The 240332-nt window shown below is 51.5% G+C and overlaps 1 protein-coding gene across 12 annotated transcripts; it reads right to left on the bottom strand.

Moving 5' to 3' along the window:
* Positions 1 to 7344: 7344 nt before the first annotated feature.
* Positions 7345 to 232243, bottom strand: MYOCD (myocardin). Of its 12 annotated transcripts, none has more exons than XM_061364257.1 (14): positions 231781 to 232243; positions 111071 to 111300; positions 32199 to 32264; positions 26701 to 26756; positions 22618 to 22693; positions 20264 to 20425; positions 16729 to 16895; positions 15908 to 16033; positions 14865 to 15118; positions 14047 to 14197; positions 11979 to 12926; positions 10612 to 10725; positions 9599 to 9656; positions 7345 to 8975 (listed from the first exon to the last, which is right to left on the bottom strand). In XM_061364257.1, the coding sequence occupies exons 2-14, from the start codon at positions 111216 to 111218 to the stop codon at positions 8407 to 8409; spliced, it is 2895 nt and encodes a 964-aa protein (XP_061220241.1). In that variant the 5' UTR covers positions 111219 to 111300; positions 231781 to 232243; the 3' UTR covers positions 7345 to 8406. The 12 variants fall into 12 exon arrangements, with proteins under 12 accessions (XP_061220241.1, XP_061220892.1, XP_061220809.1 ...); XM_061364908.1 differs by lacking the exons at positions 111071 to 111300; positions 231781 to 232243 and adding exons at positions 28168 to 28212; positions 41016 to 42468; XM_061364825.1 differs by lacking the exons at positions 111071 to 111300; positions 231781 to 232243 and adding exons at positions 28168 to 28212; positions 40315 to 41008.
* Positions 232244 to 240332: the final 8089 nt, after the last annotated feature.

The following is a 240332-nucleotide window of genomic DNA, read 5'->3' as shown; positions in this document are numbered from 1 at the left end:
CAGAGTGAACCTCACTGAGGCTGTTGGGTGCTGATAGGGATGAAGAAGCATCTAATGCCCTGGGGGCTTTTAGCTGGCCCAGCAAGGCCAAAGCTGCTGTCTTCCAGCCCATGGCATATTTTTCAAAGATTCATTTTTCTTAGAAACATTCTCTTTTTGTCCCCAAATCGTTGCAGTTTTCAGACATTTAGTCACCTACCAGGGATAAAATGGAGGCTGCAGGGCCTCTGATACCCATTTTGAGTTGTCCAGTTTATGTAGGACTTCATCTCAGAGCAACCTATGCAAAAGCTCTGCAGCGAAACTGGATCCAGGACGCAGAGGGCTGGAGACGCAGTGGGAGTGAGAGCACAGCGGTGCTGGCAGCATTCCCAAGGAAGGGACTCCCACCACAATCCAATGCTACCAAGCGCAAACTGGGCTGATGCAGGAGCACTGGAGACCAGCACATCCCTGTCCCAGCTGCTGGGCTGGGAAAGGAGAGAGCCGAGGCCATGCTCGTGTGGACACCGGGTGCTTCTCCCACCGCAGAGGTGACACCCTCATGTAACGCAGCAGCGAGCATCTCCTGCTTGGCTGTGGGAGCTGGTCCCTGTGATGCCAATGGGATCCTTTGGGGTGCAGCCCTTCCTGGATTATGTTCCTATGGAGCTGCTTGTCAAGTGAGGCAAGTCACTAAAGTCTTCCCAAACGGAGCAGCAGAGTGTTGTGAATGAAGTGATCATTCCAGCAGCTCTGGTTGATCACGTGGAAGGATCAGTAGAGCAAGGACCACAGCCAAAGTGCTGATCCCCACCGCCCCAGCCCTGTAGCCTCAGAGAACTCAGCTTTCCTCAGGCTTGGCCAATCCTCACAGCTGGGATCCAGCTCAGCAGCCTTCAGCCACCCATGGTGGGACCTTGGGCACGCCGGGTCCCATGGGGTGCTGCCCGGGGAGGGGGGGCACAGAGAGGTGCATGCAGAAGCTGTGCTGCTGCCCCTGCTCTCAGGTCTTGGTCTGATTCACATCTCCCCAGTGGCCGGGATCCCCAAACCCTTCCAGTTGGCTGAGCTGGATCCTCCCTCCCCAGGATCGGTGTCCCTCCAGCAGAAGGGGTTGCCTTGCTCTGCTCCTGGGGTCTGTGGCCTGGTGCCAGACTGGAGCTCGTCTATGGCAGCACCAACCGTTTGCTTTTGGTGGGTGGGAGATGGGAATGCAAAGCTTTGAGCTGCCAGTGCTGAAGCCAGGGTTGAGGTGCTGCAGCACAGGCAGATTTAGCATGTTCAACACACGTTGTTATCAACTATTGAGGGTGCACCATTTGTGATAATGTATCTTTATTAAAACATAGAGGTGGGAAGATGTATGGTGTTCAGAAGCTGTGAAAATAGTGCAAGAACTGTACATTGTGGACTCTGCTTCTTTCTTTTTTCTCTTGTACCATAGAAAAATGTATAAAAATGATCCAAAAGCTGATGTGCAGGGATGTTGCCTTACTGTCTGTAAAGATGGAGCTCAGGAATGTAACTGCTTCAGAGAGCTTCAGAGTATTTTATCCGGGATCCTGGTTTGACTTCCCCCTCTATTTAAGATATATACATGGATCAGAGTGTTTATGTAATAGTTCTATCCTTTTGCCTGCAGGTCATAATAAAACTGGGATGCGACTGTGACCTTGTTACGTTCATTTCAGGCACGAATGGGAAGGTTCATTAAAAGCTGTTGAAATTCCCAGCTTCCAGGGTTTTCCTCCAAGTGGAGGCAGGAGAAAAGCCAAATAATAGCAAACCTCAAGTGGAGGGAGACCTGGTTTCTGTGTAAGAGAGCTGAGCCCTCTGCGCTGTTGGGGTGCCTCAGGTGAGCCCCCTTTGCTGCTCAGGGAGGTTCTGGTGGCTCAGGACACCTTGTCCCAGTGAGGGGGGCAGGAAGCTGTGCCCACACTGCAGGGAAGGGGCAGGCAGTGCTCACAGCTTGCAGGCTGCTTTGGACAGGCTGGGACCATTGGGGCTGTTCAGCCTGGAGAAGAGAAGCTGCCTGGAGACCTCAGAGCAGCTTCCAGTGTCTGAAGGGGGCTACAGGGATGCTGGGGTCGGTGTCTCCTGCCTGGAAGCCATGGAGGGCTTGGAGACTGCCGAGTGTGCAAAGCAGGACCCCAAGAGCCCCATTGGGAAAGAAGACAGTGTCAGGGGCGGCCGTGACTGCCTGTAGTGCTCACCCTGGCTTGATGGGCCCAGGAGTGCCCAGCTCGGGGAGGGGATCATTGCTCATTCTGCAGCTCAGGAGCACAGTACTTCTCAATGGCTGGAGCAACCTGGCGTTGGCTCTTGTGGTGTCTCTTGCAGTTCTGTCAGTGGAAGGCAGATAATGGAGCCGAGGAAAGCCTTGCTGTGTCGAGATGCGCCATGTGAGAGGTCCAAGCCTGCCAGTTTGTGCCCAGTCAGTGCCTCCACCACCCCAAGCCTTCAGGGAGGTTCTTACCAGCTCAATACTTAGGATGTTTTGGGCCCAGCTGCAGCCCTCAGCCCTCAGCCAGGATCCAACATCCCGGATCTGCTGATCTCCTGGAGGAAGGCAGAACCTGACCACACACCAGGGAGAGCCTTTCCCTGCTGGGCAGACGTGGAGGGTGCAGCTCCTCGCCTTGCAGCCTTCTCCCATCATCGGAGCTGCGCTGGGGTTCTGTTCCTGTGGCACTGCCGCCTGCCTTGCATCCCGAGGGCTGCTCTCCAGGAAGCTGCCACAGCTGCAGGAGCTGAAAGAAGCTGGTGGCTGCGTGAGTCCATTCCTGCACTGGGTACTCCCATGCCCTGCGGGAGGGAGGGGATCCCTCTCGTCCCTTTTCCCCTGTGACTGTGCCGTGCAGAAGGGGCGGTTTTGTGGGACCCCTTCAGGTCCTCTCAGCTGCTCCTCATCGAGCTCATGCTGTTTTGCCTCCTGTAGACTCTTCCATGCCCGTTTGGACTCCACTGCCTGTGCTGAGGACCCCATTGTCATTGTGTCCCTGCTGAGGGAGGTACAGAAGCCCTGCACCCCACATCCCAGATGCTGCTGCTCTCAGACAGGACCCACAGCTGCACAGTGCTTTGAGCCCTTGGACAACTCCAACCTTCCTTACTGCGGTGATGGGTGATGGGAGTCCTCTGGCACCATGACCAGGCCCATATGGCTCGACTCTGGCTTCTTCCAGGACCAGCTTTGAGGTTTGGATGTGTTCAAACACATCCCTGCATGGCTCCAAGCAGTGCAAATGCACATGTGCGCCAACACCTATTCCTATCTGGGGTTTGTGCTCTGCGTTTCCACTCATCTTCTGCTTGGTTCCCTCAGCCTTCATCCCAGCCTCTTCTTGGTGGCCGGGTTAAGTATAAATGAAGTTCTTGGGTCTGGGTTAATGCCATAGGAGAAAAACCCAACATTTTGCCTTAGCCTCCTGATACAAATCACAAACGGGGTCAGTGCCCGGGGCATGCCCATGGCGCAGGAAGGGAGCGGCTGCGCTGGTGGGTAAGAGAAGAGAAAGCAGCTCTGGACGCTTCCGTTATGGATAAAGCGGCGATGAGGCCGCCGTGCCGGGGGTCAGGGGTGGCCTGGGCAGCGCTGGCAGCGGCAGGACCGGACCTGGTCTCGTCCCGCCCGCCTGGGCTCTGCGGGGCGCGCACCAAGGGGATGAAGCACGAGCTCCCTCCGCTGGAGCCAGCCCCGCGCTGCTCTCCGCTGCCAGCCTGGCCCCGCTCAGCGGAGCCCCTTCCTCGGGGCCTCCTTCCAGGCTCCGGGTGGGCGCAGGTCCGGGGTGCGGAACGTCCATGGATGGGGGAGGAGAGGTCCTGACCCCCCCCGAGGAAGCCGGGGTGAGGGGGGGTAGAGGCTGTGCGGGGACCGGGCAGGGATGAGCAGAGGGACCTGGATGGGTCCCCAGGGGTCGGTGATGGGCACATGCGGGCTCCTCTCTGTGCCACCTCCTCATCCCCCACACCCCCCAGGGCAGAGGGTTCCCCCATGGAGCCCCGAAAGGCTGAGAAAGCGATGTTTCACCGGGTCGTTGGGGAGGGAAACTGCCCAAACCACGGCCTGGCTTGAGCTGGAGCTGATGGGAAGATGCTGTTGCTGTCTCAGTGCCTCTCGTGGAGGATGGTGCACTGAGCCAGGCATCTCACGTTAAACACTTCCCAAAGGGTTCATTTGACTCTTGGAACATCTTCTGGTTTTATATTTCCTGTATTTTTCAGGCAGGAAGCCCAGGGAGAGTGGGACATCACTGGGATCTTCCAGCTCGGTGTTGACAGGTAGGAAAACCCCGGGATACCGAATCCTTTGAGACACCTGGTGTAGGAAAATCACCCCACACAGAAGGCTGAGTGTGGAATGTCCTTGGGCAATGGGGAGGGAGAGCACGTCCTGTCCTGCTCCATGGCCTATGCTCACACAGGAGGCTGCTCCCATGGGGATGGAGCTGACCTGGGCTCTCCCCCAGGCTCCTGCTGCAGGTATCCTTCAGGGCCTGGGAGGAGACCTCAGGAGAACCCCAGATCCCTCTCTCTACCCCCAGCAGGTCCTTGGTCAGGACTCGGCCTCCCCAAATCCTCTGCTCCAAACCTGAGCACCTGACCTTGAGGGCTGTGACTCCTCTTGCCTTCACTTCCAGCAGGACACTGGCAGCACATCTCCCATCTCCTCTTCTGCCAGTTGAGCAATACAAGCAGGCTTGTGCAATGGGCAGGTGGGACAGGTGAGTGCTCTGGTCCATCAACATTCCTGAAGCAATCCTAGACTGAGGATGTCTTCCCTTTCTCTGAGTTAACCAGAACTTTGAACCATGGAATCAACTTGGCTGGAAAAGCTCATCCAGTCCAACCCTTACCCCAGCACTGCCAAGTCCACCCCTAACCCATGGCACTGAGGCCTCCTCTCCACGCTGTGTGAACACTTGCAGGGACGGTGCCTGCAGCCCTGCCCTGGGCAGCCTGTTCCAATGCCTGAGCACCCTCTGGGGCAGGAATTGTTCCTCAGCTCCATCTAAACCTGCCCTGGTGCAGCTTGAGGCCGGTTCCTCTTGTCCCATCCCTTGTTCCTTGGGAGCAGAGCCCAGCCCCTCCTGGCTCCATCCTCCTGTCAGGCAGTTGGAGGCAGCCATCAGGTCCCCCCTGAGCCTTCTCTTCTCCAGACTGAACCCCCCAGGTCCCTCAGCCCTTCCCCATCACCCCTGTGCTCCAGGCCCTGCACCAGCTCCATTCCCTTCTCTGGCCCCGCTCCAGCCCCTCAATGTCTCTCTTGCAGTGAGGGGCCCAGAGCTGAACACAGGATTCAAGGTGCGGCCTCACCAGTGCCCAGTGCAGGGGCACAATCCCTGCCCTGGCCCTGCTGCTGCACTGGTGCTGATCCAGGCCAGGATGCTGGGGGCTTCCTGGCTGCCTGGGCACAAGCTGCTCATGGTCAGCTCCATCAATCATCAGCCTCCTTTGGGCTTGGCCATCCAGCCACTTTCCAACCCTTTTATTAACCTTTATGGCAGTGGCCAGATTTAGTTCCAGGTGTGCATTTGCCCTTTCTTTCTCCCTGTATCGCCTAACAACATCCTGTTGGGGGTGACTGTCCCTTCTTCCATAGGTGACAGATTCTTTTTTCACCTGAGTTCCAGCACTATCTCCCTGTTCAGCCAGGCTGCTTTCTTCCCTGGACATAGGGACTGCGCACTCCTGCACCTTAAGTATTCCATTCTTGAAGAGCATCCAGCCTTCCTGGACCCCTTTGTCCTTCAGTAATGTTTCCCAAGGAATTCTGCCAACCGACATCCTGAACAGGCCAAAGTCAACCCTCTGGAACTCTTAAGGTGGAGGTTTTGCTGACAGCTTGGCTCAGTGCATGCCATTTATCACAGCACGCTTGGTTGCAGGCTGTGGTTTAGAGACTTCAAGATGTTTATAGGAACTAGTCCATGAACATCTTAAAGCCGCTAAACTTGAAGATGCTGAACACATGAATGTGTTTGACTCAAACCTGAACGTCTTTAACAGACCTTTTCAACTACATCTCAGATTCACTTCTGCAATGTCTCAGGATCATCCCACCACAGACACACCAGGAGCCCCTCTGCAGACAGTGGGTGAACGTCCTGGGAACCCTTTTCTAGGCAGAAGAAAGAATCTGGAAAATGACATTAATGGGTAAACGGAATGTGCAAAGGGTTTGGGCAGGGTGCCCACCACTTCCTTTGAAGGGGTCACTGACCCCAGGTTTACAGCACAAAGTGAAGCCAAAGCTATGAGAAGAAAAAGCCTTCAGAAACGGGAGATTTCAGTCAGCTTGCTCAGGAACCTTCCAGGAGAAACTGGTGCTGTGAAAGAAACGTGGCTGCTCCTGTGAGGACTGAGCTGAGCCGGGAACGGGGCTGACCCCAAACGGTGAAATCAAACAGCAAACAAGAGTGTCAAGACAAAAGGGTTTTAATAATGAAGGTGTTGCTGGTAACATAGGTAAGGAAATGTGCTTGCTTACAAGATTGAAGCTGACAGCATCCCTTTAAATAAGGAAATAGGTTTGCCGAGAGGAGGAAGTTACCTGGGCAGGCCTGTACAGTGCCGCAGTGCAGCAGCTAACACTACTCTGGTTCAAGTGCTGGTGATATTCTGCAGGGGCTGGCTTGGGAAAATCTCTCACTTAGAAAAAGGAATTCTGTTACAAAAGCACCCTGTGACCCCCTACCCCAGCAGTGCACTGTGACCGTTTGTACAATAGAAAAGTGGTGCTTTAAATAGCGACTTGAGAGCTACTGCCACGTGCTTTATACAGCATGCAACAACGCCACGAGCTGGAGGCGCAGCAGGGGCTGCACAGCCTCCTCGACAGCTCCAGCATCCCTGGGGGGAGCATCCCATGGGAACCATGGCAGGTTTCCCCCCCGGCTGCTGCACCTCCGATGTGCTGTCTTTCCAGTAACACAAATATTAAATATGCTCAGTCTGTAATAGTTTAACAATCTTTGTCAGCAACAATATTTACTTTGGCAAAACCAGAACTGCAAAAGAAGTAGACGTGTCTGTCAGACAAGTCCGCAGCAAGGTCTTTGGTGGAAGCCAAGAAGTGAAGCAAAGGCTCCTCTCCAGAGCCTGAGGAAATATATTGCACAGAGACTCATAGGAGAGATGCTGGTGACTTCAAATGGGAGGCATCACTGCAGGAGAGCATCTGCCTCTGCCAGCTTCAGGAGAACTAGCTCCTCCAGGCTCAGTGATTCACAGCCGTTCTCCGGGTGGCCTTGCTCTGGGCTGAGTGCGCAGTGATGCTGGAGTAAACTTGGGAACCAGGGGATGACTGATCAGGATCGAGGAGGGACAGGAAGAACGGAGGGAGTGGGAATGGGAGATGGCTGAGGAGTGGAGGCAACAACAGCAGATGCTTGCACAGAACCGCAGCCCCGCGAGGACCCACTGAACCCTGCCCCATGTGCCGGCTGCCGAGTGTCCATTTCTGGCTCTCCCTGCTCCCAGGTCATGCAAGGTGGTGGAAATCCATCCTGACTTCTGGCTGTGCAAAGGACAGCCCCTCCAAAGCCTGGCTGTATTCTCTGTACGACTTGCTCCTACCTTGGACCAAAACACATTACACATCTCCATCTGTACCGTACTAGCTGGGGTGCAGCAGCTCCACTGGGATGCCACATCCCTTTGATATCTGCATGTGCAGCCTGAGCAGCTGCCTCCAACATCCAGAGCTCACAGGCTCCAGCCTGATCCAGTTCAGACTGCAGCCAGGACGGTTCCTGGGCTTTCAGCCCCTCAAGCACCATGAGGCCATGACAAGGTGCCACCACACGTACGGGGGGGTTCCACCTCTCATCCACATGGAGCAGAGCTGTGCAGGGACTGGGCAACACCGTGTTGGAGGCAGGAAGCCTGGTGAGCCTGGCTGTATGGAGAAGTGTGCTTGTCACCCTGGCTGGGCAGAGCCTCCCTGATCCCACATCCCTGCCTGGGCATGGCCAAGATGAGCCCAGCAGGACTGCCTGAAGGGCGAGGCAGGCAGGAGGAGAGGGCAGCAACAGGCTAACCTCTATCCTCTCCAAGATTTCCGTTGCCACCAAGGTGAGGTCTCCTCATCACACAGTTTTGTCATGAGCTGCTCCAGTTCTCATGAGAGTGGCTGCTAAAACTGGGGAGGGGGGAAAGAGAAAAGAAAGAGAACCAAAGTTCTTTTCAACCTAAGGAAGTGTTAAAGGCACTGCTGTCCTCTGTGGGGACGTGTCGATGGAGGAAAACCAAAGTACCAGAGCAACTGTGCTGTTGATTGGCCGTAACTGGAAATTCAAACAGTTTATATGCTGGGAAAATGACTCCAGTTTCCCCTGGATGTGGCACCTTCACCCTGTGCGTTCTCTGGCATGACAGGAACACTGTGCTGGCTGCTGTATCCTGCCTCCACCAGCCTCCCTCTCACCACTGCTGCAGGTGCAGGTCCATGCTGGTGTTTAGGTTGAGATCGGTAACGTCTAGGAAATCAATGTTGAAGATGCTGGGAGCCACGGGGGTGAGCGAGCCAAAGCCGGTGGCGGAGCTGGGGGGGGTCAGGTCCAGCCACTCCATTGTTTCCCATGGAGACTCAGTGAAGCTCATCTGTAAACCGGCGCCGTCAGCAGGGGAAGGGGAGAGCTGGGTGTCCATGGGCGAGAGGGGAGGCTGTAAGATCTCCTGAGAGGGGAGCAGTTCATCGGCGGCCTTGCCAGGGAACCCCTCCATCATCCCTTCGAAGTGGGGCTCCTCTCCCCCCATCTTCAGCAGGGCGATTTCACTGACCCTGCCCAGGGGGCTGTGGGCACTCAGCAGCACCTCGAGGTGAGCATCACCGCTGCCCGGGCAGTGCTCGAAGGGGAGCTGGGCTGAGGAGACCTGCTCAAAGGGGGCGGGTGCCTTGGGGAGCGCGGCGCTGGAGTTCCCTGTAGACACCGTTATCTGAGGTACTTTCTGGAGGCAGGACTGATCTTCCTTGGCATTGGCTGGCATTTCTGTCAACAGATGTGAGGGGTTTGAGGTGCTCCGGCAGTGCCCACCACTGCTGGGCACAGGGGCATCACCTCAGCCTACGGAGACCCCCTCCCCACTCAACCCGCTTGGCATTGCTCACCCACCCTCCTTGGGGGAAGCCTCGCAGGTTCCTGCTTTCTGACCTTGCCTCCCCTGGCTTTGGACACTGTCTCTAGGGCACGAGCACTGGCAGCTGTCCCCACGGGCATGGGGAAGGGCAGAGGCAACCACTCTGCCCAGGGGAGGGCTCCGGCAGTGCTCTATGCAGGAGATGGCACTGGCAGCACTGGGAGTGGTGGAGGGCAGGAGGAGGCTCTGCGTGGGCAGGGTGCTGGCAGTGCAGTGCACAGGCTGCTGCCTTCTGTCCCTTCTCTCTGCATAGGTGGTGACCAAGCCTGGATTACCCCACCAGGACCTCAGGAGCAGGCTCCAGGAGGGCCAATGTGCTTTTGTGTTCAATCTCAGTGGCTGCTGGCACAGGGAGGGCAAATGAAAGCTGCACTCAACCCAGGCAGCTCTACGGGAGTGCACAGAAAGCACTGAGCCCCACATGGTGCCAGCTCAGAGGTGAAGGCCTGAAGGGGAACAGGGAAGCAGTGCCTACCTCCGCTCTCGATCAACACGTCCAGGAGCTCGTCCATCTGCTGACTTCGTGTCATCTGCTGCAGCAAACAACAAAGAGGAGAGTAGAGGGCGTTAGGAGGAGAGTCTCTCCAGCCACAAGCCAGGAAGGTGGCTGTAGGCCCCACGAACAGCTTTCTCCCATGCAGGAGAGGTGCCACACCAACATGGGGCTGGCAGCTGCATTCAGGTGAGCACTGCAGGGACATGGGAGAAGCACGGTAGCTCTGGGGAGCACAGCGCCAGGTTCCCCCCACCCTGCTCAGTGGCCACCACGCACTGCTCCTTCCCAGGGCTGTCAGGACACAGGGACTTTATGGACCCAGCACCTTGCACTGGCATGTGCCTCCTCGCACTCCCTGCAGCCTGGGGGGCAGTGCATCATCTTCCTCCTCTTCCTGACCTGGAAGGACTTCGTGCACGCGTCCCTGCCAGCACCAGCCCATGTTAATCACTGCCAACAGCACTGCTCCACTGTCCTGAAGGCACCATCATAACCAGCACTGAGGCTGCAGACAGATTGTCACAAGAAGTAAGGGGCTCATGGGTGATGGAGACAGTCCTCCCCATGGGAACAGTGCTCCAGGGTTAGGCGAAGGGAGGCAGATGGCATGGAGCACAGAACTTTGCTAACAGGCTAAAGAGGGACGGGGAGGTTTCCTGATGACTTGGGAATGCTCAAGAGTCTGTTTCTCACGTCACACTGAGCACCCAAAGAAAAGTACAGTGAAGTCCTGGGTGTCTGTGGGGGATGTCAGCGCCCCAGGGTACCTGGAGCAGGACAGAAGATGCTGTCCCATCCAGTATGGTGTCTGACTGCTCTATGGCAGTCATGCAGCACCTAAGTCTTCAAGAAAAGCCTGTTCCTTATGGAACAAGCCTGTTCTACCCAGAGACCCTATACTGGGTTATACCTCCTGAGGATGAGTTACATCAGCCTCAAAAGAACACCCTGCACAGCCCTAGCCTTATAGAAAATAAAAACCATGCAGTTACCTGCTTTACTGCATCCTCATAGGGTGGAGGCTGCTTTCCCTCTGAGAGGGCTGGGCTTGACTTACAAAAAGTTGGGGATGGAATAGAAAACTTTTGACCTGCCTGCGTAGGCATCTGCATGGGGAAATACAGGGAAATGGAGTCAGTGCAAAGGGGGCCCAGCTCTCTTTCACCCCTGGTGAGGCCGGTCTGGTGCCAGGGAAACAGGTATGTGGGTCAAATCAGCTCAAACTGCTTGGCTTCCAGGCAGGAGGAAGGGAGATAAAGCAGCTCCACCAGACTAGCTCTGAGAGCCAGGGCCAGGCTGACCTCTGATCACTGCTGGAGCACAGGCACGATGCTGCAGAGCATCCTAGTGCAAGGGGAAGAGAGAAACTGGGATGAACTGGGGCTGGGATCAGCAGCACCTTGTGATGCTTTCATGTGTTGGCAGCGTGTGCCCACTTCAAGCTTTTGTCCCTGTGCAGAGGGCTGAGTGAGGAGTGGTGGTTGCTGAAGGGACAGCTCTCTGCTGTGCTGGTTGCCTGGTGGGGAGGCACATGTTCTAACTCACTGCAAACTCCAACTGCAAACCCTGCTTTATCCTCCCAAGAAACAGTTTCCCATATGACCAGGGAAACTGCCCTCCTTCAACCTAGTGGTCAAAATCCCTCGCTCCCTGCTAGGAGCTGCAATGGCTTGGGGAGCTTAGCTGGATGTAGGAATATAGCCAGGGCTCTCCCAGAGGCTGCGGGATCTGTGCTGGTGCTTCCCTGCTGTGGATAGAGCTGTGCCAGGGCTCCATGGGATGGGGGGAGCTGTGCCAGGATTCTCCCAGGGGCACCACAAGCTGTGCCAGGGCCTCCTGAGGGGAGAAGGCAGCTGGCTTAGGGCTCATTAAGGGCAGAAGCAGCTGTGCCAATGCTCCCCCAGGGCAGAGGGAGCTGTGCCAGGGTTCCCTGCGGGGGAGGATTTGCCAGTGCTCACCCAGGGGCAGAGCGATCGCTGGGGCCCCCTGGGGAAGAGGGAAGCTGTGCTAGGGCTCCCCCAGGGCAGAAGGAGCTGTGCTAGGGCTCCCCCAGGGCAGAAGGAGCTGTGCCAGGGCTCCATGGGGCATGGGAGCTGTGCTGTGGTCCCCAGGTGGCAGCAGGGTTCCCCAGAAGATGCCCTGCAAAGGACCCTGTGGTGCCCCTCCAACCCATTGCCAATGTTCAACGGGGATTGATGGGATGCTCTCAGCCTTCCCAGGCAGCACTACAGCCCCCTGCGTGCCCACCCTGGGTGCCAGCAGTCCCGGGCTCCTCGGGAAGGACTCAAACTGAGATGTTGGGACTGGCTGCCCACAGAGCCCAGTGTGTTCACTGCTGCAATGGGCTGTATCCACTTACCGGTGCTGTGCGAAGGCAACTGCTGGCCTGTGGGGACCCACTGCGCCCTTCTGAGCTGGGGGACACCGGGAGGAGATAGTGGCTGTTGGGAGAGGGCGGCAGGCTGATGTGCTGGGGGCTCTTTGCAGCCCCGAGTGGAGAGTGCTGGGGGGAGCACTGCGGGCTCAGGAATGTCGAGGAGGTGATGGTGCTTTGCCCTGCAGGCTCCAAGCAGTGGCTATTTACAATGTGAGGCAGCTGTGGCACCCCACAGTTACTTAACTTATCCGAGCTGTTGGCTTGGCCTTTCAAGGCAGTTTGTTTGGATGCAAATGGACAGCTGGACACTGTGTTTTCTTGCTTGATGGGGACACCAAAGAAATGAGGAGCGGGCTGCTGCTTCTCCTCAAGGCCATTATTTCTCTTTCGCTTCTGGAGCTGCATCCGTAGCTCCTCCACCTGCCTCTGCTCTTGCTGCAGTTTCCACGTCAGTTCATTGATGACCTTCTGCTTCTCCACCAGCATTTTGTCTTTCTCTGTGTCGATCCCTTCCAGCTCCAGCTGGATGCTCCCTCCATTCATGCTGCTCATGAGGCTTTCTTCAGCACTGCCATGAACTGGAGATGGCTGGAGACCAAACTGTGGAGAAGACATGGGCCCATCGTTGAACGTGTCTGGCAAAGAGCCACTCACAGAGAGGTCGGAAGAGGCTGGAGAGATGGGTGGTGTGGAGCTGGTGCTGCCAAAGTGGTAGAAGCCATTGGATAACATGCTGGTGGAGGACTGCGACTGGTAACTAGACAGGGTGCTGGTTGGAGTGACTGGGAAGGTGACGGTGGTGATCTCGCTGAAGCTGGGCACTGCGTTGCTGCTGCACTCCTGGAAGGGCCGCAGCCGTTCCATCAGCGCTGTTTTGGTACCTGACACGGGCAGGCCTCGTATTCGGAGCTGCTGCCTCAGTTCTGATACCTGGGAGGAAGATGATCCTTTTAGAAACCCAACATTTCTAAAAGGGAGTCTCAGATCACAGGCTCCCAGCTTTAAAGCTCTGACCCCCAGGGGCTCACTGTCTCACCTGCAGTCACCAGAATCACCCTGTACACCCATCACCACCCCACATCCTGCAGGATCACGACCTTTCCTAACAGGAAAACCTTTCTTCCTTCAGTAACTGAGACTCCTCTCCATGAACCAGCAGTGGTCCTTGAGCCATGGAGGTAACCCAAGACTCTCTTCCTAGCAGTAGATTTCTAAGTGAACAAAGGACTTTCACACTAAAGGAACTAGCTGATGGCATCTAGCTCAGGGAATGTGACTATATACCTGAGAGTCAGATACCCCATGGTCAGGCATCTACACAGTTCAGACGTCTGAACTGGGGCATCGCTATGGCCAAACTGATGCTGTTTCTACCTCACCTTATTTCTTCCTCTAATTATGAATATTTCCCCCAGGTCTCTAGTTCTAAAGGGACCTGGCCTTCCCCGTGGCTGAATATAAAAGTATAAAAGAGTTGTTGATACGAGTGATTCTCATTCATGCCCTGTCTGTCACGCTACATGAGAGATTTAGGTGCTCGTAGTGCTCATAGCTGCAGTCTCCAGGAGATACCTGCTTGTGCAGAGAGCTGAGCTGGCCTGGTTGCAGTGACCACTGAGAAGCTGAGTCACTAAGAGGAGGCCATGCTGACATCCCAGCTCCTGGCTGCTCTGCCAGCAGCATCCATGGTGGCCACCATAAACTCACAGAAGGCATGGAGCTGTGAGCTGCAGGAGCAGCAGCACTGATTGTCCTTCAGTCCTTGACCTGATGGCCTGGCCTGCAGCCCTCCTGAGTTATACCTAAGGTTTGCTGACACATTCCCTGGAGGAAGGCACCCACATGGCCCTGCAGAGCAGCAAACCAGGTTTTCAGTTGCAATCACAGTAACAGATTCCTGACCCAATGTGATGTACTCCTGGGTTTGCTCACAGCACAGTGCCTCTGGTTTGCTGATCAGCCTGGGGCACTACAACACACACTTTGAGGATTGCAAAGCACATACAGGGGATGAGATTCTGCTCCTTATGGTGACAAACTTTGCACTCACTTTCAGATCATCCAAGTTTGACGGCAGAGGGCCTGGCTTGATTGCTGAGACACAAGTCTGGCCTGAAAAGGTGGTTTTCACAGGAGAAAGAGGGGTGGTGTTGACAGAAGTTGAAGAATTTGAACTTTTGACCAATTGCTCATTTGATTGCCTGGAATAAGAAAGGAGATTTGGGGTAACTCATCTATCCCCCCGGGGTCTCTGTGCCCACTGTACCATCTCTTTGCTCCTTTGGGACTGCCATCTCCCATGAGACCTGATGGGCTGCCAACCCCAAACAGAACCAGGTTGGGCTGTAAGGAGTTTTCTGGTGGTCAAGCCAGTGCACAAAGCCACGCTAGCTTTGCAGGAGGCTCTGGAGTTTCCAAGCTTTTATGTTCCCAAGCTTGCAATATCTGAAGGGGGCTACAAGGATGCTGGAGAGGGGCTCTTCATCAGGGACTGTAGCGATAGGACAAGGGGTGATGGGTTCAAACTGAAACAAGGGAAGTCCAGGTTGGAGATAAGGCAGAAGCTCTTCCCTGTGAGGGTGCTGAGGCGCTGGCACAGGGTGCCCAGAGGAGCTGTGGCTGCCCCATCCCTGGCAGTGTTCAAGGCCAGGTTGGATACAGGGGCTTGGAGCAAGCTGCTCCAGTGGAAGGGGTCCCTGCCCAGGAACTGGATGAGCTTTAAGCTCCCTTCCAACCTAAATCAGTCTGGGATTCTATGATTCTGTTTCACTTGTATGCGTCTATCCCCCTTTTCACTGGCACAAATGGGTACAGAGGGAACAACTTGGACAGAAGACTAAACCCTGCTATTGGCATATTGCTACTCACTTTACTTGGCCTTGGTGCATCCCTGGGTAGCTGAAGTGCTGCTGTTGCTGCTGCTGCTGCTGGCTGAGGATCTGGAGCTGCAGAAAGAGCTGCTGTTGCTGGAGGAGTCTGGCATATGCAGAATCCATGGGTGGAGGGGACTTCTCTGCCTTCTGGTCTGGAGGGATGTACTGGTGATACTTCAGCTTCTTCACCTTGGGCTTGGTGTCCTTGGGCTTTTTGTGACGGTTCTTGCTGTCACTGGATGATTTGGACTGTTGGTGCAAGAAGGAAAGGAATTAGCTGGGAGAAGAGCTCCGCCACCTCTGTAGGAACTCAAAAGCCTGGGAGAGAGCAAGGGCAGCTCCTGCAAGCACCCTGACCCCCCCCCAGCTTCAAGAGCTGCTCAGCCTGCATGTAGAGGACTCCCTCAGGCCCCTGCACCATCTCAGTTGTGTGGGAGAGCGCATGAGATGGAGAATGACCCTCCTTGCCTGGAAGACAAGAGGAACCAGCCTCAAGCTGCACCAGGGCAGGTTTAGATGGAGCCGAGGAACAATTCCTGCCCCAGAGGGTGCTCAGGCATTGGAACAGGCTGCCCAGGGCAGGGCTGCAGGCACCGTCCCTGCAAGTGTTCACACAGCGTGGAGACGAGGCCTCAGTGCCGTGGGTTAGGGGTGGCCTTGGCAGTGCTGGGGTAAGGGTTGGACTGGATGAGCTTAAAGGGCTTTTCCAATCCAGTCGTTCTATGAGTTTGTGATTCTATGACCCTATGAAGGACTTTTAGTGTTGCCTTGTATTTCTTTCTGCTCCTAGCCCCAGGGGACATTTGCAGTGCAGAACCTGAGCATTCACCTCTAGCAAGGCACGATGCTATACCTTGTACTGTTATGAAAGGAATCAAATCACAGTATGGGACAAGGTTTGTCTCCTGGCATTATCCCAAGCCTTTAGGCTAACCACCAGAGCTCCCACACACGTGGGGTGCAGCACACGGGCTTGAGCACAGCCAGGTTCCCTGTGCTTGATCCCTGTGCGGGGCAGCCTGGAGGCTCAGGACCCACCTTCACGGCGGAAGGCACTGGGAGCGTGGGGCTCTCCTGCCCCGCCGGCTGCTTGGGGCTGTCACATTGGATGCCCTGCGCTGCTGTGGGGTCCAGTGCGTGGCCATCGGTGCTGCAGGGCTGGTCCTGCACAGGAGAGGTTTGTGTGTGATAGGAGCCAGGACGTGTGGCCGGAGCCAGGGGTGCCTGGGACCCCATTTCCCACAGCCCATGTTGTCCCCAGTCCATCCCACCCCAACAGGTCTATCCCAGTTCAATATCCCTACTCTCCCAGGCCATCCCAGTCTTTCCCACTCCTCTGTCTCCCCAGCCCATCCCAGTCCACCCTAATCACCTCAGCCCCATATCCTCACTCCACCTCCAGTGCAACCCTCAGTGTTCCCCTCTCACCAGCCCCAGTCCTTCAGGTGTGCCCCGCCCATCCACTTCAGGTCCTCCCAGCCTCCCCAATCTATCCCAATCCCTCCCAGTCTGCCCCAGTCCACCCCAGTTCCCCCAGTCTGCCCCAGCTCACCCCAGTTCCCCCAGTCTGCCCCAGCTCACCCCAGTCCATCCCAGTTCCCCCAGTCTGCCCCAGCTCACCCCAGTCCATCCCAGTTCCCCCAGTCTGCCCCAGCTCACCCCAGTCCATCCCAGTTCCCCCAGTCTGCCCCAGCTCACCCCAGTCCATCCCAGTTCCCCCAGTCCGCCCCAGCTCACCCCAGTCCATCCCAGTTCCCCCAGTCCGCCCCAGCTCACCCCAGTCCATCCCACCATCCCCCTGCGGTACCGGCGCTGCCCGGCAGGGGGTGCTGCAGCTCCGTGTCCCCCCCGTTGCCCACCTGAGGCGCGGGGCCCGCGGCGGGCTCTGGGCCCTTGGCGGCCGGCGGCGGCTCGGCGGGGCCCGGGGAGCCCTCGCTCCGCGCCTGCTCCGGGGACAGCCCGTCGTTGCTGCTGTCCTCCTCGAAGGCGAAGGCGTCCGCCGCCTTGGGGAAGCTGACCTGGGTGCCTGCCGGGAAGAAGCGGCGATCTCAGGGCCCTGCGGGTGCACCCACCTCCGTCAGAGCTGGCTCTGAGCGCAGGCCGCCTGTGGGGCTCGGGGGCCTCGGCCTTGCGCAGGGGCAGCGCCTGCGGCCGCCCGTGGCCGAAGTGGGTGTGAGAGGAGGCGGCATCGGCTGCTGGCCCGTAGGGAGGGTGTGAGAGCCTGGCCCGCATGGGCACGGGGTTTGACAGGGCTGAGATGGGGAGATGCCTCTGTCCGCAGGCTTCACCCGCACGAATGCTTCACACTGAGAGCCCCCGACATGGCTTCTCCCCATAGCCGTGCTCTCTGCTGCTCCGGTGGGCAGGAGCCCTTGACCCCCGCCTTCTGCTGCCAAATGAGGCTCTGAAGAAATGCCGGCCTTGTGAGCACCGGAGGCCGCAGGTGGGGGCAGAGGAAGGAGCAGCGGGGCCGCGCTCGCAGTCTCCTCGTGCTCGCGTCTGGCGCTCGTCAGGCGGCTCGGCCCGCGGACAGCGAGGTGACAAAGGGGGAAGTGGGGACCAGCTCCCACCTGCCCCTGCTGCCGCCCTGACCCCTGCCCTATCGCACAGATAACGTTATCGCTGCCTGCTCCGGCTCCTGGGGCCAGGGAGGGCGAGGACGGGGGGAGCCCTGGCTCCCTGCCCCGAGCCGCTGCCCTGCCGCTGTATTGGAGTAGGACGTGAGTCCCGTGGAGAGCCTTTCTTCCTGCTCTCCAGCGCACGGAGCTCCTTGGATGCCCCCTCTCCAGCATCCAAACGGTGTCTTCCCTCCGGAGCATGCAGCCACAACTAAGCCAGCTGATGCAGCGCTGGGGTGGATGAAGGCGTTATCCACCAGAGATGCTTTTGTAGTGGGCACTGGGCAGAGGTTTGAGGCAGAAATGAGGGACTCCATAAATAGAGAGAAAAATTGCAGACAAGCATGGGCATCCTTGCTCTGGGAAAAATGACAACACGCGAGGACTGGGGATGTGCAGGGCTCCCGCTGCGCTGGCATTTAATAAGCACGCGTTTGGAAGTGGTGCCAAAGCTGAAAGCCCAAGGGACCTTTGGGCCACAGCAGCAGCCTGGAGCATGACAGGAATGTGCTGCATCCTGCTGCTTGATACCAGGGGCCTGTGCCGGGTAGGGAATGCTGCCCTTATCTGTCCTGCTCTCACCCAGCCCTTATTGTTTCAGGATCCCATGTCTCTGCTGTAATCTCAGGCAGAATGGTGTTTGCTCGGGGCTGTTTCTAATGCACTGGGTATTGTCCTCTCAAGCGAATTGGACAAAGTGATGACAAGGACCTGGTAAAAAAAGGTTCTTGTATCACGGCTTAGCTATGTAGGGCACTGGCGGCCTCCTGTCACTGGGACGTTAGGGCTTTCGGTTGGGGTCTGGCACTTGCTGCTCACCCTGCCGGAGGTGATTAGAGGAACACGTCAGCTGAACTTTCCACTGTATAAACAGTTGAGATTCCAAGGTTAAAGTAAAATGATTTTAAACCCTGTCATCTTTCTGGTATTGCAAGAACAAAACGTTCACAAGTGCCAGTGCTCATCCCTGCTCTATGTTCTGTCCTTAGCTGTGAGCACCACAAGGTGCCTCTGACCCCAAAAAGCAGCTTGAAGATCCTTCAGCCTGGGACTCTGTTCTGCAGAAACCTGAGGGCTGGGATTGTGTGCCTGGTGCACTTGCACCTCCTCACGGCACCCAACATTACCAAGTAACTTCATGGTTAACCCTAATGTGCTGTATGATTCACCCTAAATGGGGTAAAACTCACAGGGGACAGTTTTTCCTCAGCCATGTGATAGAAGGGCGTTGTGCAAGGGAGAAAGTTCAAATGGATCCATTTTTTTCAAACCAGACTTTTTGTTTTTATCAGTTTTGTCCTGTAAATCTCTCTTTACCACGAGCTCCTGACAAGGCAGCTGGAGGGAAACGCTGTTCCCAGCTCACTTGTCCAGCCTCCAAGCCTCTGCTGCAGTGAATAAAGTCGGGCTCAAACTGTCTCAAATGTTTATAAGGGTGGGGGGGATCTTTATTTTCTGCTGTTCTTCCCTTCAATAAGTGGCTGGGGAGATTTTAACTGAACTCTCATTAAAAGTTCCTCTTGAGGCAGAGTCCTGGAACATTTCACCTCTGAAGAGGAGAGCTGTGAAACGCTGAAAAAGGAGCAGCTCAAGGGCCACACTAGAAAAGCCAGAGCAGGAAAACCAACAGCAGGAGCAACTGTGAGGCACCATAGAGCAGTATTGGAGCCTCATATATCTTGTATCACTTATGCTGGTTTATGAGGTGAAATGAAAGTCAAAGTCCTTCCTGTTTCAATTCCTGTTTTCAGTATCACTCCTGTTGTTCAAACCTCACTCCTGTCCCAGGGCCCTGCCACTGTCCCCAGATTGCTCTGAGCCCCAGAACAGGCACCTAACATGGGATTTTGCCAATGGAAATAATCCCATGAATTGAGGAACCAGGAGCAATAGAACGAGCAGCTCCCATGGGGCACAGCATCTCTCAGATGCTCAAACACAGGCTGCTGTCCTGGTACTGCAGGACTCCACTGGCTTTCCTGCCCCTTTCTTTGCCTTTGGATCTCCCTGTCCTGGTATTGGCCCTGGTGAAACCTGAATCACCTTTTGCTTTGTGTCAGCTCCCACGCCAGCCTCCCTGCAGCAGCACAGGGGGAACGAAAGTGAAGGATTTTGCTTCCATGCTCTGGTTGGGGGGTAGGTGGTAGACAAAACCGAGCTTAGGCATAAGTCAAGTGCTGGGGACTGGTAGGTAGGAGTGAACCCTGCAGTGGGGTGCAGGCTGCTCCTTGTGTTCCCCAGCAGTCTATCACCCCAGGGATGCTTCCTCACCCCAGAGATGCAGCATCCTACTCTGTTGGGCCATGCATCCCACTAACATCAGTGGAAATAAGAGAGAACCGAACTGGAACACTTCACTCCCACCTGCTGCAATGGGAAAGCTTGACAGGGCACAAATGGGCAAACCCAAGCTGGCCTCACAATGTGTGCACCTAGGTCCTCTCCCTCAAGAGGGACGCAAGAATGTTTTGTCTCCCGCAGTATCATTTATGTGCTCAAAGCCTTGGCGAGAGAAGCAACTTAAGAAGAGAGGTCCTGAGGAGCATTTCGCAGTGGTTATTGTTCTGAGATGAGAGCTCTCTTTTCCTAGATCTGGGTAAAATAGCCCAGGCTGTGCTGGACTGGGCTGCTTACTGTGAAAGTAGTTAAATTTAAGTAATAAATGCAGCTTTTAAGTCCAGGTCAGTCACTTCCTGCAGCCGCTGCAGTACATCCTCTTAACCTTGCCAGCCCCGTGCTATGCACACAACACAACATGCACGTTCACTTCCACTACCTTTTATGGCCTCTTTCACAGCGGAGTCGACAGGAATAATATTCTTCTCCACCAGCTCCAAAGGCCCCGGCCTGAGAGCAATCTTTTCATTGAGATCATCTGCCAGTCGGGCTCTTTTCAGCTTCATTTGAGTAGACTGAATGGACCCTTCTGCAGCTGAGTCTAAAAGGCCAAATGGAAGGCATCAGTTTGGGACCTGGGGCACCTCCAAGCACAGTGCACAGTGAGAATGTGCTTTCCCTTCAATGCAGCCAAAATCTGGGCTGCAGCCAGATGGCTCAATGCACAGCAGGAGCTGCTGTGAGGCTGGGAGGCAGAATGCTGGACTGGATGAGGCTGATGGGATTTGAGATATAGGTCCTCCTCTGAGCCTGAGGTCCAACTTCTCATTCCCAGGCAAAAGTCTTTGTCTACTAGCCTAGGCTTGCAAACCCATCTTGCAGCTGGGGCATCCTCCCCAAGGATCAGGAATGATCTGCAATGGAAACTTCATTAACAATTGCACTAATGTAGGGACCAAAGTGGACTCCAGCTCCTGCCTGCTAGGAACCCACTGGCCCTTGCTGGCTAATGCAGCTGGATCCCTGCTTCTGGGGAACAGCTGCAGAAATGAACCATTGACAGTGTTTGACAGATGGAGTAAATGTCTTGCACTGGAAGAAATAAAGCTAAGGTTTTGGGAGTAGACATTTGGAGGCAATGTAACAGCAGTGCTCCAGGACTTCAGGGAAAAAACAAGCTGCAGAGGAGCATAACAAAGGCAGCTAGATCTGGAAGCTACAACCCTACCAAACCAAGCTGAAGAAGTCTATAGTTATTGAGTGGTGATGTAAGAGTAGACAATTAAACAGACATTTCCTGAACAGAGGTCGTCTAGCTCCTCTGGTGGCACAGACTTGAGTAGTGAAGGAGTGGGATTCTGAAACAGACCATGTCTATATCCTTGGGGGTCTAAAGTAAGAAGGGCTACATCTAGCTTGTGCTGTCTTCAAAGACTGGAGACTCTTCTAGAAGAGAGACTGTAGGCAACAGAAGTTACAGGGCTTGATACCATGGAACAGTTCTCTGCAGAAGGCCAGAAGAGCTGATCCAGGGTAACTCCTGGCCTCAGACTATACAGGGCAGTAAACACACTTGAGGTGAACCGTAACAGAAGGTGTCCCTGTAAAGCATTTAGATGATGTGAAGTCTCAGTTGGCCAGTTTCAATCACCTCTAGGTCCTGTTACGAACCACATAGACACGTGAGTCCATGATATGCCAGGGTACATGTCCTGTATGCAGAGGTGTGTGTGGGGCAGCACAGCCAGCTTGCTCAATAAAAAGCCAGGTAGTGTCTGCTCCAGCTCTCCTCTGGCTGTGTCTGCCTGGCCTTGCTTATGCCTGGTGACTGCAGCTGCCCCCACATCTGGTTTATAGTCCCCTAACTCCTCTAGTGCTTCTGTGGTTTAACCTAAGGGAAAGACACTTTCCACCTGATTGATAAACAACCAGTGGTGCTAGCTCACTCTAGGGATGGACAACCAAGGGAAAAGCAAGGCAGGGGCAGTGATCTGGAATGGGTCCCTGCCTCAGCCCTCCTGTGTGGCAGAGGAAAATGAAATACAGACTTCAGCCATGCCAAGAGCAGAGGCCAGCAATTACAGTTGCCAGAGAATGATCTGCTTCTTCCAGGCATCTGACAGGACTACAGGAGAGAGGCTGCACATCCTCCCTGGCTCTAAGGAGCTCGGTATCTCTGGAGATAACAGGGGACACCACAGTGTTCCGCTGTCTGTGATGGGATACAGCAGAGCCATGCCAGCTCTCTGGCTGGGAAGGGACACCAGGATGGGAGAGGGGAGAGGTGCTGTGGCTCACGGACTGGTAGCAGGGCTCACCCTTTTCATATAGCTGTGCTTGGCATGAGCTGGCACATAAAATATCCAGAATTATGGAAAATCAAACGACATCCACCTTTGGGAGGTGTTGCAGCCACCAGCTACAGGGATTTCAGTGCCCTGGACAACTAGTGCCTTGGGTATGCTTTTTGTGAGGGTCACACGTTGGCACCTCTGCTGAGTCCTCTCTTACAGCTCTTCTCTATGGTATTTTATACTGGTCCCTGCCAGAGATGGGAGAATGGTTAGATAACCTTTGGGTGTTACCTTAGGGAATAAATGTGTGTCCTGCCTCCTGAAGACCAGGACTGAATTCTGTACAACATGTGTCCCATTTGAATCTGCCCCTTGTGAGCAGCTGGGACAAAGTTAATCCCAATGAGAGTCCTGAAGGGAAGCCAAGTGGGGCAGGAAAGGCACGAGTCACAAGGCAGGAGACACAAGGAGTATGTGTGAGAAGCTCAGGCAGTCTTACCTTGTAAAATGTGCATATTGACCAGGTCTGATCTCTCAGGCCTGCTTCTGATCTTGTGCTTGAGATAATCTTCAGTCTGCAGGACACAAATGCAGAGAGTTACCTGGGTAGAGCAGCAGTAAGGTACAGAGAGCATCTGCCCCTGTGCTACCCCATGGTTCCTTTGGATTTATTACAATGTTCACTGTACCCACTCCTAAGGTGTCTTGTTTCCGATTTCCCTTCCAGGGTTTCTCACACCTGGAAGTATTACAAGAGCCTATGGGAAGGATGAGATCTATTCAACAGGGTGTGGTGGATCTTTTCCTAGCTTAGCATGCCATGTGGCCTTTGAGAGCTGCACCAAGGCAGCTCCAGAGTGTACGGTTAGCAGTGGTTTCTGTGGCAAGCCTGGCATTCTAGAGCTGAGCAGGCCATGGAGATTCCCAGGCTCTTTACCTGGGTCAGCCATAAGGCTTGGTCTTCCTGCAGCTAAGTTAAGGTACAGGAAGAAATAGGACCAAAAAATGTACCATAGTTCAAAGAGGTTAAAATCTTCAGGATAAATATGAAAGAATAGTACAAGCAGCTGGAGCAAAACTGGAAAACCCGCAGTACAAAATGTACAGGATCACGAGAAAAAGATTTCATAAGGACTTCTGTAGGCATAACAAGGCAATGGAAAGTGCTGTCTGTGTTCCATAAACAGGAGAAATAATTATGCCTGCTGCTGGGATGGCTACAGGATTTAATGCATTTTTAAACCATCCTCCCTAAGAAGATAAATGGCTATTTATCAATCAGATGACTAAGCCAAGAACCTTCAGCAACAAAAGAGAAGAAACCCCAGTTATCAGGTTGAAGAACAGGTTGGAGAATACTCAGATGAGTTAAATATTCGGTTTGAGATACACAAGAGTAATATCTATGGGTCTCCAGGAAACTGGGCAAGGGAGAGCATAATTTCTTGCTTTAAATGAAATGGAGAGAAGAAACAAGGAATTCATAAACCAGTCAGCAAGATATTGGACCAAGCAATCAAACAGCCTCTATAAACAGATTTTGAAGATAGAGAGGAGGTAAGAGCCAGGATGGATTCATCAAGAACAAGCCACATCACACCAACGTTATTTCATTCTATGGAGAGCTGACAAATTTCTGTTACAGGAATAAACAGTGAATGTCATGTAGCTTGACTTGAAGCATGTTTTGACATTATCTCACATGGCTTTCTCACAGGCAAGCCAGAGAAATTTGGTCTGGATAAGACTAACATAAGAAAGGAGTGTAGCTATGGGTCACCAGAGGAATTAGGAACGGCTCACAGTCTAAACAGAAGAATAGATCAAATCACATTACACAGCAATTTTTTCTACTAGCCAATACATTCATTACTGTGTTGGAGGATAGAAGATATACTCCTTAGCTCTGAATCATTCAAGGCTAGCAGATTACAAAGCAACATGATTTGAAGTAATTGAAGAAATGATCTGAAGTAGTTCTGATCCAATTGCAAGGACATGTGGAAAGGACTGCATTCAGGTCACAGCTGATTCTGCACTGGGGTGGATGAAGACTTTATCCACTAGAGATGCTTTTGTAGTGGGCACTGGACAGTGGCTTTAAGCAGAATGAGTTACTCCATAAATAGAGACAAAATATAATGGCTCTGGAGAATCTTGTGATTAGCAGCAGAACCACATTGACCAACAGGCAGCTTTCCAGGAGACACAACAGAGGATTTCAGATGCGCCCTAGGAATAACAACCTCCTGTTCTGTGCCCTGCGTCTGAAAGGGTCCATGCGAAAGGTCTGGATGACAGCTATAGGAATCATTCTAGTGCCAGAGATGCGCTCAGTGGGGAGAGGCCAAAGGGAGGGGAGGTTGGTCAGCCCAGAGGTGAGATGGCTACAGAGAAATTGGGTGCAAAATACTTTTATAAAGTGCTACAAGAGAAAAGCTAAGCAGCTGTGCACATGCATGCATAGAGAAGAGCGAGCCATGGGCTTCAGTTTCAACAGAGCATGGGAAGGGAAGTGGGGCCACTTGCTAAGAGCACAGGTTAGAGAGCTATGGGTGGGCTGGCTGTTGGTGGTCAGGGATGACCCAGACAGGGGTGGCTGCTCTGGGGCAGAGCAACGACAGCTTTTCCTCCCTGCCATGCTTGCTGGGTGCGGGAAGGAAGTGCTCAAGCCCTGCTGAGCCTCAGGGAAGTCAGCCTGCTCCTTGTCCTCTGACCCACCAAGCTCTTATGAGACACTGACTTCAAAGGCTGTGCACTGGCCTGATGCCAGCCTCTAACGTTGCCAGTGACATGTTTAAACAAATAACAGACATTTTATTTACTGAAGTCTTTACCGTTCCATACCCTTCCCCTGCTAGGTTTTCCCCAACTTATTTTCACCAACACAGTCCCTTGCTTGGACCATGTGTATGTTTGCTGGTTCCTATGAAAGACAGAGCAAGCTGGTGTCTGCACCTGAGTGCAGTTAAATTCACCTCATACATTTCTAGCTAATCCTCGGGTCAGGTCCTGACTTGGGCTAAGCTTGAATTGCCTCCCTACAGCTGTGGCATTGTCCTTGTCAAACCCAGCATTCACACTGCATTACCCTGACTTTCTGCTCAGGTTTCAGTTCCTCTTGACCTTTGCTCTTTATAAGCTGCGATTGTGTCACTGGGGTGCAAATGGCGGAGAAAGACTTCAGATGTGTTTGAGGTCTATTTTAGTGTCAGTTGAAACAGAAGAGCCTTCAAAACACATGAAAGCAGTTCTTGTTATCTGCTTTCTGTTTGCAGAACATCAGTTTGGAGGAGTGTCGGCTAAGCAACAAATGCCATTGAGCAAGTATCTGGAAACAGCTGCTGCTCTTTCCCTGTCACAGTTCGAAGCAGGGCATCCTTGCAAAGGAGTATGTTTGTTCTGGGCTGTGCTCATTAATGTTTTGATTAGCATGGTCTGAAAACACAGTTTGGGATAGACTAGAGCATCCTTCGCTTTCCCTAGGCAAGTAGCCAGTGAAAGCTTTTGGAGAGAAAGACAAAGAGACACAGATGTATACTTGAGCTGTAAAATATGTGACACTTCAGGGATACTTTGGATTGCTTGAAATTCTGTAAGCACACCAATTTTTCAGAGTCATGCTGAGTTTCTTATGCTGGCCGTTTATTACCACAGGAGACTCAGGGCAACTGATCTGGAGTGTGTTTAAGTTCAAATGAACACTCCTCCATGTTTCACAATCATTCTTCCTTACAAAAGTCCTTTCTTATACACAGATTAATGGAACAAACTGTTTGTGTTCAAGCAAAACCTGCATGACCGTGTTCCCTTTTTCATGGACATCCCTCCAGTTCAGCCAAGGCTGGGTGGCGGGTGCTTGGAAAACGGATCTGATTTCCCCCAGAGTGGTATCATCTCAGGGTTTCAATGTGTTCTGGAAATGCCTACTTATCTCTGCCTTCAGCAATATTTAGGGAAGCCTGAGTGCAGCTAGATAACAGGGCCAGAGGGAGCCTGGCCCACTTAGCCCCTTGGATGTTGTGTGTTGTAATAGCCATGCTGCACTGCAGAGCTAAGAACCAGGCTCCTGCCTGATGACAAATGTGAGTTCCCTGGGGACTCGCTCCGGGTGACAGAGGGCATCTGCAGGCCTCCTGCACGCTTGCTGAATACTTGGGCTCCTTCAGCCTTGTTTGCTGCTGGGCCTGCTCTAACTCTGCTGAGGAGTGGACACCAGTCAGTGCCATGAAGAGTGGGCTGTGGACCTGGTCCACTTCAGCAGACTTCAGCTGCTTGGATGTTCACTGGAAGGACTGCTGATGCTGTGTGAACTGTTCCCTGCCCACAGTCTCTTGTGAACTCCAGGTGATGTTGTAAAACCCCATAGCTCAGGGCACAGATGCTCCAGAGCATTTTTGAATCCTGGCCTGGCCCCACCATGTCTGGAAGCAGGGGAGATGCTGTGACCCTCACCTTTGGCCACAGGGCTTGAATAAAGGATGCCAGAGGAGGGGGCAATGGTGGAAAAGTGCTATCAAACCCCACAAGTAATGCAAAGCAAGCCCACGTGTCCCCTCACTGGGGTGGCTGCAGGAGTTACCTTGGCTCGCTCCAGACTTTTTCGCTGTTCATGGAATGAGGATGGGCTTTTCAGTGCTGCAACAGGAAAGAGAGAGGAGCAGTCAGCACAGGAGTGGAAGCAAGCAGCTACCAGGATATTCAGCAACAGCATTTTAATGAGGGCTATATAAATAGCAACACAAACTAGCCGTTCCCTTTATTGCACCGACTAAAAATAACTCAGGAAAGCTCTGGGAAATCCCTTGCTCTCAGCCAGTCCATGGATGGAGAGCACAGGGGGCACAGGAGGCAAATGGGCAGGGAGGGGGTGTGGGCTTTGAAATGCAGTGCTCTGTGGGACACATCAGAAAGCAGATATGGCCTTTCCTTGGAGTGCTTCCTGTAGGTCATGGAAGGCACCAGAGCCCCAGAAGACAGATGTGGGATGAGCTACAGCCTGAGAGGGGACCTCATCTGCAAGGAAAACCTGCAGGTGATGGAGACTTGAGGCCAGCGGGAAAACTGCCTGGCCTCTACCGTGCTCCAGCAAGGGAATTTCAGTGCAAGGTCCCTTGTCCCTCCTCCATCGCTGACCTCCCCTCCATAGCTCACTGGATGTTGGTCCTGTCCTCTGCCCAGAAGCGTCTGTGTGACTTGGGGCCTCCCTAAGCAGGCAGCTGCCCGGTCATCTACCAGGCTGCAGACCATGCCCTCAGCATGTTCTGACACCAAGGAGGATTAACCCACATGGGGTCCCAAAAAACAGCCAGTGATCCCTGGCTCTAGGACCAGTGAACACCAGCCCCATGTAGGAGTCTGTATTGGAGTCATGGAGAATCTTGAATGTTTCCTTGTTTACTCTGGATCACTAGAAATAGGAGTGGAATTTGCATGGTGAAGGGGTTAATATTTCTGAGATCCTGCAAAAATTCTATTCTGGCTGTATAAGAGGCAAAATTAACTGTTCCCATTGGAACAGGGAAGGGGAAGGTGTCCTGACCCACAAAACCAGCCTGCTACAACTCTGTTTGGCAATAGGAATTCCCTTTTGATCTTCTGAATGAGATCCAGTAAGGAGAGAAACTGTTTCCACATAGGACATTTTATCCTCCATCAGTCTAGAGGAGGAGGAAGAGAAGACTTGGGACAGATGGGAAATGTTTGGGGGCCCTCTGTGTTGGCTTTTGTTAGGCAACCCCCACCGTAACCCCTATAAACCCCAGTAAATCACAGTAAACCACTCTGTAAGCCCATTCCTGCTCCTAACATGGGAAAGCAGACATACAGACAAGCATTACTGTGCCATGCTCCAGTGAGCAGCCGTGAGGACTTGTGAGGTTTAATCAGAAGCAAACTAAAATGATGCACACAAGAACATGAAGTTAGCAAGAGAGATGACTTTTCCAGCCCCGCTCACTGTGAAGAACTGACATAGGGAGTGTGCTATGGGCATCGACCAAACGCCGTGCTCTTCAAGAGGAACATGTTGCAGAATTTAGTAATTTACCAACATTTTTGGAGGAATTATGTGGATGCTGCAGCTTGTATTAGTCTGCAAAACAAACAGAGACATTGCTAGCACTTGTTATTCAGACAACTTGTCATGGATGACCCGTCAGCTTGAAATGGCTGAGGGTCTGGAGGTAACAGGGCAGAGTTGCTGTGCTTGGTGTTGATAATCTTGGGACTGTTGCCTCTAAGGTTTCAGTTAGAGGATGAGGTGGTGGCTGTGTACAGCAGGAGTCTTCAAGCACAGCTGTTTCTCAGCCCATCACTCTATTGGGAGCCTTGCCTTGAGGGGAATCCTTGATACTGCAAGCTGCTTCCCCTCCTCCAGGGTAGGTGCCCAGGGTCTGGCTGGGGCCTGGGGCAGGTGTCTGTGCGGGTCTAGAGAGTGGGGTCACCCATGCTGAGCCCCACAGCATGTGTTTCTACAAATGTCCCCACATGTTCTTGGTTTAAAATGCTTTAGCTGGGCCTCTACCAGCTTCATCAAGACAATAAAACCGTGTGTTGGTGCATGAACTGGAAACATCCTACTGAGTGAGCCTGAAGAAGAGGGCAAGCTCTGCTCTCACCTGCACATCTCCTGTGCATCAGAAGCTTGCTGTGTGCCAAAGAATCTGATTTCCCTTTGCTCCCAGAGGATCCTCCATACACAGAGTCACAGGGCTGCAGGAACTCAGAGGCTGCTCTTGCCTACCAGTCTGTGCCTGTCTCTATTGGTAGATCCCTTTTCAGCAGTGTGGATTGTTTTGCCAGCCAGTTGTTCAATTTACAACCTGAAAACATCTGACAATCTGAGTCCAGCTTTGAACCTGAAGCCTTGTGCAATGCTACTGCTCCTGAGCATCCTCCCTTAGGCAGTTTCCTGCCTTCTCCAGTGATGAGGCCATCTGAAGGTTTCACATTTCTTAGAGGAACATCTGGGGAAGTATGGTCAGAGCTCAGGTATGTGATGAAGTTGATCTTTTCCAATCAAACTAAGTACAGACTAGGCTTTGGTAAGGATATTCCTTTTACTGCTATGCTCAGGTAGCACTGATACTTCTCCCTGTGCTGTTCTCTTGGATGCCAAAACCCAGCCAGGTTCCTAGGATGTATTCCAGTGTTTCATGTTTGCTGTGCTACAGCTGCACTGCTGAACTCAGGAGGCTCTGCAGATAGTCACCAACTCCCTCAACCCCCCTTCCCACAAGGCTTTCTACAACCCTCAAATCTTTTATCCAATGCTATTCTCTTACTCTGACCTTCTGTCTCTCTGGTGTCTGTATAAAATGCATCACTTATAAAAACAAACTTTCTCTGTCCTGGGATTGTATCAGCAGAAAATGTATGCAATGGGTTGAAAGCAATCCTTGTGCAAAATCCAGTGTGCAATGTGGGATCAGGTGCATGCTCCAAGCCTGATACCAAACCTGACTCTCACCATGGAGACCAGCAATGCCCATCTTTACTCTTTCCAGAAGGGCAATTCTCAACCACTGTGGGTTGTAGCCCTGTGGGTTCATTTCTTGCCCTCCTGCAATACATGTAAAGTAAGGTCCTGTCCTGGTGCAACACCTAGAGCCAACCTCACCCGCTGGTCTTCAAAGGCAACAGGGCATGGAAAGTTACCACAGAACCCCAGCCTGGTTTGGGTTGGAAGGGACCTTAAAGCTCCTCCAGCTCCAACCCCTGCCACAGGCAGGGACCCCTTCCACTGGAGCAGCTTGCTCCAAGCCCCTGTGTCCAACCTGGCCTTGAGCACTGCCAGGGATGGGGCAGCCACAGCTTCTCTGGGCACCCTGTGCCAGCGCCTCAGCACCCTCACAGGGAAGAGCTTCTGCCTAAGAGCTCAGCTCAGTCTCCCCTCGGGCAGGTTCAAGCCATTCCCCTTGCCCTGTCCCTCCATCCCTTGTCCCAAGCCCCTCTCCAGGTTTCCTGCAGCCCCTTTAGGCACTGGAGCTGCTCTAAGGTCTCCCCTTCAGGAGCCTTCTCTTCTCCAGGCTGCCCCAGCCCAGCTCTCTCAGCCTGGCTCCAGAGCAGAGCTGCTCCAGCCCTCGCAGCAGCTCCATGGCCTCCTCTGGACTCACTCAAGCAGGTCCACATCCTTAAAGACTTGTTTTCCATAAGGAATGACTGCACGTGCCCAAGCCATGGGGAGTCTGGCTGGGGCTCCCATGTACTAAATGCTGACGCCTGATGCTCCCTCCGGAGGTCAAATGCAGCAGTTAAATTTTACGCGTTTGTTTTTCTAATGGCAAAAGTGTCTTGTCTTCTATTACTTTCAGGGAGTGAACTGTGCTCAGGCTTCCCAAAATGGCCTTCTTGGACAGAACCCAGACTGCAAAATGTCAGAGTAGAATCTGGGAGTGCAAAGAAGTCATAACTAACAGGAAAATACCCTTCAGTTGCCATCAGATAAATCTGGTTTAATATGTGGTCTGCAGTGTGTAAGGATTTCAATGTTAGGTGTCAGTCCCATGCACTCAGTGTGCAGAGCAGTGTCAGGTATTCAGGCCTCTTAGTTGGCACTAGTGCTCCATACGTGTGCACAGGGGTGTCCTGCACCTTATCTGAGTATTCCCATTTTTAGAGTGGGCTTCCCAGTTCAGGAGATGTCAGATGTAGTTTTGGCCACTGACCCTATTTCCAGTGCTTGCAATACTATAACAAATGTCACTCCTGGAGTCCTGTGGTTAGAATGCTTGCCTAACCCTAACCCTAACGCTTTCCTTTTGGTGGCAGCCAGCAGAAAATCTGAATGCTTAAAGGAATAGAGAAGGTAAATAGGAAGAACACACATTTATCCATCTGAAAACCATAATGATGATTTTGACAGTCATGATTTTTGTCTTCCTGCTCAAGTTTTCTTAGTGTTTGCTGGCAACTGTACTGAGGTGTCCATTGCTGGCTAGACTTGACACAGTCCTTTAGGAAGGCAGCTGCATGGGAAGGGCTGAGGGCTGCACAGGGTGCAGCAAGCAGTGCTAGAGCTGTGCTCCTAGTGATTTGTTCTGCTGTTTAGACAAGAGCTGCATCGAAATCTTCAAGGTCAGCCGGAAGAGACAGAAGTGACACAGGCTTTGGAAAGTTGTAGTCTTAGCAGTGAACACTAACGGACCCTGGTGAGACAGGGTAAGTCTCTACCTGGGTCCTAGGTATCACAGATTAGTGCCCATGGAGCCTGAGCTAGGTCAGGATGGAGCTATCCCATCATGCCTGAGCTGCCAACAGCTTTTCTCTGGTAGCACTGCAGGTTTCATGATGCATGTGCAGGTGCAGAAGGGGATCATGTTCATTCACTTACTTTTTGGGATCTAGCAACTAGCTTTCTGATGCTGAATGAGCACATGATAATGCTGGAGCTTGCTCTTCAGTCTTCAATGCCAGCTTGAAAAGGATGGATGTGGTCAGAGAGGGGAAAGCATGGACATCATTTGTCTGCAGCAAGAAGGCCCAGGTGGGGTTTCACTGGCCTCAGGTATACACTGACAGTTCTGTCCTGTGGGGTCCTGGCTGGGCACAGGCACAGGTCTGGATATGTCTCACTCATAGAAGTGCACTGGGGCCAAGGCAGTTACCCACCACTTCCTTCTTCCACAGCCTCTTGGAATGGGCTCTCTCTACCTCTTCCTTGTTCTGTGGGTCTGGTCCAGCCACAGAGGGTCTTGGCTTTCACAGGAATACATGAGATTCTCTGCCTTTGCCTACATGAAGAGCTTTGTGAGTCTTGTGCTTGGAGCTGGGTATTCTAGTCTGCTACAGCGACCTCAGGGACAGGGAGCTATGCACCTGAAGCTTTGGATGCTGTAAGCTAAGCACCTCTCCTGACTTCAGTTTGAGCAGTGGCATTATAGTCTGTGTGGCAAATGCTGGGCACTGTTGCCCAGCAACAGGAACTCCGATATTTCTATGGGGCAGGAAGCAAAGTCCCCCTGGTAATAACCTGCTCAGAGCAGAGTGGGTCTGAGCAGGCAGCTGGTGCCACAGCATGCTCCAGCAGTGCCCAGGATGAACACAGGAGTGGGTGACAAGGCACAAACAGGTACTCACGTGGCATGATGCCTTGGTCTGCCAGCTGCTCGCGGGTCCTTCTCTGCTGAAGCCGTAGCTGCAAAACTGTAAGAGAGATGGTGTCAGGAAAAGAGGCAGGATTTCAACTCTTCCCTGTGAGGGTGCTGAGGCGCTGGCACAGGGTGCCCAGAGAAGCTGTGGCTGCCCCATCCCTGGCAGTGTTCAAGGCCAGGTTGGACACAGGGGCTTGGAGCAAGCTGCTCCAGTGGAAGGGGTCCCTGCCTGTGGCAGGGGTTGGAGCTGGAGGAGCTTTAAGGTCCCTTCCAACCCAAAACAGTCTGGGATTCTGTGATTCTATGCCAATGTGCCATGGGTCTCTGTGTGGCACAGAGCTCCGGCACAGAGCTCTGCTGCTGCTGGACCAGCCTTGGTGCAGCAGAGTGCTCCAAGTCAAGGAGGAGCTGCACAGGCTGAACCACCCTCATCCTCACTGCTGCAGACAGATGAGCTGTGCAGGGCTGCTTCTGGTCCAGGCAATTCCCTAGTGCCTGGGTCAGGCTGATCCCTGGCTGGCACCGGTGATGGGTGATGGCAGCCTCGGGTGGCCATGGCTTAGCTCAGATAGCTGCTCAGTTGTGAACCCTGAGGCTGGGAGGTTCTCCCTCCTGCCAGCACTGTGGGTTGAGTAGAGTTGTCCAACTCCATGACTCTCCTGAGGGCCTGGCAGTGTAATTCCATCCCTGCAAGGCTCAGCACTGGATGCAGACAGCCTTACTGTTCCGTGGGGGATGTAGATGATGTGGTGAGGAGAGATTAATACCATCTCTGTATGAACCCACTGCCCCAGGGACCTGCAGTCTCCAGTATAACTTGGTTTTGGAAACAATGCACTGAGAGATGGGAATGAACCACTGCTGAGGGTCACTGTGTGGCTTAGCAGCATGGCCTCAGGTACAGAGCACTGATGAGCCATCTGATAAAGAAGCAGCTCTCAACATGCAATGATAGCCCATCATACACCTGCAGCTTGCCTAGTGCAATGCTACCTGCCTCTGCTTGGCCCAGGACAAGTCAGTTCATTCCATCACTCAGGTAACCCTGTACTTTGACTTAGGATCATATTTTACACCTTTGCTTTTGCATATTTGTCTTCAGGAAGACAGGTACTTGTATCACAAGGTGAAACACAGAGCTCACTTCTGTATTTTCCTGCTGGAAGCTCAGTACAGCTTGCCACAAGGACAAGTATTGGTCAGTGGTCACAATAGAAGTGCATGCATATTCCCTGCACAGCCCCAGGATGCATCCCCTGAGCTGACTGTAGAGAGGTGCTATTGGAACTGGAAGAGAGGAAGAACGGCCTTTTAGTCCTCAAGAGCAACCTGCTGAGCTCTGCCACAGCTCATGTCTACAGTGCAGCTTCCCCTTGATGTGGATGGAGCTGAATAATAATCCCTTCCAGATGACTTCCCAAAGCACAAGGTCCAATTAGATGCCACTGCCTGTGACTTTCCATGTCCTTTGCACAAACCATGCCTCACATTCAGATCAAGCGTTTGGTAAAGGCCTCACATGGGACCATGATCTGCCAAATTCCAGCAGTTCTTAGGACACTAAGGATAGATTCTTGCTGTGAGGGAAATGCGCATCCTTCAGTACCTGGTAAAGTCTGGGTGTGTGCAGTGAGCTGTCAGCAAGGCCTCTTTCAGAGAGAAAGAAGCTATACACTCCCTTGAAGCATAGCTCAGAATGATGGTTATGATGTCCAGTTTTGGTGGCTGTAAGTCAGCATTGCCTTGATGTAAGAAGTGCTGAAAGCATGTGTAGGTTTCAGTGCCATGGCTCTCCCTATGCTTGGATCCAGGAGGAGCACTCGAGAGCCCAGGTTTTCCAATGCTACTCCCTTCCAGCAGCCAGTGCACAATCCAGGAGAGCCTGGCTAACAGCCTCTGCTTTGGCCCCTGCGCTGAGCACTGCAGAGAGACCCTCACAGAGGGCACCTGATGTTGTTTAATAATCATTTTGTGCAGAGGGAAAAGGTTTCAGAATTGTGTTTCATGCTGATGGGCAGAAAGGCTGCGACCCAGCAATGACACAAGCTGTTCTGGCTGTGAGAGCTAAGCTCTTGCATGGGTGAGTGGCTATGGGCAGGCCATGCTGACAGAGAACATTAGGACAGGAGCAGCCCAAGCTTGCTGGTTGAAACAGTTATTTCAACCATTGCACGCTCATCCATATCTGGTCCTCCTTCTGTGGTGGGATGCATGCTTTGACTCCCTCATACCATCTCCATGAACTTCCAAACCATCTGAAGAAACATAGCTGTGCACAGTGCCCAACAATAACACCGAGCATCCCTGCAGGAAAAGGTAAAGCAGCCACCACTCTCGGCAGCCTCTGAGTCCACGCTGCAGCTTGCGTTTTGGTGGATGCCAGCTCAAGGCTTGCACCTTTCCCTTACAACCAACAATGCTTCAGAACAGGGCTGGAGGAGCCACTGGTACCATCCAAACAACCAACATGCAGCTTCTTCTTGAACAGGACTTGGGACCTGTTGAAGCTGTCTCTGACACCAGCTTCACTCCTGTTCCCTTCCTTTGCTACATGTCTGAGCTCTGAATGCTGCTGGGACTCACTCTAGGATGGTGTCAAAGGTTTTTTTGACTATTCTTATTTTTAAAGGAAACTGCTTTGCTGACGCTTCAGAGGAACATTTATGTTCCAGAGAGTGATGGCTGGAGCACTGATGAGACAGTGTTGGTCCCACACACCCAGCATCCTTGTTGCCTGCCTGCACCAGCTTGGATGGGGAGAAGTACCCCCAGGGGAGCAGTCATCCACACTGGTCACCCTGTGGCACCATCAGCTCAGAGACAGCTTTCAGCAACCTGCTCCTTCTTCTGGTACCCCATGGTGAGAAATCCCTCCCTTGGCGATGCGAGGCACATCACAGCTATTGCAGTGATTTTTCTGTCAGAAATACCCCTCTTTTCTGTGTTAGCACCGTTCTAGTGATCAGGCTTTCAGAAACAGCCTGTGCAGTGGGGCTGTTATCAGTGCAGAGAAGACCTCCTGTCGTCAGTCACTCTGGTGGCCCAAGCTCTGAGCACTGCCCATGACTTGAATCCTCCTCCCCAGCAGTTCACTCCAGAGCTTTAGAAAGCTCATCTTGGTGATCTTAAAGGTCTTTTCCAACCTACTTGATTCTGTGATTCTAAGAGACAGCTTGGGCCTTGCCTAGCCTGATGATGCACTGGAAAAGACATGTTCCAATCCTCCCTCCACCCCAGGAGTGGGCAGACCTCGCCTTCTGCTTCAATCTGCAGGGCACTTTTAGTCCCGTGCTCAGCACCCTGTCAGGATGGGACTGTTCTCACCTGCACCATCAGATTGTCCCCCATGCTGGGGCATTGCTGGAGCACTCATAGCACCATCCTCTCTTTGGGGAATCAGCTTTACTGGGAGCTGCTCTCCATGCGGGGTTAAGGACTAGAGCAAAGCCATGGCTGACCTCACTCTGTGCTGGTGACGGTCTGTGTCTGAGAAGGAGGTTCTCAGAGCTGTGCCTTCCCACCAGCACTTGTGTAGCAAGCAGGGCATGTTCCCTGGAACTCTGAGGCTTTCTCAGCAAGCAGCTCTATAGGATGAGCCACCCAGGAGGAGCTGCTGCTTTACTTCCAACCCAGCATGAGTCCCTATCTCAGAGAGACCCCCTGGCAGTGACTGGGGCAGAGTCCGCACTGCTTCAGCTCTTCCCAGCTCTCCTAGGTGATTTCAGGTGAAATCCCATTAACTGCTGGTTTCCTCCCTTCCAGCACTTTTACTCTCATTTGGAACCACATTCACTCCAGTGCCATTGCTGTGCAAACAGGTCACTGCTGCTCCCAGAAATGATGGTCAGGCAGTTGCATGCTCATCCCTGCATCTTGTGCTGCTCCTGAGCTGTGTAGTGGAGGGGATGAGCAGAAGCACCACATTGCACTGGCTTCACCCAAGCTCATGAACTTGATGGCACTCAGCAGTTTGACAAAGAGCAGCAAATCACTGTCCTCTCTGCAGCCACCCCAGCAGCTCGTTCCTGCTGGGCTTTGATGGGCAGCTCAGTGCTGCCCAGGATGGGGCCAGGGGGAGCTGGCAGCAAATTGGGAATGGGGTGATGGGGAGGACAGACTCCTGTTTTGAACAGCAGCAGCTTTGTTGCCTGTCAAACAGCAGCTGAGCAAATGTGGAACATGTGTTTGTCCATGGCCGTGGTGTGGGCCAGAGGAACCTGGTGGCTCTCCCCTGCTCAGGCACTGGCTGCAGGAAATGGCCTATTTTGCACCCATCCTCCCTTGAAAGGCAGGGCTGCTGCTGGCTTTGAGGATGTCTTTATAGGTGATGTCTGAAGCTTTCTTGTTTGAGCATGTTAGGAGGAGAGAAGCTGCCCAGAGGGAGATGCAAGTGGGACCCTTTGACTGTCCCGAGGCCCCAGCAGGATAGGAGCAGGGCTGGCTTGGTGCAGGCATGTTGCTTGTCATCTTTTTCAGGCTGCGGCTGTTTCCTGCAGCTATGTCAGGAGCAGGATCTTGTATTCAAAGCAGGATGTCCACATGGGCAGGGCAGCCTGGAGCAGGAGTGCTCAGTCATAAGCAATAAGCTGACATCAAGCTCCTGACATGGAGGCTCTACTTGAATGAATGTGGAGTCACTCTGAGGTGGATGACACTGATCTGTCATAGGAAGAGACATAGGCCCACACCTGACTAGCAAATGAGCACGTCACCACTAAAGAGAAATCACCTCTGTATTCATCATAACATGCAACCCCAACCTCACCATGATCCTGTCATCAGCCCTCCTTGGGGTCATACCTTCAGCATCCCTGTGAGCAGCCCATACACCCTTCTGCTCAGGCACAGTGAGGTACATGTCAGCCTGTGCTATAACACATGCCTGACCAAGAGAGAAGCACATGGCTGTCAGCTGAACCTCCAAGGTATAAGATGAAGCCACCAAGGTACAAGCTGCCAGAAAACCAAAACCAAGCACAAACTGATGTACATCAAGTCCATGTTTTACAACAACTTCATGAAACAGTGTCACCGGTCATAGAGAGGCCATGGTTTGGACACACACTCTGGTTGTGGGCTGCACAAGTTCATGGGCTGAGGGGAAACACATGCACACTCTTCATCTTTGAACACCAGGAAAATGAAAATAAAGCTTCTGCCAAACTGCCTGCCCTGCCACCCCACCAAGCCCTACTTTCTTCTGCCTTTATTAACCTGCTGGTTTTGGTCTGAATCATCCTCTCCACCAAAGGCAGACAGAATAAAATCCTCTCCCACCTCACCCAGCTTCATTCAAGCCCTGTGTGCAAGCATGAGCCCTCTCCTCCATAGAGCCAGGCAAGTCTCCTCTGCAGTTCACACCATGTGTCCACAATTAGGCCTGGGTATTACCCCATGCCAAGCCATGCAGAGCCATATTTAGGGTGTTAAAATTTCACTTCTCACCAATTATCTGAACCACCACTGATGTTATGCAGATGTTGGCCTTGTAAACTCTCATTTCATATCTCTGGACAGAAAAGGTCAGAGTTAAGGTTAAGTCTGCGTTTGCCAGCTTTGTTTGCTCTGCCCGATGACAACGCTTCGCTGCTGGAGTACAATTGGTTTGTATTCAAAGCAGGAGAGCACATAAATTATTGTCTCTGGGAAGAGTTAAATATGTTTCTGGAACAGCCCGTAGATGTCCTAGTTGATTTAGTGCAATCCCATTGACAATTGGAGCACATGGGGCAGCATGGCAGGCTTGAAGGATCGGCATTCCTGCAAAATTTGTCAGGATGACCTCAGATCAGTGCATTTGTCTTTGGAAAAAGAGATAAAACAAATGCGTACACAAATCCTCCAGGAAGGGGAGGGGGAACCCGAAGGCCTGCAGCATGGTGGTGATTTGATCTATCTCCTCTGGAGTGGTTCCTGGTGCCCTGCACTGGGGTAGCTACTGTGTGTCCACACTGCATGGCTGTGCAGGCACTGTGAACCACTGGAGAGGGAAGAGCAGGAGAAAACACTGTGGGATTCAAGGCAGCATTGCTGGGCACTGTGTGAAAGAGCCGCTGCCTCCACCAGATGAGCCATTCTTGGACAAGCTTGCTCTTGTTACTGATGCTTCCAGATGGAAGCAAGAGGCAGGAAAGCTGACACTTATGCCACTCTCGGAGGTACATCTATGTGCCACCATCTTCTAGTTGCCACATCCTTTCTCCCCTTTCTGCCTATGTGCGCCACAGAGATTAAAGGGATTCTGGGATGAGGAAACAACAAGTATGTCATAGATCTCTAGAAGCCTCTAGCACACACAGGTCTTGCTCAGTGTGTACAGGCCATGGAGAGACAGGAAAAGTTTAGTTACTAAGATTTACTTCAGCCCTCGTTAACATTGGCCTGGAATCCTTCAAAGGGGATCCAGGCTCACCATGAGTCATGGAGCACAGCTAATCCTTTCCAAACCTGGGAGCAAGCGAAGCCTCACACCTGCTGGCACAAGACCCTTTCCAAAGCAGCACCACATCATGAGGCATCCTTATGGCTTGGCATCGCAGGGTCTGATCCCTCCTGGCTTGTCCTTTGCATGCTGTGTGCAAGCTACACAGCTCCCTGTGCTGCTGTCCTGTAGCGTGTCAGAGCCCCTGAGCCATGCAGGGGGGTGTGGGGCAGGGTGATGGGTTGTTTGAGGGGTTCATCTTTCCTCCAAGTGAATGGAGGGCAGTAAATCGGAGTACTGCACCTCCTGCCGTACTTGCAGGGCTTCACAGCTACTGAAGCCTGCACATGGAGCAGGGACACCAGAGTAAACTCTGTCCCATAGAGACCTTACATATAAGAGATTCGGCCACTTCTCATTTGACATTTGCTTTTCTCCTATATTCCTCATGTTACTAAAACCGCAGCAGCATTATGAAAGCAGCATTATTGATGTATTTGTATTCCTCTGCATCCTGCTGTCCCTCTGTGTCTCACAGACTGCAGTGACCAGGGCTGTGCTATAGCCACATCCCGCGCTACCTGCAGCAGTCCCAGCAGTAGGGAGGCAATGTGGGGAATCCCAAATCCATACTTGGGATTTTGGCAAACCCCACTCAAACAAAATAAATAGGCAGAGGAATCTTGTCGAATGGGAAGCCGCCATGCAACAGTGAGGAATGGGAGTTGTGGGAGTAAGTCATGAACTAAAGAATGCCCCACAAATTGACTGCCCTAGAAATGCTGAAAGGCACGAGAATTTATGGACGTAAAGACCCGCAAAGTTTACTTTTACTGGAGAATCATTCGAAAAACATGTTTAGAGATCCCATTGTTGGTTCCAACATAAAGCCAGCTTACAAATAAACCAGAAACGAGTCTTAAAACCAATACTGGTTCATTTGAAAAGAATGCAGGGACATGTAACAGAGCCCACGCTCCTCTCGTCAGAAAGGTGGCAGTGTTGCTTTGGAGTTGCTGGAGGAATAGTTAGATTCTTTTTCAAATGAACAGCCATGTACCATAATATACCAACAAAATCTAAGGAATGACTTAATCTAATGAAATGTAAGATCAGAACGATATGGAAACCACACCAAAGCCCTGGACCCAAGTTCTGTATAATTCAGCCAGACTAGGACACTTGTGTTTGCACACACACTCTTGGGTTTTCAGCCAACTGCCAACTTTGTATTTGCTGAGAAAACAAAGTTTAAGTTGACCACCCAGCTATCTAAGAGATCCCGATAACACCACTCATGTCTACCATCAGTATCATAAATCTCTCATTTCATTATCTACACTGCACAAGGAGGCAAAAATACACACACAGTGTGGGTGACAGGCCAGCGTGACTGCCCTGTCCGGTTTTACAGCATCCCGTACGGCACACGCAGCTGGGTTGTCTGAACATCCTCACAGGTTATATCCACTTCACCTCTGGGAGGTTCAGAGAAAGCCCGTCGAGAACATATCTTTGACATGATCATTAATATTACAGGATGTTATGGTCATTGCAATTCCAAGATACCCACTCACAAACCCGGCATACTTACTATAAATAAAGCCAGTGAATAAAGGCACGAATATCCAGCAGAGGGTCTGGTTTAGAAGTGACCGTCCCATAGTTCACCTTCACTCACCTTCACTCACGCTGAGCGTCCTCTGAGAAGCCCCGTACTGGTGCTTCCCCTAACTTAGGAGACAGAGGCATGTTTTGCTTGCAAAGCCTCCGAGAGCGGCAATCAATTGTGTGGCTCTGGTTTTATTTCTCTGATGATGTCACTTTAAATACTTTTCATGTTCCATTTGTTATTTTTACTTCTAAAAATGACGCATTTCTTCAAATTCATTTTTCTCCAATTAGTCACGACTTAATGGCCCAAAGGCAGCTGCCTGCATGGCAGAGGGGCTGCCGGGCCCGTCCCCACTGTGGCTCTCACAGACAGACCCACATGAGCACCTGGAGTATACAGACGGCGTTAGGTGCCTTGTTTATCCCAGATGCCCTTTTGGCTTCCTGCCCTAATCCTTTCGCAGCAGGGCCAGGGCAGGAGACCCGGGAGCTGCAGTTTTACCAGGATAAACCACAAACAGAGACCGGAGTAAATGAAAAAACAGGAGGAAAACAAGAGAAAAGAAAGCAACGGAAAGGCAGCAGAGAGGAAGGAAGATGCATTTCTCCACTTGTGGAATCGCCTCTGTAAGAGCAAAGCCGTGACAGCTCTACGACCCCTTGAGTATGTTACTCACATGCTGCTTCCAAAACATTCAACGCAAACCAGCCTGTGGGCACGGCTTGCCGAGAGAGAAGTTTTAAGAGAAATCTCAAGGTTTCCCCTACCTGATCTGAACTTGCTCCGAATCAGCAAGGAGTGCTCAGACCCCAGGAGTGTCATGGTGACTCGGGGACCAGCTCCAGACGCCCCTCACTTAAACCATTAACTTCCTCCAACAGGGAAAAGCCGACCAGACCACGGCTGGTGCTCAGGATTCATCCAGCTCTCCTGGCCTCTCGGGGTGCTTTTACAGCGGGTTGGCAAGAAGCAGCAAGTGGCTTTGCAAGAGTTGGTCCCATCCAAGCACTGACCCTCCACAGACACCAACTGCTCCCCCTGTGCTGGGTTGAACTAATGAACGTGGAGCTGGCGGGAGCCTCCTCCCGCCCGGAGTTTACTACCAGCAGCCGGGTGTCCTGGCTGATGTCATCGTCTAGCGGGGAGCAGCGACTATCGGGAAGGGTCTCAGCAAAGACAGGAGTTGGATATCTGATCCTAATTACTACCGGCCCCTACGCAGCCAATCAGGGCGCTCCCCGCTTTGGGAGCTGCTGGAAATATCAACACAGCGAGGGCTTAACTCTTTGCAGCGTGGAGGGATTGCAGGGTCCTCACATGAAGGAAGGGCTGGGGTTAGGCCAAGAGTCCTGGGTGGTTGGGTGCAGGGCCTTCCGTGGGTACCGTGTTGGATGCCCTTCCCGACAGGGAGCCAGAGGATGTGGCTGCTCAGCAAATGTGCCCCTTGGCACAGTGTTTGGGTGCTGATCACACAATCACAGCATCATTCGGGCTGAAGGGCCCTCTGGAGATCATCCAGTGCAACCCCCTATCAAGGCAGGGCCACCCAGAGCAGGGCACACAGGAACGTGTCCAGGTGGGCTTGGGATGTCTCCAGAGAGGGAGACTGCACCCAGGGCTGCAGGGGTCCTGGGGAGCTGAACAGGGGTGCTCAGGGTGTGCTGTCTCTGCTTCCCTCCTGCAGGCAGGTGAGCCCAAGGCTGCACTGCTCAGTGCACACCTTTGTCAACATGTGGCTGCATCTGTAGAATGCTTTTGAGCATCTGTAGGATGCTCCACTTGAGACGCTCACATACACTGGGGCTCAGGTGGCCTGTGCTGCAGGCACTCAGAACTGTCCTTGTGTTCTGTAACACACACAGACACTCAGGACAATGCCACACAGAGGAGGCAGGGCTAAACATTCACCTGACATTTCCTGTGCTACAGGTGAGCATGGTGGTCCCAAGCAGGCTGGGCACAGCCATGTGCTGGGCACAGCTGCCATGGAAGATGCTTCTCCACCTTCCAGACATTCTCTCAGAGAAGAAAAACTTGCAAACACACAAAGTGAAGAGATACAGATCCTCTGAGGCTCCCCCTCCCCAGACCCATGTCTGGTTCACTTGAAGCAAGTGGAAGGCAGTGAACTGATGGCACCTTTTGCTTTGGAACCTAAGTGGTAGCAGTCAAGCTAAGTCAGGGACAGGTCTCAGCTTCCCTGACACATGGGTCTCACCTGGGAAGCTGCTAGATGATAAACACCCACCTGAAAACTGCCTCAGGCCTGGTTTGGGTTTTTGTTGGGGTTTATGTTTGTTTGGCTGTGGGGTTTTGTGTGTGTGTGTGTGTGTGTGTGTGTGTGGTGCTGGTGGTGGTTTTACTGTTTTTTATCCTGTGTGTTTGGGAAGTCCTCTGAAACATTTTGGCTTGGTGACAGGAATTTCAGGACTTCCAGATATGCTTCCAGACAGACTTCCATTTCAGATGGCCCACGTCGCCAGAGACCTTAGAAACTCAGTGGCCCCAGAAGCTCTGATTCTGGAAGTGCCCCAGCAGTTTTCAGTGCTGTGGGTCCTCATGTGGCCCATGATGTCCTGAGCCAAGCCATCTACCTGTCCTGGGCTGGTTGTGATTTCCTGGTCATGCTACATATGATGCAGTGGATATTCCTAAACATCTGGCCAAAGACTTGCTCAGGTATCCCTGCTCCCTTTGGAACCTGCTGGTTCCTAATGTCTCCTCCACTGTGCATTAGCTGGACCTGCCTGAGGAGGCTCTGTCCATACAGCACCTCGGGCTGATCTCACCCTTGGTCTGACCCTCTACCCCTTCAGGACCATTTGCAGACGTGATGGATGTTTCCCTGGTTCCACACCAACCACAACGATGCACATGTCATCCAGCAGCCCAGAGGAAGGGTGTCCAGGACTTTTTCGCTCCAATGCTACCTCTTCCTGTGGGAATGAGCTCTGCTTTCTCAGTCCCCTCTTGCTGCTGCTGGAATGGTTCATGTTCGTAACCTTCTCTGTCTGCAAGTATCCACCTCCAGTCTTTGGAGTTCAGTGGAAGAGGAGTGGAGCGCAATGGAGACACTGTGCAGTGTGATCCTGCCTGGGGTGGATCTCCCTGTGGCAGTAAAAGGCCATCAGCAGAGATGGCTTTGATGAGCTGCCCAAGGTGCGCAGCACCTTGTCCGATTCCCCCCTGGACTGGACCCTCTTCCCCTTCAGCACTATCTGCAGGTGTGAAGGATGGACACAGGAGCTCCAGGTCTGGTACCAAATGCTTGAGGAGGTTGGCAGGACAGGCCTGGTCCCAGCTGCAGGGCGCTGCTGGATGGGATTCTCCCATCACCTCCACCACCAGCACATTTTCCCTGCTGACACCTCTACACAGAAAAGGATTTGTCACAAGACCCCACACAGAGGATGTAGACAGTGCAGGAGCCTTTTGGGACCCTAAAGTTCTTGAGTATTGCAGTCTTCCCTCTTTCATGGAGATGTGTTCCCTGCCTGAATGATAAATGAAGACAAAGGACTTTTTTCCCCTTAACTAAATTATTTTTCCCCTTAACTAAAATGATTGGTGAGTGAGATGGATAAAGGCTCTATCCAGGGCTCATAATTCTTCCGAGCACTCTGGAGGTGCCTCTAAAGCAGTGAATAAACCAGAACCAACATTCTTTCACATGGTCCCACACAAGTGCAGGGAGAACAGAGTTGTTCCAAGGCAGGAAGCAAAGGATTGAGATGACTGAGACTGAGATGAGTCAAAATCAGGAAGACACAAGAAAAAGTGAACAAGGATCAGTAAGAAAAAGCAGCAAGCACTATACTTACTTATTTTATTTATTTAGATGGGGTAGAGGCTACAAAAGGCACAGCTGAAAAAGTGAACAGTTGAGTAAAATCCCAGCACATTCAAGATACCGGTATGTGTCCTGCCTCAGCTGGGGAAGATGGCCAGAGAGCAGCAGATGGAGCCCATTACACTTAAACAGGGGAGATTCAGGTTAGATCTTAGGCAGAAGCTCTTCCCTGTGAGGGTGCTGAGGCGCTGGCACAGGGTGCCCAGAGAAGCTGTGGCTGCCCCATCCCTGGCAGTGCTCAAGGCCAGGTTGGACACAGGGGCTTGGAGCAAGCTGCTCTAGTGGAAGGGGTCCCTGCCCGTGGCAGGGGTTGGGACTGGATGAGCTTTAAGACATTGTACCGGTCACTCTGGCAGCCAGTCACTAGCCATTGAACTGCCATTTCTCAAGTTTGAAGTGACCTCAGTTTCTCTTCCTTAAGGGGTAATTTCTAATGCTGGACTCTTGGCTGTGGCAATACATAGACTGGTCATTTCCCTGCCCTGTGCATTATTTACATGTACAGATGTTGAATCTCATCTGATGTTTCATCTTTCAGGCATTCAGCATGGAGAGAGCATTCTGCAACTGCTTGCAGGCAGATTTACTTCTAATTGCTTTAGTCATTTTGAATCATCAGTCCTTTTCCTTAACGTTTCTGCTTAGGAGCCTTCTCCCAGCAATTGGTGGGCATGATAACCCTCACACATAGAATTCCTCCATATAGCTGCTAAACCTATTCAACTTATTTGCAAACTGGAATGAACATTTCCTCATTTATAGTTCCTTGGGTCTTCACTGGAGCCTTTTGTAAAAATGAGCATCAGATTCACCTCTCTTCCCACCCGTGGTGAATGGGATGTTGGGCCTCACTCTGTGCTTAGCTCAGATGTATGCCTTTGCATATTGCAGAGTTCTGCAGCCCTCTGGGACTGCCAGGTCCCAGAGATTTGTTCCCATTCATTTGACAGACATCTTCTACAATCATTTCAACAGCTCCTTAATCACATTAATAGGAAGGACAGACCCCTGAATACTACTGGCCCTGGAGTTGTTACTGGCCGCCATCCTTTTTACCTCTTGCTCTTCTACTGGTGCTTGCAATGGCTGCTCCTCTCTCCTTGAGATTGTTTTAGATAGCATGCCAGTTGTTTATCCCAAATGAGGGTGATGTTCTTACCTTACCAAGCCAGGTAAGTAAGTTAAGGTAAGTTGCACAGGTGCTTAGGGGAGGGAAGCAAGCCAGTCCATGAGCACTGCCATGCTTAGGTTCTGCCGTTAGTTGACCCCAGGATTCTGAGATGGTGAACATTCAAGGTCCCATTATGTTGGTTGCAGGACCTGCTCTTATAAATCTTTTCTCCCCTCTCCAGAACTGAACAGCCACAGACTATGCCCTGTAAGGCCATGCCCTGGCAGAGGCTGAGAATGTAGAAGAGATGAAAGATTTTCTTCTCCCTCCTTCTCTCCCTCCATCCCTCCCTCTCTCCCTTTTTCGCTCCATTCCTCTTTCCCTCCCTTCCTCTCTGCCTCTGTCTCTGCTTTCCTCCTCCAGGGAACACCAGTATCCAAGCCTTGCAAGCTCTCAGTTCACTGTCCAAACTTCTTTCTTAGAAGGTGACCTCGAAGAAACGAGTCATCTCCACAGATGACTCAACTGCTGAATTCACAGCCCAGAGCTGGTGTTTCCTGTGCTGGTCATTATGTGAGAGTCAGCCCTGACCACGTCTATTCTTGATGTCCTCAAGAAAAGGAAGCAGAGAGGCTAGAGTCAAGGAGGACAGGCACTGAGATCACAGATTCTGAGCCTTAGATAGACCAGAAGTATTAAAATAAGGTCTTCATGTGTTTCCAGAGTTCACACTGCTCAGCTCTCAAATGCCTTAGATATGTCTGCCTCCAGGTATTGTGCTGCACCACACTCACTGTCCCACTCTGGAACGGGCAAGCATCACCACCAGTTAATACCTTTCGCTGGAAAGTGAAACAGGAGCACAAGTACCAAGGCTGCCAAGACCAGTCTTGCTCCCCATTCTCCTGTTTCCATGCATTACAGTGTCTCTGCTGTAAACAGGACAATATCTACTGCAGTGAGTGAAGGAGTGAGCCTTAAATGCCAGAAGAAATTAGTCATGGTAGGGAATTCCTTTGAACTGAGAAGTCACAGCCCAGAGCCATGAGGATATCAGCTCTGTGTTGCTCACCAGACACCAGGAAGCAGTTCCTCTCTAATCTCCCAGCACACCCTATTGTTTATGGTTCTGATTTATTTTAAAGCAGATTGTTTGTTTCTCTGTCACTTTGCATCTGTGGGAAAAAGACCCAAATGAGCTGACATTTCTGTGCGATCCCTCTGGGACATGGAGGGGTCAGCGTGTGACACCGTGCCTGTGGCTTAGACCAGGATCCAGCAGGTCTCAGGGCTGTGGAGAGGGAAGTGTCCCAGACCCCTTTTAGGGTGCACTGCCAGGTGAGACTGGGGTGTGCAGAGCCCTTTGCTCTGCCTTCTGCTTTCTTGTTGCACAGGAGATCCAGCACCAGAGAGGACCATCAGTTCCACCCATGTGCTCCAGCTACTGCTGGTGGTGGTGCTGCAACAGAGGGCGTTTATCAGCAAACCCCTGAATTTAGCAAACTGAACGAATTCACTGCGAGGGTTGGATGTGATGCTAAGCAAAAGGTCTGGTAACATGTTTGCAACTGTCCAAGCAAGCAGTTTTTCCCCAGACCTGGTATGCTGCTGGTCACCTCTGCTCAGACCATCCTGTCCTGTAGGAATAAGCCCACTTTCCCCTGGCTTCTTCTCTCTAGCACCTGACAGCCCCATTTAGAGAAGAGCCCTCCTGCCATGGCCTTGTTCTTTGGATCTCCACAGTATGCTCTGGGAAACAAATCTGATGGAATGGAGTCATGATCCTGACTGTCCCCATCCCACGTGTAGGCTAGTGACAGTTTGCTGCATGCTTGTGCTGGTGAAGGTCCCCTGGGGAGATACAGCTCTGTGCTGAATGTCCCCACGCTGGTATAAGTCCTGAAGTCCTTTTCTGAGGAGAAAGGCTGGAGAGAGATTTGCCTTTATAAGCATGTGCTCAGGAAAGCATTCTTCCACCTGTAACCAATACAGCTGTGATACACTGAGTAAAGGGCACTCACTACAGGGAAACTGGTAGCCAAAGCTCACAGAGAGCTCTGGACATCCTTTGAAGATACTACTGCCAGGATGTCACCACCTTCATAGAGTGGAAGAAGCAATCTTTCCCTGATGGAGACTTTTACAATGGGCCAGGTGAACTGCGCATTGATGATGGAGACACAGATCACGGCAACCATCTGAGGTTAGGGCAGGTATGAATCTTCTGCTCTGAGACTGCCCCAGCGGAGCTCCATCAGTGTGTTGGTCATAGTCTTTAGGAACCTGCAAAGAAATGAGCTTCTCTTTGCATGCCTGAGGCTCAACCCAGGGGTGAATTGCACAGAAAGGAGCTCCTCTGGCTCTCACATGGCAAACAGACAGGATAGTCCTCTCCATGACCTGTGACAGAGTTCTTCTGAGCTGGAGCTAGCAAAGCTGTCACTGTGAAGCGGAGGTGGTCTCTGGGGAATAGCTCACAATGACCCCAGCTTGGTCCTAGCTCAGGACTTAGCCCAGAGCATGGTATTTCTTTGGTCAGGAGACTCTGAGCATGGATGGTCCAACACAATCTAATCTTTACCTTCTGATTGCATCAGGCCTTGGTTAAGTGCCATCACAGCGGCATTTACCTTGAATTTGACACTGCCTGCCAGGCATTTAACTGGTCTGTCACCTTCCTATCTCCTCACAGAGCCTGAGGGCAGGAATTTATGATGGAGATGTCATGAGCTCTTCCCACTCTGACAGCAGGCAGGCCTTGCTTGAATTCAAGCTGTGAACTATTTATCACAGCACTGCAAGCATCCAAGCGAGGTCCCTTAATTTATGACTGTCCAGAAGATATTATGCAATTGACAACACGAACACAAAAATCCTTCTGCACTTTACTAAAGCTACTATGAAAGTGCCTGATGTTTTCATCATAATATTTACTTCTTTATAAATACGCTCAATTCCCCAATCCCAGTTCAAAACAGAGAGATCAGAGGATGAACACAGGGAGATGACAGAGCTGTTTAAAGATTATGTAAAACGTTTTTTGCTAGCATAAATATTTGATTGTAAAACTCTGCCTGTTGTGTTTACGGAGCAGGGATGCCGGGAGCTGCTGCGGCCTGGCACTGTGCTGGAGGCTGCCCCGTGCTCCCTGCCCATCCCTTCCCATGTGGTCCAGGATGGTGCATGCATGGACAGTTGACCCCGTCTTGCTGCAGGCTGACTGGGGGGCTCACTCTTGACCCACCGTCCTGTCCTGTGGCACTCCATCATCTGCAGGAGCTTCAGGGCAGGGTGGATCAGAGGGGGGAAGGAGGAGTTAAAGGCTCAGAGTCTCAGCTTGGTCTGTGGCCGGGGAGGTCGGGTGTGTGTGTGTGTGTGTGTGATGCTCACGATGGGGATCCTGGCTTGAGCTCAGCTCTCCAGTCAAGTGGGCTGTGCTCAGAGGACGCCTTCTGCCCATGCAGAGCAGGGGGAAGGGCCAGGCTACACATGGCCCATGCTGTGCAGAAGCAGAAGTGGGCTGGAGGATGCCAAGAGCTGCCTCCTGACTCATGACTGTGGGGAACACCGAGGTCAGGGCACTGCATTGGGCAGGAGGGAAGCACAACAGCACCGTGTGCCCCTGGGGTGGACCCGCAGGTGGCGGAGGCTTTTGTCCCTGTGTCCCTGTGGGGAGGAGGAGTGGGGACAGGCTTCACTGATTTCCTGCAGGCATAACTGAAGGAGAAGTATGCTGAGTGGGGCCGTGTGTTTGTGTGTCCCACAGCCTGGGCAGGCTATTTCTATTTTAATCCACCGGAGATGATGTTTTGGGGATGGTTTCCCAATGGAGCTGGGCAGGGATGGCAGGGTGGTGACGTGCTTCGCTCAGGGGACTTCTCTAGTACCCACGGCTGCTCTGATGTCTTGGGCCACAAGCAGCGTGGTCGCAGATGCTGAGCTCCCCTGGCAGCAGTGCCTGGGGGAACTTCAAATGCTGCAGGGACAAAAGAGCTGGGACTTACTTCTGTTCACGAGTGCCTCGTGCATGGTGCAAAGCAAGCCTATGGCTGGCTGCCCATGTCCTTCCTCCTGCATCCCCCAAACTTCTCCTCCTCCCTGAACAGCCGGGTCACCCCAGCCCAGAGCCTAAGCACACCAGAGAAGCTGTGGCTGCCCCATCCCTGGCAGTGCTCAAGGCCAGGTTGGACACAGGGGCTTGGAGCAAGCTGCTCCAGTGGAACGGGTCCCTGCCTGTGGCAGGGATTGGAGCTGGAGGAGCTTTAAGGTCTCTTCCAACCCAAACCAGTCTGGGATTCTGTGATTCACGTTCCAGACAATGCTATAGACATGCTGTATGCACTGTCTAGGCTGCAGGTTGGCTCTGTGTTCCTGAAGGCATGTCATGGCGAACGAGGCAGTTGCTGTGTGCACTGATGCTTGGCCTTTAACACCAGGCAAAATGTGAACCTTTGGGCAATCCTCACCCTGCCCCAGCCCGGACAAGCATGTGTTGTGGCAGCGTTGGTGCTCAGGCATCTGTGCCAAAACATGACGGGGGGAAGGCTGGGGCCAGGGTGGTATCTCCACAAGTTTCCCATCAGCCAGGCTTGTGCAAGCCACTGCAGGACCAGTATTGAGAGCAGTATTGGACATGAGAACCTCAGGCCTGAGCTGGTGCACTTTGCATGACAAGCCTCTGGGTGCTTTGCTGGATGGGCAGAGCAGGCAGGAAGGGGTTTTTGTTCCTCCAAGCTCCCATGTCTGGCTAGAAATGAAGGGAGAGGAGCAATGGCAGCATCAGCATCACCTCTGTGCCCTCCAGATGACCTGGTGGCTGTGCTGTGTCCCACCCTCACCCTGTGCTCACTGGGTGCTTGCAGAGGGACACAGCAGCATGCTGGTGTCCAGAGGGGCTGCACAAGTCCTGTGAGTCCATGGGATTCAGATGACACAGGATCCCTCAGGATAACAGAGCCAAGGGGGCTGTGCTGGAGCAGGGCAGTGCACCCCGAGAGCTGCAGAGGCTCCACAGAGCCCCAGCCCCATGGGGTGACCTCGCTTCTGTTCCCTCTGCATCAGGACTCGGGGCAAGTCACATCTCCTTTCAGTTTCCTTATCTCTGAACTGCCGTAATGAGGCTAACCCCCTGGTGAAGCTCTTGGAAGTCTTCCCCCCTCCCCAGAGCAGGGCCAGATAAGAGCTGTATTGTTGTAAGCCCTGCAGCAGCTCCAAAGCTTGAGGTTTCCCTGCAGAGCAGCCAGCCCAGCCCTACCTCTGTTCCAACCAGGTGGGAGAGCATCAGTGAGTTGAACATTTCCATCCACATCCCTCCCTCCAGCCCATTAAACTACCTTGACACAGCCACTTGTTTTGTGGTTCAGCCCTAAGGAAGGAGGGTGTTTGTGCGGAGGGGGGTGACAGGCACTAGGGAGTGATACGAAGCAAAGCTGGGCCCGGGTTAGTGGCAAGCAGAGCTAAAGCCCCAGATATACATCGGATGGGCTGGGAGCATTATGTATTTCTGGAATGCCTTCTGGTCTTTATTAAAATGAAACCACAGCCAGCCCAAGAGAGCTCATCGCCCAGGCACGGGGCCAAGTCTAAGTTACTTCTACAAATATTTATTTAACCATATCAATGACAAACTCTTTTGTATAAATGTTTTTATTTAATCATAATTTACCAATTATTTTAAATCAATTGTTTGCCTGGTTTCTAAACACTAATCAAGAGGCTTGCATTAGCATTACTCAGGCGGATTAGATGCATCATTTCACTGAAGCCTGTGGCATTGCTTGCCTGCCTTGGCCATGGAAGAGGGTGCAGATGGATCCCAAATTTCACTCCCACTGTCAGATTCCTGGAGGACTGTGCCTGTGGCGCTGCCAGCCTTCCTCACCCAGGTGACCTCTGGGCTTAGATGAGCTCCTGAGGCACATGGATGCTCTGATGCTGATCCCACCTGAGCCTCTGAGGACAGGATCTTTCTCCTGTCTCCTTAGGCTAATGGTCCTTACCCTCATGGAGGTGCTGGCCCCATCACAGATGCTTCAAGTGCCCTTCCCTGTCACTGTTTACTTCTCACACCTAAGCCCGGACCTTCCCCAGCTGTAGGAGAAGTTCCTCAGCATCCCATCAGCCCAGAGGCAGGAATACTGAGTGTGGCCATGGTGGTTTGGGGCAGAACAGGAGCCTGTGAGTGATGGTGTTTGTCTCAGTGCCCAGCAGCTCCCAGCCCTCTGAGCTCCCTCACTTCCTCAGGAGCACCCCGAAGGCCCCCAGCTCCCAGGCATCACTTACCCTGGCTCTGTCACACATGGACCTTCTCTATCCCAGTTCTCCCACCGTGAAATAATATTCAACCAGAAAACCTGTGACTTCTGCAGGGCTCTGACTCCTCCAAAGCACTGTGAGAGGCAGTGAGGGCATGGCCTGCACCCAGCAGGGGATATGTCAGAGCTATAGGCTCCCTGTGGGCCCTGCCATGGCATCCTTTGGGAGCAGCTCGATCTGCTCAGGGGATCTGCCCGTGCTGTTTATGTGTACGGTTTCAGGCTGCTGCTGTCTCGCACCTCGGCTCCTGCTTGAGCACTGCTGTGAGCACAGGGGCTGTGGGAGCTCTCCCTTCACTCTCGGGTCTGTTCATCATCTGCAGCAGAGCTTGCACCGGAGCTGCCAGCTTCCGAGAGCACCGTTCCTCCTGCAGCCTCTGCAGGGCAGCTCTGCTGCTGCTGCTGCTGCAGAACCGCTCCCTGGTGGCCTTTCGCTCCCTACAACTGCCTGACAGGAGGATGGAGCCAGGAGGGGCTGGGCTCTGCTCCCAAGGAACAAGGGATGGGACAAGAGGAACCGGCCTCAAGCTGCACCAGGGCAGGGTTAGATGGAGCTGAGGAACAATTCCTGCCCCAGAGGGTGCTCAGGCATTGGAACAGGCTGCCCAGGGCAGGGCTGCAGGCACCGTCCCTGCAAGTGTTCACACAGCGTGGAGACCAGGCCTCAGTACCATGGGTCAGTGGTGGCCTTGGCAGTGCTGGGGAACGACTGCACTTGATGATCCTAAAGTTGTTTTCCAACCCAGTTGGTTCTATGATTCACCCAGGGTATCTGATGCATCTTCTTCCACTGTTGACTCATAAGTGGGAGCTGTACTGTGAAGCCAGGATAGCTGGGGGTTAATCCTATTTACAGCAGCCTCCTCAAGTCTCCCGCTTCAATTAGTTCAGGCTACTTGAGCAGGAGAGAAAGCAGAGACTTTGAAATCCTCCCAGCCGGGGAGGGGTAGGGAGGTGCCAAGGTCTGCAAAACACAGGTTTGGAGATGAACAACCTGAACAAAGGCTTTGATGCAGCGCTGCAGCGGGGACACACAATTCCCAAGAAACCTCTTCCAGGATAATAAACCCCAAATAAACAGAAAGAGAAACTGGGCAGGTTTGATATAACTGTGGGACCTATTATAAAGGTTATGAAAATAAAAATCAATGTTAGGTATAACCTTTTAACGTTAAAGTATGTTTGGTTTCTTCTAAATGGCAAGGGATAGGCCCGCTGCCTACAGAGCAGCACTGTACTGCACAACAGGTAGCTCTAGGTCCCTGTGCTCATATGTCTCCAAGGAGCAGACATTAAAGCAGTGGTAATAGGGAGCTTCCTGCTGCTGACTTGTAAACAAACAGGAACATTACTTGGACAGGTCTCTGAGCTGCTGTGTAAACAGGAAAATTTGGAAACAAAATCATTTCACACACTGCCTTGAAAAGCCTTTTCCTGTCCATTCCGAGGGAAAATAAACCCAAAGCAGGTGCCCATCCTTGTTCTTTACAATAGATTCTTCCAAACCTCTTTTCAGAAATTAACTTTTTTATTGGTCTTTGAAAGTATTGAGGGCTTTGTCAGAGCCTCACATCTCTGGATGAGGAGGAGGATGCTCTGTGAGAACCCCACACATGGCCCGTGCTGGCTGTGAGGGGTGATTCCTCCCTGTGCCCTGTTGCAAGCAGCAAGGCTGCTGTGATGTGAAAGCTGCATTCATCCTTCCCCATTTGGCTGTCTGAGATGCTGGGCTCAGCTCTGAGGTCTCCTGCATAGGCAGAGGAGAAAAGCAGGTGCTGGCAGAGGGCCCCCGGCTCTGCTTATCTTCCACCCTGAGCTCAGACTGGGAGGAGCTGGTCTCTGGAGCAAAGGCTCTCTTTCCATTAGGCAGAGAGGAAGCCCAGATGACAGCTAGGACTAGATTCTGTCTTTCAGATAACTGACGTGAGAGGAGATGGCTCCCATGAGACATGGCCGAGCCCAGAGGACAGGCAGGGCAGTTGATCACTGGGCAGCACGGGAAGATGAGTGTGGAAGGAATGGGGGCAAAGAGGTTCCTGGTGAAGTGAGAGCAATGGAGCAGCATGGTAGGAACACAGCAGGTCTGAATGTTGGGAGGCAGGGATGCAAGCAGTTCTGAATAGTGACATTAGAAAGCATGCAGGAAAATCTAGTGGTACAAAGCAACTTGACAAGCACTGGATCAAGCCCTATTGTGCCCTGCCCTCGCTTTCTCCCCACTCCTCTTCTAAACCCTCCCCAGCACACCAGCCAGATCTGAGCAGATATATTAAAGAGTTATGAAATCTGCCAGTCTTAGGACGTGACCTGTCAAGACCCTCAGACATGGAGCTGTTGCCAACTTGTACCTTGTCAGCTGGGACAGCATCGCAAATATCATCTTATGGACGTGTGAGGGATGGGTTCCTTGTTGTGGTTCACCCTGATCTGATCACTGGCAGCAGTGTTTTATGTCTACTGTACGTTTACAACCTAAATTGTGTCATCTAACACAGTGTCAGTGTCCCTTTGTGGGCCCAGCACAGAGAGGACAGCATTAGGGGTCTTTATGTGGCAATGGGATGGTTTAAGTTGATGAGGGCTTCATGAATAGATGGCAGGTCATTAAAAAAAAGCCCACAGTGGCTTCCTTCAAATGCCTAGCTCTGCCTCGAATGTCTCTCTTGCTTGTGTGGTGCTGTGGGCCCAGCACATCTCCATCAGTCTGCCCTGTGTGCCGGATGTCAGTAGGACAGTGAGGCTCTGCTGGAGTATGTACCAGCTTTGGCCACTGTACAATGAATCCAGAGTGTCTTGTACCACATAACATGCTGTCAGTCTGCCGAATGAACCTGGGCCTCCTTGGAAAAGGCCTAGGGAAGGCATCCCTGGGGCTTTTTGCATGGATAATACTAATAAATCTTGGGGCTGTTCATGTCTAAGGTATGACAAGTCTGTGTACAGGACATCCAGGGACAGTCAGAGGGCTCTATGGGGAAATGTCACAGGCTGCCAGATGTGACATTTTTTCTTGACCCAGCTCACAAGCAAAATAATGTGAAGGTCATGAGGACAGTGAGGTTCTTGGTCCACTGCAACATCCAAGTCTGTTCAGTGCTGATGACTGCAGAACCATATAACCCAAAGGGATAAAAGGGCTTGAAGCAGCAGTAAAATAAATGCAACTGCCTAACAGTGATCTGCAGAACAAAGTGAAGTGGAAGATGTCTCTTTGATGAAACACACAAGTACTTGTTCAGGTAAGGGAGAACTATAGAGAAAAGGATGCGTTGTAGGACATTTATTTCAACTTGCTCTGTCTGAAGAGTGGGCCTACCATCATGCAGCTTCAGACCTCTAATCCCCAACTGGTCATCCTGGCACATCTGGAACTATTGAATATACTGGGGAGCAAGGAAGGATTCCTGGGTTCTGTGTTCATTTTAGACTATTTTCATCTCTTCACTAACTATTTATAGTTTTGTTTGTATGTTTGGGCCTAGACATATCCCCCCACGCTTCAATAAATCTGGAATATCTTTGCTAACAACAAGAAATGTCATCTGCTGCTAATGAAAAGAAGGTCATCGTTGTATGGAGTTCCTTGTATAGTTCATATTTCAGTACATGCTCTCTGGGCAGATGTGGACACATGTACAGTAATTCTGAATTGTTATTTCTCTAAAAACAAACCAACAAGTTCAAAATTAAATGTTGTAATCTGAAGAGAATCGTATTATGACAACTAGGAGTAAAGCAGACAAAATAGATCTTTCTTCCAAAAGATCCAGCACTGTCACTAGCACTCCCCACCACACAGATGAATACAAATGTAAAATGACTTTCAGATGCCTGCCATCACCAGGACTGCTTGTACTGGTGCATGAATGTGATGGGGACATCACATTGTGAGTGAGGGGGCCATGCTAAAATCAATGAATTACAACAGGAAAAAGAAAACACATCTTTTTGGTCAAGTGAGGAAAGCTTTTTAGTTTTTATATCAGGAAGAGAATTCTGCAGATGATTTGGTGGTTTTAATTTGGGCCGAGCACAGGTAATTTTATCAGTTTGCCGAGCAGGGTGATTGAAATAAACCCCCTTCCAGCCTCTTTTAATAAACTATCTCTGGATAGGTCCAGATTCTTCAGACAAAAGCTACAGAGGGACCTTCACAGACTCCCTGGATTAGTGTAAAATGAGATTTATTCTATTCCCTGAAAGTGGCAGCCTTCATACTGAAGTGTTGGTGGCAGGGACAGCCCCAAAACCTTTCTCTTGGAGTGTCTCTGGGACTAATAGTGCAGAACATCGTGGTGTGGGATGAGGGAAAGCAAAGGTGTGCTCAGCCCCATCCCCACCTCATGGGTTTGGAGTGGTGAGCTTGTGAGCTCTAGTACCTAGAGCCCTGTTTGGAATGAAAATAGACAGGCTCTGCTTCCTTAATGTGCCTTAAACATCCTGATAATGAAAGGAGGTAGGTTTGTTTGATTTCATTTACTCCGAGATTTCAGTTTAATGTAGGTTTGATAACTAAATGGAAAACAAATGTGGTGCATTACAGGAAGGCAGCCTGTCCCGGCGGCTGGAACGGGACCGGTGAAGGAACATTTTTCTAATGATCCCTTCTGGAATGTTATTTTGAACTCTTTGAAACAGCAAAGGTTTTTAGACATTGTATGTTTTGTTAAGTGTCCCTCAGGAAACGCTGCGTTTAAAATTAGTCAAACTCTTTCACTTTTTTAAACCCTTCCCTAAAATAGTGGATGTAAAATTTGGTGGGAATTCTGCTTAGAGCTCAAATTGGCTGAAACAGACGACCTAATGGAAATGACATTTGGGGAAAAAATGTGAAAAACCTGGTTTTCTTTCTGGCTTCCAATGACATAATCAGGACATGGCAGGACTGCCTGCTCCTCCGAGTGTGCCCTGACCCCGGGGCCCTGGTCACCAGTTTCCCTCGTACGGGAGAAGGAGAGAGGCAGCTGGGAGAGAGCTAAAAGAGGGAGATGACGGTGCTGGTACAGCCCTGCCCATTGCCCTCAGTAATAATGCTCTGAGACATAGTGATCATCACCCTCGGAGTGTGTAACATGGTGAGCAGGCCAGCAAACATCCACATAGAATCGTAGAATCATAGAAGAGTTAGGGTTGGAAAGGACCTTAAAATCATCCAGTTCCACCCCCCTGCCATGGGTAGGGACACCTCACACTAAACCAGGTCACCCAAGGCTCTGTCCAGCCTGGCCTTGAACACCTCCAGGGAACACCTCCAATCTAAACTTCCCCTGTTACCCCTTGTCCTGTCACTACAGTCCCCAATGAACAGTTCCTACCCAGTGCCCTTATAGGCTCTGGCCAGAGAGCTGTTGCCCTCTGATGGAACACCTCGCTGGTTTTCCTGCTTGGGAAAGGAGGGGCAGGGAGATTTTGGCCTGAAAGGAAATAAGGGAGAGTTCCCTTGGTGACACCCAGAGCGATGCTGCATAGAGGCCTTCAGCCCAGGCTCACTTTCCAAGGGCCACATCATCCCAGGTGACCAGTACCTTTGTGACAGCGCACATCACATTCCCAATGGATGTACTTCAGGATAAGACTGTGCCAGCTTGCCCTCACCAAGGTCCAGTGGAGGGGGACACCTCCTTTGACTGCTCTCTTTGCCATGGCTGTCAGGTGATTCCCATGGGCAGTCCAGGGCAGCCCCATGCCCTGATCCTGCTGTTCTCCATGGGGTGTGAGGAAGACTTGTGCTGGCTGCACACAGCGCTCCTCCATGAGCTCCTCCCTGCTCAACGGTGAACTGAGACAGTTCAAAACGTGCCCCACAAACACATCTGGGACCTTGCCCAAGCCGGTAGCTTATTTACTTGAGGCGTTTTGTCACTTGGGGAGATAAAGGCTCCTTCACACACCTCGGGTTCCTCTCAGCACGGCTGGGAGATAACGGCTGAGGGCTCTGGCTCCTACTTGCCGTGACCCTCGGAGGGTTTCGAGGAGAGGCCTCTTTGGAAAGCCACCCCTGCTATCGCTTTGACAGGTATCAGCCGCGCTTTGAGCAGGCAGCCACAGACAGAGATTAGCCAAATGTGCCCAGAGTGCTCAGGCTCTCCAGGCATTGCTTTAAAACACGGAATGGGAAAGGATTTTGAGCTGAGATAGGGGGCTTTATTCAGAAATGGTCTGACCTAAGGACCTCACTATCAGCAGCCCCAGCAGCCGTCACAGATGGGGTCCTTTCTGAGAGAGGTCTAGCTGATAGGAGGGACGAGGGGCTGTTCTGCCACCATAGACCCCAGTTTAGTGTCTGGTGTGCAGGGGATGAGAGTGTCCTTTGCAATCTGCTTGCTGATCCCTGGGGCATTCCAGAGGCACAGCAGCATCAGAGCAGACACTTGGGAAAGTGGCAATCCCTTTGGAAAAAGTAGCGTTTGGTGAACTCTTGCTGTCTTACTGAGAAGACACCTGATCTGGGTATGCCTATGGAAGTTATATCATGCAGAGAAACAGGCGCTTCTGCTATACAAGCACAGCCATAACTGTCAGACCTACACACTCATTCATGTGTGCAGAGGTGGGAGCATGGCCCATGGACAGCAGAGTTCAGAGGATGTGGGACTGCCTCTGGGCAGAAGGGAAGAGATGAACCAGTGTGTGAAGAGCAGGTTCTCCCAGCAGTGGGGCAGTGTCTCATGGAGAAAGCAAGGACTCCTCAAGGACAGATCAAGAAGCATCCCAGGAAGCAACATGAGGATTGGAGACCTGTAGGGCCACCGGCTTCAGGGGGTGGTGGGTGCACATCAAGTTGGAGAAAGTAGTTTAGGAGATAGGGCACAGGTTGGCTCTGATGCTCAGGGAACCTGCCTTAGTCACTGCCAGCCCAGGGAAGTCCCTCTCCAGCAAGTCACTTCTTGGCCCACTTTCTCTCCCACAAGGGTTTTACTGAGATGCTAAATTCCTCCAGATAGGGGTGTCCCTTGTCCTGGTTTTGCACAGCTCACGTCCAAACGCCTCCTGTTGTTGTTACCTCACTGTAGATGGCATTCTTGCTGGAATTTGTGCACTGTTGCCTGCCCAGTCAAATTGCCTGAATCACCCTGCAGCTTTCCACAGGCTGTTGCTTATGAGGCGCAGGTTGTAGTACACAGACAAGCACAAGGAGAGGCATGTATTCAGGGCAGCGCATGTGTGTTCATGGGATGCATCTATTGTGGGGCCTATGCTGGTAGCACTGAAAAATGGCATTCCTCATGGTACCCACATTTTCATGCCAAGCTAAACTTGCTTGTCCTTTTCAGAGATATTTATAGATGGGAATCTTGACAAGAATGAGTTTCTGTTTTGGAAGAAAAAGTTCTACTTATTGCTAGCTCTGATGTGAGTGCATGTGTGCGCTCAAAGGTGCAAGCAAGTGAAACAAATGCCACCTAAAGAACATGGTAAGTGAATCCCTGCGGAGGAATGACCAGGAAAAATGAGGCAGTCTTTAAACTGGATGATAAAAAGCTTGTCAAGAGCAATATACTCCTCCTGTTCTGAATGGTGCATGGGGCCAAGGGAAAGAGGCAGGGCAGTGGAGCTGGCAGGGTCTCATTGCTGCTTTGTGCTGGTGTGTGCTGCGAGCAAGCTGCTGTGCTCACAAGGGAAACCTTGCTCCATGCTGCAGCGCACACTGCTCATACCTCACTGGAGTAGTATGTGCTTAATTCCAGTGTTTTCCAGAAAGGAATTGTTTTTTTTCCAAAGGAGAGCTGCTGGTTAAGAGGATTATATAAAGTTGCCCTCAATTAAACTCACTCATGTCTCTGAAAGGCAAACACATCTGCTCTGTTGTGGGAGGCTGGGTTGGCTGGGGGGACAAGCTGTTCCAGCTTGGAAAGAGTGATATCTCTCAAAAACTTGCTGGGAGTTCTCACCATTACCATAGTGAAGAAGGGAACAACCAGTAGACATGATGGGAATGATGCATGCACATTCCTGGCAGAGGCAGATTCCAGGGACATGAGATGCAGGCATCTCCCACAGTCCTTCCCATCGCCACTGCCTGCCTCAGTCCCACCTCCATGTCCTGGATGGTGAAGCCCTTTGACTTTCCTTTCTCCATATTCTCTACCTCCTGGTGCCTACAGTGTCCCATTTTGCATGCTAGGGTTGGAATATACTCTTAAGACTCTGCAGACAAAGAGTGTCCTCCAGAAGGCAGTTTCATGGCATTATGTGGAAAGTGCAGTAAGATCAGTGGTAAGATCTGACAAAAGCAGTGCAGAATGGTTAAACCCAACTAAGCAGTTCCTAAAGCTCTACTTGTTTCTTTGCTTGTTGGTGAATACAGTCACTGCCTTCAGCAAGCAGAGGAGTGCATCACCACTGTGAGGTTGCTGTGGTGGACAGTTCCCATCCCTTCTTGGCTGCACACCAGATGTCCAAGAAAAAAAAGCTGTACCAGAGCCTGGGAGGAAAGAAAGGGATTTGGTTTCGTCTGCTTGTGAAGGAGTCTGCATCTTGACGTGAGCTGGGATGGGGAGGAATTCAAGGAACTTGTTCCTTCCCAGGAAATAAAGGGAAGAAAACCAATCACTTCAAAGTATTTTGACAGAATAATGCAACACCAACAGTGCAGAAAAGAGAGAGATGTGTAGAACAATGGTTAGAAGCCCAACAGAAGGTAAGGAGGCTCCAAACATCAGTATTTTACCACACCAGCACACAGTGGCAACACCCAGGAGTCATTACTTTCTGCTCATCATGTGCAATGCAGGGCTGTGTTTGCAAGCTAGAGCTTCAGCATGGACAAGAGAGTGTTTTGGGGAAATCTTGCCAGAGAATGGCACTTCTCACACCCCTCAAGAATTAATGAGAAGCTTTTCCCACCTTCCTTCCATGTAGACTAGAGCCAACCTTGGCACAGGTTTGCTGCTGCTTGATTAATGGAACCAACTGCCTCATGTGGTTAGCTTTGAGTATCTGCCCAGAGAAGATAATATGGCTTCTTACCTTCAATCATTCCCATTCATTCTTTCCCCATTCCCCCTTGGCATTTCTCTCTGTCCTAACGTAAAATTTGTGGCTTCATTAAGTATCTTAAGGATAATGGAAAGGTCTAAGAAAACAATTATCACTATTTCTGATGACCTTCCTACTTGGTTTTTGTTAAAATTGCATGTTTATGGTTTTGCTCAGCATCTCACAATTTTTAGCACAAGAGGACCATGGTCACCAGTAGGTGACCAGAGGTGCAGCAGCAACATAGAACCATAGAATGGTTTGGGTTGGAAAGGAACTTAAGATCACCCATTTCCAACCCCCTGCCATGGGCAGGGATGCCTCACCCTAGGCCATGTTGCCCAAGGCTCTGTGCAACCTAACCTTGATCTTCAAGCACCTCCAAGGCTGTTGACAGCGTTTGACAACAGCCAGCTCTTGGCAGCACGGACTGCTCCAGCTTGGGGAAAACAGCCTAGCTAGGAATGATGGTGCTCCTCAGAGACAGATTTAGCCCAGAGTGACCTTGCCCTGATGACACAGTTGTCATCTAGATGAACTAGATGATCTTAAGGTCCTTTCCAACCCTAACTATTCTATCCTACACCACTGTCGTTGCTTCCCATTCACAATACCTGCACTGCAGGTATCACTGATCTGGTCAAGCATCAGTGAACCTCCCAGATCCCATGCACAGGGTTGTGGTGGTGATGACTGAGCAGGATGCTGGGCTGGGGACATCATCTCCATGACAGTGGCTGGGGCTGAGCTGGGGCTGAGCTGAGGCTGTGCTCAGCTGTGTACTTGTCTATCATACCTTTTGCACCTCTCTCCAGACTGCAGTACACAGACCCTTAAAAACACAGTTCAACCACGTTCCCATTGCAGTTCTGCAAGCTCAGAATTTCCCAGCAGGAATGTGACACAAAGATGGACACAGATGTAGTTGCTGCATGGCCATTCTCAGTGCGTGGCACTACCTGGTGCTCTGGAAAGAGATAAACACCTCTAATCCTTACAGTGCATCCTTACAATAAGCTTGCACTTGTAGCACCTTGCATGTGATTGCACTTGTCACCTACTAGAGAAAACTGTGCCACCTCCTACAGAACAGTGTCCATATGAGGTAGGGATGTAGCAGTGGGTTGCTCCCCATGCCCCAGTTCCAGTGCTGCCCAGGACATCTCCTGTTGTGTCCATGCCATCCTCACTGTGCCTGCTCCACCAGCTGTGTGTGCTGCTATGAACATGTTGGTAACCTGTTTGCAGATCAGCTTCCCACCGTTGACCTGGTGTCAGCAACAGGGATGCAGTGAGAATTCATTCAGACCTCTGGAGATCACAGATCCCCGGGCCACATAAATAAACATGTGGTGATAGCCTGAATTGGTGAATTTAGGATCCCTTTTCCCAGTTCCACCATTTGGTCTACATAATCCCACTGTGCTTCCAGTGACGGCAACAAGTGAGTTTAAGTCCGCAACCAGTGTGGTGGGGCCAGGAGTCTTCCAGAGCTTTGAAACAGAGCTACCAAGCTGCCCTTTTCTTCATGAATATCCCATGAAAGGGGTCTTTAAGCACAAAATGATTTCAGATAAAGCCAGGAGGGATAACGTGAGGCACAGAGGAAGTCAGCAGCCCTTGCAAACAAGACACCAGGACCCACTGCGCCCTGGCTGGGAGGTCTCTTCAGGTTTGCTCTCCAAAGGGGGGAGCCTTTACACAGGAGAATGAAAGAGGAAGGGTTTTTCAAGCCCAGATGAGGATGGACACAGTTCCTCTGAAGTCTCCATTTCACGTCCCTCCTCCTTCGTCCCAAGGGATAGTGCTGGACATCTCAGATAACAGACACAAGAAGGATGTATTTGAAGCCAACCTCTGGGGAAAACCAGCCCTGAAAGAGGGAGGCTGGGATGCCAGCTTCCCAAGCACGCTAAGACACAGCGGCAGCTCTGGAATGCACTTTTTTATTATAATCCCAATCATGGCTTTTATAGGTCTATATTTTTGTAGCTATTTCTAATATCACAAATATTTGCGTTCCCTTAATTTTCTGGGATCCGTATCACATTCTCAGCTGCCATCTGCTCACGGGCTCAGAGAGGTTCTGCAGCTGAGTGGGGAACCATGCAGACAAATCCTTCTATCCCTTGGAGGTGTTGTGCCAGACATGCAGTGGGGAGTCCCCTGACGTAGGACTCATCTTCAGCCCACCCTGCAGAGGCCCATCTGGGTATTACCCTCTTTACCAACATACACTGTCAGCAGGAAAGACGGGGGCAAAGGACATGTCCTGACCCTGTCCTTCAAATGTAGCTGGGCTCCAGGCTCTTGGCTTTGAGCCCTGTCCTGCACTAAAAAGGGCTGGCATCCTCTTGCAGAGAATCAAAGGTCCACGAGACCCTCCCTCGTACTAAGGGGAAGTGATACAGGAGAGGTGATTGAATCCCTTTCAGAGGTGATTTGACACCAGAACTGTCTCACCTGTGTCTCCAGTGAAAACCCAACAATCTGGACCTGACTCTGTTCTGTTACAAACTCCATCCTTGAGTTTCCAAGGTGGGATGCTCAGCCAGCTCTGTCAAGCAGTCCATCAGGGTGGATGCATGAGGGGTTTGGAATAACCTTCCTGAATGCCCCCCCAGACACTACTCAGGATATAAAACCTGCTCTGCATCCTTCTGGTGAGTGGAATGTGCTTCAGTACTTAGCACAGGCAGTTTGGGCAGTATGGATCCCCCGGGCAGCATTTGGCTTGTGGGAAGCGGTGGAGGGAACCCTGTCAGCCCGAACAGCAAGGTGGGAATGGTGTGGAGCCATGGTGGCTCCTCCAGCCCCCAGCCTCCCTCCCTGACCCTTGTTCCATGGTCCGTGCTCCCTGATCCCCGCTCCTCTTCGCGCTCTCCGCAGCAGCTGCCTGGGACACCCCTCGCTGCCTGCTCCTGCAGCTCCTGCTGAAGGGGGCTTCCCTCTAACCCTGGGGAGCGCAGCTGATGGTGCTCTGTGTGTGCTGCCCCACATCTGCCATGCACGCAGCCTGGAGGACAGGCAGCGGGGCAGCTGCCTCAGGCTACCTGTGAGCCAAGGGGTAAGCCATGCAAGTGCCTCTTTCAGCCAGAAGTTGTGACTCCCAGCGTTTGGGTGCCTGTTGGTCAGCATGGCTGGGGAGAGGTGAAGAGATTGACTCCTCCAGAGCTTTGAAACAGAGCTGCCACACCGCCCTTTTCCCTGCCAAGCATTTCCCTGCTCCTGACACAGATGTGCCTGGGTACATGGGAAACCTTCCCTGGAGAGGGAAGAGATGTGAAGCACTGAGCCAGTCAGCTGTGGGCTTACCTTCCCTCCCTTGTCTCTTCTCCATAGCCTGCCTCCTTGGCCCAAACTCATCTCAAGTTAGCAGATATCCCCACTGGTGATAGCCATGTGTAGTCAGGATGCCCATCCTGCTCTAGGAAGCTCCTGCAATGGGTTTCTTATCCACAGATACACCAGTGGAGCTGCTCATGGTTTCCTTGCTTAGCAGCGAGCTCCCTGGAAGCCTGACAAGCACCCTCCATGGCTTGGGCATCCTGAAGATGTTACGCAGCAATTACCATGAACTAGTGCATCCCTTCCTTGGAAAGCCAGTGAGCCTGAGCCTGGCACCACACCGCTTCCTTGCCATGTGTGGAGAGGAGCTCTGCTCCATGTCTGGTGGCACACCAGTGCCTACCTGCCAGGCAAGCCCCCCACTGTACACAAACAGCAGGATTTATCATCTATTTGGGATTACACAGCAGTGTCTGGCTCCGTTTTTCCTGCAGTGATTTAGGGGGCTACAGCAGGTACCAGCTCCTGTTTCCAGAAGGCCTCTGAAGAGACAAACTGAGACTTTTCAAGTGGAGATAATGGCAATGGGTCGTGATAAGAGCAGGGTGCCTGGCACACACTTTCTTGTGCATGCTGCTGCTGCATGGCTGCACCTTCCCTCCACACCTTTTGCTCCCTCCAGGCAATGGGCAGAGTAGGAAGAGGTCAAAGTACCAAGTCACTTCTCAGCTGCAGATGCTATTGTAGACAGTGCATTCCTCCTGCCTGTTGTGCACACCCGCACACAGCTAAGAGCTGGCCTGCAGGAGGGCTGAACACTGTGATAGAAGGGGCTGGGGCATGCACCACACATTGCGCAGGGCTGCTTGCCACAGCTGTTACTTGTCCAGACAGAAGCCATGACCATGGATGCTTTACTGCATCCATGATTATCCCTTCTGCTTAGCAGACCAGAGAAAGGAGGTGGAATGGCAGTGTTAGAAGACCTGGACAGTCAGTGACCAGTGCTGTGACAGGAGTTCTCACAGCAGTGCAATGACAAGTACCTGCAGTGACACTTGCTCCATTGGAGGATGTGCAGAATTAATCACAAAGCTCACTAACGAACAGGTCAAAGTCTGTGGAGCGTTTCACACCACCAGTGCTCAGAGCAAGTCGCTCAGTACCCCCCGGGGCCAGTCACACAGTGAAGAACAGGAGCTTTGCCAAGATGTGTGCTCAGTGTGGTTTGACATCCAGCTTGCTGGGGTTTCTGGGAGTGCTGGGGTTCCTGGTGAGCACGTGCATGGCAGCTCCATGCTGGGGCAAGTGTTTGCAAGGCAGAAACACACAAATTCAATCCCAAGTGGATATTCATCTGAAATTTCTTACCCGAGTGTATTTTTGGGTCCCCTGTTTAAAAGCCACCCAATTAGGGAACAGAAACAATGGCAGATGATTTCAACTATCAGTCACACAATGTGAATGCTAACAAATAGCCAAATCCAAGGAGAGTTGTTTAAACTCTTTGCTCATGAATAAGGGTACATTGGCAGAGCTGTGGGGGAGCAGCCTGATTTCTGGCTGTGGGGTCTCCATGCTCCCCCTTGCCAAGTGCTTGTGTGAGAAGACTTGCTGGTCTCACCAGGAAAGGGGGATTAAAAGCTCCTCAGTGTGAGCGAAGCTGTCACTACCCTGCGCTAATGTGCAACAAACACATCCTTCTTCCCCTCCACTCACATCTCAGCACGCTCTTGCCTCTTCTCTCTACTCCAGATGCGTGATGGGAAGGATGTACTGTTCCCCTGGGGCTTGTACCTGCCTCCCACCCAATTGCTGAGCCTTCCGCACATCCCCTTCTCCCTGCCTGGAAGTGGAGCTGATATTCCCTGGGGCTGTGCAGGGAGGACAGATCTGCAGGAGATGTATGTGGCAGACACACGCTGTCTGCCCTAAAAGAGGTCACTGCGGTACCCAGTTTTGCTCGGGGGTGACTCCTGAGAGCACACTTGCTGTTTTCAAGGCACAGATTGCTGCAGTGTGAGCATTCAGCAAGCCCTCTCCATCTGCATTCACATGCAGCAGCAGGTCCTCTTCTCAGCACCCAGAAACTCCCAGTCTGGAAAAAATGGGACTTTGCTGTGTGCTGGGAGATGAAAGATTGAGCAAACCAAACAGCCTAGGCTGGGGGGATGAGATATCAGAGGAAGGGCTGATAACCAGAGCCTCTCCTTCAGCTCTCCTTAGCTCCTCTGCCTCGGCAGTCCCCTGTGCACAAGGCAGATTGTGGCTGTCTATGGGCAGCTTCTGCAAAGGAGGAAGTGCCATGCTGCAGTTTGCTGGACCTGACCCTACAGCCAACCATGTGCCTTTGTCCTTCAGTGGATCATCCCTTTAAAGGGATGCGATCAGTTCATAGGGAAGGCTGTTCCTGTATCTCTCTCCTGACCTTCAGACTCTTTCCTCATTTTCAGATTAAACTCATAATGACCAGTTTAAACCCACTTGTTCTTTCGCCAGCAAAGATCTTCAGATGAAACAACCAAGAACAGCTCTTCTTAATCCCTGGTATTTACCCCAGACTTATGTGCAAAGAGCAATGAATGCATGTCTCCTGAAGCCAGCAACCAGAACTGCGTGCACCCTTCCAGACATGGTCCCTACAGAGCCCCCTGGCACCAGCTTCTCCCTATCACTGTTGGGAGGAGCCATCCTGAGGCACCCTGGAATTGCATTTGCCTCGTTCATGGTGATGTTACATCAGTGGGTTACACTTGTCTTAAGATAAACTTGTGTACTGTACTCTTCCCCATGATTCCAGCTGATGAACCCCGGTCTGGAGCAGCAGCCAGCTTCCTGAGGGCATGATCCATGCTGGCATGTGGCATCCAAATTCCAATAGCTCAAGATCAACTGAAACTAGGGTCAGACACAATTCATCTGATCAAAAGTGTTATTTCTACAAAGCACTGTCCTGTTATGGCTGAGACCATCGTTGCAGCAGCAACAGCAGTGTTCCCAGTGCCCGGTGTTTGGTAAATCAAATTATTGTTACTTATTTTCCTGTCTCTTTCATAAGAAGAATTGCAAGTAACAAACTTTTACCCAAACCAGTGAGAAATGTGTCTACGAAGAGGAAAACCAGACTGTCCCCCTGCTGTGCTGCCCAGCTCCCCAGGCAACAGGACTCTGCTCTAGGCTGGAACTGGTTGACAGCACCATTTAGCTTAACTGGAAGGAGCAGCCCAGGTTTTGGTGTCCTCATGCCCTGCCGGCTTTGCAGTTAAACACAATGGGAGCAGCGCAGTGATTGCCAAGATGTTGAGCTCTCCCTAAAGTAATGCTTCAAAAAATCACATGCTTCCTATCACGCCCAGGAAGCATCAAGAGATGCAGTGAGGTACAGGGTACCCCGCTGCACTGAGCAATGGCTTCAATGCATTCAGAGACCCAGAAAGAAGCTCAGAGGGCCAAATCCTGCTGGAAGCTGCTACCTAACGTGCTGTGTCACTGAACCTGTGCAATGCGGAGCGGGAAGAAAGTAATTGGTATAAGTTATATGGTGATGATTCTGCCAGGAATCAACACCAATTGGCCTAGCAAATTTAGTTTCCATTCTGTGCAGTCCCCAAAATTTACAAAAAGTGGGAAAAAAATAACAATGTTCTTTGGCAATAATGCACGAAACTCACCTCCTGAGAAGTGAAACCCCCTATCACTGGCTGTTAAACTGCAGCACACCCTGAGGTTTGGCATAAACCAGAGCATGGACCATGGAAAGTGACAGAGAGCTTGTGGGAAAGCTGGGCAGGGAAAGGGAGCTGAGAGGCCACACAAAGCTCCTTGCTGCGCTGGAGGTCCATGGGTACAGTGTGACCTCAGTTTGTGAACTGGCTTTCTCCTTGTGACCCAAGGACTGGGTTGTTACATATGTGCTTCAGGTAGATCCAAGCTGTTCCCAAGGTATCCCTCAAAACCCCACACTTGTTTTTTCCCTTTCTCCTGGGTGCTCCTGGGGTGGAGAATGAGGGACCTGCCAGGCTCTTGGGGAATGCTGGTGATGGGTCTTTCCCAACTTGTTTGGTTCTGTGTTTCGTTAGTACCACCCTGTGCTGTGTGAGGAGGTGATGGCTGCCCTCGCTTTTCGGTACTGTCCCCTCACAGCTGAGGTCTGAGGCAGGCTCAGGGACAAGCTGGCTCTAATGCTGGCATCCCCTCCTTCATGGACTCAATCACGGCTGCCTCACATTCCCTGCCTAAAGCTGGTGGTGGTTGATGCCTTGGCCTGGAGACCTGTGCTCCACGTTTCCAGCAGCAAGCCAGAGCTCAGCTCAAGTTAGAGAAGCTGTTTGTGCCAGAGCCAGGCTGGCATCTCCCTCTGGAGGCTGCTCCTTAAAGGTCTGAGCTCCCAGAGCAATCTTGCTTTGCTTCCATATGGTTCAGTGCCAGTAGGTCTCTGTCCCATATCAGTGAAGGCAGTTGCAGGCCAAAGCAAGCAAAATAAAGCAGATAAAGTCAAAGTGAGACCTGCAAATGAGTCAGGTGAAGCTGAAGTGTGCTCTGGAGCCAGCTGTGTGTGGGGCTTGGATGGGGATCCTGAGAGCACGTTCCATTGTGAGTACATGCACAGCCCTTGCTGGGAAGGGCCCTTTTCCAGCTCATTTAATTGCACCAGTGCCAGAACTCGGAGGGGGGTTCAGAAACCTTCCCCCTTGCTGCCTCACAACCCGGAGAAAACATCCCTGACTGCTTCAGTATGAGATCCCAGAGCTGCCTCCCGGGAATCCTAAAGAGACTGAACTTGATGGCATGAGCACATGAGGGAACAAACAGGGGCACCATCCCTGCCTTTGTTGTTTCCTGTACAAAGGAAGCACCGGGCACAGCTCAGAAGAGCAACAGACATTAAAACCTTGCTCTTGCCCCTCCAGGGAGCTCAGGAGGCTCCGGCAGCTCAACACGAGCGCGTGCTGCTAAAGCCAGATGAACAGGAAAAACTGACCCAGCATCTTCAAAGGATTAAGGCAGCAGGCGTAAGCTGTGCACCATGTAAGGCTCTGACAGGGGGGAGCAGAGCTTTCTAATGAATTACTGCATGCTCTGCTCTCTCGTGCGCCTTTCCCTGCAGGATGAGGCAATGTGATAAGTGTCCCTAACCTGCCTCCAACACTCAAAACAGTTTCATCGTTCCCCTCTACACACCGCAGAGAAGCAGAACGGGGACGCAAAAGCTGAGAAACAAAGCTAACATCCTCCTCTTGGCCTGTATCACCTTCCCTTCCATCAGAAAATCTGAGCCCTCCCTGCCCCTTGCAAGGACATCACCTTTGGGGCAGCCTTTGAACCTTTTGTCCCTGATCGCAGAGTGGGGAGAAGCAACAGTGACTTCCCAGGCTCAAGATCCCAGCTCCTATAGGCTTGGATGATTTAAATGGTGCTGGAAGAACCATGCCTACATGAAAAGGGGTTTAAAAGCAATCAGGGAACTGAATAGAGAGGAGATCTTGTCAACTAGCTGGTTCCATTAACACTGTCAGGAACACTAAGAATATAGACATTACATGGTTTGAAAGCGTTTCCAAGAGTTCTGTGTATTATTACGTTATCTCTCATCTAAACCCCTGTTAAGGATTTCATGCTTTTAGCCTGTGTTTGAGATTCAGCACATTAATCAGTGAGATCTCTCCGAGATGTGTCAACAAATTCAACCCGCTGTTCCGCATTAGTTGCTCTGAGTGAAGGAGCTCCACGTTTAGGAGCAGCTCGAACCTGACTCACACTCAGTGCAGGACCTCACGAAAGAAGAACATGTACCAGAGTGCCTTTTCTTAGGGCAGTGATGGTCACAAAGGAACAACTCTTTCTGTCTACCCTGGCTGCTTTCCTCTTGGAATCAGAGAATCATAGAATAATCAGGGTTGGAAAGGACCTTAAAGCTCCTCCAGCTCCAACCCCTGCCACGGGCAGGGACCCCTTCCACTGGAGCAGCTTGCTCCAAGCCCCTGTGTCCAGCCTGGCCTTGAGCACTGCCAGGGATGGGGCAGCCACAGCTTCTCTGGGCAACCCATTCCAGTGCCTCAGCACCCTCACAGTAAAGAACTTCTTCTTTATATCTAACCTAAACTTCCCTTGTTTCAGGTTGAACCCATCACCGCTTGTCCTATCATTACAGTCCCTAATGAAGCATCCATGACGCTTTTCTTGAGGGGTGGAAATGGATTTTTAAAACAGGGCAGCTAAATGTTAAAAACGTGCATAAATGGAGCATGTGAACGTTGAGATGAACCCTGAGAGGAGGAATAATCCAAAAGCTCCCCAGCCTGCACATAGGACAATGAAGAGACAGAGTGGGGACTGCACCTAGACCCAAGAGTACCGTATTTCAAGAGAGGCCCAGTGTCACACCTGCAGTGTCTTCTGTGTGGAAGGAAGTGTGTATCTGACAAAGGGACAATGGCACTTTGGAGAAGGGAGTGACAGATTTCTGTGCCCCAGTGCTCCCAGTGACAAAGCAGATGAGAGTGCAGCCACGGAGCCAGCAGAGAGGAGGACATGCTAAAAGGTTTGAGCTGTTTTTTCACACATCACTTGTGCTCCCAGCAGCATGGGCAGCTTGGCAGTGAAGGGGTCAATGAAGATTTATGCTTCAAGCTCTGGACAGATGGCATTTCCATCGATCCCAAGAATGCTGAGCACCCTGTGGCCCATCCCTAGGAAACCCAAAACATTAAGGAAGAAGTACTGCAATGGCATGTGACAGCAGCCTGTGCTGGTGTGAGGGTGCTGAGGGCAGGAGCACATCAGCAGTGCTGGGAGCCCTGGTGTGTCTGCCCAAACACATGCATGTGTCTTACTGCATGTGGTGGTGCCCATGTAAGAGTGTGAATACTTCCATGAGTGCACCGGCAGTGGTAAGTGCACACGTGTGCTAGTGATCATGTAAACGTGCAGAGGGGACATCCCGAGTTTCCACACGCCATGTCCTTCCATTTAATTTCCTCTCTAATGCAACCCATTCCTGGGATTCGGTTGGCAGCACGGAGCGGTGCCGTACCCTGATGTACGCTCGAAATCTAGTCCAGAAGGCTAATTATTCTCCCTGTTGACCAACATTTCTGAGACAATAGAAAGATGAAAATTAATTGCAGATCTTGTGTTTTTAAAAGCAAATGAAATTATGCAAATGTTCCCTGCCAAAATCTGATCTAGTAAGAGTAAGAGTGAAAGGGAAAATAAAGGGAATGTCACGGGCAATGCTACTTGGTAGCACTGCATTTCCCCAGCAAAGGTAACCTTGGGTACAACCCCTGATCAAATCCACATTGTCCTAGCAAGGTACCACCGCATTAATCAGCTGTGTTTGTAAAAGCTGGAACAAACCTCAGCCAGCAGATCTGAGGAAAAGCACCCCAGGAGCTGCATTGTGACGCAGGACCCTGCAGCTGGCTCACATGAGCCTGAAGAGCCCTGGACCATTTCACTGGCTAACAGCACTGGTCAAGCTTTGGATTAGCACTTTGGCTGGTTGTCAGGGATGCCTACCACAATTCCTGTAAGCTCTGCTAACCAGAGAATACCTTTCTTTAAGCAACCTTTGTGATGACATCAGCCCTCCATCTATTCATAGTGCTGGTGCAGAGCAGCCTGTGTGCCCTCCACATATTGACTGACTAAATTTCTTACGAATGGGTATACTCATAACCCCAGTTAACGATACTGGCTTGGGGATGAAGATACAATTGTCATTGTGGTTGACAAAAGGACATGGAGCTGTTGGAACAAGTCCAGAGGAGGCCATGAGGATGAGCAGGGGCTGGAGCATCTCCAGAATGAGGACAGGCTGAGAACATTGGGGCTGCTCAGCCTGGGAACAGAAGCTGCGTGGGGACCTCAGAGCATCTTCCAGTGTCTGAATGGGGCTACAAGGATGCTGGAGAGGGACTCTTCATCAGGGACTGTAGCGATAGGACAAGGGGTGATGGGTTCAAACTGAAACAGGGGAAGTTCAGGTTGGAGATAAGGCAGAAGCTCTTCCCTGTGAGGGTGCTGAGGCGCTGGCACAGGGTGCCCAGAGAAGCTGTGGCTGCCCCATCCCTGGCAGTGTTCAAGGCCAGGTTGGACACAGGGGCTTGGAACAATCTGCTCCAGTGGAAGGTGTCCCTGCCCGTGGCAGGGGTTGGAGCTGGGTGATCTTTAAGGACCTTTCAAACACAAACAAGGCTGGGATTTTGTGATTCTTGATACTCTGGTCTTGTTACATCCTTCTCAATGCTTTTGGACAAGTTTTTCCATTTCACCTGATCATGGCTGGCAGTTATGGTGACCTCTTGCACTTGACATTATTAAAACTCAAAGGGAAAAACAGTTTTTCACCAGGATCCCATATGAGTAAGGATTGTCTGGTCCTGGGTCCGTGCAGCCGCCAGTGCCACTGAGCTATGACCAGTGTGAGCTCAATGGGCTGCTTATAGTTTGAAAAGTATCAGTGGCCAAGATGTGTGCTACAGCAGAATCAGAGTACTGTCATCCTTATCCCCAACACACAAACCCTCACCATGAACACCAAGGTGTCCTGACACTGAGCTCTCATCTTGCTGGGGATACTGACACCTGCCTGGGCTTATGCAGCCTGATGCCACTACCCTGGGGTTCTTTGCACCATTTCTGCTCTTATGTGGGTCTAACCAATGGAATAATTTCACAGAAGACAGCTTAAGTACCATGGAAACTCCTGCCTGTCCTATAATCTAGGCTAAGTGATCACCCTTAGCGAGGTTCTGCTGGTCTGCTCCATAGGCTTGAAGGAGCCATGTCTTTGCTCAGGCTTGGTGTCTCCAGGAGGAAGAGCAGCCTCTCAGTTCAAAGCTCCCTCAGGGTCATGGTTCCAGCACAGCAGTCCTTTGGAGGTAGCAGGTCCCCATATGTATCAGCAGGCAGCTACAAGGGAGATCTAACCAAACATAGAGGATGCTTTGCAGGTGAGGACTGGGACCGTGAGGGCATCTGGAGTATCCAAAACAGGCTGAAGGACACTGGTATGAACAATACCCATCATTTTACCCTGCTATGCACCTCAAGAGGGGCACTGCTCCTCACACCATCCCTGTGGGACCACTGCACTAGCTGAGCCTGATCTGCAGGAGTCATCAGCTGCCATCAAGGGAAGCCCAGAGGGCCAGTGAGATCCTGTCCCCCTTTACAGATTAAGGTCCTTGGAAAAGAGGTCAGTGATGGCAGCTGTCACCTCAGGGGAGCAAAAGCCTTCCAAAGGATCTCACCCATCACCTAAACACTGGTGTCCCACTGCATGATCCCATCCTGCCATGGCCTTGCTTTGGCCCCTTGTCATTGTCACAGGGGAGCCATGCTGTCCCCTCCTGCCTCTGGAGCGGAGGAGCTGCGGCTCCACAGGGTGGCCATCCCTCCGGGAATCCCAGGGCCGGTGTGTGCATCCTGCACGGATCCTGCCTTCCGGGTGGATCAGGAATGAACTGTGCTGAGCTTAGTTCCAGGGAAAGACTTCAGGGCTTTGAAATCCGGAACGACAGCTCAAGCAGTGTCCAAACTGCCCAGCTCCACCTCACTTGGGGAAAAGTGAGAAGAGGGGGATATCCGAAATAATAAGTTTTCTGACTATTTATCCAAAACATAACAACAGATAAACTCCAATCACATGTTGCATTCAAATATCGGAATATTTATTCCAAATATGGTCCTGTTGCAATTGTATGATAAACATGAAAGCGAGAGTGCAGTTATTTATGTCCTGCCTTCAGCTTTTCAATAGCATGTTTAAGTTTAGGGTATTTATGCTCTTTCATCCAGCTGTCTGACTTTATCAAGTCCTGCACAACTTGGGAGAGGCAACCATGCCAGCAGCAGGGCAAGCCCCAGAAGACCTTGACAGAATGGGCTTCCCTTGTGGAAAACACATTATGTCCCTCCTGCTTCTCCCCTGGCCCCCACGGAGCAGTACTGGCAGCAAGCTGTTGTATTACACAGTCCCCTGGCAGGGAGGGAAAGCCTTTCTCTCTAGCTGGGGCTGAAGGAGCTTCCAATATCATTTAAATGGAACAATAAGTCAATAGTAGCGAGTGAGAGTTATTTGGGGTGCTCCAAGAAGGCACATAATGTGCCCAGGAGCACTGGAAAATTAGGCAAAGGGAAATTTAGACAACAGCAAAAAAAAGATCCTGGCAGGACCTCCTGTACTTTGTGGAGCCACCTCTTGCATGGCAGAAGGGATGCCTTCCTTACCTTCTGGTTTGGACTGGATTCATGCTTACCTTCATGCTCTGCTCTGGCCATGGACTGAAACTGTCAAGAGCCCTACAGAAGGACAGGGATGGAACTGTACCCAGCACAGATATCCATCCTCCTGGGCCTTCACCAGGCTCCAGCACTCAGCCTCAGAGAATGGGGCAAAGGAGCCCACATCTACCTGGTAGAAGAAACTTGAGGGCCTCATTGGGACAATGGAGACTGGACAAGCCACTATCACCTGAGGTGAATGCAAAGCCAAGAAGGAAGACACACGCTCTGTTTGCTCCATCCTGGTTCTGGATGAAGGACCCTCAGAAACCCACTGATGAGTCTGACTAGTCTGAACTGTGGGCTCAATCAGAGATCCTGGGGCTTTTTCCAAGTAGGAGTTCCTTAAGGGAAACTTAAGCAAACTCATACAGTTGTGAAGACAAGAGATGTTCCTCCTGACTTGCCAAGCCATGAGAACAGCACGTGAAAGCACCAAATATTCCAGGGATAATCCAACTTCCACCAGCATACATCAGTGGGTACCAACAGGCCCAGCAGACAGGCCTCCTGCCTCTCCAGGGGATGGGAAGGAAGGTCACTGAGTGTCACAAGAAATGGTAGATAAATTCCACTCCAAGTCACCCCACGCACAGTTGTGCACAGGCACCCATACACTCAGTGCTCACTGCTGTTTAAACTATCCCAAATCCAATGTTGTTGTCCCTCACCCCCAAATTAAGGATGTATCATTCCATTAGCTCTTCCAAGTGATCATCAGTTTATGATCTGCAAATTGCTCCCTTGAAGCTCAGCCCCTCCAACCTGCCCGTAGCAGAAAGTGCAGTCTGTGCCTGTCCTGCACAGCACAGGCTGTGCTGGATGCTTTGAAGAGAAGAGAAGTCTTCCAGGGGAAAATCAGATAAATAGTTCAAGTGCCTTCTTTGCGCTTGAAAAGTTGTGTCAGAGAATGCCTTGAAGTCTTAAATTCATCCTCTGAAGCCTTGTCACAGGAGCTTTCTTACCCCTATAGATGTATAACCTGCTCACAATCCATGCAGTTTCTGTATTTGCAGCATCCAGGTTCTCCTCCTGTAAGTGTTATTTTCTAAACTTACTGACTGCAACTAAGCACTTGGATGATGACAGCAAAGAACAAAGTGGGAACCTCAACATGCTCTGATGTTTCTCTGCCACCCTCAGGCTTTGTGTTTATATACTGTCATGGCAACCATGTACCTTGTCCTCAGGTAGGATGCTTTCTGCCCCTCCATCTTTTCTGCTCTTGTTTGCACATTTTCTGTCTTCACAGCATCCTCCTCTGAGGCAAGGCGAGTGATCCATCCCAGGTGAATGCACACCAGCCTTTTATACAAGCCTATTGGAGGGTGAAGTTTTACCCTCAGTAGTACTCAAAGTAAGCCCATTTTTGGTTGCTTTTGAGTACACTTCTGCACGAACCTCCTGTTTGGACTCAGCACACATAATTCCTTTGAATGCAGAACTTTGCACTACAAGCTCAAAAATTTAGTTGTCAGAGTGACCTAAGCTTAGCTGGGCTCCTTCCAGTCTTGACTGAAGTAATATAATTTTCCAGCACCTGCAATACTTTCCACTTCACTGTGTTATTTAATATTAATCTCATTAAAGGTTATTCTGTCTCATAGATGTCCATTTATTCTCCTCCTTCATTTTTTGAAGGCAGAAAGACAATAATGAACAAAGATGTGGCCTTATTATTAGTACTTTGGTATACATTCAGAGAACAACAAAGGAAATTAGCATGAAGAAGATTCGTTCCTTCTTGAACCACTGTGGGATTACGTAGAGATGGTCTGATGAAAGACAAGCAGCCCTCCAGAAACTGAACATACAACAAATCTGGTCAGGAATCCAGACCACAACACACAGATTTGTAGAAGCACTTGTGGGATGGGCAGAATGAAAGGTATTCTGGACCACACCGTTTCAAGCAGGACAGACAAGGGTGATGCCGGTTGCAGTGTTTTCTTACAGCACAGTTTTGTCCTCTGCAGAGACTCCCATCACCCAGTTACGCTCCAGGTCTGAATGTGCAAGTTTCAAAGCTGTGCCTGCATTCACCAAACACAACCTCATTGCCTGGCAGAATCCTTCGTCTTCCACATCCATCCATGACCATGCAGCTCTGTTACACCAACTAGTCCTGCCCAGGCATCTCATAAGTCACAGTGGAAGCAAGGGGATTGTACAGGCGTCTCTGAGGCTGGGATTTAAACCAAGCATCACAAAGTCTTGCACGCCTGTTGTTACTGATGGTGGCATCTCATCTGGAAGGAGCCCAGCATGTTTCTCACAGCCTGGAGTGCCACAGTGCCAGCTAGAGAAGACATGGCTGTGAGTCAGCTGAGACCATGGGGTATGATACCTGCTCCTCCATCTTCTCTTCCTGCAGCTGTGCTCATCTTTGTGCTTTCTTCAAACACTTCCTCAAGCCCTGTTCTGAGAAACAGCAGTGAAAGGCCCTCTTTGGCTGAGCTAAAATCAAGGCTGGAGGCAGGGAGATAAAACCAGTTCTCCCACTGTGCTGTACTCAGCAGAACTAATTGAGGGGCCTATTAAGAAACAATATGCAGAAATATCCACATTAGAGAGTCATTTGTGCAGGCCAGAACCACACTGAAAAGAATCTTCCAGTTCTTCTGCCACCCGTTTCATTTCCAATGTAGGGAAAAAGAGCAGCAGGGAAAGCTAGGAACTTGCTTATTGCCTCAGATTGCTAAATGAGTTCTCTCATTAGCTATCCTCCATCTCTGTGATCTAAAAGCATTCCTAACATTGAGGGTAAGCAGAGGGAATGGTGCACACGGGGAGGCAACTAGATGTATTTATTGGTAGAGCATCACAAGTTTTCTGCTGAAAGGCGCTGCTCATGCAGGTTTTTACGCTCTGTGTCAAGTAGGGGATCCCAAACTCTTTGAGCATCTTCTATCTGCAGCAGCATTCCCATTGCCTGAACCATATTGCCTTCAAGAAAACAGGTGACTAGGAGCGCGAACTTAGAGACAGAATTTGGCTTTGGCGTATGAGAATTTAGGCTTCAAATGTGGTAAAGATGAATCTAATACTGGAAGCAACAGCTTGAAGATGAGGCTGAGATACGGTGCCCACTCCAGACCACTTGTGTGCTGGAGTTCCCAAGGAATTCCTGAGGTCAAACAGGACAAACAGAGGTGAGAGATGGTCAAGGTCACACATTGTGCATCAGGAAGCAGGGTGTTCTGATATGGATGTAGGGCAGGCTGCTGCCCCAGTGGTCGCCTCTCTGCAGCCTAAGGAATGAGATAGCAGCTGCAGAGCCACGCATCAGAAATGATTCCTCAGAGCATCTGTCTGTTGCCGATGGAAACATAGACAGGGAGCAGCAAGATGGTTTGTGTTCAGGCAAGCTACCAGTGTATGCAGTCATGTAATCAGTGCAGGAGGAACAGAAGGGTTTAGAGATAAAGAAGGGCTATGCATACAGCTCAAAATAGTGAATGGGCTTTACCTAGGAAAAAGAGCAGGCAGAGAATGAAATAAGTTTGCAGTATGTTTCAGAGAAAGAGGAAATCAGCCCTGAATCTATTAGAAAGGTTCATTCTGAGTCTTACATTGCGATCTCTGATCATCTCTGCCTCTCAGTCCTGTGTAACAGCACTGGCAGTGGGCAGGGGGTCAGCTCAGCAAAGCAGCCCCGTTCCACTGCCAGTGGGCACTTCAAACATCGAAGCATCACCCCCAGAGGAGCAGGGGATGTGGCTCTGTGCTGCCACTTCCTTCCTACTTCACCAGCAGTCCTGCATGCAGGTCTGGGAGCCCCAGCACAAAGAGGGGCATGGAGCTGTTGGAGCGAGTGCAGAGGAGGCCATGGAGCTGCTGCGAGGGCTGGAGCAGCTCTGCTCTGGAGCCAGGCTGAGAGAGCTGGGCTGGGGCAGCCTGGAGAAGAGAAGGCTCCTGAAGGGGAGACCTCAGAGCAGCTCCAGTGCCTAAAGGGGCTGCAGGAAACCTGGAGAGGGGCTTGGGACAAGGGATGTAGGGACAGGCCAAGGGGAATGGCTTGAACCTGCCCGAGGGGAGACTGAGCTGAGCTCTTAGGCAGAAGCTCTTCCCTGTGAGGGTGCTGAGGCGCTGGCACAGGGTGCCCAGAGAAGCTGTGGCTGCCCCATCCCTGGCAGTGCTCAAGGCCAGGTTGGACACAGGGGCTTGGAGCAAGCTGCTCCAGTGGAAGGGGTCCCTGCCCGTGGCAGGGGTTGGAGCTGGAGGAGCTTTAAGGTCCTTTCAACCCAAACCATTCTATGATTATGACTCCAGCACTTTGGTTCTGGTGTGCTGCAGTGGCACAGATCTGCAGGACAGCACTAAGCCGAGGGAGTGCTCAGGTGGAAGATGGACTGTATTCCACAAGCTGGGAGCATGCAGGTGGAAAGCACTTGACCATAAAGGACTCTAGTGCAGGCTGAGCTGCAGTGTGACACCAAAACATCCCAGAGCAGAGCACCAGAGTGTGATGTCAGAGAGTGAAGCAGTGATAAAAGAAAATGAAAGTACTGGAGGATGGCAAATCTAAAGGGTAGCTCCAAAGGGAGCCTAGGGAGACGAGACTAGGCTGAGATGACAAAACAGAAGCTATCTAAAATGAACAGAGGTGAATCCCAACCAGAGATCCAGCAGCAGCCCAAGGGAATGGCTGCCTGCAGACTAGGAAGCGATGTAGCCTTTCTCATTTTATTTGCAAGTCCGGAGCAAGGAGACAAATATTTACTGAGATGTTTATTTGAGAACAAGCTGGTGGGAAGAAGAGCACGGCTGATATCAAAGGAATTCTCATTCGTGTCACAGCCTTTGGAAACAGTGTTTATGATTAATTCATCTTTCAATGACCAGCACTATCCACAGAGTGTTTGTTATTTATTTATCCATTTATTACCCTTTTCTGTATCCATCAGAGTGATTTATAACATGTAATGAACCAAGGATCATTAGTGCGTGACTGAATAACTGGTACAAGCTTATCTGAGGGACATTGCTCGGCAAAGCACCAAATTCTCTTCTGAATTTATTTTTCCCCATCAATGCATCATCTAAGATGTGGTGTTTTCTTGAGCCTGGCCATTCCAAAGATGTTATTTCCCTTTGGGAGGCCCTGGTTGTTCGAATGTTCAGCAGTTGACAGCTGCCTGGAACACACTACAAAAGGATCAAAGCCAACAACATTTCTATCTTTTCATCTTTCTAGCCTTAGACTGAATCAGGCACTGCCTGCTACTTGTTGCTGCTATTCATGACATAGCTGGTGTTGCTGTGACCTTTTCTCTGTTATAGTCTTATCTGATGTTTGCAGAACTTGTATAATTGAGGGGTTTATGTGTAACAATGGCTTTGGGTCATTTTCTCCATTTCTGGAAGAACTTGTAATTGGTGAAAGGTGGTGCAGAAATGATGCCACAGTGTGAAATCCTCTGGGCAGTCACTAGGCAGGTATAGCAGGGAACAGCTAAACTCCTCCACACTGCTCTGAGCAGGCTGCTCAGCCCTGGGCAGAGAGGACATCCGCAGCCCAACGTGGGATGTCCCAGCATGCAGGGAGCAGAAGTTAGGGTAGCAGGTGAAACTAGAACAACTCTTCTTGCTCATCCAGAAAAGCCTGGGGCAGCCTAGCAAAGAAAATGTGAGTTCAGCACAGGCTGGAGTGTGTTTTTCCATCCAAGTTACCATTTCTAACAGAGTCCTACCCTATCAAGGCTGCACCACTGCACTTTGGGCCATCTTCTGCTCTAGCAGTATTACATCTCTCACCCACAGTGCTCATGGTGGGGCGCATTGCCGTCATACCCCCTCTGGCTATTCACATGTTATCACTCAGAGCCCACCTCTGACACATCACACTGAGTCTCTGTGCACAGACCCCGCCATATGACATAGTCCCTGGGGAGGGCATGGTTTCCCCGCACCTTTGGCATTTCCTCCTGATCTGGACACAGCCTGGGAGAAGTCTCCTCCTGTAGCCACCTGTAGCCACTGATCAGTGCAGATCACGGTGATGCTGGTGAACATGGGTGAAAATCCACACTTCCTCCCATGCCTTGTAGCTACAAAAGCACATGGCTGAGGAAGGAGACATGGGTCTAAGTCAGCTCCCAACACACTTCACATCAGGTTTTAACAGCAATTCTAACTTCAAAGATGGAACAGAGCCTATATCTGAACAGCCCCATTCTTTGGATGAGTTTTGATATTGCTCCTATGTAAGCCGCTGAAGCAGGAACTTCATTTCTTATACCTCCCAGCTTAAAGCATAGATCTTTGAAAAGGCTGTCTAAATTTATAAACTGCAATTTCATAGAATCATAGAATAATTTGGGTTGGAAAGGGCCGCAAAATCATCCAGTTCCAAACTCCTGCCATGGGCAGGGAGGCCTCACATTAGACCGTGTCACCCAAGCCCCTGTGTCCAGCCTGGCCTTGAACACTGCCAGGGATGGGGCAGCCACAGCTTCTCTGGGCACCCTGTGCCAGCACCTCAGCACCTTCACAGGGAACAGCTTCTGCCTTATCTCCAACCTGAACTTTCCCTGTTTCACTTTGAACCCATCACATCACCCCTTGTCCTATCACTACAGTCACAACTTCTGGGATTGTGACATCTAATACCTTGTGCCTGGCGCTGGCTGCAGCACCACACAGCATTTGAGGTATAGTGCAACATCTCTGAAGGCTTTATTTAGGATAATAAAACCATCTTTAGAACAAGGGACTGTGTAACATCTCTTTCAGAGGCTGCATTCCCAGCACCCAAAGGAATATGTGTGTGTCCTGTGTTGAGGGAAGTCAAACAGAATCCGTCTCCCTCGGAATCCATCTCCCTCAGGCAGAGCAGATGCTCTGCACCAAAGGAGGTCAAGAAACATTTCCACTCTGCAGCTGTGGGGCATGGATGAAAAGCAAATAAATCCTCAAGCAAATCTTGTAGGAGCAAGACTCCAATAGGGAAGAGCAGGTACAGTCTGGTCAGAAGGCTTGCTAACTGCCAAGTCCTTCCTTTATGAATATAACCTTTTAAACTGAAGCAACCCTTACATGATGTCCTGTTGTAACTGCACCCCTGAAATATAGTGGTAAAAAGAGTCGCAGAACCACAGGTCTGTCAGCAGGAAGGTGCCTTCAGAGCCTGTCATCCATACTCTTGCCCAAAGAAGGATTATCAGCAAGCCCAGGTAAGGACAGCCATGGCTTGTCTACCTGACTCTTCAAGACTTCCAGGGATGGAAAGCCCATATCCTCTCTGGGTGATCTGTCGTAGTGCTGCATTGCGGGAGAGTTATGCTCCAGCAAAAACTCTTGCTGGAATTTCTCTTGGAATTCGGTTTGAATTTCCTATGAACGGCTTTTGGCACTTGCTGTGCTCTCTCCCAGTACTGTGAGTTTGATGCAGTTTCCTTTATAGCCACCCTTCAAACAGTTGCAGTCTGCTGTTAGATTCCCTTTGAGATTCCTTCCTGCCAGATGAATCAGGCCCAGCTCCTTCCACCTCACTTCACAGGGTACCTGCTCAAGCTTTTCTCTGTACCATCCCCAGTTTCTTCCATCTACTCTCAGCTAGGGAGCCAAGCACTGAACACTCCCCTCCTGGTGTGTTCTCATCAGTAAGGAGCAGAGGGAGGCCACTCTGTGTGACTGCAGCTCATCTAGCCAGCAGCCCAGTCTTTGTCAGTGGCCAATAGCAGATGGCTATGGAAGGAGATGAGAATAGAGCAAGCATGCAAGGACACCTTCCTAGACCATGGTCCTCACCTCAGCAATGCAGCTCAGGAGCTATCATGAGAGCTCCGAGTCTCTCCTGTATGCTATTATACAGTGGTTGGCTCCGAAAAACCATGTCATAAGGGCCTCAGCTGCACGGGTTTGGGGCACTTTCAGGGAGATCTCTATTCCACCCATTTCACTGTGCATTACTGGGAGGACTGGTGCTACCTAGTCAGGATGTGGTCTGTGCCAGAGGGTGCGGGAAGCTGGTTACAGGCAGAGAGAATGGAAAATGCTCGCTGCTGTTTCTGTTTAACTTTAGGAACTGATCCAGCTGAGATAATAACAGAAGAGTTCACTTTGCCATGTCAAATATGCAGGTACTTTGCAGTATTAAGATTTGATGCCCTGTTCTTATAAAACTGGCCCCTGATGATTATGGGAAGAGAAAGTTGCCCATAAACAACATTTTCTTTCTTATTTAACACAAATTCTTGGGCAAAAGAAGTCAATCAATTTTTCATAAAGTATAAAACAGAGATAAGTGCTTGGGATCATGTGTGAGTCCCTGTCAAACAGAACCGATAAGTCCATGATGCAGTACAGGGAGTGCTTTGCAAGTATCGTCCAAGTGACCTTTTCATTAGTTTGCCTTAAGCAGTTAATCTCTTTTTTCCAGGATACAGACTATTTTAAGTCCCATTACATCATGCACGCATTTTAAATATTAATTTTTCTTCCATGTCATGCTGAGGATGATTTGGTTGTTTTTTACCTTTTCTAACACAATCCTCCCCATCTTGCTGAGTTTTCCAACAGGGTCAGAGTTAAGGATCTTCCAGGCAAGAACTGAAGGTGCTTGTTTGCAGTGAGTATGTGATGCCTGAAGGGCAGGATGTGAAGCTCTGTGATTTCGGAATCCCTGCCAGGCCAGAAGCAGGGATTGGACCTCTCCAAAGGCAGCCCTATGATGGCAAGGGAACTACAGGGCCAATGAGTGGAGGCATTTACTGCCTGTGCGTGGGGTACCATAAACGGGAGAAACACTGGCCTGAGCCAGTGCTCCTCAGCAGGGCTCCAGCTTCTGCAGAAAAATACTTGGAAATGATTTAGGGGGGGAAAACTGTGCTTCAGAAGTGCTGCTGCCATGTTGATGCTTCTCACTTGTAAATCCTTGCAAGATCCCTGTGCCGCTTGAAATAACAGAGGTACCATCTGCTACCTGCCAAAGGAGACCAGAGGCGTTAAACAAAGAGTTCCTGGACCCACGCTTACCCTCGAAATGGGTGTGAAAAGTGGCTCAACACCACCTCTGATGTTTACCCATCTCCTCTGTATTTGGAGTCACTGAGCTCATACCAAGAGAGTCCCTGGTACTGAGATCAGCTCTGCATGGAGTTCACACGTTATTATTAGCCACGGCTGGAAGAACAATAATAAATCAACTTTGTTCCTTCAGAGTTATGGGTAAAGTGGAGATCAGGATATTTATAAGCAAGGTTGCAAAGGGTAAAGCAGGAACATGTTTTGTTGACATCCAGCAGTGACACGCGCTGCACTCAGCAAAGCTCGCCTCTCCAAAACGGGCTTGTTTTCCTTTGCAGAGGGAGCTCCCTCCTGCCGGGCTGTCCCTTGCTTCGCACCATTATGCGGAGTCATTTCCCTGCTGCTGGGATCACCCTGGTTGGGCATCCCTGTACCCAGGATCAGCTCTGGGTTTTCCTTGCCTGGAGGATCATGGTGCTGCTGCGATGGAGGGCTGGTTCCTGCCCACCCAAAGGGACCCCAGAGAAAGGAGTGGGCTGCCTGCCCTCACCAGTACCAGGATGTCTTTCAGGTCCTCTTCTCAAGCCCAGAGGCACAGGTTGTAGGTGGGAGCCCTTATTTCTCTTAGGCTTTCTGCTTCTCTTCAACCACACTCGCTGTGGGAGAGAGCATCTGTGGCAGTGTTGTGTCAATGGATGGGGATATGGATACAGTTTGTATAAGTTAAAAACTGTGTAAGGGGATTTGAGAGAAGTCTAGCACAGAACACCTGGGCTTGCCTGGACCAACATCCCTTTCTCCAAACCTTCTGGAGGGCTGGAACTAGTGGGGCCTGGCCTGATGCCATTCAAAATGGTTCACCCAGCCATAGCAATCCCAGCCTGCTGAATCCAAAGTGAGGAATCAGGGACCTGGGACCATGCATGAAACAAGGAGAGCAACAACATCTAGTTTGGCCCTGTCCCATGCCATCTGTTCTGGTTGCTCCACCTCAACAGAAGGACTCTTTAGGCCTCTTCTCTGGTTCTCAGGTGTTTGGGATTGCTTCTCTGTATCTGCCACTTGGGACACCCCTAACCCCAGATCCCACCATCTCAAGGACCAGAGGAGATAGTATTTGCTCCAAAGAGATTCTTCACCTTCCCAGATTTTCCCTCCCCTTCCCCAGGGTTGGATAGGAGAGGATGGCTGGAGAAATCATTCACATGCTTATTTCCTCAGGAGGCCTCCAGGAGAGAAAAAGAATTGTCCCAGATATTGACTGGAAGAGTGGGAGCTGGAGACGATTTGTCTCCATCCTCCTCTACAAGCTGCCAGATGGCTGAGGCAGAAGACGGACAAAGAGAAGAACCTGCCTGCCTCTGTGTAGCCTTGATTAGCTTCTAAGACCTGGTCACTGACTTAGTTCTACCCCAGAAGGTGGGCACACAGAGCAGGAGGCAAGTCCAAAGAGCTGGGTTGAGGTGAGCTTCCCCCCCAGACCCTCTAGTGCTAAAACCTCCTATGTCCTCAGTCTTGGCCATGGCTGCAACGATGAAAAGCCCAAAGTGGCCATGCTATGCTGTTGTCACGCTTCCTGCAAAGCCAGAACACTGAATTAAAACGTTTGTGTATAAAACATTTGCTGCACAATCATAAATTCCTGAGGGTTTTGTGCAATTCCAGTTTTCCCCTCCTTCTTATTAATAACACACAGGTTTTTTCTTTATATGCATATTATGCAAACTTTCCCAGGTATGACAGTACTTACTCCAACAGCCCATTTCTCCTTCCCTTGTTGTTACATCTCAGGAAGATTTAGTCAAAAACCCCACCTCCTGCACCACTTTTTTTTTGACATATTTTTAGTCTGGGCTTTTGTTGCAACCTTAATAAAAATATTTCCTTTTCAGCAATGGCTTTTACAGCTTTTTTTAGCCACAGGGATTCCCTTCCCTGCGGTTCAGAAGCGAGCTTCAGCCCACGGCCACAACAAAACAGCACAGGTTTACGAAAGTAAAGCAAAGCACTTCTTGTGCTGGTCTAGGCTGAGTGTCCAGAGCTGATGTGCTGGCTGCCACACAGTGGATCCCATCCAGTGAGAGTGCTTACACCAGGACCTCTCCCACAGGGATTTATCCAGCAGCGGGAGGGAGTTTAACTGAGAGGCGCTTCAAACACAGAAACACTTTCTGAATATGCAGCAAGTCAGCTGAGAGTTATCGCAGGCTAAAGAGCCCAACCCTGCTCACAGCCACTTGATGGATCGGTAGCAAGCTGAGCTTGCTCCATGAGTCCAGCACCAGCTTGCCAGCTCCAGGGGCTGCCCAGCAACGGGCACCACGAAGGACCTGCCCCTCGGCACCCTCCAAAGCAAAGCACCAGGAACACATGGCCACAGCCTCATGCAGGCTGCTGTGGCTGCTGCAGAGATGTGAGTTGTGAAAGGGAAACAGCGAGGGGAGCTGATCTCTGTGTTGTATTAGACAGAATACCAGCGAGCAGCAGATAAGCACCAAGTGTGAAGTGTCCGGCGGGAGGAGGTTTCACATTCCACCTGACTCAATGGAGCCTTAAAATAGCACTTCCCACTGCAGTACTTTAAACAAAGACATCCAAGGGATTATTAATACCAGGAGACAGAAACCAGTTTAATGTATTCCACCACAGGCGGGCAGAAAGGGAGCTTTACATGTTGAAGCCATGGACGGGTGTGTGTGAAGGCAGCCGCTGCAGGCAGCTCTGCCCTTCCTCAACACTGGCTCTGCCTGTGCTCAGGGGAAGGATCCTGGCTTGCAACAGGCTACAAGTGCCTGTGGGATCCTTCAGCCTTCCTGCAGGACCAGCAGGGGAGGAAGGGAACAGGATGCTGTAGCAGGCACACTGTTGCTCATCAAACAGATCATCAGAACGAGCCTGCTCTGGCAGTGCAGGAGGAGTGCATGAGGGCAGATGCTGCTGCCACACTGCAAACCCCTGTTTGAGCATCCACGCAGGCTCTGCAGGCTGTAGCAAGGGGAACAGCTTGCTGCATCCCCTCAGCCTGGGTACCACGCGGCTCTTTTGGACACAGCCACATGAAGCAAACAGAGACTCGAGGTCTGTTTTGGAGATCCCCCTGCAGCAAATGCCCTCTGCCTGGTAGCGTATGCGAGAGCAGCATCCTCTCCTCTTGCAAAGGCAGCTCTGCCTGCCTGGCAAGTGCTCTCTTGCTCTCTACCTGCCCTCTTGGAGCTGCCACCACCTCTGCCCAGGCATGCCTGGTCTCAGTGATGGACGCAGTGATTCCCCTTGTCTAACAGGCATGCCAATGTCCTGCGGGAGAGCCCTCTTCTCTACGTCCACCCCTTGCCCTGTGCCCTTTCTCAAATGGCAGGAGATACTTGGCAGCAGAGACCTTGCTATTTTTTGGCTCTCCCTTCACTGTCTCTGACCCCATTCCCACCATTCCCTGGAGCCCCACAGCCTCCAGCTGCCATCTCCATGCAGCTTTTCTTTGGACTGCTTTTTATCTGTGTCTTAGGAGAAAGAGGAATAAAGGAGGTCCATGAGCCACAGCAAACAACTTCCATTTTTATGTTCCCTATTGTACAGAGCACGCAGAGTCCTTATCAAACCAAGAGGCCTGAGAAGTGTCTCAGCTTTCTGTATTTCTAGCTCTACATTCCCACATGTCACGGGCAATACCAAACTGGAATGTACATTTGCAATGTGCTGAATGAAATGTGTTGGCACAGTGAAGTGAAGTCCTGCTTCCAGCACAGAGGGAGTCCCTGTGCAGCGGATGCTGCAGAACCTGTCCCTGGCCCAGGCATGGAGCTGCACACGTCCACCTCCATCTGCCCAGCCTGCACCAGTGCGCAGTGTCCTGAGGGTGAGCAGCTGGAATCTCAAAGGATCAATGGGGCTATGGGAAACTGATACTCATCAAAAACCATCCCAAATGCCCACACTGTGCTATATCCTCCATGCTCCGAAGGAAGAGGAGAAGAAACCAGAGGGACTTAATGGACAAATTGAACTAAACAGCCTGTTTCACCAGAAGCAGACCCAGAAGACAGAGTGCTGAATGAGAGAAGCAGAAAAGTTTCTCGGTTTCTGCATTTCCAACCACTGTAAGCTGACTGCCAGCAAAAAAGTAAAGCAAAATTTGGTCTTCCTCTTTCATCACAGGCACTCAACAATAATTGAGTTGTGATTGTCAATAGCAATTTTCAGTCCCTCTGCCTGCCTTTCCCTTTTGCCAGCACAACCACTGAGGTGGCAAAGCAGAGGTCAGGGAAATGGTGTAGCTTAAATTAAAATCAAAGTTTTGTGTTTTTTTTTTTAATTATCCCCAAACCTGTGTAACAATAGAAGCCAGACAGATTTTAACGTGGTTTTCTTCACACCTAAAATGAATTCCCCCTATCATCATTCACCAGACTTCAGACTTGTGAAACTCTGAACACTTCAATTCCACAAAGCATTTCTGAATGGACCAGGATAATGTTTAACAGACTGGAGTGACAGGATATCCCGCTCCATAGCAATTAACAACAATTAATGCATTGCACAATATTAACAGACCCAGGCACACATCTGAATGAGCCCTTTGTCACCAGCTTTTACAACATCTTATGATGTAAGTGTGAGAGCACACCCAGCTTAACTCCAATCCACAATGGAGCAGTGGCCCATCAATGGCCGCTATGTAGCATCCGGCAAAACCTGTGACAGAGCAGGAATTCCTGCTGGATAAAAGCTTTCCTGTGGAGTGTTTCATCTCAGTAAAGCTTCCTGAGAGTTGACTGGCATGAGGGCTTCTGCAGGAACTTCTGGTTTTACCTCTGTTGAGCCGAAGTGGTGCTGCCTGGATACTGATGTAGTGAGGACCTAAATATTTAATTCAGTTGGCTTTTAAGTACCACCTCTTGATGCAGCCCCTTGATGGAAAACCAACTGTGACTGCTAAGCACTGTCAAATGTTATCCTGATGTAGGTACATCGCACCCAGTCACAGATAGATGCACTGGTTATTGTAACAAAATGCAGTGAAGTTCCTGCTCTGTGACTGATTTGTTCTTGCACTTCCATTTGCAATGTTTGGGGTGAGGTGTTTGGCCCCATAGTCCTGGTTAACATCTCATCCCAAAATATGAATAACAAGGATGTGTAATTATTTTTCCCCATAAAAATACTGTTGTCAGGTTAAACTGCAGGGGCTGTTATTACCTTACCAACATTAAGGAAAGACAGAGTATCATAAACAGACAAGCAGAAAGTGATGGATAATAAACAGGTATTGAACCAAAACTTCCGCACAGCTCTCTGTGCTGTCTCTATTGCACAGATACTGATAGATGCAATAGCACCCGCTGCCTTTGGTCACTCCCTAGTGCATGGCTCGACAAGTGTCCACACCAGCCCTGGCGCACGCTGACCTGTGGGCACTGCGGGGACATCACTCAGTGGTCATCTTCCAGAATGCACCCTTTTCCCAGCTTGGATTCTTGACACCAAGCACACTCCTGGGACGTGGTCCAAACACAGGCAGAGTGAAAGCCTGAACTGTCCATGAGACAGCATCTGCAGAGCAACGGGCTGACAGAACCCCCGGCGAGGTGTTTCCAAAGCAAACATCTTGTATGCAGTGATAGGATCTCAGCTGGAGGGTTTCGCTGGAGTCAACCTTTGTTGTTTTCCTTATGGCAAATACTAATGAACTCAATGGTAAAATATGGCATTTCCCAAACAGCAGGTCTCCTCCCCGATATTCACCATCTCCGCTATGGGCCTGTCATCAAGCCTTCGCCTTTAATCACTTAGCATGTGTTTTCAATCCGCATGTTCATGTGGTAATAGCTCCACTCTATTATAGTTTTCATTTGTCAGACCAAAATGCCCTTTAGGTTGGGATATGCTGTAGGACATTGTCCAGGCAGGTTATTCTTAGCAACAGATGACTTTAAAAAGAAAAGGCAGCTCTGCAGTTCAGCCTCTGGTGTTATTGCCTGCACCCCTGGCTTCCCCTCCAGCCCCTTCCTGCCCCAACAGCCATTGTAGGCTGACCATTTTGCTCTGTGCTGCACATAAGTCACTGAAAAATGATGATGAGACCTTCAAACCCAGCTTGTTTGGGACTGGAAACTCCCTCTCTGCCTCTTTCCCCTACATCCATGGCAAACAAAATCATGTGTTTCTGCAAGACCTCAATATGTCCAACAGCACTAGACTTGAGCATGAGCAAGTTGCTGTGCCACTGCTGGAACACATCATGTGTGCCCCATGTCTCCTTTGGCTGTTTTGGGCCCAAAGCCTGCTATAGACAATGCAGCCTCTCCATGAATAAAGGAGGAGTCTGGAGGTGAGCTCTCCACAGCTGCACTGCACACCATGGTGCGGCAGCATTGTCATTCCTGGTAGCAACAGCCTATTCCCCCTATTACAAAGTAGTAGGGACTGCAACTAGTAGTGTTGTTTATTACACAAGAGAAAAGATTTTCTTGTAAGGCAACTGAAAAGTAAAGACTACTCCATCAAAGTACCTCCATAAAGCAGCTCTAGTTAGATCTGTATCTGCCCTAATCCTTTCCTTTCTGCTTTCCTCTGGGACACTGCATTTCCAAGGTGTAACTGTGTGATCAGGTTCATGGAATTACTCCTCTGAGCTCCACATCCTCCCCATCAGATCTTCCCTAAAAATCAACCCATTGCGTCTCCTGACCAGGAGGTGGGCTTGAAGCTCACACACACACACACACCCCAGAGGAAATAGTTTGAGACTGCCCAATAAATTATGGTAAGAGGATTGTTTCATAATGGTTTCTAATTGCCCTGTGCTGATCACAGATATCAACCATATCTTCCCAAAGGCTATTTAAGCCTATATATGGTCAGAAGATCATTGGGCCAGCATATTTGTTTTGTTTTTCTGGAATCAGATAGTAGGGCCCATCACTGACTGCAGTGGGGTGAAGAAAGAACACTGCAGAAGGGTGACATTTCTGAAATTATGGAGCCTATGAACTTGAATATGAGCATGTTATTTCTCCTTATTAAAGAAGAAATGCTGGGAAGAAGGAGGGGAATGAGAAACAGCAGCAGAAATATCAGGGATAATAAAAAAGTCAGTCACTGCACAGCTCCGAAAGATGAACAAGAGCTAGTGGAAGTTGTCCATTCCAGTACTGGTATTTGGCTCTCTGTCAAGGGAGAATGCACATACAGAGTCACTATACATTGACCATGTCAGCTTAACTGTAACCAATCCTCTCTTTCACAAGTGCTAAGTGCTATTAATCATGACATAAATTAGGGTATAAGTTGCACCAAAGGCAGTTTGCAGTTCTGCTGCATCACTGCCACTACAGGGAGACTGAAGGAGCTGTTTTTTTCATGCACAGAAAAGCAGTCACAGAAGTGTTTGAATCACAATGTGTCAGCACCAGCACCCTCACTGCTACCTGCTCAAGCCCTTAGTTGCAGGCGGCTTCCTGTCCCTGTTCTCTCCACTTACTTATGCACACAGTGGGGTTTGGATCTGCTGCTCGCTCTACAGGCTGATCCCAAACTTTGCAGTGATCAGCAGCATCTTCCAAGGGCACCATGGGGACACTTAAGAGCAGAGTCTCCCTTTCAGGTCCAGCAGGGGAGGATCTGCTCTGTGCTGTGTTTCTGAAGGAATGCAAGAGCAGGGCTGTTGGGGAGTGAAGCCTTTGCAATTAATAGACCAAATACTGAGCACCCCTCTCTAGTGGAGGGTGTCCCTGCCCATGGCAGGGGGATGGAACTGGGTGAGCTTTAAGGTCCCTTCCAACTCAAACCAGTCTGGGATTCTATGAATATCAACCAGAGGTCCTGGACCTCCTTGGTGACTGAGATCCACATCACCCATGCACTGCTACACCTAACTAAGAGTGAGGCAGAATGGCTCCAAAGGCACTCATATACGCTCTTCCCAAGAAGAGCTCTTCTAGGTGAGACTTGGCAGGTTCCCAATGGCCATGGATGCTTAATGGCATGAATAGGAAGAGACAGGTAGGTAAAAGAAGCAACCACCTCTCTTCAGTGTACACTTGCTCACTTGGAAGGCTTTGTTTAGTGCTTGAAGTATATTATCTGAGGAATGTGAAGCGGTTTTCCATCTACTTCCACCATTTTATTCTGAACTGTGCTCAGACCTGGCTGTCAGGAGCCACTGTTGCAATGTGGATTTCGAGGTGGTTTCCAGATATTGAGCAAAAATATTACCTTGAAAGAATGGTACCTGGTTTGGTTTACACATCTTGCTGCTGATTTACATGAGCAGAAGTACAAAGGAAAGAATGAAAGTCTATTTGTACTGTTTCAACTAGTAATACACCACAAGTCTCTATTGCTGAATGAAAATCTGAATTGGTCCATCTTGGAAACAAAATATATGCTGTCAGAATAAATATTTCTCTTCACCAAAGGGGACTCAGAGTGCATGTATGCAAACAAATGTCTGTCTGAAGTAAATCCATTAATATATATATTGCCATAGCATGACATCAAACCACAGATCTAAATCTGTCTCTGAACTGTCTCTGACATTAAAACACAGAATAAAGGATTTGTTCCCTGTTTGTTAATAAGCAGAATTTTGTTTCAAGGACATATAATCCCACCCTATTCTTTTCTGAGATGCAATTATACACAGTCTTAAAGAGCTGGTGTTTGACTTCTATGTTCTGATGAAAACTAAAACACAACTTTGCCTAAGAACACAATCCCAAAGTTCCTCCAAGTTCATACACTGCATACCCACATCTATGAATTGCCCAGAGCTGCTTTTCAGTGGGCCAGGAGAAGCCAAAGAAAGTGAAGATATTCACCCAGTTTGAACCATACATTGAAAGCATCAGGAAGTTCATCCGTTCAGCTCATTTCCCAGGGAGATTTCTGAACTCTCTTTGGGTAATAGCTGACTTGTCTGAATAGTGTCTCTCACTATGGAACTGAAATCTCTAGGACAACCTACACAGCTGTGACCTGTGCATCGAAGAGTTATCAAAAGCTATAGCAGTAAACAAGTAATCAGGCACAGCAGCCCTTGCCTCCCTTCTCTGCTCCCTTCTCTGCTCCCTTCTCTTCTGGTCTCAGATGACAACGTAATAAAATAGATGCCCTGCAAATCCATGGCTTATCAGAATGTACCAGATCCAACAGCATCTACACATCGGTCTTGCAGGAAAGAAGCTCCTGCACATGCTGTGAACCAGACAGGATGCTTCTTCAGGCATCTCTTCTGATGGTCTCATATTATGGGTCCTCTTAGTAGACACTGTGATGGCTTTAGCAAGGATGCAGACAGCGATAGTTGAAGGTATTTCTTCTCTTCAGAGGGACATTCTCAGCCTCTTTGCTTGCTCAAATAAAGTAATGCATTCTGGCAGAGTGCGTCCTCTTTAGCTTGTGAGGGTTTATTTCCACCTCATCTCTCCCAGCAGCAGCATACCCATGGGTTATAGCTTAGGCCAAACCAAGGTGTTAGCTTGGAATAAAACGTGCCTGTTGTCCCACTATTCCACAGGTGCTTGAAGGGAAATTGAACAGAAACTACACCCTGGTTCTGGTGTTTTGTTTTATTGTACACAAGGGGAGAAATCCATTGGCGAATGTGAAGAACTTGGAGGGACAATGGAGTGTGGCAGCTTATGGCAGCTCGTGGTAGCTCCTGCACATTGGGCTAGTACAGGCAATTGCCTTTAGAGAGCTCAGAAGCTCTGGGCAGACAAGAGGAAACCTGTGCAGATGCCTCTGAGAGAGAGTCACTTGATTTCGCTATTTCACGCCCCAGGTGAAGCCAGGGTAACTCATTTCTTTACAAGGGCCTCAGTCACCAGCAAACCTTCCCCAGCAATTCTTATCATTTGAGATGCATGAAAACATTTAAGCACAGAGCTGCAGACACCAGTGAAACCAGAGCCTCCCTGTACCATAACGAATCCTCCTCTGGCAGCAGCCCGGGCAGAGGAATGAAGAGAAGGAGATGAAACCACTGCTATTAGCGATGTCACACAGCTACCCACATTCCCATGCCGGGGAGCAGCACGTGCACAGGACAAAGCCCCCATCAGGAATGATTTATCTCCAAAAGGGAGTCTGTTTCTATCCGTGTTTCTCTAAAGTGGCTTTTCCACTGGACAAGCTCCCTGCCAGCAGCTCCCTGCTGCAGCTCCCTGCCTAAAGGGGCTGCTGGAGACTGTCTCCACAGCACTTGCTGCTCCTGCCTATAAATAATGTCTCAGATGCCCAGGCCACACAGTCACACTGCAGGAAAGGTCAGGCAGAGTCGTCATCGCCCACAGAGATCACTCTCCAGCACTGCCCCACGGCTGAGGCTTGTCGGGAATGCATCCAATGCTCACGACCTTATCAGGGCTAGATCTCGCTGGGAATTTTCTGATGAAACAGTTTTATTGGAAAACGCTGATTCATAGACATCAAAATGTTTCATGGAAATGCACCAGTTTTCATTAATTTACAAGGAAACCCAGACATTATTTGGATGTACAAGTGACTGGTCGGCTGCCAGGGTATCCCATGGCTTCCAGTGTGTCTGCCTGCAGGACAGCTGTATCCTCTGGGCTGCTTCAACCACGGGATCTAGCTCTTCACAGTCCTTAAACCTTAGCATGAGATGGACTGGGGGGTGGGGGGGTGTGACCTCCATGTGGGGGTCCTATGGGGACACTACAGGCTTGGGGACTGTGGGATGCTACCGCCTTTCCTCCTTGGAAAGCAGACAAACTGCCTGGTCTCTTTCAGGAAATATGGATGATTTTTTCCCCCGAAATGGCATTAATTCAAGTATCCTGGCACAGCCTTCCTACTGTGGGCAAACTACCTACAGTATCTCAGAGCTTTCCTGAAGCAGGAGCCCTGCTGCACCCCTCAGCCCTACCTCAGCCTGCCTCTATGCCTCCTGCTTTGCTCCATATGCCATGAATTCATGGCAGCATCAACTCACAGACACAACCATGCTCATTCCCCACCTCAAGATCAGCTGGGAATGGCCCATTCATAAGCAAAGGCTATCCAGAATCACTCTGTCACAATCTTCTCCAGCTCCTGGTCTTTGCAGCCATTCCCCATATACTGCAAGACATCTCTGCAGCATTACACTGACGTGAAAAACAGAATCCTACACTGGGGTTTTGCTTTGGCAGAGACCATCTCTGATAAGGCTTTGCACTGCGTGCAACTTTTAGGCTACTCCAATTCTGCATTGTGGAGCCTTCCTGCTGCTGGCATCCTGGAGGATTTGCTGGTTGGTCTTTCCCAGGGTCCTGGCCCATACGGCATGGCAATAATGAGATCATCATGCTCATGGTCTTGTCCCCTTCCTTTAGACACCCCCATGGCTGCTGTCTAGTTTGGTCTGTGATTTTTAAGGACCAGAAGACCCACATTTGTCCCTGCAGCCTTGCTGAGGATGTGTTAAAGTAGAACATCCAACATGACTCTGTGCATAAACCAGCACCCCTGTTCCCCTTCCCTGCCCCTCTCTGCAGCTGGAGTGCCACTGGAAGGGTGAAATGCTTCTGAGATTTAGGTTGGATATTAGGAAACATTTCTTCACCACAAGGGTTGCAAGCATTGGAACAGGCTGCACAGGGAAGTGGCTGAGTTGCCATCCCTGGGGGTACTTCAAGGACACGTAGGCAGAATATCTGGTTTTGGAGAAGGGCAGTTATGGATGAGCTAGTTTAACTCCTATTTCCAGAAAACAACTGGGACGTCTCATTGAGCCAACAAACAAACACTGAAGCAAATCAGAGAAAAGACATAAACCCAGCCAGTATGAATGTGTCAAATGTAATTCTTCTGTGACACTTGAGGATAAGGAAGAGGCAGTACATGCCATCAATCTTCCATTTAATAAGGCTGTTGACACTGTCTGACACGAGAGTCTCAAAAGCTCACTGGGAAAACATGGTCTGTATGAAATGGCTCAACGGTGCAAAACAGTCCGAGGAAGATGCTCTCAGTGGGTCATAAATGCCACAGAGTGCCCTTGCCTTCTGTGTCCTTCTGTAAAGTGGAGTCGAAGATGATTTTGTTTGGTAAGAGATGAAGCTGGAAGGTGGCACACGTATGCAGCAGAGCAGGATTAGAGCTCCAAATGATTTTTAAAAAGTACTTAAGTTGCGAGGATGTTTACAGAAACAAATCCAATGAGAATTAGTCAGGAATGACCTATTGCATATACACAATGTATGGAGCAAAAGTTTCCTCGGCTTTTGTGTGGAAACAGACCTGGATCATGATCCATGTCAAGATCACGCAATGCTACACAAGTGTGAGAGGATGAGCACTAGGCTGGTATAGGGCAGGCTGCAAACCACATGCATTTAACCTGCACAAGGCACAAAGACTGAGGGTCAATCTGGAGAAGAATGCAGGAGCTGAGGGGGACCCTGATAGGTTTTTAAATGTAGAGAAGATTACCATGGAAAGAAACAGAGTGTTTTATTCTCCATATCTATATTGTGTAGCACTAGGAGTTACGGGCTTGCACTTCAGCAAGGAGCTGGAGTGAAGGTGGTCTGGGTATATGTTGGAATCTCCATCAAAGAAGGTTTTTAAGAACAACTACTGTCAGGAATGACTGAGAGAAAGCTGATCTTGGCTTTGGGCAGGAAAGCTTTCCTCCAGATGTACCTAGCATGGTTGTATGGATTTAGAGGAGGGGTGCAATGCTTAGCTCCGGGCTCATGACAACACTGTGGTGGTTTATATCATTTGCTCCCAGATGCTCCCAGCTTTAACAGCTGAACACTCCTCCTGGTCTAGGAGGGCTCTTCTCCCTCTGCTCATCTGTGCTTCTGCTGCATTAAGCCATTCCTCACCCTGCTTAAAGGCAGGCAACTGTGAAACCATGGCAGGGACAACCAAGAGAGGACTCTGGTCTTGCCAGAATGCTATGTCCAGCCTCCAAGGGCAGACCATCCCAGGAGCTTTGCACACAGCAGAACCAGGGAGCTCTCCCTGTCTCTGCACGCCGGGAAGCAGCAGCAGCAGGAGGAATGCTGCCTGCTTGCCTGGGTGTTGCACAGAGCTGTGATTTATGCCCCTCAGCAGGCTGCAGCGGAAGCAGCAAATCACCTCTTTTACATGGGTTCAGAAGGCAAGCAGGCAAACCCGTGGAAGAAATATCCACATAGGCCATTAAATCTCAAGTCTTTCTCCTGGTTAAGGAAAGCCCTGCATCGCGGGTTGTTGGGTGGCAGAACTGCTACTGTGCGACTGCCCTGGTATTCCACGTTTCTTTTTGGGTACCAGTGCTGTAGACAGGAGGGAGACCTGGAGCAACCTCTGCGCTGACCCAGCCAGGACCATTTCTGTGGTCTTCAGCTGCATTCTCAGTGCATTCATCTGGGCTGGCCGCAGACCCAGGGGGTTATTAACAAACAATTGGAGGCTGGAAACAGGACAGAAATCCTGAGCCTCAGAGTCAGGCCACGTCCCAGGCTTGCTGCTTTCTGGCTGCTGTTCAGGAAAAGCCAGGAGCCCTGTCCTGCTCTGACTCTTCCCTAAGAGCACCACAGGTTTCTGCTGCGAGGGGTCAGGACTGCTTTTAGCTCCAAGCTTTTCTTTGCCAAACAGATTCTCCCCCGTGCTGGACAAACAGCAGTAAAACAAACTGGCAAAGCAAATGCCATCCCATGGGCAGAGGCATGCTTTCACTTAGCTAGCGCTACAGCTGCAAACAGCTTACTGAGTTTGACAGAAGTCATGGCAATAAATGTTTCTTTCTAACTTCACCCTACAAAAATATCTTTGAATAATAGGATTGTGTTTACCCCAAACTATTCTTTATTGATTTACAGCAGTATCACGTTAAAGCCCAGCATTAGAGCTCCTTCATTAATGAAATAAGATGCAAAAGTCTTATTATATTAGTGAGTTTCACGGAGTAACTCCGTAAGTTATTTTTAATATTCTTATGGAGGCATGCCAGAAGGATAATATTTTTATGTTCTATAGCAGAGAAATACACTTTCAGACAGTTTTGACTGACTTTAAAGTGAGCTTGCATGCACAGGCATGTTTTCCATCCCCAACAAGTGACCAAAGAGTCTTTCGTTAGCACAAAGCAAAACCCTGACAGAGTGAAACCCCAGTTGCCACAGTGTCGACAGCATTTCCTACACACCATACCAAGGGAGGCTGGAAATAGAGGGTAGTCTCTCCTCCCTTTTTGAAGGCAGTGGAATGAATCAGTGCTGGGGCTCTTTTGCATCAGGATCACTGCATCTCATCCACAGGTAACAACAAAAACCTCTGTCCTTTTTCTGCAGCTCTAACATCTTTCCACCCTTTATATATATATATATCCTTGGCATTGCATCTCAGGAAGAGGGAACATCAGAATATCACTGTCTTAGGGGACATACAGCAACACCTCGGAGCAGCCTGCGGCTGCACCAGGCTGCAGGCATGCTCTCGGTCTCCTTTCTGCTGTGCTGTCACTATTCCTCTTCACATGATACCTGTTCCAGGCAGTCCCACATTGCAAAGGGCTATTTCAGGCCTAATGAGGGGCTCTTATCAACTTTCAGGCTCATTTTCGGCAGAGCTGAGTGAACAGGATCACAACACACACGTCAGGGGCTGCCTGAGGCTTTTAAAGTAGATTGACATTTAAAGCCAGGGTTCAAACCCTTGGTTCAGTGCTAATGAAGACAGCCTCCTTCAGGGGACTTTTGGGTGTACAGAAAAGCTGCTGATCATTCCCATTGGGAATCTGAGGCTGCACAGAGCTGAGGAGAGCAGTGCGATGGTTTAGAGCTACCAGGGGCATATTTTGGATGACGGAAGTCCAAACCGCACAATGTGGATGGACAGATTCCATGTCATTGCCGTGGTTTCAACAGAAACATTCAAGGACTGGAAAAGCCTCCCAACTTCTCAAGATTGCTGCTCCTTTTTGATCCCTTTCCCTCTGGAAAGAGTCTGTTTTCATCCCTTAGTGCAGAGCTCACCAGGACGACAGAGCACTTTCAAAGTGATGCCCAACCACTATCCCTACACAACACATATCAGGGTTTGTAGGAAGCTGAGCTGACCTGTGGCAGCTCTCTCAAGTCATGGCCACAATCTTTATATCCAACATATTGCAAAGGAAGAATTAAAATATGCTGCCAAAGCTTCAGGTAGCCCGGCTGCACTTGCAAACTTTGGAATGCAACTTAATGCTCACTCCTGGAAGTTCTTACTTTGAGCAGTGACCACCAGTACAGCAGATGGAAGACACTTGCAGGGCTGGGCCTTGAACCTGAGAAACCTCCAGTCATCCCATTCACACCCCCCTTGTGCTGGCCTGGCATCGTACCCATCACAGGCATTTTAGCTGAGCTGCACCACCATATCTTGGGATGATGCAGAGCCCTTCTGGGCTGTACCTGCCTGCGGGAGCTTCTCAGCAGGATTGAAGGACTTTTAGTCCAAAAGGAATCTCCTGGCAGCACTCTCTGCTTCCAAATGGGCCTCAATTACAAACAGATGGTCATAACTTTGGAACCCCAAGAACCACAGGACAAGACTGCAGCATGCTTGAAATCACCTTCAGGAATCTCTGGCAAGCCCTCCAGTGTGACAATGATGTTTATGGACTACATGCATCCATCAGGAAGGGATCTGTCATGTTTACATTCATGTTACGATTCCTCTTGTTTTACTAACATCCTTGCTAGAAACCATGTTCCCTCCTAGCACTGCTCTGGTGTTTGCAAACGCAGTCCTGAGGACAGAACATGCAGTGCTTCTCCTGCTGGCTTCACATTAGCCTCTCCTGATTTGGACAATAATGCTGTAACAAATCCACAGCCACCCTGGTCTCCATGCCTGTCACTACTCAGCAAACCATGGCTGCTCCTAGCTGCGGGTGACAGCAGTGCTGGCAGCCCAGTGCTCCGCTGCCCAGGCAGTGCTGCTCCAGAGGGGAGCAGCCCGGAGCCCATTCCAGGCTTGCTTGTGGTCCCCCAGGACATCTTGCTCCTAGTCCCCTCGTACAGAGGCTCTGTGCTTGGTGTTTACAGGCATGCTAAAACTTTGGCCAGCCACCTGATGCCTGTATGTCCCAGTCCTGTTTCTTCTCCTCTTCGCTTCCCTGGGGAGCTGGAATCTCTGCATCAGTGTGAGCAGTGCTGATCAGTGTTTGCTTCCACATTTCTGAGCAGTCTTTTGCACCCTGACCAGTTCAGGCATCCCTGGCTAAACTGCGTACCACTGAGGACAATGTCTATTGTCCTGCCTGCTGCTGGCTAGCCAGAGGAGTGCTTCACATCTGGGATGAGAACTGTAAAGACTGTGGTTTTGGGGTAAGCACCCATAAAAGGAGCAAATCAAAGTTCATTACCCCAAGCTGATTAGTGTTTAACATCCACTGCTAACACCAGTGCATGGCCATACTCCTAAAATCCATGTGCAATTACAGCTCCAGCCTGTGCAGCTCTATAGGTGCTGCTGACATCCAGAAGGTTTCACAAGTTCTTGGAAGCACCATAATCAGCCCTGCAGCATCAGGAGGATGGGGACAGTGAACACAGTGATGATGGGAGAGGCTGGCTTTGTATTCACACTGGTTGGTGTGGGATTGCAGCCATGGTCATCACAGTAGATAGCCACGAGGTTTATTTCTGGGCTACTTTTAACACGAGAGAGGAATCGTCTGCCTGTGAAAGGCTCAGCCAGGCTCCTGTGCCCTGCCCTGCCCATCAGTGGTCAGGAAGCCCATTGGGGGAAAGCAGCTTTGATCTCAGTGTGTTTTATTACCCTCCTCCTTCCCTGTCCCTGTAGGACAGCTTTCCGCATGTGCTCCCACCTGGAAAGCCCAGCAGCTCTCCAGCCAGCTGATGGGTGAGAGGCACACAGAGATGAGCACCTCCCTGGGGCTAATAGCCTGGACAGGCTGCTCTCCATTGCGAGGGAAGCTCATGATCCTTCACCCAGCCAAAACAAGGGCAGAACAGCACTGGGCAAGAAAACCAGCTTGGAGAGAACTTCATGAGCCCTAGGCTAGGAGATGGGAAAGCCAGAGTGCTGTGGGTCCATGATGATAAAACTCATCCCCCTCTGCAGCTTTGCGAGGGCTGGCATTGTGGAAACAGGGCAGCGTTAAACAGCTGCTCAGGTGCTGGTGCTGATTTATGTGCAGAATCTGCAGGTTCTTCACCTGATTTGTGATCCTTCACCTGTGACAGGTATGACAGCGCTCTGGTTACCAAGCCTTAAAAGAGAACTCCCTGCAGTGCTTTACATCCCTTACTGAGAAAATCAAAAACATCATCCAGGGAAACAAAGTACCAGCAGCACAACACAACTGGGCATGAGGAAATCCATCATAGATCCAAGAGGTTTCCCAGATCCCAGCCCTCAAAACATGCCCCTCCTGTGGGACAGCTCAGCAAGACTTTGTGGGAGGCTGTGTTGAGAAGGAGGGTTTATAAAGGAGAACCCTCAGCAACATAGGGGTGAAAGTAGAGGTCCTATCCCAGACCTATGGGTCCAGAAAAGCCCAGTGAAATCAAACCCACACTGATCCTGTGTTCCCACTTCACAGTTTCCAGCAGTACCTGCCCCTGAGCAGCAGGGTTGAGGGGGATGAAGGGACAAGGATGAAGCAGCAGAGATTTCCTGTATCTTCTGGGAGATGCAGTGCAGGAGGAACAACGGGTGCACAGACCCAGGGTGGAAGCAGTAGCTGTGGAGAGATTTTGCTGCTGCTCAGCAGCCTCAGAAGGAGCAGCCCTCTCTCTGCGGCATCCAAGCCAGAAACAGGCCTGATTTGGCCCTAAATGCACATATAACAAAGACACAGCTGTGAATTTCCTCTTTTCTCATTTTAAAATATATGAGCTGGTTTGCACAAGCCCAGTATGAAGCAGCTTTTCCCATCCATGGAGCTGTTCTGCAAACACCACCCCACCGAACTACTGGGAAACAGCCACAGCACTGAACATCTGCGCAAGTGTGCTGTGCCAGATGTTACCAGAAGATGATGCAGTGCTGGATCTGGAGACGGATTCCTGGAAGTGCCACCCATTCGAGCCCGCCCAGAACCAGCCCTGAGAAAGCAGGATCTACAACAAACATGGGAATGGAGCGCAATGGCTACCATCACAGACCTGTCTGTCCCTATGGCAGATTCGGCTTGTCACAAAATCACAGCAGCTGGGCACACAGGGGAGAGCAGACAGGGATGTTGTGAGAGGAATGTCAAAGGAAGGGATGAACTAGCCCCAGCCCCACGCTGCCAGCTCTGAGCAGGTCTCCTACAGAGATCTTCCTGCTTGCTCTTCAGCCACAGGAGCAGGCTCTGCCTGTGGCACAAAAACCTCTCTGGTGGTCCCCAGCAATCCATGAGGTCTGTGGCTCCCAAGCAGTGGCATGGAAAGTCTTTCCCCAAGCCCCAGAGCAGGCAGCATCCTTGCCTTGACTGCTCAGACCTCTCCTTTGGGCTTTGCAAGTGAGTGAAACACTGCAGTGGAAGTTCACACATAAAGCCCTGGTCAATCCCCTCTACAGGAGGGAGGTCAGCTCCAGTTCACCCCACATACTGGCTCACAACAGAGGGTGGACATGGCTTCTTAAGGAGCACACAAGACCCAATCCTGGTGCACATTGGGAGCCCCTGGGCTAAGCCCACCCTCCCTTAACAGAGCAGGGGCTGGTTCCCAGGTGTTTCAGCCTGGGCTGCCCCTAATTGATGGCAATGTCCCCAAAGTTAGTCCAATAGAGAGCTTTTGCTGCCTGACAGAGACCCTCACGAGGGTTCTGTGGTGCCCTGTGGCTTCTGTGCTGTTCCTCCTGTGCAGAGGGCAGAGAGCTCCAAGCAGAGTGCCTGCAGTGTGCATGTCCACGCTCACCAGCCTTGCGCAGATACAACTTACGTACTTGCTTTCCTTGTTTGTCTCTTAATTCAGAAAGTCATTCAGAGTGAAAACGTTTCCTCTTTGTGAATGAGCAGATCTAAGACAGATGGTGCATTAACTGGAAACATCTTTTGTTCCACTATGTTCGTGTATTCACTCTGTTCAAGGACTGAAGGTGCCACTTATGAACATTTACGATCATCCCTTCACTGCTCCTGATCTTTACAACTTGGTGATCTCTTACTAAAACCTGTAACAAATCATCACCGCTTACCAATACTACAAAAGCATAGGTTTAAAGGCTGCCAGTGTCAGCACTAAGGCATCGGTTGTAACTTGCTGGGGTGCAGCAAGGCTGCCTTTGACTGCTAGCACTTTATGTCTCCTGTGACAGCCTCCTGTGACTCCTTTGGACTTGCTACTCATCACCTGAGAGCACTGATGTAACTGACTATGAAGCAAGGGCCAGTGAAACTGCCTGCATACATGTGTAATTTGCTTGTACATTGTTCCTTTTGGAACAAGTGCATCCCAGCTGAAAGATTTAAAGTGCTGAAGATTGCAGTAAGTCCATAGCTAGCCTAATAGACAAATTACCCTGAAGAACTATTTAAGCATCATTTCTGAGTCAGTTTTTCTATTAGGCCAGCTTACCTAGGGACTTACTGCGATAGGTGCCTTTCCCTACTATTTCCTGGTAGATTCTTCACTTGGGTACATGCCTGCTTATTATGTTGTGGGTAGTCTCATTACGTCCAGAAATACCTAAGCCTTTCAGAATTCTCCTGAGTTTTTGGTGTCGGTGAGCTCAACATACTGAGTCCTTCAGGTTAAACATGCATGGAGCAAACACAATGTTATTCTTGCAAAAGGATGTTTTTTCTTCTTAGGGTTTCAGGGTTATCCGGTTTTATACCCTACATCACAGTTTCAAAACCAAGTTTCCCATGTTCAGATGTCATCCACACACCATTCATCAGGCTTGACCATAGAATCATAGAATAGTTAGGGTTGGAAAGGACCTTAAGATCATCCAGTTCCAACCCTCCTTCCATGGTCAGGGACACCTCATACTAAACCATGCCACCCAAGGCTTTGTCCAACCTGGCCCTGAACACCTCCAGGAATGGAGCATTCACAGCTTCCCTGGGCAACCCATTCCAGTGCCTCACCACCCTCACAGTAAAGAATTTCTTCCTTATATCCAACCTAAACTTCCCCTGTTTAAGTTCTAACCCATTACCCCTTGTTCTGTCACTACAGTCCCTAATGAAGAGTCCCTCCCCAGCATTCCTGCAGGCCCCCTTCAGATACTGGAAGGCTGCTCTGAGGTCTCCACGCAGCCTTCTCTTCTCCAGGCTGAACAGCCCCAACTTTCTCAGCCTATCTTCATATGAGAGGTGCTCCAGTCCCCTGATCATTCTCGTGGCCTCCTCTGGACTTGTTCCAACAGTTCCATGTCCTTTTTATGTTGAGGACACCAGAACTGCACACAGTGCTGCAAGTGAGGTCTCACGAGAGCAGAGTAGAGGGGCAGGATCACCTCCTTCGACCTGCTGGTCACAGTCCTTTTGATGCAGCCCAGGATACGGTTGGTTTCTGGGCTGCAAGCGCACACTGAAGCCGGCTCATGTTCATTTTCTCATCAACCAGCACCCCCAAGTCCTTCTCTGCAGGGCTGCTCTGAATCTCTTCTCTGCCCAGCCTGTAGCTGTGCCTGGGATTGCTCCGACCCAGGTGTAGGACCTTGCACTTGGCATGGTTAAAGTTCATGAGGTTAAACTTTATCAGCCCACCTCACAAGTGTGTCAAGGTCCCTCTGGATGGCATTCCTTCCCTCCAGCATATCAACCAAACCACACAGCTTGGTGTCATCGGCAAACTTGGTGAGGGTGCACTCAACCCATGTCTATGTCAGCAACAAAGATGTTAAACAAGTCCGGTCCCAACACCGATCCCTGAGGGACACCACTCATTACAGGTCTCCAGCTGGACACTGAGCCATTGAGCAAAACTCTTTGTGTGCGGCCATCCAGCCAGTTCTTTATCCACCGAGTGGTTCATCCATCAAATTGATGTCTCTCCAATTAGAGACAATGATGTGGTGTGGGACAGTGTCAAATTCTTTGCACAAGTCCAGGTAGATGACATCAACTGCTTTACCGCTGTCCATCAGTTCTGTAGCCCTATCATAGAAGGCCATCAAATTGGTCAGGCAGGATTTCCCCTTAGTGAAGCCATGGTGGCTGTCACCAAGCACCTTGTTGTTTTTCATGTGCCTTAGCATGCCTTCCAGGAGAATCTGTTCCAAGATTTTGCCAGGCACAGAGGTGAGACTGACTGGTCTGTAATTCCCTGGGTCACCCATTTTTCCCTTCTTGAAAATGGGGGTTATATTTCCCTTTTTCCAGTCATCGGGAACTTCACCTGACTGCCACGATCTTTCTAATATGATGGACAGTGGCTTAGCAACTTCAGGAATTAAGAAATGTTCTGGATTGAACTTTGCCCTTGACCAGGCAGCTCTCAAAATGAGATACAACAGAGGGATGCTAAGTGCAAGATGACTGCAGGTGCTTCAAGCAACAGCCTCATGAATGTGCAAATCAGGAAAGCACCACAGAAATGACCATAAATGTAACTGAGATGAAACACAAAGGCAAACTGTACATGGAGGCATCAGCACTGCTTCCCCAGTGCAGTGGGGAGAGGGAAGCTTATAATCACTGGCACCCTTGGCTTATTTATCCACAGGCAAGGTGACAAGGGAAGAACAGGCAATGGGAACTGAGTGCTAAGGCTGGACTGATGGTGGAGTGAGCAGACCCAGCCTTCTGGAGGCTCAGTCCTGCTGGGTCTGAGCAGTGGTTCTGACCCATGGAACACTCAACCCCACCCCAAGAACAGGCTCAGTGAAGACAACAGTACCTCAGCACAACTGTGTTTTGCCATGCCCAGGCTGCAACAAGCAGCAGGACAGGGTCACTTGTGGAAGCATCACAGGACATGATTCAAAGCACACAGAGATGGAACACGAATCATTGTAAAAAGGGCTATCCCCATTTCAGCTTCATTTTTGGAAGATGAAACAAAGTGGCAGCTTTGAGTCACAGTGATATTGAAATTAACCTTGGAATCAGCTCAACATGTAGCAGGAAAATAAATGAAACACATATCCACACTGTGAGAAGGGGGTGAAGGTGACAACACATAGTTGGGCATAGCCTTGGTTTTAGCGACCAAGCAGCTGGGCAGGGACACCATGGGACCGAGGGCAGGGCTAGTCAAGGGGCAGGGGAGCAGGGAACTGACCTCAGTGTTCCAGACAGCATCCACACCTTGCACATGATGTCCCCATCCAGCGCAGAAGGAGGCCCTGCCTTGGGAGCGTGGCCCCACACATGCAGTGAGCTCCTGTGCTGGAAGATAAATTTGGGACTTGACATGGGAAAACAAGACTGGAGGTGTCTCTCAGGCTATCAGGCAGGTGGCTGAAGGAGGCATGGGCTAAGCTGCCCGTGGATGAGTTCTCATGGGGGTGGGACATTTCTGTCTGAATGCTTCCCAGTGTTAGAAACTGGGAGAAAACAGTTCTGCCAGTTCCTTTATCCAGTAAACTGCAGCTAGCAAGGGCCAGAAGCCAAGAGCAATGCTGATCAGGAGGTGTCAGGAAATGTTTGCCATGGCTTTATCCTTAAAATAACCCCTGTAGACATTTTGCTCAGCAAAGAAAGGTCCTACCCAACCTCTTCATGCACAAATCAACACAGACCCCCAAGGAGGAATGATGGATCACTCAGTGAGCTCCTATTTAAGAACCAGCTAAACTCCAGATGGCCAGCAAGGAATGGAGTGGGACCATGACTGTCTGGGTCCAGTGCAGGGTCATGATCCTCTCCCACCACCACTTTGACTTCTCATCCAGGCTGAGAGCTTGGGAGAGGTTTGAAACATGCAGGCAAGTGGGTTCCTCCAAGCTGTCTAAGAGAACAAAATAGATCCTAAGGAAACAAATGAACCTCTCAGTGCCTTAATAGAAAAGTGATGTGTGTGGTGCTTGTGTAAGTGAGAAACAACTGAGAGCTCTGTTATGGAAACTTTGCTCTGCGACAAATATGTTATGAATGACTTGTCTTGAAAACATGCCAATATGGAGGTGCTGCTATCGCAACATTCAATGGCTTTAACTCACTGTGAGCGTTCCTGCGATAAATCATGGAAAACCTTGCTTGTTGCTATCTTTAGTCACTGCAATGTTTCACTCTCACAAGTCACTCACAGCGCTAAAAATACAGCTTATATCATTGGATTCCTGGAATTCTTTTAGTTCTTACATTCTGATTTAAGTGGCATTAAAGCTGGGCTGTGCAGTTCAGGGCTGCAGGCTGGTATTTCATTGCGGATTAGATGCCACCTGGGTCCAATACAACATTTGCAGGATTTATTTGATTTGGATCCAAAGGTAATTTGGAAAATCTTCCTGCAGATACACCTCTTACCTGGCTATGTGGAACAAGGGCTACATTTTGCCTGGGACTAGATAGTAATTCAATAACCATTTCAATATATATTTAAACTGAAACACATGCTTCCCACAAGAACTGAGTGGAGACTATGTAAGGGTTTCTCCCCCAGAATTGTAGGTATCTCGTCTCTTTTGGACTATCATGATATCGTGATGACTTCTAGGTCAAGACACCTCTCTTTTTGGTTTGTTTTACTTACATGCCTTTCACAGTAGTTATTGATGCAGATACACCAAGAGCAAGAAAGCCTTGACCTCCCACCAGCCTTTCTGGATTTGATTACACACTCGCCAAGGGCTGATAGTTTGAGCAGAATTTAATGCTGTCTAATTTTCCTTGATAGGCCCTATGAAGCACGTTAGGGGCTTTTTTATCCCAACTGGCACTTCAACAAAGCCCAGCAATATAAAGCTCCATTTGTGTAATAAACTGTTGTACAACCTACTACTTATGAACAAGGGTCCTGAAAATGTGCAACCTTTCTGCACATTATATTAAACACAAACCAGATGGGCACTTGCAAATCCTCCCCTTTGTTGAAGGGGGCTGAAGGAGCTGTGCTCAGGTCTATTTCATTACACAAATAAACAGACGTTTCATGACATTATTTTCCAAGATGAGCAGTGGGAAACCTGTGTGGATGCATTAGGAGCAGCTACCAAACGCGCTGCTGAACCGGAGCAGGCACAAGGGAAGCTCTTCAGCTCTCCTTAACTCCAGGAGCCTGCCAGTGGCCTCTGGCCGCACGCCTGACAACTGGATCCATCACCCACAGCAGGAGCTTGGCCACCCAAACCTGGAAATGCTTATGTGGGGACATGGGTAAAATGAATCTCTTCTCTAAAAGGTGTCTTGGTCAGAGCTGGTCATCGAAACCCTGATAGTCATTGGAGAGAAATGGGACCCTCCAGAGGGGACTGAGCCCACCCTGAACAGAGTTTCTGAGGCAGAGAAACCTCCTCAGATCAGACAGGATGTCTCACACTTTGATAACTCTGTCAGTGAAATACATCTCACTCTCAGAGTCCTAGTGCAGGGAACAAGGGACAGTAGCTCCTAGCCGAGGACTTTGCTATGTCTGGACTGTACCAGAGGATGCCTAACCCCTCACACATTGAGCACACGTGTGAGACAGTTTCAGACAAGCTGCTCTATGGTAAGTAGCTCCTGCATGTCCTCTGCCTCCTTTTCTCGTTATTGCAAGTGTTACCAGGAAGTTCTTTCTGCAATCCACCTGGCCAAATAGTCCCTGTGAGAGATCGATGGCCAAAGTCCATGCATAGAGCCTGCATCCTCAGTGCCTTCCCTGCTGCTGGGAAGGTGTGCAGAGAAATCATCATTTTTGGTCATGAAGGGAATGAGCAGAATTGATGCAAGCCACAGAAGACAAGGAAAACGTTGTACAGATGTTCCCAGGCACAGCTGCCACAGATGAAGTGCAGGTGTGCAGCATGGACTGGACAGGCTGGAGTGTGATGGGATGGGGTGGGGTGGGATGCGGTGGGATGGAAGCAGTTACCAGCTGAAGAAAATGATCTTAGGAGCATTGACGTTCAGAGCGCAACTACTGGGCCTGGTGTCAAAATCTGGGAGGGTTTCAGATGGAAGGGAAAAGCAGTTTATGGATCCTAACGATGCTTAAGGCTCTGTCAGGAACCAGCAGACAACTCAGTTTATTACTCAGACATGAGGTGTTAAAAAGATTATATTTGTTTTCCTCAGCCCAGTGATTGCACCCTGGAAACCCCTTTTTGGCCCCAAACAGGGGGTCAGAGAACACTTAGCCCGTGGCTAACTGAGGCTTAGGATGTGAAGGATGCATGCAAGAAGCATCTCTGGATCTGGGCATGGTGAGCTTTGGTAGCTGCACAACGGGACTCTGGGTCACTGTGCAGTGCAGACACTGTCCCTCATTCCCAGGCTGAAGGCTGCAGCACCCTTGGGAGGTGGGGGATGTGTGTCAGGCAGATCTCAGCTCTAAAGCCAGCATCAGTGGTGACTCTAAGATGACACACAACCATGCTTGCCTTAGGCCTTTCCAAGACCACAGTTCCCAGGTCGCAGTTCACTGTCTGCACTGAGAACACAGTGAGAGAGACCACTGGTTCACAGTGTGGACCAGAACTCAGGAGAGAGAGATGTCAATTGAGCAGATGAGCGTATCTGCAGCATGGGATGAGGGGTTGGGCACAGTCATGGTGAAAGGGCAGCCTGATAGTGCAGGGGCAGGAACGGGCCAGGGGCTGGGGCTGCAGCTGGCCAGGCAGAAAACAGGATTCCTGCTTGTCGTAGAGGTACCAGTCTCTGTTCTCCTGGATCTGTGCATCCAGTCCCAGGTTTTTGTAGGTCCTGCTGAAAGAGCTTTCTGCCTGCTCAAAGGTGATTTATTTTTACAAATTTAAACGAAATCCCCTCAGCCATTTTTGAATAATACTAGAGTTAAAAGGCTCTTTTCCTATTTAAAAATATTCAAGCTAGACTGTTTTTATTAAATCAAAGTTAAGTCAGATAAAGACTGCAGTTTGAAAGTTCAGACTTGGGCAGGAGCAAGTTGTCTCTGAGGAGCTGTGCTCTGGCAGTGTTCAAGGCCAGGTTGGACAGAGCTTGGAGCAAGCTGCTCTAGTGGAAGAGCAGGGGTTGGGGCTGGAGGAGCTTTAAGGTCCTTTCCAGCTTAACTCATTCTATGATCCTATGATTTTATGGTGGATACATCCACCATGTATGTGTGAGATGAGGGTGGGAGTGGTGAATACAGCAGTAGAGGTGCCCTTCATGGGGATGGGTAGGATCCCCTTCATGGGGATATGAGGAGACACTGACATCTAGGTTTTCCCCATGGCAATCCCAGCTACTGACCTTCCACCCTGTGGTGGGCTGATGGGAGTAGAAGGTCCCTGCTGTGACCACCCAATAAATAGCATGGAATGGGACAGGAAGGGACCTGGGCAGGGACAGTCCTGCTTCAGGGCTCTGCAGTGTCCTGCAGGGCAAAGGGAGGTGACCGTTGTGTCCCACAGATGATCCCCCCCCACTCCTCATTCCCAGTCTGGGCGCTCCTCAGGCTGCTCCACGAGCCCTGCGGGAGCTGTCACACCAGGGAACCCGACATCAAAGGCAAGCCCAGGTGCCACAGGACACGTGTGACACTTGGTGGGCTTGCCAGCTCCCGTGATGATGTGAGATGAAGGGAGCCGGCTGTTCCCAGATGGGGACCAGGAGGAAGAGCAGAGCCTCGGCGCTCTCTCAATGTGCGAAAGAAAGGGAAAAGCAGCAACAGAAGGAGAGCAAGGGGCTGGAGGGATGCCCAGAGTGTGGGGGGCTCTTCTCAGTTAGAGACACAGTGCAGAGGGGTTCTGGGGATGGAGCTGTGTCCCATGGGACACCCGCCTGACACAGGGCCAACTGCAAGGCAGATGCTGGCAGTGCTGCAGGGCTCAGTGCAGTCAGTATCTGCATGGCTGCTGGTCAACTTTTGCCTATGGCCACAGGAGATAGTGCTTTCTTTGCCTTCTCATAGTAAAAAACATGGGGGAAAATGGATGCAAAAGAAAATAAGGGTGGGAAAGCTGCAGAGAAAATGTAATTTCTTTGAACATCACCAGTGTTGCCCCTTTACAAGTCCGTGTTATCTTTCTCATTGTTATCATATGATCTTAGGTATGCTTTGACAGCTGAGACTGTAAAAAACAAGTGCCCTCACTGGTGTGACTAAATCTGACTATGGGCAGATGCTGGGCCTGGTTCTCTGCTGTGTTACTCCAGTCTGACACCAGTACATTGCCATGATGACATCATTTGGATTACTTCTGATTTATAGTGATTGAGAAAAATTGGGTTCTGTACAATAATGCAAACAATGAAAGACACAAAGCAAAAATAGTGCCTTGGAACTGCACTTTCACATTGCATGATATTTTGAGGACTCAATGTTGAAAGCCTTAGCGTGCACAAAAGGAATTTGCTTCATTTCATATATTATACAGTTGTCTGAAAGAAATAGCAAACAGCTCCTCAGCCTGAGCATGCTTTGCACACACTGAATTATGGGGTTTTCTGTCCCTCAGCTTTCTACCAACAGATCTCCACTGAAACTCAGATCAATACCTGCCAGCAAGACTAGCTGCTGGACCCATGACCAAGGAAATACAAATGACCCTTGTAGAGGCCAAATTCTGCCCTCTGTTACATTGATCTGAAGCAATTTTGCTAAAAGCAAGGTTATCTGAAGCATCCAGTTCTCTGGGAGGGCAGAAAAGGTCTGTCTGTGCCTTTGTGAACAAAATGCCTTTTCCATTCTGTCTCCACAGAACAACTTCACATCACCCTAATCCCATACAAATTCCCTGGTGTCCAAACACCAGCTTTTTCCTAAGACCTTGAAATCCACAGTTCAGCCACAATCATACCAAACACTTGGTATATAACACAGCAACTGCCTCAAGTCAGACCTGGAGATACTGAGCTGAGGAGCCACTTCCATCTTAACTTCAGATGTTGCCATCAGAAACACCATCAAAAGCACCACCCACCAAAGCCATGGTGAGCCACAAACAGCACGTGCAAGAGATGCTCCCCCAGCATTTATCCAGCCTGAGCTCCCCTCTCGTGACGCCGCTGGGTGAGGCACTTACCGTTCTTCCGCTCCGCGAAGGGTGCTGGCTGGAGCTTGGGGCCATCTCTCACTTCGCTGCCAGCCTTCTCCTTGGGTGTCTTTTCTTCTTCATTCCCACTCGGTGCACTTCTGTGGTCGGGGCGATCCTGTTTGACCGCACCATTCATCACCGTGCCTGAAGGGAATGGTCCAGATTCCTGCTGCTCCACTTTGGATGATCAGGCAGAAAAGCAGACCCCAAAGTTACCTCTGGAAGAGAAGAGGAGCAGGTAAGGATGAAGTTCCCAACCAGTTCGTAGAACTGTGGACAAAGACTGGCATTTGTGAAACAATCAGACAACAGAGAAGCCATTACTCCATCTGTTCTTCTGCATTGGACGTGCTGGGGAGGAAGACTTTAGGGTTCCCTATTGCCTGCTTCGTTCTGCTCTACTTGTCTGTTGGGTCTGCATCCTTGGCTACTTTGCTGCTGATGATGAGAAAGCAATTCAACTGTTAGAAATACAGAACAGGTCTACAAATGAGATCGATCTTCCTTTATATAAGGCTCTGGTCTGCTGAGAAAAGGAGGTGACAAATAATTCCACACAACACAGAACAGGTTAGATCCAGATTCCACACAACACAGAATTACATGATACAGATAGCAAACACCAAATAGCAAACCTCAGCTAGCTTTTACAGCAGGAAGTATACAAACACCCTGCAAAAACTCTCCATTGACATCAAACCTGTCAGTAGCACACATGGTAGAGTTAAAGCCTTTATGAAGAACTCAACCAGATTACGTAAAGAATTGTGTGATTTTCAAAGGATGTGAGGAGTTGTTTGTTCTGCTCTGAAGTTTATGTGGGGTTTATGTTCAAAATGCATCAGGGAAAGTCTCAGGAAATTCTGCAGATTCAAGTTGTGCTTCTACATTTATGTGGGCAAGGAGATGCTTGCCTTGCTGACACTCATAACTCACCAGAAACAGGGACAGGAAGGATTTAGCTCACGCCAAATGTATTTGTGGGATGCAGGCACGTGAGCCAGGAGGAGCTGCTGATACTGAGCACAGCAGAAGAAAGCTGCAAGGCCCATTTCAACATCATGTTGTCTAAAACAAAGCTCCAGATGCTAAGTGAAAGTGAATGCCTGTAAGAATCAGCACCAGCTCCTAATGAGTCCCATCAAGAAAGAGCCGAGGAGAGCTAAAAAAGGTCATTTGTAGAGAACAAGAATAGAAAAGTGCAAGATTGATTCAGTGATAAAATCTGATTTAATACAAAAAAGTTACCAATTTACTGTATAAGGAAGTAAGAATAGTGCATTGTATATGATACCATCTCCTCCATGCTGTGTGTGCCAGGACTGTCCCACAGGCCTCTTCCTACCCTGCACTTGCAGGGATTTTGCCATCTTCTTTCTCATCCATCTCACTCTCTGCCCCCACCTGCCCCACAGCTGTGTCCCACTGACTGCAGGTGACATACTCCATCCTCTTCACACTGGGTTTTGTTGCTGGGAGGTTCCATGTAGGGTGTCCATGGGGTGGACAGGGAGAAGGTCCCGAAATACTTGTGTCCCTTTATCATATGAAGGTGGAACACAAACCTGTCCCCATGTGCATCACCTCAGGCAGCCTGTGCCCATACCCAACCCTGCTGTCTGGGCTCTTAAACAAATGCAAACCCACTCTTGATCCAAGCCAAGTGCTTACCCACCAGACCCTCCTTTCTCCCACGTGCTTCCCATCACTGCCTTCTCCATCCTTTACATCCACACTGCCTTTGCATCCCTTTCCTCATCTCCTGTGTTCAGGTATCCCTATCGAAGTCTGACATGCTGCCCCCACACATGGAAACAGCCAGACAAGCCAGGGCTGTGTGATGTGCTGCATCTTTGGGTATGTGATGTGCTGCATCTTTGAACTGGCAGTCTCAGTTCCCACCTCTGCTTGAGCATTTTAGCAGCTCATGGTCTTTTTCTAGTGCTGTGACTGCTGTGTCATGCATGTGCCCCACTGTGGTGGGCAACTGACCCACTGCATATCCACCCCTAGTGGCTGTAGGGCCGCAGACCCACTTTGGCACAAGCAGCCCCTCAGCTATTTAACTCGTGACTAACGTGGAACACGCAACAAGTGTTTACATTGCTATTTTAAAACGTACATGTTTTGAACGTTTAGAAGTTGCTGATATGATACATCTTTGCAGTGGAAACAGCGGGTGATGACAGGACAATCCAGCAAACTGCATCTGCTTACAAAAATGAGACTTTGTTCAACTGAACACTAAATCTTTGATAAATGACTCAGGGCTTTGGTGACGTACATGTTGAACCAATATGACAGTTTTATATGGATTATGATTATTAATGCTTTTGACAAATCGAGAGCCTGAGCCAGCCAGTGCCGAAGCTGCAAGACCACCAGCAGAGGCAGGAGGCTCTCAGGAAGGCTCCTTACAGGCTCTGGGTACAGTCTTCCTGCACTCAGGGCATATGCAATGCTTTAAGTTGCAGTGAGTGCACTGGGGTGCCTGAGCCAGGCATCCTGAGACACAGGCATCCACCACACACTCAAGTACCAGTGGCTCAATGGTGGGGCTTTTTTTCCTGAAGTCAAATTTGGCCTCAAAACACCCCACATTGTTCACTTGCTTCAGCCTCAACTATTTACAAAGCTTAAGCGCACTTTCGAGCCTCAGAGAACATCTCCCATCAAGCACTGCTGCCAGCACATAAATTGCAAGGCTATACACAGTACAGGCCATTTCCCATCTCTCTCTGACTATAAATATCAAATTCATAAAGCTGGACTGCCATGGTGGCTCATGTGTACTTCCTTGTAAGACACTGGAGATCCTCCAGAGCAGATGCCTGGTTTACAAGCCTCCTTGCTCTCTGTTCACAGGCGCTGTAGCACGGATGAGGACACGCTTTCCCTGGGATGTGGGCCAGGCTGGATGGACTCATCTCTCACTGGCCAGGTGGGTATGGCCAGGTCATGGCACCATCTCACATATCACCCTTTGGGTCACAGCAGCATAGCCGCTCATGCATTCGTTCCCCTGGATCTGTCACACACTGTCCCTAGTGCCTGCTGTGACACAGGCAGATTGCATTGGCCCTGCCTGCAGACTGACCCCTCTGGGTGCTGCCTTCCCTTCCCTTCCCTCCATCCCTGCTGCTGCACAAGGGAGCAGCGTGCCCAGGCAAGCCGCCCTTCTCCCCTTACCCTGCTCCCCCACCTCCTGGGCAGCCCGTGCAGTGCCCGCACGCACCAGGCACGGTTTTGAGTCTGTCCTGCGGGGGGAGATGTAGACTGAGGATTGTGCGGCCCCGGGAGGTCCCGCACTGCCCAGACACAGCTCGGCCATGAACGTTTCTACGCGGTTTGGAAACCAGAGCGCAGCGCAGGCACATCCCTGGGGAGTGGCGTGGACCTGGAGCATGGATGAAGCTGCCTCGACCTCCCTTTTGGACTTGTGCGTTCCGCACCATGCAGCCAGGGTAACTCGTGCAGGGGATAGCCCTGCATGGGGGCAGCTTGGCAAGACCAGCTCTGCCTCAATGCTGAGCCCTGACTGTGTCCCTCTGCAGCCCCCAGCCCATTACCTGCAACCACCGAGCATCACCGAGCAGCCCGAGCCTTCACTGCCCTCATCCAGGCTGGGTGCTTGGTGCTGCTCAGGCTTTGCAGAGGTGGAGGCATTGCTCCTGCACACCGTGCACCCACACGCATGGCACCGGGGGCTCTGCAGGATGCTCCGAGTTTGTCACAGCTCCGAGGGAGATGTTTTCCCACAGCAAAACTTCCCATGATTTTTTATAATTTCCCCTGATCCCAAATGGAGATAGGGAGATATTGCAAAATAAAGCAGAGAGGGGGGAGGGTAACAGGTCACCCATCATTTCCCATTGGATAATTCTAAAATATTTTCACTTTTAAATATTTTTTTTTAACTTCTTCTTGGAAAAATGAACTAAACCATTGAAACAAAAAAAAAATATTTTAAGAATTGGGGAAAAAACCTTATCTCCCTGAGAAACAGTTTTGGCTTCAGCAGCTCAGCTTCCAACAAAGAAGTGGTTTGTCTGGAAAGTTCCTAAACTGAACAGCTCCCTGTCCAGGTCGCTCCAATCCGCTTCCATACTCCAGGTCTCCCCGTGTCAAGCAAGTACTTGGATCAAGCTTCTTGCTGGCTTTCCAGGAGCGAGCTTGGCATGAGCATCGTGCCAGGATGCACACCAGAAATAGGATCTGCTGCTCCCTGGAGAAAAACAAGACCCTTCCTGAGCCCTGGCCTGGCATCTAACATAGGGACAGACACTTCTTCCTCTGCTCAGCACCACTGCTGCTCTGCAAATACACCTGAGCAACCCAAAAGGACAAGACAGAAACGAGAGGGAAAGTCTCTCTGTCACGTGAAGCGTGCAGGGATCCAGGCTTGATCCCAGTGTCTGAGCAGAGGCCTCCAGCACCGTCTAAGCCACCCCTGCTTGCCTGACAGACAGGATGCAGAGCCGACGGGAGCTGGACATAAGGCATCTTCACAGGCTTGAGACACCCATGTTTAGGCACTTGGCTGCTGCCTGTAGCCTGCATAGGATTAGGCACAACACCTCAAAATGCACTTTGCTGCTATGCAAATGTCTTCATTTAGAAGTGTCTTACTGGAATGTCTTAATGAACGGCACTGCCACAGGGCTGGCTCCTGCTTGGGTTACTGAGATGCAGCTTTGATGGTCTGCGCGGTTGTTCCTTGCCCAGCACGGACCGATAAGCTAACCTTCACTTTCCACCTTCTCACCTTTTCCCCTGTGCCACCTCCTGCATGCACGGAGGTGGGAATGAGCATAGCTTAGCCTTCCTCAGATACTGGATCCATCTAAATCCTCCCCTGCTTTCCTGTTTGCTCCCTTAGAGGTTGAAGTGGAAGTAAAGACTTCTGGCTCTAATGCATGTGCAGGTCCTCTTAAGCAATCGTGACCCACCATAAAACTTTGAATTCCCAAAGAGAAAAACCAGGAGAGAGATGTTCAGAGATGCAGACCAGCCTTATCAAATTCTTCACGTGTTTGTTGTGGTGTGTTCGTATTCCTGGACTTATGCTTGCAGGAATGTTGCTGATAAACCCATCTCACTGAACATGGACTTTGTGTGTTTTAGCTGATGTTTACAGTGCTCAGACAGTAAAAGTAGCTCTGGATTCCTGTGTGTCCCATGGACATCTGTACTGTCTTGTTGCAAATGCTGATCAAACCCTGCTATGTATTCCTCCAGCAGGAATCCTGCCTGGTCCTCCTTTAGAGCTATGCATGCTTGGCAAGGCAGAAGACAGCTCTTGCCCCTACACCCAGAACAAGAAGAGACCTTTGCTCCTCTGGGACCATCCTGGAGCTGCCAGGAAACGCACCACTGCTCTTATCTCATTGTTTTCCTTGCAGATGATGTCCCCATGGATGGTTGCCCTCACTGAACTCCCTCGTGCCTCCAGGGATGCAGAAAGCCCCATCCTGTGACAGCACTGGGGCAGCAGCATGGAGCCTACAGGCTGTTTCCCACAGCTCTGCACATTCCTCCCATGGCCCAGAGAAGTGACCTGGTCCCCACTGCAGCCTCCCCGCAAGCTGCAGCTCAGGAGGAGCTCCTGGAAAAGCCAGGGGACTTCCCCAGTGAATGGAAAACAAAGCAAGGAAGCCTGCCCAAGCCTGGATACCCCCTTCACGGACAAGTTCTTCCATGCAACTCCTTGTGCGTCCCCTCTGCCAAGGCGCAGTGAACAGAGCTGTGCAAACACGAGGCCGTGAAATCTTCACTCAAGGCAAACTTGCCCAGTGTTTGGTCACATTGTGATCCTCATGCTCAGCAAGGTTTGCCAACTGTTTGCACCCCCAGGGGGTTTAGGATCATATCTGCTTCCCAGCCTCCACACTGCCAGCACTGATAGCTGCTCCAAGCTGCCCACAGGCCATGGGGCCTGAGACAGCAGCAAAGAGCACAGTGATGGGAAGTGGCAGCTATCTTCACCCAGGCCTTCAGCCTGGGGAGGGCAATGGGAGATAGGGACTGCTGTTCTCCAGGGAGCATCTCAGTTTTGGCATCAGCCCTGTCCCTTCCCTGCTTTGAAAAGGAGTCATTTCTCCTTCATTTTTCACAGAATGAAGCTTTAGCATCAGAGGAAGTGGAGAGCAGGAAACCAGTTGTAGCCCCAGATCCTCCTAAGTTCCACCTCTCTGACAGTCCTCTAAGTAGGCTGAAAATGTCTGGCACAAAATCAGACTGACAAATTGTACACTGTGAAATAACTGATCTTGTTGGTGTGGACTCTCAGTGATCAGATTCACTGGTGCAAATACTGAATCTGCAACCTGGTCTAGTTGAAGATGTCCCTGCTCATTGCAGGGGGTTGGACCAGCTGAGCTTTGGAGGTCCCTTTCAACCCAAACTATCCTATGATTCTATGAAATCCCTCAAGAACTGACTCCCTCCTTGTGCATCCATGCCCATGGCCCAAGAGCCCTTCCCAGGACAAGGACTCCTTGTGCCTGAAAAGGCACAGGGATGTAGAGTCTAACACGGTGGCAGAAGGTGTCTCCCTGACACATCCAATGACATTAGGATGTGTCAGGGACATCACTAGGACATCCAAAGAGCTGTCAGCCCTCTTTATCCTCCCGTTTGCAGCGTGCAGAACTGACACTAATGCTATCTCCTTCCCTTGCTAGGAAGTGGCCCATGAACATGGATGTGTTGTGATGCTTGACAGAGCATACAGCGTGAATGGGACCTGGGCTGGGCCTTTGGCGACACTTCTGAGTGATGAACTGCACGGAAGAGGCAATGGCAAAGCTCTGCTCTTGTTCCATGTCTGCCTGCTGCTTCTGCAGGACTGATGAATAGGGAAGTGCCAGGTCAGTATTAACCTTCCAAAAGGTACCTGGCTGAAACCTTGGCTAAACAACGAGTTTTCTCAAGGGACCTGGGAGCAGGCCTGTGCTGTACAAGATCTCAGCTGACATCTGTGCAGAATCCAGCTTGGTGCTCACTGCCAGCTGCCTGATCAGACCCAGAGCTCCACAGCCTCCAGTAAACACCCAGGGCCTTGAGAACAGCATGTCTCAGGTCCACAACCTGGTGCAGCTCAGAGTTCCCTCTGGTTGGCATCCATCTGACCACATGTCACCCTGCAAGTGCAGGCACTAGAGCCTGGTACTCTCGGCTCCCTCAGCATTCACCAGGGTGAAAGAGGAATTTCTACTGCCTGTCTGTGAGCTTAAGATCAGGTGAGATGAGCTGCTCCCTAAAGCACCCATTTCCTGCCACTGGCTATAGAAAGCCCCTGTGTGATGGACTCACACGAAGGATTAGCTGAGACAGTGGCCACGCTGTACCATATCCAGGGTGTCCAACCCACAGTCCCACTCTTGCTCAGAGGCTCTTCATTCACAGCAACTTGCAAAAGAAGACAGGGAGGAGAGGATAGCCTGTTTGCTCACACTGTCCTCAAGTTTTGATGCCTTCTTTTACAGCTCCTCTGCACAGGCTCTGTATTGGCACAGAGGCAGCCCCAGTTCCTGGCACTGTCCAGGGAAAGATGTCCCTGCAGCCAGCATGCTGCTAACAGGACCCATTGCAGTGTGAGTGATGAATGGCAGTGTAAGGGATGGATGGTGGTGATAATGCTGGGACATGGTACTGTGCTCCAGACATACAGTAAACGCTCCAAGGGAAAGGGAGAGAAACAGTCATCCGCATAGGGAGAAAGAATGAGAGCTTTGAGAAGGGGAGCAGAGTCTGCCTGGGCAGGAGGCTGCAAGAGCCATAGGAGTAAAATTTCACTTGTGGCTGTCAAAGACAGAGGATGCATCTTCCTGCTGATATGGGCAGCCTCAGCCCTCCAGACTCCTGTTCTGGTACAGACCTTGTTCAGGTCTGGTCATGGCTGTACTGAAGGTGTGGATGGCAGACCCAGGGCTGGTGCTTTGGCATCCCTGCAGACTTATGCCTAATGCCACATAACACAATCCCTGTGGAGACTCCAGACTCCTCCAGTGCCTTGTGCTGATCCCTGACTCCTGTGAGCAAGCCCCGTGCCACTAAAGCCAGCCTGCTCTTCCATTTACAACCTCTTTCCATGCTGAGAAAGAGACACAAACACCCAGAAGACCAAAGCACAGTGGATAGGGAAGTAGGGCTGGGACCTACACAGTCATCCACAACCTCTGCTCTGACCATGGGCTAGCCCAGGGCTAGGCACAGGGGCTACTAACCCTCATTACTCAGGCTGCGGTACTACTGCCCTCTGCTACAAGCACTTCGATCTTTGTCAGCTGTGGTTGTGGTTCCTGCATTTGGCTTGACATCAGAAGTCCTTAAGGATTGCACTTCACGTGCTACCTAGCATTTGCCACCAGTTCTTAGCCCTGCTCATGCGTCTGGGGCTATTTCCTGGCAAAACAGTCCATTAAAAACACTACTATAACGTTACTGGACAGCACATGCAAATAGTTCTGAGTTAGATAAAACACCTCCTTATGAATCTGGGCCATGTTTGTAGATTTTAAAGTAATCTTAAAATAAACTTCAAAATCTTAAAATAAGCGGTAATGTTCTAACTATGCTGAAAAGGCTCAAAAAGCAGATATCGACCTCAAATTTGTTCTTGCTGCATGCTCTGTTTGCAAAACTGCTTTTAGGCTAATCTTGTGAATTGTCCAGGTCTGACTCATGAGCCCTATATGCTGGGGCTGGTGGTGCTTGGATCACACCAGATACTGCTGGTACACTGGATGTAGGGTGCTGCACACCCATTCCCAGCAGCCTTGGAGGACTGAGGACATGGGAAGGATGAGGGCTTTGGTAGCAGCAGCATTTGTTTCTAAACTACTATTTGATTTGCTGGCAGCCCATGGCAGGGGGTTGGGACTGGATGAGCTTTAAGGTCCCTTCAACCAAAACCATTCTGGGATTCTATTGGATTTATGAACATTTAGCAATGAGCTGTTTCTCCTTGTGACACCTGGACTGTTTAGTAAGGACAAACCGGTTCAAAGGAAACAGCATAGAACCCTAGAATGGTTTGGGTTGAAGTGACCTTAAAGCTCACCCAGTTTCAACCCCCTTGTCCCAAGCCACGGGCAGGGACCTCTTCCACTGGAGCAGCTTGCTCCAAGCCCCTGTGTCCAACCTGGCCTTGAGCACTGCCAGGGATGGGGCAGCCACAGCTTCTCTGGGCACCCTGTGCCAGCGCCTCAGCACCCTCACAGGGAAGAGCTTCTGCCTTAGATCTAACCTGAATCTCCACTGTTTAAGTTTGAATCCATTGCCCCTTCTCCTGTCCCTGCAGTCCCTGGTGAAGAGTCCCTCTCCGGCATACATTGGTTTCAGAATCTGGTTCAAATACAGCCCCAACCAAAACTCATGTTTTTCAACTTTTCCAGTGAAACGGGAAAATTCCTGGTCTCCGGAAGTGCCCGCTGGTACTTAACATTGCCAGCATCACTGTTGCCATTAACACTGACCCTGCTTCTACTACTAAGTCATGGCTCTGATAGCTACATGATGGGCAGGTTTCTCATTTCAGCTAAGTGTGGAGGGTTCCTGAGGCCAGGCCCTACAGCAGGCTTGCCTGTCCTACTCTGAGCTTCCTGAGCTCTTAGGCACAAGTGTCCACAACATCCAGGTTGAGTTTTCTCATAGCATTGCATTGGATTCAGGAAAAAAAACCCTTACTGTCACGGAAAGCTGTCCTGGACTCAGCAACCGGAGTCTTCCACTGGAAAAGTGGCTCTGCCTGTTCCAAGGCTGGCCCTGCAGCACTAAAACAAGACACGAGCTGAAGTTCCTCAGCCTATGTAGTTCCATAGCTCAGTGCTGGGAGGCTTCTGTCTCAGACCTGGGTCTGCTTGTCCTCCTCACCTGACGTTACACAGTGTGGATACACTTTGCACTGGGTTTGTGCGTTGTGCCCACATCCCAGGGTCTCCCTGCTCCAGCCCATCTCCTAATGGGCAGTGGAGCCCAGCTCCCAGCTCAGGTTCTTCTGCAGCCACCAGGCAGGTCCAGCTGTGATCAGCCACCTCTGAAAGGCTCTCCCAGTGACACTTGCACTCCTACCAGCAGCCTCCTCCCTACATTTCTGCAAGCAAGCACCGTCTTGTCTCATGGAAGGTCATTGGAATGTCTTTGGTTATCGCTGCATCGTCTAACTGTTCCCTAATGCTGTGGCATTTGCGGTTATGTCTGATCTTTGTCTCTCTCATTTTGTTACGTTTTAGAATGTAATAAACACAATCTTTCTGAAAGAAAGAAAACATGGCAGAGATCTGAAATGGAAAATGAGCGCAGACTGGAGCCATGCCTCTGTGTTAGAGGCCAGAAGGAGGGGAAGCAACAAACCCCACAATGACAAACACTATTAATGAAGCGACGAAGGCAGCTCTCAAACAGGAGTGCAGCTGAAGGCAGAGCCAGCTCGCTGGTCCCTCTGCCCGGCGCGGGGCCCTCGCCAGCTGGAGTTGGCAGAGGGAGCTTTCAGTGGGTGGGAAAGGCCACAGGCTGACCTGGCGGGGCTTTGGGAAAGGTCCCAGACTGCTGGCAGAGGACTCGTGTCCAAGGGGTGCGTTCCTGCTGCAGCAGGGACCAACCTGAGCCAGACTGGGGTGGGCATATGCGCTGAGTGCGTCATGCCCTGTGCATTGCCTCTCTAGCCCCATGGCTCTGGGTCTGAGCACTAAGCAAGTACCCATCTGGTGGCAGGGGTCATGTCCAACTCCATGTTTCAGCTTGGTGACCTAAAGCCTCTCTGCCTTCTTCAACCATTCAGCCAGCACTGGCAGGAAACACAGGGCATGAGCTGACCTCTGTAGACCCTGTCATCCCCTTGCTCCAAGCCTAGTAAAAATACAGGGCACATTTGTCCAGGCCTCTGTCTCTTGTGCCCTCAAGTGTTGGCACAGGCAGCAGCTGGAGCAGTGTCTGTGTGCTGCACAGAGGGCAGCCAGGCCCTGGTCCATCCAACTGAATCATCTGGGCTTCAGGGAGAATCTTCTGCAAGCTGCTATCACTGCATGAATTAACAGAGCTCTCCAGTAAGAACTTCTAATAGTAACCCCACAAAGGGATTCTGGTGCACAGCCTGTCTTCTTGTGCTGAACCCTGCAGAGGTCTCCAGGCAGTCTGTGAACTTTCAGATCACAGACACTGTGACTGGAAACCATGAGTGGGACTGCCACAAGCTGGAAGTGACCACAGGGCTTGCGTGAAGGGCTCTGCTTCAACTCTTTCTTCTATAGGTTTCAAGCACCCTTCACTTCCTTGTTGCTAGATCTAGTGCAGCCAAGCCTGAGACATTCTTCAGTCTCCTGCTGGACTTCCTCAGTGCTGTATGGCCCAAAGGACCAAGCCATGTGTTCAGAGCCAGCCCACAATTAACAAGGGTGAAACCCCTTTCAGTCCCTCTCTGGCTTGGTAAATAGCTTTTACAAATGGGAACTCTCCTCAAGCAAGAGCTGTATCCCATGGAGACACATGCCTCCACTGAATGAAGATGAATGCATGATGGTCCCAAGCTTGAGAGCACCCTGAGGTGGGTCACCCACTCACTCACTGTCCCATAGCAGCTTTTCCCTTTAGAGTGAGCAGCTGAACCGTTCATGGGGGGAAGAAAGGACATACACTGACTGTGTCCTGAAGGAAATACCTGGATCTACAAGAGAGACATCATAGGATATTAATGATTCACTCATTTCTCGATAGAAGGCAGAACTAGGGGTCAGCATCCACCTTTAGGTCTGATCCCCTCCAATGGTCCCAGTGACCAAGGTACCCATTCTCCCTGCACCCACAGGACTTGTAAAAGTGAAGCTCCTTCATCACATGAAGGAAGGTAAAAAGCCACACATGGACCTGACAGTCCAGCTGAGGGCAAAACGCTGTGTGGCTCCCATCCCAATGCACACATTACTGTGAGCAAGGTACCTCACGCAGGCACACAGGAGTGCTCTGACACTAGAGAAGTGGTGCACCAGGTCCAGATCCCGCCTCTAGCCAAAATGCTATGAAAGCAACCAAGCTCCTTTCTGCATCCCAAAAGCCAAGGCTGCATCAGGGTGAAAGAAAACTTGTGGTTCCTTTGGACAACTAGTTAAAGCTCTGTAGCACGAGGATAGTAAACCATCATGCAATAAAGAATATCAAGAACTGAAGAAGCCCTCTCTTTTTAGCAGTCTTCCAGAGATACTAGCAAGTAAAACATTCAAGGCCATTATCCCATGACTTCATTTTTCACTCTAGGATCATTCCTGTCGTGTCATAAAATCCCTTCCATTAACTTATCAAGCTCCATCTAGAAACAACATCGGCTCTTTGCCCCTACTTTCCGGTTTGGAAGGCTGTTCAAGAACGTCATTCTTCTACTGGCTAGAAATTTTAATATATCCTCCAGTCTAAATTTATCTGCAAAATCACCCAGACTCAAAACACGAGGCCTGTGACCAAAAAGGGCCATGTTTAGGTAAGGACAGGTGGGGTTATTGTAAGAGGCAAGGCTTGGCATTATCTGGAACTCCAGGTCCAGTTGCCAGTCTCATTACTGGTCCCTCTTATTTCAGTGACTGTGACTCACAGGTCCCTGGAACACCTGAGAAATCAGTTCCCTGCCTGTGTGGGAAAGGATAAGTAAAGCTGCAGGAATTACAGAATTCTTTCACCATGGATAACATCGATGCCAGAAAAAGAAAATAATTATCCCACAGTTATGCAAGGACACATGCCCAGTATTTCCATGAAGAATCCAGATTCCAGTTGTAATAGAACTTTATGGAAGAGATGAGTCTGGCTTGGAAAGGACACAAACATAGCTACAAGACAAGATGCAGTGAAGTGTCTCCATTGATGGTTTTGTCTGTGTCCTGGCAAGTAAGATCCTTTGGGAAGTGGTGTCTAGGGATGAGAATGGATGTCTCTGTACTCCTGTCAAATACCCTAGAAAAGATGAGGGTATTGATGGCTCCTCCTGAGGCAATAGTATTACATCAGTCGAGCCCCATTCCCAAGCCACAGCTCACGTGAACAGATTTAAACCTTCCCTAACCACAGACAAATAGGTCCTCAGCACCAAAACCATCAGTAGGTGTAATCTGGTTCAGCAAGGCAGAGGAGTACCAGAACGGGTGGCTCAAACCTCAGACCCTGGCACCACCACTGGACGTGCTGATGGAATAATAATGAAGAGTCAGAAGGTACATGGTACAGGTGACACATCCAAATGGCTCTGCTAAAGGTACTTATTTAAGGTACCTGGATAAAGGTGACTGGAGTGATCTTGGATTGTCAGGACATTTCTAACAACTCTTCTCAATGAATGCTGTTGAAGAATATGAAGTGTTTAGAGTGTTTAGTGTGTTTAGAGTGTTTAGAAATAATGAGCAACCCAAAGGCTTGTTTTAATGGAGGAAAAAGGTAAGAAGTGCTCGGGCTCATGCTGGTCTACATAATGATCTAGATAAAGAGAGAAATTTTCCTTGTAATGTCCAATTACTTAGTGCCGTGAAAAAGAAATGGGACATGGAAAGCTATACAAGGATATCCTGATACTGAGTGGCTGAGGGATAAAAAGGTAAATGCAAAGTAAAATCTATGGGGAAAACAGTCCACAGAGAAGAGCAACAGGGATGACCTAGAGAGAGATGAAATGGGCTGGAACTCTTAGCTTGGAAGATGAGGACTGAAGCAGGAGACCTCAGGCTGGACGACTGCCTGGTCAGGAGTGGCCTAAACAGCATCAATAGGAAATGGTTGCTCTTTTCAAGAACTAGAGAGGATCAGTGATGTGCTCAAGCATCAGGTTTAAAAAAGACAAAAGGAGGAATTTTCTCTCCCATTTCATACACTCTGCTGCAGGATGCTGAACGTGCCCAAGGGTTGGATGGGTTCAAAAGGCACTTTGATACATTCATGGATATGTGTATGAACACGATATATTACCACGAGATGTCAAACACAGAGTTCTGTTAGAAAACAGACTCAAAGTGAGATGGGTCCTTAAGAATCAGTGATCTCCTCTAGACATGTCCACGTGGTTGGAGACCAGACACTTGACTAGACTGGCCTGTCTTTTGAACCCCAATAGAGCCATTCTTACTTTCTCTGTCTTCACATATGAACATGCTTCAGTGACTGTCTATCAACTCTGGTTTGCGGCACAGTGCAGCACAGGCAGGGAGGAGAAACACACATGGCTCAGGAAAGGATGGAGATTTGTGGTAAAGGCTCTTGAGGCCTGGCTGAGTCTCAATGTGCCCAGCACAGTGAATGCTCCAAGGCTGTGAGAAGCCCTGTGGCCCCACCACATGTCCCTGCTGCCAAGGGACATTCCTCAGAGCTACTTGCTAAATAATGGAATCTAAATTTCCGCCTTTTTGTGGCAAAGTTTAAAAAAAACATTAAAATTAACCCAATTATATCCTGGTCTAAACAAAGGGCGTCTGGGGCTGCCAATTTCACAATTATCCCAATGCTTCTTAATATGACACAGATAAATACTTTCCAATTACCCAATGGAACAAGGCTGCCCTGGGGGAAATGGAGAACAATATATTACAGGGGCCAGAGACCCAGGAGATCCAGGATTTACACTCCACTACTCCTGCTATCCACACGTGAAGGGAGAGGGATGCAGCAGGGTGAGAGCTCATCCTTGCCCAGCCCCTGGTGCTGCAGGTGGGACTGTTCTCCCAGTAGTACAGAGGGAGTGGGTCAGTAAGGGGGGTTTGAGCTGAGCTGCTCCCCCCAAAAACTCCTCAAAAGTCTAACACAGAAGCTATTTTTCAGATGAAAACATACAACTGCTTCACCAGGCACACTGGTGCTGGGGTTGTAGAGTAGGTGCTTCTCACCCTGGGTATTGGCTACAAAGCTCTGCTCATCCAGGAGTTGACTGGGAGCTTTATTTCCACCCACAGTAGCTCTGCACAATCTCAGAAGCACAGGTTGGTTTGGGTTGGAAAGGATCTTAAGATCATCCAGTTCCAGCCCCCTGCCATGGGCATGGATGCCTCACACTAGACCATGTCACCTAGGGCTCCTACCTGGCCTTGGAATGTCTCTTTATCACAGCAAACCCACAAGCTTTGGAAATTCTGCATTGGAAAGATGCTTCTCTTACTGGGGAGCCCGGAGAGCCCAAAGCTTGCTCTGGGGGTGGCTGAAAGACCTGAGTATGTGAAGACATGTCCATGCTGTGGGCAGGCTGAGCCCTGGGGAGGGTAGAGCCCATGTACTGAGCTGGGCTCATTGCCCTGTGCTGAACCAGGAGCACTGAGGCCCTTCTCCTCTCTCCTATCCTTTTCCCTGTCCAAAGGGGCTCAAGGACCCACCTGTGTCCTCAGGCTTTGTGTCTGGTTAACCCCAAATCTGTTCTCTCACATTCCAGGGAGCCAAGGTGCTAAGTGCTATAACCATTAGTACTACAGCATAGGGGAGGACACGGACATTGGTTACCTTAGAAACTCAGAGGGGTAATTTTCTGATTGATATCAGTTCCACAACCAATGCTTTAAAATTATATTCAGACTTGTTGTTTTGGCAGAGTAACCAAAAGCAGATGCTGGATGGAGCAGCCAACAAGAAGTGTAAGGACTCCCTGTGGATACACACAGCCCAACACACTGAAACAACCAGCCCAAGGAAGCATTTTCTCGCTACCTCAAGCACCTTACCATGTTCTGCCTCCTACAGACTGGCTTCATCCTCTCCCCTCTTTCAGGGTCTCTTTGTCCATTCAGATTGACCCAGTGGCAGAGAACATCTTGCATCCTTCTGCAGGCCTTTCCTCCCCTGGCTTGGGTGGGTTTGGTGCTCCCATGAACTCCTGGGCAGATGAAGCTTTGTGGCAATAGGTGATGCTCCTCAGCTGAGGGCTCCAGGGACAAGCTCAGAGGGGGATGGAGAGGACACCAGGATATACTCAGTGCTCAGTAGCTTCCAGGCCACCTGTTTAATCCCCTGGGTCATTTCAGCTCTTCCCTGGCATTAGTTAGCTGTTTTTCACAGGTACACTGAGCACCAGCACTGTACCATGTGCAGGATGCTCTTCCAAGCATATGGGGTGCTGGTGAGGCAGGCATAATGTCCCTGGCATCTTCCTGTCCAACCTGATCCTTTTCTGGAAGAGTCTTCATGACACCTCATGGCAAAGCCAGGCTGGTTACAGATGGACTTTTCCCCTGTCCTAGCCTCACCCACTTCCTGTCTGCAGAGGCTTTGTTTGCTGTACCAGGACTCATGCCCTTGGTAGAAGTACGAGGAAGACTGGAGGGCAAACTGGGACCAGTGGGCACTGCCCTGGAGGATGCTCTTGTGTTGGTAAGTACCACTCTTGTTAGTAGAATTAACCAATCATAGAATCAGCCAGGTTGGAAAAGACATTTAGGAGCATCCAGTCCAACCTCTGTACCAGCACTGCCAAGGCCACCACTAACCCATGGCACTGAGGCCTCGTCTCCACACTGTGTGAACACTTGCAGGGACGGTGCCTGCAGCCCTGCCCTGGGCAGCCTGTTCCAATGCCTGAGCACCCTCTGGGGCAGGAATTGTTCCTCAGCTCCATCTAAACCTGCCCTGGTGCAGCTTGAGGCCGGTTCCTCTTGTCCTACCAAGTACCTTGCAAGAATCATGCATGTTCTGCTCAGGTCAAGTTTCTCCCCTGCTGGAACAGGAACTGGGGTCAAACACAGAGAACTGAGGAGTGGAGTACACAAGGGTTACAGCAGGTCCATGAGCAGGACTGTGAGCACCAAGTGTCCCTGTGCAATATCCCAAATCCTGAGACAGAACCTATGATGGACCTTTGAAGTCCGCAGTCTCTAGTCTTTGCTATCTTGAGTTCCTCTAAGCTGATCACTTGTCTTAGGCAAGATTCGCACGTGCTTCCTGACCGCAAGTATATAAGCAGCACGCTGCAGAGTGAATCAGAGAAAGACTGTGCACGGGGAGAGGAGTGATGCTAGTGCTGCATTTGGAGTGTAAAGAAAGAAGGCAATGAAGAGATGAATGCATCCCTCTGATCACCAGATCGTGCAGTCCTTCAGCTGGAGAAGAAGCTGAAGACACCATTTACTGATGCAGACTGCACCTCTGCTTCCAAAGATGCTCCCCAGCACTGCTGCTGTCTGCTCCTAGCAGGTCTGTCTTCACAAGGCAGAGCTACTTGTGCTGCTGCAGGAGCCACCATCCTTCCCCCTCCAACACAAGCAGTCTTTATACCACCACGAGCTGGTTTCAAACCGGAGCCAGGGACAGATAGTGAGGGGCGAGCCTGGTGCTGCTCAGTGGAAACTCCATTGATTACTCGGTGCGGTACCTTTCCAACATCATGAACACCTCAGCCCCGGGGGAAAATCTGGGTTCTATCAGCTCTTATAAGCAAGTGTTTCGAAAGGTTTACAGAAAAGTAAAGTAAACAGAGCTCTGAGTAACAAAAGAGCCCCGTTTATGCATTCTTTGATTCACTGTAAAGGATGGTGTAAACTGACTTTTTAACCAAGCATTAGGCAAGATTTGGGCCCCCGCCATTATATAATAAACAGTGACATGGCTATATTAAAATATTTACTTAATGCACTGAAGTGACTTATAGTATGAGTGGCTACTCAATAGGATGGCCTAAGTGTTAAGGCGTCAGGTGCCATCGCCTGTATAAATATTCTGTGTGCACTTGTTTATAGGAAAACCCCATCTGGATTTGGCTAAAACAGCAGACACCCTGCTGACCCCAGTTTTTGCTATTGGAAAATATAACACAAGTGTTCACTCATCTAGAATAACAGCAGCAGTTAAGTGCCATCTGACAGACAGAAGGGTATTGGCTTTTCTCAATAGACAGCAGGCTTGGTGCTGTGAAGGGCTTCACAGCAGCAGCTCCCCGAGATTTACAGCATCCTGTGGACCAGAAGCAAAAGCCTCTGCCTCCCCGCTCGCAGCCTTTAGCAGACAGGAGACATCAGGATGCCTGGGAACATGCGGAAGGACTGAGACACCCCAAATCTGCTGAAGCACAGAGGTGGGCTGTGCCACTCTGTGAGAAGACAGGATGTCAGGTCCACTCTCCACCTATCTGGCTTAGAAGTTAAGCAGCCTCAGTCCGTCTGTAATGCCCACACAGTTGTATGCACCCGATGGAAGAAGAGTCTGGGCTCAAGTAAGGTGCATGAGGGAGCAGCAGTATTCCTGAGCTGGCAGCGGGAGCAGGGAATTCCAACCAACCACTCCCTGAGGGTTCTGCATCCTGCCTGTGGCTGTGAGACGCCCCCATCCTGCTGGAACAGGCCTGCCACGAGCCACAGGTCTGACCGTGCCACCCCCTGAGTGAGCCCACCACCAGCACAGGGCTCTGGGCATGCTTCTCCAGCCACTCTAAACCAGTCCAAACCCTGCCCTGCTGTGAACTTCCCCTTGTCCCAGCCTGTGATCAGTCACCAAAGCAGAAAACACCCTCTGCTCCACCTCCATCATGGGCATCTTCAGGGGTATCCCACTGAGGACAGACCGTGGTTTCTCATTCATCACAGCCCTTCAGACAGAAGCCAAATGACCAGCAAACATGCTTGCTACCTCATTCTGCACCCAGAGTTTAGCAGTTCCACCCCAAACCATCTCCTACCTGCATGTGCACAAGGATGTGCAGAATCTGTGCAGTATTCAGTTATTTGTCAGCTATTCCTACTCCCTGCCTCCAATGCATATGTTGGCACAAAGAGAAAGATATTTCGGCATTATGTCTTTCCATGTCAGCTGGCTGCTACACCTCATCATGTCCTAGTCTAGATGTCTGCAAACAGCACAGAGTTTGATCATTTGTTCCAGCATTTCACAGTATAATTGGAATAATGTGGATTATCCCCTATTTTTTCTCCCTGCCTGAAGACAGACGCAATCTTGTCCCTGCCCTTGTTCTCAGGGAGAGCTGCCAGTTGTGAGATGGCTTCAGTTCCCTAAATGATCCAGAGAAATGCAGCAGAATTTCAGCAGGCCCAGCTGAGGTGAAAATAAATGGATTTCACTTATGGAAACACTCTCAAAATGATTTCTTCTTCCATCCATCTCCCTCTTTGTAGCTAGTTAATTGCATTAATCACTTCATTGAAATTAATGATTCCAGGAACAGCCGAAGCAGAGAAAGCACAGAATTTTTCAACCCCACCCTTTCATCTATGAGCTTCCCCTCTGCAGTGATCAGAGGGCTCACTTCCTTTGACCTTCCTTGGACTACCTAGAGTCCTGATCCAGCTCTGGGGCAGCAGCACAAGGGGGACCTGGAGCTGTTGGAGTGAGGCCAGAGCAGGCCATGGAGATGCTGCAAGGGCTGGAGCAGCTCTGCTCTGGAGCCAGGCTGAGAGAGCTGGGCTGGGTCAGCCTGGAGAAGAGAAGGCTCCTGAAGGGGAGACCTTAGAGCAGCTCCAGTGCCTAAAGGGGCTGCAGGAAACCTGGAGAGGGGCTTGGGACAAGGGATGGAGGGACAGGCCAAGGGGAATGGCTTGAACCTGCCCGAGGGGAGACTGAGCTGAGCTCTTAGGCAGAAGCTCTTCCCTGTGAGGGTGCTGAGGCGCTGGCACAGGGTGCCCAGAGAAGCTGTGGCTGCCCCATCCCTGGCAGTGTTCAAGGCCAGGTTGGACACAGGGGCTTGGAGCAAGCTGCTCCAGTGGAAGGGGTCCCTGCCTGTGGCAGGGGATGGAGCTGGAGGAGCTTTAAGGTCTCTTCAACCCAAACCAGGCTGGGGTTCTGTGACTGCCAGCTCAGAGCCATTTTTAACAGGAGGAAACGGGAACTGGGCAGCTGTGTCCTACCTGATGAAAGCAGAGAAATTCCCCTGGGAAAACCCCACCAGCATGTGTGCAAGGTGAAGGAGAGACCACGGTGATGGACATGGTCCTGTCCACCCACCTCTCCCTGTGTTGATCCCACATTGCCATGTATCTGCCCTGAGGTCAGGGTGCTCCTCCCATGGCTCTGCTCACCCTCACCAGATTACAGACAGCTGGAAGTTGTAAAATGCTCCCCAAATCTTGAGCCTGCAACTCTTCCAGGTTTGATTTTCCCTTCCCACTCCCTACCACTATTCCTTTTTCCTGTCTTCCAGCCTTTAATTAAGTGACAACATGGGAATTGTAATTACAATCCAACTCCCATGTCCTGTCAGACAACATTTAGCAGAGCAAACCTGACTGCAGAGCACTGGCACAGAGGCTGCACACGCACACCGTGTGTTGCACTATCTTTACGAGTAGGATAGTTTAGTCTAGTACCCTTTCTGTTGAATAACACCATCAGAAGAGGGGCCAGGATGCAGAGATGACAGCAACCTCACCTTGTGCTGGGGTTGTGAATTGATGAGATGGCAGCTGAACTTCTGTGCAGGAAGGATGCGGTACCTCAGCCCCCTGCACGCTGCAGGAGAGCAGACATAAATCTTCAGGCACATGCTCACAAGAACAGGCTTCCTGCGGCTGCTACAGCAGTTAACAGGAGGATATGCAGGGTTTCTCACCTGGCTGTGCAACCAGCAGTGAGGTAGCGACTGAAGAAGGGGCAGAGATGTCCTGCATTGAGACAGGAGCAGTGCAGGCAACCACCTTTTCCAGGGAGCTTCCCTACATCTGAGCTGTGAACCAGCTTCACATACAGCTCCTCAGGGCTCCTGATCATCCTGTCTGCTCCCAGCACCTCCTCCTGCCCCAAGCAGCCAGGCTGGAGTGCTCCCTGCCTGCATCCAGGCACAGAGAAATGCTCCTGGGTCCTGCAGCTGGTGCAGATTATACGATGGAAAGACTTTCTTATCTTCTCCCATCACCATCACAGCTGTACGGGCTGGTACAGCCAGGCTGTCACTGCAGGAAACCTCTGATTGCCTGATGTGCACTGGGCCCTTCCATCCCTCCGGGATCACAGAAATCAAGAGCATCTACTGCCTGCTGGGACCTAAATTCACCAGCTAAAGATAGACCCTGCAGCTGGGGCCGCTAGACTCTGATTAGATGAGTGTCAGGTGGGTGGAAAACAGAAATTGGGAATGGTTTACTACACAACTGTGGCATTTCCAGTGCAACAGGCGTCACAGAGTGCAGTGGAATTGAGGCAAAGATGAGAACTGGTGGGAAAGGCTGAAACACTGGGATGACTGACATATAAGGAAAGACTAAACACGTCTGCTTTAGGCATAGAACCAGACTGAGCCCTTCATTAGTGCTGCCCTGTCCCTTCCATGAGAGTCCTCACGTGGAAGCACCAAGCACTGGAATAATGGTGTCACTGGCTAAAAGGCTAATAACAATATTCTAACAAGTGTGTGTGGGTGATCAAAATATGTTTGTGAAAAGAAAAGCAGCAGTGCTCTCCTCTCCTCTCCTCTCCTCTCCTCTCCTCTCCTCTCCTCTCCTCTCCTCTCCTCTCCTCTCCTCTCCTCTCCTCTCCTCTCCTCTCCTCTCCTCTCCTCTCCTCTCCTCTCCTCTCCTCTCCTCTCCTCTCCTCTCCTCTCCTCTCCTCTCCTCTCCTCTCCTCTCCTCTCCTCTCCTCTCCTCTCCTCTCCTCTCCTCTCCTCTCCTCTCCTCTCCTCTCCTCTCCTCTCCTCTCCTCTCCTCTCCTCTCCTCTCCTCTCCTCTCCTCTCCTCTCCTCTCCTCTCCTCTCCTCTCCTCTCCTCTCCTCTCCTCTCCTCTCCTCTCCTCTCCTCTCCTCTCCTCTCCTCTCCTCTCCTCTCCTCTCCTCTCCTCTCCACACATGGCAGTCCTTCCTTCACATCACTCCAAGTCCAGGAGACAAAACCGTCTTCCCAGGTTGAGGGCTCAAGCTGCAATGACAGGAAGGGTAAAGCCCCAACTTGGAGGTCTCCCTGGCTGCTGCTCTGGGAGGTGACTGAGGATTCAGTGCAGAGGTTGGGAAGGACTCCACTGAAAGCAGCTCCTTGAGATTATCCATCTCCCACAGAGCGAGGCCACCACTGGCCTGCCAGCCATGCTTGGGTGTGTTTCTCCATCTCCTTGTGTGTCCTGTTTAATTTGTCCACCCTTGGGAAAGACATTTCTTCCATTTATTTTCATACAGCTACTCTTACACTGAAATCTGGTCATGACTGAAGCTTCAGAGTGCTCTAAGTACCAAGCACCTCCTCCCTCAAATTCCTGGCTCTTCAGCCTCTCTTCCCCATCTCCTGCCTGGTCTCCAGCCTGCTCTGTTGCCCAGCTCACTTCCTTTTCTCAGGCCCAACTCCTTACAGATCCCAGCCCTTTTGCTGTGCACTTTTCACTCCACATTCTCCAGCTCTCAGGCCTTGTGCCCCCTTGCTCCCCTTTCTACTACTCTACCAGTGTCACTTGTTCTCAGCCCCATGAACCCTCAGTACCCATCCCACCCATTCCCCACCTGTGTCCCCACACTCATTGTTGCTCCCACCTGAGCTCATGAGTCCATCTTCACCCCAGGATCCTTGTCACGTTTTCCTTCTTTCCCCTGCAGGATCTGTGTTGTTTTTCAGGATGGTCACATCCAGAGTGTGCCCCTCTCACAAGCCTGTCCTCAGCAGGGCTCATGAAGAATAACCCAAAGAGCAGGGCTGCAGCATGACCAGCGCAGGCAAACTCTTGCAAAGTTTTAGGTGCTAAGCTCTCACTAGTTTCCATTAAGACTGTGTGAACTGGGACTTTTCAAACACTTTTAATGTTCCCAAATTTGGGCATCTTTACGATTAGCAAGAGGCACATCTTGACATACACACCACCACCTCTGCCAAATGTCATGTGCTGCTCGATAGCCTGCATGTGCTGGAGCTTCTCAAAATAAAAGATATAAGAATTCTGGAAAATGGGCAAAATCAACTTCTTTTTTTTTTTCCCACTGACCTCATTCGCTGATGCAACTGAACTTATTTATGTGCAATGTTTCAAACAAATCCAGCATTGGGCATATACATGAGGAATCCTGGTCCTGGATGTTCATCAGAGTTATTGGCAAATGAAGGTGGACCCTTAAGATGAGAAGTGTTGAGTGGCCTGAGCTGCAAAGATTATTACTCACTTGCTTGTCACTAACAACAGGCCATACTTCAGTCTGGAATATCATGTTTAAATGCCTTGAAGGCAGATTTGGTTTGCTTCAGGGGTACCATTCATTTTGTAAAGGGTGATGCTGATGCCAAAATCCAGCACATTTTGTGTGAGATCAGCGGAACTGAAGCTGTCAAAATGCAGTTGTCTAAAGTGCCACTGAGAACACACTTGGCCTTCCCAAATCAGTCAGCCCAGGCCTACACCCAGAATTGCATTTATCAGCCCTTTGTCCACCCAGTTATGATGCTTCTTTCCTGGAAGACTCTCCCATATTCCAACAGGAGTTTGTCCTGACATTCAGAATAACAAGCACTTGTGACTTTGACCAAGAGCTTTGCAGTGCTTGGATTGTACTTGGCACATGAGGATTTTCCTAAACACTCCCCTGATGCTCACTCCAACCCAACACCCCTACCTGTGTCTTACTTGGTTTCCATAAATGAGCCAGCTCATAGACAACAGGAATAGTTAAGAAAGCTGATCTCCAAGCTTAGAGATTTGAATAGCCCACACTGCAGCTGCTGGACTCAACGGTGATATTTCAGATCCACCCTGGTGTATCAGAGACATCCTGTCTGAGAACAGGAATACTCTGCTTCCCTCCCAGCCTGCAAGACCACACCTGAGTGCATGGACCTACCTGCAGTACTACCAAAGGGCACAGGCTTGAATTTCTGCTACGTTTACAGCATGCAAATGTTCTGAGGATCAAGAGTTATTCAGTGACAGAGATTAACTGCAGATCACAGACAGAGTCAAGACAGTCACCACCTGCTCGCAGCGAGGGTATGGGAAGATGCAAGCAAAACTGTCACATCTGCTCAATAATTAATCATTGACCTTTCCTACACCTGAAGCCCTGGAGCAATCCCTCTGCCTGCACCATGTAAACACCCTGATGGTCTGTGTAGACTGAGAATGCTGCCCCTTTCATTCCTGTTTAGCTCAGCCAGACACACAACGATTCAAACTGTCTGTCGATGCTTGGCATTTCTGCACCAGTATAAACTGGTCTGAATACAATTCAACTCACAATGCTGCATTCAGGAGGACATGGTGCAGGACTCTGCCCTGCAGCCGAGCCCCTGGACCAGAACTGCTCTCCACAGCCACTCTGTTATTCAGCTCCATTTTCAGCAGCTACATTTTCTACTACATTTACCACTACATTTGCAGGATCAACACCTCAGAACTGCCTCTGTCACAGTTAAGACAAAGTTACTGTAAGGAAGGTCATTTTTCAGCTGAGGATGCTGCACACAGCATTGCCACGATCGGTATCACAGAATCAAAACGTATTTTATACTTACTGATTTAAGTTTGTCACTTCTCCCCCCTTTCTCCGGTTTCCTTTCCTACCTTTGTTTCCTATGCAGCACATCACAGAGATGGCTTCTCACATTTTCCTGCCTGAATATTATTTTCCCAGCCCTTGATGAGTTCTCTCACCTCTCTGTTAGTACCAGACTCTTGATGGTGCTTGCAGCATGTCCACTTGGTAGGTGCCCCAGTAGGTGCTGTGGGAGTTGGGAAAGTGCAGCCTGGTGATGGTCTCCTCTTCAACAACAAGAGGAGCTGACCCAGGGCAGTGGAAGAACCAGAACACCTCCAAGCCTCCTGCCCAGAGGGTCAAAATGTCTTCTTCACCCTGTGGGGAAGTCTCCAAGCTGAGCAGGAGCAGCACCACGGCTCCACAAGTGAAGAGGGAAGAGCTGTTAAGGAGTCAGAGGGTGAAGATCACCCCCAAATCTGGTCCTACTGAGATAGAGGAGTCCCTTAATCCATTAATCCCATCTCCAGTTCCGTGGTACCATGGGGTCAGTGCACGCTCCACATGATTAAAGTACTGCAGGAACGAAACGCTAATAAATAACTTTTATATTCTTCATTTCTTCAGTTGTGACATATATAAAAGAGATAAAATGAGCCCTCTGAGAATCCAGCCTTAGCTCTTATCTTCTGTTTGAACCGTTAAGTGCCAGCTTGGTTATTACTCATGCTCTTGACATTGAAGTTTTTCCTTGAGCAGTAACTCTTGTGCTGAGGTTGCTGTGAGTAATCTCTGGGATTTAGGCAGCTGCATGCTCAGGCAGACACTCACCAACACTGAGCCTCCACGCCTGCTCCCCTTGCCCTCTGCTAAGCCCCAGCAGGGATGGCTTTGACCCATTCCCTCCACCTGCACTCGGGATAGGCAGCATCAATGGAGCTAAGACCCCAGGTGCAAGGGGATTCACCAGCCTGTCCTGCCTGGGGTAGGACAGTGGTCCACATGCACAACACCTGGTACTGCCAGGCCAAGGGACACCTCATTCACAGAGCCAGCTCTTGTGCCCCTGACTCCACAGACCAGCAAAGCTCTCCAGCCCGGCCCAAAAGCCCATGGCCTATGATGACATGGTGGAGACAACTGTCCTTTCCATCTGTCTGGGGCAAGGGGGGTCCTTTGGCTTTCAGGTTGTCAATAGCAAATTCAGTGGCAGGCTGTCCTGTGTCAGAGATGCCCAATTTATACCATTCACATACACCAGCCAGGACATGACCAGAATCCAGGACGATGCAAGGAAAATGAGACAGCTTTAGCTCGTTTCCCAAGACTGGGTACAAAGTTTGTCCAGATTGGACAGGGACAAAGGGCCTGGATGCAAGCCAGTCACTGGTCCATGGGTTTAGGACAACTTTTCAGAGTGGGCCTACAAGGGGAGAAGCAGCAGCTTTGTATTCCCAGTGCTACTCAATCCATGAGGATTCATCTTTAGTATACATCTTCCAGAGCAGGTTCCCAGAATAATTCTCTCTTCCAGTCATTAAAATACATCTTATCCTAACTAATAAAACAGTTTAATAGGCACTTGTCTACTGCTAAATGCCTTTCTGAGGGTATGGCTGTGTAAATCAGTGGTTGCCCATCCTCATCACAACCTGCCAGGCCACTCTTACCACAGGTCTGCTGCTGCTGCTGTGAGGTAGGTATCTGCTACAGCCCATCCTGAGAAAGCAAGCCCATAGGGCTTCCTGAAGGAACACCTAACCCAAGCTGTAATGATCCTCCAGGATGTGAAACCTGGTGGCAAGGACACAGGGCCAGTGCGTCCCAGTCACCCACATGTCCCGCTGGAGGTGTTACCACACCAGGGGGAAAGATTCTGGCCAGAAGTTTAATGCACCTCAATGATGGACTGAGCAGCTCAGCTGAGGTGTGGGCAGGCACATCTCACTCCTTCAGAAGGATGGTGCAGGATCCCAAGGCAGGATCCTGCCCATGTCCAGAGGTCCAGCACTACTGGTCAGATTACAGGGCTCCTCGCAGCACTGAGTGGTGTCTGTGAAGTCTGACCTACTGCTTCTTTAGTTCAGGAGTGACAACTATATGATACCCATGCCTGCAGTCTCTGCCTGGGGTCACCACCTAAGTCTATGAATACTAAAGGCCAGGCCTTATCCAAAAGCCAGTGCCTTTGTTGGAAAAGGTCTGAAATCCACCTGGACACACCGGTTTCTTCCAGCCCTACCCACTGTCAGCCCTGGTCAGAGTAGACCATACACCAAATCCACAATCTCTTCCACCTCCAGATTATGCCTTGCTTTCTCTGCAAAGAGTCCATCTCTCCAGTGCTGTCCTGTCCCCCTGCAACCACAACGTGAGCTGCTAAGGAGTGAATGGGTTTCAGTGCCAGTGCCAGACAGGTACTGCACAAACCAACCCACCACAGGGAAGAGCTGCTTTAACCCCTCCTGAGCAGGACGGAGGCAGAGAGGATCCTCTGGAGGAGGTTCTCACACCTCAGTTTAGAAGCACTGTTGGGTTCCTGAACTTTCAGAGCAGCATCCACAAGGCAACCCTTGCTGAATTGTTGCCATGCCATGTTCCTCGGCCCAGAGCCTTCAACACGTGGGAATCACTGGCCTATATCAAATAGGCATGATATCAATATCTATATCAAATGTTTAAACATTAAACACTGATATCTAATATCAAATAAGACATGAGGTTCTGCAGGGGGCTGTCAGTCCCATCTGCCACACCATCATCCTAACCAGGTTCAAGGCTTCAGCCCTCAGCCCCTATGCCCACAGCTTGGTGCAGCCAAGCTGCAGCACTCCCTGCAGCTTTGCATGGCACAGGACAGTGCATCCTGCAGCTCGGTGCATCCCCTCTCTGTGGCAGCAGTAGGTCTTATCCCCAGAGACTGAAGCATCTGCAGACCCCATCCAATAAACCTGCTGTGCCCAGCTGAGACATGGGTCCACACAGTGCCACAGCCCAAGTCTCCAATGTGAGACTGCTCAGGACAAGACACTTCATTGACTGAGATTCTCCCTTTGGTGAGGATAGGAGAGCAGACAAGAGGCAGGACACAGCGTTCAAGCAGACCAGGAAAATACTCAGTACCTGCTGTGATGGGAACAAGAACAGAACAGAGACCTGTCCATCTGGGAGCCATACGTGCCTCTAGAGTGAAATCTGCTTCAGGAGTGCATATGAATCTAGCAGAGAGTATTAGAAACCAGCGCTCAGCTGCTCCCTCCCCTGCAGGGAGTGAGGCCAGGTGCTTCTCTGAAAATGGTTCAGAACCAGAGATGTGTTCTTCCAGCCAGAAACGTCCAACGTGAAAAATCTAAGTGCTAAAAAGCTGCAATAAAATTGATCTTTCATCCAGAATAGAGAAAGCCCATCTCACTCTGCTGCCTTCCCTCTCTTATCACTCCTGGCAGGAGGTGGTGGGTCCTGCTGACCTCATGTTTCATGGACAGAACAAATGGCTTCTCCAGCAGCTTTCCGCTGGCAGCTTTCCCTCCTGGCACTTCAATGGGCCCCTTCTCCGCTATGAGCTTGGTCCTTGCAGACCCTGTACGTCCTGTCCGCAGCAAAACGAACTGCCTTCCCTCTAGACTTTTCACCCTGCCATAGTAAATCCCACTGGCCTCGTGCCAGAGGCTACGCTAGACACAACCATAATACAGTCATTTTTCTTGTGCATGTTGGAGAAGGAAACAGCAGAAATGCTGTTCTTTCAAATAGTGTAACACAATACAGACCCCAGCTCGAGGTAACTCTTTAACCTCCTCACTCCTGTGCTGTCCTGCAGCGCACGGCTGTGGGCAGGCACACTACAGCTTAGACGGATGGGTTTGCAATGGGAAGAGCCATCCTTTGGGACTGGAGGTGATCAATGAGAGGAAACACTCTTTCAGAACAGGTCTGTGTGTCTCAACCCTCCCGGTGGACAGGGCCAGACCCTGCTCCCTCTGTGTGCTCTCCTTCACTCTGTGGCACGCAGACATGGGTGCTCCTGTGCCTCCTGCTCCCTCCCATGCGCACAGCACAAGGACACAAGTGGGTCTATGCCCAAACAAAGCCAACAGGGAGGTTGGTCTCCATCCTGCTCACAGGCCAGCCTGAGGAACATCTTCCAATCTCTTCAGAAGCATTTTGTTTGTTCACTGGAGGACCAGGGAGAGCACAGACTCTTAAAGAGGCAATGGACAGCCCAGAATAGACTCAACGGGTCCCTTAGGAAAGTTATGACTCAGTCTTTGGTACGATTTGGTACGATGACAAAGGCGTTTCCTTCTCATCTCTGGGGCTGCAAATACAGAGCCTTTGCTTCAGTGAAACCCGCTGTGATCCAGAAACAAGCTAGTGCTGACTTTAAGTCTGTGCTCATAAGGCAAATACAAGTCATGAGATAGGTTTTGACCCTCAACTGCTTTGTAAACAAAGACTTTTTTTGTAGGGATCCTTTGGACACCCTGGCAGGGTCTTCTGTCAGCCAGCCATTGGGAGGATGAGTACATAAATGCCCATGAGGAAATAGGAACTGGTTTTGGATTAATCAAAATTGCACAACTGTGTTAGAGGAGAGGTGGGAGCAAACACCTTGTCCAGTCTATAGTGCACAGGACCTTTGAATCACTGACCCCTCCAGCTCCTTCCTACTGAGGATGAGCCCAGTGACTTCCAAGCCTGACAGCAATGCAGCACAGCTGAGCCCTTGAAGCCCACAGAAACCACAGTCAGATTAGGTGGTTGAAATAACATGAAAGACATCTCTTAGTTCCAGATTAACAAGGTGGGTCATGGGTTTCCAGCTATTTATAGCAGAAATTCTCTTGATTCTGAGCTTAAATGTGAGGCCTAGAGCCACTGTATGATGTCTAAACTAAATTTCCAGGTTATCCCTACGGCTGTATACCAGGGATGCATTCCCAGCCACTGGGATTTCAATATGCATTAGATGTGGGGACATCTCATGACGGATGGTGTCCAGTTCAACCATCAAGTGCAACAGCTTGACAGGGGGTTCCTGGAGGAAGGAAGGGCTGTGAATGGGAGGGGAGGGTTGTGGGAGGGCATAGGCAGAGTTCTGCTCTTCCCCCCTGAGTTCCCTTCTGCTGCCTGCCTCCACAGCACTGTGGTAGCCAAATGCCCCATCTTCCAGGACCAAACAGGAGCTCAGAGCAGGAATAACATGGCAACAACCTCCCTGTGCTTCCTGGAGTGCTTGCCCCATACCTGCATCCCACCTGAAGCTCCATGACAGCTGGGAAAAGGCTGGATGAGCTGCAGGTCACACAGCATGGGCAGCTTTGCCATTGGCAGCATCCTGATGGATGTTTCTCTCTGGAGCAGAGCTGCTCTTCCCCACTGGTCTCTGCTGACACAGATCTATGGGCAACAGGCAAGAGCCCTGTGGTGCAAAGCTTTACACAGCCCAGAGATCCTGCCTGGGCCATGCAGACAGAAAGGGCTTTTCCAAGGAAAAAACAGGACAGGAAAGACCTAGTAATCCCCTGAAAGAAACACCAGCACATTCCTGCAGGCAGGCAGTTACGTGACAGGCGGCAGAGCCGGCTCCGCAGAGCCGCTGGAGAAGGAGTCGACAAGGACCATGTGTGGAAATCTCAGCTCCAGCTTTGCAGCGCAGGCTGTGATCGTGCGGGAGGTGCAAGCCAAGAATCCGGGGCTCTGCTCTGCTCTGTGTCCATGTGCATCCCCCCGCTGCCAGACCTGCCCCACGTGTGCCTCAGCTCAGGGGGGCACTCCAAGGAGTGCTCCTGGTTCCACTTCAGGGCACTGAGATGCTCACTGCATGTCCTGTCCCTGCCCACTGTGCCAGGAGGAACAGGACTTGGGGCTCATTGCTGGGGTTGCATCTCTCCACCCTGCTGATACTGGAGAGTAGCCACGCAGCATCCCTGTCCCCCCTGCTGCCGCCGTGTAGAGGCACAGGTGATAGAAGAGCTTATTACAGGGTCCAACACAAGTTCAGGCGGCGGTGGGGGATCTCTGGGGAATACTGGTGCCACCCACTGCCTGCAAGAGCCACTTAAGTACATAGAATCATAGAATTAACTGGGTTGGAAAAGCCCTTTAGGCTCATCCAGTCCAACCCTTACCTCAACACTGCCAAGGCCACCCCTAACCCATGGCACTGAGGCCTCGTCTCCACGCTGTGTGAACACTTGCAGGGATGGTGCCTGCAGCCCTGCCCTGGGCAGCCTGTTCCAATGCCTGAGCACCCTCTGGGGCAGGAATTGTTCCTCAGCTCCATCTAAACCTGCCCTGGTGCAGCTTGAGGCCGGTTCCTCTTGTCCCATCCCTTGTTCCTAGGGAGCAGAGCCCAGCCCCTCCTGGCTCCATCCTCCTGTCAGGCAGTTGGAGGGAGCTATAAGGTCCCCCCAAGCCTTCTCTTCTCTCAGACTTAACATCCACTTGGGCACTGTACCTGGGAGCAGTGTGGTGGTGTGTTAGTGCAGACAGAATATTGGCATTTGGGCTGGCTTAGGAGGTGTTTATAGCTTGGGGATGTCCCACCCCATGTCCTGCGTGTGTAGCTGATTGCTGTGGGCTGGCACAGTTCTGCCTGGGGCAGTTCTGACAGCATGGAGAACAAGACAGGAGGTGACCAGAAACCAGTCTCCGGTGTCAAGAAGGACATTATGGAGTCAGAGAAATCCGGAGAGCAGTGATGGAAATGAAGAGGGGATGAAGCTGCTGCTGCATGAGCCAATACCTGCAAGGAGGCTGTGGAGAAGGCTGAGGCAGGAGGCAGCAGCGCTTGCAAACTCCTGGAGGTGATGGGAAAGCTGAACACAGGACTGTTGTTCCCCCACTGCTGTGATAGAAGCAGGTTGTAGGATGAAACTATGAGCAGACCAATTTTCAACATAGGAAAGCACTTCCTTATGCAATCACTAACGAATATCTAAGTAGAGGGGCTGCCATGAGAGAGTGTAAGCAGCCCAAAAAGAACTCTCTGTGAAGGTGGGGCCCTCTGAATCAGCTGGGAAAATTAATCTGTTTACAGCAAGGAGAGATGCAAGGCATGAAATGACTGAAAACTGCTCGCAATAAAAATCTGGATGAGCGTATGGTGATCCCATACACACACATCCCATACGTGTATGGGCACAGCCTCTCTTCCCAAACCCCAGTAAGCACCAGCCCTAATCTCCCAAAGTACAGAAGAAGCCTTTCCAAATGAAAGCGTTGAGTCCAACAAGAAGAACCAACATCAGACTCAGCAGGGTGTGGAGATACAGAGCATGAGCCATGGGGCTGGCATGAGAGCGTGGTTGTAAACAGCCTGTGGAGCCACTCAGGCTGAAATGAGAGGATGGTGCCTGGTTGTCAGCAGGTCCTGGGGCTCCACACCTTCTGAAGAGGGGTGATGGATCGTGAGTCAGTGGGAGCAAGTGCATCCCAGGCATCCATGAGAGCCTGCCCAAAGGGTGATCTGGTCTGCAGGGTATCTTAGGCTGAACTCAGGTGCTGTGAGCTGCCTTGCAACCCCACAGGACGGTCCCCAGCTCTCTGAAAGTGTGAATCCTGCACCTTCTGCCTATTCCTCCAGTGTCACCTGAGCTGGCTCTCAACACCAGGATCCTGATCCTCCATGCATGACCAAAGAGATGTAAGCATAACCAGGAGTCAGGTCTTGAGCAGGGCTATCTCAAGCAAAGAAGCTATTGCTTTGCTTTTCTTTATAAAGCTAATCTGACACCAGATTTCTACCCCCACACACCCCCTGCATCCCCTGCCTGCCACCCCGATGCTTTCTGAGCAAATTATGAAAATCCAAAGAAACCTTCCACTTGGAACTGATCTCCGCAGCAGTAAATGGAGAAACAGTACAAAGACCTCAGTATCACAGCAACTGAGTTCAGCTCCCAGACAAATGTCACCAGCTGTACAGCCTTCCTCATGGATACAGCTTTCCATGTCTCGTGTCTTCCCTCCTGAAAACACAGCCCAGAAGACTTGTGAGCACTTCAGTTCTGAGAAAGCAAAGGGATGGGAAGGACATTCCTGGAAATGGCTGAGATGGGACTAGTGACAGCGCTGAATGACCCAGGTCGGGTTCAGTTGCTTTAAGAACATTTCTGTGTGCACATGGTTTTGATGCTGCTGTACATCTTATGTACATCTTAAGTGCTGAGATAAGTGCAGTGATGGGAAGCAGCACCAAAGGCAGGCGAGTAGACAGCCAATAAAGAGGCTCTTTTATCCTTCCTCATCCCTCATGGCAGGTTTATAACAGTTGACTCCAGCGGTGCTGGATTTGCAGAGTTCTAGAAAGTCATTGGCCCTCCTGGGAGCTGGCAGGGCACAGGAACGTTCACCTGGGTTGGGGCCCAAAGTGTCACCGCTCCAGAGCCTTGAACTTTCTGGGTGAATGACTTAGTTTAGATTAAAGGTTTCAACAAAACCAAGTGCAAGGCATTCTCCACTGGCAAGGCGGCATCGGCCCTGCCTGTGCTACCAGCAGGCTCCTGGGCGTTTAAAGGATAAGAAGACAGAAAGCTTGGGAAAGCAAAGATTGGGAAACACAGAGATCCCAATTACTGGGGGACGTGCTGGGGCCATGGTCAGAGAGGAGCTTTTTGGGCTTCAAAGACATAGTCATGGTTTGATAGCTCAGTTTTTTCCAATAACTACCAAGGAAAAAGAAACTGTCTGCTCAGAGATTATCTCTGCAGTGATACGTGGAAAGCAAAGCAGAGCTGTAAAATATCTACAGTTAGGGATCACAATCTGGAAGGAGAAAACAGGAAACATGAAACCAGTGGAAACCCAAAGATAAATGATCGTCCAGCTAAGGAGAGTTTGAGACAGAGAGAGATTTCCTGCTAAAGAATGGAGGGTTTGTGGAAGTGACACCTCATCTTACACATCGGATTAAGACTTTCCATCCAAGAGTGAGCAAAGAAATCACTGCCTACCGTGGGGGAAAGGAAACAGAGGACAGGGAGAGCGTTCCAGCTGTGCAGGAAACGCCATGCCACGTGTGCTATGGAGAGCTAACCCATGACAGAGCTGGCAGGGTCCCATGGCAGAGAGCTGAGATCAGTGGGGGGACACTTGCTCAGTCCATTCTCTGTGCTTCATGGTGGGGCAGGCAACTGGGCTGTGCTGGGGGTCGGCTGTTGGGGAAGCCAAGGAGGAATCATCACGGATGCAGCACAGCCCTGAAACACTGCTCTGAGCATCTAAAATCCCAGGAACGATGAGCACATGGGGATGTCTGGAGGAAAACAAACTGAAAGGGTTGAAGCCACCTTCCAACCTGTGAGGCAGCACCCGGGCTGCACCCCACATGTCCTTCTGGGATGGCTTCTCAAACAGCTGTGGGAAGTTTTCCATTACTTAGCCAGAAGATGCACCTCAGTATTCCATAGCTCTACAGCTCCTGCCATTGCAACCCTCTTGGTTGCAGAAGCGAGCATTTGGGGAATGGTTGCATGCACTTTTCCCCATTCTGCCCTGTCCTTATGACCTTAGAGCGGTCAAGGGTGGAGCGGGGAGAGTCTGGGAGAAATCCTCACCCCACGGCATTCGAGGCAGAAATCCCACTGGATTTGAAGGAGCGAGGGTTTCACTTGCTGTTTTTCAGGCTGCACTTTGTCAGACATCCACTTGGGAGCTTTATGAAAACAATGTCCAAGCAAGCTGCCATGACCCAGGGGACCGGAATGTGTCCCTGGGAAAGCCTCCCTGGCACCGCCTAGCACTGGGAGCAGCACTGCTGTCCCTGCTGTGGGGAGCAAAGCCGAACCTGCCATTCTCTGCTGCCTCTGATAGAACATGACCACAGTCCCCAAACAACCTCCACACCAATTGCAGTCACACACAGCACATTCGTTCCTCTTCTTTCCCATCTTGCTGAAAATGTGCTGGCCCTTGATGTGGATCACACATACCAGGGACTGGATCCAGCTGTACTGGGGCTGGGACGACAGCACAGATTTATGGCACAAATTAAATGGTCCACGCCTTGTGGTGCCACATTGGGGGGGTCTACTGACCCCTCAGACATCTCGTACATCATCACCAGCGGGCTCTGGCTCTTCCAGCAGTACTGCCCACCGTGGCAGTGGGCCTTTGGCTCATAGCATTTGAGTAGTCTAAGGGAAAAGAGCAGCCTCTGTAAAGAGCCTTGCCTTGGGATATCTGCTTGATGGTCCACTTCTCGGAGCCCTGACAAAACCTAATGAGCTGAGGACTGACTGTGCCAGCTCCAGCTGGCACCAAAAATCAACTCTCACTAAAACTTCTCCTTCTTCAATGTCTAGGTCTGTACTTGGTTTCATCCTCTCCTCCCCACCCGACTGCCTGCCTCCCTGCCCACCCCCTAAGAACTGTCATGGTTTTATGCTTGCATCTAGCTTTGCCTGTGTCAAAGGCACAGCAGAGCTACATGCAAATCACTGGGGAGATGCCCCAAAGGAGGGTTTCCCCATCAAGCCTCCTCTGGAGGATTCAGAGCCAAAGACACTTGTCCTCCCTATGTGATTTGCTTTGGTATCTTGTAGGTCATTTTTTTTCTTCACTCGAGTGTGTTATTTTAACCTCATGCCATTATATAATGCTCAAAACATAATGAATAATAGTACCAAGCTCTTAGACTATTTGCTCAGTGTTTCCCTGGGGTTTGACACATGCTTTCCTAGCCTCATTCTCTCTGTCAGTCTTTTCCAGCAAGGCATACACTTGTACTCTCTGTACTCTTTCCACTCTGTGCTGGGGATGCTGTTGGCACCTCAGAGCCAGGAGGAGGAAGGACACAGCAATTCATGTTTACACTGCATGGCCTTACCAAAGGCAGAAGTGCTAAACACAAAGGTGAGACCAGAAGAGATAATGGTGGCATCTTCTCTGGTTTGCTCTATTGCAAAAGCCAAGAAACAACCAACAGGAATCTTCCATACCCAAGCCAGATCCCTGCCTCTGCCCAGCAGGTCTGCGAGGTGTCCTTGCTCCCCCATGTTCTCTGTTCTTTTGTGGCCAGGATTTGTGCCTTGTGGGAGGCAGTAGGTGAGCACCTCGACCTCAAAGGCCAACAATTACATGAGGCTCCCTGCATGGAAGTACTGAACTTTTGGGCCAGCTCTCACCCTCCTTGGCCATTACCACTGTCCTGGTGCCTATGGTAGGGGAGGGCTGCTCTGACATGCAAGACTATTCCACTTTCCCTTTTGCTTCTCTGGGTTGCCTCAATAGATGTGCAGCAAACTTGGGGAGGGGAAAGGATGTGAGTTCCCACATTATTCCAGCTACCCTGGCAAACTCCATGCCTGGTCTTGAGATAGATGCTTTATGTCAGATGGAGGGAATGCTTCCTTAGCTTCTCAGGCTTGTTCAGCCTTTGTGCATGACTGCAGTTCTTCATTTTGGCATGAAATCCTAACCAGTAATGGGAAAGTTGGGAAAAACCCATCCCTGCGTGCTAGTGGGTCTGGAGGCTGGTCTGTGTTCCCACCCATGTATGTGACACCCCAGGCCTCAGCTCCTGCGAGATGATGTTCTTCCAACCCTGCCTATGTTCTGGCCACTCCACTGGGGGTTCCCTTCCCTCCTCTCCCTTGCCCCATGCTGACCCAGTCTGCAGCTCTCATCTCTCTGCAACCTCTTTGTGAAAGCTGAGACTTCACAGTAACCTGGGAGTGTGAAGAGGTCACCTGGGTCAGTAAACCCAGCAGCAGCAGTGCTTTAGCTGCTAGATACACCCCAAGGTGACTTCGTGCTGAAAACAGCAACCACTGATGGAACTAGTGTCAAAGTGGCTGCAGGTTGGGAAGCCAAGATGTGGGAAACAGAATCTCTTACAAATGGCAGGAACCTGAAAATCTGCACACAAGAGTTTATAAAGAATCGAGCCTTGAGCTCCTCCCCATTGGTGTTTATTTTTAACAAATGTTGGAATATTGTTCCAAGGGACTGGAAGAGGCCAACAGTGTACAAATATTTACAGAGCGTAGAATAAACTGTCAGCCTCTTAACTTGACATCAGTCCCAGATGAAATTGTGGCAAGCTGATACAAGACTACTCAGAATGAACTGAAAGTTGTTTCTGCTCTTAAAGCATGGATTCAAGACATAATTGTATGGAGCTTGGTCTGTAAAGGTAACAACAGACACACTGACCTTCCCTGAAGACTGAAACCAGGTGATATTTTGTGCTTGAGATTCTCATTGACCAAAAATGACATTTGCTAAGTCTGCCCAACAGTCAGATCGTGAAACGTATCTGCTCATAGGGTGTCACTATCTGATGATACTGCAGGAGATTCTGGGGGGGATACATTAATGTCCTGCTCCAAACACTGCCCAACACAAGCTCTTTATCAGTGATCTGGGGAAAATGTTTGCTGTTGTCTTTTTCAAAGCTGAGAAAAGTGTGGTAGTAGAAAAAGCATAGCTATTTGGTACATGCAGCATTTGAACTGTGTGGCGGCTGAGGTTTCAGTTAACTAACCACTGCTGACCACACATCTTAATGTCACTAAAGCCAGCTGAACGTTTTCAAGAAGGAAGATGAAGATGTCATTGACAGGAGACAGTACTGGACCCTGGACAGCCATGACCTTGAGAATAATTTAGGGGTCGCTGTTGATAATGGCGCAAATTGCCAACGTGATGCTTTGCCTACATGTGAGAGTGCAATCCCATTTTTAGCCTTATGCATTGCTTTTAAGATACTGAAAATGAACAAAATACAAGATTCAGAAAAGAGCTATAGAAAAGACATTGTACCTAAAGGGCATGTTTTACTGAGAGATTAAAGCAGGTCAATTCATATAACCGATCCAAGAAAAGATGATGAATTGACTGAACAGTATTTATAAGTCAACATTTCTACAAGAAGAATCTTTAATTTAGTGGAAAAATAAAGAACAGGGCTTACTAGTTGGTGGTGGAAGTGAGACAGTGACAGCTGTAATGGAAGTGTCCAACAAAATCAGCATCTCAGCTTAGGGGCATGGTGGTTGCTCCTTTTCCTGGGAATGTGTGGCTGGACCCCGCTTTCTACCAAACCAGTGCTGGAGATCTGCACATGGACACTCCTGGGCATGGAACTGGGTGATCTTCAGGTCCTTTCCAACCCAAACCATTCTGTGATTCTATGATATCTGCCCTGTGGTTGCATTGACCTGCAGCCAGGGATCGGTGGATCTGTTCTGAAAGAGAAGGCTTGCTGTGCTGCCTGTTCCCTGGAATTATGCTGTGACTCTGAAAAGCAACTACAGGGTACATAACCCTGATGCTTTAGACCCCAGCAGCGATGGTTCTTGTCATCACAAAAAAGGGCTTGGAGAGAACTGAATCTCCAGGCTATTCTAAGTACTGGCTGCTCTGAGGCCAGGTATGTGACAGAGTAGTAAAGGCTGTAAATTCATCTTATGCTGCAATATAAGGCAGCAATGGACTTCATTGGCAAAAGAGACCTGTAAAAGAGAATTTCATCTCAACTAACAATAAACATTTCTTCCATGCCAAGAGCTTTTTACAGGTTGTACCCAAGCAAGTAAACCAAACCAACACAGATTGTCAAAAATAATAGGCATTCATCCTTACTGCTGCAACTTGACATCTGTCAAGTGATGTGGCGACACACAGGGTAGAAAAGGAGCTGGATCCCCCTCAGCTGGGCATTCCTAGGGAATGACAGCAGCCAGCATTGCACAGAGGAGCCAACACCATGCCCCTGGCAAATCAGGTTAATTCAATCTCTAGCTGGCCACAAGCAGAAGATCGGGTGTGATCTTGGAGGACATTTCATATGTCAGTAGTTGCTCTGAGTAAATACATTGGGTTGTTAGTTATCTCCTCCTCAAACAGCAGAATGATTGCTAGTGTGCTTTCAGTGTCGAGCATGCAAGATAATTGCTTTCAAACCACATCTGTTACCTGAGGTGGGCACACAGGATCTTCCTAGCTTTCTGACCACCACGTTTCCATGGGGTGATAAATTAGGAGCTTATTAGACAGTGTACTGCCTGAGGGGCAGCTCACAGGGGGGTGTGCTGCATTCCCAACACTGCATCAGGTCCACATGCCAAACGTGTGACAGACCCCACCATGGCTTTTCCAGATTCTTATGCACAACAGTGATACATGACAGGATGCAAAATGAGCTCAGTCCCTTTGCTTGGTGGCCAGAGCATATGGTAGGAATCTTCTAGAGTCCGACACATAAGGCATTTGGACTCTGAATCCTATTTTCTCCTCACTCTCTTGAGCACCAGGGATTATAGGCTTAGGCAAGTCAGCTGGGGATAACAGAGCTGTGTCCAAGGGCATGAGTAGAAAATGGGGAGGAAAATCTCTCCAAAACCTATTCCTCAACTCCAAAGAAAACATGAAGCAGCAGCATGTAGCATCAGCTAATTCTCCTGCCACTGTTTTGGAGACTGCTGTTTACATTAATGTGCTAGCTCACATAACAGAATGTATAGCTCTTGACTCCAGCCCTGAGGACAGGAACCGTGTACAGCCCTGCTGTGTTACCCACAGGAAGCATTCAACAAGGAAAGGGAATCAGGCTGCCCCGCAACTGCAGCTCAGCCTGGCACAGCACATGCTCTCAGGTGCTTGCTTAGACAGAGGATGTGCTCAGGCTGGCCCTGTTTGCAGGCAGCAGCTATCCAGGAGCAGGATCTCCCATTCTGTGAAACTGGCATTCCTATAGCTCTTCACCTCCACCTTCTACAATGGAGGCTCAAGACAAGGCCTGAACCAGCATCATGCCAGACTGCCACACACCCACCACTCCTCAGATGCATCCCATTGAGGGCAGGGATATGGCTAAGAAAATGGCCACCCTTTCCAAGGGGAAGGGACTCCCAGTACAGCATCAACCAACCATTTCTGAAGGCTCCATTATTACTACAGTGAAATCTTTACATGACCCAAAGCAATCAACAGCAATGTAGTCCACAAAATGGAGAAGATCTCCAAGTTCTTCCTCCTAAATGCACTGAAACAGCCCTCTGTTTGCTGATGGACCATCAGAGCTGCACCCCATGGCAGTGAACACCAAGGCTACCCAAGGCTGCCTGACCCAACACCACCCTGCCCCGTCAGGTACCACACCAGCAGAAGGAGCAGCAAGCATCCCCATCCTGCACAAGATGCATCTTCACCTGGGTTTACAGCTGTAATTCCCCTACTCACAAATACCCCAGTTCTCTCCAAAAACTGTCATCTAGGTTCACAGTCACAAAGCATCCTGTTCTGACATCAAACAATGATCCTCTGCAGGATCTCCTAGTGCCTTCATTGTGAGGAGAGAGGAAAAGCTGCTCAGAAACTGTTATCAAATGCAGGGGTAATCATTCTCCTGGGTTTTAATCTCTGCTGTCACATAGACAGGGCAATAGATGGGAATGCTTGTGAGAGCGATGGAGCTGCTGTGAGATAGTACCAGAGGATTTCCAGAGGATATGAAAGTCCTGTCTTCCCAAAGGAGGTGGAGGTGCTCTGCTGTCTGCTGTGGTGAAACCCATGCCCAGGGGATCTCCTGAACTACATCCAGACCCTTGTCAGTCTAATCATGATCTTGGTGAAACTGGTATAAGGCATGGATGAGGATCCAGAGGGGCCACACATCAGATGCAGCAGCAGAATCCCGGACCCATCTGTGCATGGTGCATTGGGTTGGGGCTTGAAGAGTTCATGCATGGACAAGGACCCAGCTCTGCACTGAAGTGAGTTTGTCTGAACGCAGGCTGTGGACTGGACCTATCTGCACCCACCACCCAACCAGAAGGCTGATGCAGGTACCGCACACTGTGCAACTTCCATTGAGGTAAGATCCTTCATGAGACACCTTTAGTCTGTGCAGCCACCCCAGTCCTTCACCCTGTAGCACATGCCAGAATCACAGGCTACATCCAGGCAGATGTTCCTAGAAAAACCACACTGCTGTCAACAGGATCACTGCTCCCTGCCTCCTGTCCAGCCCATGGACCTGCGGAGTCACCTTCACTGTCTCACCATACAGGAGGAGCTGGGAAAGGGACCCATGTGCAGAGCATAGGGGCTTTAACCAGGGTTGAAACTGAGTTGTGCTCACTCTTATTTAACCTGTGAGAGCAGCGTCTGTATAAGGTGTATTTATTTTGAATAAAGATCAGGATCCAGAACTCTGTAAGATGTTTAACCTGCAGATTTGGGATGCTGTGGGCACCACAACACATCAGTTACGAACACCACAGGGAATGAAGATCTCAGAGCACATCCACCAGCCTTTCCACCACAGCTTGATGAATTCTTGCCCACTGGCCCCCCATGCTCTCTTCCTTTGCTTGCTTTACTGCCACTCCACAGCTATGGGGTAGCAGTTCGCTGTTCCCCTCTCCAAAAGCCACTTCAATTGCTGCCCCTTCTCTGCTGCCCATGGCCATGATGCCTCCAGAACAGATCTTCCTGCCTTCCTGGCCTTGAGAATCCTTTCATGCTCCCATGTCCCTTTTCCAAGATGAAAAAGGCCAAAACGTTTCTCTCAAGATGGAATCAAATATCACAAATGTTTCCTAAAATATCATCCCTCTGGAAAAGGGTAAGGCTTCTAATTAGAAAAGACATGTCAGGGCCTCATGATGTTTGAGTCTGGTTGGGCTTCAGCCAAGGACTTTCACCGTGCATCAGCCCAGCTCATAGCAAAAACCTCATGGAGCACCATGGGTGATGTAGTCCAACCTCAGAAGGCTGTCCCAGGCAGGATGGCCATAACAGGAGCTTCCAAAACCGCAAGACCAGTGAATCACCCCTGCAGTATCCCTGGGTCAAACAGCCTGGCTTTTAGCCTGCTTTCCACCAGGATAATATGGGCTGTGATGGTTCACTAGAAAGTAAATGTTTTTTTCCAGAGGAAAAGCCTGATTTATGAGAAGCGCTGCAGGAGCATCACAATAATCTCAGTGCTCCTCTTTGGGCTACCCACCCCCAGGGGGTGGCTCTGGGTAGCCTGGGCTGCATGTTTGCAGTGGCACAGCCCTGTCTCTACTCTCCCACAGACCCTGTTTTACAAAGCTGAAGGCGTGAACGCCTTCAGATGCAGCTTTTCACCATGGCCAGCAGGCTGAGGGATTTCCCTTTGCCCTCCCTGGGAGCTGGGTGAATTTCAGCCTCTTAAAGGCCTGCTCGTGAGCCATGTGCTTTGTTATCAGGCAAGGCTAATAGCTGACACCGTTTCCCATTCATAAGTGTTCAGCTTTGCTTGAAAACCAGGAAAGCTCTTACCCACAGTGCTAATTCCTTTGATGATAAAGTTCTAGATGTGCCATATCAGCCCTTAACCTGCCTACGCCAGGAAGCCTTTATTTAGCATCACCATTTATCATTGTTACACGTATAAATAATGCCATTAGCCACTCTGAGCAGTGATAACGTTAGCAGTGTAAGCAGGGAAAGGCAGTGACCTTAGTGGAGAACCATTGTTGATTCTGACCCAACACCTCCCCGTGTGATTAGTCACAGCAGAGCTGCTCAGGGAAAGGGGCCGTTGGGGCTTGTTTGGAAATGAGACACTTGCACTGTTTATGTTCTGGGACAGAGCTAATTCGTGCTGAGCTGCTCTGTAAGCACGGGGGCATGGCCCCACCTCCGCTCTTCAGGATGCTGCAGCTCCCCAGGGGCTCATTGCTCAGAGCCTCGGGCCTCGTGTGAGCAATGCTCCGAGCTGGGCAATTCCAAAGCAGCGGGATGGGATACCCTGCCTGTCCTGCCTGTCTGCCTGTCCTGCCTGGTAGATGTGGTTGGTGTACACAACACCAGGTTTAAAGAAAGAGACAGCCTCAGTGCTGCTCTGGTCAAGCTGCATCAGCTGGCAGCAGAGCTGAGCAAAGTGGCCCTATAATGAAGCCAAAGCCCATGTAAAAGGTTGAATCTCCAAGGACAAGCTATTAATAGAAGCAAAGACACATTAGTTGGAGGGACTTCAGGAGGGTGTCTAGTCCAAATCCCCATTGGGTTGGAAGAGACATCACTAGTCAAATGATAGCTGATTTGGGAAGTTCATAGCTAAAGAAGACTGATGTCTTTCCAGGAAGATGACATGGATCCGTTACTCGATTTACTATAATTTAATCAAGCTGATCATTGGGTTAGTTTGATGATCTGATGTAGATGCACTGGAACAAGTCAACCAGGGCTGTGGGAGGAGTTTCTGCCACTGCCAACTCCAAACCCAATGCAAATCAACTGCTGAAAATACGTGCTCTGCAAGTACTCACTTGGGGAAACACTCTGGCCTAGTCTGTGCAGGAAGAAAAGCCAGATGACATCCCTTCTTGGACTAACCAACAGTGAATCTCTGATCCACTTCTCCAACCATCCCTCTGGCTTTACTTAGTTACCTAATTCAGTTATTAATAACCATTATAGGGGCACTGGTGAGGTTTGGTGTTTCCCTGCCTTGCTGTTAGGATTTAGAGATATCCCACAGTCAGTAAATGAGAGAGCAATTTGGGAACTTTATCTGTGGTCCTACTATTGTCCTACTGCCTTGAAAGGGGAGCTGCGTTGGAGGTGAAGTGGTTCCTGTGCAGCAATTCTCTTCCCATGGGCAGGGTCAGTACCCAGACCTCAGAGAGAGGGGATGCAGAGTTTATTCAGGTAAGTAGGAGCAGATCCTCACTAAGGATGAGAAACTCCTGAGAAACAAGAAGGAAAATGCCTTGATACAAACCAAGAGAAACTGCTCGGGGGGAATTTCTTCACCCCACTGCTCTGAAGCCAACCTTATTCTGCCCTTTATCTGAGCAGTGCTTTTCCATGGGGCTTGCCCCTTCCCCTCAGGCTGCTTGTTCCCCCTCCCAGGTGTTATCCGCTCACCTCACCCAACTCTGGCACTCCCCTCCTGTGGTTCACCCTGCATTTTGCTCATGTGCTTGTCTTTCTCCTCCTATAACTGCCTGGGTGTTTGACCCAAGCTGCACAATACCTGTGCCATGCGCCTTCCCACTTGCAATCGCCAGGTTGCTGGCAAGCACAGCAGGCGGGAGGGAAGCCTGTAGAGCCCTACCAGAGCCCGCAGGCAGGTCACTGAGTGCTAAGGCAGCTTGCAGTGAGCAGCAGTATCCTCAGGAGGGAGAGCAAACCGCTTTCTCACCCTTCCTTGCTATTTCCCGTTTGCTCCCTGCCTGGGTTCCCATCACAGCCGCTTTCAGCTCTGGCCCCAGCATGCATGTTATCCATCTCTCAAGGGCCTTGGCTGGGTTTGGATCTCCTTCTGAAGGCTTGCAAGCTGGGATGAGCATTCTCTCAATCCCACAGACTCCCACATCCAGTGCCACCCAGGATTTCCTTTGCTTCCATTCTCTGGCTGCTCTTCACAAGCTGACTGGTTCTGTGTCACCTCCATGCACAGGACAAGACACGTCGCATTTAGTGATGTGCCAGGTTGAGCCAAGCTAGCAATGGGCTCACAAAGCCCCTTGGGCTTCAAAATGAACCTGGGGGAGTTGGTTGCTCAGAAAAAGGGGAAATTTTGGAGGGGAAGCTGAAGCAAGGGTTTCCTGGGAGGGATATATCCCCTGCATGGACACAGCTGAAGTGAGGGGAAAGATGATACAGGCAGCACTCTGAGGTGCAAGACTGACATGAACATGGTGCCAATGAGAAGGAACTCAGCTTCAGGGTTTTTTGGTGGCACTGGCAACATGGCAATAGGATGAAGAGGTTCCAGTCATGGAGATAAGACGATGGATGCTCCCAAAGCATCCAGGGTGCAAGGATAAACACTGGTGAAGAGGAACAGCACTTCAGCTCATTGGCTTTTCTTTCTGAACCTGCATCCTCTGATCTCTATTGAGCAACACTTTGACACGTGTCAACCCCGTGCTGGAATCCAGCAAGCCATTCCTGTGAGCCCCTGCCCGCAGTGGGGTGTCTGTGCCATTGCTCATGGCACAGTGAGCAGGGCACCTGCATGCTAACCTGGTCTCCCCCGTTGCAGCAGGGCTGCAGCCATCAGCTCGTGCCCGCCTAGAGACACAGCTCAGCCCCACGCTTGCAAGGCACCGCCGTGCTGATGGGGATCTTGCAGAGCTGCCAGTTGCATTCCAGCTCATTATGTTTTAATTTAGTCAATCCATAGGCTGCCTATTGTGAGGATATCAGCACTGAGGAGCGAAATCCAAATCCAGAACATTGCAGAAGAACCCAACTGCCAAAATGCAGAGACAGAGAGACAAAGTAAATCTGTCATAAGGCAGTCCTGACAGACCTCCCACCCCGAGAGGAGCCAGTTCCCAATTAGCGCAAAGAACTTGGGCAAAGAGGAGGAACAGATTCAAAAACAAATGGAAGGGACCAAAAATGGTCAAGAAAAGGCCAGTGGAAACACTCAGGTCAGCGCTGTGCCACGCAGCACAGGGGGTGTCCCTCTGCGCCTTGGAGCTCTCCCCTGGCACAGACCTGCCCCAAACCCGCCCAGCGAATCCCAATCAGTTTGAGTGCAGCTCCTGTCCCTGCCTGGCACACTGGACACAGCTCTTAGCCATGACAGCAGGCAGAGATGTGGGAGCAGATAGTATGAAGGAAGGCAGTGTGGGTTGTGGGGTGGCAGGGATGCTATGGGAGCCCATAGGGACAATGAGCATGAGAGACATGGGGATGCTGGGAGGAATGAAGTGCAGCTACCCATGGCACTGATAGGAGCCAAAACCCTCTCGCAGAACCTCTGTGCTGCCTCTGTATGTGGCCAGGGCTGTGTTCTTTCCCTGAAGGCACGGACAGCAAATGACAGGCCATGGACCAGCAGAGCAGACACTGCCTTGGTGCTTGTATAGGGGCAGCAGGGCAGTGGTGCCCCATGAGGCTCCATTCCCCAAGGCATAACTGAGCTGGGGGCATCGCTGTGGGCAGGCACTTGGACGTCTCCCTTGCCCTTCAGCTGCACATCAGTGCTGATGGAGGAGAAGGGAGAGCAGGGCTGTGGGGAGGAAGAAGGGAAAGGAAAAACTCTTCCCGTGGTATAAATCATTCAGGCTTCGCGGCTATAGCACTATTCCAGCTGAGCATCTGCCTGTAGAGCTGGAGGTCGAAGGGATGTTGGGTCTGACCTCCTACATAGCTCAACGCTCCTCAGCAACTCCCTCTATGTGCCAGGCTTGCACTCAGACAGCACATTAAGAGCCATTTCCCGTAAGAGGGCTCCTCAGCCTCAGACCTGATCACATCCAGCACTGCAGCTCACACTGATCTTGCTGTGATAAAATAGTTTCCGACTCACTTTGAAGCTTTCAGGCTCCAAGTTCAGTCCGTGTTTGCTGGCTGCCTCAGTTGGGATACTTGGGATGCTGGCTGGGGAAGAAGCAGGCAGCCACATGCTGCAGCCCCTGGTGAGTGGTAAGGGGTGGATTTCAGCTCCCCTGAGAGTATTTGAGCCCCCCCACATCAGCACTGAGCCTGGCCCTGACTCCTGGCTCATTGTGAGATCAGTTTGTGCCAACGCTAAATCAGTTCTGGGTGTATTAGAGAGGCCAGATGAGAAGATGGACTGCGGAAAGATGGGGACAGCAGCTGCTGTCGGACCAGCCACTGAACTTGCAAAGCATCCCCCCTCCCTGACTGCCATCCTTGTCTTCCTCCTGGTGGGCTCCTTGCCCTGTTCCTAGCCTCCCATTACCCTCCCCTTCCCCAGGGCACCCTTTGGCTTTCTTCAGCTCCCTGCAGCCCTCCCTGTTTTTGACTAACCTAAACAACTCAATGGGCTCTATGAATTTTTTCCCCTTACTGCTCATCCTGGTTTCCAGAGCATTGCAGACTATGCAGATCATAACAGCTATATTTAAGGTTGCCTGACAGTTCCATGATATGACCCATTGTTCGGTTGCTTCCACCACTGCCAAACTTTAACCCTTTGGGCTGAGTAATCTGGGACAGCTTCAGCAGGAACAAGTTCAGTCCTTTTGAACAGCAAAATTACAGGGAAGCACAAGGTTTGCTCCAGTTCTGATCGAGGCTTGGCTGGGAAGCTTGTCTTTCAGAGACTGGCAAGATTACTTCGGGAGGGCACTTAGGTTTCAGACTTGTGCCTCTTGTGAGAAATCCACACAATTACACAAGGGCCCAAAACCCACATTTTCTCACTCCCCTCTGCACCCTCTCCCTCATCCCAGATGATCCATGCAATGGGATCCACTGCAGCCCTGGCATTTCCACACTGCACTTATGTCAGGAACCCACCCTGGTGGCAAGGCGGATAATGGGGACCCTGCCACTCCTGAGCTGCTCCTGCTGGGACACTGCAATGCCTGACTCACATGACTCCGCATTCCTCTGCTCCCAGCAAGCTGCTGAGGAGCCAGCAGGAGAAGGCTTTGCTGGTCTGCTCATGCTGCAGGCAACACTCGGCTGCTCCTCTGGCTCCGAGCTTGGGTACTGGAGGGAACCTAATTCTGTAGTGACCTTTTGTGCACCACTATGAGGACAAACCCACTGGGTTGATGTCTTTCAAAATGATTGCATTGCACTGAATGAGTGATAATTTCTCCTATGTGTAAATAGATTGCATGCTGCAGTGTCGATGGGATTGCCTCTGCAATGTCACTGCAGCTTTGCTTTATCTAATCACAAGATCTCAGAGCACAAAGTAAGATTGTGTAATTAATAAAGGGGGTTTCTATAAAAAGAAAAAAACATTGTGTCTGCATAGGACTAAAGCTCTCTCACAAAGCAAATGCACAGGGGCTAAGCTAAACTGCACAGGTGGGTTCCAATGGCATTTTCTACGCTGCACCTTCCTACCAGCTCCCTTCATCTCTGTACAAAACACATCACAATAGCTGGCAGCACAGAGTGTGGCAAGAACCCCAGAAGCCCTGTTGTAGGTCTGCCTCTGAACAAAGTCTTGCTTACCTTCCTGCCTCCATGTTTTGATCCCTGTCTGTGCCACAGACGACCCAATCCCTTCAGATGCGTCTTTTGAAGGACTTCTGAAAGTCCATGCCAATATTGCCAGCGATCCTCCTCTGGCACTGTTTTGACATGTCGAGAGAACACTAAGACAACCTTTGTGCAAATGGTGCCAGGCACATGCTGTTCTATCCCTCTGCTGTTGATGGCCAGAACACGTGTGGTTCCTTGATCTCTAAGGCATTTGTTATTCCCAAACTCTGCACAAGCACCAGATTCCCATCCTGGGTAGGGTCCTAAAGTCATTGCAATGCCAGTTATGCCCTGTTCATCTAACTGTAGTTAAAAAATCACGTCCATGCTCTTAGACACTAAGATAAAGACTTGAAACGAACACTGGCTGTAACTGATGGGTTCTGCACAATGTACGTGCTTATCCCATGTGTTATAGAAACTGTCTGGGTTGCTCTGGGGAAGCTATGGCTAACAGAAGTTAAATTGCAAGTCAGAATTCAGGAGCTGTTAGCACACTATTCCTTAGCCAAAAGGCTGATTTCACTCATTTTTCCAAATTCTATTCAAGTTTTTATCTCAGCAATGAATACACCCAGGCAAAACACAGGCAAAATCGGAGGGAAGGGATGAAAGCTCCTGCATCCCTCCACATTGTCCTTTAAGATGGTGGCTACATCACCTGCATCACCTACCAACTGGTGGAAATGACCCTTTGAATGACCAACCTCCCCATGCAACAGATGGGAGAGCACCATGAGCTCCTGCCCGCCACGTCTCCTGTACAGTTCCTCGGAGAGCAAAGAGCGAGCACTCGCTCTTCCTGCCCTCTTCCACACGATGTTACACAACCCGCTTCTCAAGAATGATCGTCTTCCCTAGAGCCATTCTGGAACTTGACTATTTTATAAGGAATAAAACGATCGCGGCAAATCCCAAGGACAGGCAAGGAGCTCAGAACGATCCGATCATGTTTCCAACCATGAGACCTTTGGAAAGAGCCCCAGAATGAGGGGGAAACACATTAATTTTATGTTTTAATATTCAACAAACAGCCGGCTCTGCCGAGCGGCAGCGTCCAGTCCCGAGTGTCAAGGAGTTTATTTTTCTTCAAACCTGCAGCAGGGCTGACTTCGGGACTCTCTGTTTAGCTTTTCAGCCTGTAGTTACTTCGTGTAAACAGTTTATTTAACATCATTTTTGGCACTTCTTCAGTAAACCCACCATAATAATCCTCCTGGCAGACCAAACAGAGCACAGATTAGCAGACAAAGCTGCTGTAAAACACCAAATTACCCAGCCCCTGCTTTCCTGTTTTCCTGAGATGTGAAGTCCTGTACTTAGCGGTGTTTACGCCTCACTTCATGGCTGCAGCACCAGGTCATGGAGCTGCTCCTATTAACGCTCAGCCTCGGCCTCCAGCAGCATTGCGACATGGCAGCGCGGTGGGGGAAGGATGTTCAGCCCTTTTAGGAGCTCATAAAACGTGCTGGGGTGCTGGCTGTTGCTTAACAGGGAAGGTATGCTGGCTTGATCCAGATTGGAAAAGACTCTAGACGAATGCTAAAGTCACCTATTGCTTACATTTCATTTTAATGTGCTTGAGTTCAATAAAAGTTTATCATCTCCATTAAAACGGTGCCTATTGGAACTGATTTAATCTTGTTAGCACAGAAAACCACATGAAAGGAATCAAGTTCATGGACAAGATTAAGCACAGTTACTTTTGGAGCATAAATTACATAAAAGCGATGGATAATCAGCCAGAGCCACAGTGCCTGTCACCTGCATTGCTCACATATTTATGCCAATGCACTTTGCTAGGGAAGGTGCTGGGCATGAGCCATATCGCAGCAGGACTGAGAGCCTGCCAAGCACAGGAGTAATCGGCTGCTTAATGTCACAGCATCAACAGTCTCCTAAAGAGTCTATGAATTGTGTTACATTTGAACAAACAAATGTCATGTGTGGGGTGCTGGTCAAATGTCTACTGGCAATAGGACAATGCAGCTGTAAATCTTGCCTTGAGGGTGCCCCTCCTTTCAGCACAGTGATGCTCGGTCTTCCTCAAGGAAAATGCCACCACAGTGCTGCTCTGCTGCTCCACGAGTGCCCTCAGTGCAGGCAATGGGCCAGAAATGGGCAGTTGTGATGTACATTGGTGCAGGAACAGGTGAAGGGGAATGGCTTGAACCTGCCCGAGGGGAGACTGAGCTGAGCTCTTAGGCAGAAGCTCTTCCCTGTGAGGGTGCTGAGGCGCTGGCACAGGGTGCCCAGAGAAGCTGTGGCTGCCCCATCCCTGGCAGTGCTCAAGGCCAGGTTGGACACAGGGGCTTGGAGCAAGCTGCTCCAGTGGAAGGGGTCCCTGCCCGTGGCAGGGGTTGGAGCTGGAGGAGCTTTAAGCTCCCTTCCAACCCAAGTTGGCAGCTTCTGATGCCCTCATCTCAGCTGGGCAGATGACACTGCCCTGCAGAAGCAGAGGTTTGCCTGGAGGGTTGCCCTGGACCTGCAGCTGCAGCTTCTCTTCTTGGTATTGCAGACAGTGGAGAAGAGCACTCCTGTGACCCTGCACTGTCTTTACTGGATCCATCCCTGTTTCCATGATGATGGGGGCACCCTGGGCAGAAGAACCCCCAGACTGGGCATTTTGCTACCAGCAGCCATCCCGCTCCCCAGGGGCCGCCTGGCCTTGCAGCCCCTTGTCTGCAGGGCAAGGTCCCTGTGCTGCTGCTGCCTGCAGAGCTGTGGTTTGCTGACAAGGGCCCTCTGAAGAACAGGAAATCTCTTGGTGCCTGGCCAATGTCAACACCGCACACCTCTGTCTCCCAGTTCCCCCAGTGTGCAGGCAGAAGGAAGCACTGGGGTTCTGTTCACCTCCTGTCCAGTGTCTTGCTCTGTCAACGGTCTCTGCTCTTCCCTGCCAAGGTATCTGCAGCCCTGCTGTCTCCCTGGACTCCTCACTGCTGCCGGCTGTTCAAATGCCACAATAGTCACAAAACCCCCTTTTTCTTCTGCCAATGGTCAGATAAGTTTTGTCTTATTCTACTGGGAGCAGCCCCAGCTTTTGACCCATCTGTCTGACTCCCTGTGTCTTCCCTTGCTCCTGACTGACTCTGGGTGCAAGACAAACCTATTACCCGAAACTGTGGCACAAGCCCTGTGTGCCCCATGGATTCGTCTCCCTATAGCCAGGTTGTGCTGCAGGAGCTAAATGCCAGGCAGGTGGGAACAGCAGTGGGCAGAGGGGCAGGAGCAGGGCAGGCGAACAGCTCTGCTGTAAAGCCAGATCACTGCTCTGAGCAAAGACTTCCATGAATAATTCTTTCACAAACACATGCCAGAAAGCCCACTGTGACCTACGGACATCCTTAACACCGGAGCGAGGCCACATTCCCTCCATATCCCAAATCCCCTCCTCTATGGACAATCATGGTTATGCTCACATGGACACAGAGGAACAGATCCCTGCCCGCAGCAGCACTTGAGGCCCGGAGACAAACATGCACAGAAACAGAAGTGCAGAGCTGCCACATCTAACCTAAGTGTTCTTCAGCCACCTGGAATCTAAGTGCTCATGGATAAAATACAGGACCAGGGAGGATGCTGCAGGCTCAGCAGGGAAGATGCTGTTACTGCCATGAGTCTCTGCATCCCAGGCATGCTGAGGCTGTAACCCAGCAGGGTGCTGTTAGCTACATGATCTTCTTGGGAGCATGTTAAATCTTACTGTGCCAGGGAAGCTCCTTTGGGTGCCTGCATCTTCCTTGGGCCCTACAGAACAAGTGCAGCTGGGATCTGTCTCAAAGTGAAAGGGTGGGATAGGGGTCTGCAGCAATCCATGCAGCAAAGCAATCTGTGCGCACAGGGACCACAAACTGCATCACCTTGGGAGCATGCTGCTGACCCAGAAAGGATGCAAGATCTGAAATCCAGTGAAATACATATTTATATAAATATATATATGTATACATATACATGTATATGTAACCACACACAGTAAAGGGGACATATTCAGCCAGGATGCCTTGGAGCTCACCAGTTAGCTATGCCCAAAGCCACCTTTCAGCTGGAGGGAAAAGAGTGAGCACACAGCTCTGATCACAACATGTCAGCACAGAAGAAAGTGACACTGGGCAGACTGCATCCGTTAACTCTGATAATACCCAAAGTTGCTGTTTAGGCAACACCAAAAAGCGATGGAGAATGGGAGAAAACTGAGACAAAAGGGACTGATTTGTAAGGAAAGATCTGGAGAAGGATTTACAGCCTAGGCCATGGTGAAGACTTCTGTCTTTGGAGTATGCTCCTATTTTGGCAAAACTTGGCTCAGGCAAGCTGAGTTTGCAGGAGTGTGTGGTGCACCCTGCAGCCATGGAGAGCAGAGGACACTTCCTTACATATTGCCTGCAAAGAGGAGAAAGCCTGGCTTTCTGATCCCCAGATCTGGGAGGGAATAGGATGTCCCAGCCAGCACATCTGCACTGAGCTCTGAAGGGGAAAGAGATGCTCCACTTGCTGGAGAAGGGCGGCACAAGAACAACTGCCTTTATATTGACCACAAATGCTTTTGGGCTGGATCCACCCTATGGAAACAGTAAGAACAAACCCAAGAGCAGCTTGAGGCCCTAGCTCCCTACACTCAACACATCAGACTGGCCACAGTCCATGCTCCTGCTGCCTGCAAACCCCCTTACACCAGTGCCAGGCAACACTGTGCTTTCTGAGCAGGATCCCAGACCATCTACCCATCCATCTGAGCACACAGAAGTGAGCATGGACCTTCCCTCTGCTCTGACTGGTGTTTTGCTTTCCATCTACCAAACCCACTGCACATGGGGCCCGTGGGGCTCAGGTCACTGCTCTGTGGCTGTGGATAAGCACTCCCACAGACAAGGTGGGATGGACCTCATCCCACTGGCCACCACAGCCAAGTGCACCAGTGGTCTTCATGTGAGCACTCACCCTGCTTTTCCATTGGTGCCATGCGTCGGAGGTCCTGATGTACAGAAACCCTGCACCCTGATGGACTCACTAGTGGCCAGTGTGGACCAGACACTGGACTGCAGTGGTGTGACACTGCTTGCACAATACACCTTAGAGCCATAGAACTCATGATGTCCCCACAGAAGCATTGTGATGCAAAGCCCACACATGGCCCATGGACGCATCACAGCACAGGCATCTGGTGGGGGACCTATGGCACCCTGTCAATGGGCTTTGATGCACAATGATTGCAAATAACAGGAATTTTGGTGCTTACTCAGGAGCTGTCATCTGGAAGCAAGAAGCTTTTGTCAAAGGCCAGGCAGGGAGAGGAGACCTGTTCATGGGTCTCACTCTGTTATTTAATGACAGCAACTGGCTGCAATTATTTTATCTTCTGATATGTGCCAAACATTTCAGGTCATTTGGATGTAAGGAGACTGTGGTGACCCCTTATCCTCAGAAACATTTACAAAGAGAAGCCCTTTCTCATCAGCATCCCACACTAAAGGGATCTGAAGCAGAATTTACCCACTTTCTAAATGTAGGAAGGTTCACAGAGTGTTTGAGCAAGATTTTCGCCCTTTCCAGTGACTGCCTGCGTACACCACTTCAGAGGGAATGAGCAAGCATGAAATTCAATTATACAGGCACCCACTTAAACACTTGAACCAGAACTGCTTCCCTTAATCTTTATGTTGAGGACAGGGTAAGACTGTGAAGCCACTCTCGGCATGACAGCACTTTATTTCATCTGCAGTCCTGGTAAGATACACAATTCACTTAACTGAAGAGCAGGGATTTTGAGCTGTGTGCTCCTAACTCTCCTTTTAAGCAACACAGACCAGCAGTGTCGCCTATCACTGTCAGACTTCTGCCCTTAGAGAGTCAATGGAATAGCAAATAGGCAGGGGCTAGATGAGGCAGAAGTCTTTGCAAGGCTTCTATAAGCACCAAAAGGATGGAATCATAGAATGGTTCTGGTTGGAAAGGACCTTAAAGCTCCTCCAGCTCCAACCCCTGCCACGGGCAGGGACCCCTTCCACTGGAGCAGCTTGCTCCAAGCCCCTGTGTCCAACCTGGCCTTGAACACTGCCAGGGATGGGGCAGCCACAGCTTCTCTGGGCACCCTGTGCCAGCGCCTCAGCACCCTCACAGGGAAGAGCTTCTGCCTTAGATCTAACCTGAACTTCCCCTGTTTCAGTTTGAACCCATCACCCCTTGTCCCATCACTACAGTCCCTGATGAAGAGTCCCTCTCCAGCATCCTTGTAGCCCCCTTCAGACACTGCTCTGAGGTCTCCACGCAGTTTCTCTTCTCCAGGCTGAACAGCCCCAATGTTCTCAGCCTGTCTCTGTATGGGAGGTGCTGCAGCCCCTGATCATCCTCGCGGCCTCCTCTGGACTTGCTCCAAATGTTCCATTTAGTGATCCTGATGTCACAGGAGCAAAGGGGTGATCTGGAGAAAAGGCAAAGCTCTGAGCAGCCCATGTTCCTCTGGAGGGGCATGAGGTGAGCAAGGCGCCTGTGAGGTCTTGTGCAATCCTCTTTATCCAGAGGAAACTTGCTTTAACCCTATCCCACAAGCAGGCATCTTGGAGCTACAGCAAACCGCTGTTCACCTGGCTTAAGACTTGTTGCTGTCTTCTGCGCTAAGAGTTCATTTGTATGTCAAGAAGCAGAGCTGTGTAAGCACAGACTTATGAGAGGCATCATAGACTCATAGACTCATAGAATAGTTAGGCTTGGAAAGGACCTAGTTCCAACCCCCCTGCCATGAGCAGGGCCAAAGATCAGTGGCACTGTGGCACTGTGTCCTCCTGGCAGCCCCAGCACATGCTGGGTGACTGATGTATTGGATGTTTCACTGCTCTATCTCAGTTCCTGCAAGGATGAGTGTAAACCACTGCTGTGATAAACCGGACATTACAAAACCCTTACAGATGGCAGACATGTTTGAAGCTGCTCAGAATGGGTTCCCTGACGTGATTTAATGGGTCACAGCACTCAGGGCAGTGAAGCACCCTCAAAACAATGTGGTATCCTTCAGGCTGCTCTAAGCAGCAATGCACAGAGCTGTAATTTGATTAAAATAATAATGTGTTCCTTTCACATCTGCCTCAGATTGCAAATCACTGGGGCAGGTCCCACTGGTCTGTGCCAGCACATGGTGGGGAAAAGGGTGCTGTGGCCAGGCTTTTTGAGCTGTGAGTGCACATTGCAGGCTCATATTCAGTTTTTCATCCACCAACGCCCCCAAGTCTCCACAGGGCTGCTCTCAATCTGCTCATTGCCCAGCCTGCACCTGTGTTTGGGATTGCCCAGTCTAGATGCTGGACCTTGCACTTGGCCTTGTGGAGCTACAGGAGGTTTGCAGTGTCTCAGCCTGTCCAGGTCCCTCTGGGTCCCATCCCCTCTTCCTGGAGTACCAAACACACCATTCAGCCTGGTGTCACCTGCAAGCCTGCTGAGGGTGCACCCAACCCCACTCAATCCAGGCCTCATCCTGAAGTCTGCTGCTCATTGCATGCCATGGGCAGCTCAGCAGACTCACCACCAGCCTGTCCTTGGGGTCACGTTTGCTTTCTACTTAGCAGTTCTGTAATGACTGCTCTTGTAAAAGATGGAAACCCCCATATTTGCTGGTGTGCAGGCTGAGGAGGGCCCGCCCTATGGACATGCAGGCTAAGTGAGATGCACACGTCTGGCTAAGACCATGAGAAGATCAAGATACTGTCAAACCTGGTTTCTGCAGGGAAGAATTACAGCAGAGACACAGCTTCCTGCTCAGAACTCCCTGTTCCTACGAGCAGACAGTGCGACTGACCTTACACTGAGCCCAGCAGCCCCTCGGTGAAGGTCCAGGGTGTGTAAAAGAAGCATCTCCTAGGCAGAGGTTGGAAAGATGTTTTTCCACCAGGGAGCATGAAGTATTCAGACTGGGGTTGCAGAGACAGAAGAATTTGGTTGCCCTGGCGTTCTGAACACGGCTTTGAAACACCAGAATATTTTAGCAAGGGCAATAAATGTGCTTCCTCTGTTTGCATTAAACACTGTGCAGATTCCTGTCACGAGGAATGAAAACAGGAGTTGGGTCAGCAGATGATAATGAGCCTCCCTGTGCCTTTCAGAGGGTCAATGCCAGATCACAGAGCCCGGGCCCGCGCCAAGAATCCGAGGGAGGTTTCCTGGAGCAGCTTGGAGCACGAACAGCCTCGACACGCTGGTTCCAGCACCCCGATACAGGGAGCTGCTGCTGGTCTCAAATGCCTGCAGCTCGGATGGGCACCGGAGGGATGGGCACCCAGCACCGACCCCCAGGGTCTTGTCCCTTACTGGAAAGTGGTGCTTTAGACAAAGCAGACATTTTAATGAATAACCAAAACAGCTGAACCCACCTCATGGTTCCCCTTGAACTTCTGGGAGGGTTTTCATGGAAGAAAACCAGGAGAACCCTTCAGAGGGAAACATTTCTCAGTTATTAAAAGCAAATAAATAAACAAGCCCAGTGGTGTTCCCATACAAAAAAGGAACACTTTACTGAAAAAGATGAAAATGCTGCTTTTGTGTGAGACAAAACCCCTGATTCCACAGCCCCAGAGGATTTTGGCCTCAGCTGGATGCGCTTCCTTTCCTGAGCACTGGGAGCTGTACATCACCCTGACTTGTGAACATGGGCTCAGGGCGGCCAGCAGCAACAAGCTTGGGGATGGGATTCCTGTGGACCCAGTTACATGAGCAGTGCATCTCCTCCCACAGGCACATGGAGACCCTGCAGCACCCGGAGCACCGGCTTTGGTTCACAAAGGGAATGCTGAGGCCGCACCTCGAATCCTGTGTTCAGCTCTGGGCCCCTCACTCCAAGAGACATTGAGTGGCTGGAGCAGGGCCAGAGAAGGGAATGGAGCTGGTGCAGGGCCTGGAGCACAGGGGTGATGGGGAAGGGCTGAGGGACCTGGGGGGTTCAGTGTGGAGAAGAGAAGGCTCAGGGGGGACCTGATGGCTGCCTCCAACTGCCTGACAGGAGGATGGAGCCAGGAGGGGCTGGGCTCTGCTCCCAAGGAACAAGGGATGGGACAAGAGGAACCGGCCTCAAGCTGCACCAGGGCAGGTTTAGATGGAGCTGAGGAACAATTCCTGCCCCAGAGGGTGCTCAGGCATTGGAACAGGCTGCCCAGGGCAGGGCTGCAGGCACCGTCCCTGCAAGTGTTCACACAGCGTGGAGATGAGGCCTCGGTGCCATGGGTTAGGTGTGGCCTTGGGAACAGTTGGACTGGATGAGCTGAAAGGTCCTTTTCAACCCAGCTGATTCTATGATTCTGTCAATACCCTCACAGAGCACAAGTTGCTGGAGCCATGAGATGGCCCGTCACTTGGATCAGGCACTGCTTGTCCCCCAGTGTGAAAATGGGACTCAAGTTGCTGTGCCTTTGGCAGCAGAACCCAGTCATTTCTGGGTGACTAAAAGTGTTGTTTCTATGCCCGAAGCTTTTTGGGATCCAGATTGCAGTGTCCCCATACAACAGCATGGATGTTGGGATGGCGATAGGAACCAGCATAGTGAGAGACCTAACCTCTGCTCCTGGGCTAGAAAGTGACTATTATTTCCTTTGCTGGGAGATGATGTCCCGGGGCAGAGACCTCCATCCTTCCCTCCTCCAGCTGAAGACCCCACTGTCCTGGTGCAGGTCTGGCTGTGGAGGGGAACAGGGCAGACTGGTGGCACTGGGGGCACAAAAGTCCGTTCCAGAGCTAGGAGTTGCTGAGTCCCTGAGGCTGCTAAACTGCTAACCAAAATGGACTCAGCACTTCTACCTTGCAGAACTGCTGTTCCCAACAGCGAACAAGGGAACGGCATGCCCAGAAGTGATTTGGTCAATCTCTTCTCATCCAATTCAGCCCTTAAAGTGTCCAAGCCGCCTTCAACATGGGCTGAGCGACTTGGGTGACCTGTGAACACTGACCTCTTCCACCACCCTTTGCTTTACCCCTGGAGAGGAACACAAGATCATTGCTTGTCCTGCAGAGAAGCTCCAGCCGGGCTTGTTGCTCGTTTTGGTGTTTAACATTCCCGCAGATTATCCAGCACTGCCTGAGAAAAATGTGCTTGGAAGCAGTGGAGTATTGTGTCTGGGGGGAGCAGCGGCTGCCCCCGGGGAGCCCTCCTCCTGCAGACCTTTCCTGCCAAGTCTCAGCTCTCACTACATCCTTCCTGCCAGCTCCCAAAGCCCTGGAGGCCCCATCTCTGCAGGAGGCTGCGATGGGCATGTCCCCAGCCTCCAGGTCCTCACAGAGCTTCAAACCGCGGACCATCCTGCTGCATGAGCCCCTGCTGCAGGGCATGGGAAGGCTCTGTCAGCGGCTCAGGGAGCTGGAGGGCGTTATCTGGGAGTTGGCTGCATTTTGGCTGCAAATGTTTGGCATCTTGAAGCCGTGATTCAGGAGCCAGATGATAGCCATCAGTGCTTGCCAAATCCCTGGGCTCTGCTCCAGCCCACAGGCACTGGCCCAGGTTGGGGAGAACATACAAGTCAGCCTCTCCTGGTGCAACCATGGCTCCAGTCCTGCTGTTATGATCAAACAAGGTGCTTGTTGGGGTGAATTATTCCACGGTAAGGAGCAGACTCAATCAGCAATAGCCTCCCATCATAGCAGCATGTACCACATTCACCACCCTAGCAATAAACAAACCTGGCCTTGGCTCCTGCACTGTCTCTTGAAATTAGGCACAATATGAACACTTCCCTCTTCCCCTACTAGTACCTCCTCACTTCTCAAGCCATGATGTGCTCAGTGTGTCTCCCCATAACCGTGGAGGAAGATAAATAAGCCACTGATTTCTTAATTCCATCCTGTAACTCAGAGGAATTACAAAAAAACCCCATGGAAAACACAGTCTCTGTGATCACCACAGGCAGGTAATGTCCATCAATGCTCTGCTGTAAACCCTTCATGGCTTAGAGTTTGCCAAAGCCCAGATTTGACTGCCAGGACGTCTGCTTCCACTAGAGGATTTTGCAAGCACTCTGCTTAAATAGGTCAGCGATTCCTCAGAACAGGCTTTGGGGAAGATATTTTGCTTTATCCATGATAAAAAGCTCCTCAAAGCCACCAGTCAGAAGTTTAAACCACCTCATTTTGCAGCAAGAGCTCCCAACCAGTTATCTTCTGGCAAATTCAGCTAGATTTGATCACATGTTGTATGCATTTCTGGTATCCTCAACATAAGAAGGACATGGAGCTGGTGGAGCAAGTCCAGAGGAGGCCACGAGGATGATCAGAGGCTGGAGAACCTCCTGTACGGAGCCAGGCTGAGAACATTGGGGCTGTTCAGCCTGGAGAAGAGAAGCTGTGTGGAGACCTCAGAGCAGCTTCCAGTGTCTGAAGGGGGCTACAAGGATGCTGGAGAGGGACTCTTCATCAGGGACTGTAGTGATGGGACAAGGGGTGATGGGGTCAAACTGAAACAGGGGAAGTTCAGGTTAGATCTAAGGCAGAAGCTCTTCCCTGTGAGGGTGCTGAGGCGCTGGCACAGGGTGCCCAGAGAAGCTGTGGCTGCCCCATCCCTGGCAGTGTTCAAGGCCAGGTTGGACACAGGGGCTTGGAGCAAGCTGCTCCAGTGGAAGGGGTCCCTGCCCGTGGCAGGGGTTGGAGCTGGAGGAGCTTTAAGGTCCCTTCCAACCCTGACTATTCTATAAAATTAGAAGTCTCCAAAAGCTTGAGTTTGTACATCCCATGATAAAATAACATCTGTTCATGCCATTCCACCTACTCTCAGAATGCAGGGAAATGGAATTGCCCAGGCAATCAGGAAAGGCCGGGAATTTATTCACAAAATTTGAACAAAATGCTTTGGCACTAGCAAATGCAGATGTGTCAAAATGCAAAGCTGTAAGAACGTACTGTCAAAGGTATCAGTTTGAAGCTGTGTAAAGAACTCACACACATCTGTGCACAGCCTCTGCCTGTGACACAGGGTTTGAAGTTTCAGATTGCTGAGATTTGATTTAATTTTCATTAAAAAAGAAACCCCCCAAACTCATGTGAAACATTTCAAATTTTCTGAATTCTCAAGTTTTGTCTTTTCTGACCTCAACATTTGTTTTTTTAAGTGCTCCCTCAGCCCTGAGAAAAATAATTCTATATTGACTCTATTTGGAGCACAACAGGCTGTTTGCTGTGCCACAGGGGGTCACCTGCTGCAGTCACCTTCCTACTCACAAGCTGTCCCACAGACCTGGATGGTGCCTGTGTCTGTGCACTTTTTCAGTGCTTGTATCTGTGCTGAAAGCTTTGCCAGATGTGGCACCCACTCACATCACACCAGATGCGAGCCTCTCCGCTCACCATTCACTGTTCCCACACATGGGCTTGTTTTAATCAGGGTGTGAGCACAGGGCAGGAGCTGTGCGTGCTCCTAACCAAAGGGATAAGATCCTCTAGGGATGTCCTGCTCCTGCTGCTTTGCACATGATTAATAGCAATAGCATATATTGAGATATATGCATATGTATAACAATAGCAGATACCCTAATGTGTGCAACGCAGGGACACCACTCGCTGCACACACCAGATCTGAGCTACAACTGAAGTCACCAGTAGCCATGAGACAGATCTACATGGAGCCTGCACAGCTCCTGCTCCAAGAACAGGAACAGTGGGAAGACAAGAGGGAAACCTGACCAAAAGGGCCAAGGGCAAGTGGAGTGTGCAGGGGTTGGGCAGCACACTGTCTCACTCACAGGTTTACTGCTCTTTGGTGTATTGATGGTGCTTGATTCAATCCTCATTATATTCCCTGCCCTTACAGATAGGTACTCACTACACAAGGGAGGGCTGTGCTGGAGTCCCCATCTGCTGGACCAAGTGCAGATAGCAGGGGAACACACACCAACAAGGGCAGGACAGGGCTGGGAGAGCATGCCCCAAAGAGCAGGTATTCTGGGGTTGCACAGTGTGTGCTGTCTCTTCATACGACCAGCCCCAAGGAAGTCAATGACTGGCTTCAAGGACACCGTGGTTCCCCCATCTTCCTGAGGGTGGTAGCAGATGGAACACTGCTCCCCTCTGCCTTGGTGTCCGTGCTCCCTGCAGAAAATGCCACCGACAGTCCAGGTGACCAGGACTCCTTCCTGGGACAGGCAGGAGAAGCAGGAATGAGAGTGTTTGATGCCTGGCTAAAAGCTGGTCTCATTTACCACATCCTTGGTTTTCAGGTCTCCATCCAGACAGAAGGCATCTGCTTTTGCTTGCTTCAGCTCAGCCCCACTGACCAGACCACAATGGACCAGTACTGAAGGATTAACACAGATACAGGGTGTGTATCTGGCATGCATGACCTCAAGCAGAGCAGAGACTTGACAGCTTCATCGCTTGGTTTCCACCAGGCATCCAGTTCTGCTTAAGCCAGCTTTTACATTAAACACACGTGAGGTGATAACTGCAGTGGCAGCTAATCCCCTGGTGTGCTGTTCACCTCTCTTATTGCATCCCTGCTGGTGCTGCTTCCCTCCCAAAGCTCTTCTGAGCTCTCCCTTATCAGTCAGTAGTGATATGTTTTATCCTCTCTTTTCAGATGAGCGTGCTGGCTCCCTGCTTTTGAGGACATACTTTCCTGTTCTATCCATGCAGCTCAATATCCTTTGGATCACCCCGCTCAGTGCCCTAGAGCCTCTTCATTAGCTTCTCTGCATCTTTCCATCAGCCTCCTCTTTGCATCATGCCTATGCTGGCAAAAGCAACCTTTCGATTTGTCTTCTGCACCACATCCACCACAGCAAGTTCCCAACCAAACCTCCAGTGCAAACAGCACATCTGTGGGTCCAATGGCTCCATCCATGCTACAAAAGTAGCCTACTCCACAACCCCATGACAGCATGGCAGGGCCTAAAATCTCTAGGAATGACAGCTAAACTCTCTTCAGACACACTGCTATGAACATACAGAAACTGTACAGTGAAAAAATGATCTGCATGTGCTGTTATTGCCTTTCATCTCACTCATAGGAAGGTCTCAGTCCCAAAGGACTGGGGTATTAACAGCAGCAGCAATATGTCCAAAGTGGGGGGTGTACATGGTCCCCCCATATCATAGAGTCATAGAATAGTTTGGGTTGGAAAGGACCTCAAGATCAAGATCCCTGCCATGGGCAGGGATGCCTCACCCTAGACCATGTCATGCAACGCTCTGTCCAGCCTGGCCTTGAACACTGCCAAGGATGGAGCATTTACCACTTCTTTGGGCAGCTGTTCCAGTGCTCAGCACCCTCACAGTGTCCTTAGAGGCCGGCTGGCCTGCCCCACATCTGGAGTCCCTACCAAGCCAAGTCCTGTTTCAGAGAGCAAATCCCTTCCTCATCCGCTCTTCTGCACCAGCCTGGGCTGCTCTAGCGAGATGACAGCAGCAGCTCAGCACCGCTCCAAGCCTGAGCAGTGCTGTCCACAGGCTTAGCAGCAAACCCTGGCTGCCTTGTTCCCATCCCAGTCCAAATTCTCACAGCGTGGGTGGGTGGGGAGCTCCCTGAATTGCTTCCCCACTTGCTGAAATGGGCTGAAATTCAGAGCTGATCACATTCTCCCCTGTGCCTGTCAGAGCCCAAACGGGAAGCCCAGTAACCGACACATAAAGCTACTACTGATAGCAGCGCACTTGCTCCAGACAAAGGATCAGGAGACGTATGTCATAAAAAGGCAGAGATGTCTTCCAGATGTTTTTGTGCGTTGGGTCTGCACAGATGTTTTCGATGTCTGCCCATAAATGTAAGAAATGTAAAACATTTGTGTCCCACAGATGTAGAGATTAAATTATGCAAGAGATGTGATAAATCTCTGGGTAATGCGAGAAGACCATGAACTATTCACATTCATTGTTTTTAGTAAAATCAGCCCCATTTTCCAGCGTGCGGCTGCGAAGGAGAATTTTATTGTTATTAAATGTGACTAAAACATTACGCAGGATGTTGAAAAGCAGCACACATGGAGCTCTGTGAAACCAGAGACTGCAAACAGCCCTGCGAGACCTTCAGCCGCGAGGTGAGGGCTGGTGCACCTCGGACGTGGGTGATGGTGGGACATGAGTGATGGTGGCAGAGCAGCCCCCTGAGGCACTGCTGTGAGGGCAGCGCAGGCAGCTGCCTGCTGGTGTTCTATGAGCACCCACGGCCACCCATGCTGGCTGCATGGGTGTGCTTTCAGAGGGAGCTCAGGCAGGCAGCAGGGTGGGACAAGGCACGTGAATGTGTTTGCAGGCAGGTTTTGGAGGGCAAGAAGCAGCACATCCCACTGAGGAAGAGATTGGAACACAGGGCACAGCGTTGACAGGGCAGAAAAGCTTGAGCTGTGATGTGACAGGCCACTGTGTACTGAGCACCCACCCAAACCTCCTGCTTCCTGAAGGAAGTTGAGGTGCTGGGTGCTCGGTCCTTGAGTGGACCCTCCAGATACCTCAATGCCAGGAACAAGTGACACGTCCCCAGCAGCAAGGCCTTGTGCCCTGCAGGCTGTTGTGCTCGCTCATCCCAGCTCTCTCCCTGTTACATCAGAGAGAAGCATGGGTTTCATGTCTATCTCTCAGGCACGCTGAGGAGAGTGTGCCCAGATTTCACAGCTTCCATAATATGCCTTTAGCCCTAGGGAATCCATTGCTATGCCCCATGCATGGCAGCCACCAAGGGAATGAGGTCCTTATTTTGGGGCTTGCTGGGTCTCAGCCTGCCCTGCACTGATCCTGCTGCCTGTGTCTCAGGTGCCAGCAGGTAAGCAAACAGCCCTTACCTGCACTGCTGTCTTATTGTGCCCTATGCTCCATCACACACAATGTGTGGCAGTGTGCTGCCACACCAAAGGACACCAGTAGCTGCCCAGTAAATAAGAGTGCTCACACCGCTCATCTGCTCTGTGTGGGAAGTACCCATGCCCCCAAAGACATCACCGGTACCAGGTACGACTAAGAAGCAAGTAAAGCAGATCTGCAGGACAGAAAAGACAGTAAACAATAGACAATAGGCAACAGACAGATAAACAGTTCCCTCCAGCTCTAGCACGTCTTGTGTCTCATGAATTGTGAGTTGGTAAAAACTGTAAGCTATATTGCTGATTTGATCTGTGCTTCTCACTTACCAATCTGATGGCAATTTTGACCAGCTCTTCTAGATGTGCAGTGCTTCCCTGGCAGTGCTCAAGGCCAGGTTGGACACAGGGGCTTGGAGCAAGCTGCTCCAGTGGAAGGGGTCCCTGCCTGTGGCAGGGGTTGGAACTGGAGGAGCTTTAAGGTCCCTTCAACCCAAACCATCCCATGACTCTGCACTGAGCGCTGGCTGGCTCAGCTACTTGATTAACCTCCACACCCCTTTTAATGTCATCAGTGTGGAGAAGAGAAAAGCAGTCGTTCCTGAACCCTCACCCCATCCCTGGGCCTGCCAGGGAGTGCCGGAGGCTCTGCCTGTCCTGTCGCTAGGAAGACCTCAGTGTTTCCCCAAGCCAGGGTTCTACGTTCTTGCTTGCATCAAGGAGACATGGCATTTTCTTGGGAATCCTCCCTGCTAAGAATATCCTCTATTTACATATCCACCACTCTGGGGGCGGATGGGAAGCGGGGCAGTGAACTGAATGTACTTGGAAGATGTCTGTGTTTGTTGCTATAGAGCCGTGTCTCCGTTTGCAACAGTCACGTGTGATCACAGCACCATGACAGCCTCGGGGATGGCTCTGCCCTGACACCCGCCACCCAACCCTGCCCCTGCAGAGCCTCCCGCTGCCTGTCGCACTGTCAGGGGTGCACGTGTTCTTGTGTGTGCTTCTGAGGGTCTCTGTGGTGTCCTTGGTCCCCCATAGCCACCCACACACACCCATGTGTCCAAGCAACACCAGCATTGGTGCCATCGGTAGAGCACTCTCATTTGGCACAGCATCAGGAGACGGCATTTGCCCCATCAGAAGGCAGCAGCTCCCTCCTGGGGAGCGGGTGTTCTCTTGGGTACCTTCTCCTTGATGGACTTGTCAGGGTTAGGGTTATGGTTGGTGTCAATGAATTTCAGTGTCTTTTCCAACCGAAATGATTCAATGATTCTGTGTGTCCTCTCTGGAAGCCCGGGCTCTGAGCTGGCCAGTGGCAGCGTGAGCAACCTGACGGCCAGGAGGTGGTAGGTGAAGGTGCTCTTCTGCAGTGATTCATCTCACCTGAAGGCTATGACAGGTGAAATGGATCAGTCTGGGGGTTAATCACTCTTTCTACATCAAACTCAGAACAAGCTCCTGAGAGCAGATCCTAACTTCTGCTTAAGAGCTACCCAGCAGATTCCTGGTTCTGTGTTTTGGCCTCACATAGCTGTTGCTAGGGGGAGAGGATGGCTCCTGCACACCTAACGGAGAACAGGCTGGTAATTAAAGCCCTGAGAGATCCTGTTTGCCCAGAACAAAAGGTCAGGCAAAACCTTGGCAAGATGAGGTTTTCCAGCTCCTCTGCACAGGGCACGTCTACACCCAGTCAAATGAATCACGCTCATTTCTCTTTGATGGGGATGGCTATCTTTGGGATGGTTAAAGAACAAAGCTGAAGGAGAAGACAAGAATGAATTCCTCTCAGGCCAAGGACAGCTTTGAATAGGAGAGAACATACAACACCTATACTGTGTCAGCCTGTCTCACCCTGTGCAGTGTGTCCTCTCCACAGGTGGCTAGTTACATATGCTGAAGGACTATATAAGACAGCAAGGATCTCTGTGCAATTTCCAGCCTTTGGGTCTGGAGAGTGAGAAGTTATCATAGAATCATAGAATACAGACAGGTTTGTGTTGAAGGGACCTTAAAGCTCCCCCATTTCCAACCCCTACCATGTGCAGGGACACCTTCCACTAGAGCAGCTTGCTCCAAGCCCCTGTGTCCAACCTGGCCTTGAACACTGCCGGGGATGGGGCAGCCACAGCTTCTCTGGGCACCCTGTGCCAGCGCCTCAGCACCCTCACAGGGAAGAGCTTCTGCCTTAGATCCAACCTGAACTTCCCCTGTTTCAGTCTGAACCCATCACCCCATGTCCCATCACTGCAGTCCCTGATGAAGAGTCCCTCTCCAGCATCCCTGTAGCCCCCTTCAGACACTGGAAGCTGCTCTGAGGTCTCCACGCAGCTTCTCTTCTTCAGGCTGAACAACCCCCATGTTCTCAGCCTTATCCTCACTAATCCTCAGTGACTTATCATGTTTAACAGTCTCAATGATTTTTCTTCCTGAATGTGATTGCTTTTTGAAGCCTGTTGTAGTTTTGGCCTTACGCTGTCCCTTGGTAATGAGTTTCGTGATGAATTATGAGTTGTGGAAAAAAGTACTTCCTTTTGTTTGTTTTACATCGGCTACCTGACAGCTTCATGGGGTGTCTCCTAGTTCCTGAACAGAAGGAAGCACTGACTGACAGCCCCATACCCACGCTCACCAGGCTGCTCCTGTCTGCTGATCACAGTCCCTATCACCCCACTCAGATATCTCCCTTGTCTATTTAATGGTTCCTGAGGACACTGTTAATTGCCTGTGGTCATGGTGGTTGCTCTTTCCTGGTCTTCTGAAGTCTCCTGAGAAGGGAGGAGGAGGAGGAGGCAGGAATGGACATGCCAGCCTGATCGGGGCATGAGGATGCTGTGGACTTACCATGTCAGAACTGCATTTTCTGTTTTGTTCCCGGTTCCCTAATCATTCCCCAAATCTGATTCCCTTTCTTGCCCCCTACTGAGATGATGTTTTCCATGACCTAGCCCAAGAAGCCCGGGTTTCCAAGCAGTACTTGCTAATTCGAAGCCCAGTGCTCAGTTAGCAGTGAGCCCAACCACTGCGTGTTTTTCATTCTGTTCCAGTCTGGGCTTGGATGTGACTGAAGATATTCCAGTTCCAGCCCAGGCTAACGGCAGTTCATTACCTATTTGCATGCAAAATTGGTCTGGCGCCACAAGAGGTGCCCACAACATAGAGCTTCAGCCAAGGATGGGCATGAGACACTTGTTCCCCTCTCTTTGTCACCTCTCCCATCCCATCCCAGCTCTTCTTGTGTCCCTGGTCTGCCATGCCCAGTGCCAGCTAGGTCTGACAGTGACCCTAAGGAGAGGAGCTAAGAGTACAATGGACAGGCAGTGAGATGCAACAGAGGATGGTGGTGGGGAATGGGGAGTGATGGGCACCCACAAGATTGGCTAGCAGCAGCATTCAAGAGTTCCACTACAGCAAAAAGGGTATCACACAGTGTCTGCCTGTCCCATGTGGCCAAGCAGCAGAATAAGAGGTGCTCCATGTGGGTGCAGAAAGCTCCCATGCTATGTGGAGCCCATGGTGGTGCCAGTGGTGGCATTAAGGTGAGGAGATGTGTAGGGCAGGGGAAGGGTTAGGGTTAAGGCTCATGCTCCCTGGGGATGCAAGTGCCTGTGCTGAATGGGACCTGGCTGTGAAATGTTGGGTTTCAGGCCAATCACCTTTCCAAATGCTGCATTAGGTTCAGCTGAGGTTAGAGCTCAAGGGTACTTCCAGGTTTGACAGTTCAGTCTGAGAAATAGTCATTGATTCTTGGTGTTCCCCTGCTTATGGGATGGGGGTTTGTATAAAGGATGGGCACAGTGTAGGGTGCTTCCTTTTCCTTCCCACTGAGCAGCAGCTGAGCTGTTCACCTCTTGCACTGCAACATTAACTTTCTTCTGACTTCTCCACAGATCTGAGCTCAGGGCCACTTTCTGAGGAGCTTCCGACTATTTATGCTTAGACAAATGTTTTATTACTGGCTTTTATGCTTTTAGCAAGTTTTTCCTAAAAATATTTTTGGCCTGTCCTTATTCTGGGTATTACATCTCACTGACATACTTTGCACTCCATTCTAGCTTCCTTCTTTGGAAATTATTTCATTTTTGATGAATCTCTCTTTCTTCTTCTAACTTCTTTCACTCCTAAAGCATGGCAGGTTTTTTCTGTTATGTGGGCTTTTTTCTGGGTATTTTAGCACATTCTAGATTTGTTGTATATCTTTATTTCAAGCCTCTAATACTTTTGCCTTTAAACAGTTTTTATGCCTTCTGTAAATATTTTACCCATTTAGTTTTTCTTTTGAATTCCTTTTTAACTACTTTTGTATTTTTATCTCGTTCCCATTCTTAAAATTAAACTTCAGGATAGATTTCTTCATTTTTTTTCCTTTTGTTTCCTCTTTCAGTCCTTGAAGGACTCTGGGAGAAATTCTCTTTGGTCTTGGGGCCAGCAAGGTCCAACAGTTGGTGACTGCAAAAGTCATGGAGAAAATCTGTGGCCTCATAGATCCACAACCACCAGAGATGGAGCTTGAAAATCCCTGCAAGACTTCTCTGGCATGACCTCAGAGAACATGTGGGAGAGGAAAGGAAATATCCCCCTTGGAAACTCTCTAGCTCGTGTGCTAAGTAAGGAATGAACTGCTCCAGGTTTTTGCACACCTGCACCTCTGTACCCATGCATCAGGCTAAGTAAATGGTAAAATGACTAAATTTGTCAGCAGCATCTGGGGAAATGCTGCACACAGTTACTGGGGGAGCCTTCCTTTACCCCAGGACCTGGCTGATAAAGCTGTGAGGTGATGCTTAGGCAGGATGCAGATAACAGACCCATACCTAAGGGTTTATGAGTCTGAAGCCTGGTTTCCAGGGTCTCAGGACAGCTGAGAGATGCTCAGCACGCATCCTGATGGAGGTCCAGCCTGAGCAAAGGCCCAGCAGCATCTCCCCCACCAGGAACCATGGACACACAACCTGGGAAGGGCACATGTGTAGCCACAAGGTCCCCAGGGACCGCTGGCAGCTCGAGAGGCAGCCTCCCAGCTCATTCCCAGAGCCTGATACAGCAAACCTTAGAATAGATACCATGGAGGATCCCATGGTAGAGAGACAAAATGGGCTTATCCACCCCCTCAGTCACCTCTGCTCAATTCAGCTCTGAGAAACATCGGGATGCCGAGTCACAGAGCTGGCACCGTGGGAATAGGGAGCAGCAGCCTGGCAAGGGGCAGGGCAGGCACAGGACAGTGGTTATTCATCACTTGCATAGCTGTAGATAAGTCTGGCCATTGCCATGTCTTGCTCCTGCTGCCCATTTGTGCACGTTCCTTGTGCACATGGTGCTCATCCCAACCTGGATGAGGCTGGGTACTGCTTGAGAGACTCCTGGGGAAGCAGCTGCTTTTGCTGGGTAAGATAAACAGTAAATCTATGGAATGTTCTCTGTCCCTAAGGACAACTGCAGCAATGAGGTTGGTGTCTACACATCTAAACTCTCTTTTCTACAAAACACAGGCGCTCTTCTGTCCTGCGTGTTGGGAAGTGTCCCTCACCCAACACTGCCCACAAGAGCCCAGACCCATGCTGAGCACACATGTGAACACACGATGGATGGTGGCAGCTTTGCCATCATGCCATGGGGTATGGACAGTGTGTGCAAAAAGCATCCTGAAAATGCTGCCATTTCATTGAAATTTCATGGGTTTGGCACAACATTTGCCCTATTTTCCAAGTTGGAGAGTTGTATTTGGGTTTTGTTTGTAGCTTTTCCTTCTAACTCCCAGGGGAATGATGTTGATGGTTTAGTGCTGGAGTCCAGGGTGAAAGGGAAGTTCCAAAACACATCTAGTTAAACACTATTCCACCCTTGTCAGTAATAACAATAATAATAACAATAACAATAATAACAACAACAACAACTAGCAATATGAAAGCCTAGCAGTCATACTTCAGTATGAAATACTAGCAAGCACATCTCAGCCTGTTTTCTGTTCCGCTGCATAATGCGATTAGTTCTTGTATGTGGACGGCAACGCGCACTGTTTATGGTTTTACTGTAGCATCCAAGTACTTTGTATGCTTATTTTTCATAACAAAATTACTTTGTCCATAAATCAGGCTAAACTGGGAGGCAGCTTTGACCCATTACCTCAACCTTTTGCTGTAGATCAGCTGTTCACAAACTGCACGCCCAGATTCGATGTCCAGGGTTGCATTAGGAATAAAATATTTGGGAAACACAATTTGCATCACGGCTCTTTAAGTAAGTCTTTGCCTTTCTGGAAATGATGACTCATGGTTTGGATGTGCAGCAATGTACCAATAACATAACCTTTCGATCCGCTAAAGCCAGACAGATCCCTACAAATCTGGGCTTCGTGCTGCCCAGATGAATGGCACAGTTTGCTGTATATATAGCATCACTTCAGACTGGGGCTTTTGCAATGTGTGGGAAAGATTAAAAAAAGGGGCAGAACATGACACTGAGGTCAGTCAGCTCCCAGAGCCACCAGTTCATCTCTGATCAGCTCCCAGAGCCATCAGTTCATCTCCAGTCAGATCCCAGACCCACCAGTTCATCTCTGATCAGCTCCCAGAGCCATCAGTTCATCTCCAATCAGATCCCAGACTCATCAGTTCATCTCTGATGGGCCCCTCAGTTCAAGGACAGGGACCTGCTGGAGAGAGTCCAGCGCAGGGCAACTAAGATGATTAAGGGAGTGGAGCATCTCCCTTATGAGGAAAGACTGAGGGAGCTGGGTCTCTATAGTTTGGAGAAGAGGAGATTGAGGGGTGACCTTATTAGTGTATATAAATATATAAAGGGGGAGTGTCACGAGGATGGAGCCAGGCTCTTCTCAGTGGCAAACAATGATAGGACAAGGGGTAATGGGTACAAATTGGAGCACAAGAGGTTCCACTTAAACCTGAGAAGAAACTTCTTCTCAGTGAGGGTGACAGAACACTGGAACAGGCTGCCCAGGGAGGTTGTGGAGTCTCCTTCTCTGGAGACATTCAAGACCCGCCTGGACACGTTCCTGTGTAACCTTATCTAGGTGTTCCTGCTCCGGCAGGGGGATTGGACTGGATGATCTTTTGAGGTCCCTTCCAATCTCTAACATACTGTGATACTGTGATCTCCTATCAGCTCCCAGAGCTATCAGTTCATCTCCGATCAGATCCCAGAGCCATCAATTCATCTCCAATCAGCTCCTTCCTCTGCCACCCAGGCAATTTAACAAGCAGCAGTTTCTGGACCAGGTCCTGTATCCTGGCACGTTTTATAGGCTCTTTTCAGCATGTATTAGGTACAAAGAGCTCTAAGAACAAACCTTCTGAGTGTGGGTCTGGTCCCTGGCAGGGTGAAGTAGCTGCACTGTTACTGCTCACAAAATGTATATTAAATTGTCATGGAAGAAGCCTCATTTGTTCCCTAACACAGGCTGTTACCGAGCCAGAGCTGCTTTTCCAAACAGCCGCCCTGGCAAGTGTCTGTTCAGCAGCCAGAAAAGGTTTGTGCAGATCTCTGCCAGCCACCAGACACATGTGAGGCCGCTGCACTCAAACCCTCCTCAGGTGCTTGGTGGCCTTTGCAGAGGTGCACATAGAACTGAACCCCTCTGAGAAGCTGAACACAAAACACAGCATAAACCAGAATAAATCCTGCAGGACAAGCGAGCTCCACTTTGTGCCACAGTGGTCATCATCCTGCAGGAAGATGCACCTCTAGGAGACCAAACCCACAGTTTTCCAAGGGATTTCTTTTTTTACTTTTCCCAACCATTTTTTTTTTTTTTTTGGTGTTAACCCTGCATCTGCCCCAGGCTCCGTGCTGCATCCTCAGCATTCCCAGTGTGCCCGGGCAGATGGGCTCCTTGCCCGCACCTATCCCTCATTGGAGCTCAAGCCACTGAGCACATCAGGAGAGCCTCAAAGGAGCCACATGGTTGCTGAGCAGAACCCAGGCAGAGGGCAGGGAGGGGTAGAGACAGGGCAGAACTGTGTAATGGGCACACACTGTGATAGGCAGAGCTGTGTGATGGGCACACACTGTGTGATGGGCACACACTGTGTGATAGGCAGAGCTGTGTGATGGGCACACACTGTGATGGGCACACACTGTGTGGTGGGCACACACTGTGTGATGGGCAGAGCTGTGTGATGTGCAGAGCTGTATGAGGGGCACACACTGTGATGGGCACACACTGTGTGATGGGCACAGACTGTGTCATGGGCAGAGCTGCATGATGGGCAGAGCTGTATGATGGGCACACACTGTGATAGGCAGAGCTGTGTGATGGGCAGAGCTGTGTGATGGGCAGAGCTGTGTGATGGGCAGAGCTGTGTGATGGGCACACACTGTGTGATGGGCAGAGCTGTGTGATGGGCACACACTGTGTGATGGGCACACACACTCTCTAGTAGCTGCACCCCTCATTCAGTTGCCAAATGCTTGTCTGGGCAGACCCCTGGTACACCAAGCCTTCAGGCTGCAGAAGGCAAAGGGGATGCTGCCATTCATAGCTAATGCTCAGGAAAAGCTGCAGCTGGATTGCACAGCTGGATTTCACAGCTGTGGGGGTCTGGCAAGCATCTGACTGCCTCAGCACTTGTTAGCAAGGATCAGGGATCTCCTTTGCTTCAAAAGGGGACTTGAGGAGCTCCATTCCCCAGCACAGGCCCTCAATGGGGACAGTCCCTCCACTCCATAAGGGGAAGCATGAACCTGCCCATCTTTCCCTGTTGCCAGCACCATACTGGGGTTGATCCACTGCGCTCATTGCCCTCCTCAGCCTTCCTTAAAATCATAGAATCATACCTAGGAAGGGAGATAAGCATGGCAATCTGGAGCAGGGGGATGCACACAGGATGTTTATTGGGAAGACTGAGCCCATCCAACAACCCTGCCAATCGCAGCCCAAGCGCTCAAGCCACAGACACAAGCCTCAGGACCTGTCAGCCCCAGCTTGCTGTGTTTCAGTTTTCCTAAGCAGTGTCAGGGGCTGCTCTGGGCTGCCTCCACACCACCAGCAGCCCCTGTGAGGAGGGCCAGGGTCCCTTCGCTCTGGTCTTGCTCTCACTTGGCCCAGCCTGTCCCTCCCTGGCAGGGGACCAGGGTACCATCACCTCCAGCAGGCAGTTTTACTGGCTGACACTATAAATGTACTGTGCTCTCATGGATCTGATGCTGTTTTTATGAACTTGGAGCTCAGTGCGGCTGTTTAGTTTGAGATGAGCGAGGAATGTATTAATAGTTGGGTAAAGCACACTCCGAGCTTCTAATCTGACCGAGCTGTTTGCTTTAGGGAAAAAACACTTCACTTTTTCCATTCATTACTATTCTTTGTTAGTGGCTCGAGCACCCACCCACAGCACACCGGGCGCTGCTTTAACCCCTCTCCCACTGCACCCCAGCCACCCATGGAGAGCAGAGACCATTTGGCAGAGAGCATCCCAAAGCTTTTTCCCTCTCTGGTCCATGTTGGAACCCATAGACATGAATCCTGACCTGTGCTTGCAGGGCGAGCAGTGACACAGTGCTGGGCTCTCATGGAGCGAAGATGCTGCCTTGCCAATGCACCCGTGGGGCTTCAGCCCATCCAGGCAGGACCCTTCACCCTGCTAGAGCCCATAGCCAGGAGGAGGACACTGGTCTCATCACCGTGTCCAGACCCACCTAGAGCCTGGTTGTCACAACCTGGCTGCTGCCCTGCTCTCCCACTGGGGAAGAGAAAGTGGAGCAAACAGCCTCTTCCTAATGAAGAGAGGACTCGCAGTGTGCCGGGAGCTTGTGCTGCTCCTGCCCGGGGATTGATTTACGTGCAGATGGGAATCGCGGCAGCGTCCTGCTCAGTCTCTTCTCCAGCATGAACTTTCCATAAGCAAGGCTCTATTTTTAACTCGGCAAGGCTGAGGAAAAGGGTGAGGAAGTCACTGCACAGCCTGCTGCTGGGCAGGGGCACCCCAGGGATCATTGAGCTTGCTGGGAGGGGGGCAGCTTGTCTGCTGGTACCAGTCCTGGCAGACACTGGAAGACCTTTTGCATTTCCATAGTGGGGTAGACGTGGGGGCAGGCAATGGGGTGATCTCCCATTGACCACTATGGAGGGAAGAGCCCATGGTGACCAATGGGAGAGCATCAGGGAGGGAATCCATGACTGGACCATGAGCAGTCTCAGCCCCGTGCCACAGGGTGCCTATCCCCATGTGGGTGACAGCAGGCCCTTACAGCACTTGGGATACAATGGTTTGAAGCCATCACTGATGACCCAGTGGGTGCCAGCAGCCCTTTGACTGGGTACCGAGGTGCCTCCCCATTACAGAACTCACACTGAGCCTCGCTGCAGCTGCACATCCCAGCTCCCCGCCAAGCAGGGTCACAGCAGCCTGCACCTTCCCTCCTGGCACACAGAGCTCAGCCCTGCAGCTCCAGCAGCGCTGCACTGGTTTGCTCTGATGTGTGAAAGCCAAGCACAGAGGCTAACAGAGCACTGAGAGGCACTGAACCCATGGCACATGCAGAGAGCAGCTCACATACCATCCCTCCTGTGGTACCGCCACATCCCTGCCAAGGTGGAAGAAGGTGATGGTGTGGGGCTGCCGCAGCCAGGATGAGCAAAGATCACACACACACCCCAGGCCATAAACCCCTCCAGATTCCTGCCTGGCACAGGCATCCCACGGGGATGGGGTGGAGAGACAGCACACACCCCCTGTGCAAGGTGGTGTGAGGACTTGTGGAGCCCCTCGAGCCCACGTTCTTGTTGGCTCAGCAGGGAGCAGCACTCATCTCCCCCAGACCCAAAGCCTCTCTATTTACCCCAGCCCTCAAGGCACTGACTGCTCTGCAGCCCCATCCCTCTGCAGCTAACATGTACTTTCCATGCGCGCTGGATTTTCACACAGCCCCAGCCCCACAATTAGCTCCTGCAGCATGTTCCCAAGCACTCTGTCCCATCCAATTTTAAGTTACTCCAGCAATAGAGCGCCTGCTCTGTCCCCTGGGAAACCACGCTGCTCCCATAGATCTTGCTGCCTGAAAGTCAGGATTTTGCTGATATCCAGCCCACATTTTCCTCCAGTTAAACTCACTGTGGGGCTCTCAGCTGTACTGCCACAGGCAGTTACATCTCCTCTGCTTCCATGCTTCTCCAAGCATTTGTCTCTTTGCAGTGACCTTTCTGCTCAGCTGCTTTTCCCAGTTGTAGCTCTCCTGCCCTTCAGGCTTGTCAGCCTCTTGTCACTTTGTTTAGCTTTGCACAAAGTTGGGATCTCAGTGGGGCTGTGCAAAGGATTCCTACAAATGCTTTCCAAATCCATGCCAGGGTCTCCCTCCCCCAGCTTTATGGTGCAAACCGCTGTTGGATGAGGTGTGCTGGTCCCAGAGGAGTGCTGGTCCCACCTTCAGAGTGGGACTTGGCTGAGGATGCTCTCACGTGTGTGAAGGAGGAGTCTGACTCCCCTCAGTCACAGACAGGCATCTTCCCATCTGCTACCCCAGGCTCAACAGCCATCACCTCCCTTACAAAATAAGCTTTGTTTCACTGCTGAGACAGAAAGAAAGCAACTGCTAATTGTGGGTTCAGCCCAACAGGCGCTGGGGGGGAGTCTCTGGTTTACAGATGCTGTGGTACCCGGGTCATCAGCACTTCCCCTACCCGAGTGGGGATCAATGGCTTACCCTGGCAAAACCAGGAAATCAGGCTGCAAGGAGGCAAGCACAGGAACGCCAACACTGAGAATCCTCTTCCCAAGCTCACACCTCCCCCAGAGCCCCCCAGCATGGTTTCAGAGCACGCCCTGAAGCTGCTGCAAAGCCCGTTCCTACTCCTCACACAAGGTTTGAGCTGCAGGGGACGACCAAAGCCCAGAACCTGCAGCTCCTGTGCTGAGGCTGCCCTTGGCCAGGGAGACACGCAGGTGAGGCTGTGGTGGGGACAGCCCTTGGAGGAGGATGGGAATGGGGACAGGGGAAGGAGATGTGCAGGGAGAGGCCAAACTGCGGCTCCAGTCCATTCATTTTGGGATAGAAAATTAGATTAAACAGAAAACCAGTTATTTCTGCAAAACACATTTTCTTTACATGGAAGGACTCCTTTTCCCCCCAATGTCCCTCAGTTCCCTCTTAGGAAATGGGGCAGGAGCCACGCTCCTGCCTCTCCAGCCTGTTTGTGTGGGAGCTGCTCCAGAGGCAGCACTCATCCCACTGGGGGCGAGTTCCTGGGACACGGAGCCACTCAGGCTGTGCTCACAGCATCAGAAACAGCATCATTCCCTCTGGATAAGCACATCCCAAGGCAGCACCACACTGATGCTTGCTGGAACTAATGTGGTCCATGCAGGAATAAGCCCTACAGGTGCGTCCAGCACTGACAAACCACGTATCCACAAGGATAAACACAGGCACACTTCCATGCAAACACACACACCCCAGGTACCTAACCTGGGGGACCCCTGCCTACAAGGTACATTGTAGATGGGACAGGTTATGCTGCTCCTGACCCCATTTGAGCAATTCTACTGGAAATAAACGGCAGCAGAGCAATAAATCAGTGTCTGTGCTGACAGAGGATGGCTCAAGTATCATGTCCCTGCTGTGGATATGGAAGAGCAGCGGGGTCTGATCCTGCCCGGGGCTGAGCACCTCCTGTATCAATGCCACAAATGAGCACACAGTTTCTTCTCTGCAACCCCCGGGTGCTCTGCAACCAGCGGGTGCAGGATCTCAGTCTCCAAACAATGAATGAGTTGCATCAGCTCTCCAGGAACCATTCAACCTGACCTAGTGGAAGGTGTCCCTGCTCATTGCAAGGGGTTGGAACTGGATGAGCTTTGAAGGTCCCTTCCAAACCATTCGGTGATTCCATGATTCTACCCCTGCTGTGAGAGCTGGGCTGAGCCAGGATGCTCTTGGCTGGCAAGGAAGGGCTGAGGTGAAGCTGTACCCAGAGAGCATCCCAGGATGGGGCTGGGTGGACGCTGACCACTGCAGGCAGAAGCTGCTCAGGAAGGGATGCATTTCCCAGGCTGACTGTAGGGGTCATCAGCCTTCAGCTTTTACATGCAAGACTGGTGAGCTCCCTCACTCTGAAGGCAGATGTCCCTCAGGGCCACCAAGAGACCCAGGCAGACGGTGCATAAACAAACACTGTGTTTTGCTGAAGGATGCAAGTCCAAATCCAGCTCTTCCAAGCAGGGAAGGTTCCCCACCACAGAGGCGTGATGCAGGCAGCAGGCTATTGACCTTCCTGGGAGGAAACCACACGTAACTTCTGCTCCATGGACAGACACCAGCTCTGGAAGGAGCCAGACCTGCCAGCATGCCAGGCTTGAGCACAGGGCTGCCTCTGGGTGCTGCTGGCCCAGCCTCCAGCTAAATGGAAGGCAATCAGAGGTGGCCCCAGGTTGTTTTGAGGCAGGGGCTGCAGTTGTTCCCCAGCAAACCAGGAACAGAGGCTCCTTCTCAGGGTGCCAACGAGCCCAGCTCATGACAGACGAAAGGCTCTGGCCAAGTGCCTCAGACCAGGAGCTAAAAGGCACCTGGAAAGGACTCACACAAGCACCGAGTGTCCTGCTGCTGTCCCCCAGGTTTGCTGAGCAGGGATGGCTGCAGAGGTAAAGGAGACCCCCCTGCATCCTGCATCCTGCATCCTGCATCCAGCTCTGGGGCAGCAGCACAAGGGGGATCTGGAGCTGTTGGAGCAAGGCCAGAGGAGGCCATGGAGATGCTGCGAGGGCTGGAGCAGCTCTGCTCTGGAGCCAGGCTGAGAGAGCTGGGCTGGGGCAGCCTGGAGAAGAGAAGGCTCCTGAAGGGGAGACCTTAGAGCAGCTCCAGTGCCTAAAGGGGCTGCAGGAAACCTGGAGAGGGGCTTGGGACAAGGGATGGAGGGACAGGCCAAGGGGAATGGCTTGAACCTGCCAGAGGGGAGACTGAGCTGAGCTCTTAGGCAGAAGCTCTTCCCTGTGAGGGTGCTGAGGCGCTGGCACAGGGTGCCCAGAGAAGCTGTGGCTGCCCCATCCCTGGCAGTGTTCAAGGCCAGGTTGGACACAGGGGCTTGGAGCAAGCTGCTCCAGTGGAAGGGGTCCCTGCCCGTGGCAGGGGTTGGAGCTGGAGGAGCTGTAAGGTCCCTTGAACCCAAACCAGTCTGGGATCAGAGTGCTCAGCATCTCAGTGCCAGTGCCCAGACCCTGCAGTCAGGGTGCAAGCACACGCTGCTCCCTCTGAAGCTTCAGCCCTACATTACAAAGCAGGCTCTCCTGTGCAGGGTCCAAGCATGTGCCAAACTACAACAACCCTGAGCCCCTGCCCACAAGGTGCAGGCAGAGCACAACTTCACTGCATCTTGCAAAGGTCCAAGGCAAAGAGCTCTTCTCTGCCTGGAACAAAGTGTGTCAGCAGTGTTATGTCAGTCTCTTCAACTAAACAGCAGTGGTCCCAAGGGATGCTCAGATTGTGCCGTACTCGTGTTTTCTGGCTGCAAAGCCTTTTGAGCGGCCTCTTAGAAGAACTGTCCTTGGTGTGTGATATGGCACCATGCCCATGGCCAGCCAGAGCAGCAGAGATCTGAGACACGGGAATGGTGCCCCTGGCACTGTGGGGCAGGAATGCCAAGCACCAAGGGCACGGGGTGCAAAGCAGGAGGAGAAAGGTCTGAGGTGAGGTACAGATGCAGGGAGGACTCAGATGCAGGAGCAGTTTTGTTTCCTGTACTCCTTGCACTGTGCCATGCCTGGCACTGTGGCTGTGCCTGGCCCTGCCTGGCAGCAAAGGGAACCCAAGGGGATGGGAGCTGGAAGGTGCTAGGGAAGGAGACAGCACAGAGGGAGATGTCATTAGCTGGGTGTTAAACTGCTCTCAAGGGTGGAGGCTGCCCCTGCAGGCCCTGCACCAAGTGAGGTGCACAGACTTGCACCTCGAGCTGGCAGCGACATCATCCCATTTCAAAGCACCTCTGCTGTTTGGGGATTGGATCTTGTCTCTAAGCAGGATGAGAACAGCAGATTCTCAACTGGCCAGTCACGTGTTACATGAGGAATGGCACCAGGGCCAAGAGAAGTCATTTGGTTTGGGGTTTTTTTTCTATCACTTGTTTTTATGAGGGACAGTGGGGTAATGAAGTCAGCAGGATGTAGAAACAAAAAGTCAAAACAAAACATCCGAGCGTTTCAGCACCTAATGTCAAAGCCAAAGCCCCTGACATCAGCAGAACGCTTCATTTCAATGCTTTTTCCAAACAAATTTAGTTCCTATGGAAAGTTTCCATTGAGATGAATTGGCAGAAAAGTGTGCCCAGCTCTCCTGGCAGGGCACAGGCTGTCCCTGTGGCTATGCCCATCCTTGTGCACTGAGGAGCGGTACACACCTCTGAGCATGCACAGGCACCCGCGTGCTTTCCCCAATGTGTTCCTCAGATTCATCACCTAGAAATCCCAGTTTGCCCGTTGCAGTTCAACTTGAGCCCTACAGCCAGCCCTCTGCCTGGCATTTGTTATCATCTGGCACATACAGAGCAACTGAGCCATGAACCGCCTTCAACTGGGACAGGGTAGGTCATTCATCGGCTGCTGGTGACTGCCCTGCCCATGGGAACCCATCCCTGCTGTCAGTCTGGGACACAGAAAGGAGCCCGTGGGCTTTGCAGCTCGCTCCTGACAAGCCGCTGCTTCCAGCCTGAGCTGGGGGAAGGTCCCATGGCTTCCCAGGATGTGCAGCCCCAGCCTGGATGCTGTGGAGTTGGCACTCCACAGCGTGGAGCATTGGTGTGGTTGTGGCATTGCTCCCAGGGCTCCGAGCAGCACCGCGCTGCTCCCTCACCTTGGCTGCAGCACAGCAGCAGCCTGCCTGCACGCATGGTGCTCACCATTCCAGCTGAACTGCTAAAAGCATCCCAAAATGTTCCCACCCCACACCAGGATCAACCCAAAACCTCAATGATTTCCATGAAAAACCAAAGGCGCTCCCAGATGGATTGCCATGGCAAGGAACCAGCTGGGGTGCGGGAAGGAGGACCAAGGTCTTCTCCAGCACTGGCAGAAGGGAGGGGGGGGGTGACTGGAAGCCCCCCAGGCCCCAGCTGAGCACTGGAATTGCCGGGCTCACGGGTCCGTACAGCCTGTCCCACTGCAACTTTCCATGCTATAAATCCAGGAATAATCACTTGGACTTGAGCCAGCACCTCACCGAGCACACCATGGGCCAACTTTCCCTTTGACTTAATGGATATTAATTAGCTGTACACAATTGAGCAGCTCTAACAAGGCAGGAAAGGCATGTGCTTGTCCTGGAGTGTACGGAGCGCTGTGCTCTCCTGGGATGAAGGGAGCCAGGGTCAAGTCTCCACTTTGCAGCATTCCCTGCTCCCAGCTGTGTCCTGACTGGTAGGTAATGGTGACTGCAGGGTGGTCTGCCTGTCCTAATGAAGCATTCCTTCCCAAATGCTGCTGACCTTTTCAGATAAAACTTTAACTTGAACTGGTTCATTCCTATGAGATATTTTCCCTTCAGATTAATCAGCTCTCTCATTTTTTTTCCCCCAATGAAACCCTATTGTGATGGAAAATTCCCTGCTGATGGAGAGGTGAAGCTGGTGCTCACAAGCAGGCAACACCGCAGATGTAGGTTGCCATTCCACTGAATCCTGGTGGTGGATTCATGTCCATAAGGCACAACAGCCTTACACCGTTTTGGTACACATGGAGAGACAGGTCTTGGTGTCCTGCATCTCCCAGGAGAGTTGAGCCATTAGGAGACTTCCTTCTGCCAGGAAGAATTCACCTTCCATAGGTGAATCCACAAGGGTGATGTGGCCTTGGAGCAGGGCAAGCAGAGGGAGCGTGGTTGTCCCTGCAGCCTGCCCCATGATCTCACACAGCTTGGAGCGGAGCAATGAGCTGAGGCAGGACCCCATCTGAGGACGTGAGGGGGGCTTCAGGGGGTGGGGAAGGGCTGCTTCTCTCACGCTGGGGAGAGCACAGCCTCCCAGGAGCATCCATGCCAAGAGTTCATGATGCTCTCCAGATGCTCCCTCTGCTGCTCACAAAGGCTGAGATTGACACAATAAACAAACTATTTGTAAAATTCCTCAGTGAGGGCAAAAAAAACCCCACATTAAATGGAAACATCGATACCCCCCGAAAGAGTGCAGGAGGGGGGAGCATTCCCAGGACCTGATGTTATACCAGTGGGTATAGAAATGGAAACATGCATAGGAATGGATTTTCTTGTAGGGCAATTCTCCAGAGGATATGAAGTTGCCAGTCCACAGTCCCCAGACAATGTATTGACTCGCTCAGCAAAGGGGAAAGCAGCATGTCTGCATGCTGCGGGGTGAGCTGGGGCACCGTGCAGGAGGCAGCACAGGCACGTTCCACCCTGCCCCTGGCACCTTCTCCTCTTGGACCAGCCCCATGCCCATGGGCACATCCAGCAGCTCATGAGGAAGCTCTGAGCACCAGGTTTGGTGTCAGGTGATTTGATTTCACACCTTTGTCCTCGAGATTCATGAGTGTGGGAGAAGTTTCTCTCAAAGTGAGTTTCTTGCTTTCTGAATGTCAAAGGGTGGCTCAAAATCACACCTTTAAAAGGCTGGGGAACAACTAACACAAGCAGAATCCTGACTGGGTTATTTCAATCCCCTTTTTAAACCCGTTTCAGGTTTAAATCAATGTTTTCCAGCTGACATGGAAGAAATTCTAGGAAAGGGATCATGGCTCTTCTGTGAGATCCATCCCATGCTTCCCACTGGCCTTTCAGACATCAACCGTGCCACCAGGTTGGGTCTGGTTCCTGGAAACTCTTGCTCCTGGCAGCATTACCCCACCTGTAAACTCCCTGGAATATGATTTATCAAGGAGAGTCCAACTCATCAGGGTCTGGCTGGAGGGGAAAATCCGACCCAGTCCTCTCGGACCCAGGGTACAAAGCTGTTGGGTGCTCTGGGCAATGTGACTGCTGGCTCACTGCAGACTGCCCACGGGGATTGTCCAAGGTCAGCACCACCGCTGTGACCGGATGTGCCTGTGACAGCCCAGCCCCAGCCCTGTGCTGCTTCTCCTCTGAAACACAGCATCTTCCCTGACGATTCATGGGATATCCTGGGCAGAGGCTCTCTCAGCACCGTCCATTCATGTCCAGTCACTGCTATGATGCGCTTTGTGGCACAAGCCTTCTTTTTGTTCCTCATTTCTCTTTCAAAGCTTTCAAAGCAGGTATTTGCCTGCTTTTGAAACACCTTCTCCTCTTTGATGTTCATTATTAAACAACAATGTCCTGCAGTTTCAATAGCTCCCTCTCCACCTCGAGTTCATTCCCTTGCACGTTAAGTCAGGAGTGATAACCCCTTACAGACTTCGCTCTGGATTGTCTGCAGACAACGCCTCAAGTCCCACCTGGGGTGAGAGACTCTTCATCCCTCCCCTCTTGGGAGGTGACATTCCTCTTGTGCTTCAACTGCACTTTCTGGCCTTGTACTCAGCACAGACTTCTCCAGCGTGCTCCCTCTTTTTATGGCAAAACCACTATTTAAGGTAATTTTAAACTGTAGGATCTTAACGCTTCTTTGAAGATCATATCTTTCCAACATCATGACCATCTTGTCTCTTCTAGCCAGACCCCCCTGCTACTGTCCTGTCCAGGCTCCCTCCATCAGCTGGTAGAGTCAGGAGAAGCAGCAGATTACAGCACTTCTGCCACAGATTAAGACAAAGCTTCAGACTCCTGCCCCATACCAGTAACTGATGTTAGGGTTCAGTGCTGCCCCAAAGCATCTCCTACAACTGCAGTGACTAAAGAGCCAAAACCCATCATATTTGTCCCCAGTCAAATCATGCACAATGATGCCCAAACCAGCAGGAGACAGTTCTCCAGCCACCTAATGCTGGGAGGAAGGTGGAGGAGCTCGTTGGAGAGCTCCTTGCCCTGTGCTAGGATGGAGAGCAGTGTCTTGTCAGCATGACAGAACTGAACTGTTGCTAACAATAGTTCAGCCCCAGTCTGCTCAGAGCCAGGTCTGAAAGCAGCCTCATTGCAAGTGTGGCCTGTACAGGAACAGCTCCAAGAGTGATTCAGAACCAGAGCCTGTGTGATCCTGCCCCCACTCCCATAGGGATCCAGTATTCACACGACTTAGGTGGGCCATTACTGTAACTCACGTCCAGCAGCTGCTCCACTGCTTGTATCAGATAAAGGACCAAGGACTCGTGTCCAGGACTTGCTAACAAATAAAATGTGGAGTATGTGCAAGCGGGAAATAGGAGAAAGGCTTTGGGTTTGCTGCAAATTCCAACTGGCTTTGCGGAGGCAGGAAAGTCTTCCCTAAAGTTATTTCTGTCTTTCCGTTCATTGCGAGGGGGAAAATGGCATTGTCATTGCTAACCAAGATTTCACTCTGCTATTGCCTCTTCCTGATTTACCATCCTCAAATCCCAATGGAAGTGCCTTAGCTGGGCTGGGCCAACTTTTACTTTGGCAGTTCAGGGGGAAAAATCACAAATGTCTGTGAAAGTCACCAAAATATTCCCTCGGTTTTCATCACTTGTATGAATAAAAAGAATAAAAAGCAGAGCAGGGAAGGGGGAGGGCTGGGAGGGGTGCAGAGAGCAAACAAACATCGTTTAGAAAAGCATGCTGTTATTCCTGGAAGTTGGTTTGTGGAAACACAATTTACAACGCCTATGAAAAGTCTGGCTATTCATACCAGCCCTGTTTGGAGCTGGGAACCACAATGGCAAGCTCTCCTCTTGCGTACAGTTACATAGCGTGATCTCCAAACCCAAACAGCTTCGCCCATCCCCAAGTGCTGGATCTCCTTCTACGTTGCTTGGGTTTGAGCTGCGTTTTACACAATGGGTAAAACTTGGCACTATAAATGACACCAGTGTAGAAAATTGCATTTAACTTGTGTTTCCCCTTCCCCCTGTTCGCAAAAGCAAAATATTTTGTAGTTTGGTTCCAATTTGTTCCCTACAAACCATAAAGGAATTCCTGCTGGTGACACAGGGAGGTTTGGAGGGGGGAACTCAAAGAGCAGCCACGGAGGAGCAGATTTTTATACAAAGGAAGAAAATGGTGTCAAAGAAGGCAGGTTTTGTATTGTGTTCCTCCCAACAAGAAGTGACACTGGGGAGATCTGGGAATTTCTTATGGGGTTTTGTGCTTTAACAACCCGGTGATGCTCAGCACAGGGCTACCTTTCCTGTGCCCCAAGGCAGGCAGAAGAGCTTGGGTGGTGTCCAAACCTCTGTGCATCCTCCAACTTGCTGGAAGCATCAGCACTGACACCGGGACTCCTCCTGGCTCTATCCCACTTCCAGCCAAGTGACAAATGGTGCTGTCAAGGTCCAGTCCCTCCTCCAAAAGTTTCTCTGGCATGGGATCATGCAGCCAGCATGGAGAAGCACATGGGTATTGACCCTTATCCTCCAAAGTTCAGGGCTGTCTCTCCTTTCCTATGGTCTCAATCCCCTTTGAGTCTGAGAGCTCAAAGGGAGATAACAGCTTCTCCGGATGTCCTTCGCAGGCTGTCCTGTCCACCTTCATATGTAACTGCTCTCTCTGAAGCATCACATTTGATAGTCAGCATTTTAAAGGGTGCTCCAGTCTCTCAGGAACTAATCACCTTGATGTAGGTGCAAATCTGATAGCAGGAAAGCCCCATTCCTTCTAACATAATTGAGAGGCAAATTTCCTTAGCTGCTTTCTCTGGGCAAGCAGGAAAGCAGGGCAGCAGAGCACAGATTTGGCTTTACTTTCTGATGGTCTATAAAGCGAATCATAAGGGTTTTGAGCTCAGATCTGTCCATTGTTTCCATCCTCCATCCCCTTCACTGTTTGCTAGAGGAGGAAAAATCTACCTCAATAACCTTTGCTGGATGACCACCACTGAGAGACAAGCCCAGCTCCTGCCTTGCCTGGTGGGTTCGGAGAGATGCTCTTCATAGAATCATGGAATGGTTTGGGTTGAAGGGACCTTAAAGCTCCTCCAGCTCCAACCCCTGCCACAGGCAGGGACCCCTTCCACTGGAGCATCTTCTCCAAGCCCCTGTGTCCAACCTGGCCTTGAACACTGCCAGACTGCAGTGAGCTGAGAGAGACCTCATGTGAGCCTGCACCAGTGGGACCCCTCACAGAACCCACTGCTGGGGGGCAGCACCCCTGCTCGAGCAGGGCACCCTGTGCAGAGGGCAGCCTTGGCAGGGGATGTTGCTTGTCGCAGGACTTACTAAATAAAGAGCCCTTCAAAATAAATGCCAGAACATGCATGTTCCTGAATTTGGACTATTTATGGACTCTGCAAAGCAAATAAAATGCCTATTACAAAATAACTATTTAGAGAAAATGCTGCAGAAAGATCTAGAGAGAACTATGTGTTTTAACATGGTCTGTTTACAGTGCATCATTGCTGGTCTGTCTAGAACTGTGCTGTAACACAGCAAAAATGCATCTGCATTCCTTCGGTGCAAAAATACTCGTGTTCAGACATCACAGCAGTATCGCAGCTATTTGCCTTTCTCCTTGGCTTTTTTGCTGTGTTGTTGTTGTTGTTTGGGGTTTGTTTGTTTTCTGGTTCTTTCCCAGCTTCTAGAAGATTGACCTAATACATACTTGGCCCAGACCAGTCCTGTGAGTTAAATTACCAGCAATGAGCTTTGCTGCTGAAGTGCTTGGGACACTGGAGCTAGAGGACAGATCACCAATGCCTTCATAGCACTGTAGCATGGGGATGCTGGCACGGAGGCTTTATGGCCCTGCAAGTAAACAGCGAGCACTGACCCATGTTATTCCTTCTCCAGCACAGCTCATCCCTCCCTGGGGAGGGAGTCTGGAGCTGGGACACGATGTGGCTCTCCCACTGTGTCCCAGACTCACTGCCAGAGCCCCTCAGGCCATTGGCACCAGAGTGAGAGAGGGGAAGCAGACGAAGTCCGGCCTCAAGGATCTGCTCTGAATAGATTGGGGAGGAGGAACACTTGGTGGCAGGTGTAAGCTCAGGTACGCCAAGGAAACAGCCAAGCTCTGGGAAAACATCTGCAAGGGGCTTGTGTTCAGGTCTTTTGCCAGTCTGGATAAAGCAGATGGTGACTGTGGTGTAGCAAGGTTGCTCATATGACTTGGCTAAGACTGTTTCCCAAACACAGACATAACTGCCTCCATCTCCATCCACATCTCCATCTCAATCCCTATCTCCACATCTCCATCTCCATCACCATCTCCATCTCAACCCCTATCTCCATATCTCCATATTTCCATCCCCACCTCCATCTTATCTCCCTATCTTCATCTCCATCTCTTATCTCCATGGAGAGATGTGCAGGTGGGCAGGCAAATTGGCTCTGTCACTCCATTTTAGACTCCCTGAGGGCTGCAGTGGGAAAGCCTTCTTGCCTGTTTTCTGGCCATGAAGCTGTTCAGACAAGGGGCGCTGAGAAGCAAAGGCAGTGGGGGCTGTGTTTCCTCAAGCTGCCCTCCCCAGCAGCCCTCAGGGACACCTCTGAGCTCTTTCTGGCATCCCTCGCTCCCAAACTCTGCATGCCAACGCACTGCCAGAGGCAGTCGCACAAAGCAAAGCCTGTCCATCCCCTCACCTCTCCCTGGAGCTCCATGCATTGCTCCGGGACCATGCCCTAGGCTCCGGGTGGCAGTGGGATGCTCTCCCAAGGTGGCTGTGCACAGGAGCTTGCAGGGAGCTCAGTGCATCATCCCACACTTCCCCATTCTCACTCCTCCTGGCTCTATATCCCTGTAACATCCACGCTATTATTTCCCTTCCCTTTTGCTGGTTTATTGCTCCCCAGCCCGCTCTGGATGAGCAGAGCACTTCTGGCACACATTATTTACTAGAAGGTACTTGGTACATTGCTCTAATAATGTGAACAACTTTATTATTTATTTTTTTCTTCTCAAAGCCTTACAAATATGTTTAAAATCTAAATACAATGAGGCAATGCAACAGCGTTTAATAGTTCCAACAATGTGCCAAGCCTGAGAATGACAAAAGTTGCCAGCAGGGTGCTACAAAGCAGGGTTCAGAACCCCACAGCTTCCCAGCTAAGCAGAAACACATTGCCAGCAGTAAGACATTTGTTAACCATTTTGAAGGCAGCAGGATGGGGCGAGGGACGAGCCCGGCTGCCTGCAAAAATCCTTGGCACAGGCATGATCCAGTGTCCTTGGAATTAAGGCCCTTGTTGAAGACTTAAAGGCTTTAGAGCACTAATACACTTAAGATGGATTTCTTCCAAATGTTATTCTAAGTCATTCAGAGACACCGTGTCCCGGTGCTGATAAGTGTGAATGAACATAGCTCATAGGAGCAGTGCTGGCTGCTTCCAGCAGCATTTCCTACATGGAACAGAAGATAAGACAGCGGGACTCAGCCCGCCTGGGCTGTGGTGGGAGGCTGAGGCTGTCCCCCAGCTCGGAGATGCTGTCAAATGCATTGAGCCCCAGTCCTGATCCATCCCTGAGACTGCTCCTGCTGCTCTGTCAGGGTCATGATCGCTGCCTACAACTGCCTGACAGGAGGATGGAGCCAGGAGGGGCTGGGCTCTGCTCCCAAGGAACAAGGGATGGGACAAGAGGAACCGGCCTCAAGCTGCACCAGGGCAGGTTTAGATGGAGATGAGGAACAATTCCTGCCCCAGAAGGTGCTCAGGCATTGGAACAGGCTGCCCAGGGCAGGGCTGCAGGCACCGTCCCTGCAAGTGTTCACACCCCGTGGAGACGAGGCCTCAGTGCCGTAGGTCAGTGGTGGCCTTGGCAGTGCTGGGAATGGTTGGACTGGATGAGCTTGAAGGGCTTTTCCACCCACAGAATCATTTGATTCTACAATTGCCCAGGCAGGGCACCCAGGAGCGGGTCTCATGTGTGCTCATGGTGAAAGCCTGGAAGCACTGTGCTGTTGCTGTTGCTGTTGCTGGGGCTGTCACCTCCCCATCCAGCACAGGCTCCTCCAAGTGGAGATGCCCAAGAGTCAGGACAGGACCCCACGGAGCTGCTGAGGACGCACACTCACCTCGTCTGAGGACCCGTCCGGCAGTGACAGCCTTGACTCAGCACAATGGGTTTACACTGTCCCAGCACCTTCAGCATGGCGAGGGCTTTTCACTGTGCCTTGGGCACTTCCTCATCAGCCAGGCTCATTGTCACCACCTCTGCACCTCTGCTCCCCACCACCATCCCCCTGCAGCCTGTGTCATGTCAGCCTCTGGCCCCCAGCCCAACCCTGGGCCCACTGAGGGCAGCGTTCGAGCTGGTGACCTGGCCCATGGGCAAAGTCCCACTGCTCTGCAGAAGCAGGGATGCTGCTCGTGAGCGAGGCGCCACTCTTTATTTCCCCAGAGGAAAAGGATGAGAAAATACAAGAGCGACTATTGACAGCAGTGCGAGTGAGCCAGCAGAGAGGATGGAGACCTAATGCAGTCTGCAGCAATCAAAACCAGCCACGGTTTGCTATTGGTCTCGCATAGACCAAAAAATCCTAATAAACTGTTAATGGGAAGAGCGATCACATTTATTACAGGAAAACAAGTTTATGATTACTACAGCAATGACATCATAACCCCCCGTGCCAGTTTAAACAATATTTGGAGAATTCATTTGTTTTGTACTATTTAAAATTATAGTGTGGGGGCCTATTTTAAGTGAGTGTGTGAGTGTGTGTGAGTGTGTGTGTGCGCTGATGGATCCATGCTCATGTTTATTTCAATCTTTTATTTAGAAAATTGATGTTCCTAAGCCTAAAATGGAAATTTTCTGCTCAAAACCATCTCAGAATTGGGGAAAACAATTGTATATGTTTACATTTTGTTCTCCCATTCACATCTGTGTGTTTACAAGCAGGCACATGTGAGCACACATCTGCACGCTGACACACGGGCATGGACCCCTCCACTCAGTAGCTGGTGATGCCACCCATGCTAAATCCCCCATGAAATGTCATCAAATGGCAAACAGAAGGAAGAGAGCAGCAAAGCCACAGCACATTCCCACCCTAGACACTCGCCCTGGTGCTCCTGCATCAGTGGGCACTGTCCCCTTTAGTGGGGACCTGCATCCCTGCAGCCTTGCCAACCCCACGGGCACCATTAAGTATAGTACTGATGTGCCACAAGCCATCTGCAGCAGGGTGAGGATATCTGCTGGCACCAAGACTTTCAGCTCCAACCTCCCATACAGGAAGGAGATGCCTCCCCTCCCACTTCTGCCACTGCTCCCAGCACCTCTGAGCATCACAGCTGAGCATCCCTGCTCTATCAAACTAAGCTGCTTTCCCTTCCCTTGCATGCATTTGCAGAAGGGATGGCTCCTTTGGTGGTTTCATGTCCCTCTGCATGTGGACAGCCTGGGGTTCTGCCTGCTCCAACCTTTCCTTGCCTCTCCCCACTCTCCCAGTCCATCTCTGCTCCCACAGAGCTGAGACCCCTGGCCAGGCTGGAGCATCCACTCAGGACTGTTCATAGGAAAGCTGCAGGCTCCCTGCAGACCCATTGCTGGGGCCAGGCTCCCATCCTGACCCCATCCCTTTTGTTTCACAGCAGAGGGGGAGCTGGTGCCATTAACACGGGAGCCATGAGCCCTGTGGGACAGTGATGGCCAACACCCCCCATGCCCTTGGCCAGTGCTGCAGCGTGGTTTTAGTGAAATTCCCTCTGTTTGGCTGTAAGACGAGGGGCAGACACCAGGATGTACCTGTCCTCCCAGGCAGCTGGGAGCTGGTCTAGACACCAGGGCCATAAATCTGCTGGCTGCAGCTCAGTGCAGCACTCCCACCATGGCTGGGACAGGAGGAGGCAAGCCCAGCATGGTCTGACGGGAGCTCAGTGTCAGAAAAGGGTTAGGAATGGGCTGTCTGGAAAAGGTGGAAGGATCCTAGAGGAATACCCCTCTCCTCCTGGGCACCTGGGAAGTGTCAGCAGCACCACAGAGCGCCCCGGGACCTCTGAAGGGCCCACGTGCACCCCAGATGATGCAGGCACCCCGCAGCCTTTTCTCAAAGTGTTCAGAGCTTCATTTCCTTTGCAGTGGGGAAACTGAGGCACGGAGCAGGGCGATTTCTGCCTCCGGAGGATGCAAGACTTTGAGCCAGAGCCCATTCCTGACACTCTCTTCATGCCATGGACCAAACTGGGGCCAGGGCAGACCCACCGGTGGGAGCTGCCATGGGGCACAGCGGGGCAAAGCTCCCCTGGGTGCTCAGGACCTGCAGCCAGAGCTGTGGGGCTCAGGGCAGCAGCATCCCCACCTGGTCCCCTCTGCCCACCCGCCAGGCAGCACCCAGCCCTGCCAGCAAGCAGGAACAAAGGGATGCAGGACTGGGAAGAGAAGGGCTTGGATGGACTGGGGATGAGCCTCTGTGGAATGCCCAGGAAAACATGGTCTAGTGAACCCTGGGGGGGGGAGACCTGGGACCCATCCAGCTCCAAACTACCACCATCCGCAGGCCCTGTGGTTTGGGATCCCCCATGAGGACCTGGGTCAGACCAGCTTGGGGTCAGGGTCACACACTGCAGTGACTGACTTCCTGGCTGCAGCACGCAGTAACGCTGAGTAAACTGCGCTGCAAGGAGGCAGCTGCGACACTGGGATGAGCCTCGCATGAGCGAGATTCCCAGTGAGGGTCTGCAGCTCTGCTGGAGCCTCCCACTGCCCACAGCACTGTGGACCTTTGGATCACAGTCACAGGGTCACAGAACCCCAGCCTGGGTTGGGTTGGGAGGGACCTTAGATCTCCTCCAGCTCCAACCCCTGCCACGGGCAGGGACCCCTTCCACTGGAGCAGCTTGCTCCAAGCCCCTGTGTCCAACCTGGCCTTGAGCACTGCCAGGGATGGGGCATTCAGCATCCCAGAGTGGAAGCTGGGTTCGTGTCTGCCCCAGGTGTCTCCATCCTGGACTCATACAGGAACAAGACCTCGTGATCACAAGCTTTGCCGAAGAAACCACAAGTATCACAAGTGCTGCCAAGCATCAAGAGCCAGGTCTCTCCCTGGATCAGCCTGTAGTGATGGCTCCAATGAGTTGTTCTTCAGATGAGAACAGCATGGGAATAATGCACTGCTGCAAAGAGCCATTCAAGGTCAATATTATGAGCTTGCCAGAAGAGAAGCCATGCCCTGAGGAGGGCACAGAGGTGGCAGCACCCCCCGTACGGCTGCTGTGCCAGGAACCACAGCATTCCCACCATCTGACAGTGGGGGACCAGCCCTGCCAGGACTGAGGACCTTGCGTGGAGACAGCTCCCAGCCCTGTCCCTTAACAGCCCATGGACACTGATGGAAGAGCCATACTGGAAGTCACTATGTATCTTTTATCCCAGTTGCAGACACTCTGAAGCATTGGCTTAGGTCAGTGAATGACATTCCCTTTACAGGAATAGTCCTGTGCAGAAGGCATGGATCCTCCTCAGTGGACACCCATCCAGCCCTTTCTCTTGCATTGACCTCACCTCTTCACAAGCCCCTGTTCCCCTCTGGCTGTCACAATAGCATCCCTGAACCAGCCTGGAGCACAGTTTCCAGCTCCTGGATGGTGAATCCCCTCTGGAAGAGCTCTATCTGCCACGCAACCCAGCTCAGCAAACTACAGCTGCCTTCTCCATGTCCCTCCAGGAGCTATGGTCCTCTGCAAGTGTTAGCAGGGAGAGCACACTTCTGCTACTGGGTCAATGAAGAAGCGCAGGCTGATGCGTGCAGACACATCCACAGCACTGCTAACATCACAGTACCCCGCTCCTCCTCTTCCTCCTGCCCACACTGAGATGCCTCTTCCCTGGGGTTTATTGAGCCCAGCAGCTCCATCCCCTTCCCCAGACCAGGAAGCAAGGTCCTAAACCAGTGCCCAGTAGCCAGGGCTGGGCAGGTCTGGTGTTCAATGCCACAGCCTCTCCCTTCACTCCTTGGCCATGCAGGGCCACCAAAGGGGCTGCTGCCAGCCTGGCTCCCAGTGCTCAGGTTGTCCTGGACAGGGTGGTGTCTGGGGCCAGCAGAACCCGTCTGAGCTGTGAGATGTGCTCCCTGGCAGCCAGCAGATGTGTGCTTAAATCCAGAGTCCCCTGGGGAGCATAAGTGCTCTCTGTTTGCTGGGACAGCCGGGGTCTGCTGCGCCAGCCCACAATGACCTCTACTCATGGCCGTGGCCCGAGGCTTCTTGACACCAACCAGCAATCAAGAAAACCCGGTGTGGATGAATAAACAGAGCCCGTGATACCCGATTTGGGCTGCCGGACACTGGGAAGGGCAGAGGCACTGTGGGTGCATTTCACAAGCCTTTGGATAATTTATGCTGGGGCTCTGGGGTCAGTGGCTCTGGGCACTGTCCCAGGCGCCAGGGTTAGCCGGCTCCTGCCGCTGTCCCCGCACCGAGGTCAGGCAGCTCCTTGGTTTGCCACTTCAGGCCAAGTCTGCCCTGGGGGCTGATCCAGCACCACTGGTACCCTGAACCTGCAGAACGTGAGGTGTGGGGCAGCAGAGGAGCAAGAAGCATCAGGCAGACATGGACAGCCAGGGCTGCAGAAGGTATGGGAGCTCTTCACCTCATTGCTGGGTGTGGGGCAAGTGGTTCAGCCCAGCCCCAGGTACCAGATGAACACAATACAAGAAGCTGATGCTCACAAGAATCTGATGCCCACCCAGCACTGCACCACAGCTTATTAGGCTCCAAGGGAGGAATAGTTGACCTTCCCAGGTCCCCCATCTCACCGGCATGATGGGCATCCTGTGGCTGGCTCAGCCAAAGGTAGCGCAGCATGGCTGGGTCCTAATGAGGTCCCCATCCCAACCCAGCACCACCTGCAACAGCCGCTCCCTCCGAGCACCCCAAGAGGGTTTCTTTTGCAAACCCCCCCAGATAAACCCAACTTATTTAGCTGATGATATATAAACAGTTTATCAGCTTTGCGCATTTGCAGTGCAGCGGGATGGATGTTGTTCTTGGAGTTCTGTTTGGTCATAATATTTAGAAGAGGGCTCTGATAGCAAAGATAAGCAGCTCGCCCGCAGCAGATGGCTCGCGAGACACTCAGTGGAGCCAACATTCTGCAGGGAATGAATAAACTTGTAATGCAAGTTGTTTGTAAGTGGTTTTAGCTAAATGTCACATGTAAGACTGCGCAGACATGCTCTGTCCAAGGTGTTTGAATTTATAGGAGCAAGGATTCAAAGTCAGGGGGCCAATTTTGCTTTTAAACTTCCCTAAACAAACGCACAGAGGATAAAATACCTCTGGATTTGCTCTTTGAGTAGGGGTGTGAGCAAGATGTGTGCAAAGACACGGCCCATCCTTCCCCAGCAGGTCCTTGCCAAGGGGCTGTGCCTGCCACCATGCCCAGCATGGGCTGATGGAGCAAGGCAGGGCACCGTGACCCCATCAGCTTTATGAATGATCTTCCCTGTGGCCGACTCATTCACCCCCACTTAAAGGAAACAGGGAAATGATCTTTTCCAAGGAAGTACCCAGTGAACTGTCATTTTATCCCCTCCAACTGCATGGCCAGGCTGTGGTCCTGGGGAAGCTCTGGGCAGCCAAGCATATCAAAGCATCCCAGAGCTGAGCTCCTCCTTGGCAGCCACACCACAGACATCTGGTCCTTGCTGGAGAGGTGATCTGCAAAAGGGATGCCAAGACAGACCATGCTCACAGCTCTGCAGAGGTTGTGGTGGGGCCATCCAGACTGTCCTGCATTCACAACCCATGTGTCCACGCTGTGTGTGTCCTGCAGGTGGTTCAAGTGCTGCAGTGCAGGGACATGCAGTCCCCTTGTCCTACCTCACCAGCCTGGTTAAGGCTGCTCTGCAGCCCTCATACAGGGGTCTCAGTGGGTTTCTCTGCCCTCAGCCACTGCAGGGGGTCACAACACACCCGACTTGTGCTGGTACCTGGGAGTGGAGGTGGCTGCGCAGTGTCTGCCTAGCCCACCACAGCCCCCCAGAGCAGAGCTTTCCATGACAGCAGCCCTGAGTACCCCCGTGCCCAGAGCCTCCCCTCCCTGTGCTCCTGGCTGGGGGATGCTGTAGCTCCTGGCACAGGGATGCTGTAGCTGCAGACCACACAAAGGAAGTGAGGAGACACCATGGGTAGTGCTGCCTGTCCATGGGAGAAGGTTCTGTGGGGCTGTAGACACAACAGAGATGTGCAGGAACCCCTGAACCTACATTTGCACTGCATCGTGCTCCCCTTCCTGGCACCCAGGATCAGGTACCGCGAGCACTGACACCACCACATCCACTGATGCTCAATGAGCAGCTCATGGACCCTCACCCACGATGCACCCCTGAAGCCACAATGGACAGGAAAATCCAGACAGCTTCAACCCACCCAGCTCCTCCTGGCTGGATCCTCCCCACATGCATCCACACAAAGATGGTGTTAATGAGCCTCCTCTCTCGAGGTAACATCTGTCTTGCCCTGTGTTGCATTAGTGAACAGACTTGGTGTTTCCAGCCCCCTTCATTCATCCAGCTTGTCCCTTCCAGGTACTAAAGAGTCCCACAGGTCGCATAGCTCCAGTGTGTCCTCATGCTAGAGCTGCAGAGAGCTTTGTTTCCAAAGAGCCTCCTGCCCCAACAGAACTGTGCTGGTCTTCTTTTAGAGCATCTCCTAATTGTCTAGATTTATGAGGCCCCTACTGAAATGTTGAAGACAGCATTTAGAGTCCCTCAGTTCTTGTTCTGTTTAATTCATTCCCTCTTTCCCTGGGTTGCGATTCCAGCTCAGCGTGTGAAGCTCTGCCCCTGCCAACAGCGCTTTCATTTCCAAACCAAGGCAGAGCGACGTCTCTGCCATTCGGTTCCTTTCCCTCTTGTGGTCTCTCTTCACCTCTTTTACAAGTTGTTTCCCTGCAGATGAGCGCTGTGCACCGTGCAAACAGCCCGGCCCTGGGTGGAAATCCCTTTGGTCAGCAATAATGACTGTTTCATTTTCCTGAGGAGGACACTGTGTTTGCAGCCTGTATGGGCTCAGTGCTCTGACACAGGCAGAAGGCTCTGTCTGCTCTGAGAGCTTATCAGTAACACCAAGCCTATGACTTGCATCCCTGCACTGTCTAAAGGGCTCTCTCTGGGGGACAGACTCAGGCTGAAGGTTAAAATCTTACTGATTCTGGTCACAGAATTGAACTTGGTGTCCAGAGCCACAGAAACACTGAAAGCACCGAGTTTCGGCTACCCCAAGGTTGGTACTTTCACCCTGAGGCATCTTCATGGAACAGCTTCCCTTGACAGACTAATGGATGCCTACAATCGGGATGCAGGTGATCACAGAACCATAGAATAGTTAGGGTTGGAAAGGACCTTAAGATCATCCAGTTCCAACCACCCTGCCTTGATCTATGACCCTTCTCCAGAAAGCATTTGATTCTATTAATCAGAAGTATTTAACTGAATAAATGTGATTAAGGGACCTCTGAAATGAGAACTGATGCAGGATGGTCACTGATGGTCCAACGGCACCACACAGCACAGTCACAGCATGGTACCTGAATCCTACTTGTGCTCGGTTCTTCTGCACTGCCCCAGACCCGCAGCCCAGCTCGCCAAGTGCAGATACTCCTGTCCATCTTCTCTGGTCCTTCAGCACCCCTGCAAATCAGCCACCAAGAAGTACCCTCGAGCTGCAGCTAACATGGGTGGCCAGAGGCACAGGCTCTTCTGAGATCGATGAGTGTTGGCAATGATGGCATCTCGACCTCAAGAGGACACTTGCAAGGTGCCCCAGTAGAGCGTGGCCCCTGGTCACTCAGTGAGCCCTGCCTCTCCAGCTCAAGGAGCAGAGCAGTGACCAGAAGCTGAAGCAGCAGCAGAGCAGAGCCCTTTCCCAAGAGGATCCCTGCACAGTTGGGGTCCCCAGCGCTGCGCCAGCAGCTGATGCTCTCCACTGCGGTGCAGCCATTGAACAATCCTCCCTAATTGGCATTGTTTGCTAAATATACCCCCCTCCTGCTCAGCGCAGCACAGCCAGAGACACACAGCTCCCCCGGGCCAGGCTCCACACCAGCGCTCCTGCCCTCATGCATGGCTGTGGTCCTGCTGCAGCAGTGCCCAAGCATGGTGGTGGCGTGGGCATGGTCTGGGTGAGAGCTTGACTGTGAGTGCTTGTCCTCCAGGTGCCAGCTCTTCCACAGCATCACCTGTGGATCGTGAGCACCCAACGCACTTACTCCTTCTCCACCCCAGGAGTGTCCCATGGGTTTGGGTCCATCCTGGGTGGTCACGTCCCTCCCCTGCATCCCCAACAGGAACAGCATGGTCCCAGGCGACCAGCACAGAGACACTCAGCTCCAAAGGAGGGGAGGAAGACAGATAGCAAACTTCAAATGGTGAATTGTCTAAAACTAGCTATAAATGGTAAAAACCTCAAAGTCCTGCTTTCTCTGGAGGTTTTCAAGCAAAATATCCCCGAGAACGGCAGCTTCAGCTTTCATTGGGATGAGAAAACATTCTTTCATTTTGACATCATCTTGGTCCATTTTTATTGTAGGGAGAAAGTGTCTTTTATCTGGACATAATGCATCCACTTGCACAGTGAGTCATAAAGTGAATCTATACAAGTGAGCCAGGGGTGCCTTGGTGAGGGCTGGCAGAGCTTAAATGTCACACTCAAGGTAAATGGCAGTAAACAGGCAACACTGCTCTCCAAGCAAGCAGGGTCTGCTGTGGTTGAAGAGGCAGAAGAAGCCATTGGTGTCACTTGAGAGGCACCCATGAGGAGGTTGTAGTGAGGCGGGGTAGGTCTCTTCTGTCATGGAACAAGGGATGGGACAAGAGGAACCGGCCTCAAGCTGCACCAGGGCAGGTTTAGATGGAGCTGAGGAACAATTCCTGCCCCAGAGGGTGCTCAGGCATTGGAACAGGCTGCCCAGGGCAGGGCTGCAGGCACCGTCCCTGCAAGTGTTCACACCCCGTGGAGACGAAGCCTCAGTGCCATGGGTCAGTGGTGGCCTTGGCAGGGCTGGGGTAAGGGTTGGACTGGATGAGTTTGAAGGCCTTTTCCAATGTATGTGGGGCTGTTGGAGAGCTGGGCATGGACCAGGTCACATGTGTGAACCTTCCTTACACCTTACTGCAGCAGAGACATGGAACTTGTTGATGTGCTGCAGATCTTGCACAGGAGATCCTACACAACACAGGCGGGTGTAGGAGCTGCTGGGGGCTGAGGGCTCATGCTCTGCCAGCAAGGACTGAGCAGTTCCCATCTGAAGCACACTCGGGCTCCCCATGTTCAGTGTCAAACATTCGGCACATTAACCTGGGGCTGGCAGACACCAGGCCTGAGGTCTGCACTGCTTGGAGAGGAGGCAGCCCTTGCACACACAGCAGAGATGGGCAGTGTGTGGAGCACACCTGGAGCAAGCTGCTCTAGTGGAAGGTGTCCTTGCCCACGGCAGGGGGTGGAGCTGGAGGAGGTTTAGGGTCCCTTCCAACACAAACCAGTCTGGGGTACTAGGATGCTATGTTGTTGCAAGGCTCAGGACCAAGGGAGGCAGCACGGGTTCCCAGAGCAGAGGAGGCTCAGTGCTGGACACCAGCCACCCCTCCAAATTGCTCAGACCACCCAACCACGGACAGTGGTGGGGACAGTGCTGCCTCCTGCCCTGGCAGCCAGCACAGCTAGCTACAAACTCATCCAGCACCTACACATGGGTCTGAGGGCTCACAGAGGCAGGGCAGGTTATCAGTGAAGAGGTGAGGGTCGAAATGATCTCTTTTGACCTAAAAGCCTTTCTAGAGAGATGCCAGCAAACTGCCTTTGGGTGCTGAATGAAAGGAGGGTTATGGGGAGCCCGAGCTGTGGGTGCTCCCCAGGGACCAGAGCAGGAGCTGGGGCACAGCTCAGCACTCCTGCAAGCAGGGACATGGACCTCTGGCTCCTCATGGGTGGACAACGTGACCCAGCTTTGACCTGCCCTCTCCTCAGAGGGGCTTTGGCTCCGCAGAGCCCTCACCCACCCTCTCTCTGCTCCTACAGAGCCCTTGGATTATGATTCAAAGGTGAAAACGCAGCAGGAAACATCGGATACCCGGAGCTGGACCAACCGAGGAATGTTCCAGGGTTTTTCCATGGCTGGTTCTTCTCAAGCATGTCCGCAGCAGCACTGGGCTATGCAGCTCTGCACCAGCAGCTGCTCCGGGCAGGGTGGTGTTTAGAACACCCCTCTCCTTAAATCAAGCTGAGAAATGCGCACCAGCACAAGCAGCAGAGTGTGCCCAGTCCAAGTGTTCCACTGAACTGTACAGCAGCCTCCCAGGAGCAAGGGAAGCTCTGAAAGCCCAGGGCAGGCCAGCTGCAGAATGTGTCCTGAGGGTGGGCAAAGTTCTTGTGGATGTGGCCTGGCTTGGCTGGCAGCACAGCCTGACTACATCAGGGCCTAAAAGCCACTCTGAGAGATGCCTTAGGTTTGGATTCACTGACCCATGGGAAGCAGATCCCTTTAACCTTCCACCCTTGTGCCAGAACATCCCTCTGGTACCAGCTGCTCCACCACCCTGGGGCAACCTCATCTGCTGCAGGACACAGTCCCACTGCCACACAGCCTCAGCCTGAGGATGGAACAAAAGGGCATGGGAAGGAAGGCAGCCCTTCCTGCTTCCTCCCTCATACCTGATGTTCAGGAACAGACAAAAGTATGTCCTTCAGCTTTGAAGATCTCAGTTTTGCTGTCTGACCCTAGGTTTGGGCTGCAGGAGGGAGGGGGGATACCTGGATCTCTCAGTTGTGGTGCTGGGGACCTGCCAAAGCTGTGTGAGAGCCTGTGATCATCTCAGCTGGATGCCCCCCTTCCTGTTAGGAGGGGAAGGATGCTGTTGGGGGACCCAACCGTCTCAGAGGCTGCAGGAAGCGCAGCCCACAGCGGGTGCTCGGTGGCAGGACTGTGCCTGAGGCACTCTTCCCGCTGCTCAGTAGCGCTCACATCCCTCATCCTGGAAATCATCACCAGCAGCTTGGAGCCATCACTCGCAAGCCTCTAGAGGGACGGCGGGAGCTGCCCATGCGCTGCAGCTCCCGCACCCTTGGCTTCCCGAGGCTCCAGGCAGGAGCACGGCTCCCTGCGGGTCCTGGGCAGGGAGGAGGGGGTGCGAGCAGCTCTGAGCTTACACCAGCTCTGCTTCTGCTGCTTCCACACTGTGCCCTGGGTACAGACCACGAGCAGCTGCACTGAGCAACCTGGCCTTGGGATGACACCACCCGAGGGGCAGAGGAGGGATGGGCAGCGCAGCATCCATCTGCTGTGGCTTCGGGCAGCCGCCTCCAGCCTTTCCCAGCACCGTGCAGCTGAAGGGATGCTGGAGCAGCTGCTGCCGGTGGCTTGGTGTGAGCAGAACCAAGCCCTGTGTCCCAACGCTGCTGCTGCGGATGCGTGCACACAATGGGCTGTCTGTGGAGCTCAGTGCCAGAGTGCGGGGCACATCCAGGGCGGGGGCTCGCAGCCAGCCCGGCCCCTGGGCACTGCGCACAGCCTTGGCTTTTATTTTTAGCTCCTCCTTATCAGTAAGGAGGCTGCTCCCTTCGGCGCAGGAATAAGCAGCTCTGGCAGCGGCTGCGCTGGAAGCAGGGCCGGTGGCTGCGGAGCCAGGAGCGTGTGTGCAGTGCTGCCATCAGTTCTGGGGAGCAGAGGCACCCCGAGCTTCCTTCTGCATCCTCACCCAGGCCACATGCAGCACATCCCCCTCCTCAGGAAAACACGGTGTTTGGTTTGCAGGTGCTGGGGTGAGATGCTTGAAAACCATCCATAGAATCACAGAACCCCAGCCTGGTTTGGGTGGAAGGGACCTTAAAGCTCATCCAGCTCCAACCCTGCCATGGGCAGGGACCCCTTCCACTGGAGCAGCTTGCTCCAAGCCCCTGTGTCCAACCTGGCCTTGAACACTGCCAGGGATGGGGCAGCCACAGCTTCTCTGGGCACCCTGTGCCAGCGCCTCAGCACCCTCACAGGGAAGAGCTTCTGCCTTAGATCTAACCTGAACTTCCTGTTTCAGTTTGAACCCATCACCCCTTGTCCTGTCACTACAGTCCCTAATGAAGAGTCCCTCTCCAGCATCCCTGTAGCCCCCTTCAGACACTGGAAGCTGCTCTGAGGTCTCCATGCAGCTTCTCTTCTCCAGGCTGAACAACCCCCATGTTCTCATCCTGATCCTGTGCTAATCACTGCGAAAGAAGTCCCTGAGCACTGGCTGCTGCGCTGGGATGGAGGATCCCTGGGTTACACACCTGGAGCACTGTGCCCCACGTTGCAGTGGGCATTGCTGCCAGGCTTGTTTGCCAAACTACAACTGTGGGGTGTACTCCAGCGCCGGCTCTGGACCAGCCTCAGCTGAATCCCTGGGGGAAGGAAGGAGTGGCACAAGCTGGGGAGAAAACATGGAGAGGGGTGAACCACTCTGGGCAAGTGTCAGGGACCACTGGGCTGGGATGCACATCCCATTAAGTAAAGGGGAGGTCATCCTGACCACAGCATCCTGCCATCCACAGGCAAACTTTTCTCCATAGCACACTGATCATTCATGAACAGAGAGTGCACTTCCACTCAGCTCAGAAAAGCACAGCACCAGGCAGGCAGCACAGGAAGAGCAGGGATCTCCAGTGGGATCATGACTGAAGGTTCAAACGGGACCAACTGCTAAGGTCCAGCAGGGCTTTCAGCACGGGATGGAGATGGGAGAGGCGGAATGGGAAGTCCGGGATGAGCTGGAGCAAACTTTACTCTGCCACCTCCAGGCAGAATTGCTCTGCAGCCTGTCCAGAGAGCAGAGGCAAGAGATGCTCTGAAAGAATCAGGTACAGCGGGGATGGTGGAGGAAGGGGCTGCAGGCAGTGACCACAGCTCATCAAGTGCGTGCTGTGCAAAGGACACACAGCAGACCCAGCACTGATGCTCTGCAGCACTGGCCATGACCTTTGTAGGATGGAAAATGCACTGCAGAGAGGCTCAGGTAATTTCTTCCTCACCTCCTCGAGGAGCCCATGGCAAGGCATCTCCTCAAGCCAACCCATCCTGTTCTGGGCCAGCACGAGGGAGGAACAGAGAAAGCTGAAACCCCACTGCAGTCACAGGAGGTCCCTTGTGGTTCCTGGCTCGCGCTGCTGCAGATCCATTTCAGCTGAATCAAGATTATCTTTGACACTCGAGAGCTATTCTTACATGCAGCTCGTGCACAGCACGCTACGTATCTGGGGGAGACACTGTAAATCACTGCTTGTTGGACAGGGGAGACCAAATAAGTGAAGAGGAGATAAGAGACCATAATGTAGGTGTGACTCACTTGGACAGATGTCTTGGAGATGGCAGCTCCAGGCCTCACTATTGCAGTGAATCAGCGGAAAAAGCTGAACTATGACAAAGACCTGAATTAATGGATGATTCAGTGGGCTCAGACTTGCTACCACATCCTGCGGCACCTCACAATTCCCTCTGGAGTTCAGGGCTGCCAAGCTGATGGACACAAGCCACAATGCCAGAATCAGAGAGGCTTCTGAGGCCAAAGTCAATTCATCCTAGAGTGAGAAGTAACAACTCCACCTCCAAGAAACAAGGCAGAAGAGCTCCAGACAGGATGTGGGTTATTCCCAATACAGCTTCGAAGCAGCAAAGGGAATCCCAGGATAAACACAATTCCAAACCTTCCCGATGGTCTGCACTGCCCAAAGGTGGCAAACGTACAGCAGCCAAGTGGCAGCCAGCAAGTCCCTGACCCCGTTCCCTGTCTCAGCCTGACCCTCTGTAACAGGCAGCTTTCCTATAGCAACAGCAGAATGCTGCTGGTGATCCAGGAGCTCTTCTGCCCTTTAGGAGCTGAGAGGCAGAGAGGAGCAGAAAGCAGACTCCTGCACATCAATGTATGCCTGGTCCTGCCTTCCCTCCCACTCCTCAGCTCAGCCACCATGCTTTCCTTCCCTTCCCACCACTGCAACATCGGGCATGAGAGCAGAGAGGGCAAGGAAACAACCTGGCAAGAAAGCAGCATGCGGATGGAAAAGTGTCTGGGATGAGCAATATGGGGTTGGGGAGCAGCTGGAAAGCTGGCATCCTCAGAGAACCACTGCAAACCCTGCAGTGATACCCTCACCCCCTCACTCAGGGATCAGGGGGAGCCTGGATGTGTCCATGCAGCAGTTTTCCCCCACCATGGAGTCTATCAGCACCCAGAAACCCTGGTGTGATGCTGTCTGGGCAGTGGAGGCAGACGAGTGCTAGAGTCCACAAGGATGCTGTTTGGGAGCATCTGCAGGATCTGCTTGTTTGAGCACCAGACCAGGTTTCCATTTTCTTCCCATCACCAAAGGCAGTCCTGTCACCAGCAGTGCTGGGACTGGAGACAGCTCTGACAGCCCTGACCCCAGGACAGGAGGCAGGGAGCAAGCAGCAATATTGTCCAGCCTTGGTGGGGCTGCTCCTGTTTCACACAGCCCAGCAGTGCCTAGGCCCAGCCTTGCAAACCAGACAGGGTCTTTAAATGGTGAGTTTGGAAGGTGCCAGCACCCAACTCAACCATGTCTCCTCAGTTTCGCCTTCTTGCCACTCCTCTTGCGTTACAGACAGGACTTACCACCCTTGCTAAGTGCTCAAGGACTCTCCGGTTGCCACCATTAATAACAGACATGGAGCCGTATCTCAAGCAGTGTCCACCTCCCCTGCTCCCAGCTCCCTCCCCTCCAGGTGAGTCCCTGCCAGAAAAGATTTGGGATCTGTGGCAAACTCCAAGGCTCTCTGAGTGCCTTTGGCCTCCTCTGCTGATCTCCAGCCCCAACGGTGACTATTTGCTTGCCCAGTGCAAGTTTATCCTGGAAGGCCCCAGCGATACCCAGCCACATTCGTCACTTGAGTCTCTGCAGACCCTCTGCCAGTTCAGGTGGGGTTTCTTTCCTTCTCCCTTTCCCCCCCAGCTCTGAGCTCTGCTCGGGCCAGCTCGGAGCGATGCCTGGCTCCAAGCCACGCATCAAGAGCTGGTATCAGATCTGGATCACTAAGTCTCTTTTTTATGGGGATAAGTTTGGCAGCAATTGGTTCACTCAAGCTGATTGCTAAAACCTCTCCCCTCGGCTGGTTTTCCCAGCCATTTATTGCACTAGGATACGAAACCGAGCCAGAGGCACCTCCTGGGGACATTGCACTCCAGGCATTGGTCTTTGACCCCACATGAGAACAGCCCTCCAGGTCCTGTACCAGCAGGAGATATCTACTGCAAACAGCAGGTCCTGCCCATCTCCATCCCCTCAAGTCCTGCTTGCTCTCATGCAGATGGACTTTTGCCCCAGCATCTTGTCCACAGGTCTTCTGTGAACACTTCCAAAGTGAACCTGCAGGAGGTGTCCTCTTCTCCTCCACCTCCTCTCAACCATCTCCATCACCTATCTCATTTCAATTCACCAGCAGTATCGACTCACAGAGGCTGTTCTGCCACACACCAAGTCAAGCCCTGGGTTCCCATAGGTTTGCACTGTTCGAAGCATTAGCAGCTGAGTCAGATATTTATTTTATGAAGTCTTGCTTGTTTAGCATCAGCTGTGTACAAAATCCGGCTTTTCCCTGCATGCTGAGCATCAAATCCCAGGGAACTGGCGGTGCTCAAATGTCCGTCCTTCCCTGAGTCACTGCTCTTCCCCCAAAATTCCTCTTTTAGGCTTTTTGTCCCTGCCCAGCAAACCCCACAGTTACTTCATGCCACTGATGCCGGTGTCCATGTCATTATGGGCAGACACAGCAAAAGTGAGCATTAACCCTGGAAGCGTTTAAAAATGCCACCTGCTGAAGAGAAGTTCCCCAATGGAAGGGATGGAGCAGCAGATGAGGCAGAACTGAGCACTGTCCACACTCACAAGAGCACACCCCAGATGCAGGAGATGTGTCTCTTGTGGGTAGGGCAGAGAAAATGAAGCTACCACCAGCCTGAGCTGGTCAGCTCTGCAAGAGCTGCTCTGTGCTGCCCCTAAGCCAAGGACATCAAAGACGTTTGCACATTCCCCCTTTGTTTCTAAGTCTTCTTGCTACTCACAGCTCCAGGGAGTTAGAGCCGGTCTCGGAGATGTCCTCCCTGCAGGAATGTTCCCTTCACACCCTTGTTTAATGTGCCACTGAGGGAGAGTTTAATTAGCACAGAAAATCAGAGCAAAGCCAGCCTGTGCTCCAGCACTGAAAGTGCACCCCAGGAACTCAGAGCAAGATACCTCACAAGACACAAGCACCAAGTTCCCAGCCAGCAAAGGTAATTCCTGGTTAAACTGCTAGGAGAACCAGTACACCCAGTAACATATCCAGATGATCCTGATGCTACCTTCACATGCTCCTAAGGATACTTAGAATCCAAGGACACCTTGCAGAGGAAGCATTCAAAGGATTAACAGCATCTTATTCCTTGGAATGCCCCTTATTCTTTAGGATTCAGTTTTTGGTTTCATGTGGCCACAACACCAGTGTTGGTGGGAAGGGACCTCTGGATAGACCTGCTCCAGCATCCCACATGGAGAGTGGTCCCTTCTCCCTGCAGGGAACATGGAAATGGGTTGGACTAAGCAGTCGGTGGCCTTGTATATCCTTGGGGACTGCAGGAGACCCCTGTGAGCTGCCTGGCAAAGGGATGGGTGACATCCTCTGCGCCACTAGGGTGTCTCAGGGGACAAGAACCAGAGGCTTTGCCCAAGGGGCCTCTGTTCTCAAGCAGCCCCAGAAGCCTCCGGAGGGAAAGGACCTGTGCACCTCCTGTTTTTCTCCTCAGGATGGGATGCCCCATCCAATGTGCCCCTGCAAACTTGGACAAGAGGCACATTGTGGTGAGTGCTAGTTAGAGCTGGACTGGGATTTACGCTCAGAGCAGGCTGTTGGCCCTGTATATGTATATGCACGGTGACACCACAGCATCAGCCTCCTCTTCCCAGGAGGGAAGATATCCCAATATCTGGATAGTCACCCATGGGGCAGTCCCTGCTGTCCCCAGGGACCAGCCCTTGGTGGAGCAGCAGGTCTGAGGGTTTCCAGATGGCCCTAGGAACCAAGGGTGGCCGTCACAGCCTCCTGTCCCCGGGAAGCACGGGTGTCCTGGGAAGCACACGTTCCAGCTCCCAGCGCTGCATGCTGGCCCACACGTGCATCTCGCTTGTTCCTTGTCTCCCAAGGGGTCAGGCAGCCCCTGCAGTGCTGTTAAATGCAGACTGCCTTCCAGGCTCGCTCCTTGCCAGCACGCTCTGTGTGAGGCCAGCGCAGCTTTGCTTGCACAAGACAACAGAAAGTGATTTTTACACTTGACAACAATGAAGTATTCTTGTGTTTAACAACCAGTATGTGCTCTCCAGAGTCAATGCCTTTTGGAAAAGCCCTTCAAATCCAACAGTCCCATCCCACCCTTCCAAGGGGTGCAAGTGACAATGTGCCTGTGCTCTGCTTCTGCCTGGGGGGGATGTTCTGGAGCAAGCTGCTCATGTCCCATAGGACAGCAGCCACCCCGAGCCACACGGTGGAAATGCAAGCCAAGAGCTGCAGCTTCAGCTCGCTGATGGGAAGAACGGTGGGGAGGGAAGAGCAAGAGCCCTGCATGGAAAGGGCAAACAGGGAGCAGGAAGCAGAGGAACCACATGGCATGCACGTGGGAGTGCCCTAAAGCAGCAGCACAGGCTCTGGGACAACCCATGCTGCCATGATTAGGGAGTGCAAAGCACATTATGCTGATGTTGAAGCAAGCTCGGAGGGTTTGGTTCTCTCTCCCCTTCCAGTGTGACCACAGAGCTAAGATGTTCTGAGGAAGGAGCTGGCCCCGTTTGCTGTGCTTTAAGGCACTCCATGGCACTGGGGACATCACTGGGAAGCTGGTTTGGCAGGACTTCATCAGGAGCTGCCATGTGGGGGTTCCAGGTGTATCTGGCACAAGCACCTGCCTCTGCATGGTTCCTACCTCCCAGGAAGCACAGCCTAGGGAACACTGGCAAGAAAGCCAGGCACCAGCAGAAACTCACCCAGAAGAGCTCAACCCAATCCAGGAACCATTGCAAATATTGGTCCAACAAAGGGAATACGTTGAAAGTAAGAGAAATAACTGCACAAGCTGAATCAACCTGAAAATCCTCCTTTCAAAATCAGCTTCTCAACGTCCCTCCCTGCTGGTTTTCAACTGAAGAGTTCCCCTGATAAACCACTTGCATTCAAACAAAACCACCAGGGTTTGATTCCAGCACCTGCATTCAGCACATGACATGGAGCTGCTGTGACCTGGGTGAGGGTGCACTGCTGGCAGGCATCTCCCTGTGGGTATTCGGGGGTTGGAACTGGATGATCTTAAGGGCCTTTCCAACCCAAACCATCCTATGGTTCTATGGTGATTCTATGGTTCTATGATTCTATGGTTGCATGACTCTATATGCCGAACTCAATGTCATCTCACTCGCCTGGGACAAATGAAACCTGCAGCCCCCTTTGCTGCTGCACCTCCATTGGAGGGGAGCAGGTGGGAAAGCTGAGGGGTTGCAGCACTTCCCCGGCTTTCCAGAGAAACTGTGCTCACCTCTGTGCTGGAGAATGGCACACACTTGCATGCCAAGGACAGCAGGATAGCAGCAGGTAAGTACGTTGGGGTTGTTCAGCCTGGAGAAGAGAAGCTGCATGGAGACCTCAGAGCAGCTTCCAGTGTCTGAAGGAGGCTACAAGGATGCTGGAGAGGGGCTCTTCATCAGGGACTGTAGCGATAGGACAGGGGGCGATGGGTTCAAACTGAAACAGGGGAAGTTCAGGTTGGAGATAAGGCAGAAGCTCTTCCCTGTGAGGGTGCTGAGGCGCTGGCACAGGGTGCCCAGAGAAGCTGTGGCTGCCCCATCCCTGGCAGTGTTCAAGGCCAGGTTGGACACAGGGGCTTGGAGCAAGCTGCTCGAGTGGAAGGGGTCCCTGCCCGTGGCAGGGGTTGGAGCTGGATGAACTTTAAGGTCCCTTCCAACACAAACCAGTCTGGGGTTCTATGTATGAAACTCCATGGCTTTCCTACTGCTGATAAGTGCTGTCATCCCCTGCCATTCCAGAGCTGGTGCCCTGTTGCTGGGGATGGAGCTCATCCCACAGACAGCCCCCTCCATCCTCACACCTCCGGGACCTGCTGTTCCCAGGCACTGGCCAAAGACACTAACCAAATGCATGTGACTGGTGTTTGCCACGTGCCCTCGGTCAGAAAGGAGCCGCTCTGGGACACGATGCTTATTTCATGTCAGTGCAGCATAACAGGGTATGAGCTCATCATATCTGCCATGACATCACATGGCATGGTAACCCATAGCCAGGGTTATCACCCAGGGTGTGCACAAGAGGTATATGTTACCCTTAGAAACGTCTGGCCTATAAATGCCAGAATCTTCCTGCATGGAACTAAAAACATTTATTCTGGAAGAGCCCAGATGCTCGTGGCTAAAGGCAATAAATACAGATTTCGTTTCAGCGTTAATACCCTGTCCAGGGTAAAATGTTCATTTTTAATATCGCTGCCTGCGATCTGACATTACCAACAAGATGTTGCAATACAATATCTGAGTCATTGCACGGGAGATAATGGTATTTTCTTGAGTTCAATCTGGAGGAGAGCTCAAGCCCCATTAATCAGGCTTGAAAAAGCGATGCCAGAGAGTCTGCCAGAGAGTCTGTCTGGCCTGCTCCAAGCACGAGCTACGTGACCCAGGGCTGCGGGAGAGGAGCAGAGCACGAGCAGACCTGGATGCCGCGATGGGGCATCTCCCAGGAGCGTGCCCCACAGACACTGGCCCTTCCTGGGGTTTGGAACTGGGTGACTGCAAGGTCCTTTCCAACCCAGACCATTCTATGATTCCTTAGGGTCAACAAAAGGTTCCTGAGTTTAGGGTATGAGGGAGCCAAGAATGACCATGTTGTTCCAGCTTTGCTTTTGCTTTTATGCTGCCCCAAGGGAGGCACTCAGGATCTGGGGAGTCCTGGTGGCATGGAAGAACCAGCCAACGTGACAGGGTCCATCAGGTCCGTCCATCACCGAAAGCCCCACTGCTGCTGAGCCCAGGGCCAACGGTGGGGTGCAACAACAGCTGGTAAAGCAGCTGAGGAAAGGATGTGCATGATGGACAGGTCAATAATGGTGAAGGGAAGCCACGAGGAAGCATCCCATCAAAGAAATACTGCCCTTAAAAGCGTGTTCAAGTCTCCTCAGGGTAGGAAGCAGAAGAAGAGAAGGATGGGAGCTGGGAGAGAAGCCTGCCTGGGCTGCTCTGGGCTCTGGGAGTGCTAATGGAGTTCCTGAAGGAAACCAGGATCTCTCCCAGGAATAAGGAGCTTTCTTTTCTGCAGCAAGCAGGAGCGTCTCCAGTTATCCAGCAACACCAGTGTGGGAGGGAGACCTCTCTGGCAGAGTGCTCTTTCATCTGGCAAGCAAACCCCAGGATCTACACAGAAATATGCGATGCACTTTTAACACTGAGCACTATTGGCCCATTGGACCAACTTGGCTGGGGATGCAGCAGATCTGCTTTCAGCAAGGCAGCTTGAATTCAAGACTGGGCACCTTAGCGGAAAAGAAATGCTTTTTCTTGACCAGACACTGCAGACAGGAGGCAAGAATGAGCAGATGGAAGCCCCTGGCCTGCTCTGCAGGGGTCAGAGCAGATGATTCCTTTAGTCCTTGCAAGCCAATAAATGGTTCTGCAGATGCTGAACTGTGAATGAGAAAAGTGACACAGGAGAATAAGACACGTTGAGTCCTGTAATCTTGTCCTGTAATCTTACCCCAGAGGCTGCTGCCAGGGCTGGGGAAAGCTCAGAGCCTACCCTGGGGTCTGAGCCAGAGGAGGGTGAGGGAAAGCACAGAGTTCATGCAGGCTCCACACAACCAGAGCGTCCTGATCAGGAGCAAGCACAGACAGGGACTGTGCTGACAACTCCTGTGGGTCAGCAGAGACCCAACCCCATGGCTTGAGAGGCCACTCCGCTCTCCTGCCCCCATGGTTTTCTGTGTGTGTCCATCAGGGAAGTGCCTGCAGTGGCTTGTTCAGCCGTATCCACAGCCATCACCCTCTCCTCAAGGACAGGAGTCCTGCCATGAGCTGGGCCATGAGAGACACTGAGCTGTAGACACCTTCCACAGAATGAGTCGCAAGTGTTTGCTCTAAAGTTTTGTCACTGAAATGTGGTGGTTTGGGTGTCAAATTCACCATTTCCTACCAAAACAGAAAGAAAAAAGGAAATTGGGTTTCCAGTGCAATCTGCACAGCTCCACACACACACTGACTGCAGAGTTCCTCCTTTTTAGCTGCCAGACTCAAAAATGGGGGGGAAATCTGGAGTTTCAGACTAAATGTCTCAATCTTCAGTTGCTAAAAGAGGGACAATGGCACCTTCATGCTGCTGGATTTTCGACAAGCCTCTTTTCAGTCAAATTAACATGGATTTCGACAAAACAACACTTCATGAAAACATCTTTTCTCAAGAAGGGTTTGCGTTTCCCAGTTCTGTGACCCTACAACGCTGCCAAACGTCTCTGAGAGTTGGTGTTTGCTTTCATTTGACTGACGAGCAAAATGACAATGAAGGAAACATTTCAAGTGAAGTTCTGCTCTGAAAATACATCACATTAATGCTAAAAAGATTGAGTTTAAGAGAGCTGAAAACAATTAGGAACCAAATCAATTGGGAGAAAGAATTTAATCAGAAACATGTGAATGCTAAGTGGGAATTGTTGGGAAACATTTGACGCGCTGCCCCAAAACCACAATCCCACAATTGAGAAAGGAGCAACATTGGTTAAAGCAAAAAGACAAAAAACATCCCTTTGGCTTGAGAGGGAAGAAAAGACAACTCTGTCAAAGAAGAGCATCTATAACTTAAGAAAGTGGAAACTGGTAATAATGAATGAGAAGTGTGAAACTGTAGAGAACCTATAAGGAAAGCCAAGAGCTGAGGACAATGTATGGGCTGCAAACCTGAAGCTAATGAGAAGTCATTTCTCTCAATATAAAGACAATAAATATAGCTCTTTCTGAAGCTGTTGGTTGTCTTATTCTATCTGTGGATGGATGTGCTGCAGCAAACAGCAATAGAAGAAAGCTAGTGTTTATGGAAGTATTTGGCTGGAGCAAATACTGGCCAGCCTGGCATTAGCGCTAGGCACTCATCTCCAAAGGCTGCCACAGCATGCAACAAATAGAGATTTAAGTCAAAGAAATATGCCTAATGCCAATTCACACAGACCGTGGAAAGCAGAACGTGTCAAACTCGGATCCATCTTCTCCCTGAAATTGTAAGTTTGATTGAGAAAAACAATATTGGTGGTGGAACAGACTTCTGCAAGGCAACTGCCTTGGTCCTGTGTGACAGTGTGATGAAGAAACTAGAACAATACACAATCAACATGGCACATATGGAATCGATTCGCAGCTGGCTGGGTGACGTGTCTCAGATGCAATTGTAAGTGGGAACTCCTCACCCAGCAGGGTGGGTTCAGTGGGGTCCCCAGGGGCCGGGTCCTGCCCCTCTGCTACTCAGCAATTTTATCAATGATCTGCAAGAACTATTAAATCATCTGTGGCAAAGTTTGCTGCTGACACTGAGCTTGTGAGACCAGCAAAGAGAGAAGCAGCCAGCGCACTGCTGCAGAACGGCCTGGGTTGCTGGTTACACTGGGCACAAGCAGAGTTAGTACAGCCAAATATAGTCATACATCTAGAAACAAGGCACAGATTATCAGCCACAAACACAAGTGAGGGTGCTGTGTCCTGGGGAGTGGTGACTGTGAGACCCATGGGAGTCTGCCTGTACCTTCCTCGCATGTGAAGGTGGCCAAAAGGCCGCCAGCAGCCTTCAGAAATTACACTGCCCCACACTTGGGGACCTGTGTCCGGCCAGCACATGGTTCTGGGTCTCACTGTGCACCAGGATGTTGAGAGATTGGAGGGAAAGCTGTGAGGATGACCAAAGAGGACCAGCCTTGCAGTGAGACACCGCCAGAGCTCAACGTGTTCTGCTTGCTGGGTATCTAGACCACAGGGATTTCCCCACAGAAGACTCTCCAGCCTCACACACAGAGATTTAGTGTGATCCAACATGTGGAACCTGAAGCTAAGCAAACTGAAACTAGTAATGTGGCATCATCCTTACTGGCACTGAAGCAGTTTACTGAGGCAGTGTGGGAATCTCCATCATGAGCAAATGATGCATCATGCTTGGTTGCTTGCTCTGCTTCAAGCAGGAATAAAACTGGGCTCAGATGATCCCTGCTATCCAGACTCGATAGTCACAAAGGTATCTGAAGGCCTCTTAGTGCAAACAAAGATGAAAAGGAACTCTGAAAATTAAACCACCACTACTCCTGATGACTTTGCTCATACTTAGAGGCTGAGTCCCACTGTTCCCTTTCAGTCATGCCTCATTGACAGCAAAGGCTTCAATGTGGCATTTTTCCTGGTGCTAAGTTGCTATGAAAAAAGCTATGTCCATTTGTTAGAGCTGCAGTGATCTCACAGAGCTTTGTTAAATCACAGAACACGGCAGAAGCAACTTCTCCTCCTTCCCAGACCTGCTCCCTTGGACCTCCTTACCCTGGCAGCCTGGGAGCCAAGGTGTTCTGAACTCAGTGGGTCTGTGTAGGACCCAAGGCTGCTGAGCAGGCCTCCAACATGAAGGGTCAGTTATGGTCAATTTTGGGATGGTCAAGCAGTGTGGAAGGTGAATTTGGGAAGGGACGGAGAGCTGGCCAGGTTCACCTGTACTGAGCATCGGGCAGACCCAATAACTTCCTTCCCCTTCTCATACCACAGCAGGGCATTTGTGGCCTCTGCCTTACCTTGCCCTTTACAGCTCCAAACCTTCTTTTATTCTTTCATGGCTCTCCTTTTCCATCCTTTTCCAAACTAACTTTTTAAGAATTGTTTTCTCAAAAAAAAAAAAAGAGGTTTTTCTACCTCTTTTCAAATTCTTCGGGGTTTTTCTCTGTGTGGGGCCCTGCACTGAGCTGTTTGCCCCTTGTCTTGCTTGCATGAAGCCCCTCTCCCAGCTTCCACTTCTTGTCTTAACAGGGCAGAGGCCATTCCAACCTGCAGCTACCACTGCCATCATTCCCAAGGAGAAAGAGTGGCTTCAGTTTGCTCCAGCTGCCTGTGTGCCAGCATCAAACATGTTTTACAACTGACCTGCAAAGAATGTGTGTCACTGAAGAGGATGCGTAGCCCTGGAGAACATAAACCAGCTGCATTGTTTAATGGTATCTCATCCACTGGATCGGAATAACGGGCAAAGATGAGCTCAGGGAGATAATTCCAGAGCGTGTGTGAGCAGGAACAACTCCGCTACCTTCGCCAGTGGAAGATTCTTATAAATCCACTCCTCCTGCCACCCCTTTGCAAAGGGTCAGGAGCTGTACTGACAATAGCAGCATGCAAGGATGTCAGGACTTGGCCACACGCTGCGCAAACACTCTGGATAGCTTCACGAGTAGATTAAAATGCCAGATCAGCGAGCAGGGGTGCGCTCTGAATGCGCTCGCTAATTTATGAGGTTTATTCTTAGCGGGCTTGCAGACTTCAGAAAGTTGGATTTCTCCATGAGGAATGGCTGGGGAGCCGGGCAGCCAGCGTGCGTGCTGGGGAGGCAGTGCAGGGGAGCAGATACCACCGGTGCACTGCGCGGGTGAGAACCCCAATGGAAGAGCCTGCACAGGCGCATTATCAGGAGAGCTGACCATCTCCAGAGCACAAACACAGGGCTCTTGGCACATCCTGCTTGTCTCCAAAGAGCTGCTGACTCCCACTCCGGGCTCAGACATCCCTTATCTCTTTTTCTAGACCTGGCAGTGTGCTATGGGTTAACTGCTGTAAGCATCACTCCTCAGTGCACTCTTCATGGCCCAGCTTTAGTAAGTCCCTTGTGCTCTAGTGACAGCAGCAGGTCACATCCTGCACCCAGGGCTGACCCTAATGCACCTCCCCACTGAGCAAACCGTCTGTTGTGGTTCCAAGTGACATCCCTGTCCCTTGTCCCAGGTGCCCTCATCACACCATGCCCAGGACCAATAGAATCATAGAATGGTTTGGGTTGGAAAGGGTCTCAAGCTCATCCAGATCCAACCCCGTGCCATGGGCAGGGACACCTTCCACTAGACACATAGCCCAAGGCTTTGTCCAGCCTGGCCTTTGAACACTGCCAGTGCCAAGATGTGTCCCAGATGGGGCACAACAGTTACTAGATATATCTTCAGGCAGCAGTCGTGGGCTACTGCTGCCCCTCAGGCCTCTGCCATGCTGTTCTCCATGGCTCTGCAGACCCAGAGCAGCAGTTTCCTCAGAAGGAAATCAGTGCTGGCACTGCTACTTGAGATACATTTTCGGTATCCCTCTTGTTCCAACTGGACTGAGGGTGTGTTTGGGTTCTCTTCTGAAAGGCCACATGTCCACCTTTCACTGCCGCGCATCCCTGAAGATGAAGCATGACAGCAGGATAGAGTTCTAGGATGATGTGGACATGCAGCAACACTACCCAAGATCTTGGGCCCTAGGAAGAGCCTGCTGGCCCCAGAGCACTGGGTACCATGTGGGCATGAGACAGTCCCTGCCAGGAGGGCCCCAAAACTGCTGCACCAATGGGTATAAGGGATCTATGCATGTTCCTCATGTCTATTGTGATTGCACTGCTCACTGGAGGAGGAGACTCTTTCTTGATGCCACCAAGCTGAGTGGTGCAGTTGAGACTGCCAAAGGACAGGATGCCATTCAGAGGGACTTGGACAGGCTCCGGAGGGGGCCCATGCAAACCTCATGAGCTTCAATGGGGCCAAATGCACAAGGGTTTGGGCAAGCCCGGTGTCAATACATGCTGGGGGATGGAGGGATTGAGAGTAGCCCTGAGAAGGAGGACTTGGGGTCCTTCTCTCCTGTGAGGAAAGGCTGAGACAGATGGGATGGTTCAGCCTGGAGAAGAGAAGGCTCCAGGGAGATCTTATTGTGGCCTTTCAGTTCTTAAAAGGGACCTATAAGAAAGATGAGGAGAGACTTTTAGCAGGGTCTGTTGGGACAGGATGAGGGGTGATGGGTTTAAACTGAAAGAAGATTCAGGCTGAGGAAGAAATTCTTTACACTGAGGGTGGTAAAACACTGGCACAGGCTGCCCAGAGAGGCGGTGGATCCTCCATGCCTGGAGACATTCCAGGCCAGGCTGGATGTGGTTCTGGGCAACCTGGTCTAGTTAAAGATGTCCCTGCCCATGGCAGGGGATTGGACCAGGTGAGCTTTGAAGGTCCCTTCAACCCAAACCTTTCACCATGGGAGCCCTGGCTGCTCTGCAGGGTTCCACGTTGGAGGCTGGTGGAACACCAGCTGGAGACACCTTACAGAACAGCCCCAGGGGAGCACAGTGAGCACAGAACAGTGGCACGGGATGTGTGAGCAACAGCAGCAAGAGGGATGGACCAAGCCTAAACATCACTTGGAGGACTGTGTCTGAAGCAGTGAGGCTGGGAGGAGCAGCACAGCTGTCTGTCTGCATCCACAGCATAGGGCACTCCTCAAGCTGTGTGCATCCACAGCATAGGGCACTCCTCGAGCTGCCTGCATCCACAGCATAGGGCACTCCTCGAGCTGCCTGCATCCACTGCATAGGGCACTCCTCGAGCTGCCTGCATGCACTGCATAGGGCACTCCTCGAGCTGCCTGCATCCACAGCATAGGGCACTCCTTGAGCTGTCTGCATCCACTGCATAGGGCACTCCTCGAGCTGCCTGCATCCACTGCATAGGGCACTCCTCGAGCTGCCTGCATCCACTGCATAGGGCACTCCTTGAGCTGTCTGCATGCACTGCATAGGGCACTCCTGGTGTGTTGTGGTTCGACTGCCTGCATCCACAGCATAGGGCACTCCTTGAGCTACCCATCCCCTGCATAGGGCACTCCTCGAGCTGTTTTGTGGGTTGTTGTTGTGTGGGTTTGGTGTGTTGTGGGTTTGGTGTTGTGTGTGGGTTTGGTGTTGTGTGTGGGTTGTGTGTGTGGGTTTGGTTGTTGTGGGTTTGGTGTGTGTGGTTTGGTGTTGTGTGTGGGTTTGGTGTTGTTGTGGGTTGGTGTTTTGTGGGTTGTTGTTGTTGTGGGTTGGTGTTTTGTGGGTTGTTGTTGTGTGTGGGTTGGTGTGTTGTGGGTTGGTGTGTTGTGGGTTGGTGTTGTTGTGGGTTGTGTTGTGTGTGGGTTGTGTGTTGTGGGTTGTGTGTTGTGGGTTGGTGTGTTGTGGGTTGTGTGTTTGGGTTGTGTGTTGTGGGTTGTGTGTTGTGGGTTGTTGTTGTGGGTTGTGTGTTGTGGGTTGTGTGTGTGGGGGGTTGTTGTGTGGGTTGTGTGTTGTGGGTTGGTGTGGTGTGGGTTGGTGTGTGTGGTTGGTGTTGTTGTGGGTTGGTGTGTTCCCTGGCCTCCTCAGTGGCACAGGGCAGCCCCTGTGGCACAGGGACAGGAGTTGAGGCTCTTCTGGTAACAACAGGAAGGAAAAGACTTTCCCAGGAAGCTTTCCTGAGCCCAGACAAGTCCCTCACAGCATCACGACTCTCCATCAGCTGCAAACACATCATTCTGTTACTTGCAGTGCAAACCGGAGCGAGACGTGCTGCTGCTGGTAGTTAAACACCCCCCACATGCCCCGCCTGGCAGCCCCACAAAAGGACCTGCTCTGACAGGGCTCTGCTTGGATTTACTGCCTTAGCCTGCAGTTCAGTAGGGAAGATCACACACAGACATGTGCTGGATCTGGATCCGCACCCCGTTGGATCCATGTGCTCTCTGTAGCTCTCCCAGCCCCAGGTCCCTCTGCACTTCAGCAAGTCCCTGGAGGATGCCTTGAGACCGGCTCCTGCAGCGGGATGCTCAGCCCTGCTTCCTGATCATTTGCTCTCCCTCAACAGCAATTTAGCTTCTAGAAATGCAGGGAAGTTGCATGACTCAATCTGGGAGTAATGCACTGTAAAGTGCCATGGGAACAGCATCATCCTGTTGCTCACTAACTCATCCTAGGAGCAGACAAGCCTCTCTCAATCACAGTATGTCAGGCTTTCATCCTCAGTAGGACACAGCCACTTTGTTTTCTTCCCCTGCACTGGCTCCAGCAGCATGCGTGGATGGACCGGCCTCGGGAGGCCTGAAAAATAGCATAAAGGATAAAAGCAGCTCTGCAGTTAATGGGACTGGGGGCTGTAAGGAGAGAAGAAAGCCCTGGGGATGGTCCAGGGAGATGCAGGAGCTGCACTTGGGACAGAGCTCTGAGGGCTCACCCAGTGCCCTGGCAGCACGGTTGGCACTGTGGGCACACCACTGGGGAAGCTGGGAAAGCCCAACCAGAGCAAGCCCGAGTGAGACATCACCGGTTCCTGCAGGCCCTGCCTTCCTCCACCTCCCCAGGGCAGGAGCACACCACCTGCCCTCAGCACCCACTGCACGCAGGGTGGCAGTGGCACAGAGGAGATGGGCCCCTCAGCCCACCCTGGTGCCAACAGAGAGAGCAGCAGTGGCTTTGCACAGGCTCTAGCAGGGGAAGAGGGATGCTGCAGAGGGACCATTGCAGGGTGCCAGGAGCACAGCTGAGGTGTCCGGTGTATCCTAGATGTTCACTGGGAATGAAGAACATCAACAGACTGGGCACCATTCCTGCTGCTAATGCGCAAAGGCACAGGCAGGCTTCCTCATGAGAGGTCAGAGCCTGCCCGGGGCTGGATGGTGCTCACTGAGATACACAGTGAAGTCCTCTCTCCCTCCTGAGCACAGCCCTCGGGGGCAAAGGATGAGGAGTGGCTCAGCTCACCCACTGCCACGTGTCTGAAGGGGGTGAGCACAGAGCAAGCCCCAAAGCTGCCTTGAGGCTCCCAAAGAGCAGCTCTTGGGATCCCCAAGGTCTGTGCTGCCTGCACTGTGCAGTGCTGGGACAGACCCAGGGGAGAGCAGGAGCTGGTGGGAACTGAGGTGCATCAGTCTGGGCTAATCCCATCCCAGCATGAGGGATGGGTGGGAAAGGCTACTCACTTTACCTTGGGGTTTATTTTAGTTCATTTAACTCCTTCCCAGCTCTACAAAGGCATCTACTGGTTCTAAAGGTTCTTCATCACACATCCGCAGGCCCACCAGGAGATGCCCCATGGGCTGACACCAGCAATCCCACTGCACAGTGTGCTGGTAGATGAGCAAACATCAGCACGAGCACCCCAGAGCTCTGAGAGAGGGCATGGCCCCATTCCAGAGGGTGCTGGTGGCTGTCACACCCTCCCGATGACGTCCAGAGCCAGGAAGTCCCTGGGGATGGCTGATAAGTCCTCTGCATCTGTTCCAAGCGGGCCCGTGCACGCAGCGTGTATTTTTGGCTTGGTGTTGGGACATAAATCACCATGAGTCAGAGAAGGCAGACGTGTGTCCCCAGCCTCCTCCAGGACAGTGCCAACAGCACCGAGCCGGTGGCTGCTGTGTGCCTGGGACACATCACACAATGGCCATGGGCAGGTCCCAGGTGCAGTGGCCACGAAGGGAGTCATGAAGGTCACTGCACTGGCTCTTCCATCTTCAGAACCACACGCTAAGCACCACTATGTGGAAGGGACAATCCAGAGAGCAGGACAGCCCATAGTGCTCTGTGAACCCAAAGGGAAGAGTGTACAGCGTGCTGACCAGCAAGCCACAGGCACCACACACAGAGATCTGGAAGATCCAATGGTACCACCTGAGGTTCTCAGAAATGACCTCATGGTTTAAGCTAAACCATTAGCACCTGATGAGCAGCACTGGCTGCAGGACAGGAGATGGCCACAGCAGGTCATGGGGAGGCCACATGCATAAACCCTTAGTCATGAGATCCCACCCTGGGGCCATGCAGACACAAACACATAGCTAGAAAGTGCCATGGCTGGATGAGCCATTCTCATTTATGATGCCCTATGTCCACAGCTACCCTTGCAAGCTAGAAGTCCCCACGTCTGGCCCTAGTGCCTCTTACTTCTGCTCCATTGGCTGCAAAGGTCGTGCTGTGTCTCTGGACCATCCTCCAGCAGAGCTGTGCTGATGGGCCCACAGGCAAGGGAAGCCTTGAGCTGGCACCATGAGAGATGTCCCAGCCATGCTCTGAGCTTCCTCAGGAGCAGGGGACCACCTGCACACTCCCTGCACTCAGCAGTCGGGCTGTGCTGGAGGACATCTTCATCAGGGACTGTAGTGATAGGACAAGGGGTGATGGGTTCAAACTGGAACAGGGGAAGTTCAGGTTAGGTATAAGGAAGAAGTTCTTTACTGTGAGGGTGCTGACGCACTGGCACAGGGGGCCCAAGGAAGTGGTGAATGCTCCATCCCTGACAGTGTTCAAGGCCAGGTTGGACAGAGCCTTGGGTGAGATGGTTTAGTGTGAGGTGTCCCTGCCCGTGGCAGGGGGTTGGAACTGGATGACCTTGAGGTCCTTCCCAACCCTAACTATTCTATGATTCTACATGCACAACCAGCCTGCCAGGCCCTCAAAGGCAGGCAGTGACTTACAGCCCTGTCACAGATGTGTCACATCTGGCATAGCAACATCCTGGTGGGTCCCTGCCCTCCAGCTCAGGGAGCTCCATCCTGTGCTAGTACTCCCCACCCCATGGGGTGCGTGCACACCCCGAGCCCAGGAGCAAGATGGGATCTCTGCCACCTAATCTGCCATCCATGAACTCAGCATCTCTCCAGGAACAGGCAAGAAGGCCAGGAAATAAAGCAAGAACATTCCGGGAAGAGTGCAGCAGCAGCCGCTGCATGGATCAGGTCAGGCAGCCCCTGCTTCCCAACAGATGTACTCGTCCACCTCCTGATCTCAGCCTTTGAGGAGGAGACAGGTCCTCCCTGCAGGGCAGGGGAAGGAGCAGGATAAGCACCAGGTGGAAAGAGGCTTTGCTTCAGCGCGTGGAAGAGCCACGGTGTCCCCTGGCTCACATCCTCCTCCTTCAGTAACCTCAGCTGCTCGCTGGCACTGAACAAGCTCCACAGGTCTTGGCACAGGGAACTGCTTCTGCTGCAACCCACACACTTTCCCATTCTGCTGTCCCCACCTGATGCCAGTGGATTTCACATGGCCACATGCACTGGAGTGACCCTGGAGAAAAGCAGCAATGTTGCAAGGATGCAGGAAGGGGCACAGTGGAAACAGGTTGAGTAGGAGCTCTGGACCTGGTGCTGTGGCTTGGAGAGCAACCACAGCACAGCGAGAGACACCCAGAACTGGGGAGATCGCTACTGGTCACTGTGCCCTCACAACAGAAGGGATGCTGGAAAACAGGGACATATTCAGAGCAGATCTGCAAGAATGATTTGTAGCCCTGGAAATCTGCAGTACCACGGAAGGTGGAAGAAGCCCAATCTCTTCCTGATGCTGGGCAAAGCTAAAGCAAGCCTTGGTCCCACTCAGGAAGCAAATGGGTGATGGGTTCAAAGTGAAACAGGGGAAGTTCAGGTTAGTTCTAAGGCAGAAGCTCTTCCCTGTGAGGGTGCTGAGGCGCTGGCACAGGGTGCCCAGAGAAGCTGTGGCTGCCCCATCCCTGGCAGTGCTCAAGGCCAGGTTGGACACAGGGGCTTGGAGCAAGCTGCTCCAGTGGAAGGGGTCCCTGCCTGTGGCAGGGGTTGGATCTGGAGGAGCTTTAAGGTCCCTTCCACCCCAAACCAGGCTGGGGTTCTAAGCACCTGCTGGGCAGCTCCGCAGCCCAACCCAGGCTGGGCTCCAGCTCCTTGTAAATGGCCTGCTGCAAACACCGTGGCTCATCCAAACCAGCTCTGCCCCACAGAGGGGCTTCCTCAGCTGGGGTCACCCGGACCTCCTCTGCCCATGCCACAGGGCAAGGGTGTGAGCATCGCCCAAGGAGCAAGCTGGCTCCACACGGAGGGGATGGTTCCCCTGGGAGCATCACCCATCCATGCAGTGCCTGCTTGGTCCGGAGGAGCCAGGGGCCGGGGTGGCAGCAGTGGGGAGGTGGTGATTCTGTTTGGAGATGGGGTGAGCGCAGCAGAGCTCATCTCTGCCAGCTCAGTGAGGTCTCTGCTGGCTTCCTCTTGGCTGTCAGGCTGTGAGCAGCCCTGCCAGGCTTTTAACACGAGCACAGCGCTTGCACAGCGGGACGGGGCCGGCCTGGCCGCCCTCCAGCCCTGGCTGCCATCGAATGGGAAATAAGGGAATTGGAGCAAGACCACAGCGACCACCAACCACCCGCCACTGGGAGCACTGGGGCAACGTGCCCCTGCCAGGCACGAGCAGCGCATCACCCACAGCCCACATTCCAAGGCCGGATGCTGGCACAGGGAGGAGGTCCCGGGAAGCAGAGCAGGCAGCAGCCCCGGGATGGAGTTTTCTGCTGGTTCCATGTTTTATGAAAAGTTGTTGGCAAAAATGTGCATTTTTTTTGGCTGTGTTTTGCAAGGATTTGGCAAAAACGTACCGTTAGTGTCTCCCTTTGAGAGAGCTTTATTGAGTGGAACAAAGTCGGATATTTTTAGCTACCCATTGTTAGCTGAAGAACAAAGCCATAACTAAGATATTTTGTCTCTTACACCAAAACGGGACTATCAGACCAATCCATGTACAGTCATATGTGGCTGCCCATTCAGATGGAGCACAAGAGGGAAACTATTTTTAGGCTGCACACTCCACACCAGCACCACATCTCCCTTCCCCTGCCCGCCGGACCACCAAAACACACAGACAGCATCAGAGAGAGCAGCACTGGAGCTGGGGGTCACTGCCTCTGCTGTCCCTGGGGCCACCTCACAAATGACACCTATAGGTCATGGAATCTGAAATAAAGCATTAAGTTCTCTGCCTTTTGCAGTGCTTTTTGCCCCCCAGAGCTGAAATGATGTTTGTGGCACTAACAGGCAGCAGGGAAAAGTCAACCAGCTGGACCTCAGCAAGCAGCGGTTGTGATGCACAGCACCAAACCCTCTTCCCTCTCCTCAGAACACATGTACACACTGAGGGCTGCTCCGATGAGGAGCAAGGTTCTCCACGGGCATCACAGGGTCAGGCAGCCTGTGAGGAGGAGCAGGAATAACAGGCACAGCCCTATCCCAACAGCTCTTCCCGCTCCACACAGCCCAACTGTGCTGGGAATGCGACCAAGGCGGCGCTTTCGAAAGCATTAACCCTGAGACACCAGAAAGCCCTTCATGAGGCTGACAGAACCTCCCCGGAGCACTGCAGTGCTCAACAGATGACATCAGGGCTTGGTGGCTGGCACCACTTTTCAGTGCATTCATTTAAAGGAAACAAAAAGTCCATAAACGCCCCGAATTTATGAGTGGGAGCGACCGGGAGCTGTTTGTGAACACTTTCTGTGGGTTGCACGGGCGAGACAGGGAGAAGTTGCTCCAAAGAGTTGAGCATCTGGTGCGACCGGAGCTACCCTCCACAGCCCCTCCTGGCAAAGGAGCAAGAGGGATAAGAGCCAGGAGCCACCTCCTCTCTGCACCGACGGGGTGGTGGGGTCACACTCACCATCAGAGCAGCCTTTGGGAACCCTGCCTGGTCCTCCACCACCATCCGCCCCGTGCAAAGCATCCTCCCACCGGCCTCTCCAGCAAGGCCAGCTCCTAACGGCACCTTGTGCTGGTCCCCAACAAGTGCCACGCTCCAGGATGGGCTGCACAAGCCCAGCACGGAGCCAGCGGCCACCAAGGCCCCGCCAGTGACCCAGGAGCACTGGCAATGCCCAACCTCAGCCTCCCTCATAGGTGCCGTGTGTCAGCAGCACCGAACGCGTGTGAGAAAGCAGCTGAAGAGCAGAAAGGCATCAAGAAGGAAAAGCAAATTACCTGGGAACTTTTCGGCTGGGCTACAGTGTCCCGGAGGAGATGCTGCTTTTGTGCCTCCTCGCTTTCTCCGCGTTAGGGCTGCTTTCAGCAGGGAGCAGGGACTGGGGGGGGGGGGGGGGGTTTATATAAACTTGAAGCACGGGGAGAATTGGTTTAAAATAGAGCGCAAGGAGCTGCTGCGGTGGAATTAGACAAGCTCCGAGCGCTGCTCTTCCAAAGGCAAATTAACTTCTTGCAGCCCGTGGGGCAGCGGAGGGAGCCCGGTGCCGGGGGTGCCGGGGGTGCCGGGGGGTGCCGGGGGCTCTCCGGGCTCGCACCTTGCCCGGCTCAGGTGAACGGGGGAATTTGGGGGGCGCAGCCCCGCCGGTGCGAAGCGATCGTGTCTCTGCTTGTGCCCGGTGGGAGGGGGTCACTCCCCACCGATCCCAGCCCCGTTACGGAGCGTCCCGGGCATCCCCAGCCGCAGCCCCGGGCGGCGGGATCTGCTCCGGCCCCGCAAGGGTTAAGGAAGAGGCGGAGCTTCCCCCCGCCCCGCATTGCTCCCGCTCGGAGCGTCCTTTAGGAGCGGGAGGTTTGTAGGGCACAGAGGGAGGGAGCGGACATCAGCTCTGCTGATGGATGCAAAGTACCTGTGGTGTTGTGGAAGTGGGTTCAATCATCACTAGGGGTCAGAATTAACTGCGCGCACCAGGCAGCGGAACAAGCCGCCCTTCCCTGAGCTGCTTCCAAGCGATGCTGGCCACGCTGCCACCGCTGCCAGGGGACCTTTGGGTTGGCGCTGGAGGGGCTCCGGTGGGGCAAGAGCTCCGTGTCCCGCAGCGTGGAGCGCGGCTGGGCACGGGCCCGGCCTGCACCGGCTGCTGCCACCTCCCGCACGAACCACGGCCCCCCCAAACCTCGGCACCCCTCGGGCACCCCGGCACGAGCAGTGGGGAGCGGGGCAGCTGGAAAAGCTGCTGTGGGGATCCCGGCCCTGCCAGGCTCCCGCCCCACATCCCGGCCCTGGGAGCATCCCACTGCTCCTGGTGTGGGGAGAAACGGCTCTGAGCTGGGACCTGCGAACCGGGACCTGCCTGAGGCTTGCCACAGCTCGTGGACCATGTCACAGTGTCTGGGCTGGGCACAGCACCCAGAGGTCCAACACCCGGGGCTCTGAGCACTACTATCTTTATTGCTGCATCAGATGGTCCCAAAGGACTTAATTGCTCCAGGTTTGATCCTTGGGAGTGAAGAATGAAGAGCTGCTAAGTGCCCTTTACCTACACATCAAAGCCCCCAGAATGTCACTTTCCCACCTATAACCCCCCTTTTCGGAGCTTAGGCTGGCCTGGGCTATCCTGCTCAGCTGAGCGGGGCTGAGCCGCACCAGTGCAGCCTCTAATACTTCACCATCCCTTAAGTCAATGCTTTCTCTTTGGATGTCAGTGTCTTGCTCAAGCCTGGAGGATTCCAGGCTCTCACTGATGGAAAAGGAACCTGGATGGAGACAGGGTCCTGCTCGGTGCAGTCCTCATCACTGGTGTGCAATGGTGTTTTCCAAGCAGGGAGCAGCCTGCGAGCAGCGCCTCTGCTCAGCCTCTGCCTCTTTTCCCATTGACACCGAGCCCCAAAGGCTCCTGCTTTTGCTCCCTGCACCTCTTCTGCCTCTGCTCTACACATCCTCTCCCTGGTCCTTTCTCCTGAGGCATGAAGAGCAGAATGACATCCACCCACCCGTGCTCCATGGGTGCCACTGCTGCGCCATGCACTGGGGATGCTGCTGGGGGCAGGTTCCTCCCCCCCAAAAAAACTTCCGCCCTTCCAAACAAACCCAAAGCAAACACTGTGGGATTCCACAGCAGGGGAATGGCTTGAACCTGCCCGAGGGGAGACTGAGCTGAGCTCTCAGGCAGAAGCTCTTCCCTGTGAGGGTGCTGAGGCGCTGGCACAGGGTGCCCAGAGAAGCTGCGGCTGCCCCACAGCTTTAAGGTCCCTCCAACACGAACCCCGCTGTGACATTTTTTGACACCAGCAGGTAGCTCCCTTGAAGAAAACCCCTGCTGGGAGCCACCCAGCCCCAGGGCACCGCAGGACACCGCTCCCTGCGCAGGGAAAGTCCTTTCCCTTCCGTTTATTTATATCCCTCTGGCTGTAAACTCAGCCGGGGCTGAACCTGCTGCTCACACGGCCGGACACGGCTCTGGTCTGCGCAGGAGCCGCTGGCCAAGCAGCCACATGGACGGAGGGGTCCCCCCCAGCCCTTCCCCAGCACAAACCCTGGCTCCCACCACGTCTGTGTACGCGGAGCTTGTGAACAGAGCCCTCGGCAAAGATCCCGAGCCAGGGCAGACCCGAGCCACGGACCAAAGCGGGCACGATGGTCGCTGTGCAAGCTCCTGTGACCTCGCATCCGGACACAGCACAGGACGGGTCTGTTCAAGGGTCGTTGGGCAGGGCAGAGCTACTCCAAAAAGCGTCCTTTGGGAGCAGGTTTTAGGAGAGCGGCACAGAGGGAAGCAGCCTCATGTCTGCGGTGGAGAGAGACCTTTGTTCTACTAATGGGCTGTAAAGTACCTCTGCTGTTGTTTAATTGCCATCATTAGGGTTCAGAATTAACAGCGCTGCCAACACTGACAGCGGACTTGGGTTGCTGAAGGTCTCAGGACAGCTTGGCCACAAGAGCTCAGTGGGGGCAGGACCACTGTGCAGCCTCAGCGGGTCCAGTGATGGGAGGAAAGGGAGGGATCCGTTTGGAGAGTGATGGTTCCGTTTCAAGGGAGGCCTGGGTGCCATGGGGCAGCAGCTGGAGAACACCATGGCCAGAGGATGTGCTTCCTCCCCTGGGGAGGTTTTGCAGCACTCTGTGCAGTGCTGGTGTCCCCAGCATAAGAAGAACATGGAGCTCTTGGAGCAAATCCAGAGGAGGCCACGAGGATGAGCAGGGGCTGGAGCAGCTCCTTTATGGAGCCAGGCTGAGAACACTGGGGCTGCTCAGCCTGGAGAAGAGAAGCTGCATGGAGACCTCAGAGCAGCTTCCAGTGTCTGAAGGGGCCTGGAGAGGGACTCTTCATCAGGGACTGCAGTGACAGGACAAGGCGTGATGGGTTCAGACTGAAACAGGGGAAGTTCAGGTTAGATCTAAGGCAGAAGCTCTTCCCTGTGAGGGTGCTGAGGCGCTGGCACAGGGTGCCCAGAGAAGCTGTGGCTGCCCCATCCCTGGCAGTGTTCAAGGCCAGGTTGGACACAGGGGCTTGGAGCAAGCTGCTCCAGTGGAAGGGGTCCCTGCCTATGGCTTGGGACAAGAGGGTTGGAGCTGGATGAGCTTTAAGGTCCCTTCCAACACAGACCATTCTCTGGTTCTATGATTTTATCCCATGAGCTGACAGCACTGTGCAGCAGAGGGGCTCAGCTCCATCCTCTGGACCTCACAGCCCAGGGCATGGAGCAGGTTGATGGCACTGGGCCATCAGTGGGCAGCAGGGAGGTGGTGTGGCTGTGGTGCCTGCAAACAGCTTGGGTTTCCATGGGCAATCCCATGGGACCACGGCACACTCAGGGGAGCTCAGGCTTAGGTTGGGGTGGGGAGACCAGGGGTGTCCCAGGGGTTTGTTGGGGTGAACCCGAATGCTGAGGTTGGATCTGGCAGCTCCCCATGTCCAGCAGGTTCTGGGGACACGATCTGCTCTGTTGGCACCGCATGCGCCTTGCTGGTTCCCATCCAGCTGCAGCCTCCCAGCACCATCCCGGCTGCGTATCCCACAGTTTATGTTAGCTGCGGAGGCTGGAGCCGGGTGGGTGGGATGGGGCCGTCAGCCCGCACGTGTGACACGCGTTTGGTGTCACCACGAGCACTGTGACAGATGAGCTGCGTGTTCCCGGCTGCGGCTGGAGCAGCTCATCCTGCAGCCTGGCCCTGCTCCCAACCCCGGCCAGGAGGGGCAGGTCAGCACTGCGGATCCCAGCATCACATCTGTGTGGACACACTGGCACAGGATGATGGGGTGCCCATGGGACTCATGCAACCCCGTTGTTTGATCATCTCCTTCCCATCCCCAGTCCAGCAGCCAGGAGCTCACAGTGGCGAAGACCCCACAAAGGGCTGTGGTGTGATCCCAGTGACAAAGCTCAGGGGCTGCTGGTGCTGCTGCAGGGGGGTGCCCAAACCAGGATACCAGTGGTAGTGTGTGGGGTCAGAGCACCACTGGGGTGCTTTAAGCACTGTACAGAGTGGCTCAACTCCAGAGCAGCAGCCCTGGGCTCCGCTGCAGGTGCTTATAAAACTGAAACAGAGCAAGTGCAGGTTAGCTCTTAGGCAGAAGCTCTTCCCTGTGAGGGTGCTGAGGCGCTGGCACAGGGTGCCCAGAGAAGCTGTGGCTGCCCCATCCCTGGCAGTGTTCAAGGCCAGGTTGGACACAGGGGCTTGGAGCAAGCTGCTCCAGTGGAAGGGGTCCCTGCCTGTGGCAGGGGTTGGAGCTGCAGGAGCTTTAAGGTCCCTTCCACCCCAAACCATTCCATGACTCTGTGACTCCCTCAGAGGCCTGGCCAGCCCCACAGGACGCAGGGATGCTCCCATGCATTGGGATACTCTGCCCAAAGGCATTGGGAACGGGGCACCTGCCCATGCATGGACAGCATGTGTCCATGGGGCATGCTGGGACCGGTGCAGTCGCTGCTGTGTGGCAGGCGGAGGGACCCACGTTCCTTGCTCACCCCGGGGCTCGGGGCCGGGCACTGCGGGTGCAGCTCCCCATGCTGCTCTGGGGAAGGGGAGAGTTTATACAAGACATTGAAGCTTTAAGCCCAGGCACCATAAATAGTCTATTTTTCAAGGGCTCCGAGTCAGTTGTAGGCTGGGAGCCAGAGGCGAAATTTGGCAGCTGTCTTTGTTTAATGATGAATTAAAATGAGGTAACAAACCGAGACAGATCTATTAAGGAGGGTATTTGCAGCGTCAGGACAGGATTCCAAATGGCTGATTTCTCCCCCCCTCCCCTTTTAATCTTCCAACTTCTCCTTAGGAAAACAAGCTCTTCCTGCGGCCGGGGCTGTGTCCCTGCAGCGGGAGGGAGGGAGCCGTGGCCGGGCCGGGCTTTATCTTTATGGTCCCTCTTCCTTTAAACAAAGCATCCCTCTGCACAGATTTTTCCAGTTTGGAAATGTTATGAAGACCTTGAAGTAAACTTCAATGGAGAGACCCTTGGCTGTGACAGAGGCAGGAGGGGGAAGGTTTGCACATCCCTCCAGCCCCGTGCCGGCCTCTGCCATGCAACAAGGACTGGAACGGCAGCGGTGGAGGCAAAGGGGTGGTTTTCAGGCTCTTTTCCCCATGTTCCAGACCCACATCCCCACCACCGTGGGGAGGAGGTGACAGGAGGGTGGTGCAGATGGAGCCTGGGAGGGTTGTTCCCATTGGCTCTTCCCATGACACTGGATTCGTTCCTAGCCCCCAAACCCAAATGGAGCACGAAGGTGCCTCACTTGGAGGTGCCCATGGCCAGAGGAGGGTTAAAGCGTGTGGAGAGGTGCAGGAGCAGCTCTTGGGGGGCTGTGAAACAGGTTCACCCTCCCCAAGGCTCGCAAGGCTTAGCCACATGGGAAAGCACCCAAGTATGAGGAAAAGGGAAAAACATCCCAAAATAGTTTAGTCTTGTTTTGTGCACTGAGACGCCCAGACAGGGTGGGAGTTCTGGTTGTGTCTGAGCTAAAAATTACAGTGAATCGAGAAGTGGCTGCAAAGCCCCATGTTCTGGATAAGAAGGACATGTGCAAATGCTGTCCATCAGGGCAAAGAGATGCCGGGATGAAGGTCCATAAAGGAGGAAAGGGATGCAGTCAAACGAGCTCTGTGCTGAGGGGCGAGCCCTCACCCACCCGCTGACATCTGTCTGCTTCCCATGGGATGACAGGGAGCGAGGGGAAGCAGCTCCGGACACAGGGAGGGCTCTGGGCAGAGGTGGGATCCCACATACTGCTCCACACACAGGTCCAGGACCACAGAGCCCTTCTGGCAGCAAAGGGGGCTGGTTCTGTGCCACTGGTGGCCAGGATGGGCCTGTTGGGGCTGTGTCGCTCTGCACCCCAGCATGTGGCAGTGAGAGCCCAGTGTAAAGCCTGGTCTGACCGGGAGGAGGGCATGGGGATGATGGGGTGGTTACTGCAAGAGATCCAGGGCATCTGCTCCTGCGGGATCCGCTCCTGCAGCACACAAGCCGTGCAAGCATGGGGAGCAGGGGCTGGGGCGAGGCAGACTCAGGTAGGAGGAAGGTCACTGCTCCCCCCTGGGAGTCAGTCCCCCCGGGATGAAAAGGGGGATGCGCTCCATGGGTGCTCCATGGCTCAGTTTAACTGCTCAGGGGTTGCCCACACCAGGCACCAGCTTCAGGCCCCATGGCAGGTCCCGGGCTCTCCATGCTGCGCCTGGAGTGGGCGCTGGCGCAGCGGTGAGGGTGGGAGCGGAGCTGGTCCCGGCCCCCACATGTCCGCAGCGCAACAGGAGCCCATGGCCGGGGCCTCTGCTCTGGGGTGAAGCGGATCACACACTGCAAGAGGCTGCTCCCGGAGGGGACGGCACCCGTGGGGCAGAGGAGCTGGCTCGGGACATGGGGCAGGCCGGGGGGAGCAGGGCAGTGGGGAGGGGCAGGGGGGCAGCACGGGATGTGCGGGGGGGACGCGCTGGGGCTGCCTCGTGTCCCCCTGAGCTCCCGACGGCACCTTCCCCTCCGCGGCAGCGGGGAGCGGCGGTGCCGGTGGGAGAGCGGAGCCATCTAGAGCTGAGCCCGGGTACTGCAGGGCCCGGCCCGAGGCCCCTCTCCTGTGGAGCGGCCCCGAGACCCCGCACACACAGAGTCACAGAAGGGACCTTAAAGCTCCTCCAGCTCCAACCCCTGCCACGGGCAGGGACCCCTTCCACTGGAGCAGCTTGCTCCAAGCCCCTGTGTCCAACCTGGCCTTGAACACTGCCGGGGATGGGGCAGCCACAGCTTCTCTGGGCACCCTGTGCCAGCGCCTCAGCACCCTCACAGGGAAGAGCTTCTGCCTAAGAGCTCAGCTCAGTCTCCCCTCGGGCAGGTTCAAGCCATTCCCCTTGGCCTGTCCCTCCATCCCTTGTCCCAAGCCCCTCTCCAGGTTCCCTGCAGCCCCTTTAGGCACTGGAGCTGCTCTAAGGTCTCCCCTTCAGGAGCCTTCTCTTCTCCAGGCTGCCCCAGCCCAGCTCTCTCAGCCTGGCTCCAGAGCAGAGCTGCTCCAGCCCTCGCAGCAGGTCCGTGGCCTCCTCTGGACGCTCTTCAATGGTCCCTATGTCACTATGGGGGTGTCCCTACTTCTCTGACAGTAAATCCGTTGGGATGTGACCTCTCACCTAAAAGAAGGACCAAAACTGTAAAATAAAAGACTTTTTGTCCTGAATGAACCTGTCTTTGGAATCCCTTCCAGTGTGTGAGCTGCCCCGAAACACTGCAGCTGGAACAGCACAGGCCACTCGGGTCAGAGCCCTGAAGAAGCTTTTGTGCTCCCAAAGGTGTGGAAACAAACGCATTAAGGCCACACACACACAAAAAGAACCTCTTTTCCTGCTTCCTAATGATTCACCTGAGCAGCAAGTCATTGTCATGGGGGGAGGTGATGCAGCAGTGGGGCAGGGATGCCCAGCTAGAGAACCCACCTCTAGGCACCTTTGACTTCTATTGGGAAGCAATTTGGGATCTAAAGCGATGTTTCCCTTGCTATGTGGCTGCAGGGAGCAGGGCCAAGTGCTGGGAGTGAGCTTTAGGCTGCAGGGCTCTAATGTGGAAAACATGCATGAACAGAGCTTGCCTTTCAAAGCAACAAGCCTTTTATTTCATCCAGAAGTGGGAAAACCACCATGTTAATTGGTGTGAAGAGATGGGAGTCAGAAGAAGGGGAATTGGTGAGCTATGGATCAGCAGGGAGACTGAGAGCACAGATGTAAAACAGCCACGGCAAGATCAGGAGGTTTGGACAGGTCCCTGCTCAAAGCGCTTGCTTGGATCACTGGAAAAGAAAGGGAAGAACGTTGGCACTAAGAATAAAGGGAGACTGTTTGGAAAGCAAAGCCCTGAGGAAGATAAGGCTCGCCTTTGGAAGCAAGGCAGGGATATTGATGATGGGGATTGTTTATGTTGGGGTACTCTGGTTACAGCACGATGCAGTGCAGCAAACACAAAGCCTCAGAGGGCTCGGAGCGGGTTTAGAGAGCTCAAGGATAAGCAGCGCTGCGGCCTGAATGCTCGGTGGTTGTAAACAGCACCTGAGCGAGGCTGCTGCGGAGGAGCAGCTTGTGAGCAACGGGGAAATGGTGGAGTGGGTTCTGAGGGACCTTGGGAAGCCACAGGGTTTATCCAGCCTGGCCCTGACCACGAGCTCTGAGTGACAGGACAAGAGGAACCAGCCTCAAGCTGCACCAGGGCAGGTTTAGATGGAGCTGAGGAACAATTCCTGCCCCAGAGGGTGCTCAGGCATTGGAACAGGCTGCCCAGGGCAGGGCTGCAGGCACCGTCCCTGCAAGTGTTCACACCCCGTGGAGACGAGGCCTCAGTGCCACGGGTTAGGGGTGG

The sequence above is a fragment of the Neopsephotus bourkii genome, unplaced genomic scaffold (assembly GCF_033783945.1).
Source record: "Neopsephotus bourkii isolate Nb327-2 ecotype Australia unplaced genomic scaffold, CSIRO-AGI_Nbou_v1 NB_5, whole genome shotgun sequence".
NCBI classification, from domain to species: Eukaryota; Metazoa; Chordata; class Aves; order Psittaciformes; family Psittacidae; genus Neopsephotus; species Neopsephotus bourkii.
Note: the sequence above shows the minus strand (reverse complement) of the source record. Positions and strands in the feature narration are given on the sequence as shown.

Coding starts and splice junctions, on each gene's coding strand:
- MYOCD (XM_061364257.1), bottom strand. CDS start 111,218: ATGAATGGTGCGGTCAAACAGGATCGCCCCGACCACAGAAGTGCACCG. Junction 22,694..26,700: donor AAAGTCTGGAGCGAGCCAAG/GTAACTCCTGCA, acceptor TGTGTCCTGCAG/ACTGAAGATTATCTCAAGCA. Junction 10,726..11,978: donor GTTGCCTTCGCACAGCACCG/GTAAGTGGATAC, acceptor TTCCCCATGCAG/ATGCCTACGCAGGCAGGTCA.